Raw genomic sequence first — 288,358 nt, forward strand, 5'->3', positions numbered from 1 at the left:
GTGGCTCTAGAATCTATTTATCAGAACACTTCCACGGGAGGCTCATTTCGAGGTTCACCGAATTTCCCTACCCTTCATGATTGTACATCAGGTGATACCTCTTCGTTTTGGGTATATTGAAGGAATAGGTATTCCACCATGACCTGCTTTTAAACCTTGATAAACTAAGAATAAAATTATACATCAAGCAGATGGCCAACCTTAGTTCTTACGAAATAACTGTTTTGGAAGACCAGGTGCTCATTCTTGGTCGTCGAAAAACCATTAATTAATGTGCTTTTTCGATCTTTATCACCTACTCGAAGGTCAGGTCGAGTAGGTGAAAAAGGACGGTTTCGGTTGGGGGTATTAAACCTCTTTCTTCGACGATTGCCATAGGTTCAGAAAACGCTTACCAAATCCACCTTTACTGGCCTAGTTTCTCAGGTATGCAACTTGTAAATTTGAAGTGTTTTTTCATACTAGTTCCAACAAAGTGATGAAATCCCATTCGCTGTTCTAATTACTTTACTGTGTTGTTTAGAAAATTCCATATTAGTGTGCACTGTGTTATAAAATCTTTAATTCTCTACTGTTCAACAAAAGATAAAAATTTTGAGTTTATCCTCTTACAATAAAAGTGTAATAACTCTCCAAATACAAAATAATATCCAATTACAGGTCCAAGCGTATAATATTCAGCTATCATTATCTTTATTTTAATATATTTAATTTTCAAAATAATTTAAATAGTTAGTTGCACACTCCTCATATGCCATTTAAAGTCACTGATTGTCATTGACTAGCAATTCTTTGAAGAGATAATCAATTGGACAAAAGACCAGGGGTGTCTTAGCAGGTTTGAGCGCCCTGGGCTAAAAAAATTTAAAAAAAATGGCGCCTTAATCACATTGGATTGACAATAATTAAATAATACATATAATTAATTAAATAAGGTCATTGCGAAAGCTTTTAATTTAAAATATATCGATACTGCATATCTTTATTTAATTTATCAATATTTTTAATATTGAAAAAAAAAAATCAACTAACGCCTTTTATTCTCTAGTAACATTAACATCAACATTGTTGATGTTAATGTTACTAGAAATCCCAATTTACGATTTCTACTCTAATCTTACAAATTCCTTTTATCTATATTCTTCAAACTTCTATACCCGAGATTTTACCAAAACTTTTACCAATATCTAAGTTATTGCTCCCCGTAGTACCCCTATTATTTGTATTTATACTGCGCCTTTTGGGGTATTTAGTTTAGGATATTACATATAAGGAGAAAGAACTCAAATATATCTGAAAGTGTAACTATTTCAGTCGTGACACTTAACTCGATTCTCAACTTAAATTTTCCGCGTGACTAAGTACAATATTTTCAAGTGGTTATCAACTGCACCATTTATGTTGTCATATATAGGGAGAAAGTCAATCTCAAATCTATCTCTTAGTATTTAAATATTATTGCAGTCGTGACTTTTAATCTCTTTCCTCAACATTAAATTTCCCGCGTGATTAGGTACGGTGATTTTAAGCAGTGCATTGGATTAGCAACATCAGACAACTCTTTTATCATTAAACAAAACGTTTATTAAGTTTCTAAACATGGTACAATTCAAATACTAAACTAAAATACTTATAGACTAACATTAAATCATTACAAGCAATATGGCTATTTGTGATTATGCCGCCATACACATTAATTCATAAATTCACCTGATGTGAAAATATTAGATCAATTCACACTATCTGATTATTCATACTGAAGTAGATTAACAAATTATTCACTGCTAACACATACTTGTGACATTTCAATTATTTTATACATTACATTAGGCATTCAATTCTTAGGATACGTAATTACTTAATTCACACTATTCAGTTATACTGTTAATTGCAGTAACACACAGTTATGTCATTTAAATATCTTGTGCAATATAATAGACATGCAAAAATACCTTAGGACTCTTAACCATTCATAAATCTTTAACACTAGTCAATCTACACATAACACATTCTATCATATACTAAAGTCCTAGTATAACTTCAACAATTCTATATTGGAATCACGATACTTTTCACAGACAACTTTCTAGCTAACATAGGTTATGATTTACAGTACCTTTCTTTAGCTTTTCGTATGGGCCTTTATTCTTTTCCAAACAAACCTCTGGTATAACTTCTCGTAACTCTGGAATACTTTAACACACATATATTTGCTCTACTATCAGCAACGAGGACATCGCTCTCTTGACAGCTTTCTGCTTTGCGTAGTTATCACGTGTCGAAACGAAGAAGATCCCTCCTTTTCTAGGACTCTATGGCAATCTTTCCTTTGCTTCCTATTCGGGAAAACGGGAATCGAAATCCCACTCACTTTCGTTTCCGTGTTGTGACGAGGAGATATCACCCCTGTCGCCACTCAGGAAAACCCCGTGAACTCCACCGGAATCAAAACCAAACTCCAAGGCCAAAAGCTACTATCCAAAAAGAGTCCTACTCTGGGGGGTTACCAACCCTTTTATAGAAAGGAAGTAAGAAAAGGTGCCGAACGGCACCTTTTCTTACTTCCTTTCTCCTCCTTCTACTTGTTTTTTTATCATCGACCAATTAGGGTGGCGTTTCTCGCCAAACGTCATTTGATCGGCAAGCCTGTTCTCAATGTTTCAATCCGGGGATCGGCCCTAAGCGATAGCTTTGCTTTTCTTGTTTTTTGGAGATTTGGAGAAGCTACTTAAAAAGAAGAAGAATATATTGAATGTTTCTTGTTACTCTTTTAGTGTAAACACTATTAACTGAATGTAAAATATTAATAAAAATAAAAAGATATTGCATGTTTCTCGTGACTTTTCATCGTAAACACTATTAACTGAATGTAGAATATTAATAATAATAATTTTTTTCTTGTTATTATTATTTTGTGGACCGCACATTTCAATCATTACTGACAATACCATTCTTTTTGAAAATAAAGACCTAGGTTCGAATCAAGTTTGAGGGATGACTTTTTTATCATTATTCTCGAAATACACCAACTTTCCACGTTAACAGAAAATATACAAATAGTTAATCCATGAGACCTATGTTATCTTTGGAATTGAAGTTTGAATCCTTAGCGCACGGACACCAAAAGAAAGACGATGAGAGTTTGATTCCATTCCCCGACTAGAAACAGTTCTATCTCTTTCTTCTACAGCTTCTCGAGTCGAGTGATCACTGGCACAGAGAAAGTTATATTTTTCTCTCGGAAACTTGTGTTCTACCCCCCCCCGTTAACTTAAACAAATCGATATCCATAACTTACACCGTTTCAAACAATAATGTATTCTGTTAAGGTTAGAGCTACGAAACCGAGAGGCTTGTCTGCTTTTTGTTAACCAGATCCGTTTAAAAGTAGTTAGTGATAGTCCTGCCCTAGGTATTTCTGATTACCTAAAGTGGGAGTTTGTATGCTTGTCTGGCTTCGAAAGTTGGACAAAAACAAGCTCGTCTGCACCCTTTGGAATAAAAGGCATTAAAGGATTTATTATTTATTTTATTATGGAAATCAGCTTAATGTTCTTCTAGTCACCAAATAGAGGAACTTTTTTTCTAGCATTTGATTCGAACAATTTCACGAGTTGGTCGTTCTATGGTGCGAGTAAGCGTTGTTTCTTTCCTGTAAAACCGGTTTTTTCAATGCGTAAACTGAAGAAGATCGACCCTAGAACTCACGCTAATTCAGTCAGTAAATATAGTGTTAGGATTAGAAACACCTGCAAGTGTCAGCAGCTTCTCCTCACTGGATTCCGTGTAATTAGTGATAGTCTTGGGGCACCTAAATTTGATTGGCTACCGATGGAGATTGAACTTCCACTCTGTCACCGAATGTTAGATATGTTTAAAACTGCCTCGCCTACTCCCTATAAAGGGACAGTAGGTATTAGCGGTTGCTTTTATTAGCCGACCACGTTATCCTGGAAAATAGTGTAAGATTAATAAACTCATGACCGCTGACCATTCGCACACGATAATTATCATGTCAGTAAGTATCAATGATTATTATTATTATTTGTAAACCAAATAATGGCGCTGTCTGCAATGCAGTAAGAAAACGAAGAACAAAGAACAAAGTCAGAAGAAAAGTAACTACGCATATCAAGGTAAGCCTCTTCCTGATCCTAAACTACAGATAACTTTGATTCATTTAAACTCATAGTTAAAGACTTGCTAAATACACACATGGAAGAAATCAAGAAAAAATTTGAGGAGTATGAACGTTACATGCAGTTCAATAATGAGACATCTGAAGAAATGTTCGGAACGGTGCGAGAATTAAAGAAAAAATTAACAGTACCGATAGAAATACAAGACACACTCAAGCGTGAAAATGAAGAACTGTGGGAAGAGTTAAACACACTTAAATGTGTCAAATGGAGCACATGCTACAAAAAACAAAGAAAAAAAGAACTTCAAATTGAGGGAATAACCAAAGAAAATAACCAAAGAGAATAACCAAAGAAAACAGAAGATTTAAGCAACATAATGCGACTGATCTGCAGTAAAATTAGCATTCAAATCGCATCAACAGACATCACATCAATTAACCGAGGCCATCAAAAAAGGAAAACAAACAGAGGCCACCACCAGTCATCGCTCATTTCACTAGCAGAAGTCAGAGAGACTCTATTATTGCAGCAAGCAAGAAAACAAGGCCGACAACAACTATCCTAACTGACAAGAAACCATCAACCAATCTATATAACGGAACACTGGACTCCATACTTTAAAAATCTTTTATACCAAGCAAGAAAGACAAAAACAGAGAAAAACAAGTTCATGTGGACTAAGGATTCACATTATTTATAAGAAAGAATGAAAGCATTCGAGTTTATATAATTAAACGCCATATCCACTGAGCTAGACGGGCTCCAAAAAAAGACACTACTGCTTCCAAAAATGCATGGAATATAATCACAACATGAAGCAAACATGGGCTACATTCATTACAAATGAATCTGACTTACACAGCCTACCAACATAAAACACTGACTCTTCACATCCTTAAGAAAAATATTAGAAATCACTTAAAAAACTATATAATGGAGATCTCAAACATAGGCGAACATATCCAGTCAAACAATATAAACGTGAAGGTCTTTGACTCTCTGAAGAAATGGTCAGATAATATTTCCATCAATAACAACTTCATTATCGTACACACAAATATAAGAAGCATAAAAAAACACTGGCTTACATTGATAACACAGCTCACCTACACCATGATAAACACAGAGGTGCTAATTCTGACCGAAGTTGCAATAAACGACACAGAAATTTACGCATATAACATAAATAATTATCAAACCTACAACTTATGTAAACCAAACAAAAGAGAAGGTGGCATCCTCACGGCATTTATCAAAGAAAACACAATGTGATTGAAAAACAAACTCATTTCGAACACGTCGAAACATTAATTATGGAAATCACAAATAGCCACAACAGTATCAAATATACAATATACACACCCGCAGATAATAATCCACTCAGCTTTCTTCATGGGTTAGAAGCGTGGCTAAGCGGCATCGAATCCCGCACAACACAGACTCATCCTAATAGGAGACATTAACATAAATATTCTTGACCACGCTTCTTCAACCACTAACACATATCTTGATATACTAAGTCAGTACAACATAAACGCTACCATTAACTCCCCAACAAGAGAAGAAATACTAAATATCTCACTAACACAATCATGAATTGATCATATCAACATACAGGCTCCCATCAATACATATACATCATCAGTAATTAACGTCAAAACTGCCGATCACTATTTTGACTCAACTCCATTTTATCACGGTACCAACCCCCCCCCCCCTTTCACCACCACAAAAGTCGACAAAACTCGATCATACTAGAGACCATTGTCGATAACCATGTAAAAAAATACAGACTGGAATTACCTACTAAAAATAAATGATCCTGTAACATTATACGAGAATTTTCAGCAAACGTTCACAGAAATATACTAAAAAGGAACAAAGTCTACACAAACGAGGCGACAAACAGACAACAATCTATGGATAAATGACAACATAGTAAATCGGCAAACGCCTATGTTGTTCCCGTATAGGGAGTAGGGCGCAGAGGCAGTGTTGGCCAATGAAGTTTAAACTGAGGCGCTACTATTGCTGTTTGACAACTTTTACCATAGTAAATCGTATTACTGTAAAAGAAAATCTATGGAAAAAACTCAAAAAGTCACCCAGCAATACACGTTTACAAACCTTATACAAAAACACAAGAAATCAACTAACAACAAAAATTCATAGAACAAAAAGATACAAAAAAAAATCAGCTAACGTCTTTTTATTTCGTATATATGGGAAGTAGGCGAAGACGTTTTTAACGCGATCTAACTTTTCGAGACTCAGTGGACAGTTCAATCTCCACTGGTTCCCAATCAGAGATAGCTGGCCCAAGGCTATCACTAACTAAACTGCACGCAATGAAGAGTGACGGCTCAACATGTATCGCCATCTCGTGGGCCCTAACCCCAACACTCGTCTTTAATGTGTGAAATAATGAGAGTTCTACGGTCAATTTTCTTGAGTTTACGGGACGAAAAATCAGTTTCCGGAAGAAAAAAACTGCTTGCCTCTGCCAGATATCGACTAACTCAGGAACCTGTCAAAAAAAGGCTTACAAAATTTCCTCTAGTCGCCGACTAGACTCGAAATCAAGTCTTCCTTCATGCAGTCAAGCGCTGTGATCTGCAAACGCCACCTCCACTGAGCTAGACGGACTGCAAAAAAAGACACTACTGCTTCCAAAAATTCATGGAATATGATCACAATATGAAGCAAACATTGGATACATTCATCGAATTAGTAACTCGAAAAAAGAAAACTTCAGCACAAGATTTTATTGCAAAAAACTTCGGCCAGGACAAAAACCAAGAGGAACATAGCAAGCCCATTCATCTATGCCTTCACAAACAATATCAAAAAAGACAATAAACATAATGGTCAAAAAACGATCAACAAAATACTACCGACATAGAGTCAACAAAAAACGATATGTTTTCCACCCATAACAAAACAGGAACTGAAAGATGCACTCCTACAACTAAAACCAAAGACCACTCCAGGAATAGACAAAATAAGACTCACAGACCTTATAACACACTTTGATCAAATAAATCCTATACGTTTATGACTTGTGAACATAATATTCGAGACAGGCATTATCCTACAACAACTAAAAACTGCAATAATCATGCCAGTATACAAACACGGTAAAAGAAACGATACTCAGAACTACACTCCAATAGCTACCGTACCAGTCATCCGAAAAATTGTAGAAAAAATAACACACACCAGACTGCAAAACTATTTACAGAAGTACAACATCATCTTTCAAAACCAATGCTGCTTTCAGGAAACAAAAAGCATCATTACTTTATTAGAAGCCATTGCCGACACAATAAACAAAGCTCTTGACAAAAACAAGTGCGCCGTCTTTATACTGCTTGACTTACCCAAAGCATTTGAAACACTTGAACATGATATACTGCGATGTCTTCTTTCCCAATCTTCGAAGTAGGTGTGATTAACTCGGCTCACTGATCTACACGTAATCCTTATAATCAAAGAATGCAGATTATGTTACAAAACAGTCATTAAATTATATAACAATAAAGAAGATACCGATTATTATGTGATAATATGATTAATATAATATTACCGTGTAACATGAAAAAATAATGTAATAAATTATTCTTATCATTAAAAAATTATGCAAATAATGAATTTACATTGTATATTTGTGAGAATTAGGAAATATAATATTTTAATTGCATATGAGTAAATATTGTTGTATAATGACACTTTCTCAAACTTAAAAAAAAAGAAGTAAACTACAACATGTAATATTATATAACTTGTGTAACTCTGAACTATATAACTGTAAATTATTACTCTGATTGTTATTTTAAAAAATAGAAAAAAAAAACTATTTTAGTGTCATTATTAATGAAAACTTCTTATATCTATAGCACTTAGTGTTGAACCCTGTAAGCAATTTATGTAACTACAAAAAAAAAAAAAAAAACCAGCTAACGCCTTTTTATTCCCGTATACGGGAGTAGGCGAGGCCATTTAGCCCTATCTAACTTTTGGAGACTGAGTGGGCAGTTCAATCTCCTGGTACCAATCAGAGATAGATGGCCCAAGGCTATCACTAATTAAGCGGTACACAGTGAAGAGAGACGGCTCAAATGTGCCGCCATCTCGTGGTCCCTAACCCTAAGACAATTTATTTAATGTCTGAAATAATGTGGGTTCTACGGTCGATTTTCTTGAGTTTACGGGACGAAAAACCCGAGTTTCCGGGAGGAAAAACCCGCTTGCCCGTGCCAGAGATCGACTAACTCGAGAACCGGTCGAAAAAAGGCTTAGAAAAATTTCCTCTAGTCGCCGACTAGACTTGAAACCAAGTCTTCCTTCGTGCGGCCAAGCGCCGTGGTGTGTAAATGCCACATCCACTGAGCTACACCGGCTCTTATGTAATTACAATTAATATAATTACAAACATATAATTAAATAAGCAATTTAATCTTGCAATGCTGGAAAATTATCCATTGCATTGCACACATTTAATATACACAGATAGAGAGAGCGCGTTTCTAATTAAAGTGCGATTATTTAGATCAATCTGTAGACAGAATGAACCAATAGAAGAAATTCCTTGAAACTTAGGTATCGTAACCAGATCATAGAGAAGAGATCTTGAGAATAAAAAATTAGTTCAAAATGACCGATAGCGGAATTATATCGCTGTGATCAAGAAAAGCCAATGAATTTTGCATACCACGTGAGCCGTAAAGCGGTATAAACGTAGGAACAAGACTGACTACATTTGATTTACGCGATGGGTTTCATTTTAACCGAACGTGCTTTGCTTGTGAAGTTTTCTATATGAATGAATAATATAAGCACGTAAACATAAGAAAGATATTTAATTAACCAAATATTTCTGTTTGGAAATAGCAGACCATCTTCAGTGGCATTACAAGAACAGTTAAAAAAAATACAAGGTGGAATACTAACAATAGATCATTTAAAAATAGAACAAGCCGCGTGATGTTATATCACTAAGTATTAAAGGGAATATTTTTAAGCAGAGACATGATTGAAATAAAGTATTAATTAATAATATTAAATAACATAAAATTAAGAATTGATATAGATTTTTGATATAGATATACAGTCATTCCAATTCAGGTTAGGACGATGGTGTAAGGTCTGTACGCTTTCTTTGAATAAACGTTCAAATTTATATCGGAATCTATGTAAGAGGCGAGTTCTTGACCAAAGGATGTTGTGGTTAGTTTCAATCCCGTGCTGAGCCAATCAAGATTTTTCAGGTTTGTTGTGATGAATGGAAGATTGATGTTCTTGAATTCTTTTTTCACAAGTATCCTTAAATCATCGAACTTTCTATATGAATGGAAAAAATGTAGCAGCGTCACTTCGTATGTACAGATGCCTAAATCCTTTGGCATTATTGGGAAACTTGGTTCAATAACACCAAATGCAGTGCGATGCATGATTCATCGATTTGAAAAGACACTTAAGTTTGACTGTCCAACGAGGAAGAAGGCTTAATTCTGAAAATTTGCAAAGTACTGAAGATAGTCAAATGAGAATGTTGCAGGTTCGTGCAGTGCAGTTGTAGCAAGACAACTAGGTTTGCCATACGTAATGATATGAAGTAACTGTAAAGCGCTGCAATGCTATTTGTATAAATTGAACCACAGAGTTCCAAATAGGAGATGATAACGACTGAGAAAGATTTTTTGAGATATTTGACACCCATGGAAGTGGATGAAGATTTTTATTGGAATGTCATGAAGTGGTGAAGAGCATTTTCATGTTTGTGGAACAGAAAACAAACACTGAAATTTGCAGCAACTATGCTACAGAGATTCCCCCGTGCTTTTCATCAAGTTCTCTTACATTCACTAAAAGTTAGTTTGGATAGGATTTACGGCCAAGTTCATTACGGTGCCGTTTTTATTGGAAGAAAGTAATCTAACCAGACCTATGATTTGCAAGAAGAAACCTACTCCACATTTCCAGATAATTTCATCTGCAACTGCAGTAAAAACGGTGCCTGAACACAATAGTGTTGATTTCAGATGGAGCAGCTGTGTACATAGAACTTGAAGTTCAACACTTTTTGCGAGGGTGGAGCATTCAGTTTTTATTTTTATGAAATGGCCACCGCATTCACCGGGCCTTAACCCCTGTGACTTTTGAACTTTGTTCTGATATACCATGCTTTTGAGTTAATCCCAAAGCTCTTCACCCGGCAGATCTGAAATAAAATCGTAGATCACTTGCGAAACTTTTCGACAAATCAGTTGCTTAGACAGTGGTGTGTTGCTGTATCAGATATTGGTCCTGCATAAAGACCAACATATTGAATTATCGGTTGAATCCTTGTATCAAGTGATTTATATGATATTTTGCATCACATCATTATATGAAGTGAGTGAAATAAACGTAATCGAATAACTTCGTCTGTCTGTAACTTTGAATCATTTCACAATCGCATACCACCCGGTTCACAATAATGTAATTCTCTCCCGCTCACAGCGCTATATTTCCCCTAACGGTCAATTTTATTTTTATTTATTTTTTTATTTTTAGTCATGATCTCTTTCCCATAATTTGGTTAGTGTCCATCGAGCTTGAGGGTACTTTATCAACTAGATCTCTATACAGATTGCTCTGAATATGCGTACTTTAATTTGAAACACCCTGTGTAATAGTAATTAGATTTAGAATCACCAGATGGTTGCAGTGGTCTGCCCTATTCTGATTGAAGTTTCCGAATACGCGAACAGAAATCCACTCTTTCTTCGCCATGATGGTGAACTTGTGGTTTTTAACAATAAGGGAGACAGATTCTTCCTTTAAGGAATGATACAGTGTCGTATTATTTCATTTATTTTAATCTTATTGCATCAGAATATTTATTATGCTCTATCATCGGAAGATTTATTATGCTCTATTATCAGAAGATTTATTATTTGTTTTATTCTTACTCCTCATATGTTTTATGAAGTCTTTCAATAGAATCGTAGAACCAAGCCATCTGGTCTGTAGAATTTAATGAGCTGCAGTTCTTCCAGCTTCCTTTCCAGGATCATAACCCCAGTAGAATATGGCTTACTGCACACATTATTTATTAGGGCACAGCATAGAGTATTTTTTAATAGTGAAAGCAGGTTGTTTTAAAATAATAGGCAGCCTCTGTATATAGAAGCAATTATAAGAAGATTCTAAAATATGCGTCAAGGTTCCAGACTACCTTAATCTGTTACTAAATATAGTTTTACCCAGTATTACGGACCAGAATATTTCTCAAAACATACTGGCAATAGAAAACACTTACAAGTAACATAAATATTATTATTATTATTATTATTATTATTATTATTATTATTATTATTATTATTATTATTATTATTATTATTATTATTATTCCTGATACCTCCAAGGAGTCCGAAGACTCATCGCGGGAGGGCACTTAATAACACACTACATTCATAGATTTAATTGCTTGGGCAGTAATTCTAAACAACGATCATAACATAAAAGACAGTTAAGATATGCAATAAACTGGTTCATTATTTGGGTTTTAAGCAAATAAAATTCAGCTCAGTCCTTTGATGTGAATATTTTACTTAGGTGAAAATATCACCTAAGCAAAGGAGTAGGATTTCCTTTCGTGTTGACGTCACTGACATCCTATTGTCATCTGCTTTGGTATCGAATGCTTGAAGGTGGATTTTGTTCAGAGAAGTGTTTTTAACGAATCCGGTGTCTGCGTTAAATGTCACTGTATTTTGTTGGTTGCATTTCGGTTTTTGATTACGATTCTTAGTGATAAACACAGGTTAAGGTACGTTATAAACAATACATTTCACCTATTATGTGAATTTCTATTAAATAAGTTTATCCACTCTATATTGGATTCTGCCAACGAGGCTTGTTTGAGGAATTGAAGCTGCATTAGAGCCTCAAGGTATAGATCGGATGGATCATTGACCTTTTTTTCTCTGTTGATTAAGTGAAGATGTTAACATCAGTACGTGAGTATGATATCATGGGCAAATATAAATATTGTAAAGATAGAAAATAGTTATAGTTACGGAGCCAAGTTCAAGTTACTGTATAACAGTTAGGCCTACTGTAGGTAAAGGAGAGTAACACCCAAATTCGCAATATTTTTCCTCATTCGCAAGATCGATGTTATCAAATCGATGTAAATTTAAGGAAATAGAGGTAGTTATGGCATTTGGCAGTCTTTTATTAATGACCGAATTTCATATATTATTTAGTATCGATTTGTAGGACCTTAGAACACATCAGACAGCCCACACAATTACTGCTGGATAATCCATTGAGAAGTCATGTTATGTCACCGGTTTATGTTGAATACAGTTGTAGATTGCTATATTGACTGATTAATACATTTAGTAGTATCCAGTAGAGAAAAAAAATTACCTATCACTTAAAACTTCAAATGATGCAACTATATGCGCTTTTCGTGTTAATTGAAGAAATATGTTTTTGCATTTATATAAATATTTTGGTTGTACCTAATGTTATTATTTGTTAAGATTTATTGTCAAATATAAGAAATAGTAAGGACATTCACTGAAAATATTATATCATTTAGTTGTAAATCAAACAACCTAAAGAACATTTGCTGCTTACATTAGTTTCATGGTTTATGTTTATTGAGCAAACGTTTTCCCATTTGGATCTCAGTCTTAAAAGAAAGATTGAAATTTTCCCATGTACATTCTTCCACTGACATCTTCCATTTTTCACTTAAGCGCATGTAGCCTTCTTGTTGATGCTGAGCTCCCTGATAACTAACCATCCTTAAACCCAAGGAATTATTTGGGAGGTAACCGAATCAGTCGATATTGTGGAATTACTGGGCGAGCACTTTGCAAGAGTATATCATCCAGGTGGTGACTTTGCAGGAATGGAAGAACCAACAGCTTATACTGGAATTGTGATGAATGAAGTAGAGGTAACTAGTCTATTACAGAACCTCAATGTCAATACATCTGTGGGATTGGATGGTATACCAGCTCGTGTCATAAGTGAAGCGGCCAAAGAATTGTCAGTGCCCTTGACCATTTTGTTTAATTTGAGCCTCAGGACTGGGTCAGTCCCAAGGGGGTGGAAAGAGGGGAAAATAGTTCCACTGCACAAAGGTGGTTCCAAGGCTGCTGTTGAAAATTACCGGCCAATCAGCATAACAGGAATCATTATCAAGGTCTTAGAGAAAATAGTCAAGAGGAAAATACAAGATTGGATAGAAGAAAATGGGATACTGTATCGGGGTCAGCATGGTTTTGTGAAGGGTAGGTCATGCCTCAGTAACTTGCTCACGTATTATAACACGGTGACGGCTGAACTGGATAAGGGTAATGGGTTTACGGTGATTCTACTGGACCTTGCCAAGGCCTTTGACAGGATACCACATGGAATTCTAATCAGTAAATTGCAGCATATGGGAATGGACATAGGGTTGGTGAGATGGATAGGAGGGTGGTTGATGGAGAGATATCAGAGAGTGGTTTACTCAGGAGTAGAGTCCACAAGACGGCCTGTGACTAGTGGTGTGCCACAAGGATCTGTTCTTGGACCACTGCTGTTTAATTTGTTCATAAATGATATAGGAAAGGATCTGAGAGGAACAGTTCATTTGTTTGCGGATGATGCGAAGTTGGGTAGGGCAATAGTGAATGCAGATGACGTCAAAATTTTGCAGGATGATTTGGATAGATTGGAGGTCTGGGCTAAGGAGAATGGATGTCAATTTAATGTGGCAAAATGTAAGGTTATGCATTTTGGGGTGAAAAGATTGGCGGCAGTTTACTGCATTGGTGGAACCGTGCTCCAGGAAATTGATGAGGCACGAGATTTAGGAGTGTTGGTAGATAAGGAATTGAAATTTAGGGGACACATTGCAAAAGTGGCCAAATCAGCTCATCAAATCACTTGGTTGCTGAAGAATACGTTGACAAGCAGGTTATTGTTCCGCTGCATCGAGCCTTGATAAGACCCCATCTCGGCTACTGTGCTCAGATTTGGTCACCTAGGTTTCTTCTTGATGGGGAGGAGGTGGAGAGGATCCAGAGGCGAGTGACCAAGATGATAGCAGGTCTGTGGAATGAACCGTATGAGAACAGGTTGAGGATTTGTGGGTTGCAAAAATTGGTTGATAGGTGGAGGAGGGGAGATATGATTGAGACATTCAAATTACTGAAGGGTTTCTATAAAATTAATTCAGAAGATATTTTTGAGAACAGGGCTGGTTGTGGGAGGACTAGGGGACATCCATGGAAACTGGGCAAAAGTGTGGTTAGTAAAGGTGTTAGAGCTGGGTTCTTTACTTTTAGAGTAGTGAATGAGTGGAATGAGCTCCCTGAGTCTGTGGTGGATGCTGTGACAGTGAATGAGTTTAAGGCGAGGTATGATAGATACTGTATTAATGTCAAATAGTTGTGATGAATATGATTTGGTGCCTCCCTCGATGAGTCTAATGACTCCCTGGAGTTGCCCGCAATAATAGTAATAATAGTAATAGTAATTATTTCTTGTTTGCACTTTATCTTTATTGCAAAATATTTAATAATAAAATGTGTAATTAACTCTGTATTTAAACCTAACCTAGTTCAAAAACAAACTAGACTAAAAGCATACAATACATTAGTTCTACCATTTGCATGGAAGTGAAATCTGGACAATAAAACAAAAAGACAAATATTAACAACAACTGAAATGAAGTTTATGAGAAAAACTGCAAAGTATACTCTATTCAATCACAAAAGAAATGAAGAAATCATAAAGAATTAAACCAGGAATCTAATAGAAAAAATTAAAAAATATAAACATAAATCAGTGGAACACGTTGAAAGAATGAAAACAAAAGGATTACCAAAACAAGTCTTAAATTGCAAACCATCACGAAAAAGCAAACGAGGACATTTTCTAAAGAGATTCAACGATAAATTTTAAGGCCAGAACAGGCCACTGTAGGCCTAAATCCTTGAGAAGCATGATGATGACTATTACCTTTGTAGCCAGATCTTACATAAAAATGCAACTACAATTACCTTGTAGATATTAAGTTCAGTTGAGGTCTGAAGTGACTCAATGTTCCATGTTTGGTTTCTAGAGACCAAACTTGGTTCCTTGGTTTCTAATTATCTAACCATTAGCCCACCTATGGTATGCCTTCTGATACCTTTCATGGTGTGGATTCATAAAAAAAAAAAAAAAAAAAAAAAAAAAAAAAAAAAAAAAAAAAAATCGATACAATGCAATAAATGCATCCTTTTGTTTTTATTTTTTTCATTTCAACCTTTCCATTTATTGGATATGAACAAATAGCACTTTGTGCACTATTGAACAAGCCAAGTTTTTGTTTTTTGTTATGGTTGAGTGCTGTGTGTTTAAACTGTCTCTATGATGTTTGTTAATAATGTTGTGCATTTTTAATATTGTAAACAAGTTGACATTCATAGTCTTTTATTCATTTTGTATAGCTGTAAAATGGATACATCTCCAAGAAAGAGTTCAAAAATATGTAATCTTTCTCAGCACACATCCATGACACAGACAAATTAACAATGAGTGTGGTGTTGGTTTGGGTACCATTAATGTGATTTTAGAGGTTTAGGGACAGGTACCTTTTTCTCCTGACAGAAAAGGAAAACTATACCTACTGAAGGTAATTTACTAGTTAGGAAAAGCAAAATTAATTCAAGATTGTCTGCTGTAGACTTAAATAGAGACTTGGTAGCTAGTGGAATTAATGTTTCTGACATAACAGTTAGTCGAAGATTGTTGGAAGCAAGTAGGACTGCCCACAGACCAAAAAAGAGTCTCACATCTGTGGGCACATAGTACAAATCAATCTTCACATTAGTCTTGAGCTAAGATTTCATAATCATTATGGATCTTGAGAATTTTGTAATTTTAAGTACTTGACCCATTACATTGTTATTCAGCTGAATGCAGTCGCAAAATGTGGAATAGTTGCTATGTCAATGATAGTTAATTTGACTTAAATAATATTTATTATGTAAAAATATAAGGATTAAATTATTTATTTTTTATGATATTCTTAATTGGGAAAGGTTGGAAACTATAATACATTATTGTTGGTTGGCCACTAGTGAAATAAAATGGATATTATCCTCTGGAGATGGAATGTCATTTTCCACTTGATATTATCCCAAAGAAAGGGGGTTGGTGTTAGGATAAAGAGAAACCTTAACTACATGAAGAATTTCTCAAACATCCATTACACAAATGGGATTTGAATCCATAACATGTTTATAGCTAGGGATCACCTCAGTTTCAAACAGCATTGGTATTCACTTCCAAAAGGTCGCATTAATGATAGCAGTCAAATCTTTGGACTCCCTGGAGGTGTGATGTAATAATAATAATAAAATATCATACGGCTATGTCATGCTACAGAAACATGAGGGATGTTTTTTAATGTAATTAAGAATTAAATGCTAAGTTAATTAACATTCAATGTAGTCCATTAAAAAAGTTATCTTTAGTGATTTATTGTGAGAAAACATAATACTTGTTTCTGCATGCTTCAAGTTCGATGAAGTATGTAGGTATGTTAAGTTTTTATTATTTTTTAAGTATTATTAACCCTAACAAATATTTGCAAAACTTATAACACATTGGTGCCATGTATGGGCTAATGGTTAAGAAGAAAGAAGTAACCTAATGCATTCTCTTGAATGCATTAGGTTCTCATATTCTGAGCAATAATGATGTTCTTGAAGACATCAGGAAACGCCAATGAAAGAAGAATACAGATGGATATTGATTGTAGCTGTGTATTTTAGAAGACATGAAAGAGAAGCAGAACATCTTTGAGGATGGGGAACAAGCTTACAAGTAAGAGAGACTGGAATCAGTTAATCAGATTGCCTTCAGAATAACATCAAGACCTTTTTAGAGCAGTTTTGCATATTTTGCTCCAAACTCCAGTATTTATTCTAAGACTGGGTTAATATGGTTATTTGTATAGGGTCAACATAGTTTATTAAGCAGGAGAGTACATGACTTTTTGGGAAGTTTGTTTGTCAGCCCAAGAAAAGAATGCTGATCTTGACTAGAAATCTGAGTATTATCAAAGATAAGGGGAGGTGATGATCTGATCTTTCTTACAAGAAAGTGGATATGTTTTGGTATCTGTTTCAGTAATGAAATATCATGAATTGGCATAATCAAAAGAAATATAAAAACAGAGGAAAAACTCATGTATAAACAACTTTATTAATGTAGAATTTTGCCTAAGTGTCAGTGATGATGCTTATAACAAGGTGAAAATTCTACATTAATAAAGTCCCCCCCCCCCCCATTTTTATATTTCTTTTGATGTTTTGATATCATCACTCCACTGGAGATTGGCAATGAGATCAGTATAAATTAAATCACTGGTTATGGAATATCTTGACCCTTGAAAAGTTGGTATTATTTCTGGCATATCACGGAGTCGAACTCATTGTGGGAGGCTAAACGCTCACAGACAACAATACTTATCATGTTTACTCTTGAAAATATTTATTGTTGGAACATTCACCTCTGGTGATGTATTCTGCTCATTCACCATGCAAAAAATTACCTTTTCACTTCCTTACTCACACAATCCTTTCCAGGGATGACCGTGTTCTTTTATCATCTGTTACATTAGCAATATCTCCCAGTTTGATAAACTCCTTCATCAACTTATGTCTCAATCATATTCTTCTATTTGTCGAGCTGTGCAGAGTACATTCCCTTTAATATCAACATTACAGAGTCTTGATAGTCTTAGTTACACCACTCCCCCGCACTCTTATGCATTCTTATCAGCAGGGCTCGACAAACATGCTTACCCACATGCCTGTGGTGAGTAGGTGCTGGCAGGTGAGTAGATGTAGAATGGAAAAATGTTTTTTATTTAATAAAAAATAACTTTCTGAACAAAACCTTTTTTAACTTTAAGTAAATGCAGAACAATATGCATAGTATAAAGGGCCATTCTCGTCACAGAAATTAATGTGACAAATTATATTTTCCAAAAGAAAACTGTTTTTACTGTTTTTTTTTTTTTTTTGAGTGGTTCTGACACAACGGAAATATACTCCAAACCATAACACAGCACCCTCTAATCACTTTATGGAACTTCTATTGACTTAATTTGGATATATCATTAAATAATGGTGTGTGTGTGTGTGGGGGGGGAGTTCTTGGGCAAGTTTTTTTTTTTTTTTTTTTTCCCCCTGTGGAAAGCAAGATTTTGCATAATTCGTTGAACCCTGCTTATCACAGATAACCAGCAGATATGTGGCCTAATTAGTGCATTATAGAAGAACTGCCATCTTATCCCTGCTTGTCGTGTGTAGAAGCTTAAGTGCTGTGAGGACATCATGTTGGAGACTTAATGGATTTTTTACAACACTCAAAAAGGATTAAAATAGAATTTAATACTTCCTATTAATCATTCCTAATTTAATCATTCCAGGCAACCTACTACCACCCTTAGAGGGCACTCCACCTAGATAGGACTTTAGTGTCACTCATGTGGTTGGCCTTAGTATTGTATGATATTTGTGTGCATGTTACATTAGTTGTTTTTGTAATCTCCGTTAATGTCCTAGTGACTAGGACGAAATTTAGGAAGTATTAAATTCTATTTTAATCCTTTTTGAGTGGTGTTAAAAATCCATTAAGCCTTCAATATGATCCCTGCTTGTCATTGTCATTATTGTGGCAACAGTTTTCTGGGTAATTTACAACTTTTGCAGTATTTAGCTCCCTGTCCACTAACACTATTCCTATCCTTGTCTAGTCAACCTCACCTTCCCACGGTTTTGGTCTGTTTCCACAATAGGAGCTCTGGCAAAAACCAGTGAGTATTCCCCCACTACAAAGGGATACCTTCTTAGTTGGAGGAAATGCCAATTAGACATTAGGTGGTAGATGTTCTTTGTTGCCCAGTGAAATATCACTGCCCAGCTTAAGCTTACTGGAGATCTGAAGTAGCAAATGCTATGTTTGACTCCAGAGTTAAGATTCCGGTTTTTGTTCTGCCCCTTCTCTGTGCAGTGTGAGTGATGCCCTTCAAGGCCATGACATGGCCTTGAAGGGCATCACTCCTCCATTTCAAGGGTACAGCAGTTAAAGTGGTGGTGCCACAGGCTGGCTGTGCAAGGGCCTAAACCTGTCAGTAATGAGTCAGGAGGCTTCCCAATCAACTGGTGCATAATCCTACTTCCACATAATCTGCCAGTTCATGCCTGGAAAGGGAGTCCCAGGTTGTGGTATGCAGAGGCACTGTTGAGGCTATGTCATGTCATGGCATGGATTGTGATTTCGCTCTGTATGGAAGTTATGTCCAAGAGTTCTCTCACTGCACGTTCCTGCTATATCATTCCATCTAATCAAACTTATGGCCAACTCTATGAAGACTTTCACAAACAATAACAATAATTGCAAGAAAAGCGAATCTCCCTCATAAATTAATCCCATCAAAAAAGTCGCATCACAACCAGTCACAACATACAAACCATACCAGAATCTCTTCATTAAACACTCACTTTCATATCCATTTTACTAACATCCATGGCATAAACATAAATGACATACACCATCACTTGCAGTCTTCCAGACCAGCTATCTTATTTCTGAGAGAAACTCAGATCACATCTACATCTACTACTGTCCACCTCCAGTGCCAAACTACATTCACGATTCTTTTCACCACAAGGGTGGCACATGTCTTTGTGAAAGCTTGCCAGTGAATGGCTAATTTAGAATCTTCTGCCTCTGAATGCCATTAGCCCTCTCCACATGTCCGAACCATTTCATCTGTCTTCTTCTGATGACTGTCAGAATGTTTTTCCTTTTTTTCCGTCTACTGAATCAATCAGTTTTCAGACATTTGCATTGGTTTCATGAGCAGTATAGGGAATTCTTAAAAGTCTTAAAAAAATCTTAAAATCTTAAAAATCTTAAAAAAATTTTTTAAGACTAATTCACCAAGGTGTCAATTAGTCTTAGTCTGATTGTGATTGCTATTCTGTTATCTCCCCACAATGGTTTTAACTTCTGTAGGGCCACAGTTGCCTTAGCAATTCAGTATTTGGTTTTTGAGCGACCATCTTGACTCAGTGTGCTTCCTAGATAAGTGAACTTGTTTACATTCTCAATTTGTTTATTGCCAAAAGCTTTTTGAAGGTCTAAATACTATCTCATAATCCAAATACTATCTCATAAAAGCAACTCCTGCACTTCCACCTCTGTGTCATCCTGATTTCATCACTGACCTCTTGGCATCACTCTTTTGCTCAAACTCCTGCATATATGACCAAGGGACACCACCTCATATGATACCAGAATCCAAGCACTGTATGCCTCCTATAGTTAACAAAAAAAGTCATCAGAAAACTACTAAATAACTTGGATACTAAAAAGTGTTCTGGTCCTGATGACATCTACCAATTGTTCTCAAACATTGTGTTTCAGAGCTAACACCCGACCTGCATCATCTCTGTAATCTATTATACATGTTTGGTACTTATCCCAATGCATGGAAGCAATCTCATATCAATCCTATTCCAAAAAAGGGTGATAGAAGTCTATTATCAAACTACCGACCAATTGCTATCACCTCTGTCCTTTCCAAAATAATGGAAAAGTCATCAATAGCCAACTCCTTCACTCCTTAGAGGCCCATGAATTAATCAGCGACCACCAGTACAGATTCTGCCATTTAAGATTCATAGCTGACCCTTGTAGCTTACATCACCCACCGTTGGATATGCACCATGGAAAGGTTCAAAGAAACTTGTGTTGTTGCGCTGGTAGATTTCCAAAACTTTTGACCTCTGTGATTTTGAGGCCTGCTAAACAAATTACCATCATTCAGTCTCCTTGCCATCCTCTGTAATGTATAGCCAGCTTTCTTTCTGGTCATTCTTTGTGATGAATGTAGATGACTTCCTCTCTTTGAGCTTTACCACCAATGCTGGAGTGCCTCAAGGCTGTGTTCTGTCACCTACTCTTTCTCCTGTACATGACCTATTCACAATAATCACCAATCTGATTTACAGCTTTGCAGATGATAGTACTCTCCACTCATCTTACTCATTTGATGAACCATGCAGTACTCTGATAACCAAGGCTACAAGATCATCTATATACTATCTTCCAATGGGCGAGGACAATCTTTTATGTTCAATGCCACCAAAACATAGTTTTGCCCTTTTTTTGTGCAAAAGAGATCCCAGCTGACCTACCCTTGACCTCAGTAATACACAAATCACCAGATGAGATTAGATCTTTTTGCTTAGACTAGCGTTTACTTCCAGTCTTTTCTGGCATAAACACATTACATCAATTTCCTCCTCAGCATCCAAGAAACTTGGCATTCTCTTTCATTCAAGAGTATTTTATACCCAACCAACTCTTCACTATATACAAATCCTAAATCCGTCCATGTTTAGAATACCGTTCACGTTTTGTGGTGGTGCACCTAAAACTTCCCTTAAAATCCTTTGCACCATTCAGAGGCATGCAATTAGGCTTGTAGATTCCTCTCTTTACTCCAAACTCACTTCAACCTCTATCTTGCAGGTGCAGTGTTTCAGCACTGTGTATTCTACAGGTACTTCAATGGTTACTGCTCCATTGAATTGGCGACCATCATTCTTTCACATTCTGTTGCACCTGTTAATACAAGAGCTGCAGCTACCTAGCATCCCTTTACTGTGCAACTGCAAACACACCGAAACTGCTTGTTTTCATCCTCTTTTATTCCGTCCACTTTTGTTCTCTGGAATAGCCTTCCACAAAAAGTATTCCCAAACTGCAACATGCAGCTCTTCAACACACACACAAAAAAAAAAACACTTCTATCTCACTCCTCATCTGCATCCCACACACATACTTATAGGCACTGACATGCCTATAAGTCCCTTGACCTCTATTTCATGGGATCTATATCTATCTATCTATATATAATAATAATAATAATAATATCCTATATTCCTCATCTTCTCTGGCAAGAGTACTCTTAACGACATTAAATTAATATCTCTTTATCTTCCCAAAGTACTAACCTACACACCAGATTTTCATGAAATTGCTCTTTCCAATGTAATGTTTTCTGCAAACAACTGCTATCACCTCTCAGACCTTGAATTATGATATACTGTATATCTTAATCATCAAAGATTAATTAGTAGTGCTTAATTATATTGATTGTGATTGTTATAACTTATTATTGATTATTATAAATAATAGACAATATAAATAATGTATATAAATTATTATAGATTAGTTAGTCTGATTGGCTGAGTGATAGAATCTTCTGGTCAAGAATTCATCTACTCCAACAGTGTTACTACATATTCAAATTTTTGTTTAAGTAGAGTTCTAAGCCTTACTACATTATCCTAATTTAAATCAGAGCGACTGCTTTCCTTCCCAAAAATCTGGGTAAGTCTCATTCCTGTCAGTCCCCAATAGTTTTTTTTTTTTTTAATTTTGTCATCATTATATCATTTTACTAACATCTCATTGTTCAATATACCTTGTTTATACCAATTCACAGCTCAACATTTAAAAAAAAAAAAAAAATCCATTATTAGCATTTTACTTTATTTGAACTGGCTTAACACCAAAAATGATTTGTTAGTCTCAGATTGAAATATGTCAGAATACATTTTTATTTCTATATTCTTGTCTGTGTTATACAGCATCATTGGTGTGAATGTTTGTTGCTGTCTTGAGGTGGAAGGTGAATTTCATCTTCTGCTGTGAGATCACAGTCCTTTTTATTAGAGGCCAGAAGTGGCTTTGAGAAAGTTCTCTGACTGATTTCTAGAAACAGTGTTTCCAGATTAAGTAAAAATACAAAAAAAAAAAAAAAAAATGTAATAACTAATACAAAAAATGTCCTTAGTCCACTTACTCAGTAGTGATGCACTGTAAATTTACAACCTTTTGTGTATGAATCACATAAAAAAAAAATGGAAGGGAGGAGAGGCTTGCAAGAACAGAATTTTGGAGTGCCATGTCTGTCATCTTTTTCCTTTCAAGACATTCACATCCCTGATATGCAGCTCACTTGTTTTATCAGCCAACTATCTCTGTGACCAGGCTACCAACTGACAATCTATCCATCTCCATTTTACTCAGATTTGGTACAGCTTATATGATGTTTTATTGAATGTCTTTGCCAAATATAGAAAAGTTACTGTATAATCATTTTCTGTTTCCTGTGCACTTGTCTTGTTTCAGTACCTGATTTCATACAATACAATTTTTGCACCAGAGGGATTCTAAAAAAGTATCACTTTTTGGCCTCCTGAAATAGTTAACAAAAAAACTTAGAAACTGCTTAGGTCACTGCCCCCCCCCCCCCAATATACTGATTACCTAAAATTCTTACCCCTCTCTCTTTTAGGTTAGCGAGACAATTGGTGAAATTTTTAACCCCACTTATCATCTTATATTAAAAAGTCCAGTCATTTCAATTCCTTAATCCAAAATTTGGTTTAAAATAATGATATCATGGTGAGTTTCAGCATCACCTCTTTATTTACCAATATCCCCTGTTTCTGATCCTATAACTTTTGCTGAAAAATGCTTTCCCCTTGATATCATTGATCTTTCAATTTTTTGTCACCCACACTGGCTACTTGAGGAAGGATATCCTATGTAAACAGGTAGAGGAGGGACAGCTATGAGCTCTCTTCCCTCTAGTCAATTTCTGTATGGAACATTTTGAAAAACATGCTCTTGACACTGATATTCTCAAACCTTCTGTTTGATTTATATATATTGATGTGTTCTCTATTTAGCCACATGACTCAGACACATAGACTTTTTCTTCCTCCACCTTTATAGCCATTGCTCCAGAATCTGGTTTCTATAAAAAGAAAATATATAATAGCCTTCCTTTTCTAGATATTCTAATGGACCAATGATCCATTAGCTACTCTAATAGATCATTGGATCTAGAAGTATCTAGAAAATTTCCAGTGGACCATTTCTTTCTTAGTTTATAGAAAACTCACCCACATAGGTAGATACGTGTATATATATATATATATATATAATAAATTTAGTTTAATCCTTTATCCAAGTGTGAGCAAATATATATATATATATATATATATATATATATATATATATATATAATAAATTTAGTTTAATCCTTTATCCAAGTGTGAGCAAACAAAGTTTGTGCCTGAAAGTATCTTCAGGACTGGATTAAGGTTGTACAACACCAGGGCAACTCGTTGCAAAGGTGGAGCAAGATACCAGCACTCCTATCCCAGTATCTACTATAATGCAAAACACATCTCCTTGCGGATATGTCTAACGTTATGCATTAAGGGAAGGGCAACTACCTAGACTAGTTTTGACCTTTATTGAGGTCTCTTCAGTGGGAACCAGGCCCAAGTGGAGATATCAGGCAGAAGCATTAGCAGGTCATTTCCACCTATAGGAATTGGTGTGCCACCCTTTTTTTAATAATTTACTCTGGATTTAGAGAAAGATGTTGAAAGTTTACTTTTCACTTGGTTAGAGTATAATAAATTTAGTTTAATCCTTTATCCAAGTGTGAGCAAACAAAGTTTGTGCCTGAAAGTATCTTCAAGACTGGGTTAAGGTTGTACAACACCAGGGCAACTCGTTGCAAAGGTGGAGCAAGCTACCAGCACTCCTATCTCAGTATCTCCTATAATGCAAAACACATCTCCTTGCGGATATGTCTAACGTTATGCATTAAGGGAAGGGCCACTACCCAGACTAGTTTCGACCTTTATTGAGGTCTCTTCAGTAGCAGCCAGGCCCAAGTGGAGACAAGCTACCAGCACTCCTATCTCAGTATCTCCTATAATGCAAAACACATCTCCTTGCGGATATGTCTAACGTTATGCATTAAGGGAAGGGCCACTACCCAGACTAGTTTCGACCTTTATTGAGGTCTCTTCAGTAGGAGCCAGGCCCAAGTGGAGATATCAGGCAGAAGCATTAGCAGGTCATCTCCACCTATAGGAATTGCCAATTGGTGTGCCACCCTTTTTTTAATAATTTACTCTGGATTTAGAGAAAGATGTTAAAAGTTTATTTTTCACTTGGTTAGAGTATAATAAATTTAGTTTAATCCTTTATCCAAGTGTGAGCAAACAAAGTTTGTGCCTGAAAGTATCTTCAGGACTGGGTTAAGGTGGTACAACACCAGGGCAACTCGTTGCAAAGGTGGAGCAAGCTACCAGCACTCCTATCTCAGTATCTTCTATAATGCAAAACACATCTCCTTGTGGATATGTCTAACGTTATGCATTAAGGGAAGGGCCACTACCCAGACTAGTTTCGACCTTTATTGAGGTCTCTTCAGTGGGAGCCAGGCCCAAGTAGAGATATCAGGCAGAAGCATTAGCAGGTCATCTCCACCTATAGGAATTGCTAATTGGTTTGCCACCCTTTTTTTAATAATTTACTGAATACCGAAGAGACCTCAATAAAGGTCGAAACTAGTCTGGATAGTGGCCCTTCCCTTAATGCATAACATTAGACATATCCGCAAGGAGATGTGTTTTGCATTATAGGAGATACTGAGATAGGAGTGCTGGTAGCTTGCTCCACCTTTGCAACAAGTTGCCCTGGTGTTGTACCACCTTAACCCAGTCCTGAAGATACTTTCAGGTGCAAACTTTGTTTGCTCACACTTGGATAAAGGATTAAACTAAATTTATTATACTCTAACCAAGTGAAAAATAAACTTTCAACATCTTTCTCTAAATCCAGAGTAAATTATTAAAAAAAGGGTGGCACACCAATTGGCAATTCCTATAGGTGGAGATGACCTGCTAATGCTTCTGCCTGATATCTCCACTTGGGCCTGGCTCCCACTGAAGAGACCTTATTCGCCAAGACGTGAAAGACAGCTCCAGTTCGAAGAAGAAAGAACCTGTGCCTACCAGTCCAAAAGAGGATCCATTTCCCGTGGCCCGAAGAGAGAGCTCCATGCTCACTTTCTACAGAAGTACCTCGTGTTGGTAAGACCTTTTTTCTTATTATTGGCTCTTTTACCCATTCCTTCTGGTATCTCTTCGCTTGTTGTGAGGGACACCGGGCGTTCCCCGACTTTGCCCTCCTTTACCTCCTCCCCCCTTCTACAGCCTGTAGTTAGGTCTTCCCTCAACAATGCCGTTATTCTTACCCAGAACTAGAACGCTTGGCATCGAAGTCAAGCGGCTCTCAGATGAGCGGACGTTAGTGAAAGCTCTGATTGATACAGTAGGGTCAGAAAACATATACGGTTTCACACCGTACTCAAAAGAAAGATTCCAAATTGTAGTCAAAAATGACCAAACAAGAAGCAAATTATTAGAGGGTTCCCCCTGTGTGGGACAAACGATCAAACCTTATTTAATAGGGAGTTTACGGAAAACGTTAAGAATAACTAGATTTCCCTTGGAATACCTGGAGAATTAAGACAACGTCAAGAAATTTTTTAGCCAATGGGGCGATATTATTAGTATCAAAGCATTTGAACATCCAGATTACAAAGGCTGGAAAACAGGCGACATGGTTAACTACCTGGGTGTTAAAAGATTGTTTCCAATGTAACTCTGAGGGTCACTTAGGGGCAGAATGCCCAAAACTACAGTGCAGAAATTGCAAATCAACGGAGCACAAAATAGCAAACTGCACAGAAGCTTGTCTTAAATGTGGGGACTTGACCCATAAAGTGGACACGTGCTCGCACAGAACACTCTCAGAAGCAGCTGGAGGGACCATAATACCGATCAGGGCTATACCCTTCGGTAAACCTGAGGTATCATCAGGGAGCGATTTTCCAGAGCTCCGGCAACAGACCGAAAAAGAAACACTAGCAGAAAACACAACCTCCATGAAACCCGTAACGGGTATGACACCCAGGGCAACCCGCCACATCAAGGAAATAACAGCCAACTTCGAAACCCGCAGCAAAGAGGAAGAAGTCGTAACAACCAGCGCCCCAATAAAGCGCACAAGAGAGGCAGAAACAGAAGAGGCAAAAAAGGCTAAACAAAGCAGCCTACTCTCGTCAGAAGATGAAATGGACAACATCCAAACTACAAGCCAACGCGAAGGCACCCAGCCCCTTGAGGAGGCGGTAACAAAGACAGGAAACCTATCCCCAGTAGCGGACCAACCTGCAGAACCCCATTCACACATCTGCAGCATGGACATTTATAGCATCACAGAAATGGAATTTCAAAACGACCTCGTTATGGATATTCCAAACAGCTCCGATAGTGAATCACAGGTGGAACATGTAGAGCAACAAACAGACAACACCCCCCCCCCTTCCTCCAAATACCAGCATGGATTTTAAAATTGCCACTTTAAACACCAACGGTTTACGCAACCCCTTCGCACAAAGCACTGTCTGGAAGCTAATGTTAAGGTACAAAATTAATATCCTCCTGATTCAAGAAACCCATTTTTATAAGCATTAGGACGTGGAGAACTTCTCGAGAAGCTACCCAGTCACCAGCTACTGGTGCTTTGGGGATGCTCACTTGCGAGGGGTGGGGATGCTAATTCTCCCCCCAATCGCGGGGGGTTCTTCAACGTCCAGAAGGATGCCATGGGACATCTAATAACTGTTGACTGGAAGTACGGTGGCCGTACCATCCGGCTTGTTGCAGTATACTCCCCGAACAGCCCATACCACAGAAGCGGTTTTTTCTCTGCCCTTGAAAACTACCTCTTGGGAGCAGAACACCTAATAGTAGCCGGGGACTGGAATTGTGTGGAAGACACACGTTTGGACAAAGTAGGCGGGAATGCAAACTCCGGAACCGGCGGAACCGCCGCTCTAAAAAGATGCTGTGTAAATTTTGATCTCGTCGATGTCTGGAGGAGGAATAACCTATCGAAGGTAGAAACAACGTGGTGCCGCGGCCAGATATCGACGAGACTAGATAGGGTGTACGTGTCCCAAAACTTGGAACAGTATGTTCAAAGGACACGTCACACCACAACACACAACATGTCAACAGACCACAAATTGGTCATTTTAAAAATTACACTCCCAGAGGTTATGGAAACAGCCAGAGGTCCTTGGAGGCTTCCTCCTACCTTTCCCAGTCTTTTTAGCGACCAGCTACAGAAACTCTGTGATGAATGGACAAACATCAACTGGGACTGAGAAAACTGGCTGCACTTTAAGTGGCAGGCTAAGGAACTGTTTCAAAAATGTGGGCGCGAAAGGGTCTACCAACAACGTAAACGGCTGAGGGATCTCTACAGGGAACTCGGCTGGTACCAGTCAAGCGAACGGAGCGGAGTTCCCTGCGGACATCTTATCAGACAGGTAGAAATAGAGCTGCAGCAAGAGCGGCAGAGTAGAGTCGATGACCTCGACTTTCGCACGAGACTCTATCTCAGAAATTTGGAAACACCCTCCGCCGCATTCTACAATCAACAACGGGTGGCAGCAAACGATGAAAGAACGATTTACCAGATCGAGGAGAAAGGCCAGATTCTAAATTCAACCCATGAAATACTCCGTCACTTTCACCAGCAGTATCTCGGCATCTTCGCTGACCAGCAGAGCATGGATGACTTCAGTGAGTGGGACGTCAAACGTTTTCCCGAGCATCTTAGCGCCCTGCATGACAGGCTGATAACTGCAGCTGAAATAAAAGCCACGTGCAAAACGATGAAGCCAAAAAAGACCCCAGGGCCAGACGGACTGGGGATAGAATTCTATAGATCTATCTGGGACCTTGTACTGCCAGCACTAGTAAAGATCTTTAACGAATTCCTCACTTCGGGAAACATCCCCGAGTAATTCACTAAGAGCTATACAATCTTTATCCCCAAAAAAAGACCGAGATCGGACCTTGTCAAATAACTGGCGTCCCATCTTCTTAACTAACCTAGACTATAAACTTTTCGCAAAAATTATCTGTACACACATTAAGGGCGGAATAGAAAACATGATAACAAGTTCACAGGTCTATGGAATCCCAGGTAGATCTATGGAATTTAATCTCTTCCTGCTAAGAGACCTAATCAGACTGGCCAAGGAAAAAAAATACCCCCTGGCACTTCTCTCCACCGACCTGGAAAAAGCGTTCGACAGCGTCAGCCACACGTACTTACAGGACACCCTAAAAAAAGTAGGCATAGGCCCGAGACTTCGGCGTACAATTAAACATATGTACGTGGGGGCCTCGACACAACTGTCTATTAATGGGTTTCTGACAGAACCAATCCGTATAAAGAGAGGGGTTAGGCAAGGCTGCCCACTAAGCCCCCTTCTCTTTTCACTAGCATTAGAACCCCTCATCAAAAGAATAGAGAACACCCCTGCAATTAATGGTATTCCACTGCCCCAAGTTTCCAAACAGTGCAAAATAGTAGCATATGCAGATGATGTAGTGGCCACACTCAGAGACTCTGAGTCTATCTGCATCTATCTTGATATACTGCAAAACTTCAGCATAGTCAGTGGTCTCCGAGTTGATGCACAAAAAACCAAAATCAAAAATTTTGGAAATTTCCATAACACCAGACTTCCCTACGGTTTAGCGCTGCATATGCAGCCGCTAACAATACTAGGAGTTCCCTTTTCTGAGTCGCTAGCTTTACCAGTTAAAAAATTACAGGAAATAAGTACGGAAAAGATAAGTCTATTCAAACCACCCTTTTTATCCTTTTATGGCAGAGCCACAGTGATAAAAACAATCATTACCCCAATGCTGATGCACACAATCAATATCACAGGCATCACACTGCTACAAGAAAACCAATTATCCAAAAAACTCATAGATTTCTTCTGGAATGAAAAAAAACATGAGGTTAAAAAACAATACCTGCAACTAAAACATGAAGAAGGGGGGTACGCTCTGCCTGATCTCAAAAGCTTGCTTTATGCAAATACATTCAAAACCGTACGGAAGGCCTTAAACTCAAACCATATTTCAGGCCTCCTAATTAGATATTTTATAGGACTTTTCCTCCCCCTCTTTGGAACCGCGGACTATGCTGGACCCCGTGCAAGGGTTGTGCCCAAGTGGTACCGCACACTAGTAAAATCACTCACAGTATTTAGAGACAAAGGAACAGAAATCCTCACACACAAACCGAAAGCAGTATACTGGGATTTCTTCCAACTCTCCAGGCGTGATACACCAAACCTCGGGATAAACAATGAAATTCTCTTTAAAAACATCAAGAATAGCTGGGGACAGCCTTTTCATCGGGATCTGGCCTGGCGAATAGCTTATGGGCGGCTCCTGGTGAAACAGGTTAAATCTAGGTACGTACCCAGTCTGTGCGATCCCTTTTGTGATGTCTGCCTGGGCGTGGAAACGGTGGAGCATTTCTTTTATTTTTGCCCACCAGCCCAACGCGTCTGGCAAAGACTGAGCACAGCACTGGGAATCCCGATGCTATCATTAGAAGAGGTCATACACCTGCAATTCCCGCTACCAGTCAACAAGACCCAAAAATTCGCCATTTTTTTAATTAACGTCTTAAAGTATCACATCTGGAAGGTACGGAAAAAATCACAGGTACGGGATGCAAATATGCAGGAATAAGGAAAGGTTTCTTTTTTTACCTTCCTAAATTTCTTGCACAAGAGAGACATCTACTAGGCGACTTTAAATTTGTGAACAAATACTGCAAACCACCGAAAATATGCTTTCTTATACAGGGACACATCAAGCCCTGTATATTTCTTTAGTATCTCCAAAACTCCACCTAACTCTCCCTAGGAAAAGTAACAACCACTCTGTTCTTCCTCGCCACAAAGCTTTTGCTGGCACGGTTTCCTTTACTCCAAATAAGGGGGGTAGATCTGAGAACCCAGGCTGCGAAGGCTTACTGCGAGGCGGTGCTGCTCCTTGTGAGCGGCATCTCCCGGGCCCCTCTACCCCATTCTAAATCCCAGTGGTACCAGGTCTGCAAGTTCCTTATTTTGTTCCCTTTCAGGTCAACTGACCGGACCTTAAGTCCTTTGATTTTTATGTAATTTAAAAAAAAAAAAAGTTCTAACTGAAATTATTATTTTCAAAACAGGTCAATGGATCTCCTTCATAGATAACTGACGAAATTATTAAGGATAAATTTATAAGTGAACTATTAGTCAAAATTTTTATGGTTAAATTTTCTTTTTTTTTTTAACAGATAAATTGAGAATATGTGTCACAGACCAATTAGCCATATAAGGCTAAACAGGTTGACTGAGGCCTCTTTTACCTCCTACTATCCTACTCTGTCTTTCATTATTCTCCTCTCTTACTGTTTGCTGACCCTCAGCATGCTTTATTCTCCAAAGGCCGATGATGAGAGACATGAACTCCCATTCGACCTCAATAAAGGTCGAAACTAGTCTGGGTAGTGGCCCTTCCCTTAATGCATAACGTTAGACATATCCACAAGGAGATGTGTTTTGCATTATAGGAGATACTGAGATAGGAGTGCTGGTAGCTTGCTCCACCTTTGCAACGAGTTGCCCTGGTGTTGTACCACCTTAACCCAGTCCTGAAGATACTTTCAGGCGCAAACTTTGTTTGCTCACACTTGGATAAAGGATTAAACTAAATTTATTATACTCTAACCAAGTGAAAAATAAACTTTCAATATATATATATATAAACTTTCCCATCTCCCCTCTCAACAATAGGATATTATTAAAACCCTTGTGAACAGAACCTGAAACTATTGTTCTACCTAGGCTTCCCTTACAGCTGAATTTCCCTTTATTCACTGAACCTTCCTGTTCATTGGTTACAGTGCCAAAATGATTAACAAATTACTTGTTCCTTGCATCCCTCTCAACATGCAGACTACAGTAATACTATTACTATTCCCTATATCTGGTGCACCTCAGAAAAAATAGCCAGAATTCTGAAGAAATAATTTCTTCACTGTTTTCAAACCTCATCTGAAGCTGGCTGCCCTTTCCTAAGGATCCCTCCCCCCTTCTGTTCCAGTGTTGACAAGGTTTCTTATTGTTGCAAATTATCTTATTATGAACAAATTGGGAGATCTGCCAATTGCCACCTAAAAAAACACAAGAAATACATCTACCATCATAACTATGGTCAGTGGTCTAGTTGACCATGCATTGGATACCTTACACAGAATCAGATGGGGAAAAAAAAATATTATGCTTATTATTTTAATGGCTAATATTGCCTATTTTTGCTTAGGAGTGCCCCTTTTTTAAAAATGTCATTGGCTCTTCACCCAAAATTAGGGCATTACTGAAGTGTTATAAAACTAATATAGGAGGAAAATTCTGACATACATTTTTGGAGGTTGTTTACCGTCTCCTATTCCAGGCGATATGCATTCATCTGCTGTTAAAGGAAAGGGGTTTTGGGGAAAGTAATGTGGGGGGAATTATTTGAAACAAACCAGGGTTTTTTATATGCCTAATAATATTATTATTAATAATGGGTAGAGAGTGTTTGGAGGGGGGAGGGAAGAGGAGGGATTGATGGGGAAAAGTCAGGGGTAGAAGTTATGGGGTGTGAGCTGTTTTGACAGTGTGTCGTCTTTGGAACTCGTGGGGGAAGTGGAGGCTATGTCATATTGGCTGGGTGTTTCTGACTTTGGTATACTTGTGTTGTCTCTTATTGGTCGGAGTTGTGACCTAATTTTTATGTTATGGAGCTTCCAATTCTCGGAGATTATGTACGGTCGGTGGACATTTATTGAGTGTTGGTCACATTTTATGGCTATCATTTCCAATATTCTAAGCATTGTTTCGTTGTCTTGTATGTCTAATATTTGTCAATTTGCAGGGTATGTTTCTGTTCAAGGGTGTGGACTGCTATTTCAGTTTTTCCTGTACTTTGTATCCTGTTTTTTTTTTTTTTTTTTTTTTTTTTTTTGGTGGTTGTTGCGTTTTTTTTTGTTTAAATTTTCTGGGATAGGGATGTTACAGTCATGGAAGTGTTCTTGTAGTCTTGCCCATAAAGACCTGATAGCAGAATCCATGTAGGTGACATCACAGTCTTTTTGGCAAGGAAATTTGTAAACAACATTGCGGTGTTCTGATATTTCTTTGTGGGTGTGAGATTTTGTAGGTTTGAGAAGAGTTGCCAATTTTTGGTTTGTGGCGAACAGCAGCTTATAGCCAGTGTGTTTGAAAATGCATTTGTAGGCTTTGTGGTTTTGTATGTGTTCTGGATATATGGCAGGTTGATAATTTTTTGTGTTGGGAAGTTTGTTTTGGTTATTGGGTTGTTTTGCCTTGTTTTTGCTGTAATTTATTAGTTGTGTTGGGTAATTCTGATTTTGAAAAATTTGTGTTAATTTCTTTATTTCTGTATTGAGATAATTATGGTTAGTTGAAAACTTGTAAGCATTTATGAATTGTGTTAGGATGATTGATTTTTTAATCAAATAAGAATGGTATGAGTTAAAATGGAGGTAGTTTCTGATGTGTGTGGGTTTGTGGAATATTTTCATGGCTATTTTGTCGTTTGTTCTGACTAATGTCAGGTTTAGAAAATTGATGGATTTGTCCTGTTTGGTTTCTATGGTGAATTTTATTCTGTTGCTGTAAGGTAGTGATGCATGTTGGTTCACCAATGCATAGCATATCGTCCACGTATCGGCCATAAAAGGTGATGGTGGTGGGGGGGGAGAGGAATGGGTTGAGTAGGAGTGATTCTGTGTGTGTGCTAGGAACAATTCAGCTAAATGTCCACTGATGTTTTGTCCCATAGCGAGTCTGAAAATTTGGATGTCCATGTTGTTTTTAAAGTTAAAGAAGTTTGCTGAGATTACCAGTTTGATTAGGTTTATGATATCACTGGGTGTTAATTTTGTTTGCGAATGTAGTGTGTGGTCTTCTGTGAGTAGTGAGTGTACGATGTCTGGTGTTCTAGGGATGTCCAGGTTGGTGTATAACGAAGTTGTGTCCAGTGAAGTAAGGATGTCTTTGTGGGATAAAGTTAGGTTTTTTATTTTTTGGAAAAAGCCTTTTTTTTTTATCATAGATTTTGAAGTTCATCAAAATCCACCTTACAAGCATCCCTTAACGATTACAGCAACAGACTAAAATTCACCATAGAAACCGAACAGGACAAATCCATCAATTTCCTAAACCTGATATTAGTCAGAACAAACAACAAAATAGCCAGGAAAATATTGTAAACAGTGGCTATTTATTGCTGTTTGTAATCTCTTTATTTTTATTATTTTACATTATAAACTTTTCCTTATATCTCTCTCTCTTTTTCTATCTCACTATTGCATAACAGGTTTATCTACCTTTTGCACTACAAGTCTTATGCCTATGGACACTAGAAAATTTGTTTAAAACTGTCCCACCAGTATCCTTTAATTGGCATTTGCCTTCTCTACCTATCTCTTAAATCTTTAGCATAAAAATAGAACTTTTCCACTTCAACACTAAATAACTCTTTAGCACAAATACTTATTTATTCTCAGCTTACAAAATCAACTTATTAAAATTCTAATCCACTCGCAAAGAAGTTATCTAACTATGTTAAGTTATTTCACAAATTTCATACTAATTTCTAACATGCCAGTTATAGACATATCTTATTACTATTAAGTTAATTCTTATCAGTCCATCTATAACATATCTCCTAGGTTATAAAAGGGAATGTATAACAAAAGATGGAACAAACTTACAGAGGCTCTGTGTTGCCACTCATCCAAAGGGCTTGCACTAAAGTCCCTATGCTTTTCCTTTCATGTTGGGCCTTAGGCTTCCTTCTGGATTTGTCTTGTTTCAGGGGTGACTTGGTGGGATAGTAGTGGGCTTTGCAATCCAAATTTTCAACACTTGATACCTCAGGCAGAAGGTTTGAGCATACGGCAAGCTGTCCGGTGCTTGAAGTTCACTCTGCAGCTGTTGGTTTAGGTCAGGGGCATGCCAGTAGTGTCCGGTGCTTGTGTGCAAAACTATAGTTGGTCCCCCTATGCCCCCTCCCCCAATAGAAAATCACTTTATAAAAACATGTCAGTGAGTAAAAATGAAATAAGAAATATATTAATTATAAGTTTATTGAACAAAAAGCAGAAATTACAAAAAAAAATTGTATAAAAAACAATAAACATAAAAGAAGGGTACAAAAACAACAAAAATAATTTGGAAAAAAATAAACTAAATAAATAATATTAACTTACAAGTATATAAAATAGGAACATATTAAACATTATTGGGTAAAGAAATAGTTAAATAAATATTTAAACAGAATAATCACTTAGTGAATTGAACTTTTCTAATTTTCATTAATGAAACTTCTCGAATAATATCATGTATATCATGTTGATCCAAAATATCTGACTCTGTTGATATAATGGCAAGATTTGAAAGTCTGTCTTGTACCATTGTGGAGTGCAAGTAGTTTTTAATAATTTTAAGTTTAGAAAAGGACCGTTTTCCACAGCTGCTACAGATACTGTAATGACAAAAGAATCCGAAGAGCAATTGGATAAACTGTGATTAAGTTGTTTGAATAAATGTACTGAATTATCTGATATATATCGTTTTTAAAATTAGAAATAAATAGTTGAAAGTGTAAAATTTCTTTGCATAAATCTTCTGCATCAATGTCTGAATGATTCTTGTGTTAATTTTTGTCGTAACTTTTTACAACAAGATAATAAATATTCTTTAGTTTGTGAAGTACTTAACAAATACAAAAACTGAAATGAATTCTCATGTTCTTTTAATAAAGTAAATCTTTCCTGCAAAGATTGTAATGTTTTATGCAGAGAAAAAAAAATTACTTTAAATGAAATTTCAAGATCTACTATATTTTCATGTTCATAATCAAATTGTGTTGTCTTTTTACATCGCCTTAGTGGTCTACTACTACAAAATACAGATTCTGCGTCAAATTTTGTTGCAATTAATTTAGCTTTCTACAATTTCTTTGAAAGTTTCAACTCCTTTAATCATTTAAAAATTGATTTAGATCATTCAATGCATCTGAAGTAAGTTGGAGATTCATAGATGAAGACTGCAGTATTTTGCTTACAAAATTCACTTTGGTGCCTTAAATCCTGATGCCTGTGTGCATCACACACATTGCACATATCGACGGCACATCCCTGGTTTAGGTAAATCTCCTGCTGCAATGATATCTGACTGACACTAGCCTCCGGTATTTACTTTGGCAATTCTTTCATCATTCTGTTCGGCTTCTCCTCTGGAATGGCTCGCTGTAACGTCCTGTCTTTCGGATCCTACTCTTGGAATTTCTGCCTCTAACTGCCGATGATTTCTGTCGATCTTCGATCCCCTTTTATTCCACCATCTTTGGCGCCTTGCGTGAAGGATTGAGACCCCTGAAGAATTCGGAGCAACTCTTTGATCTTCTGTTTCGACCGAATCATTCTTTCTTCTTCTGGTATACTACACCAATCCAATTAGACAGATACTGGAACCACTTGTGAATTTTTCCATCCCTTTTCAGAGTGACCTTGAGGGTGGGCATACACAGAGCTTGTAAACGATGGTTTCAAAAGCACTCTGTTAAACAATAACATATAGGTTGGAGTGACATAGCATTTTCTTTTGTTTTTTACAAACTTTACCCTTTCTTTGTTTTTGCCAGGTTAAATTTATCATATACTAAAATATTTTCTTTTTATAAAATGTTATCTTTATATTACAATCTTTTTAGATGCAACCTCTCTAAAAGCCGATGTAATGCACTCATAAAAATTCAGGCTGCATCGAATTTTACAATATTCCACAAACCCACACATATTGGAAACTACCTCCGTTTTAACTCATACCATCCTTATTTGATTAAAAAATCAATCATCCTAACACAATTCATAAATGCTTACAAGTTTTCAATCACCCCTGAGCAAGTAGAGGTATCCCAGGGTTTAGACGAGGAGGCAGCTTCGGCGTTCTTCATAGCTGAATTCAACTAACCATAATTATCTCAATACAGAAATAAAGAAATTAACACAAATTTTTCAAAATCAGAATTACCCAACACAACTAATAAATTACAGCAAAAACAAGGCAAAACAACCCAATAACCAAAACAAACTTCCCAACACAAAAAATTATCAACCTGCCATATATCCAGAACACATACAAAGCCACAAAGCCTACAAATGCATTTTCAAACACACTGGCTATAAGCTGGTGTTCGCCACAAACCAAAAATTGGCAACTCTTCTCAAACCTACAAAATCTCACACCCACATAGAAATATTAGAACACCGCAATGTTGTTTACAAATTTCCTTGCCAAAAAGACTGTGATGTCACCTACATGGATTCTGCTATCAGGTCTTTATGGGCAAGACTACAAGAACACTTCCATGACTGTAACATCCCTATCCCAGAAAATTTAAACAAAAAAAACGCAACAACAAAAAAAAAAAAAAAAAAAAACAGGATACTAAGTACAGGAAAAACTGAAATAGCAGTCCACACCCTTGAACAGAAACATACCCTGGAAATTGACAAATATTAGACATACAAGACAACGAAACAATGCTTAGAATATCGGAAATGATAGCCATAAAATGTGACCAACACTCAATAAATGTCCACCGACCGTACATAATCTCCGAGAATTGGAAGCTCCATAACATAAAAATTAGGTCACAACTCCAACCAATAAGAGAGAACACAAGTATACCAAAGTCAGAAACACCCAGCCAACATGACATAGCCTCCACTTCCCCCCACGAGTTTCAAAGACGACACACTGTCGAAACAGCTTGCACACTCCGTAACTCTCGCCCCTGACTTTTTCTCATCAATCCCACCTCTTCCCCCCAAATAATTTCTATCTTCAGATCTTTCTCTCCCCCCCTCCCCTCCTAAACACTCTCTACCCACCCTTAATAATAATAATAATATTATACATATAAAAAACCCAGGTTTTTTCAAATAATTCCCTCCACATTACTTTCCCCAAATCCCCCTTCCTTTGACAGCTTAACAGCAGATGAATGCGTATCGCCTGGATAAGGAGACAGGAAACAACGTCCAAAAATGTGTGCCCGAATTTTCCTCCTATATTATTCTTTATTTATTAGTTTTCTAACACTTCAGTAATGCCTTATGATTTTGGATAAAGAGCCAATGACATTGTGAAAAAAGGGGCACTCCTAAACGAAAATAGGCTATATTATCCATTAAAATAATAGTTTATTTTAGAAGAGCAATATGAGAATTTTCCCAGAAATGATACCTGCTCCTATGCTTTACTGCAACAAATATAAACTTGAAAGAATTTTCTTAGAATCAGCAGCAGATGTGAAAAAGCAACCTAACCTTAATAAACATTGGTTGTTAATCTTCCCAAGATTTCAGAAACTTTATTCTTAGGTCTGCTGCCTAGCTGTAGCTGTTGCCCCTACAAGGGGCAACCACCCATTGTGGTTGCCCCTTGTAGGGCTTCAGGCTTTTTAGCATGATTTTTTTTTTGTGTGCTTTTACAACTTTGAGATTGTATCCCTGATGATGTCTTTGTGACTTAGATGAAATATAGGATCCATAACTTGTGTTTAATTATTTATCTTTGTGTATTTGTTCCATTAAACCTAATGCTTCAGTGCTGTTGTGTGATGCTGAATGAATATGAAAAATTGGAAGCAGTGTATAGGATTGATATTTAGAAGTTAGTGTTAATCAGGGTGACACCAAAATAAAACTTGAATTGACTTAAAATATCAACATATTGCACCACTAACAGCTAAATGGCATACATTCTACTAGATTTATAGCTAAGGAGCATGAATAAGTGGGAAGTTTCTGTTGTCACCTGATGTTTTTATTAATTTTCTTCTGTATCCCATTTTGTTCTAAAAAAAATTGTAATATTATTATTATTATTTCAGGCAACTCCAAGGAGTCGACAGACTCATCGAGGGAGGCCCTAACATCATGTCAAGAACAACTATTCGACATTAACACAGTATCTATCATACCTCGCCTTGAACTCATTCACAGTCATAACTCCCACAACAGACATTGGCAGCTTATTCCACTCATTCACCATTCTCCAAGTAAAAAACCTAGCTCTAACACTCTTGCTAACCACATTCTTGCCCAGCTTCCATGTATGGCCCCTAGTCCTCCCACCACCAGTCCTATTCTCAAAAATATCTTCTGGATTAATCTTATAGAAACCCTTCAGTAATTTGAATGTTTCAATCGTATCACCCCTTTTCGACCTATCAACCAATTTTTGCAACCCACAAATCTTCAACCTGTTCTCATAAGGTTCATTCCATAGACCTGCTATCATCTTGGTCACTCGTCTCTGGATCCTCTCCACCTCCTCCCCATCAAGAAGAAACCCTGGCGCCCATATCTGGGCACAGTAGTCTAGATGGGGGTCTTATCAAGCTCGATACAGAGGAACAATAACTTGTTTGTCTCTGCTTGTTAAAGTATTTTTCAGCAACCAAGTGATTTGATGAGCTGATTTAGCCACTTCTGCGATGTGCCCCCTAAACTTCAACTCCCTATCCACCAACACTTCCAAATCCCTGCCCTCGTCAATCTCCCAGAGTATGGTTCCACCAATGTGATATACTGCTGCTAATCGTTTCATCCCAAAATGCATAACCTTACACTTTGCCACATTAAATTGACATCCATTCTCCTTAACCCAGTCCTCCAAATCATCTTGCAAAATCTTGATCCTGTGCACTACATGATCAAAAGATCACTTGTTTGCTGATGATGCAAAGTTGCTCTACACAACTTTGCATCATCAGCAAACAAGTGAACATTTCCTCTCAGATCCTTTCCTATATCGTTAATGAACAAATTGAAAAGTAGTGGTTCAAGAACAGAACCCTGCAGCACACAACTATTCACAAACCATCTTTTGGACTCTACTACTGAATAAACCACTCTCTGATATCTCTCCATCAACCACCCTCCTATCCATCCCCATATGCTGCAGTTTACTGATTAGAATTCCATGTGATATCCTGTCAAAGGCCTTATTACCCTTATCCAGTTCAGTCGTCACTGTTATAAAACGTGAGCAAGTTACTGAGGCATGATCTACCCTTCACAAAACTATGTTATCCCCCATACATTATCCCATTTTCATCTATCCAGTCCTGTATTTTTCTCTTGACTAATTTTTCCAAGACCTTGACAACAATTCCTGATATGCTAATCGGTCGGTAATTTACAACAGCAGTCTTGGAACCTCCTTTATGCAGTGGAACTATTTTCCCCTCTTTCCACTCCCTTGGGACTAACCCTGACTCGAGACTCAAATTAAACCAAATGGTCAAGGGCACTGACAATTTTTTAGCTGCTTCACGTACGACACGAGTTGGTATACCATCCGATCCCACAGATGTATTGACATTGAGGTTTTGTAATAGACCAATCCCCTCCACTTCATTCACCACAATCCCGTATAATCTATTGGTTCATTCATTCCTGTAATGTCACCACTTGGATGATATATTCTTGCAAAGTGCTCGCTCAGTAATTCAACTATATCAACTGATTCGGTTACCTCCCTACCATCTGCATTCTTTAAAATCATTCTGTCATATACATTTTTTCTTTTACTTGCGACATATCGAAAAAACTGTTTGAGATTTTCTTTAGCCTGCATGGCTAATGTTCTTTCATAATCCGTTTTTGCTTTTCTTAGCACACTCGTTACCCTTCTGGCCTGCGCTTTATACCGTTCATGTGCCTGCCTGTCACCATTCTCCTTAAATTCGCTCCATAGTTGTTTCTTTTTTTGCAGCTCAAACTTAATGGTGTTATTCATCCATTTAACCCCTACTTGATTTATTATTCGGACTCTAGGTATACAGTCAGCCATTGCCTCATGCAAACACCTTCTAACTTCCTCCCATTCACTATCAACACCTAGCCTTGCAGTTTTACATGCCATGGCACTGAATCAATCAAACTCCTAAGCTTGTCATACTTACCAGCCCGATAATTCCACATGTACCCTGTCTTAATTGTAAATTCCACACCTTTAGCCACCTCCCAAGTCAAGACCCTATGATCACTCTCACCAGTTGGTGGCAACGTGGTCATATTTGTTACAGCCAAATTCTCAGATGCAATTACTAGGTCAAGCACGCTCTGACTCCTAGTATTTTCCATTACTAGCTGTCGCAGATAGTTATCCCTTAATAATCGCATAAAATCCAATTCCTTCCTCCCATGTGTCCTCTCCTCCTTCCAATCAATGTTACCATATTTGAAATCACCCATAATAATTACCCTCCTTCCACTTATTTCTGCTATTGCTTATGCATGCCACCATTTATTCCATCACTTGGTCTATAGCAGCACCCAACTGTATATTTTGTTCTGCTAGTTTCAATCTCACACCAAATAGCCTCAAATGTGCTCTTTTCTCTATCCTGCAGTTCCACTTCTATTCTTCTTGGCTGTAGCTCATCAGCTATCATCAATAATACTCCTCCCCCCATTTTATTCTCCCTGTCACTCTTGAACACACCACACCCCTCACATTCATTCCGACTAGCTATATCATCTTCTGTCAGCCATGTTTCACTAATGCCAATAACCTGTGGACTGGAAGTGCCAACCAAGGCCAAAAATTCTTCCTTCTTGTTCCTAATACTTCTGGCATTAGTATACATGAATTGCAGAAGCCCATTTGTCCCATCCCTATTTTGATGCCTTATGCTAACTATCTCATTCTGATTCGTAGTCTTTTGTACTTGCTTGGGCATATTACACACATTCATACACTCAACTGTCTCCCTAAAGTCTGCATATCTACTCCCTCCCCCCTTTAATAACTCTAGTTTCCCTGATTCTGCACATCCACTACATTCAACAACACCTTTTCAAGTCTCCGTACACCAAATCCATTCAAATGTAAACCATCCACCTTATATAAATCCTTTCGCCATCGAACTCACTCCACACATCCACAAATTCCACACCACTTGTCCTGCATAATTCATGCATAAAGTCATTTGCAATTATGGCCCTCCTTTTATACTCTTCACTGTCATACTGTGGCAACAGACTGACCATCCTAACTCTCTTACTCTTCTCTTTTGCTACCTCAAGCAATTCCTTCACATCCTCACCCATTTTGTCTCCTTTCAAATCATTTGTACCTGCTACCACTATCAATTCTTTCACCCACTGCTTTTGCATTCTAATTGACTTGCTTACATCCTGAACGTTCGCACCAGGTTGGTACGATTTTGTTAAACTCTCAACTAACACACCTCTTATTAAGGAATTTCCATACAACACTCGCTCTTTCATTTTGTTTACACTCACTATCATACTCTTATTTTTTCTATCATACTTTTGCCATTTATTAGTCGCTACGCTCGATAAACATTTTTGCCAACGCTCCAGCTGCCGATTTGCCCTGTGTGTCGCTCCGCGTAACTGAGCTATCTCACTCATTGCATCAGTCTCATCGTTTTTATTCTTCGATAATTCATTCATTTGTTCTGTATGTTTACCTTCATTTTCACTTTCAACGCCACTCTCACAGCTATCTGGTACTACCTCGCAAATATCACTATTTTCTAGATTCTCACTTTCAACAATGTTACACATGCTGTTACACACAAAGTCCATTGAACCGTACTTTGAATTCATTCTGTAACGATTAATATTTAATCTTTACTGAATGAATTCAAATCATGGTTTAATGGACTTTGTGTGTAACAGTGTGTATCTCTGCAATGAGTTTTTTGATTCCATAAAGGTGTTAATAATAATAGTTATTTTTTATCACAATCCAAAAGTTACATGGTGTATTCATTCCCTTGTCTTACTGTTAACATAATAATATAATCACCCTTAGTAAACCCATGCTGTTCATTGCAAAATAAAGATTCTCTGTAAAGCCATTTTTGAATGCAAGCCATAACCAACTATTCCAAAAATCTTCAGCACCACTCCAGAGATACTGATAAGTCGATAGTTGGATACGTCAGTCATTGCACCATCCTTGTGAAATGAAATTACTTTACAATCTTTCCACTCCTGTGGAATCTTTCCTGTTCTGAGACTGAAATCATACAGTATAGTCAAAGGAGTGGCCAGTTCAGCTGAACACTTTTAGCATCTGTGTTTATATCCCATCAGTCCCTATTGCTGAAATCTTATTTAGTTTGTGCAACAGCTCTAGTACCTCTTCATACACCTGAATTTTTTTCACCAGTGAAGAAGTAGCAGTGAGGACAATTTTGCATACAACAGGTAGATAGAATCGTTATGGGAAGGAATGGCATGACACAACTCAGAAAGATTTGGAAAGATAGAAATATTTCTAATGCTACCAAATATAAACTAGTGAATACCCATATTTTCTCACTCGTTCTCTATGGTGCAGAATCATGGACACTTGGTAAGAGAGAGAGAACACTTGACACTTTGAAATGTGGGCTGGAGAAGGATGCTGAAAATCTCATGAATGGATAAAAGAACCAATGTCAGTATTCACAAACAATTAAACATCAAAAGAGACTGAGTGACATAGTCAACAAGAAGATACTTCAATGTTTTGGACATATGTCATGATGAGATGGTGATAACATTGAGAAGGAAATTGTGCAGGGAAAAGTAGAAGGGAAAACGTAGGCAAGGAAGACCAAGAGCAAGATGGATAGATCAAATCCAAAGGATCTCAAGTCTTTCCTTGGAAGGAGCAACTGCCATGTGAAGAGATAGAAGTAGATGGAGAAACATTGTTACCGAGGTCATGAGACCTCAGGCATGAGGAGATCAATGAAGAAGAAGATAGATATCTTTTAGCAAAATGGGTGATCATTAGTTGATCAGTGTCTTCTGCATTTGTCACCTGCACACCACCTGCATTCAGTAGTATTATTCTTTCATATTCATTCTTTCTTTTACGTGCATAATTTCAGTAGAATTGTTATGGGTTGTCTTAAGCTTGCGGAGCTAGTATTTTCATATTCAGACTTAGCTTTCCGTACAACAGTTGACTATTCTAGCTGCTCCTTATAATTTTCATAAACATCATCCTTATGCATATGGTGTTCCTTCCACATCATCTTTTTTTTACGATTCTCTTGCTTAATAAGATTATAAATCCATTTTACTCCTACCCTATTTATTCTTCAAACTTTAGAGACACATTCTAATATTGCATCATTTAAGTATTTTTTTAAACGCTTTCCATGCCCTGTCAATCACTTTCCCATCCAAGAACTGATACCATGCACAGAATCCAGCATATGACTTATAATTTTCTGCTTTGTAGTTCAGCATGTAACCTTTTCTGAATGGAACATTCATAATTTTGCCATTTCCCAAGTGAGTACCGCATGATCACTATCATTAGCAAGAGGCAAAATAGTTGTGTCTTTAACTGAAAACCCCCACTTATACTATAAGAGTGGAGGAAATTTGCGAAGTGTTAGAGAAAGCAGCTGACACAATGAAAAAGGAAAAGTTGGTCTTCATTAGGGATCTAAATAGCAGAGTAGGAAATGATTGTCAGACATACAAAAATATTTTTGGAAAATTTGGAAAAAAGAGCAAAGCTAAAATATGAGTTATGAGTATCAACTGAGGGACTGCAGTAGAAGCTCATAACTCACAAAGCATGGACTGCAGACTTTGGTGGATAGAAGGAGAGGTGATATGATCAAGGCTTTTAAACTGTTGAGAGGCAGTTACAGGATAGACATTGAAGAGTTCTTTCACTTGGTGGAATGGCAAGAAGGAGCGATGACAAGGGGACCATCCCTGGAAGTTACGAAAGGAGGCTGTGCACAAGAGGATGAGGAGTGGTTTCTTTGCGTGGAGGGTGGTTGAACCTTGGAATGCATTGCTTGAGAGAGTGGTTGGAGCGGGAATGGTCACTGGGTTCAAGGAGTGATATGAAAAATTTTGTGTTTCCTGAAAACGACCTCCCACGATGAGTCTTTTGACTCCATGGAAGCCTGGATGATAATAATAATAATAACAAAGATCTGTATTTAAGTTTGTAGATCTGGAAAAGGCAATGTCAAGGAAAAAGCTATTCAGAACACTATAATTTTGGGCATTATATCAATACTTAGTCTTTATTTGAGTTGTAAGTCAGCAGTTAGAATTGAAGGAAGTACAGGAAGGTAGTTTAATGGTAAATCTGGTATCAGACAAGGATGTACATTATCCCCTTTGTTATTCATTATATATATATATATATATATATATATATATGGATCACATTATGAAGGAAAGTGGTATTAAAATTGGAGATGTTAATCTCAGCTCTTTACTTTATGCAGATGGTGTTATACTTTTAAATAAATCCAGTATAAGTGTGCAAGATTCCTTACTAAATTCAGTAATTGTTTTAAATTTGGTATGAAAATCAGCAATAACAAGACAAAGATAATGAAAATATCAATGGCATTGTGAATGAACGAACTTATAGAACAAATAAAATATTTCAGCTACTTAGGCACAATTTTTAGTGAAGACAGTAAATTAAATATGGAAATAGACAACAGAATCAACAAAAGCTGGTATGGTAGGATGTCAACTGAATAAATGTATTGTATATGGAGTAAGAGAGAAATTAGTCAAAATACTAAATTAGCTGTATACATGGCAGTGTTCAAATCAATTTTAACTTATGGAGCTGAGAGCTGGGTTAGAAATAAAACACTTGACCAAAGACTAGAGACCACAGATACGAGAGTCCTGAGAAAGATTATGGGCATGAACAGATGGTATCAATGGCAATATTATATTAACCACGTCGCCATCAATATGGATAAAATACATCACTCCTCTACACTTCGCATCCATCATATATTTCAATGTAATTAATATCAATGGTATTACAATTTTACTATGCACTTTCCATCAATGGCAACCTGGACATATATATATATATATATATGTCTTGGCCAGTTGGGTGGTTAAAAACGAGGTATTAGAGAAGAACTTGACATTGTTAGCATCCAGGAATGTGTTAGCAGAGCTAATCTCCGGCAGTATTGTCACTTAAGCAGAATGGGAGAGGAAAGAGTTGCAAAAGAAGTGTTCTCCCAGGTTGGCAGGAAAATGATCCAGAAGAAGACCAAGATATTGATAAAAGTAAAAATTGTCTTAGAAGACAGAAATATAAGATCTGGTAATACTGGGATCTTGACAGATTACAGATTGATTTAGAGGAAAATTGTTCATAGGAAGTAATGATGTATGTTCTTCATGTAGTACTGTCATAATATCCTGTACATCCCTTGAGGGTGCATGTCTGGAATTTGATGATGATGATAAAACATAGAAGAATTCATTTTTATTGATGGGAATAAACAGAGTTTTGTTCTCTATGCCTATTCTTTCAGAAGAAAAAAATGTATCTCTATGTCCCTCTATAGGGATAAATATCCCCTCTCCAACAGACACCATGCTGGAAATACAAGAAAAAGTTGCTTTATTGTATACTACTAAATACAGTACAAACACAAATAGTTTTATGTAATGTATGTATAGTACGCACACAGATTTGGGCCCTTCGACACTTCTGCACATGTCACAAAAAGGAGAATCCATTCCGATAATAGGGTAATCAATCCGTCTTCTGGGATGAGTTGTTTATTATTACACATCGGAAAATTAACTTCTCTTTTATGATCATTGTAGTTTTTAAAGTGATAACTATTTTGCTTGTATAACAGTTGGAAAATTTTAGCTATAAAGCACGTGATTTTGCATGTTGGCGACCAATTTGTGCGTCCTTCATTTTTTCCTCCCTTTCAGCATGAATCGATTATTCTTGGCACCAAGCCAAGTGAAGGTCTACAAAGTGTGGGCATACTATAGCAATAGTTAGTGTAAATTGGAGACTTCTAGAAAAGAAAATGACCCTTCATAATGATAAACAACTCCTCTCCCACAGACACTATACAGATAAACAAGACCATACTAATTTTACAATTAAGTTTAATCAAAAACATTCAACCTAGCATGCCATGTGTATTTGATATGACAAAGGTAATCAAAAAACAGAAAAGTAAACAAGATTGTAGTTCTTTTAGGAACTAATTATTTAAGGACAAATATAGTTAGTTCCTACAAGAACTACCATCTGTTTTACTTTTCTGAAAATGAAAGGTCTGTTGGAAAAAGCAAGAAAAAAATGTGTGACAGTTAAAACTCTAGGTTTTTTTTACTCAGGTACGACAGGACTGAGTTAAGAATGAGGGTGATAATAGCAAATGATTCCATATGCGGGATGTGTAAAAGAAATGGATGTGAGTTTTTAGATGTGTGGGATATGTTTGATGGCAGAAGAGACTTGTATAAGAATTACAGCCTGCACTTGAATTCATTTGGCATCAGGAGCCTGAAAATATTACTTATTGGGATAAGACCTAATGCAGAGAGTCCAGGAAACTAGATCATCAAGGGAGGAATGGGAGAAATGTGTGAAAATTCAGTTATGGAAATGTGATAAAGATATGAATTGCTTCGAACATGGTGTTGCATCTGGTAAAGGGGTGGAAATATACAATTTGGACCTTTTGAGTATGTCTGGGGAGGGGAAAGAGAAAGTTCTACAACAAGGCCAAATAGGTTGCCTATCTAATTATAAGAATAGGCTAGGTGATAATTTGTTATGTCCATACACAAATACCAGGAGCATCAAAAACAAAGGGGTTGATTCATTGCTTTATTGAATATAATGTGGCCTAATATTGTTGGCATTAATGAAACCTGGCTATCAGGATCAGGTATGATAACTGGAATCGAGTGTAATGGGTATACTATTTTTTAGGAATGAAAAAAAAGACAGGAGAGGATTGGAGTACTACTAATGATATCAGACAACTTAAGTCCATTTAAGATAGAAATGCAAGAAAACAATGATGGTAACAATGTAGAAATGCAAAAAAAACAATGATGGTAACAATGTCCTGTAGCAGTGAGTTTGAGGCTATCCGGTGTGAAGTGGATGCTAACAGAATTAAATATATGGTGGGGTGTTGCTATAGACAGTTGCAGGAGACGAAGAAATGTATCTCCAGTTTAGCCTTATGGATACTAAACAAGTGATTGTTGTAGGCTACTTTAATTATCCAGACATTGATTGGGTAGAAGAGAAATCTCATGATGAGAATGAAGAGGAATTTATTGAATTGTTGCGAGACAACTTTCTCAAGCAGCATGTAAAAGAAGGAACTTGAGGTAAACGTGTGTTAATTGTTCATAGCATCAGAAGGGGTCTGTTAAGAATATGACTATTTTACTACCAGTTGGTGACAGTGATCATTCTGTGCTATCTTGGGAAGTATCTAATTATATTAACATGCTGAACTACAAAGCCGGAAATTGTAATCAAATTAGGAGAATATTATCGTTGGTCCCATGGTATCAGTTACTGATTGGAAAAATGTCAACAATGCATAGGAATCTTTGAAAAAGTGCTTAAATGAGGTGATATCTGAATGTATTCCCTAGTGTTTGAAGAATAAATAGGTTGGGAGTGAAATGAATATGCAACCTTATTAAGCAAGAGATCCACAAGAAGATGATGTGGAAAGAATGGCATGTGAATGAGAGTGAGAGGAGTTATGAAATATATAAAGCACAGGCAGAAAAATAATGAGTATTGTGCAGAAAGCTAAATCAGAGTATGAAAAATAATTGACTATGCAGGCTAAAGTCAATCCAAAAGAATTTTATCATTATGCCATAAGCAAAAGAAAGAAAGAATGAATATGGAAGAATAACTTTACTGAAAGCAGATGGTACTCTGTCAGAAGCTAATGAGACTATTCAGTTAATGAGTGCTCACTTTAAGATATATCAACCCTGTGCATATAACATAGTGCTACTGCTACGTTGGATGAAGAGTTAGAGATGCATGAAAATGAGGTTGAAGAACTGTTGCATAACCTGGATAAGAATTTGTCAATAGGAACAGATGGAATATAGTAGAGGTTCGGTAGTGGTGGAGACAGAGAGTTGTACACTAGGTGTCCTCCCGCGATGAGTCTTCGGACTCCTTGGAGGTGTCACGAATAATAATAATATTCAACCAAATTGGCTAGGCCTTTCACATGTTTGTATAACTTAGGTCTCAGCTCAGGAATGATACTATAGGAACGTATGATAGTTCCATTGTACAAAGGTGGTGCAAAAGCTGATGTCTAACTACTGACCTATCATTATCTCTGATGTGGTAGTGAAGATTTTAGAGAAGTTGGTAAGACCTTTCTTTAGTAAACCCATGGTGCTCCTCTCCAAGGAGCACCATGGGTCTCCTATTTGGTCTCCTGGGTTCCAAGGTGATAAAGAAGCTGTGGAAAGGGTGCAAAGAAGAGTTACAAAGATTATATCCGGATTATGGAATTTACATTATGAGGACAGATTGGAAGAATGTGGTTTACAGACTCTGGTTAACTGGAAAGAGGGGTGATATGATAGAGGTCTATACATTTCTGAATGGATGTTATAGGATTGTCTGATGTAATTTTTTGTTATATGGAAGGTGGGGGGAGAGAACATGGGAGCATCCATGGAATTTAAGTTTGTTCGCACTGAAGAAAGGGGTAAAGCTAGGTTTTTCTCTCACACAGCAGTGCGAGTGAGTGGAATAGCCTGCCTTTAGGGGTAGTGAGCGTATCTAGTGTGAATGAATTTAAGAGAAGGTATGTCAGCTGGTTTGGGTGATTAATACTCTCTGTCAATGAGTCCTTGACTCCCTGGAGGTCTCAGATACTAATAACAATAATAGTATTTAAATCTTTGTAAAAATGTGCCTTCTCAACGTGGAAGGAACATAACATAATGTCAGGAGAGTCCCCTTTTTTAAAGGGCAGTGCGAGAAGCAACTCTACTTAACATGTTAAAGCTGTGAAATCTATGAAATACATTCTGATATTTTCTATTTTATTCTATTTTATTTTATAAGAATATTGGTTGCAATTTCAATGCCCATTAATGGATTGCAACCCACAGTTTGAAAAACACTGGTTTATAGCAGTGCTCTCCAAAATTATGGATGCCATGGCCCCTTTGGAAAAATTAAAATATTTCACGCCCCCCCCCCCCAATCGAAAGAAAAAATCGTACAGACATATTATTATAATATTTATGTTGAATACAATTTATATTCAAGATTTTGGTTCGTAATCTTTTCTGTGTTGCTTATCAATCAATACCTTTGAAATGAAAGTTATATGAATAAGTATATATTTACTAATATTCATTAATCGCCGAAATATGCAAGAAGCAAAATTTGTTAACCAACACCAATGTGATTGTTGCGATTTTTTCCATTAAAATATAAAAAAGAACGAAAAAGAAATAATAAAAATTAAATACGTTTCTTTTAAGGTTAAAAAAATCTACTGCATCTTAAAACATTTTACATCTGTTTTCATTATTTCACGCCTTCCCTAACAAAACTTACAGCCCCCAAGGGGGCCGTGGCCCACAGTTTGGGAAGTGCTGGTTTATAGGATGCAAGAGGTGTATGCCCATTTCTCAAATATACACATCAAAAGGCTGAAGTGTTATTGATTATTCCTGTTAGTGCTTCATAGTATAAGCAGCACCAAGAGATTAAAAAAAAATAATTTATTGACCTACTGCTATTTCTCTGGTTTTCTACCCAGCATCTCAAGAGCATAAATTATAATTGTAATAAGCATATAGGCACTACACTGAAACATAGAATTCACTTTGTAATTGACACATTGTAACTGTAGCTATTGGCTAAAAAAAGTGTTATAAAAGACCCTGAGTTGAGTATTAAGGGCTGTGTCATAAAAATGTTCTAACCGGGTATCATCTATGGATTGGTTAACCATGAAGTTAATTTGGAGAAGTCAGGCTATCTGGTTTGCCATTTGCCAAGTATGGTTGCATTACTTTTACCAGAAGTAATGGTTGCATTAATTCTGGTAATGGTTGAACAAAGTTTGACAAATTAATGCGACCATACTTGTTGAGGTTTGGGGGTGTACTTCATAGCGGACTGATTCTAAAAAAACTACTTATGTAAAACAGATGTCTTCTTCTGTTTAATCCAATGTGAAGAATTATCCAAAGTATGGTCCCAGTCCTGATTTGCCATACATATGATCATAGATGTAATTATTGTCTTCAACATGGATGTTAACTGATCTACCAGTCTTTCCAAAATAGGCTAAACTTCAAGCACAAGGAACTTTGTACACTCTGGGATGTGCAAGAGGATGAAATTTATCTTTGGGACAACGGATGAAGATAGCAAGTTGGAGTGGTTTGAACATAGCACGAAGATCACATTTGCAGAGAACTTTAGCTATATTTTCTGATGTACCTTTATTGTATGTATTGGGATGTGCTGTGATTCTGTGTTTGTTGTAGGAGGGATGGGAAATGCATGTAGTATTGTATCTATTTTACATGGGCTGTAACCGTGGCTGAATAAGTGTTACAAAGGTCCCTGAGCTCAGTTTTAAGGACTGTGTCATGGAATGAGTATCCTTGGCTGGGCAAAAAAGTGTTTTGAGGATTCTATACTGTTGGGATGGATGGTGGTATAATTGCTTATTCAAGTATACCTTCTTTTGTGTATGAGTTTCTGTAAATGGAAAAGGATAATGAGTAATTAGAAATCTTGTCACTAGTATCTAGAATGGAGAGACAATTGAATTGTTAATTTTTTTTTTTTTTTTTTCCTATGGTGAAGTTTATTTTTGGATCCTGGCTGTTGAGATGTGCTAAAAATGTATTCATTATGTTGGTCCATGATGCCAAATAGCAAACAAATCATCAACATATCATAGCCAGACTGTTAGCTGGAGTATGTATATATTGTTTATATATTTTCCATTTATATATATATATATATATATATATATAATTCACTCACTGATATAACTGAATTTTAATAATTCAGTTATATCAGAGGGGAAATATGGCTTAATAAGGAAGTATCTTTATCAAAGGTACATTGGTGCATGAAGTGGTTAGAATCTGTCTAGCTTAAATTTTTTTATTAAAGTTTTTAAATACAGTGAATTTTTTTTTTTCTAAAAGAGGGAGAGGTGTGTATGGGGGGGGGGAGTAATTAGCATAAATGTTTGGCCAGTTTGTAGGTGGGACTGTCTATGCTGTCACTATTGGATAATGTTTGACATGAAAGGGTTTACGTTTTTTGGTAATCTCTTTGAGATGTAACTTTTTTTAATAGTTTATATACTGTTTTATGCCCTCGACTAACTGTGTTGACAGCGTCTTCTGAGAGTACCTGTCATGAAAGTTTTACCACACTGTGTTCTTGCCATAGTTGTGATCAGGAAATCTTGTGATGTTGAATAGCCTCAGATTTTTTTAAATGATGGCCGTTAACTTTTTTTAAATTCTTTAGTAGCAGCATTTTCTGAGATGGTATGTAGAATTGACCACAGTTCTGAATTAAGTATTTCAGACAGTTCATCCTTCAAAGAGAAAGCCATAAATTCTGTCCCACATAAACTCACTGTTTGGCTATGCTACATAGATGATGTTTTTGCCATTTGGCCACAGGCTTAGATACTCTTCTGAACAGTCAACATCGCGGGATCCAGTTCACCTTAGAAAAGAGAAACAACAACTCCTTCCTAGACACTTGATTACAATCCAGCCTGATGGATCTCTGGCATTCCCTATTTACAGAAAACCCACACATACTGATAGATATGTTCACCAACAGTCACATCATCCCTCCACTCTTTCCTCCCAACTATGGAATTATAAACTCTGTATAACAGGGCAAACTTAATTAGTTCTAATAAAAGTGCCCTGATTGCTGAACTTGACAACATTATTAACACTTTTTTAGCCAATGGCTGCAATCTCTATTGATTAATTTCCAACCATTTACTATGATTGCAGTAAAGCAATCATAGTAGCCATCTATTAAAAAAAAAAGGACTAAAGCTGAATGAGAGAATTTTCTCTATTGAGTGTTCCTGGTAAGATTTATGCAAGTATTCTTGAGAAACATCTAAGAACAATTATAGTGGAGAAGAACATGCTAGGTTCAGGCCAAACAAAGCTTTGGCCTGAACCTATTCTCTCTCATCATGAGAGAGAATAGTTGAGAAATTATGGGAATATGACAAGGATTTGCATTTAATTTTTGCAGATATGGAAAAGGCATAAGACAAGAGACCATGAAGAAAGCTGTTCAAAATGCTTCAGTTATATGGTGAAAATGGGACATTATATCAAACAATACATAGTTGCTTTGAAAATCAGCAGTTAGAATTGAAGGAGGACAGGAAGATGGTTTGATCTTAAGTCAGGTGTGCGACAATGATGTACATTATCTCCACTGTTATTCACCATCTATATGGATTGCATTATGAAGGAAAGTGATATTAAACCTGATATCAAGATTAGAGATGCTGGTCTCAGCTCTACTTTAAGCAGATGACGTTGTACAGCTAAACCTCTTATAACGTGGTACTTATACAACGCGGTCTATAAATTGTAGTAATCCTTGTTGAATGTGGTACTTATATAATGTGGTTTCGATATAAGATGGTCTAAAAACTGTAGTAACCCTTTAACTTTTCATATATTTTTCAACGCGTGACTTAAAAATCAAATTTTATCTTCATTAAATTTACATCTGCAAATATCACGCATTTAGTTATAAGTAGCAAATTTATATTAGGGGAAATACCCTTTAGCACACATGTATGTCAGTTGTTTACTGTGTAAAGTATTTATTGTTGAAAATTGTCTTCGTTTTCTGCAGGAAAGTGCATTAAAAATCATAAGTGTGTTAATCACAAGCTGGCACTTTATTTTTTGGTGAGTTATATACAATATGTAATGCTTTTTTTTATGTAAAAAAATGAAAATTTGTGAGCTAGCAAAGAAGTTCGATCTACAGGAATCCACAGTAAGAACAAACATAAAAGAAAGGTTTACAGATTTTGGAGGACATAGAATCCAACAAGGAATGAATTGTAGCCACAAGGCAAGGAATAAAAAAATCATTAGCTTGCTATGAAGAAATTTTGAGTGACAAGAAAAAGACATTATGCCATCAGACGAATCTATTAGATTTTATGAAACCATTGGCATCGAAATAACTTTTTTTTATGTACGAAAAACTACAATTATGATTATATTTCTTAAAAAATATAGGTGTTTTTGTAAACCTTTGGTCCCAATTGTATGTTTGTATATATAAATTACATGCAATATTATATCCCGAGTTATGCGAATTTGACTTGAGCGCTTTTTGTTGGTCCCAACTACTGTGTAACTTTGGGGTTTGACTGTATTTCCGGAATTTCAGAACCTATTTCAAGAATTCTGAAGTAATATTATTTAACAGCCACTTATATCCCTATTAATAAAATATCCACCTATTTCCCCTCTTCTAAAGATAAACACTTAACTATGTCCCTGCCTGGTGTATATTCCATGTGACTGCAATCTGTCATACTTTGGACAAACTGGACACTCTATAGATAAAAGAATACAAGAACATCAATCTTACATTGTTCACAACAAATGCGATAAGTCTGGATTGGTGCAACATGGGATGGAGATAAGCCACAACATTCTCTGGTCATGAACTTCCCTTCTACACAGATGTCACTAAATTCGAACTCCTATTCAAAGAGTGCTGAGGCCTTCAACACCCTAACTTGAATCAAAATGATTGCCTATCCTTTTCAAAAATATTGGAAAGTTTAATCCTGATAACACATGAAACTTTTTTTTTTTTCAATTGAGACCTTCTAATTCTTTCATTAGTCTAAAGTTATATTTAATTGAATTTATAAATTAAGATTGTTTATATGAAATTGTGAATTGATACCTATAAATTATTCATCACTATGATGAAATTTGCCTCTCTTTAGTGCTCAGCAATTTAACATCGTGCAGCTCATTCTACTTTTGAATGATCAATTCTTTGTACTCAACCTTTTGAAAACTGTTCCTATCAAGCCACTGATGATAGTCTGTTAATTTCAGACTGAAATATTTGGCAAATATTAAAATATTCTTGTGCTAATGTGTTGATAATTCATACTTGAAGTAGAAAAACCATCAAAAGCCTGAAACGTGGAAAGACAGCAGGAGTAGATGATATTTGACCAGAAATGCTCAAGTATGGAGGTATAAAAGTCTTAGAGTGGCGCTGTACTGTATAGTTCAGAGTGACTAATTCCAGATGAGTGGTATAGAGCTCTCATATATAAAAAGGGAAATAAAACTGAATGTGAGAATTACAGAGGTATTTCTCTACTCAGTCTTCCTGGTAAGATGTATGCAAGCATACTTGAGAAATGGTTGAGAAGGATTGTGGAAGAGAAGCTTGCTGAAGAAAAAGCTGGATTCAGGTCAAATAGAGACCATCAGGATCAGATTTTCACTTTGCAACAGATAGCTGAGAAATCATGGGAATATAACAAAGATCTGTATTTAAGTTTTGTCGATCTGGAAAAGGCATATGATAAGGTACCAAGAGAGAAGCTATTCATATGCTACAGTTATATGGTGTCAATGGGGCATTATATCAAGCAATATTTAGTCTTTATTTGAGTTGTAAGTCAGCAGTTAGAATTGAAGGAAGTACAGGAAGGTGGTTTAATGTTAAATCTGGTGTGAGACAAGGATGTACATTATCCCCCCTGTTATTCATTATCTATATGGATCACATTATGAAGGAAAGTGGTATTAAACCTGATATCAAAATTGGAGATGTTAATCTGAGCTCTTTGCTTTGTGTGGATGATGTTATACTTCTAAATAAATCTGCTACAAGTCTTCAAGATTCCCTGACTAAAGTGAATAACTGTTGTAATAGATATGGTAGAAAGGTCAGCATTAAAAAGACAAAGACAATGAAAATAAGCAGAAACATTGAAATTATCAACTGCATTGTGAACAGAGAACCTGTGGAACAAGTAAAACATTTCAGGTACTTGGGCACGATTTTTAGTGAAGATGGTAAATTAAATATGGAAATAGACAACAGAATCAACAAAGTTGGTATGGTAGGAAGTCAACCGAATAAAAAAATATGGAATAATTGAGAAATTAGCCCAAAACACTAAATTAGCTGTATGCAAGACAGTATTAAAGCCATATGTTAAAGATACCAAGCAATTTTAAACCTGGTTTTACTCCATTTCCCAAGTAAGCAAACAGACTAAAGTCAAGTTTGCGCCTGCAATTGATGCAAGTCTAACTGATCCCACAGGTAGTGCAAGATCAGGGCAACTCGTGGCAAAGGTGGAACAAGCTCCGATCACTAATCTTAATATTTACCCTTAATGCCAAAACACATCTCCAAGAAGGGGATGTATGATGTTTTGTATTAAAGGAAGGGGCCACAACCCAGACCGGTTTCGACCTTTATTGAGGTCTCGTCAGTGGGAGCTAGGCTAGAAATACCAAGATTTAGTAATACAGAGCTTGTATTTCACCAAAACAAGTTACCATAAGGTGTTTTAACCTTATTAAATAAAATCTCTGGAGGAGATATAAATGTAGAAAGTATTTTTACCTTGGGTATAAATATGTTAAAGATACCAAGCAATTTTAAACCTGGTTTTACTCCATTTCCCAAGTAAGCAAACAGACTAAAGTCAAGTTTGCGCCTGCAATTGATGCAAGTCTAACTGATCCCACAGGTAGTGCAAGATCAGGGTATCTTTTGGTATCTTTAACATATTTATACCCAAGGTAAAAATACTTTCTACATTTATATCTCCTCCAGAGATTTTATTTAATAAGGTTAAAACACCTTATGGTAACTTGTTTTGGTGAAATACAAGCTCTGTATTACTAAATCTTGGTATTTCTAGCCTAGCTCCCACTGACGAGACCTCAATAAAGGTCGAAACCGGTCTGGGTTGTGGCCCCTTCCTTTAATACAAAACATCATACATCCCCTTCTTGGAGATGTGTTTTGGCATTAAGGGTAAATATTAAGATTAGTGATCAGAGCTTGTTCCACCTTTGCCACGAGTTGCCCTGATCTTGCACTACCTGTGGGATCAGTTAGACTTGCATCAATTGCAGGCGCAAACTTGACTTTAGTCTGTTTGCTTACTTGGGAAATGGAGTAAAACCAGGTTTAAAATTGCTTGGTATCTTTAACATATTTATACCCAAGGTAAAAATACTTTCTACAGTATTAAAGCCAATTTTAACTTATGGATTTGAGAGTCCTGAGAAAGATTAGAGAATGAACAGATGGCATCGATGGCAATATCATATTAAAAACGAGGGTATTAGGAAAGAGCTTGACATTGTCAGCATCCAGGAATGCGTGAGCAGAGCTAAACTCAGGTAGTATGGTCACTTAAACAGAATGGGAGAGGAGAGATTAGCAAAACAACTGTTCTCTGCCAGGTTGGCAGGAAAAAGACCCAGAGGGAGACCGAGATATTGGTGGATTGATACAGCAAAAAGTGCCTTAGAAGATAGAAATATAAGATCTGATAATGTTGGAGTCATGACAGGTAACAGTGATTTGGAGGAAAATTGTAGATAGGAAGTTAGTAACGATGTAATTTTTTCGTGTAGTACTATTATATCAACAACAGAATCAACTTATGATCCTGTACACCCGTTGAGGGTATATATCAGGAATATATGCAAAATGCAGTTGTTTGCTGTAGAGAAAGTTATGCAGAAAAGAAAAGGAAACCTGTGCAGACTAAGTTGACATAATGTACAAATTTTTAAAGAAGCCCATTGCTGCTGTTGTATCGTCTGAAGATGAGCTCAGACCTTCAACAAATTATGTATCTGGTGAACTGCCCTTAGAATGCTTTATTGCATTTCCTTAATTTATAGAATTTGTTTAGCCTTCCGTACTTTTGATGAATTGTTTAATTAAGAAAGTAGCACTTTGAATAATTTCTCTTGCTTCATGTGTTTCCATCTAGTTATTTTACTCTAATAGTACTTCTGTGTACTTGTGTTTTGTTATTTATTATAGTACAGTACTGTATGGAGACATTTTATGTTATAATTTGTATTATTATTTCATTATAATAAAGCAAAGAGCTCAATTAATTAAAAATATAACAACTGAAGAGCCTGTGTAGCACAGTGGAAGTGGTGTTTGCACTCCTCGACACTAAACTCCTGAAGATAGACTTCGAGTTCAAGTCTAGTCACCGACTAGAGGAACTTTTATTATGCCTTTTTTTTCGATAGGTTCCCGAGTTAGTCGATCTCTGGCATGGGCAAGCAGGTTTTTTCTCCCGGAAACTCGGATTTTTCATCCTGTAAACTCAAGAAAATCGACAGTAGAACTGGCACTATTTTCAGACATTAAAAATATCGTTTTAAGCTTAGGAACAATAAGATGGCGGCACTTGTTGAGTGTATCTTCACTGTGGGCTGCTTAATTAGTGCTAGCCTTGGGCCAGCTATCTCTGATTGTCTACCAGTGGAGATTGAACTGCCTACTCCCTCTCCAAAAAGTTAGATAGGGCTAAAACGGCTTGCCTACTCTCTATACGGGGTGGGGGAAGGCGTTTGACTTTTTTTGTCATAAGTCAAAATTGTTTGAACATAACCATTTGTATACACTTAACTATATAGCTGGGACTAACCATACAGATATATGTATAGTATTAACTGTATAGTTTAAATCTCCCATAATGCACTTACCAAATTTATCTGTCTAAACATTTTTGTTTGTCACCCTGTGTTCCCTGCCATATAGCAACATCTTTTAAATATTCTATCCTGTCCATCTTGCACCATATATTCTCAAGACCATTAGGGCCATTTCCTTCCCAATTCTGTACACTGAGAAGACACATCTCATCATTTATAAGTAACGCTCTACCACCACACTATTTATTCTTCCTGTCTTGCCAAAATATATCATATTCTTCTATTTCTATTCCTGTTAGGACATTGTATTCTGCTATCCACTTTTCACTGATTCTTGCAATCTTTGGATAGGCTGAGGCTATCAAGTGCCACCAGTTCATATCCTTTATTCCTGTGATACTCCTATCATTCACAGAAAGAAACATCCCTTCTACTATCTGCCCTAGCAACTGTAGTTTCACTGTCCTAACATTCCCATGAGCTCAGAGAACAACAGTCTGTTTCGATGCCTACTTATTTCTATGTTCAAATCAGTCCATTTCTTGTAGACATGCTCTGCTTTCAAATGCATTCTAAGCATCCACACATTCTATTATGTGAAAGTATTATTATTATTATTATTATGGGCAACTTCAAGGAGTCCCTAGACTCATCGAGGGAGGCCCTGAACATCATGTTCATCAACTATTCAACATTCACACAGTATCTATCATACTTTGCCTTGAACTCATTCACAGCCATAGCACCCACAACAGACTCTGGCAGCTTATTCCACTCATTCACCACCCTATGAGTGAGTAGCACTGAAATTAATAAGTATATTCATTGAATGGATTGATGATTGATTCTAATTTTGAAAATCACTAAACCTTTCACCACAAGAAAGATTTTTGCATTTCTGAGAAGAAATGCAAAAACGTTTACAAAAAAAAAAAAAAAAAAAAAATGCAAACCAAAAATGGTTTGGTTCTCTTTTTACTTCTTGATATACACTTTTTACCTTGATATACACTTTTTACCTTGATATACACTTTCTAAAAAGTGTATATCAAGGAAATCTAAGGTATTCAGAGAAAGATTGAATAAGTGTGTAAAGGGTTTGTATGTGATAATTATGAAAGTTGGTTGACTAGTTGCAGTTTGATTAATTTATCAGATGGAGACAAAGAAGAGATTTAATTAAAGTTAAGTTAAATCAGGGCACATATATATAGGTGATGATAACCTTAATCGTTTTCATTTTAAAACAGATACTGTTCTTTGCATTTTTTGAATTCAATGCAAAGAACAGTATCTGTTCTTTGCATTCAATGCATTTTTGTGCACACACACAAAAGACAAATCAAATTTACTGCCATGTCACCCAAATATCACCTGGTAGTACTTAATTTTCAAATTCTGTTCTGAAACTTCTATTTCTCATGGTTGGCTTTTATCTCTCTTTGGAATGGATGAATATAGCCTTATTTCCATGCTGTATGCAGGATGAATATGAAAGATTGTAAAGATAGTATAGGATTGGTGTTAATTCTAAAGCACACATTTTAAGCATAGTTGGAAGAGAATACAATCAAGACCAGAATACTTGAGCATATTCAGAATTTTTGTGCTGTCTTCTGACAAAAGATCATAAGTGGCATTCATGCATGCCCTTTCTTGATCAAGCGTATGGGATGTAATGATACTGCTATACAAGTCTAGTTAAGCCAAAGTGGGTTTGGCTCTCTTTTTACTCACCAAGGTTTTTAATGTATGTCAAAGTTCACTAGAATATCTTCATTCCGCTTGCGAATGGTCAGGAGATTAATGTTTACGATATTGGTTATGGAGAAACTCCATGCATGAACCATTTACATACCACAAGAATTCTTGATTGAAAGGTAAGCAGAGAAAGATTGACTAAGTGTGTAAAGGGTTTGTATGTGATAATTATGAAAGTTGGTTGATTAGTTGCAGTTTGATTAATTTATCAAATGGAGACAGAGAAGAGATTTAATTGAAGTTAATAAGTTAAATCAGGGCATATATATAAGATATCAGGAGTTTACTTAACTCTTGATATCTATTTGTGCTGCTTAACTGAACCAGGCATTCTACTATTGCACATATTAAAAAGTTAATGAAGAAGAGTGAAGAAATATATGAAGTTCATTCATATATTTGTTTCTCATCTTTTAACTTGACTCTTCAGGTGGAAGTGGAATGACCTTCATCAATGGGTTATAGAATCAATTAACTTATGTAACCTTAAGACAGAATTAGATAGTTATGGCTAGAGTATAGGTTAATTGTAATTTAAATATAATGATTATGTAATTTATCATTGTTAAACATGCTACTATTATGATATATAATGATTATGTAATTTATCATTGTTAAACATGCTACTATTATGATATATAGCTGCATATGAATAGGTATGAAAAAATAAAAAGTATAAATAAAAAGTGACAGAGTGAATAACAAGGAGAGGATAAGCTGAATGAATATATTACTAAATGCTGATAAAATTTGTTGTACACATGAATTTCACAAATGAAATTTGCAGTATGTATATTTTGGTCACAGTGGTGATTTGTTAGTAGAGAGAACAGCAGGGGTGGCTTGTGCATATGCACTGCGGAACTGCAGCACCCCCAATTTTTTTTGATATATAAATATATTTATTAATTTATTTATGTTTGCTTGTAATATTTAATTTTATCATCAACAATCCTATTCAATTCTCTTATTTTGTATAAAAAATAATAAAAATCCATCTTTTAGCACGTAGGAGGGCGAAGGACACCAGCACGCTATGTTTACCATAGTGTCATATTGCTACACGCACAAGCATATGCATGTCATAGTGAGATGTGAGCTATTAGCGTAATGCAGCACTGTTCGTTGCGCAGTTCCACTGTTGTTTATATACAGTTTGCGCTAGTAGTAAAGTGTTCGTAGTGCTTATCATGTTTACTCCATCTCTTTAAATATTTGGACATTACAATTAAAGGATTTAATTGTAACATCCAAAAATTGTAAATCCATTCCTTTAATTACAATTAAAGGAATGGATTTTATTTTTAAGTCATTTTGAATTATACTAAACTATAATTTTATCGATAATAAACAATATTTTTTCATGAAATAAAACAGGAATGTATTTTATTTTTAAGTAATTGAATTATATCAAACTATAATTTTATAGATAATAAACAATATTTTTTCATGTTTATTTTTTTTTTTAAAATTTTTACCATAATTTTGATATTTTATCCAAACACGTATACACTGTAACTTGTGTATGTATATTTAGAAAGTGAAAGTTGCTGCACCCCCACGATTTCAAGCCATGAGCTGCCACTGGAGAACAGCTTGCCTTTTTTTTATCCCCAGCATTGAGTTAACTAGTCTCTGACTGACTGCAAGGTTAGTTTTCTTCAAAACTGGGTGCTCTGGTTTCTCTGCTCACAAACAAAACTAACCTTGAACTTGAACACCTTTTGATTGTATTTATATAAATATGAATTTGAGTGTTTTTTTGAGTTCACTCCATTGCCACTCTGGATGAATATAAGTCTTCTCACAGAGGGCTGATAATAACAGTACATAACTTGACATTTCCAGTTTCACTTGAACAAACTGCATGAGAAGTGAGATCGGTTTGAGTTGTGAATGCCAAAGTCTTTAAGAAAACAGCCTCACTGTTTGAAATACAACAATCAAACATCATAGACAAAAAGTCACACTCACACATTTGGGAATTTGGAAAATGAGAGAGAGAGAGAGAGAGGGCTCATAAATGCAGCTGCTTGGGATATGAATATTTTGAACCAGAGTAGATTGTAATAGATGGGGGGGTTCAGGGTCTAGCGTTCCCTCACATAGGATGTGACAAATACTCTGTTTCTGCCTCTTGTGATGGAAGGAATTGTGTAGAATGTAGTTTGGAAAGTTGGTAGACAATGGTCCTTAAATTTAGTTCAAAATAACATGTCATGTAAGCTCCTCCGTAGTGCAATTGGAAGAACGACAGTACATTGCGCTCTTCGATTGGAATAGGCCTAAGTTCAATTCTTGTCGTGACAGGAGGAATCTTTATCTGGATGATTTTCAATTAAAGGCGAGTTAGCCGATCTCATATTGAGATAGCAGGGTTTTTTCTCCCAGAAACTTGGATTTTTCATCCCGCATACAGACAAATCGGCCCTTCAGAATACACGCAATTTACAGACCAAAAAATACTAGGTGTGGTGGTGGAGGTGGGCGGTAGATGCCGTTGATTGAGATAATTGGTAGTAGAAGTTCGGTGTAGTGGTTGAGACAGTTGTATCAGTTGAAACAGTTGTAGGTGTGCTCCTGTGATGAGTCTTTGGACTCCTTGGAGGTGTCAGGAATAATAATAATAATAAAATAACATGTAAGGCTTTAGATGTTTGAAAGTGGTAGATGCACATCATTTATATTAGTAATGACCATAAATAATGGTAAAGGATGTAGGAATGTTTTTATTTTTGTGACAATTCTAGTTCTTGTCACTTATGGGTTTTTTTTGGGAGTGGATTTTTTTTGTGTGCGCGTGCTTTGATGTTTTTTTTTTTTTTTTGTCATTTGAGGAATTTTTTTATCTGCAGGTGATACTGAACTTATTTATGATTACTTGTATTCATTTTATTTTAGACAAATTATGGACTTTACAACTGTGTTAGAAATAATAATTTTAATTTCCCGATGTTTCGACCTTCATATTAAGGTCGCATACAATTCACAATTGAGATTGAAAAGCAGAACACACTTCCTTTTCTAGATATACTTGTCACATGTCTTCCTTCTGGCAGTCTTTCCTTTACTGTTTACCGGAAACCTACACATACTGGCCAATATATACACATAAACTCCTACTACCACCATCGAACACAAAAACTATTTGTCATTAACACACTAACAAAGAGGGCTTTGAAGATTCCAATGAAAAAGCACTTAAAGATGAATTAAAAGTTATCAGCAATACCTTCCTAAAAATGGCTGCAGCCAAAATACTGTCAACAAAATTGTTCACAAGATCTCACTTAAAAACAAAAATAAACTAGACTACAATAAAACTGTAACCATTCCATACATTAAAGGGCTATCAGATAAAGTGAACAAAATACTACAGAAATACAACCTTAAAGCCATCTTTAAACCTCCTGCAAAATTTAAAAACTTACTCAACTCATCCAAGGATCCACTTCCTCTGCTGGCCCACCCAGGAGTATACCGTATTCACTGCACCTGTAATTTGCCCTATATAGGAGAAACAGGATGAACAATGCCTATTAGACAAAAGGAAAACATAAACAGCACATTAAATTTAATAACTATGGTGAAGCTGGCCTGTCTGATCATGTCCTGAATACTTTACATAGAATTGACTGGAAAAGCACCTGTTGTTTACATCACACCAAAATGTGGTATGAACGTAAATTTAAGGAAGCCTGTGAAATTCTTATCAACCAGCCTAATCTTAACAATAATGATGGTCTAAAAATCCCAAGAATATGGAAGGCACATATTCTACCCACATAACCTTTCTCCCTAAGAGTTAATTATAAATAGGACTACGGGTAATCCAGTATCTTAAATCTAATATAACAATTCTCATGTTAAATTAGGATATCATTTTTGTTTAATAAAACTATCTATAGGGAAAAAAATTTCCCTGATGCTGTTTTAAATAGAACATAGCTTTGATGTAGTTATTTTATTTGATTTATTTTAATTCAATTTAATCTGATTTTTCACTAGATGTCAGGCCAGTAAAATAACCATTAATCAAATCATTGTATTTTTCCTTGTAAGATACCCCCATCTATAAGATGAACCCTACTTTTTTGAACCCAAAATTAAGAAATCAATATTTTAAACATTAAAACAGAACACATTTGATATATTTTTAAATATCCAAAGTATATTTAGTAATTAGGTAATATTTTTAAGATACATACTAAGAAATTATGCATCATTCTCAATTCCGGGCATATCATTTTCTTCATCGTTTTTTATTTTCAGAAATTTTTATGGGCTAGTGTTCAAAATATTGTTAATGCATTAACTTACCCTGCCAATGAGTTGCAGACGTATGAATGCTTTCAGAGTTAGATTGTTTTTTTCAGAATCAGCCGTTAATGACATCAGTTGATAGTGTTCACAGAGGCTAGTGATTGGCGGAAGCCTGTTTACGGAGACAAGGTACCAACAGTTTTGCCAAGGCAACTGCGAGTCTCTCATTCGGTTACCTCCCCCCCCTCATGTATAAGACGACCCCCAATTTTTGACCTAAAAATTTTAGAAAAAAGTATCGTCTTATACACGAAAAAATACGGTATATGTGTATACTCCAGGTGATGACCTTTGTATAAAGGTCAAAATGTCAGAAATTAAAATGATTATTTCTAACATGGTTGTAGTCCATAATTTGTCTAAAATGAATGCTGATTGCAATGTAACACTAAAGGAAATGATTACTTGTATGATTGAGTGTTGGAATAGGGGCATGCAATATGGGGATTGAAAGTTTCACAGGTATACCTTCAATCAGCATATCCTGTCCATTGTGTGGAATTCAACTTCTCCCCCTTCATACCATTATACTCAGACCCCCCCCCCTCTTTCTGAGTGCATTCTGAAAGAGCAAGTAGCAGCTGCATTATTCACTAGCTTGTTTGTAGGTTTGCTGATGTTACCATCACTTTTGGTCCAATATATGTTGGTATTTAGAGAAAGATGTTTTTTTCCACTTCGTTAGACTATAATAAATTTTGTTTAATCCTTTATCCAAGTTTAAGAAAACAAAGTTTGTACCTGAAGTATCTTCAGGACTGAGGCAACTCATGGTAAAGGTGGACCAAGCTCTCATCACTTGTCTTAGTATCTCCCATAATGCAAAGCACATCTCCTTGCAGACATGTATAATGCTATACATTATGGGAAGGACCACTACCTAGACCAGTTCGGGTGAGAAAGTAAAGATAGCATCATCAAAGAAGAAAAAAAATAGGCCTCAGCTCATAATTCTCATCTTGCTAGCTCAATGCTGTCAGATGATAACTCTTCATCCGAACCGGATGCCTGTCTCATAAGATCAAAGGGATCACGGAGGTAACCGGTGCCCAGGTGATCCGCCCCCTTCAGGGCAGACTACCTCGAGTGTGCTGCCTGGGTTTTTCCTCTGAGTTATCCCCTGTGGGAGACCAAGGAACAAAGTAGACCTCATAGGGGACGCAAAGACCAGAAGCATGGCTAGAAGTGGAAATGCTGCTGCTGCAGATGGAGATGTTAAAGCAGAAGCAAACAGAACTTGATGGTGTTATTTCTGTTTACCAGTAACTTCTGCTTGTTGGTGGGGCAAACTGCAGGTGGATGATTTGTTCCTGCAGTAGGAGGGGGGATGCAGTACATGTCGCTTAACCTCCTCCAGATGTTGTTGGATAGAGGACACTTGTAGAAGGCATGTTCTATGGTGTCCAAGCCCTGGCAGAAGTCAGAAGGGGTTCCTGATATTATGGAACCTCCAGATGTTGATGTTAACTGAAAAGTGGCCATACACTATCCTCCATGCCAGGTCTTTCTCTACGGGTAGCCTCGATGTTTGGAGAGGTGGCCAAAGAGGATGTTATTATCAATCCCTAGATCCAGAATGTCGGTACTGAAGAAGTGGTCATACCAAGTCTTGCTGTTCCGGATCCTGGCGGTGTTAATACCTGACGAGCAGAGTTGTTGTATAAGCTGGCAAAGTCTGCTCTAGTCTTCTGGGACAATATCCACTTTGGGACTGTGATCCCAAACAGGGGAAGTTTGAAACCTAAGAAATACTGCATAGGATAGCTGCAAGGATAGTTAGTTTGCAGTATCCTGCTGAGATGAAAGGTGGTATTACTTAGGTATCTGATGTTAAGGATGGGAAGGCCGAAGCTGCCCACTTCTTCAGAAGTTGAAGGATCTTAATGTCAACTTCTTGGTGTAGATTGCCCCAGAAGAACTTCAGGGATTTCCTGTAGAGCTGGATTTCCTGATCCTCGCTGATGTTGATAATATTGACGACATGCTGGCAGCAGGGTATGATGGTCTTGATCACGCCCTGGAGGAGTGACAGCTCATTTGACCAGTCCTTGAGGCTCTCAATTGTAGTGTTTATAAGATGTTGCATGTCGAGTACGGGCTGTGCAGAAAATGGGACCCCCCCCAGGATGGTGTGTGGGGGGGGGTCTTCTGTAGGGACGAGACCCATGGGGGATGTTATTTGGGTCCCAGGCTCCATACGTCTTGATCTTAGTTTTGTCAGGGTTTGATGTTAGTCTCGACACTTTGAACTTCTCTAAGGTGTTGAAGGAGTTCCATATGGAGTCGTTGTCCCTGAGGGTGACTACCACGTCATCCGCATAGGACTTTGGAGTCATCCGTAGTGAGCGGTAATGGAATCCCTTTGATAGCACGCGAGTTGTTAACTGTCCATAGGAACGGTTCAAGAGCTGGTACAAAAAGCAGCAGACTAAGAGGACAATATTGTTTGATCTCCTTTCCAGATGTTGATGAGGAGGCAGGTGGAGCTGTTGTAGTCTCCTCTAATGATGGAAAGTAGTCCACTGCTGATCCCGACTTTCTGCAGGTTGTCGAACAGAAAGGAGTGCCGGACACTGTCAAATGCTCATTTGAGATCAATGGATAACAATGCCATGGAATATTTTTTCATGTTAACCAGACGGAGCAGCTCAGATGAGATTGAACACCATTGATTGGCCAGGAACACCATACACCTGTGTTTCTTGATGACGTACTTCATCCCGACTTTCAGTCTGTCTTTTAGAACACGGGCGAGAATCTTGTAATCCGTGTTGGACAGACTGGTGGGTCTCCAGTTTTCGATGTTGGCTAGGTCTCTGTTGGGTTTCGGGATGAAGATGATTTGGCATTCCAAGAATTCTCAGCATGTTTCCTGTGTTAAGAAAGTTGTAGAGTGCCACAAGAATGGGAAGAATGAAATCCCAGGTTTCATGATAGAGTTCTGTGTCTAGTCTGTCTGGTCCAGGTGCTTTCTTCATTTGCATTGTTTGAAGACTGATTTTACTTCGGCTGCTGTAATTGGTGCATCCAACCCTGCTTATGTGCAAGGAAGGGGGTCAATGTTCCAATAGGAGTAATCCTGGGGGAGCGCTGTTGTCTTGATAGAGTTAACTGTAGTACCCCCAGAAGGTGTTCAGAATGTCAGGTGTTGTGGTGTATGTACACCCGCCTTCACTGATGGTGATGGTTCACTCCTGTCGAAAATTGACATTGCGCCTGTTGTAGAAAGCAGACAATTGCCTGCTTTCTACAACAGGCAATTGCCTTCCGAGCGCAGGTGAGTCTGATCTTCATATTCTTTTCTTCCACCTGTTTCTGTCTCTCCATTTCGATGTTGAGATTAACATCACGGATGGCATTATGACATGGAAAGCCTTGGCATTGGATGGTCACAAACCAGCTTTGCTCCTTGTAGAGATCACGAAGCTGAGATCTTCGATGGAAGGCACGTTCTTGGCCCCATTTGATCATAAGATCATATGTTCTTTAATGGAATTTTTAAGTTGTTTGCATGTGTCCCAGTCCCAGCCAGCAGTGCTCCAGGCGGAGCACAGTTGATGAAGCTTGGCCAAGAACAGGGACAGGAAGTCTGGTGGTAACTTCTAGGGGCCCAGACCAGTTTCTATTGTTTCTAGATGTTGGTACATGAGCACAACTAATTTCTGGTCCGAGATGGAAGAATAGATATTAATGAACCTTATTACCTCCACTCTGGAAACAAGGGATGGTGACAGATAGAAGCGGTCGAGCCTTGTGCTGATTCCTCGGCTTGTCCACGTGTAATCCAGACAGCAGAGGTTGTGAGCCGTCCTGATGTCTGTGAGCTGGAGATTTCTCAGATGAATTTCCAGTTGCCTGTAGCCAGCAGTGCCTAAGTTGGAATTTCCCTCTATTTTGTCATAGGCCAGGTCTGCCACGCACTTAAAACCCGCCCATCAGGATGACATGATGGGTGCCATACAAATAAGTATAAAGTGACTGGAAGAATGTTGATCTTGATGGTGGACCTATACAGGGGCGTTGATAAATCTAGTGGTATATCCCTGGTACTTCCAGTCGATGGCGAGAACTCTCCCTTCTGCGTCCCTCTAGATGTTATGGAAGGCTCCAAGGAGAGGGACTAGCATAAGTACCCCTACCCTGACATTGTGTCTATCTTTTGGCTCAGTTCCTGCATATCCCTGTAGTGGAAAAAGTGTGTTTCTTGCAGGAACAAGAGCCAGATGTTAAAATCGAGCATTACCTTCCACATCTCCTCCTAAACAGGAGGAGATGTGGAAGTCATCTCCTAATATTTTTTATTATGAAGCTGGTGATCTTATTGTCAGGTGTTTTCTAGTCATATCCATTAAACTAGAAGTCAGTGTATTTGCTTATTTTAGAGCTAACACTTTCTTTTCATTGGTGAAGGGTTTCCACCTCCATTTCGTACTGTAATATTGTGTTCATGCTTCTCCTAGAGTGGCTTCTATGCTTTTTTTGGAGAAGACTTCTTTTTCCTTTTCTTAGGTGGTTCCTTGGGGGATGGGAAGTGATTCATTAAAGTTATCTTTAATTAAATACTTCATATGCGTTGTTAATTCCGTAAATTAATTACCAGTTATATCAAGTAAATAAACTAGCAAATCAAATGCAAAAATCCTACAAAAGCGTCAATAGGAGCCAGACGCTGAGATGGTGATGCTAAGGTGGAAGTAATGGAGAAGTCATATTTACCTATACGAGTTGCCAAAAGGTGTCTCACCTTATTATTAAATTCCTCTGTATTTAGAGAAAGTTGTTGGAAGTTTTTATCCACTTGGTTAGACTTAAAAAATTTAGTTTAATCCTTTATCCAAGTGTAAGCAAATAAAGCTTGCGCCTGTAGTATCTTCAGGACTGAGGCAACTCGTGGTAAAGGTGGACCAAGCTCCCATCACTTGTCTTAGTATCTCCCATAATGCAAAGCACATCTCCTTGTGGGTAGTTGCCCTTCCTTTAATGCACAGCATTATACATGTCTGCAAGGAGATGTGCTTTGCGTTATGGGTGATACTAAGACAAGTGATGAGAACTTGGTCCACCTTTACTACGAGTTGCCTCAGTCCTGAAGATGCTTCAGGCACAAACTTTGTTTGCTTACACTTGGATAAAGGATTAAACTAAATTTATTATATTGTTGGTATATATGTTGTTGGAGAATATTATCTGCACCACATATGAAAAGGAAAGAGCAAAACAGGAAATCCTTCAGCAAGCATGATGTTATTCCTCTAAGCAATGAGTCATCTACTATCTAGGGACTTAGTTGGCATTTCCTCCGCTAGGAGAAGCAACCTTTTTGTTTGACAGTTCTACTTATTCTTGTAACTGAAGCATCCTCATTTGTGGAAACAGATTATACCATAGGAAGATGGGCCTACTCATTACATGGCCTTGTTTGGCTTGCTTGTTTGAGAGAACCTATATGTTGTACATAACTATCCCATTAATGGTTCAAGCTATCCCCCAGAAATGCACTGAGTGTATAGGAATAGAGTAAAATTGACAGTTGATATCAGAAAGAATAAATATTTGAGTTTTCAGTCATTATTAAGCAATGCTGAAAGGTGTTTTCAGAATGGCACTAAAAGAAAGTATTTTTATTTGCATATTAGATTTTGTTGTATAATAAATATTTTGTGATATTTTCATGTCATATACCGATGTTTTTTTTCCTTCCTCAGATTACTGAAGCAGCAGAAAATAGATAAAAGTCATCATGGCCGAGGGAGCCAAACCCTCCCATGGGAACTTGGCTTTCAAAAGGCTTCATCATTTCTTGTATCTTGGCACTGAAGGCAATTGTTATCATCCTTGTAGACGGCATTGTTTTTTAGATGGTGTTCATAGTATTGAATCACTTACTGCAGATGGTAAAGGAGAAGAAGTAGTTAAAGAAATTATTCGTTTTGCAAAAGAAGGTTTTTCAGTATGTCCAGATGCCTTGCCATATGCTTTGGCTGTTTGTGCTCATTCTAGGGATCGTGGGACCAAGTCTGCAGCTTTTGAGGCAGTTGAGAAAGTATGTTCATCATCTCCTTTAATGTTTGCATTTACACGATACTTGGAAGAAGTTAGTAAGCCAACAACAGGATGGGGAAGAGCTCGACGTAGAGTAGTTAGTGAATGGTACAATTCAAAAGGTGGTAAAGAGCTAGCTTTTGAAGTTACCAAAGTGGTTTCACGCCATCAATGGACACACAAAGATCTCTTGAGGCTTGCTCATGTCAAACCCAGAACACCGTGTAAGTATTTTTAAAATCAATTAAAACGTTAATCATACAATGTAAAGGGTATTATAACTTAAAATAAATTGTTAGGATATAAATAATTTTACATTATTAATATCATGTCTTGTGAGTGTCATATTCTTTAATAATGCAAACAAAGTATTGTGTGAGAAATGATTAAATCTGTCAACCCCCACTGTGGTATGAATGGCTTAAGAAAGTTTTGTAATCATGGAAGGTTTGCTGTAGTAACTTCTGAAGAATAGTAGCAATGTTTTGAGGATTGAGTGGTTACTTTACAGTAACTCATTGCAGTGACTCAAAATCAGTTCTCGTTTTCTGTAGTGAGATTTGACTGTATTTCATTCTTTTTTGAAAGATAATAGTGACTCACCAAATCAGTGAGTCATAGTGAAGTTATAAAATTAGTTCAACTTAATCATTAAAATATTAAAATATTTCATTATCACATCTTCAGTATAAATAGCAAACAAGGAGTTGGTTTGAGTATAAACAGAATGCAAAGTAATGTTTTAACTTTTATTGTTGGTAATTTTTTTGCTTAATATGAATTTGACTGCATTTGATTTTTAATCCTTAACTGGTTTGTTTCTATCCCACTCAGTGAAAGAAACTGAAGCGAGTCTTGCAAAATGCTGGGAACTTCTCTGTAACTTCTAAGTAAGACTTAAAAGGTTTTTAAATTTAAGAAAATATTCAGAAGCATAAACTATTGGAATTTAAATCTGGGATGAAAATTGTTGAGACCTAATTTATCATATAACTGGAATGCAGTGTATAATTATTCGTTTTGAGTGATCTGCTGATTAACAATATTTTGTGTGTTTCTTATCTTTTTGTGGTTATATATATATTCAAACTGATAGCTTCATATGTCAAGTTGAATGGGTAAAGATAGTACTATAAAGTAGGATGTTTTTATTATCAGGAGGTTTATTAATTACTGTGGCTAGATAATTAGGAAAAGGCCACCACAAATTCTTCATCTTAATTGTTTAATGTTATTGACTCATCACCATAACAGCAACAAAAAAAAATAAATTTGCTGATATTTTGCTGGATTTCAAAGCAACATCCTCAAAAACACAAGGAACAAAATTCTAAATAAGCTATTAACATCTTATTATGCACCTTTTAAGGCTGGATTTAAAGTTATCTGTTGGACTGAAGATGGTCTTAAATTACTATATCTCATGACTGTTATGCAGCTCCATAATTTTCTTTCAGTTTAATCCTGTGTGAGGTCATTTCTAATTAATGGTCTACCACTCGAGTATTATCTTAAGTAATAATCTTCTGGTCTTGACTTGTCATAATGCTATTTTTCATGTTCTTAGAGATGGATGTCAACAGTTCGTATCTTTTCATTAGCTAAGTGGATATGTTCAGGGATGAAGTTAGTCCTTAGAAGACATTCCCTTCACATATTCTATTGCTGGATTTTTAATTTTCACTGTTTTATGATGTATTCTCATTATTTAGTTACTAATGTATTTACTTATTTGATTGGGTACTAAATGAACGAGAACTGGCAGGAAATTTGAAAATTTAACTGACTAAATTATATTCTGTATTTACTGAAACCTAATTGTGTTCTGAGATGTGGTGACATAATTAAGAATCATAACACCTAGCTAAAAAATAATTGGCTAAAAAAGGACCTTGCTGTTTTCATCAGAGACTAAACAGTGGAAAGTTTTTTTTTGCTACTGAAACATTTCCACAGAACTGATATTAGTCAAAGAAGATCAGAATAGGATGAGATTTTTTTTTCATAGGCTTCCGTGTAGTGAGGACATTCAAAATGTTTTGTGGATATTCTTCCACATGAAAGAAATGGATGGAATAGAATAATTTATTGACCATTCAACTAGTTTCATGAAAATTCTTGCTTCACATCATCAGAGATAAGTCAATAAACTAAAAAAACAGTTTATAACAAGCTAATGTACATAATGAAATATCTGAATAACAAAGAATTAAAGATACCAAGAAATTATATACTTGGCTTAATCCTTTATCCAAGTGTAAGCAAACAAAGTTTGCTCCTAAAATATAATCAGGACTGGGGTAACTCATATATAGAAGCTAATGACTTCACATCACTTGCCTTTTTTGCTTACACTTGGATAAAGGATTAAGCCAAGTATATAACTTCTTGGTATCTTTAATTTATAGTATAACCAAGTGGAAAAACTTCCAACTATCTCTAATCCAGAGTATTTTAAAAATAAGTTGACACCTTTTCGCAACTTGTATATGAAAATATGACTTTGGCATTACTTCAACTTAGTATCACCTCTAGGGCTGGCTCCCACTGATGAGACCTCAGTAAAGGTCGAAACCAGTCTGGGTAGTGACTCTTCCCATAATGCATATCATTATACATACCCGTAAGGATATGTGCTTTGCATTATGGGATACCAAGGCAAAAGATGTGAAGTCATAAACTTACATGTTGCCTCAGTCCTGAAAATGGTTCAGGTTCAAACTTGTTTGCTTACACTTGGATAAAGGATTAAGCCAAGTATACAATTTCTTGGTATCTTTAATTTATAGCATAACCAAGTGGAAAAATTTCCAACATGAACAACAACGGAAAGTGCACATTTGCTATGAAGTTGTTGTTTGCTGGTTTGTGGTCTGTTGCTAACTTCTGGTAACCATGTGTGTGTCATGTTGAATTAGAGGAAATCAGATGATATAAAATCATCTCTTGTTTTTTGTTGCACTGTTGAAGATGTTTTGATCATATCCGTTGATTTCTTTCTCTTGTACTATGATGTACTGTGATGCTCTTATCCTGTTTAATATTTTTTAGAGCCAATTTATCCATATTTGTAATGTTACTACTAGGTAGTTTTGCTTATAGATGTACAGAGACTGTTTGGATATAAGAAAATCTTCCATATTTGTAAGAACTCTTTGAAGGCTTTTTTCCCATATTGGCCATGATATCTAATTTTGGAATCCTACAAGGCCTGTTTTCACTGTACACCATAGATCTCTTCAAACATTGCATTAGCAGCATTTTCTTAATTCTAAAAAGAATATTTTGAACAGCAAAAAATATTAGCAGTGGGCTCTTCCCTTTCTCCCTTGTTAGCAAATTTGTTCATGGAGTGGTTTGAAGAGAAAGCCATTCAGTATCAGGGAACATGGCCTAAGGTTTGGCTCATACGAGGGACATCCTGAAAGTAAGTTCCGTTTTTAAATATTTTCACTGCAGTGCTATGATCGCAATGGTGTGCATGCATGCTGAGTTTGTTGATTCTTTAGCAAGGTGTTGGTGCCATTTTCAGATATTCTCGCAGTGCGTACGCTTCTTGGTGTGTGTTTATAATGCCTAAGAAAATCGAATCTCCCGCTGCATGTGAAATTAGGTCAGTTATCCATTTCTTGAATGCGAGGAATGTTAAAGCAGCTGAAATTCATCGGCAAATTATTGAGGTTTATGGAGAACATGCAATGAGTGATTCGATGGTACGAAGATGGGTAAGTCTTTTTTAATGAAGGAAGGACAGGTGTGCATGATGATGAACAGAGTTGGCGACCATCTTTAGTGACTGATGATTTGGTGCGTTCAGTTGAAGAGAAGATTCAACAGAATAGGGGATTCACTGTGACGTCACTCTCACTGCAATTTCTATAAGTTTCACATTCATGTCTTCATGAAATTGTGTCGGAGAAACTGAATTATCAGAAATTGTTTGCACACTGGGTGCCGAAGTTGCTTACAGAACAACACAAAGTGAATCAGCTGGGCAGTATGTTAGAATTCTTGGCACGCTACCATGAGGCAGGCGATGCTTTCCTGAGCAGACTTGTTGCCGGGGGTGAGACTTGGGTGTTGCAAGCAATCTCTGAATCCAAATAACAGTCCATGGAATGGAGGCACACCTCATCACCAGTCAAGACAAAATTGGAGACAACGGTTTCCACTCAGAAAATCATTGGGACAGACAAGGAATTTTGCTGGTAGACTTCTTGGGTCAAGGCTCCACAATAAACATATACACTGCCAAACCCTTAAGAAACTGCTTTGTGTGATCCAGAATAAGCGATGTGGCATGCTTACCAGGGGCGTTGTTTTGATTCATGATAACACCCGCCCACTTACGACCGGGGTAACACAACAACTTCTCGCCACCTTTGGCTGGGAATAATTCCATCATCCTCCATATAGTTCTGACTTCACGCCAAGCGACTTTCACCTGTTCAATCATCTAAAATCTTTCCCTCGTGGCCATCGCCAACAAGGTCAAAGAAGCAGTTAATATGTGGTTTGCGACACACGTGGCAATCTTCTACGATGAAGGTATACAACTCTTGGCGCCCCGTTATGGTAAGTGCCTGAACAATAGCAGAAATTATGTAGAAAAGTAGTGAAAGATGTCTGCTTTAATTTCCAATAAAGTTTATCCACTAATATAGATAAAAGAAGCTAAGAGCTTAATTACCTTAGCACCATCTTATCAAAGATTGGTTATAATAGGATATTAGTCAATAAATTATATGTCAACTTCCAAAGACAGCTAGATGAACTTGAAAAACAAGACTTCAGAGGAACAGTGATTCTCCCCTATGTACAACAACGAGAAGTTGTTGTACATAGGGGAGATGTTGTACATGTAGGCAACATAGCTGTTGCCTACTGTCCCCCTCAAAACCTCTAATCTCCTGAAACCTCCAAACCTCCTCATCCATCTCTTAAAAAACCTGGTGTCGTCAACATGAACTCTGCCTATGGTTTGTACTCTATAGGGCAGGCAGGCAGGTCAGCTGGGAGAAGTGATGGTTTTACATGAAGTCTGGTTTTTTTCTAATTCAACATGACACACATGCCATTATTAGTAGTTCACAGCAGACCACAAACCAGCAAACAACATAGCAAATCCTGTTTCCAAATATTTCCATCGTTATTCCTGTTTTTTTAGTTTATTCACTTATTTCTCCTGATTATGTGAAATGCAAGAATTTTCACAAAACTAGTTGAGTAGTCATTAAATTATTCTCTCCCATCTATTTCTTTCATGTGGAAGAATAAGAATACTGGCAAAACATTTCAAATAGAGTGAAATTTTTTAAAATCTTAAGATTTCATGAATTATTCTGATAGCTACATCTCATTTTTTGCTGATTCTTCCTTTTCAATTAATACTAAACACAAAGATAAACTTCTTGAATGGGAGGCAATTTCAAGTAGAGCGAGGTAAGAAAATTGCAAAATGCAAAATTGAGTTGTTTAGTTTTTGGTTGCTAGAGCCAAAAAATAGTAGAATTCTTTGAATCATTAATAAAGAATAACTAGCTGGAAAAAAAGTAAAGATAAGTTCTTGTTATAGACCTGAACATTAGAATAGGAAATAATTTGAGATTTATGGAAATGTTTTGAGAAAATTTTCAGAAAAGAACAGGACTAATAATCAAACTTATATAAATTAAGTGGATATTAAACCCAACATAATTTCAGAGCTGAATACAGAAACTATAAAAGTTTTGTATCAAACTTATTGGTTTTCTGCTTGGGCATTGATTAGTTTCATGTGGAAATTGCAAGAAAAAAAATTGTTGATAATGAAATGCATATTTTTGTTTAAAGGCAGAAACAAAGACTAGGGTGTTATTAAACTAACTTTTATTTAGTTATTATTAGCTGATATTAAGGCATCTTCATAGACAAATGGATATGAGATATGTACATTCATACAGGCACCGAGTAGAAAAGCAAATGCAGAGTTCAAGAGTTCAGAATGGCATGAACTACAGGGCATGAACTACAGAGATTGCCCTTCACCATAACCACAAAGCATGCCAATTACAGCTACAGCTGTAATTGGCATGCTTTGTGGTTATGGTGAAGGGCAATCTTGATCATTCAGCTGATGGTCGCATCTCCCATATCATATTTGACTGGATGAAAATGAAAAATACATCTGATATGTATACTATAGCTACTCAGTTTACAGACCCTGCCATTCCATTGTCATGGATCATTGGATTCTGTGGGATTGAAAACCTCTTCTAAATATAAATCTGACTTCAAATATGTCTGCTTCGCTCTACCAAAAATCTAGGAGATCATCATGAAACCATTAGTTAAATTAATTAAGAATTAACGACCATGCTCATATAACAGAATAACTGTTATATATGTAACTGATAACAGATTAGACTTGGATAGGAAATTAGCTAATGTGTGGGGATGTCTTGAAAGATGACGATTACATGTTCCACAGGGTTACGTTTTAAGACAGTTATTATTATTTAATTGATAATGATATTGTGTTTTGGATGATAGGGCAGTTTTTCGCAGATGATGCAACATTGATAGCTACATCAGTTTTATTTCATGAGAAATGTTGATATAACTGTCATGGAGGATTTGAATAGGCTCTGTGCACAGTGGCAGATGGGGTGGGCTGATAGTTTGGTGTTGCCAAGAGTAAAATTTACAGTTTGAAAAGACAAGGATGAAATATTATAATTTGATTGAAAGGGATGTATTGAAGGAAGTGGAGTCTGTAAAGTACACAGAGGTTTTATAGACCAGGAAGTTGAAATTGAGGAACATTTGAAAGGTTCAGGACCATGCCATGCATTATGGCAATGATGAGGTGGATATTTCAGTTAGTGTTCACTCTATGGTATATCAGTTATAACAAATTCACTTGCTTTAACCCGGCGCTGGTGAGTTGGGAAAATGTAACAAAAGTGGTAAGGTGGGGTCCCACAGACCATCCAAATAATGTAGTGTTCTTTTTAAATCAATATTTGTGGATTCTTCCTCTGAAGATTCTTCCTCAGTCTTGTTCTGTATCAGACTCATGGTTACTGACTAATTCTAAATCAATTTCACTATCATCATCTCAGCTAAATGGCTCCTCGTCTGTCAAAGCATCGTCTAAGTTGATGTAACCCCTGTTCTTCCTGCTCGTAACTCATCTGGTAAATAAAAGATATTATTCTCAAAATACCTTCTAAATATTTACGAAAACGTATTTGCTTATAGTTGGTATGTAAAAATAAAGAAGACACAGCAGCAGTAACGATAATATTTTAGAATATACATGAAAACGACTTACTTTATGGTCACACAAAAGTGTGACCATAAAGTAAGTCATACATAAGGTGAGGTCTGGTGGACTCCAGCACACTTTACACCTCTGTACAACCTGCTTGCGCACAACAGCCTGTCATCTACGGCGTCGAGTAGCGGGTTATGGGAGGGGAAACTATACTGTGGCATGACTTACTGCCACGCGTTGTTAAAAAGTTATAGTTAATTTAAAATCTTTGGGATCTGTGACACCCCACCTTACTGATGCCAGGTTAAAGCTACTGAAAAGTCCCAACCCAAGTCATAATGCTATTCAAATGGAAATTTGCTTTAACAAACTATTTCTGAGGTTTCCTTGAATTTGCTATAGTGAGAGTTGATAATACAATGCTTCTTCAGGCATTGTGTTATCAACTGGCTAATCAGGCTACTTCTCTATTCATATTTATAACTTGATTTTGTGAAGTAATCAGAAGAGTGACTAAGGTGATTTCAGGTCTCTGAAATGTTTAGAATGCCATATGGAATGGAAGTTGCGTAATATGATAGAGAGACATAAGTTGGAGAAGGATATGTATCAGATTAATATAGAAGAGATTATTTGTTTTCAAAACGAAACAAGTGAATAATCTCTCCAATGAATAAGCAGTCTCAGGTGGTATGATCACTTTAAACACACTGTGAAGGGTGAGAGAAGTTTGCAGAACAATGTCTGATGGCAGGAATATTTATTTATTTTTATATGATTTTTATGGTGCAAAGACATCAAAGGTCATACTGCACCAGGACACAGGTCACAGCAGTACATATGGTAAATGGTAAATGGTTAGTAGGACAATCACAAACATCTATGCCCTAGGTGGGATTTGAACCTGCCACTTGGCTGGAGAGTGGATACTCTAACCTAGCGTTTCTCAACCTTTCTAAGCTCAAGGACCAGTAAAATGCTTAAAACAATTCTACGGACCAGTAAGTTATGAAATTTTTTTAAAAACCTATGTGGGGGATTATCAACATTTTGGAAAAACTGTGCCATTTATAATATAATAAATCTAAAAGCATGTTTTGAATACATATGGAAACATAATTAATTAAACTGGAAGTAAACGATTAAAAGTGTATCATCATTGAACAAAGTTTTAATTTTTATTAAACAAATAAATAATATAATAAATTTAGTTAAATCCTGTATCCAAGTGTAAGCAAACAAAGTTTGCCCCTGAAGTATCTTCAGGACTGAGGCAACTTGTAGTAAAGGTGGACCAAGCTCTCATCACTCCTTGTCTCAGTATCTCCTATAATGCAAAGCACATCTCATTGCAGACATGTATAATGCTATGCATTAAGGGAAGGGCCACTACCCAGACCGGTTTCAACCTTTATTGAGGTCTCATCAGTGGGAGGCAGACCCAGAAGTGGTGATACTAAGGCAGAAGCAATGGAGAGGTCATATTTACTTATACGAGTTGCCAAAAGGTTTATTATAGTCTAACCAAGTGGAAAATAAACTTCAAATAAATAATATGATATAATTATGTTACTACTTACTTTTAATGACATAGTTGATCTTCTGCTTTTGCAGAGTTGCTGGATGTCTGGCTCATTATTGGTCAACTTCAGTCGAAGATCAGCACACACACTAAGGCGATTTCTGTATTTTGTTTTTATTTGAAGGAGCAATGTAAATCCTTTCTCACAAAGATAATTTGTAGAATACTGCATGACGATTTTCAATGCTTCTTCAGATTCGCCTTATCATTGAAGATGAGATCCAGAGGCGAGCCATAACTAAATGACAGAATTGCATTTTAAGCGCACTGTCACTTGAAAGCTCAATTAACTGTTCTTTTTTTGATAACGAAAGGTCGTTCTCATGACTGTAAGTCCGAAATGGATCGTGAACCCACAGAAATTTCTTATAAAAGTTATTTGGAAAATATGTTTCAAAATTCTGTTTCAGAGTTTTGAGGTGGTCACAAACCCTTTCCAGAAACTCAGAATCAACAAAAATATCATTTTTCACTGAGAAGGATTCCAATGTTGGAAAAGGTGCAAGTTGTCTGTCTTTTACATAACAGCAGTTTTTTCTCGAATGTCTTTATTTTGTCGTAGGCATCAAGAACAGTTGGAAGAATTTCCCTGAAGGGAGAGATTTAGATCATTTAATTAAAAAAAAAATGTCTGAAAGATAGGATAGTGTTGATAACCGTGCTTCGTCAACAAATAGTGATGCAAAATCAGAATTACATTCATTTACAAACAATAAAACTTCGTTCCTTAGCTGAAATAACCTTGTCAGTACTTTGCCCCTGGAAAGCTAGCGAATTTCAGAATGAAGAAAAAGTGGTATATATATATATTCACTGCCCGTTTCATTGAAGAGCCTGTTAAATGGTTGAGCCTTAATAAAATTAACTAGCTTTACAGCGTTGCATAGCACAGTTTTAAATTCTGGTGGCATTCCTTTGGAGGCTAACACTTACGTATGTATGAAACCCAATTCATATCCAGAGCTACTTCCTTGACCTTAGAAACAACCCCACTATGTCTGCCTGTAAGGGCGCGAGCTCCATCCGAACAGAAGCCCATACATTTTTCCCACTGGATCCCTTTGTGTATTTTGTAAGTATTGTGAGTGTGAAATATTTCTTCTCCAGTTGTTCGGGATGACAAAGTTCTACAAAACAGTATATCGTCATGCGCATATCATACGTACCATATTAACTGTGCATCATTTGCAACATCAGTAGTCTTGTTTATTCGTAATGCATAATAAGGGCTCTTCTTAACTCTTTTGATTAACTGAGATTCTATGTCACCTGTCATATCATTAATTATTCTGTGAATGACAGTGTCATTTGAAAGAGGAATCAAATCAACATTTTGGCTAAACACAGTTTTTAACACATCTTTTATAGCTGAAAGTAGTAAATTTTCCCTGATAGAATGAGGTTTCCTTGTTTTTGCTGTGCACAAACTTAAGAGATAGGATGCTTCCAGTGCCTTGCTATTAATTGAACCCATGGCTGAAACTATATCTTTTCCATGATTTAATGTCCTTAAGACATTAAATCATGGGAAACTGAAAAAATTCATTTGGCTTGTTTTTCACATCACAGTGTTTAGTTACTAAATGTCGCCAGATTTTCACAGGTTTCATGCATTTGTTCAACAAAACTTCATAACACGAAACACATTGAGGTTTCCGTTCTCAACTTTTACTTGGTGTGGAGAACGGAAACCTCGATATGTTTCGAATTACAAATATGAACTGTTATATTTCCTACTGTATTTTTTCTTTGAACTGCTTGTTTCTTCAACTTTAATCGTTATAACACATGTATCACAATTAATCCTGGCTACGACAGGAAAAAGACCCAGAAATCTATGCTGATGCAGTATTGGATACAGCATGGGTGTAGTGACAAAATAATTTGAAGTAAAATTGTCAATAGTGAGTTAGTAGTAACATAAGCTTTTCATGTATTAGTATCCTGTATCCCACCCCCCCCTCCTCACCAGAAGGTACACATCTGAAATTTAGTTATAAGATTATTCTTAGCAGGATGGAGTGAGATGAAAATTTTTTTCTTGAAGTTTGATTTGGAATGGAATATGGTGCTCCCATTTGCAGAAACAGTAAATAAGTTTAAGGTGTAGTATGTTGTGCATTGTGTTAAATGGTGGGTAGTGTCTTATGATTCCTTGTCAGTATGATGATTAGAATAACAAAGTTGAGTACAGCTGTTCGAGATTAATTACTGGTCAACATGGATTTTGTAACTAGAATCGGAACAGATAAATTTTATGAATTTCAAGGTATATATTTTTCGAAATTGGAACTTTTTTTTCCCCATCATGTTGAGGTTATCTTTTACATGTAATCCAGAACTAGGTTGTGTTAGTGTTTAATGATGACAGTTGGATTTTCATTCAGAGAAGATGCTTGGACCAAGAGAATGGAAAAAATAATTCAGACCATGGAAGGGAGGAAATCATTGTAATCATCCCATTTAACGCCATTGTGATGCCAAAGGACATAAGATAGTGAGGAATGTTGCACAGTAAACTTAAACAAGGTTATGGTCTGAGTTGCCAACAGAGAAACGATATTTACAGCATATTTGGAAGGAGCTGGTTAAGAAATGATCAAGGGGCTGCTGCCCTTGATCTGTTCTGGTGGATAGATGGACTGTTTGTATAAGAGCACCATTAAAACCGCAGCATCTCTTCCTACTTGATTAGTGAAATGGAGAAGTGAAGCCAGTTACTTCTTGAAGATGATATCCCAAGGAAGATGAATTGATTGGACATTTACTGCAGACAATTGACCTTTATAGATAAACTCCAAGAGGTCTTAGATGATTGAAACTGATTGGAAGTTTTGAATGATGGTTATCAGATTTGGAGAGAGAGAGAGAGAGAGAGAGAGAGAGAGATAAAGACAGCAAATGAATGCAACAAAGTATGGCAAGGAAATACTGAGTCCAAGCTAATCAAACAACAGGATTCTAGGTATAGCATTCTTTGACAGGTATGGCAAATCTGATGAATGCACATATTCTTGTTTGCCAATATGGTGATTCCTTGTCACAAAATACTACAGTTCTGATGAATGAATGAATGAATGGACTGCTTCCAACATGGGTGATAAGTCATAGTATCATTAGATAAAAGCTGACAACAAACCTCACTTGACTGAATAGAAGAAATTAAAAGATCTTGTCAGATTTCAGTATGTGTAAATTGCAATCGTGAATTGCTTGTATCTTGTCTTCAGCAATGGCTCCAAATGAAGACACTGTTTTTAGTGTGTGGGGGGGGGAAATCCTAGCTTCATGTTTTGAAACAAAAATAATAGAATTTGTTAATAATTCATGGTGCAGATGTTTTTTTTTTTTTTTTTTTTAGAGAAATGAAGTAAACAAAATTAGCACTTGTTTGGATAGCTTTCAAGACAAACTTTTTGACAACAAAATAAACATTTGCACACTTTTTTTGTGTGTGTTTTGATATAACACTGGGCGTTGTACAAATTATTGTTCGGTACTCTTCCGTGAGGTGGGATTTGACATATATTGTCTTATACTTCTGGTTTGCCCTCTGTTGGGCATGTGATGAATTGTTAAATGTGCTTTCTAGAGAAACTAAAATTAAGTGTGTGGGGGGGGGGGGTATTATATCACCAGCTCAAAGACTTTTTTAGTGAATAGGTTATTCAAGATTCTTTTGATACTTTTTGGTAAAAGGTCATAGCAAGCATATGGCATAACTATGGTTAAGGGCAAGTTACCTCGGTATTCTCTACAGGAGTTGGAGAAGATGAATGATACCAGGAGGACAGCATTGTCTGTAAGTGTTCAAGTAGTATCATCTTCATGAAAGAAGTGAACTAGAGATGGACAGAAGTTACATTCATTGGCTTCATATTTTGCAAGAGACCAGAAACAGGACAGAAAGCACAAAATTTGTGTAAGAGGCTACATTTAACTCTTTTGAAGTCTGATTTGGATTTCAGTTGTCTCTGGTTTCAGTGTGGGCTGAGAATGAAACTGGAGTTTTTCTTGGATTGCCTTAGTGTATTTCTTCGATAAGTGTACCAAGTTCTCCATGCTGCCTGTCCAGTATCATACAAGCTATAATATAGTTCGCCCACCATTTCTAGATCCCTTGTTGGATTTGTGCCAAGAATAGTCGATTCATGCTGAAGGGGAGAAAGAAATGAAGGATGTACGAATTGGTCGCCAACATGCGAAATCACGTGCTTTCTTGTCTGTCGCTGTACTAGTACTAGCTTGATTTTTGTTGTTCTCTTTTTGCATTATTTTTTTATTATTAATTTGTATGATGGATCCAGTACAGTCAACAAGTTCTATTGTTACACGTTTCAGTAGCTCTTGCAAAAGAATATTGAATAATGTGCTGACATTCTGCGAAAAAGAATCGTCAGAAGGCCGTCTTCTTGTTCCCCTTTCTCAAGTCATAAAACGTGCAAGTGCAATTGCGGGCGTATCGGGGTCGACTGTTAAAAGAATTCGTAGGGAATCAAAAGGTGAAGGTAAGCCAAAATTTAAATCTCCTTAAAAAAAAAAAAAAAAAAAAAAAAAAAAGCGGCAGAGTAAAACCATCGAAACCGTAGCTTTGAATGATTTTGATGTAGATGTTATAAGAAGAGCTATTCACGAATTTTACGTATTCGAGAAAAGAGTGCCAACTGTTCCAAAATTGATTCCTGTGCTTAAAGAAAAAATTAATTTTCCTTGGAAAAGAGAAACTTTAAGGAAAATACTTCATGAAATCGGATTTTGTTTTAAAAAGTCCCAGAATAAAAGGAAACTTATCATGGAGCGAAGTGACATTGTTTTATGTAGAACGTAGTATTTGCACGTATTAACACTCTACGTACATTTTTCCAACTGTTATATAAGCAAAATAGTTACACTTTAAAAACAACAATGTTCGTAAAAGAAAAGCTAAATTTTCCGACCTGTAATAATAAACAAACTCAGTTTGTTTATTATTACCTCCCAGAAGACAGACTGATTACCCTATTATCGGAATGGATTCTCCTTTTTCTGACATGCGCAGTAGTTTCGAGGGACCTCAAATCGGTGGGCGAACTATATTGTCTTGGAAATTTGCACCAAGTGAGATGACCTCCAGGTCATCTCACTTGATGCAAGTCAGAGGACCTCCAGTCTTGGAGGTCCTCTGAGTTTGGTGCAGTTCTAATGCTAAAGAAGTTGAATGTGTGAGGATAGGTATTCCACAAGAGGTGATACCTGTGTAAAATTATCAAGAAGAGAGCTGACTTTCACTGTATATATGATGGCTAAGGTTATCTAGTTGGTATTTCTTCCAAAATATCTACTAGGAAAATATCCTTTTGCTGCAGGAATGCTCACTGATTTAACACCAGTCTCTTGTGGAAGTAGACCATATCACAAGGAAGCATGATTGATTTGGTTTGTGGTTTATTGGGAAGGACAGCAAGTGTTTTACTGTGCCATTGCAATGCTTACAGCTTTACACAAGGTCATGAAAAATAAATAGCTAAATTTATTTTTCAAATTATTTATATAAATTCTTTTAAAAAAGTTAAAAACTTTATGTGGTTTGTCATTCTGTCAAGGTTCCCCTGAGTGTATATGGCTCAGCCAGATTAGTGAAAACAGCATTTTCCTTTCTGGAATGAAGTGCTGATTGAATCACTTTTTGAATCTGATGAAACACTTCACCATAACATGGCAAATGGTGAAATGAATGCTACATTTTTCACACATAAGTTCATCTGTCCTTAATAGATAAGAACATGCAAAATGATTTTGATTTATGTGGAGCCAACAAGAATAGCTTCCTCTCTTCTTCTTCTTTTTTTTTTTTTTTTTTTTTAACTTGGACTAGACTGCCAAGCTTAATTTCAGGCTTAATCTCATGCAATTCATTTGTCAGTGCTTCTTACCATGATGACTAGCATTGATTGATTAACTTTAATATTAACTGTCCATAGTATCTATATGGGACTGATAAACAGTATGTGGAAAAAGTTAGCCGACCTATCTATCAGCTGCATCTGCAGCTTTATTTCCCTGAAATTCAATGTTGCTGAGTAATCTGATAATGTTGCTAAGTAATCTAATCTAAGCAATCAAACATCAAAATGAAGGATCTTTATCATAAAGCAATGGGTGGTGTGGGTTGCACACAGGAAAGGAGATAGCTGTAAAGAATTCAATGAGTCTCTGTAAATCAGCTTTAAATTACCAAAAAATACATTTTTGGTAGTGTTTTTTTTTTATTGTGTACAGGAGCAAAATGAATGCATACAGCTCAGCCTTATAATTACTGCATTGAAGTGGAATCTTGACTGGATACAATGCAATCAGAAAAAAAAAACAACAGCAGCACATCTAACAGATGACTCTGATCTCAGTCTGTCAGAAAGGGTGGGTAAGAAATATGTGCTCTGTGCCATGCATGATTAATTTATATCTGCAGATAAATTGGTGAAGTATAAGACTTACCTTAGCTGACACAGCAAGAGGCTGCATGATGAAATGCAGACCTGCTATGGAGGAATACTATTATGTTCAGTGCAGGTAATGTCAACATTCATGTTATAATAGCTTGTAATTCTCTTAAATATATATATACCAAACAGGCAAATAGGAGTGTGATGTATGTAGCATCGAACATCCCAAAGTAGGGAATACATACTAGTTAAGAAAGGAGACTTTATTTTTAGGGCATAGTTAAGAGATGACTGCTTCCATTGAAGTGATAGCAGATTCATTTGCTTTGACATAAAGATTTTGAATGAGCAATGTGTGAAACACCATAGCTATTCATATATACCCTTATGATGGATAGGATTCAACCATTGCAGGATACTCTCCCTTGTAGAACCAGACTTTGGACCCATTATCAAGCTTTGTTCACACAAGTGCACGCTAAAAGCGAAGCAAGGAAAATTAATTTGTACTCAATTTTCTCTTAGTTGACAAATGTGTACAAGGAATGCAAGTTTCTCTTAAAAATTAGTTCTAACACTTTGTTTCTGTCGCTACTGGGATAATAGTTTGTTCCACTCTCTTTGTTGAAGGTGTGAAGAGATTTTCATACCCTGACCAAGTGTATAATGTACACACTTTTTTTTTTCCCTGCTGAAAACCTGAACTCATTACTAAGGGTCCATGAACAGAAACAGTTGAGGTTGCCTTTCAATAATCATCATGTAATAAAAATGACAGTCAATCGTGAAGTCATCAACATATAGAGCGTTGCTAACTGTGAAAGGAAGTTGTTCAGTGATTGACTTTACTTTGATAGCAAAGAGTGTCACACTTAAGATGCCGACTTGGGGAATGCATCTCTTATAGGTATTTCTAAATGAACCAGATAGTCCAATGGCAAACTGTGTATGAAAGGCACATTGTATGTTGGAGTGAGAGATAATTGGTTTTGAAATACCAGAGGAGGCTGATGTTTGCCATTTTCTCCAATGTTTTACAAAGTCAGCTGGGCAAAGCATGGGTTGGTAATTATTACTATATTATCAGAGACCTCCATGGAGTTCGAGGGCTCATAGAAAGACTCCATACGTTACATCAGCTGTCATACCTTCTCTTGAACTCATTCATGCTAAATCTGCTTATAACTTTAGCAAACTCTTTCACTCACATACTCCTCTGTGTGAGAAAATCTAGTTTCATCCCTTTCTTAACCGCACACAAACTGAACTTTTACAGATACCTCATTGTCCTCAACCCACCTTCCATATAACAAAATTTCATCAATGAACTCTGCCACATTTAAGGTGACCAGTTGTCACCTTAAATGTGGCAGAGTTCACCTTATATGCAGTAGATCGAAGAACAATGATCCAACGACTGATTCTGTTGTTAAATTTTATGGTTATCATCTGCACCATTGTAATATTCTATTTATTTATTCTTGTATCTTAATATCAACTGCACCTTTGATAACCTTATTTGTGCTGCGCTCCCAGCCTTATGTCTTAACTAACTCTGTGCTGCTTTACTCTTAAAATAACTTTAATCTGCTTAACATATATCTCACTGTTAATCCTACTAAGTCTTATTCCTGTTCTCACTCTATTAAACAGACTTTAAGTTATCAGCCTATCTACGATATGCAGGTTACCAATTCTCGCACTAATTAATCAGAAAAATTTATTTTTTTCACGACTGCACACCATTCTAATTGAACTAATGTAGTTTGAGGATTAAGGTAAGAAATACAGGCAAGATCTTAATTAATACACATTTTCCTAAAGCAAGTCGTGGCAATTCTCAGTCTATAGTGCATGCAGGTTCACTAGTTTTTTAGAGATAGTGCAACAACAAAACATTTTATTCTTACTAGAATGAAACTACAATTCACAAAGAAAATTGGAGAAATTATCTCTCTCTCAGCTTTTTCATATATACAGTAGGTGTAACATACAATTAAGCATTTTTATACACAGCACTATTTAACCCTATCACAGTGCTAACTTATCTGAGTTAAACATGTAGTTATTCCCTATGTCACAACTTAGCTACATTCCATTTACTACATATGCAAGTTAACATTTGTTTATCATTTCATGACCATAACCTGTTAATCAACTAATTACTAACAATTTCCTGTAAGCACCTTCATTATACATGCAAATTCCAATTGTTTCCAGGATTACCTGCCAACATGATGACGTCACTTTGGCTCCCTCAGTTTGTGGATGCATTTTTTTATGTTTGCAAGAATCTACTGTTTATCTGACCTTTGAAACAGTTACCATTCTATTAACTTTCTGATGGCTTGTTGCATTGTCTAGGGATTGATTGCAAGTTGTTGTTCAAAAATAATAGTGAGAGAAGTCGCTGGTTTTGACTCATTGCTAGGCAAATGTAGCTCCTTATTGCCATTCTTGCTTTTAACTTTGTGGTTGTTTCAGACTGCTTTGGCTACTGTATGTCTAATTTTAAAATTATGAAGTGAAAGTGTGTTATTTTGCTCACAAGAATATGCTCCAAATAGGTATATAGCCGGAATTATTTCTTATGACATACATTGAAAAATTAAAATACAATATAAAAAAATTCTGAAAACCTTTTTGGGTTTCCCTTATAGCAATTTTACTGTATTGCAAAAAAGTGTACTAAAGAATGAGTGTTTAATTTAAAATAGGTTTTTTTGAATTTTTATGTAATATTAAAGTTTTGTTTTGTGTGATGAATTATGCACTAAAATAGATTTTTCATGCAGTAGCATATTTGTTTTGGAAGAGGAGTTTTCCTCTATGACTCACCTAAAGTAATTACTGCTATACATTATTTTGAGAAGAATTTAAACTACAATGTATAGAAGACACTGCATTCTGTTATAGAAAACTATCATCCCTGTTCAGTCTACCACTGTAGCCTGTCACTGTTTTCTGCATGCTTCACTTTATTATTATTATTTTACTTTTTTGTCTTAGTTTAAAGATATTAAAGAATTCATCTCATCTTGCCCTTAGCCTGTTAAGCTCAATGGCCTCATGGCCAGGTAACTTGGCTTTATAGAAACCTAATTAATGCTATGATAAAGCAGTTAATCCTATCAGCCTAGGCTATGTCTGATAGTAGTATGTATTCTAGATCTAGCTGAGTTCTCTGTTTTGCAGGGTGAAAAGACCTGAGTTTCAGTAGAAACAGTCTCGTTACCTCTATATATGACCAGCTGACTCTTTAAAACCCCTATAAAAAGTTTTATGCACCCAAAATGGAAATCATACTCAGGTCTTCTTAACTAAAGGGTATCTTATATTATAACCTTATCTCTTGAACTATAGAAGCTCGAGTGCTGAATAAAAATGATATATTCTTGTATAGATTTATTGTAACTATAATAGCATTAAGCATCAGAGCACTGCTAAGTATATGGCTTGGTTGCTAACATTTGCAAAGAATTCATGCATGATAAAACTAAAAGCTGAAATTTTCTTCCTATATTTATTGTTTTATTTAACTTTTATCCGTAGCTGTAGCTGTTGTATGTAAGTACCTCATTAAAGGTCTTGAAGCAATTCAGAAAGAATATGGCACAGAAAACAATACTCCAGAAATAAGTGAAGTGGTGTCATACCTTAAAGGTGTTTATGAGGTAAAGCATACAACGGATACACAAACAGCTGCAAGACTAATAGAAGTACATGACCTTAGTTTTGATCATGTTCCTACAACTTTGCTCAAGTCCAAAGAGGTAAGCTTACAGATGCATTTTTATTATTTGACATTGTTTTTGTGCTAAAATTTCTCATATAAACTATAGCTAAAAGTCATCATCACCACCATCAAATTCCTGCCATGTACCCTTTCCTGCCATTCCTGTCATATCCCGTACACCCCTTGAGTACCTCAAGGGATGTACAGGATATGATAGTAGCTAAAAGTATCATGTAAAAATTGAATCGAGAAGAGAATGTTTTATTTCTTTCACTTGTAAATGAATAAGATTTTGAATTTGTTCCTCATATGTCATGTAAGGAATTGAGAAGTAGATCTCCAAACAAGTAAAATAGTAGTGAATGCAAACTACCATTTCTTTTTTTCCAAGATAATGAAAATTTGGATAATTGAAATTATTTTAGGCAAATTGTATGTTTAGTAGAATGGGAAGTATATCAGTGTGTTTTACCAGGCTATGGCAACCAAGAAATTGGCATACAAATGAAAATGTCACTCTTTAATGTTATCTTGTTAATAGTTATTGATTTCTCACTTAGCAGCCTAGGTATTTCACTGTACTTGAAAAGCATGCTCTATATTTGAACTGCATTTTACTTTTCATTAATTTTAAGAGAATTCTGCTCTGTAGACAGTAATTTTAAACCTCTTGATTCTTCTGTACTCAGTCAAGCCCCTTTCTTTTATATGTAGAAATTATATAGTAGAAATTTTATATATGTAGTAGTTGTAGTGAAACTTGTTCATTTTTATTATTATTATTATTCAGGCCTCTATAGAGTCAAAAGACTCATTGTGGAAGGTCCTTCCTAGGAAACACAGTCTATCATACCACTCCTTGAACTCGTTGACCGTTCTTGCTCTCACCACTCTGTCAGGCAATGCATTCTACGGTTCAACCACTCTCCATGCAAAAAAACCACTCCTCGCCCCTCTTGCTTACAGCTTCCTTTCGTAACTTCCAGGGATGATCCCTTATTGCTCCTTCCTGCTGTTCCATCAAGCGAAAGAACTCTCCAGTGTCAACCCTGTAACTACCTCTCAACAGTTTAAAAGTCTATCACCTCTCCTTCTTCTATCTTAAAACTTTGCAGTCCACATTCCTTCAACCAACCCTCATAATTAACATTGTACAGTCCTGAAACCATCTTTGTTATATGCCTCTGTACCCTTTTCACAGTTAATTTATCCTCTTCAAATCCTGGGGACCAAATTTGAGAACAATAGTCTAAGTGTGGTCTGATCAGGGTCTTATACAATGGAACGATAACTCTTTTATCTCTGCAGTTCAGTGTCATTCTCAGTATTGCAGCAATCCTCTGGGTTACCTTCGTCACCTTTGCAATATGTTCCCTGAATTTCAGTTTTCTATCAATCACCACTCCCAGATCTCTTGTCTCCCTTACTTCCTCCAGTACAGCTCCTCCAATCGAGTATGCAGCCTCCCACTGATGTATCCCAAACTTCAAAACTCTATATTTTGCCACATTAAACCGACATCCCCATTCATTCGTCCTCAGTTTATTCAGATCCTCTTGCAGGGCTGCCACATCTACACTATTACTAATAACCCTTCCCAGCTTCACATCATCTGCAAACAACTGACCCCCTGCAATCCATTGACAATGTCATTGATGTAAAGGTTAAACAATATAGGTCCCAGTACTGAGCCCTGTGGGACCCCACTTGTAACCTTCTGCCTCCTTGATATTGTCCCACCATGCACAACTCTGATACCTATCAGACAGCCAATTCTGAATCCAGTTTACTAACCTGACATATAAAACCAAGTGCTGCAATTTAAATATTTATCAGATTATCATTTGCACCCTGTCAAATGCCTTTGCAAAATCCAAAAAAATGGCAGTATATGCCTTTCCCTCATCAACTGCTCTTATCACTTTATTATAAAAGGCAATCATTTACCAAAGCAAGAGTGCCCCTTAACAAATCCCTCATTAATTTCTCCAAGACCTTAACAACTACTGATGAAACACAAACTGATCTATAGTTAGACACATCCAGTCTGCTACTGCCCTTATGCAATGGCACTATGTTACCTTCCATTCTTTGGATACCTTTCCTGTAGCCAGACTTTCATTGAAAAGCCAGGTCAACGGATTTGTTCTTTAGTACATTCTCTCAAAACTCGCAGTGAAATACCATCCAGTCCCACAGCTTTACTGACATCCAGGGTACTCAGTATTTGGAACACACTCTCCTCTTGCACCTCTAAACCTCGAACCCACCCTATCCCTCTAGAATTAAAACCTGCTTCTCCAGGATGAAATACTCCAATAAAGTGCCCATTGAGCAATTCCACTATGTTCTCTGCATCAGTCACTCTATTCCCATTTTTATCCCACAATGTCATTCTTCCATAGTCATTTCCAGTTTCGCCTTCCTTATCATATTAGTCACTCTCCTGGCCTGAGTCTTATGTTCTTCATGTATCTGCTCTACACCCCTCTCCTTACATCTCTTCCATAACTTCTTTTTCACCTGCAATTCCTGTTTGATATTGTTTGTCATACACTTTACACCAAATTGTGTCTGCTTCTTCACTCGTGGAATACAACTTACTATTGCTGCTAACAAATATTCTTTCACAATTTCCCAAGCACCATATCCCGGCTTTCCATTTCTGCCCTCCATGGAACTGCTCCAAGTCGATATCTAAGACTATTATAATCACCTGCCTTATAATTCCACATATGTTCCCTTTTCTTTGATACTCCTGCATGTCTATTCATCTTCCAAGTCAAAACTATATGGTCACTCTCCAACTGGGAGAAAAGATGTAATCTTTTCTCATCAGCTTTTATTATCAGCTCTTCTGATGCTATGACCAAATCCAAAAACTCTTGAACTTCTTGTTCCCTCTATTATATGTTGCCTAAGACATCTTACTCTCAAGAATTCCAGAAATTTCACTACTACATGCATTTTCCTCTTCCCAACTTATACTGCTTTAGTTAAAATCTCCCATAACAATCATTCTTCTTGCACTTGCCAAGAAGAGGAAACATCTCCTGCTCTCCACCCCCTGTGCACCGTGACTTGTAGCACCATCCCACTAAATATCCTGTCTTGCCCTTCATATGCTTTGAAAACCATTAGTGTCACTGCCTTCCAAAACCTCCACGCTTAAGAGGACATAAGTCATCACGTATCATAAGCGGTACTCCACCACCTCATTTTTCCCTTCCTATCCTACCGAAAAATGCTGTACCCTGCTACTTCTATTTCTGTTATTATATCATCTTTCGTCAACCATGTCTCAGAGATCCCAATAATCTTTGGCCAGGCTGATGCTATCAGCGCCACCAATTCATCTCCTTTATTCTGGATACTCCTGGCATTAGTATAAAGCATAAAAATGACATTGCTTCTATACCTATATCTTCCAGACTCCACTGGACTCATTGTTACCTGATGTCGTTCCCCCTTCCCCCAAGCACCCATTCCCACAAGTGGCCACACCTGCTACCATCCACCCTGGGAATTCTAGTTTCCCTGCATTGACACACCGACTCGTTCAGAAAACAGAAATCTCTTCAGATACCTGCGTCCTTCCTCATTCAAATGCAAGCAGTCTCTCGCATACAGTTCCTTCTGTCCTCAAATGCCCTCCATGCATCCACATATTCCAATCCTCTCTTCTGACACATTCTGGCTATTATTCTTCATTATTATGCTCTTTTGCTCAGTTCGTCATTTTGTAAAAGAAAGAAGTCATAAAAAGCTTCATGAATTATCTTAAAATGAGCAACACTTCATCCTTTTTTAAAATAGAATAATATTTAAGAATAACATACTTTAATACAAAAACTTAAACCAGTACCACAGCAGAGCTCATTTTTAACTGAAATATTTAAAACATAGTCATAAATAATGGAAACATAATATATAGGAAAAATGAGGTTAAATTAATACTCAAAAAGAGATCTCCAACTGCAGTATTTAGATTTCTGTTGAATGCACATTCAATATATACTGAATGCAGATTCAACCCTAACCATTTTTTTTTTTAAATGGTTAGGGTTATCTTACCTTAAAAATGAGAAGAGAGTAAGAAATGAAATAAAAATGTAACAGGTGCATAAGAGATATTCCAAGATTGGGTTCATTTGGAATTTGTGCAGTTAGTAGTTGTATAGGTGAGAAGTAGTCTTGAGTCAAAATATGCACCTAGTTTTTTGGAGGCTGAAAACTACTGACTTCTGTGAGTATTTATTTCTGATGCTCAATTTCTATAGTCCAAATACTCCAACAATGAAGTTGGGTTCCATCAAACCATACTTTCCAAGGAAGTTGTCTTCTTTGGAGACTTCACTGTTTTACAACTCAAGCTTACCTATAGCAGTGACCTAACACAAATTGTCCACCACATAATCTTCCCTTTCCTCTCAACATATTAATGCTTTCTTAATTTGTTCTCCATTTACATACTAAGAATGACAGCCCTTCCTAACTTAGGCCATATTTCAACCATGTTTCCTTTACTGTGCAATGTCCTTCACTCAGTTGGCCTGTCTTGTGTCCTTTGGCATTACAGTTGTGTTCGATAGGATGAGCTCCATGACTTCTACTCATCCTTTCTGTGGTCTGATGGTCTGATTAATGTTTCTGTTTTCTAGAACCAAATACATTTGCTGATAAAATAACAGCAATAATTCTAACTTGAACTAAGGCATTCAACTCCTATTCAACTCGTAATCTGTATTTTACAGCTTTATGAATGCTGGCATTTCAAAAAAAAAAAAAAAAGTGACTGAAAACAGTCTTCTCCTGCTATGTTCCTTCCTACTCCTTCAGAACAGCTGAATGCTTAACAACATTCATTAATGTTCTTTTCACTTCTTATGTTCTGAAACACAGAGCAACTTCTGTTCTAGTCCACTATTACTTGTTTTCAGTGCTATGCTTGAAACGGTGATAGTTCTTTTCATAGTGCAGGAAAGTTACTTAATTATAATTTCATTTGAAACGAGCAGAAATTTTAACAATTGTTTATTACACAATCTTTTATGCGTTAAGGCAAGTTCATTATTCACACAACATGAATTATAGTAGTAACTTTGGCTTCTCTCGTAAGTGGCAACAATATTTTGTTCATGTGTGTCCATCTGTCTAGATTCAAATGACGCTAACATTTCAAAACTTTTCACTTGTACAAAATTATAATTAACCTCTCCTGACTAATTTTGATTAAATTTATTTGACATCTAAGCAAGACTTCAAAAATGATATCTCTAAACATCTTGCGACATGCAAAAAGAAGCATACATTTATCTGACAATATGATAACCCAATTACTAATTTCTTAACTTTGTAATTTTTATGTTTTTAATTTGAATTTCAATGCAGATATCCTACACTAGAGTACTCAGGAGGACTCTGTACGTTCACAAATTATCTTCCTCATTTATATAATGACCTTCTCTCACTGACCTCAAATCTTATAATCTCAAATCTAACAGATAAGCTTAGGTGATGACGATTATTCATGACTTATTTTTCACGGTATTAAATACACCACACAATTTTATCAAAGAGATGGTTTATTAACTTATATTTTGCTGATTTTCAACTCAGCATCATCAGAGCACAATACACTTGTACATGCGACAGTGAGTGAGTGAAACAATATAATTACAAAGGACAAAAGATCTAAAGTCCTATTTTTGGCACCCTCTAATGAATACAAAAAAAAAAAAGCTATGCAGGAGTTTCTCTTAGGATAACAGTCTCCCAAATTTTTGGCAAATTAATGCAACCATATTTGTTAAGGTTGGGAGAATTCCTCAAAGCCATTGCTGACTCAAAAAATAATCTTTCAGATCTATAATAACTTCTAAATAGCACATTTGTTTTCCTCCATCTAATCCTGTGTGAAGGAGTGTCCAAAGTGTGGTCTGCCTGTTCCGCGACTTGCCATAGTAATCGCAGCGAATGCATCTTTCATGTTCTTCCAGGCAGATGTTAACTAATCTTCCTGTTTGCCCATAATAGGCCAAGTCACAGTCACAAGGAACTTCATACACTCCTTTCTACCCACCTTTCAAATGGATCACTATCTTTTTCTATTTACAGAAAGCCCCCCCCCCCCACACACACACAGGAAGATATCTACATAAACAATCACATCATCATCCAGTCCAACAGTATGGCAATTTAAAAACACTTACACACAGAGCCAGAGCCATTTGTTCTAATGATACAGCTTTGACCACAGAACTCCAATATCTGCACCATGCATTCTTAGCCAATGGCTATAATCCCTACAAAATAGATAAAATACTACATAGGCTCATTACGCTGCCTCTCCTAATACACAAGAATACAACATGATCATTTGCATTCCCTATATCAGAGGTACATCAGAAAAGATAGCCAAAGTATTGATGAAACATGTCCTTCACACCACTTTCAAACCTCATGTCAAGCTGGCAACTCTGATCTGCTCGCCTAAGGATAAACTTCACCCTTTAGCACACCCAGGAGTGTATGAAGTTCCTTGTGACTGTGACTTGGCCTATTATGGGAAAACAGGAAGATCAGTTAACATCCACCTGGAAGAACATGAAAGATGCATTAGCTATTATTACTATGGCAAGTTGGGACAGGCAGACCATACGTTGGACACTCCTTCACACAGAATTAGATGGAGGTGTGCTATTTAGAAGTTGTTATAGATCTGAAAGATTATTTTTTGAGTCAGCAATGGCTTTGAAGAATTCTCCCAACCTTAACAAATATGGTTGCATTAATTTGTCAAAAATTTGGGAGACTGTTATCCTAAGAGAAACTCCTGCATGGCTGGTTTTTTTTTTTCTTTTCATTAGAGGGCACCAAAAATAGGACTAGATCTTTCGTCCTTTGCAATTATATTGTTTCACTCGCTCACTGTCGCGTGTACAAGTGTGTTGTGCTCTGATGATGCTGAGTTGAAAATCAGCAAAATATAAGTTAATAAAACATCTCTTTGATAAAATTGTGTGGTGTTGTTAATACTGTGAAAAATAAGTCATTTATAATCTCAAATCTTATAGCTTCTGTTCAGCACAGAAGCCTAAAGACTAAAGTCGTAATTAGTGCCATCTATGTTTCGGAAAAAAAAAAACAGAGAGAGAAAGCAGGTATTAATTTGGTCTTAAAATGACTGTCTCCCAAATGTTTGGCAAATTTATACAGCCATTGAATTGAGCTTTGGACTTGAAAGACTCCAAACCTCAACAAGTATGGCTGTATAAATTTGCCAAAGATTTGGGAGATAGTCATCTTAAGACCAAATTAATACCTGCTTTCTCTCTATGTTTTTTTTTTTTCCCCAAACATAGATGGCACCTAATTAGGACTTTAGTCTTTGTGTTGCACATTATAGTTGTTCAAACTATGCAAACTGTTTTTGTGCTCTGAAGATGCTGGATAGAATACCAGCCAAATATCAGCAATAAATTATTAAATAGTTATTTTCTTATCAGCTCATCTATACCGTTAAAATTAATCAACATGTACGACGAACACATGAACCTTCATTTACGGATGTATAAAAGTTTTGTAATAGCTGCACTTGCATAATTCATTGGACTTTTTTTTTTTTTTTTTTATGTTGGGCCCATATACAAGAGGTTGGCTGGTCAACCTGTAGTACGTTAGTACCGTATATGGGTGATGGGTCGTGAAAGGAGAAACTTGTTTACATTTGATTTAAATGCCTGCATATTGTATTCCTTGGGAAATATGTCAGGGGGAAGACTGTTCCACAGTACTGCAGTAGCAGGGATAAATGAGGAGCAAAAGAAACTTGTTCTGTAAAAGGATGTTGGGCAGCAGCTGTACATGTTCCAATGGGTTTAGTACAGGGTGGGGGAATTATTGATGCTGTTTCAGGTGAACATTTCCTGTGAAAGTATTTATAGAATATACAGATTGCAGAGACCAAGCGTCTATGTGAAAGTGAGGGGAGCGAGTTAGTGAGGGATGGATCATTTATTAGTCTAATTGCTCTCCTCTGTATTGAGTCAAGCATTTTGAGGGTGCTTTTTGGAGCCCCACTCCAGATGTGAGAGCAGTATTTGAGAGCTGGGTGGATTTGTGACTTCTGTAGTGTTAACAGCTGTTTAGGGATGAAGTAACGTCTTGAGTGAAAAAGGAAACCTAGTTTTTTGGAAGCTGAGGATGCAATGGTTATGATGTGTTTATGTCAGGAGAAGCTTTATGTCAAGGTAATTCCGAGAAGAGAAATTTCATCTTGTCTGTGAATTTGAGTGTCATCAAAAACAATGCTGGGGGAGAATGGTTCTTTTTTGTGAGAAATAAGACAGAATTGGGTTTTACTAGCATTGAAGTTGACAAGGTTGTCTGAGCCCCATTGGCGGATGGCTTGGAGGTCGGAATTAAGGGCAGCAGTGGTCGATGGGTTGAAGTGAGTTGTGTAGAGTAGGGTTGTCAAATGAAAGGGAGGAATGTAATTTACTGTCATCTGCAAAACTGTGTATTGGGTTATAGGTCAACTGAAGTAGGTCATTGATATATAAAAGGAAGAGGGTCAGTGAGAGAACTGAACCTTGAGGGCATTAGTTGGATGTTGAGAGGATAGGGAGCCATATACCATCACACATAGTGTGCATCCAGGCAGGAAGCTGGCAATCCAACTCAGAAGTCCTGAGGCAGTCCAAAAGATGGGAGTTTGCTTAGTAAGCCTTTGTGCCAGACTCGGTCAAAGGCTTTGGAGATATCGAGTGCAACTACTTGAGATTCACAAATTTTTCCATAGCTTTTGTCCAGTGATGGGGTGATGTATGAGAGTAGATCTTCTGTTGAACGACTTTGACGGAATCCAAACTGGTGGTCGCTTAATAGCCGGGTACTTTCAAGGTGGATTAGGAGTTGAGAGTTGATGATTTTCTCCATTACTTTTGATAGGACTGAGGTGATTGAGATGGGGTGGTAGTTAGATGGCAGTGATTTGTCACCCTTTGTAGGAATGGGTTGAATATAGGCCAGTTTCCAGGTTTTGGGATATATACCAGTGGAGTAAGAGAGTGTGTACAGGTGGCATAGGATAGGAGTCAGTTCAGATGCACAGACCTTAAGGATAATTGGAGGAATTCCGTCTGGGCCAGGAGACTTTTTAGTGTCTAAACGTGTGGACAGACTTATGTGTTCGTCGAACATGTTGTTTATTATTTTAATGGTATAATAGAACACAGAAACTAAGTAAATAATTAATTTATTAACTTGATGCTGCTATTTCGCTGGTATTATAACCAGCATCTTCAGAGCACAAAAACACTGTTTGTCACAATACGCGAGACTAAAACAACATGGTGTACTTAAACAAAATTGTAGCAGCAACACAAAGACTAAAGTCCTGATTTTGGCTCCCTCTATCTGAAAAAAAAAACAAAAAAAAAACTATCATATATTACTAGAGTCCTAGAAAAGTGCTAGTTTTTTCTTAATATGACTGTCTCCCAGATCTTCGGCAAGTTAATACAGCCATATTTGTTGAGATTTGGAGTGTGTTTTAGGGCTTCTGTCGCCTCTAAGAACAATCTCTCTGATTTATACGGGTTTCTGTGTAGTACTTTTGTGTTTTTCCAGTTGATCCTGTGTGCAGGGGTATCCAGAGCATGGTCTGCTAGGCCCGACTTCCCATAATGCTCTGGATACCCCTGCACACAGGATCAACTGGAAAAACACAAAAGTACTACACAGAAACCCGTATAAATCAGAGAGATTGTTCTTAGAGGCGACAGAAGCCCTAAAACACGCTCCAAATCTCAACAAATATGACTGTATTAACTTGCCGAAGATCTGGGAGACAGTCATATTAAGAAAAAACTAGCACTTTTCTAGGACTCTAGTAATATATGATAGTTTTTTTTTTTTTTTTTTTTTTCAGATAGAGGGCGCCAAAATCAGGACTTTAGTCTTTGTGTTGCTGCTACAATTTTGTTTAAGTACACCATGTTGTTTTAGTCTCGCGTATTGTGACAAACAGTGTTTTTGTGCTCTGAAGATGCTGGTTATAATACCAGCGAAATATCAGCATCAAGTTAATAAATTAATTATTTACTTAGTTTCTGTGTTCTATTATACCGTTAAAATAATAAACAACTTTTTAGTGTCTAATTTAGACAGCAGGTTTGTGATGCCTTTTTGGCAAAAGGATACAGGGAGTATTGTATGTTGGGCAGTTGGAATGACTGGAGGGCATTTGCCATTGTCAGTTATATGTGCATTGGAGGCAAAGTGTGATGCCAGGAGATTAGCTTTTTCTATGGGTGATGTTGCAATTGAGCCATTTGGGTATGATAGAGGTGGGAATAGTGTATGGCAAAAGTTATGGCCAATTGCCTTGGCAAGAGACCAAAATGCACGGCTGCCGTTTGGACAGGCTGCAAGCTTTCTGCTTTTGGCCTGTTCAAATTTGGAAGTATTGATAATTTTCTTGCATTTGTTATGGCTTCAGTATAGGTATTGAATGAGGATGGGGTTCTTGATTGGAGCCAGTTGTGGTATGCTTGATTCTTCATTTGTACAGCCTTGGCACATTTTTTGGAAAACCAGGGTTTAGTTAGGGGACGGCAGGTCTGAGTAGTGTGGGGAATATATGTTTTCATGCCAGTGAGGATCACTTTGGTGATGTGTTCAGTGCATATGTTTGGACTGGAAGACCGGAAATAATAGTCTAACCATGGGAATGAAGCATAGTAGTCTTGGAGACTGTCCCATTTGGCACTGTTATAATGCCAAACTACTCTTGTGTGGGAGTGACACTGTAAGCGTTGTTGCATGGGGGAGGAGATGAGCACTAAGTTGTGGTCAGAATTGCCCAGGGGACTCACTACATTCACTGCATATTTGTGAGGGGTCATTAGTAAGGAAGAGATCTAGGGGTGTTTGGGGAGTGGTTTGGGTTATCTGGTATTCTGGTTGGTTTTTGAACAATTTGTGTGAGGTGATTGGTGACTGCAAATGTTTCAGCATCTCTGCCTGCAGGATCTGTATAACTGGAAGAGGAAAGCCAATTGGTGTTATGGATGTTGAAATCACCCAGGAGGATGACTTTGCTGTTAGGAGAGTGGGACTGGAGAAAATCAACTTTTAGGAAGAGGAAATGAAAAAGCTCAGAGTGATTGGTGGTATTAGGAGAGCGATAGAGACAGCAGATGAATTTAACTGAGTGGGGGGGGGGATATCTTCAGCCAAAGAAGGTTGAAGTCGGGCGATTCCAAGTTAGTTGCTCTCTGGCAGGGTATGTCAGAGCAGATATATGCACAGACGCCTCCCTTGGGTCGAAAGGAGTTAAATAGTGTATAGTTAGGAAGGCTGAGATGAATAGTGCTGGGGGAAGGCGAGATTTGAGTTTCTGTTAAGAAGAGTAGGTGGGGTTTGGTGGACTGCAGATGATAGTGGATGCTATAAGGGTTGGAGTTGAGGCCACGGATGTTGGTGAAGTGGATATGCAAGGTTCTGTGAGGCATGGATTTGACCCCAAGGGTCTTGCACATTTCCTATGCAGTGTCTGCATGCTGGTGTCCTTGGTGTCTGCTAGTAGCTTGGTGGACCTGGTCATAAGGTCAAATTCCAGATGATTGGAGTAAAGTCTTTAATAGTTTCCATCTGTAAAAAGGGAAATAAAGCAGAACTGGCCAGCCTGACTGGCCGAGTGGTTAGCGTATCTGCTCTCCAGCCAAAAGGCTGTGGGTTCGAATCCTGCCGTGGGCATGGATGTTTGTGATTGTCTTTGGAAATACCAGTGGTGGTGGTCGGCAGTTGATAGTGTTAGTGTAGTTGCGGTCAGTTGGTGGATTGAGTGGCGGAGACAGGAGTTATAGAGCAGGTGCCCTCCCTCGATGAGTCATTGGACTCCCTGGAGGTGTCTAATAATAATAATAATGTAAGAATCACAGATGAATTTTTCCTAAGTGTTCCAGGTAAGGTTTATGTAAGAATGCTTGAGAAAAATTGAGGAAGTCAAACTTTGGAGAAGAACAAGCTGGGTTCAGGCCAAATAGGTTTAAAAATCAAATTTTCACTTTATGACATATAATAAATTTAGTTTAATTCTTTATCCAAGTGTAAGCAAACAAAGTTTGTGCCTGAAGTATCTTCAGGACTGAGGCAACTTGTGGTGAAGGTGGACCAAGCTCTCATCATTCCTTGTCTCAGTATCTCCCATAATGCAAAGCAGAATTCCTTGCAGAAATGTATAATGCTATGCATTAAGGGAAGAGCCACTACCCAGACCGGTTTTGTCCTTTATTTTTGAGATCTTGTCAGTGGGAGCTAGACCCAGAAGTTGTGATACTAAGGCAGAAGCAATGGATAAGTCATATTTACCTATACGAGTTGCCAGAAGGTGTACCGCCTTATTATTGAATTACTTTGGATTTAGAGAAAGATGTTGGAAATTTTTTCCACTTGGTTAGACTATAATAAATTTAGTTTAATCCTTTATCCAAGTGCAAGCAAACAAAGTTTGCACCTGAAGAAAAAAAAAATCACTTTATGACAAATACAGTAGTTGAGAAATCATGGAAATATAACAAAGATCAGTACTTAAGTTTTGTAGATCTGGAAAAGGTATACTACAAGGTGCCCACAGAAAACCTTTTCGAAACGCTACATTTTATATGAGGTAAATGGAACATTATACAAAGCAGTGCATACTTATATTTAAGTTGTAAGTCAGCAGTTAGAAGTGAACAAAATATTGGAAGATGCTTTGATGTAAAATCAGGTGTAAGACAAGGATGCACATTATCTCTACTTTTACTCATCATTTATATTATTATTATTACTATTACATCACACTTCCAGGGAGTCCAAAGACTCATCGATTGAGGACACCTACTCTACAGCTCCTCATCTCATTACTCCACCAACCTCCCTCATCTAACACCAGTGCCATCTACCACCACATACCACCACCACTACTACTTTCACAGACAATCACAAACATCCATGCTCACGGCAGGATTCGAACCCGCAGCCTTTTGGTTGGAGAGTGGATATGCTAACCACTCGGCCAACCAGGCTGGCTGGCCTGGTTGGCCGAGTGGGTAGCATATATGAAACACATTATGATAGAAAGTGACATTAAACCTGATATTATAATCGGAGATATCAAACTTATCTTCTTGCTTCATGCAGACTATCTGAATTGAATAGCAGCTGCAACAAATTTGGCATGAAAATCAGTAATAAAAGAACCAATATTATAGAAATTGAGAGGAACATAGAAAACTCAAACTGCATTCTCAAAGGAGAACTTATTGAACAAGCAAAGTATTTCAGCTATTTAGACACAGTTATTAGTGAAGATGGCAAATTAAATATAGAAATAGACAAGAAATAAACAAAGCTGGTATGGTAGGGAGCTAGTTGAATAAATTTATGAGAAATAATAGAGAAATTAGCCAAAACACTAACCTAGCAGACACAAGACCTTGTTCAAACCAGTGTTTTGTTATGGCTCTGAGAGTTGGGCTAGAAGTAAAGCATTTGATTAAAAATTAGCGACTGCATATATTAGGGTTCTGAGCAGATGGCATCAATGGCAGAATCTTATTAAAAACGAAGATAATAGGAAGGAACTTGACATTGTATCATTCAAGAATATGTGAGCAGGGTTAATCTATGGTGGTAAACGGAATGGGAGAGGAAAGGTTAGCAAAGCGTGTGTTTGATGGCAGGAAAAAGACCGAGAGAAAGTCCAAGAATTAGATGGATTGATTCAGTCAGAAGTGCCTTAGAAGACTGAAATGTTAAATACCACAATATTGGAATGCTGACAAGTAATAGACAACAAATATCACAAATGTATACAATTCACAATTGATATTGAAAGTCTGGATAAACTTGTTACGCATCTTCCTTCCAGGTCTTTCCTTCACTGTTGTTATGTCCCTATCTTATGATTTTTTTGTTTGACTTCCAAACTGCCTTCGTCTATATCCTCCTAACTTCGATCTTCAAGACATCACCTAAGTTTCTATTTTATATCTGAGCTATTGTTCCTTAATATCCCTAGTATTTGTATTTTAGCTGCGCCCTTTAGGATATTTAGTTTAAGATATTTTATACATAAACAGAGAAAGGAACTCAAATATCTGAAAGTGTTACTATTTGCAGTCGTGACACTATTTCTTGTTACTCAACATTAATTTCTTAAACTTCCCGTTTCTTAACTTTAGTTCCCCGCGTGGTTAGGCTCGAATGTTTCTAAGCGGTGCATTGGATTAGCATTATCAGACAACTTTCTTTTCCATTAAACAAAGGTTTATTATTTCTCTAAGCATGGTACATATCAAATTATTCACTTGAATTATTTACACACTAAATTTAGCTTAATACAAATAGTTGGGCTATGATTTGACAAAAGTTACTATGATCATGCCGCCACAAAATTTCATACAAAACATGAATTCACTTAACATGGAAAGATTAGATCACCACACATTAATAGATTATTTAACTTCAAAAGCACTAATAAAGTCATTAACAACTCTAGCACATACTTATGACAAATCCGATTCTCTATACATCACACTGGTCATTCAAATTCCTCAGTCTACTTGATTACTCAATTTACACTAATCAAACTCAATATTAACAAAACCATTTACTTCATTTAACGCACATCTATGTCATTAACTTCCCTTTTCTATATAGTAGGCACTCAAGATTCTTAGGATAATTAATTATTCACAAAATTTCCATTCTAGCTAGCTTAAGTTTAACACTCTCTATCAAATTCTAAAGTCCTATTATAATTTCTCCCTAATCACTTTAACAGTTCCGTATTATGACAATGGTATCTACCACAAACAACTTCTAGTTAACATAAGACAAATTTCACAATACCTTTCTTTAGCTTCACTTACGGGCCTTTACCTTCTATTGAACAAACATGCTTGAATAACTTCTTGCAATCCAGGGCTTTATGAACATCTGCACCGTCGGCTGTACTATCCGAAACGAGGACATCTATATCTTCACAGTTTCCTGTGACTTTATGGTATATTTCGCCTTCTACATAGGAATACGGGAAAAGCTTTCCCGCTCACCTTCGATTCCTTGTTGTGGCATGAGGATATAAGCCATTTCTCTCCACTCAGGAACACTGTGAAATCCACTAGAAAAAACCAACTAAAATCACCGCGACTATTCAAACGTTTCTTCTCCTCCCGCAACAGGCAAAAAGGCCCCAAGCCTCCTTGACCATCTAAACGTCCTCCCCCAAACCAAGAGAGCCTACTCTTCGAAACGAACCTCCAAAAAAAAAATTCCAAGGTCAAAAAGTCTCGAGGGGGGGGTTACCAATCCTTATATAGCTGCTCCACTGTCGGCGCCCTTTCTTACTTCTTTCTCCCGCCTCCTACTTGTTTTCCGTCTGTCTACCAATTGGATAGTATCTTGCCGCCATACGTCATTTTGATTGGCAACTCGTAACGAAGTTTCTATCCGGATATAGGCCCTAAGCGATATTCCGTTATTTCCCTTGCTAGCCTCTATCTTAATCCCTTTTCAAACCTTTTCTCAGAATTCTACTTAATGCTTAATCTGTAGCCTCTTACATAGCGCATTTTATGACTCATTCTTTTGTACTTATGCACTTAACTCTTTCATTCTTAATTGCATTACTATATTAATTCTTAGCTAGCTACTTATTTGAAACAAATTCCATGTTTAGTCATAATACATCTTAATACACTCTTTTCTTTTGTTATCTTAACTAAACAATAGACCTTTACATTTTACTCATTTTATACTGGATGCAAGAATATTTTATCAATTAAGTTATCCTTTTTATGCAGGGGTTTTTATTTATGTTATTTAATTTTCATGTTACACCATGATAACTGAGAATACTATATTCTCAAGATATCAGGTGTAACACTGTTTACCCTAAGCCTATACATATTGATCAATACACACACATAAACTACCCACCCAACATTAATAACAAGGCTTTAAAGATTTGCTCTTCAGCATGAATTAAAAGTTATCAGCAATACTTTCTTAAAAAATGTTTACAGCAAAAATACTGTGATCAAAATTCTTCATAAGACTGCAACTAATAATAAAAATATACTAGATTACAATAAAATTGTAGCCATTCCATTTATTAAAGAGGATATTAGATACAATAAACAGCATAACCATACAAATACATCTCATTTTAATGCCACCTTTAAACTTTTTATAAATTTAAAGAACTTATTTAACTCCTTCCCCTTCCTCTCCTGGCTCACCCTGGAGGTACTGTATTCAATGCACCTGTAACTTGCCTTTTATAGGTAAAACTGGTTGTACAATTCCTATCCTGAAAAAGGAACATAAGTGACACATTAAATTTAATCACTGTGGTAAATCTTGCCTTTCTGATCAATGTCTAGATACTCTACATAGAATTCACTGGAAAGGCAAACCAAGTTTAAGAAGGCCTATGAAATTTTGATCAACCACCCGAATTTCAGAAATAATGATGGTCTAAAAATCCCAAGAATATGGATTGCTTATATTCTACCCACGTAACCTTTTGTTGTAAGAGTTCATTATAAATTGTAATTTGAACTATAGTACTCAAGAATATTAGCCTTAATATAACAAACACTTTATGTTAAATTATTGATCAGGCTACCAGTATTGCTATATTAAAAGTATAAAGGATAACATGAATTTGTTCTGTGGCCATAATGAGTTTAGTTTAATCCTTTATCCAAGTGTGAGCAAACAAAGTTTGTGCCTGAAAGTATCTTCAGGACTGGGGTAAGGTAGTGCAACTCGTTGCAGAGGTGGAGAAAGATCTCATCACTCCTATCTCAGTATCTCCCATAATGCAAATCACATCTCCTTGCAGATATGTGTAATGCTATGCATTAGGGCAAGGGCCACTACCCATACCGGTTTCGACCTTTATTGAGGTCTCGTCAGTGGGAGCCAGGCCCAGTAGTGGAGAGATACAAAGGCAGAAGCAATGAGAGGTCATCCTAACCTATAGGAGTTGCCAAAGGGTGTGCAACCTTATTATTAAATTACTCCAGATTCAGAGAAAGATGTTGAGAGTTTATTTTTCAAATAAGGTTGCACACCCTTTGGCAACTCCTATAGGTTAGGATGACCTCTCATTGCTTCTGCCTTTGTATCTCCACTACTGGGCCTGGCTCCCACTGACGAGACCTCAGTAAAGGTCGAAACCGGTATGGGTAGTGGCCCTTGCCTTAATGCATAGCATTACACATATCTGCAAGGAGATGTGCTTTGCATTATGGGAGATACTGAGATAGGAGTGATGAGAGCTTTCTCCACCTTTGCAACAAGTTGCCTGGTGTTGCACTACCTTACCCCAGTCCTGAAGATACTTTCAGGCGCAAACTTTGTTTGCTCACACTTGGATAAAGGATTAAACTAAACTCATTATAGTCTAACCAAGTGAAAAATAAACTCTCAAGTTCTCTAGCCATGTAAAAATAGTATATATACTATATATATAGTATAACCTTTGGGTGTTTTTTTCACTAGAGTTTGGGCCAGTTAAATAATAGTTGAGATAAAGTATTCATGTTTAATGCCTTGTGGAATGCCATCCAGTGATTGAAATGCTGCGAAACTTTGCAAGAATACATTGTGAGTCATGCGATATCTGAGAGAAAAAACAAGTTTCAAAATGCAACACCAGGGACATTTTGTTGTTTGTAATGTAAACATTATAAACAACTAAAAAATCCATCTTTTTGAACCGAGGAGGATTTAAAAAAGATGAATTTCCCCCTTCATTCTGGTTGTTAATACCATTTACAATGATGTCACTAACCTTGTCCCAGTGTGCTTTTTCATGGAATACTACCTAATTAATTGCAGTGTTGTTGCTGCACTCTGCAAATTTCATCAATTGAACAAATGTTGACGAGGTCCACTACCTCCACATCCTCTGATGAATGATTGGTCGTTTTGAAGAAATGGGATCGTTGGGAGTTAGACCTGGAAGAGGTCGCAAAGCAATTAGTTCACAAGAAGTGAATGAAGTTACTACTGCCATTGTGTAGCAGGCTAGGAATAACAGCATTAGTTCCTGCAGTGCACGTGCTATGTCAAGACACATGGATGTGTGCCTTGTGCAACTGTCTGGAAAATTCTATGAAAGATTGTACATTTCTACTCACTTAACTTAATATAACTTTGACACAGGAATTGTGCCTGCAGGACTTTGAAAGTCGCCTGATGTTTGCTTTAACATTCCTTGCTTGAGTGAAGTTAGATACTGCTTAGCTGTGAATGATTTTGTGAAGAAATGAGGCTCGCTGAATGGAGTTGTGAATACCCACAATTGCCAAGTATGGGCTATGCAAAATCTACTACTGCAATCCAACAAATTCCTTTGCATTCACATAAAGTTACTCTCTGGTGCGAGTTTAAAGCTTTGTTTATTATTGGACCTTTCTTTTTTGAGATTACTTGCCAGTCGGGTCTTATGATCTGCTCAATTACTGCTGAGAGGTATCGCAATATGATAGCTGTGACACAACAAACAGTTTTGTTGTGCTACTCCTACAGCAGCACCAGCACCTGTGCATGAATTCAGTAATTTTTATGTATGATGGGGCCCCTTCACACACAGGTCAATCCATACAGGAGGTTCTTTAAGAATATTTCATGGAATCTAGAGTGATCATCCGTGTGTATCCCACTGAATGGCCCACCTCTTTCACTTGATCTAATTCTCTGTGACGTCTGACTCTGGGGATTTCTCAAAGATAAGGTTTATCAGGATCTTCTTGATAACTTGTCTACTCTGAAAGACCGTATAATGCAACTGTGTGACATCAGTCCCGACCAGCTGCATTCTGCCATTGAATACGCTGTGCAGTGGATGCAGGTTGTGGCATGCCAGGAAGGGCAACTGCATATTGAACAATACAGCCCATGAATGCATAATGGAAGTGAATAAAAATGTGTTATTTATACTGTTATGTCCTTTTTTTTATTTATTATATATCTATATGTTGTATATTATACCTCTCCTTGGATGTCACGTGATACTATTGAGAACACAAAGGAATTGCCTCAGGGACGAGCCAATTCCTAGGTGACAAAGCCTCTGAAATTTGTCTCTCTTAAAATTCTGGGAAAATTTGTTTTTTATTGCTGCGCCACCCAGAATGCTTAGATTAAGAAAGGAGTTTCTCAATCAAGAAGTGAACTTGCAGATGTACCCACTTTTGACCTTTGTTTGCAGTCATGACCTTAACTATCGTTTATTCCCTCCCACTTAGATTTGAATAATTTATGAGTGGTGCAGCGGATTCTTAGACACAGGCAATCAAATTTAAAATAGCAAAAGGTTTATTTATCATATTTGTTGTCATATATTGTAAAGAATAATCAATCATTACTATTAGAATGTTAAACAAAATAACTTACATTTTAAACAAATATGAATATCATAGAAACGTTTCTCTCAAAGAATCATAATCTAGCATTCTTAGATCATAAAACAAAATTGAAACTTCAGACTTTGACTAAATTACTCAAATAAAGACTTCAATACCCTTTAAAACAGAATTTCAGTCAGCACATGTAAAGAACATTCCTTTTCTTTTTGTCTAACTGTATCAAAGCACTATAGTCCTGTCTTATTCTAATCAGAGTGCTTAATTCTTAAATTACAGTTAATTTCTCTTCCTCACACACATTACATGATAAAAAAGGTTACAATACCGAACTCTGATCCTTTATACTTGTTCCTTCGATTCTTGATTCTTTTCCTCCAAACTATTTCCTTTCCGTCGGGTTTTACGGTTGGGATTCCTGCGATCGTTGGTCGGTCCATATGTTGCTAGTATATTGAGCCTATGTCAAGAACATTCTTGGCGAACGGTGATTCTGCATTCGCGTAGCATGCTACCGAGTCACTGAGCTTTCCAATGAGTTGCCTACAATTTGTGTAAAACGTCTATCTTTTCATCATAGTATGCGGCATCTCCGACAGCTACTACCGGGAGTGAGAGCTACTCGTCCAGATGATCGAGAAGAGAAAATCACTGAAAGCCTCGGGGGGGGGGGGGTATCCTAACCCTTTTATTCTAACCCCTACTGGTACTTTCTGTAACCTAAGTTGATCACCCATCCCATTATTATTGTACATGTAGGTCTTGCTTCCATAGCGTCTTCTCTGAACAGCTTAGGTCTCCATGTGCCGTATACGCGCGATATTGCTTGGAGCAACTTCTTAATCTGATGGTCTGACCTTGTTTTCTCACTTTGTTACATGCATTTTATACAGCAATTCATTGTGTATCAATCTTAACAAGTAATATAAAATTTACCGACCTTCACTATCAAATATACAATCTAGTAGAAATCCTTTTACACTGAAACATACACAATTTTTCTTCTTAATCACTGTATCCTATATTTGTCAAGATATATATATATAATATATACTAGGATGGAAGCATATCCTTTCAGGGTTTAACTTGTTAAATTTTGATTGAATAAATTCCTAATGAATTTTATTCATTCAAAATTCAACAAAGTTCTCCCTTCCTCTTAAAATTTTTTTTTTCAAAAAAAAATTTTCCTTTGTGTCCCTCATTTCAATTCTAGGGGGGGTGTCTCCACCACCAAAGTCTTCCTGTTCTTGATTCTGCCATCACCCGTTACCATGCCTTTCGATTTCCTTCCTTCCTGTTTTTACTCTCATTTCATACTGTAAACAGCTTAGTGTGTGTGTCCTTGGTTGTTTTTATCTTTATGTAAATTGCTGTGAACCTCATTTAGCTCTCTGGGTGGGTTCACCTTACCGTTGTGTCTAGGTCTTAAGTTGTACCTGGTTTGTCCTGACTCTTCCATCCCATTGTCACTTAAGTATTTCTCTCCTCTCACTTTGATCGTTGCTTGTTCGTTCAGGTAATCTATACGAGTGTGATCTCTATGTCGATTGTATCTGGTGCAATGGTCATTCGAGATGGGATTCTCCTACTCTCCCTGACAGCCATCCTTCCCTTTTCTACCTATTGTAGGTTTCATGTTAACTTTCCCTTTTTTGTAAAGAGTGTTCCCTTCATGAGTGTTCCTCTTTCTTCCGTACACACTCTCCAGCGAATCCCCTTGACATTAATCTGTCTGATCTGGTTTTATATAGTTTCATTCTATTCGATTGAACTATCAAAGTTTTTCCTTGTTTGGATCTTTCCTTTATTCTGTAGATCACCGGGAACAATTTTTCTAGGATCTCATAGGGCCCAGCCGCACTCTTTCCAAACTTTCCTCCCGTCTTATTGACAGAGCTCTGTTCTAATAGGACAAGATTACCTGGATTCAGATCCTTATATTTTCTCAACCTGTTTGCATAAGTTCTTGCCAGTTGGGAGCAGGTTTCGCTATATATGATTACCATCTCATATGCTATCTTATTATCGATAATCAGGCTATTCAGATAGTCATCAGTGTCTGGGAATCCAGAGTTTACTCGGGAGTTCTTGAAATCATTGGGAAAGGGAGGCTCAAAACCATAAAGGATAACAGCGGGGGCTTCCTTAATGGCAGTGTAGAGTGGTTCTGCATGCAAATGAGGTGTGTCATAAGAAAGCATCCCAGTTTGATATCTGGATATCTGCTCATTTTGATAGGGTAAGTTTTAGTGTCGTGTTTATCCTTTCACCCATTCCATTACCCTGGGGATGGTAAGGTGTGGTGAACAGTTTTTTTATCCTCAACTTGCAAAGCTGTAGCATGACTTCAGTTGTGAAGTTGGAGCCTTGATCTGAGAGGAGTGTTTGGGGTGTTCCATACCTGGAAATAACTTAAAAAACTCATCTGCCACAGTTCTTGCAGTTTGGTCCTTAATTGCCACAGCCTCTGGATATCGGAAGAACATATCTATAATCACTAGTATATATTTATTTCCATTCTTGGTGATAGGGAGTGGGCCCATGGCTACTGCCCGATCCCCACGCGACCTGAAAAGGTCGCGTGGGGATCAGGAATGACTGGAGAGGAGCCTTACCCAAAATACTGGACTTTTGTTGGCATAGATGACAGGAGGACACATATGACTCAACATCCCCTTTCATTCCCTTCCATATATAACTGTCCTGCACCCTGTTCCATGTTCTATGTATTCTCTGGTGACCCGCTAGATCAGAATCATGAAATGTGTGGAGCACTCGGAATCATGATTTCTGGAACAAGAATTGTATCTCTCCATCTCCCCGTAACGCTCTGCCTAGACAACAAGAGACCATCCTGGTCTATGTACATGGTGTGATGGAAAGATTGCCTGTCTGGGGACTTCTCTCTGCTTAAAACTCTTTTAAAAGGGATCCCCCATACTGGGATCTCTTTTTTGCTCCTCGATTATACGAGGTTTGTCCCAGACCCGGTATTCAAGGGATGTGTTCCTGTTCTTGCCTAACTCATTTGCCTTAATTACAGAGTTGATCACTTCCTCATCTGAGTCAATGCTATCTTCATGTTTAGTGTCTAAAGATCTTGACAGATAATCAGCAACTACGTTGGTTGAGCCAGGAATGTAGTTCACCTCTAAGTTGAATTCCTGCATCTCTAATGCCCACCAGATGATTCTCTGATTCTTGTCCTTCATTGAAGATATGAATGATAGAGGCTTGTGGTCAGAACGCACGATAATCTTTTGCCCTAATAGCATGCATCTAAATTTTCTTAAAGCATAAATGATGACAAGCGCTTCTTTCTCGATTATGGAATAGTTTATCTCAGATGAGGAAAGTTTCCAGCTGATGAAGGCGATGGGCTTAAATCCTTCCCCTTCCTGCTTCTCTACAACCGAGGCAATCATGTCATTGGAGGCATCTGCTGAGAGAGAAAATATCTGACCGGTGATCTGGTAAAGCCAAGTTTAAGAGTTGATGGGCACGCTGTTGTTCCCTTCCCCACTCAAATTTTTTCCCCTTTTTTGTTAGCCTAACTATGGGCTCCATTAATTTGGCGCATTCGGGAATGAACGTTCTGTAAAAGTTGATCATGCCCAAATACCTCCTAACCTGTCTTACAATAGTGGGAATCCTTGCCTTCAATATAGTAGTCACATTTGTTTTTGTGGTGTTATTTCAGCTTCGTTCACAACATGGCCTAAATATTCCACCTCCCGGAGAAAAAAATCAGCATTTCAAGCACTTTAGGGAAAGTTGAGCCCTGTTTAGTCATTCCATAACTCTCATCAGTAATCTACTATGCTCCTTAATGCAAGATGAGTAGACCAGGAGATCGTCCTGGAAGCATATGACTCCTTTTCCCAACATGTCAGATAGGATGGAATTCATTAAACTCTGGAAACTCGTGGCTGAGTTCCTGACCCCCTTTGGGGAAGTCGACACAACTGGTACTTTTGCCATCTCGTGGTGAAGGCAAAGTATTTCCTGTCTTCTTCCCTCAAAGGAATCTGGAAGTAGCCAGAGTTCAAGTCTAACTTAGAGAAGTACTTAGCTCCTTCCAGGCCAATCAATAAGTCTTCAATCTTGCATACTGGAAAATCGATAGGTTTGGTGACCTTATTTACTTCTGTCAAATCCAAAACAAATCTTAACCCATCATTTAGTTTAATCACCTGTATATATGTGTGTATACTCCAGATGATGACCTCAATATGATGGTCAAAATGTCACGAAATTATAATTCTTTACATGGTAGTAGTTTCCATAATTTTATGAAAATGAATGCTTGATCACCTTGTAACATTAAAAGAAAGTAATAGACTAATTTGGAGGAAAATGTATAAAAAAATGAGAAATAATGTAGCCTGTACATCTCATCAAGAAATTGATGAATTTTGGGTTTAATTGGGTCGTTTTAGTAACAAAATCAGGCAGTTCTAAATTATATATCTGCAGTACAAATAGGAAATTGTCCATAGGAAATAAGCAATAATGTACTTATTTCCTGAGTACTTATCAGAAATTGATGATGAGTTTTGAGTTTAATTGGGTCAGTTTTAATAGCAAAATCCAGCAGTACTAAATTATGTCTGCAGTACATGTACCTCTCCCTCCTAAAAAAATGCCAAGTTTTGTTGTTATGATAATGATCACCATAGGAATGTTGTTATGAAATAAATCTTTATGATCATCTTCAGTATGTCATCCATTCAGAAAAAGAATGAGAATATTATTCTATATTTCAAAAGCTAATAGTTTTTGTTATTATCAAGGCTTTCATGTATATTAATAATTTATTCAGTGCTTTAAAGATTCGTTGGTCATTCTTTGTACAGTATGTTTAATTTCTTTTAGATCTGGACTTGCTTAATTTCCAAGCTGCCTTTTCATATTCTTCTTCAGCAGCTTCCTAGGCTAAGTAAACATGGATATTTAAAACACAATAGTGCCCTTCTGAAAACTCTTTTAGAAAGATTACGAAATGAAAGTGCTCTTTCGGATGGTTATTTGGGACCTTTGGAAACATTCCTTATAGCACGGCAGTGTGAAATTAGCACCAAATTGGTGCTTGGAAAACCTGTCCCACGGCATCGTCGTTCACAACTAGAGGATGCATTGCAAGGATTATTCTTAGCCTCATTTAAAGTAAGTTTTTTTTTTTCCCATATAAATTTTTCTGTTATCTCTTATCCAGTTTTGTAGTTTATTGCACTAAGTTCATCTTCTGCAGAGGCAGAATTAAATCTGAATATAAAGGAAATATTATCTTCTATGATATTGATATCTTACCTGTGACAAAAGAACAGAGACCAATACAGACAGTTTTTAGATCTGTTTGCAGAATGCATTTCAATTTGCCTTCGATTTTAAGCTATGGGGGAACAAAGGAAAAGGAATGAGGTAGGACTCAGCAGATCTTTTTTGGAAATATATCTGTTTAATTAATTCAATTCAGTTCAATTCTTAGTTTAATTCAAAGGTGATAACTTTTCTTTAGGCTTTAATCAAGGTTCACTGTAATTGGCAAAATTTATAATGAGTTATTATTAATGCAGTTAACATGTTATCTTTATTTTTATACTTGACAGAATTTATTAAATGCAACCATTCTAAATTTCTTGCAATTAATTCAGATTACTTTATAAAACTGAAATAAAAATATTCTGAATGTAACTTTGAAAATTATAACATTGCTAATCAGCAGAAACCAGTGCTAGAAAATATACAGGAATAACTTCTATTTCATGGAAGGTTGAAATGTGAAAATGTGGTGATTTGCTGGAATAGATGAGATTCAATTTGAATTGCTTAATGAAGACTGTGTTACAGATCTCAGTTGATTATAATGGAACTTTTAATTCATTAATCCACAAAAGAGAAATCAAACTGAATCTAAGAATGATAAGGGAATTTAGACCAGATACAAAATGCTAAGATTAGGAAAAATAGAAAAAGATTAGGATAAGTGACCATAAATAAATTATGATCTTTTATGGATCAGTGCTACATAACTGGAAGGAGACATGTACATATCCATAAGAAGTGCATAGAACCAACCAGTGCTTCTAACACAGTGTCCGGTCCTCAGCTAGTGGTGAGTCTTGTTATTAGGTATCCACCTAGACACTGAATGCAGAGAGCTGGCAATTTGAGCCGTTGCTCACCAAATTGTATTCTGTTTGGCTTAAATCATAAACAGGACACCACTTAGTTATACTAGGTTCTTGCTGTTTTCTTGAGAAAACAGTGAAAAGTTAGCTACAGGTACAAACTCAATTTTAGCAGGGATGAAGATGAGTGCTACCAGTGTGAAGGCATCACTGGTAAACAAGTGGGACCTGTAGAAGAAAGAGTGTATGTCTGGGCCATGTGGCCAAATGGAGAACGCATCATCAATATATCTTAGACAGATAGAAGTTGAGAATGACAGTTTCGAGAGCATGTTTTTCAAAATAATTCATATTGAAATTGGCTAGATGAGGAGAGAGTGGCAAACCTGTGGCAATACCCTCTGTTTGTTTATATATGATGTCCTTCCATGTGAAATAGCTGGTGTGGATGGCAGAATTGAAGAGATCGGGGAGTGGGGGGTAATTATTTCTCTGCACTATATTCATTATGTTAAACCTAATTGGGAGTTTAAACCATAGTACCTAAGCCTTAATATCTGTTTGTTCCCCCCCCCCCCCCTATAAGTTGGAATAATCCTTTGGAAACTTTCAATCACAGGATACTGTTTCCAATCTCAGCAACTCATTGAATATAACTGATAAATTAATCAATCTTGACATACATCTGCCTAATGAATTATAACATCCATATCTTCATTCTTATCATTTGAATAATAAAAACGAAGGCCGGTTATATCATTGTATTTTATTTTATTATTAAATCTGGCTTCTCAGGCAGTATTTTCCCTATTTTAGCTGATTATTATTCTCATATACACTCGAAGAATACTTATTAAAATTAAATTCCTCTGCAGTCATAGTTCGAGCATTCAGTATTATTTCTGAGAGGGTGTTTATGTCTGTTATCCTTGATCCTTTTTTTTACGCATCTGTAAAAGCTTTGAGATCATTCTTAATATTCCTAGCTAGCTGTAATTTAAATTTTGCCTTATAATTTGTTACAACTTGGTTCATTCTAGTTGTCAATATATCTGTCCTGCTTAACAGCTATTTTTCTGAACTGTGTTCTTTCCATAGCTTTTACTTGTGAAATATTTCATTATAGATCTTCATTGCTTATCTAACTCCAGATTTATTATGAAATTTACTTCTCAGAATAAATTAATTAATAAATAAATTTAAGCATTATATGAGATGTTCTTCAGTATTGCCCATTTTGCTTCAGTGTTACTTTCAGTAAACAAGTATTCCAGTTACTACAGCACGTCTATAGTGCATTGTGAAGATGCTTCAACATTTTCCCTTGAACTGGAAAGATAAGTTGAAATCCTGTTTGTAACACAAGGATCTTCTATAAGGATTTTTCAGCAGAAGGTGAATTAATCTGATATGGAGTGACATTTTTTTTTTTTTTTTTTTCAGAAACTTTTTTTTATTCCAAAAACTGTTTTTTGGAATAAAAATATAATCAGGCACAGTATTGGTTTGGTTTAGTTCTCTTAGCTGAAAGAACCAAATCTATAGATTTAAACCCATCCAAACCAGTTAATATTAACTTCTAAATACTTTTATTATACCCTCAAAGTTAGGTTTCCTGAAATTCTTCTCCAATAGGTTCTTAATTATCATCAACTATCAAATTATTTTAATTTCTAATGCCAGTTCTACCCATGAAAGATTGCTAAACTATCTTACATTAGTATGTGAGTAAGTCAAGGTACTCTAATCTGAAAACCTGCTCTGGAGACCAAATATGTAACATTTTCAATCCACTTCAGGTTCCCAATAAGAGAGCAGACCCATAGTTGAGATTCAGACTGTCCTGCTGGTTGGAAAGCAGATCTGTCTACTTGTTCAACCAAGTCAGCAATTAATAAATTACTGGTCTGGTTGGTTGGTATGATGGTTCATATATAATCAATATGCAGCATCACTAATTCTTTTACTCCATTTGTGCTAAGAGCCCATGTTCCTTAATTTACACTCATTGTGTATTGTGCTCATCTGACATGTATCCACCAGCATGGAAGCAAACTTTTATCCATGCTGTTACTAAAATAAAAGGAGATAAATCAGACATCAAACTAACATCCATTGCCTTCACTTCAGTATTCTTGAAAGTGATCGAGAAGGTTAACAATAATTAACACCTTCACTAACTAGATTCATCACTTATTTAGCGATCACCGATATGATTCTGTCATTTTCTTTCTACAACAGACTTTCTCACTAACACATTCTCTAAAGATATTAAGAAATTCATATGATCATTCTTGATATTTCCAAGCTATTGGATGGAGTCTGGCATCACAGTCTTTTTACCAAATTGCCATCTTATGGTCTTCCTTCAACCCTTAGTGTGTGTATTGACAGCTTCCTCTTTGGTTGTTCATTATATGTTGTGGATGGTTCCATATTGCCTGATTTATTTTTTAAAATCAGAGCTGGAGGATTCTGGGGCTCATTAATGTCTTAAATACAGATCCTCTAATCATTCTGAAGTATTGTGAAGATAATTTAGTGAACTTTAAAATTGCCAAAACACAATCCTGTTATTTTTGAAAGAAAGACTATGCCCTTCACTAGCCGTTACATTTGATAATATTCTACTTGTCAACCAAGATCAGAGTTCGCTTCTGGTTTTTGATTTTCACATCTTGCCTATTCTGATATAAACACATAGCTTTCTCATCCATTTCTTCAGCGTGGTATTTTATAAAGCTTGGTATTTTTTCATTTTCAACATTACTTCTATTCTTTTCAACTCTTCTCTACACTTCATAAATTCCCAGTCTGAGCAACTTTAGAATAGAAACTGTAGCATCCCTAAGGGAATGCTACCGTTTTTATACACTAATGCTAGAAGCATCAGGAATAAGAGGAAGGCATTTTTGGCATTGGTTATTTAAACCTTGCCAAAAGTTACTAGGCTTATCATCATGACTACATCATCATGTTAGTGATGATGTAGTCATCACTGTAGTTAGTGATGACTACATCATCACTAACAGTAGATGATGTAGTTACACAGATCAGCAGATTAATTGCAAGAAACGAGTAGGAGTCACTCATTCTTTAAATGGCAGTCCTTTTGAGTCAGTATAGTGTGAGATTGAGGCCAATAGGACAAAAAATAAAATTGGTTGCTGCTATAGACAAAGGGTGTCAAGGATGATGTGGAAGGCATGCATCAGCAGTTAGTACAATGAGTGCAGGTGGAGTAATTATTATGGGGGGGAGTCATCAACTTTGGAGATAGAGGAAAGATCCTGTGGCAGAAAGGAAATGGAATTTAACACTTTGAGAGATAATTACTTGAAGCAGAATGTGACAGAGGAAATTCGGGGTTCAAGAGTGTCAGATCTTGTTATAAGGTCAGAAGACCTGTCCAAAACGAAGGTGGCTACATACATTGCCTTCATTTGGGGAAAGTGATTACTGTATTTACTTGAATATAACTCGCATTTTTTCCCCAAAAATTGAAGTTAGAAAATCGTGGTGTGAGATATATGTGGGGATTTTGGAAACTATAAGTTTTCAGGAAAAAAAGCTGAAAATGGGTGTCTTACCAAGAATCTCCTATTCGCTATCGCTACTTCTGGCCTCGAGCAGTTTCGATCTTTGAGTTTTAAAACCAGCACTGCAACTTGAAGGTTTCTTCATATTTCAAGCAAAAATTACCAGTAATTTACAAAATTTGAGATACTTAATGAACAATCCTTCACGAATGACTAATGAGAAGTGAAAGCAGAGCGCGAAATGGATAGTGATGGTGGGCCACTGGGACAGAGCAGTTATGAAGACATGCATATAATTGGTGCAGTATTAACAAAAGATCATGCGACTTATGACAAAGGCAAGATTACAATTGTTGAGTTGAAATGCTGATTCTCTTCAACCAAATTTCAAAATATCTGAAACTGCTATAATGACATTCACTATATATTTCTTAGTTTTAACATGTTTACCTCGGAGTGGTGTTTGCCCATTTATCATTCCGACGGGACTTCTCATTACCATTTGTGTGTTGCTCCCGTGTTATGCAGATGGACTCAGCTGACACAAAGTTTTAATTCTTCGGTTGAATTTTATTGCTGCTTGTTTGTGTGTTGCTTCCCCATCTGGCTGGCTGGCAGGCAGACTCACACACACACACACACACACACACACACACACACACACACACACACACACACACACACACACACACATGGCATGTTAGTTTCAATTCACCAGTAGAATTTTATTTGAAGTTAGCCTTTGTAATCTATCTTAATGATATCGAAAATTTCAAATGCAACTGAACAAACACTTATTTCATGTAATTAAAAATTTGGATTTAGTTAGATACTGTGTTTGGCTGTACAACATAGGTCTTGCTTGAGTCTATACAGCATAGTTTCTGTGGGAGGGGACATGTGATTCATTAGTTAGTGCCATTTTTATCTCAGTTGTCTCTAATTGCATTATTTGTTGACAAATATATTACATAGACTGCAAATGTCTCTATACCTTATCCAGTGATACAATAAAACTACCTTGTTTTTCTTGCATGTGCAGTATAGTGGCTGTTATTATTATTGGGGAGAGCATGTTATTTATCGTGGCGAGCGAGTTACTATTGTTTCAATGTGAACGTGTTCAGACTCTTTTCTTGTGCGAGGTATATGCGAAACTTTAATTTCTTTTTTTTGTAAAGTAAACAGTGAGAGTTATATGCAAATGTAAGTTATATTCAAGTAAATACGGTATGTGGTCCTGACTTGGGAGGTAGCAAAACATGTAGAACATGTTAAGGAGTATACTTGGAACTTCACTTAGGAGGTAGCTTGAAACAGTACCATGACATAAAGATCTTCAAGGGAAGGATGTTCAGTGCATGGGGGGGAGTAGTCAAAGGATATCTGTTGGAAGCAATATCACACTGTATATCCAAGGTCAGGAGGGTAAAAGAGTTAGATTGATGAATAATACCATTAAACAAGAGCTGCCAAAAAAGATGTTGTGGAGGATATAAAAGGAGAAAGGTGACCAGCTAACTCATGAACAGTACAAGGAACAGGCAGAAAAAATACCAGCATGGTAAGAAAGGCAAAATCAGATTATGAGCAGAAGTTATCTGAGTAGGCAGAAGGAAATCCTAAAGAGTTTTTTTGTTATGTGGCAAATAAGAGGAAGAATGAGTATGGAAGGATAACTTTAATGATTGCAAATGGTAGAGAAGTTACAGAGACAGACGAAATTGTTGAGCTACTGAGTGACCATTTTGCAATAATCCAAATGAAGATATTCTTAGGGAAGAGGTGACAGGGACTTATTTGAGACCAGAGGTTGATGAATTAAAGATATTTAGGATATTGCAGAATCTGAATGCAAATACAGCTGTGGGAATAAATGGGATATTGGCTTACATTTTAAGAGATTGCAGGGGGAAAACTGCTGGTGCCTTTGACTAGCTATTTAATTTAAGTCAAGTCTTGGCTCTGAAAAAGTCCCAAGAGAGTGGAATGAGAGCAAAATAATTCTTTGCATAAAGGAGGATCTAAGTCTGTGACCAACAAGTTATAGACAAATTAGTATCTCAGGACTTGTAAAAGTACAGGAAAAGTTGGTCAAAAAGAGAAATCAAGAATAGGTGGATAAGAATGTGATACTCTTTGAGGGGCAGCAGGGTTTATGAATAGTTAGTCCTGCCACATAATCTACTAACTTTTTTTTTAATAGAGTGATAGCTGAGTTGGATAAAGGGAATGGCTACATAATGATACTGCTGGATTTTGAAAAGGCATTTTTCAGGATACCACATAGAACTTTGTTGCACAAACTGCAACAAACGGGGATGGATGTGAAACTGGTATTATGGCTAAAAGGGGTTCATGAACAGATACCAGAAAGTATTATATGGAGAAACAGAATCCAGGAGAGGGCTGGTGACTAGTGGTGTGCCACAGTGCTCTGTGTTTGTACCACTGCTGTTTAATTTGTACATAAATGATATGCACCCTCTGTCCAAAAAGAAACCGAACTTTTCGAAAATAGAAGAAACTAGTGGCACCACCTGTTGTATCTCTTTGTTGTTGAAAACAGCAGCCTTCATTAATGTTGTGTCAACTGTTTATGACATTTGTTTCATTAGAAGCCGAGTTATAATGCCAAGAGTGACAGTGTGTTTTGATGAACGGTCGGAAAATGAGTTTCAAACAGAGCTACGATTGACTTTTGTGTTAAACTTGGTAAAGGATTTACCAAAACGCATCAAATGCTTCAAAAGGCATATGGTGATGAATGCTTATCCCGTAATCAAGTTTACAAATGGATTAAGCGATTTCAAAGTGGTCGTGAGACGCTTGAGGAATCCAAAAACTGGACTGAGTGAAGTTAACATCCAAAATGTGCGTGATTTCATCAAAGAAAACCCGAAATTGTCAATGAGATTGATTGAAGACGAATTGGGGATTCCAAAATCAACTGTTCACAACATTTTGACCAAGAGTTTGGGCCTTTGTAATTCGAATTCGCAATTTGTTCCCCACAAGTTGACTGACAACCAAAAAATGTATCGAATTGAGCACTGCAAGGACTTCATTAAAACTGCTCGTAAGGACTCAAACTTTCTTGAAACGATCGTTAGTGGTGACAAAACGTGTTTTGAGTATGAGCCCGAAACAAAGTGATGAGTGGAGACCACCAGAAGAGGCGCATCCGAAAAAAAGTCACTTGGAGAAGTCAAAAGTAAAGACAATGCTGATTTGTTTCTACGATTCCAAGGGCATTTTCCACAAAGAATTTGTTCCACCTGGCCAAACGGTCAATGGTGAGTTTTATCTCAAAGTTTTGAAGCGATAGCGAGAATTCATTGCGTACTGCATTAATATTGTGACGACAGACCATTCATCAAAACACACTGTCACTCATGGCACTATAACTGGGCTACTAATGAAACAAATGTCATAAACAGTTGACACCACACTATGAAAGTTGTTGCTTTCGACAACAAAAATATACAACAGATGGTGCCACTAGTTTTATTTTCGAAAAGTTCAGTTTCTTCTGTTTCTACAGAGGGTGTAGGAAATAGTTTGAAGGGAAATATTCATTTGTTTGCTGGTAATGCAAAGTTAGGGATGTAATAGTTAATCAATAGCCTGACAATATATGCAAGGATGTCAGTTTAATGTGGAAAAGTGGAAAATTACTCTTCTTGGGATACAAAAATTGCAAGCTGTGTACCGCATTGAGGAAATTATACTCCAGGCAAATGATTAAGTCAGGGATTTGGGGGTAGTAATAGTAGATAGAGAGTTGAAGTTTAGAGGATATATATATATATATTGCTAAAGTAGCTGAGGTAGATCACTGGATTATTAGTTATTAAACAGCACACTGACAAGCAGAGATAAGGGAGTTATCAATCCACTTTATAAAGCCTTGATATGACCATATCTGCATTACTGTGCTCAGGCCTTGTCACCTGGGTTTCTTGCAGATGAGGAAGTGGTGTAGAGGAGCCAGTGGTAAGTAACCAGAGTAGTGAGTGGTCTGTGGAATGATTTCTGTAAGGATAGATTGAGTTTGTGGATTGCAAAAGTTGCTTGAGGCAAAAAAGCAGGGAGGAAGACATGATAGAAGAATTTAAGTTAAAGGATTTATAGGATTGATGCAAGGGAAATGTTTCAGCACTTGACTAGAGTGGGATGGAACAAGAAATCATTCCTGGAAGTTGGGTAAGAGTGTGGTTAGCAAGGGTGAGGACTAGATTTTTCACTTGGAGAATGGTGAACGAATGGAATGGGTTGCTTGAGTTAATATTTCTTTGGCTATTAATGGTTTCAGGGAGAGGTGCAATAGATATTGTGTTGATAGTGTGGATCTACCACGATCAGTCTTCTGACTCCCTGAAGGTGCCCGTGCAATAATAATCATAATAATATTGTTCTTGCATTTTGGGTAGCATTCCAAAAACTCTTCACATGGAATGTTTCATTGTATTCAGAATAAGGCACTTCACTTTATAGATGACCTCTCTCTCACTGTCTCCCTCCAGTTGTTTTTCCATGGACACTACTCTCTGAACTAACTGCCATTCCTCTACTTTTCTCTACTCATGTATAAACATGGGTAACTTTGATATGTTGTTCATATCTAAACTTGCCAAACCAACTTTTCATGCTTTGGAACAGTTTTCCTCATACTGTTTTTTTGCAGTGAATACAACCCTCCACTCTTCAAGAAACAAATTAACAGATGTGCATGTGCACGCGCGCGCACACACACACACGCACATGCATACTCATGTGACAGGTGACAGTCACGTTATAGGTCTTGAAACTTCTTGTGTTTGAGGTCGATATTTAAAAAAAAAAAATCAACTGATCATGAAATCCAAGATCCTATTCCCTTATAAGTTAATGGTATATGTTGCTTTACATAGGTATCACTGAGTTTTTCAAAATTTAAGCATATTATTTTAATTTTTATATTGCAGAATCCTCCAAGAATTTCTCATTAATAATATATTTTTCCTCATCTCACCAAGTAATCAGCCCAAGATATCACTTTTTCCTTTCTTATAATAACACATCCCACAGCAGAGCTTGTGTTCGTTAAGCACTACACAGATATCAAATTTTGCTGCCAAGGACAATTTAGTGTATTTCCATACTCGAAATCTTTCATGATTTAGCAATAACAGGAGGATTGACAGCTCTTTTCCTTATTCATTCTCTTCTGGCGACATAATTTCTATCATGTTCTTTGACACTATGCTTGACATTTTTAAGCAGTGATTCTGAAATTCTGACCTTCCAGTTCATAAGTTCATTTCTCCAGTTAATAACAGTTTATTAAATTACACGAGTTTGTTCATTAATTTCATGTTAGCATATAAAAATATACCAAAAGTTTGGTTTATGTTGAAATTTGTTCCTTCTGTTTCCTCCTGTCATTATTTGAAATATTTTGTCTTCCACATTGAACAATTTCATAAATGGCTGACAATTTCTTTTTTAATTTTCTAAATATGTTAATATGTTATTTACCCATTTTGATTGATTCATCAATGAATACCATTGATGACAAACCATCTGACAAACCTTGATTTCATTATCATCAATTTCCTGATATGTACTCTTGAAGGGTGTTCAGGTTATTATGATAGCACTATGTGATTAACTTTACATTGTTATTTATCTCCTATCAACAATTTTCTTCTAAATCAATGTATTACTTGTGAGCACTCCAGTATTGTCATATCTAACAAAGGCACTTTTGCCTGAATCAATTCACCCAAACCTTTGTCTTCATATGGGTCTTTTTCCTGCCATCTTGGCATCGAACAACTATTTTGCTAATTTTTCTTCTCCCATCCCATTTAAGTGATACAACACCTTCTTCCATAAGTTATGGATCTGAGAATTGATTCTGTCATTGAATCCATCTATTCGGGCCCTTAATTTTTCAAGCACCCCTCATATCCTTGGTCTCTAGTCTTTGATTGAATGCTTTATTTCTAACCTAACCAACTCTCAGATCCATAACTTAAAACTGGTTTGAACACTGTTTTGTATACCACTAGTTTAGTGTTTTGGCTAATTTCTCTCTTATCCCATATAAATTTATTTATCTGGCTACCAACCATATCATCTTTGCTTATTCTGTTTTCTATTTCCAGATTCAAATTGCCATCTTCACAAAAAACTGTGCATAAATAGCCAAAATATTTTACTAATTCTATAGTCTCTTCATTCAGAATGCAGCTGAAGTTTTCTATGTTCTTGCCTATTTTCATAGTTTTAGTCTTTTCATTGCTGATTTTCATGCCAAATTTGTTACATCTGTTATTCAGTTTAGTTAGAGAATTCCAGAGACTTACATTAGATGTGTTTAGTAGTACAATATTTGCATAAAGCAAAGAGCTGAATTTGACATCACCAGTTCTAATATATCATGCCTAATGATACTTTCTTTCATAATGTGAACTATATAGATGATGAATAAGAGTGGAGATAATGTGCATCCTTGTCTTACCCCTGATTTTCCATCAAACCATCTTCCTGTATTTCCTTCAATTCTAACTGATGACTGGTAATTTAAATATCATCATCATCAAATTCCTGACATGTATCCTCAAGGGGTGTACAGAATATGATAGTACTACATGAAAAATTTACACTATTACTAACTTCCTATCTAAAATTTTCCTCCAAATCAGTCTATTACTTGTCAAGACTCCAATATTATCATTATCAGATCTTATATTTCTGTCATCTAAGGCACATTGTACCGTATCAATCCACCTATATCTTTGTCTCCCTCTGGGTTGTTTTCCTGCCAACCTGGCAGACAACACTTGTTTTGCTAATCTTTCCTCACCCATTCTGTTTAAGTGACCATACCACCTGAGATTAGCCCTGCTAATGCATTCCTGGATGCTGACAATGTCAAGTTCTTTCCTAATATCCTCGTTTTTGATATGATATTGCCATTGATGCCATCTGTTCACACCTCTAACCTTTCTCAGGACTCTCATATCTGTGGTCTCTAGTCTTTGGTCAAGTGTTTTACTTCTGACCAAGCTCTCAGATCCATAAGTTAAAACTGGTTTGAAAATTGTCTTGTATGCAGCTAATTTAGTGTTCCGACTAATTTCTCTCTTATTCCATATGAAATTATTCAATTGACTTCCTACCATACCAGCTTTGTTGATTCTGTTGTCTATTTCCATATTTAATTTACCATCTTGACTAAAAATCATGCCTAAGTAGCTGAAATGTTTTACTTGTTCCACAGGTTCCCCGTTCACAACACAGTTGACATTTTCAACAATTCTAGCTATTTTCATTGTCTTTGTCTTTTTAATGCTGACCTTCATACCATATCTATTACAACAGTTATTCAATTTAGTCAGGGAATCTTGCAAACTTGTTGTGGATTTATTTAGAAGTATAACATCGTCCGCATAAAGCAAAGAGCTGACATTAACATCTCCAATTCTGTTATCATGTTTAATAAAACTTTCCTTCATAATGTGATCCATATAGATAATGAATAACAGAAAGGATATACATCCTTGTCTCACACCAGGTTTAACATTAAACCATCTTCCTGTACATCCTTCAATTCTAACTGCTGACTTACAACTCAAATAAAGACAAAGTATTGCTTGATATAATGCCCCATTGACACCATATAACTGTAGCGTATTGAATAGCTTCTCATTTGGCACCTTGTCATACGCCTTTTCCAGATCGACAAAACTTAAATACAGATCTTTGGTATATTCCAATGCTTTCTCGACTATTTGTCATAAAGTGAAAATCTGATCCTGACAGCCTCTATTTGGCCTGAATCCAGCTTGTTCTTCACCAAGCTTTTCTTCTACAATTCTTCTCAACCATTTCTCAAGTATACTTGCATAGATCTTGCCAGGAACACTCAGTAGGGAAATACCTCTGTAATTCTCACATTCAGTTTTATTTCCCTTTTTATACATGGGCACTATTAGAGCTCTACTCCAATCATCGGGAATTCGTCCTTCTGTCCAGGCTTTCTGAACTATGCAGTGCAGCCACTGTAAGACTTTTATACCACCATACTTCAGCAATTCTGGTTGAATATCATCTACTCCTGCTGCCTTTCCACATTTCAAGCCTTTGATGGCTTTTTTCTTAAAGAAAAAACACTCAACAGTTATCCTGTTGAGTGCTTTTTACCACTGTACTATCACTGCTTGTTTCATTTAGCAATTTTTTGAAGAAATTACTCTATATTTCAAGAATATCTTTTTTTCTTCTGTTTTCATGTCACCTTTATCATCTCTAACTCCTTTTACAGCATTCTTTCCTCCATTTCTAAGCTTCTTTAACAACCTCCAGAATATCTTGCCACGTTTTTGATATTTATTTTCTTTTTTCTTCCCAAAGTTCTCCCATGACTTTTGTTTAGCTAGTTTTACAGTGTTTCGCTTTCTTACATTTGTCTCGGTATTCTCTGAGATCAAAAGCTGACTTATTTGCCAGGAACTTTTGATATGCTTTCTTCTTTTCCTTCACTGCCTCTTTAACTTTCTTTATTTCTATCCTTGCAGATAACCTCACCACATGCCTCTCTGACTGAATCAATCAGGGTTTTCTTCAAGGCTTGCCACTGAATCGCCAAGGTTTGGTTCCTGTTCTCAAACTCTTTCATTTGTTCTTCAATAATCTTTATGTATTTTAGTCTGCAGTTCACATCTGACAGCTGCTCAACTTTTATTCACTTTAAAACTTTGTTGCATGTTCTTCTTTTCGATATGAAATTCAATTTTATCCTACTCAAGACTAAATAGTGATCGCTTCCAATTTCAAATCCTCTGTTCACTCTGGTGTCCTGCACTAGGGAGAAAACATCACTATCAACAATTACATAGTCAGTGAGACTTTTCTTATTCCTTGCCTTTTCTCTCCATGTGAATTTGTGCACATTTTTATGTTGGAACATGGTGTTAGTAATAACCAGTCCATGTCCTGAGCAGAAATCCAACAGGTATTTGCCATTATTATTAGCTTTGCTCTTTTCTCCATATTTTCCCAAAATATTTTTGTATGTCTGACAGTCATTTCCTACTCTGCTATTCAGATCCCCAACAGGACCAACTTTTCCTTTTTCATTGTGTCAGTTGCTTTTTCTAAAGCCTCAAAAAATTCCTCCACTTCTACCTTAGTAGAACCTTCTGTGGGACCATAGGGCACAAATAAGTCTCATTGTCCAGTTCCTCATTCTCATATTTGCCCATATCACTCTACTTGAGGCAGCTTGTTATTCAAGAAAATTAGCCTCGTATTTTGTGTTGAATACTATGACCACTCCTTCTTTTTCTTGATTGTCATTGTCTGAATATAACATTTTGTATTTATTGCTGAAAAAGATTTCACCAGTTTTTGACTTTTTTGTTTCAGTCCCCCCTATTATGTCAATCTGGTATTTATCTAATTCCTCAGCTAGCTCCATTTCTTTGCCATTCAGGCTTCTTATGTTGATAGTACTGATCTTTAACTCTGGTGATATTGAGTTGGTGTGTGCTTTCAGATTTGTTCCAGTAGCTGACTTTTCGCTGTTCGCCCTGGTTCCCTGGTAAAAACAACGGGGACCTTGTTTAACCAAGCGATGCCCCAGCCGGCATGAAATTTTGTCATGTTGTACCATCATTTTTTATTTTGGTTTAAGCCAATAAGAATACAGTTTGGTCAGCTAAATCCCAAATTGCCAGCCCATCCTCGTTCGTTCAGCATCCAGGTAGATACCCAACAGGGTGCACCACGAGAAGGTGAGGATTGGACATTAGTGTAGAAGCCCTGGTCGGTTTTCTGCATTCCTTTAAAGGCTATGTGGAGCTCTCCTCTTAGTTATACAGCTTTGACCCTTAAGTACTCCCTAACTTAAATATAGACTATATATTTGTCTGTAAAATGTTCTCACACGATATAATTGTATTACTAAATCACTGAAGGAATCGACAACGTAGATATGAATATAAATTAAATTACACTTTAATAAATATTTCCTATATTTTGCCATCTTCAAAAGGAACTTATAAAAAAAGGCACATGCATGTTGGCACTACAACACAGTAACTGAGAATGAAGTGATGAAGTTATTGTTCTCCTAAAAGTCCTGATGGTACCCTCTAGTGGGCTAAATAAGTGTTCTTGGCCATTGGGCTGAAGGTCTGCTGATGTAAGCCTCCTAAATTTGGGCAGTCTCATACAACCAAATTTGTTGAGGTTTGGAGAGTTTCTTAGGCTGATTCCATAAATAGTCTTCGAATTTGTATTTGTTACAGTGTATTACTGTAGCTTTCTTCCACCATATTCTGTGGCGTGTACCCAGAGCATGGTCTGCAAGACCAGAATGGCTATACTTGTGAAAACAGATGTAGGCCTTGTGTTCCAAAATTCTGATATTCGCTGTCCTGCCTGTTTGGCCAAAGTAAGACAGTTTACAGCTAAATATAAGGATATCTATTCAGTTTCTATTTCACCTGTATCATTGTTTCCTTTTACAGTAGTCTTTTCTTGATTTCTGAGGAAATGAAGGAAAGAATACTGTTAAAAGGAACTTCATTCCAATATTCTTACCAAAGCTACTTTTACGCATAGTTTAGTTCTCTTACATTTTTCTGTGTATTCTTTTTGGGCATCTGCCAAATTAATTGCTAGGAATTTTGAGTATGCTTTCTTCTTTTCCTGGGTTGCTCTTTCACTTCCTGTGTCCACCATGGCATTCTTATTTATCTATTCTTACAGATAACTTCACCACATGTGAATCAATCAATGTCTTCTTTAGAGTTTGCAACCGAGACCACAAGATTTGATTCTTGTTTTGAATTTGTTTCATTTTTTCTTCAATAATGTTTGTATACTTGAGTCTACAATTTACCTGTAAAAGCTGCTCAACTTTAATTCTCTTTAATATTCTATTTAATGTAATATCCATTTTTATCCTTCTTAGTAATAAGTAATGATCACTTCCAATTTCAAATATACACTCTTGTATCCTGAACCATCATGATGATGATATCACTATTAACAATGACATAGTGAATGAGGCTTTTCTTGTTTCTTTTCTCTAAACTGGTGCACATCTTTATGTTGGAAATGGTGTTATTAATGACTAGTCCATATGCTGAGCAGGAATCCAGTAGATACTTACCATTATTATTAGCTTTGCCCTTTTCTCCGAATTTTCCCAAAACATTTCTATATGCCTGGTGGAATTCACTATCAATTTGTTTAGATCTCCAACAAGTACCACTTTTTTCCATTTTCTTTGTCAGCTGTCTGCTCAGATGACTTGAAAAATTCCTCTGCTTCTTCCTTAGAAGATCCTTCGGTGGGACCATAGGCACAAATAAGTTTCATTGTCTCTTTTCCCATTTTGAAGTTTGTGTACATAACTTTGTAACTACTTTCCAATCAAGAAAAGTATTTTCATGTTTAGAAGTTCATGTTAGATGCTATTGCTACTCCTTTTTCCTGATTTTTAGATCCATAAATTAATTTTAATATGATAAAACACATATGAAAATACAGATGATTTATCTTTATTTATGTAATATGATATTGTTTTGAGATCAAATATTTCCCCCTCACCTTTCCTGTTTTACTTGACTTCTAAAATAAAAGCTGCGTTTTACATCATTATTTTTGAACACTGATTTGAATCGATCATTGCAGCTAGAGATTTCTTAGCATACAGAAATATAATAACTAACTATATTGAAAAACTACCAGTTGTTTATAATAGGGGTTGCTTAAGAGGTCAAAGCTAGATAACTGGGAGGAGACCTCCACATAGCCTTTAAGAAATGTAGAGATCCAACTGTGTGTGCATCCCACTAGTAGGTATCCATCTGAATACTGAAAGAATGGGAATGGGCTGGCAATTAGGGTTTAAATTACCTGTACTGGCTTAAACTAAAGACAGATTGATAGTACAACATAATTAAATGTATGTATGTTAGTGGACATTGCCCAATTAACTAAGGCACCTTATGTATGTCGAAACATTTCCTCCGATGAAAACATGTTTTCATCAGGGAAATGCAAAAAGTCACTACTGGAGCAAACTAGCTATCAGCAGATTTTGATGACAGGAAGAAGACTCAGTTGATTACCAAGATCTAGGTCGATTAATGCAGTTAGATGTATCTGAACAGTGTTTCTTAGGTTTCTATGAAGCTCTAATGTTCTTCATAATTGTAGGGGGTTTCCTAGAGCATACTGTTAAATTATAACATTGTATTAGATGCAATTTCTGAAAAAAGCCGTCAGTGAATGTGGAAAATGCTACTTTTTATTAAATCGATTTATTCTAGAAACAGTTATGTAATTTATTATTTGTAATATTATATCATCATCATCAAATTCCTGCCATGTACCCTCAAGGGGTGTACAGGATATGACAGTACTACATGAAAAAATTACATCATTACTAACTTCCTATCTACAATTTTCCTCCAAATCAGTCTGTTACTTGTCAAGACTCCAACATTATCAGATCTTATATTTTTATCGTCTAAGGCACTTTGTACCGTATCAATCCACCTATATCTTGGTCTTCCTCTGGGTCGTTTTCCTGCCAACCTGGCAGAGAACACTTGTTTTGCTAATCTTTCCTCTCCCATTCTATTTAAGTGACCATACCATCTGAGATTAGCTCTGCTAACACATTCCTGGATACCGACAATGTCAAGTTCTTTCCTAATATTCTCATTTTTAATATGATATTGCCATTGATGCCATCTGTTCACGCCTCTAATCTTTCTCAGGACTCTCATATCTGCAGTCTCTAGTCTTTGGTCAAGTGTTTTACTTCTGACCCAGCTCTCAGATTCATAAGTTAAAATTGGTTTGAACACAGTCTTGTATACAGCTAATTTAGTGTTCCGACTAATTTCTTTCTTATTCCATATGAATTTATTCAATTGACTTCCCACAATACCAGTTTTGCTGATTCTGTTGTCTATTTCTATATTTAGTTTACCAAAATAAAAAAAAAAATGTAATATTATATATCATATGTTATCTTGATTAAATTATTTTGTAGGTTATGGTTCATTGTCATAATTCCTTTCCTTTCCAAAAATTTTTATGAAAATTTGCATAGGATTTTCATGATAAAAGAATACTTTTATGCAGGGTTTTGCAATTTCAAAAAATTTAAGGAACACTATCATAGAAGACTGAAATGTAAAATATGACGATATCGGAGTAGTGACAAATGACAGATTGATTTGGAGAAAAATTGTAGATAGGATTGAAGTTAGTAATAATGTAAACTTAATTGCTTAGTACTATCATAGTGTCCTGTACACTTCTTGAGGGTTGATAGTCGACTTGTCACTATAGCAAACTCATAGGGACATAGTAATATTTGTTTTAGTAGATAGTTTGCAATAGTAAATTTATTTTAGCATACTTTGCTACCATGGAGTTCTGGTTGAGTATTTCTACTAGTTTGTTATTGTGAGAGCTGACTGTATTAGAAATTTGATTAAATGCTTGTTTGAAAGAAAATTGTTGATATGAATTTAGTATTTAACATCTTATGCTAGGCAGTTAGTTTATTTTATGGATAAGTGCAAATACTTTTGCTAATTTTATAGGACCAAGGAATTCTGAATTTATATATGTATATGTTTATCTGTCCTTTAATTTTATTATATTTTTTCAGATGGTACCATCAACAGGAAAAAGGTACTTAATTGCAGTAGATGTGAGAAATCCAATGGTTCATAATAGGACTGTTGGCTGCACTGTCCTGACACCTGCTGATGTAACAGCAGTATTACTTATGGCCCTAGTACGAGCAGAGTTGTCCAATGTGACAGCACTTGCATTTTCTGCAAAAGGAATGACAAGCATAGATGTAAATAATAAAATGGCACTGGTTGATATTACAAGGAGGATGCGTGAGGTATGACAAAATTGCAATATTGTCAAATTTAAAATTCGGTGTACTATATTCTTACATTATACATTCTAATTTAATACATGCATAAAATTCATACACTGTAATTTTATACATGTTTAAAATTCACACGTTTTTCTTTTATAAATTCTGCTTTAAAGTTATTTCATCAGTGGAACATCTCTAAAACAGACTTTTATGAGGAATTACATATTAGACATACATGATACAAATTCAGGAAAGCAGAATTTAAAACATTGGAATATATTCTTTAGATCACTGTAGAATATGAAATTAACTTATAAAGTATATTAAAATGTAATATTTTGGCATATTACATATAAATAGTGTGGCATATTACATCTTAATATACTATATATACAAGGGGTGAAAAGTTCTGATAAACGCCTAGAACAAAAACGATATTAAAGCAACTGATATAACCACAAGAAAGAACGTATCTTAAAACTCTTTAACCCCACAAGTAAGGTTGAGAAATCAATTCTCAGTTAATTTCTCAACTTACTTGTGCAGAGTGAGATAAGGCATTTAGAGAAGAGATTGACGGAAGTGTAAGAAGGAATGTGCCAGTAGCAGTTATTGGTCAAAGTTGAATAATTGGAATAGTAGAATAGTGGAAAATAGTGTGGTATTATATGAAGGTAGGAGAGAGCTGTTTGATGCAAATGGTCTACTTTTGAGTGACAGTGGTAGTGTGAAGCTGGGTAGATTGTTGATGAAAGAAGAGTGTGGAGCTAGTCAGGGGGAAACAAATACTAGAGAGTGACTGTGAGTGTAAGATACCAAAACTGGTGTGGGATAATGGACAAATGAAAGCAAGATAGGAATTCAGGGATGGCCTCAGTGACAGCAGTATCAAAGAACTTGAATGATGGGGTAAGGAATTGTGGGAAGGAAAGAGGGACTGGGGGAGGGGCTACTATGTTTATATACCAATGCAAGGAGTATTAGGAATAAAGGTACAGAGGTATGACCTTGATACATTTAGTCAGTCCACAAATCATTGATTTCATTGAGCTGTGGTTAACTGAGGATGATGTACTCACTGGAATAGAATGTAATGGTGCCAGCATTTTTGCAAAAACAAAGGATAAAAGAGGAGGTGTGATATTACTGATGATTTCCGAACAATTGTGCCCTCTTCAATATGGAACTTGAAGAAAGCAGTAATGATAATGGCTTTGATGCCATTTAATGTGAGATTAACACAAATTTCAGATATTTAATAGAATGTTGCTACAGGACAGGAAATGCAGAGGGAGATGATTCTGAAATGTTCAGACAGACCAGTGAGCAACAGGAGGGTGACTTTAACTATGGAAGCAGGAAATATGTGAGTGAGGAGATTGGATCACTTTAGCAACTTTGGGACAGCTATCTTATGCATCATGTAGTTAAAGCAACATGTGGGATTTGAATATTAGATTTAATAGTATCATATTGTACAATGACAGAAGATGTCACCACGATGCTACCAACTGGGCAGAGTAACACAGGGAGTGGCTAGGCAGGTATAAGCTTCACAGTACAAGAAAGATCTGTGGGATTTCAGAACTGGGGACTACGATAAATTAAGTCAATAGATTGGTGATATGCAGTGGCTTAATCAGTTGAATTGGAGGAGAAATCAGCAGTGTTTTGGTCTAGAATATGTTACTTATGGTAGTGTCAGATTGTATTCTTAAGACTTAAGAGGATAAGTAAAATAGAAGTGCAATGGATGAATCATGGAATTATGCAGGAGCTTCTGAGAAAGAGGACATGGAGGAGATATAAAGAACAGGATATTCCTCATGCTGCTGAGGGGTACAACATGCAGCCACAAGAATGTGACAAGTAAGGTAAGGAAAGAGAAATTGGCATATGAAAAGAGATTGGCTGAAGCAGCGAAACAAATTCTTCCTTCTTAGCTTGCTGAACCTCTAAGGTTTTTGCCACAAGTACCAACTTTTCCATTCCTTTCTATCTTGAGAACTCTTTCGGTCCAATGCAGGATTTCCAATTCAGCTAAGTGTTTTTGGATGTTATCCTCCCAGTGTTGCTGTGGTTCTTCTGTACGTCATTTTCCATCAGGCTTCATCTTGAATGCTTCTTTAGCCGTTTTTTCCATATGTCCAAGCCATCTCAATCTGCAAATTCTGATTTCATCATCTAGGAGTGGAGAATTTCAGTAGTCGAGACCATCCTATAAGAACTCTATTGAGTTCCTATAGGATTGTCTTCTTCTCCATTCACGTGTTGTGTTGTACAGGTCCATAGACTTTTCTGAGGATTTTATTTTCAAAGATCTGCAAAGCTTTTGCATCTTGATTTGTCATGTTCTAGGGTTTCCACTGCATATAAAACAATAGATCTAATTACTAAAATGAAGAGCCAAAAGGCTTCAGTTCGGCAGTGCAAAATTATATAAGCAAGGTGGATATTAGATCCAGCATTATTTCAAAGCCAAATATAAAAACTGAAAGTTTCATAAGTTAAGTTGACCAGAGAGCTTATTGGAATACATTCCCTGGCATTCACGAATTGCCTTAGTGTAGATTACTTAGAAGACACAGGTGCCACCCAAGTGTCTATATATCCGCCTTTTATTAGTCCATTTTGATTAAAGGTTTCACTCGTTGGTTCTCTTCAGAGATCAGGTAATGACTAAAATAAAGAAGCAAAAGGCCTCAAAACTGAAGCCCTTTTGGCTCTTTATTTTAGTAGTTACTTTTACACATTGACTGAGAGTTCACTTATGAAAAGTACATTTCTCTGACATTTCAAGTTCCTTAGTACTGAACAATTTTAAATATTCAATTTTGTCCTGGTTGATTTGTAATCATAGTTTTTCAGCAAAAGTATTGTTTTCTGATCTAATGTCTTCAGCATTTTCTTCAACTGGGCATATATCATATGCTAATATTACTGTTCTGCTTGTGTTATCATTTACAGTTTCTTGAATACATTTTTCTAGAGCTAAGTTAAAAAGGATGGGTGAAGGACATCTTCTTGCTTCAGTCCTGTCTTAATATCAAAAGGTTTAAGTCTTATTCCATTAGCCAGAATCATGCTTTGGCTGTCAATGGTGTAAATTTTGATTGAACATATTACGTTATGAGGTATTCCTAGCTCATCTAAGGCCTGAATTCTGAATATCAAGCAGGATTATGAAGAAATTCAGAATCTGCTTGATATTCACTTATATTTTCTTCAGTATAAGCTTTTGCATTATTTACATAAGGTAAGATTATTTTTTAAGTGTAATATTAGATGAAATTTTGTAGCCTGTTGACAGGAGCGATATCTCTCTGTAATTTTCACATTCCCTTTTGTTTTGTTTCCCTTTTTATATATACAGGAATGATTAGTGCTTCTTTCCCTTCTTGAGGATATTTCTTCTTTTTCCTATATTAAATTTACTAGTTAATGCATATGAGCTGTTGATTCACTTCTACCATGTTTGTTCATATTTCATCAGTATCTGGTGTTTTGTTGTCTTTGAACTGCTTAATACTTTTGTATTAAGCAGTTCATACTTTCTTCTATTTCAGCTAGTGAAGGTTTAAATATTTCTGGGTGATAAGTATGATAAATATTCTGTTTCAAAGTCTCAGCAGGTTCATTAGTTTAAGAGTTTTAAGTATTTTCTCTCAACCTGTTTCATTTGTAGTGGTTAGTGTTTGTTCATTGCTATTGTTGCTTATTGCTGTTTTTATATGTGGACCTGTGTTTTGGTTTCTAATTTAATGGAAAAAGTTTCTAGAGTTATTTACTGTAAAGTATTTCTGGATTTCATCAATCTGTTCATGTAAAAATTTTATTTTCTGTTATTTGATTATTTTATTGGCTTCCTTTCTGCTCTCTTTTGTATCTCTGAGCAGCATGAATATGCCGAATGTTTCTGTCTTTTTTCTTTGCTGCCATTTTTCAGATTTTTCATTAAACTATTTTTTACACTCAAGATGTTTTCAATATTTTCTTTCTCTTCCAACTGCATATTTTTCAATATTTTCTTTCTCTTCCAACTGTGTATTTTTCAATTTCTGCTTTAATTCATACTCATATTTTATTCTCTTTTCTGTTTTATCTAGTTGATTAATATTGTATCTCAGATGATTCACATGCACTGAAAACTATTTACTGTTTATCTCAAGAATAGCACCAGTTAGAAAATGGTCACTATTATTCCCAGCTTCTCTGAAACTTTGGATATTCTGAATGCAATTCCTTTTTCTTTTACTGATTATATTTTATTAAATATATGTTCATCAAGAAATTTCCATGTTTGTTCTTTTGTGTATATTCTTTCTCATAAACATAGTGCTGCTTATTATTAAATTTCTGGATGTGGCCAAATTAATCAATCTTTATCCATTAATATTCGTCTCTTCATGAAGGCTTTGGTTTATATAATAATTTTTATATATTGCTTCTTTTCCAATTTGTGCATGAAATCTCCTAATAAAACGAATATATATATATATGTTAAAGATACCAAGCTATTTTAAACCTGGCTTTACTCCATTTCCCAAGTAAGCAAACAGACAAACAAGTCAAGTTTGCGCCTGCAAGTGTTGCAAGTCTAGCTGATCCTGCACATAGTACAAGACCAAGGCAACTCATGGTAAAAGTATAATGAGCTCTGATCACTAATCTTAATATTTACCCATAATGCAAAGCACATCTCCTGGAGGAGATGTATGATGCTTTGTATTAAAGGCGAGGGGCCACTACCCAGACCGGTTTCGACCTTTATTGAGGTCTCATCAGTGGGAGCCAGGCTAGAAATATCAAGATTTTAGTAATACAGAGCTTATAAATATTTTACCAGCGCAAGTTACCATAAGGTGTTTTAACCTTATTATATAAAAATCTCAGGAGGAGATATAAATGTAGAAAGTTTTTTACCTTGGGTATAATAAATGTTAAAGATACCAAGCTATTTTAAACCTGGTTTTACTCCATTTCCCAAGTAAGCAAACAGACAAATAAGTCAAGTTTGCGCCTGCACGTAATGCAAGTCTAGCTGACCCTGTAGGTAGTGCAAGACCAAGATAACTCATGGTAAAAGTAGAATAAACTCTGATCACTAATCTTAATATTTACCCATAATGCAAAGCACATCTCCTGGAGGAGATGTATGATGCTTTGTATTAAAGGCGAGGGCTGATCAGAGCTTATTCTACTTTTACCATGAGTTATCTTGGTCTTGCACTACCTGCAAGGTCAGCTAGACGTGCATTACATGCAGGCGCAAACTTGACTTATTTGTCTGTTTGCTTACTTGGGAAATGGAGTAAAACCAGGTTTAAAATAGCTTGATATCTTTAACATTTATTATACCCAAGGTAAAATACTTTCTACATTTATATCTTCTCCTGAGATTTTTATATAATAAGGTTAAAACACTTTATGGTAACTTGTGCTGGTAAAATATTTATAAGCTCTGTATTACTAAAATCTTGATATTTCTAGCCTGGCTCCCACTGATGAGACCTCAATAAAGGTCGAAACCAGTCTGGGTAGTGGCCCCTCGCCTTTAATACAAAGCATCATACATCTCCTCCAGGAGATGTGCTTTGCATTATGGGTAAATATTAAGATTAGTGATCAGAGCTTATTCTACTTTTACCATGAGTTATCTTGTTTTTGCACTACCTACAGGGTCAGCTAGACTTGCATTACGTGCAGGCGCAAACTTGACTTATTTGTCTGTTTGCTTACTTGGGAAATGGAGTAAAACCTGGTTTAAAATAGCTTGGTATCTTTAACATTTATTATACCCAAGGTAAAATACTTTCTATATATATATATATATATATATATATATATATATATATATATATATATATATATATCCTGTCATGGAATTTTTTTTGAGGATTAGTTCCAGGTTTTCATAGAATTCATCTGTTTTTTTTTTCCTCTTCTTCAGAATCTTATGGTTAGTGTGTACATTAATAAGTTATTTTGAACCATTTTGCATGTACTCTTAGCTTGCTTATTTTTTCTTTAAAAGCTTCAAATACAATCAGAGATTACCATAATTTATTTTCTAATGATGAAACCTGTTCCAAATTCATGTTAGAGTTGTTTTTATTATAAAGTAGCAAAAGGTTTTCTTTCTTTAAATTATCTTCCCCTGTCCAACGTGTCTCTTGTAATCCATTATTATATCTATTTAATTTATATGTAAATTCGTGAAATGCTCCAGCTGCACAAGCTTCTCACATTCCATGAACCTATTTGTAAACTATTATTCCAAGGCCTGGGTCAATATCTATTTAAGACTGTCCAGTGAAGATTACTTGGTACATGTTTCGCAATCATTTGATTTTTTATGAGCTGAGGTTTTCTACCCCATGCTCAATCCCTCGATCAGAGAGTCATCCTGGTGGACCAGGATGACTCTCTTCATCTGACCTGTGACCTGTCTGGCTTGAGAGGCCCTACTGGTAGCAGTGCTACTGCTAATATAGCTCACGGATCATAGGAACGTGCAAACTCCCCATGACAAAGTGGAGATACCTTTGGGGGGGAAGGGGAATGAAACAAAACATAGAGAATTACACAGTATTTGCAGGAGATGAACCACAAGTCATAGAAATGTGCAAGCGCCCACCATAACAAAGTGAGGACACCATTGGAGGGTGGGGTGAGGGGAATGAAACAGAACCCTAGATAATTACACAGTATTTGCTGGAGATGAACCATGAGTCACATCTGCCAAAGATATAGTCGGAAGCTCAATGAGTATTTTTTTATTATATCTCATATATAGAAGATTTACACCCTCTGTCCAAAAAGAAATCGAACTTTTTGAAAATAGAAGAAACTAGTGGCGCCACCTGTTGTATCTTTTTGTTGTCGAAAGCGGCAACCTCTATTAGTGTTTTGTCAGTTACTTATGACATTTGTTTCATTAGAAGCCGAGTTATAGTGCCAAGAGTGACAGCGTGTTTTGACAAACGGTTGGAAAATGAGTTTCAAACAGAGAGCTGCGATTGACTTTTGTGTTAAACTTGGTAAAGGTTTTACCGAAATGCATCGAATGCTTCAAAAAGCATACAGTGTGAATGCTTATCCCAAACTCATGTTTAGGAGTGGTTTAAGCGATTTCAAAGTGGTTGGGAGATGCTTGAGGACGACGAAAATCTGGGCCATCCAAAACCTGGACTCAGCGAAGTCCAAAATGTGAGTGATTTCATCAAAGAAAACCCAAAATTGTCCATGAGATTGATTGAAGATGAATTGGGGATTCCAAAATCAACTGTTCGCAACATTTTTGACCGAGAGTTTGGGCCTTTGTAATTTGAATTCGCGATTTGTTCCCCACAAGTTGACCGACAACCAAAAAAGTATCAAATTGAACACTGCAAGGACCTCATTAAAACCGCTCATAAGGACTCAAACTTCCTTGAAACGATCATTACTTGTGACGAAATGTGTTTTGAGTATGAGTCCAAAGCAAAGTGCTAGAGTGCTGAGTGGAGACCACCAGAAGAGGGGCATCCAAAAAAAAAAATGTCACTTGGAGAAGTCAAAAGTAAAGACAATGCTCATTTGTTTCTACAATTCCAAGGGCATTATCCACAAAGAATTTGTTCCACCTGGCCAAACGGTCAATGGTGAGTTTTATCTTGAAGTTTGGAAGTGATTGATAGTGAGAATTCATTGCGTATGGCATGAATATTGTGATGCAGGCATCTGGTTACTTTTGCACGATAATGCACTATCTCATCGTTTGAACATTGTGAGACAGTTTTTGAGCAAAAACCAAGTGTGTTGGATCACTTGCCGTGTTCACCTGATTTAACACCCTGTAACTTCTTTCTCTTCCCCCGACTTCATTTGCCAATGAAAGGAAAGCGATGACACAATTGAAAACGTTCAAGCGGCAGTAACCACGACCCTCAACAGTATCCCAAAAACCGATATAAAAAACTCATTGAATGAATTAATTGACCATGTCAAACGCTGCATCGAAACTGAGGGAGAGTATATTGATTGAAATAAATGATTTGAATAATTATAATTGGCCTGTGTTTTATTTTCTATCAAAATTCGGTTTCTTTTTGGACAGAGGGTGTAGGAGGAGTGTTGAATAGCAATTGAAAGAAAGACAGAAGACTGACAGTTCCTGAATGGGAAGTGTATTGAATATTAAGTAACCTTGATGTTAATAATGCTGCATGACTGGATGGGATATCACCACATGTATTATGGGAATGTGTAAAATAGCTGACAGCATCCTTGACTTGGTAGTTCAACAGAAGTCTAGCAATAGGAACAGTCCCAGAAGAGTAGAAAGAAGGAAAAATAGTGTCACAACATAAGGGAGAATTCACGTCAGTAGGCCCAACTGTAGGCCACTGTGTATATCAAGTATAATGGAGGTGTTAGAGACAGAATACAAACTGGATTGATGAGAATCAAAATCTTTCAAGAGAGCAGCTTGAGTTTGTTTAGGGGAGACCATGCTTTTAGTAACTTGGTTACATTTTATAATAGAGTGACTAGTGTATTGGACAGAGAAGATGCATATATACTATGATTTATCTGGATTTTGCTAAAGCATTTGATCTAGTATTGCAAGATAAATTAATTTGAAATTGAAAAAGGAATGTGGAGTACCACAAGGTTTTGTTCTCGGACCATCATTTAACTTATATATCAGTGATATTCACTGGTTTTCATGAATTAAGGAACAAAGAGAAAATTCGCGATAATTCAAAAACTGTGATGAATTTTTATGCATTCGATGAAAAGCATTATGATATGAGACGTGACGGAAATACCCACAAAAATTGTAAATAAATAGTTTAATTCAGTAACAGATAGGTAGTGAAGACAGTGGTCAGAAAGAAGAGGTCAAAATGAGATTGTCAGAGTGCCTCAATAAGGAATGTGGTCACCCCTGCTCCTAACCTACTCCTAAGAGCTCTCCTAAGTGGCTCAAGGTTTTGGGAAGGCAGGTTATGAGCAGCAACATGACTACCTAGAGCATAGGTTCCAAAAGTGGGCGGTACTGCCCCCCAGTGGGTGCTGAAGCCTTCTAGGGGGGCTATAGTGGGATCAGAAGCATTTGAGGGCGGTCTAGGGGTCGGTGGCTCTTTATAGAAGAAATTAATAATATATATTTAAAAATTAATTATTTTCGTGATTTTGCAATTAAATAATCATTTAAAATTTAAATATTGCATTTTAATTCATCTTATGCCCGTCTTACATGATCAATTTTTTTATCAATTTTCTATTTCAATTATTTAATCATTTGAAAATTTACCATGTCAGATAGAAATAGATGTCAATTTTCTATGTCAATGAGAAAATAGAGCATTTATATATGTGCTATAATAGGTTATGTTTACAGTAGCAAATATATTCGTTATATTTCATTTCAAAATATATATAAACTATATAAAACCACTTTTCTAATTGATTTGTACAAAAATAAACCCAATTTTACATAATTTATATAATGGGGGAGCATTACAAAATTTATGTCTTGCAAAGTGGGTGGTGGCCCGAAAAAGTTTGTGAGCCTATGACCTAGAGCATTCCAGACATGCTCAATAGGATTAAGGTTAGGAGACCTGTCTAGCCAGTCCATATGTATGATAGTCTCTTCTTGAAGATATTGGTCCACGAACTTTACTTAATGAGAATAAGCATTATCATCTTCTAGGATAAATGTTTCCCCTATTGCACAGCATATGGATGAACATAGGGATCCTGGACTTTATCTCTATAAGCTCACTATTCGTGACTCCAATAGGAAGCACATACAGGTTGGTGCTGTTGTGACCCAATATTTTATTTTTTCTTTAAATTTGGTCATCAGGTACACTAATTTCCTAAGGCCTTGCCTATGTGAGAGCACTTCGTTACCAATCTCTCTAACAATTCTAAGAATATTTATATTTTTTACAGACTGTGCCACCTAGAACTTGTAGATTAATAAAAGTTAATCAAGGGATTGGTAAGGAGTACACAAAGACAACACGAAATACTCAATCGCGACCCTATACTACTTTCTACTAATTTTCCTCCCGCCCAGATTCGTACTTAAATTTTACAAGTGGTGCATCGAATTCCATAAAGAAAAACACAGCAGATTAAACAAAATAAGTTTAATCAACAAAATGTACAAGTTACTAGTTACACAAATTTTAAGGGATTCATTTAAATATGGTTATACAATACATCACTTCTGATGGCTCTAATGCTTTCCACAGAAAAAGCACAAAAGTTTTCTATCTTTATCTTACTATCATACACAAGGTCTCACTCTCACACTATAGTCTCAAAATATAATTTCCTCATTTGAGTCTTAGTTAACCAAGGAGTAATCCTTGGTTAAATTTCCTTTAAGCATATTTTTAGATATATTCAAATTCCGACTTAGTTAAAGGCTGTACCAATTCTGACAACTCCAATATAATTTTTTTTTTTTTTTTTTACTGAAAACACTCTAAATTCTCATAAATCTTAATGACTATACACATAGCATCAAACTCTCACCGTAGTCTTACAATCCTTAAAATCTTAATTATCAGTTATTCCTTAAATAAAATCCTCTTAACTTATCTCAGACATTTCTTTCTATAATCAAACTCATAATACACTTATTCTTCCCTTATTATTTTGCACAATAACTTTCTTTCTTAAGGTTCCTTCTAAGAAATGTCTCCGAGTCTCTCTTTTAAGTTAACACAATACTAACTCCATGGATTTACACACTGAAAATAAGTGACATAAATTCTACGTATCTATTCATGGAGGCTCCGCTCCTTTGTTGCACAGACTCTCTCCCTCACTGCCCTTTCCTTCTGTGTGGCACGGTTTAGGCTTCTGATCATTGATTGGCTAATTTGATTCTTCTGTCTGGCTTCCTTTGTTTCAGCCTTTTGGACACGTACTTTCTTAGACGTTCCTTGCAGCATTTCGGGATTTGGACTTCCCGCATAAAACCATCCAGTCGCATACCAGCGAAGGACCCTACGCCACCGGGCTTCGGTCAACAGGAGACAACTCAGGAATAAGAGCGAGGGGGGGGGTTACTTACCATTATATACCTCTTCCCTAACGTCATCGCCGTAACCTTTTCTTTTCACACGGCACATAGAAATCGCTGTCACGAGTGTACAACGTCATGGCGTCCGGTCGCTTCCTCCACTTACGTTCTACAAGGACGAGACCTCTTGGGGTAGCTGTATGCTTTCTCCCCTTTTGAACGTTTACACAGATTATGTTGGCCAGCCTTTGCATGTTATTTCACAAATTATAAGGTTATTTTTATATCAAAATAATGTCAATCATAACTCATTTATAGATCATCCACATGATAATTACACTCTTATTTCTACATATTCCCTTTTTTTTTTCTCTTTACCAAGTATTCAGAAACTATTTATACCAAGATATCAAGCATGTTTAATTTTTCATATTGGGTGTTCACTCTGTTATACCATGATAAGATGAATTATCTTATGTTCCAACTTATCAGGCATAACAGTGCATCCACCCAGTGGAGATGCCTTTCCAAACCATCACACTACTTCCACCATAAATGTCCCTTTCACAGATATTAGAAGGATGATAATGTGCCTCTTGTTCTCTCCAGATCAGAGCATACCTTGTATCGCTTTATAGAGCAAATTGGGACTTATCTGTAAACACACCGACCCCGCTGGTGTTGGGTCCAGTTGATGTGAAGTCTCATTCATTTCAGACATTCTATTCTGTGGCATGGGGATAGGGCACGTAGACTACTGGTCACCTATCATACAAACCACCTTCATGAATCCTTCTGCACACAGTTGAAGCAGATATTAAAGTTCCTGTAGCTGAAGCAAGATCAGATCATAGCTGATTTGGTGTTAGCATTCCTGTTTCGGTGAGAAGATAATTGGAGATATCAGTCACCCACTGCAGCCATGGCCTTCCTTCACTGTATCTCTAAAGTGTTGTTTTTGATGGCCGGAATTTGTTTTACAGTCTGTGAACAACGGAATGACTCACATGCAACCATCAAGCTATCTTTGTCTGACTTTGGCCAGCTTCTAGTCTCATAATGGCTACACCTGAATTCATAAATTTAATGATGTCTTGTAGCCATATCTAAGAATCTTTCTATCACAAAAGTCTTGTTCTCATTCCAGACATGAAATGGAAAACTACTCCATTTCTGTATATGTTAGCAGTACAGATCTGTACTGCTGACATATACAGATAAGTTCCACTGTATAAGGCATAGTGGATTTCTGTGTACAGATCTAGTCACCTTTTAAGCCATGGCTCATTTGAATATACCACTGACAGCACTACTCATTTGTATATGATAATCAGACTTGGCATCACTTTTTACATAATGCACCTGACTTTCAGATGTGTTTTTCTCTTTTCACCCTGAGTTATTGCAAATTTTCTCTTTGTTACAGTGCAAAAGGAGATGTTTATTTGTTTGCCGATGATGCCAAATTAGGAATAGCAATGTCAGAAAGTTCTGATGTATTGTTACTACAAGAGGATTTGGGTTGAAGAATAGGGATATCATTTCAATGTTGCTAAGTGTAAAGTTATGCACTTTGGTCAGAGAAGATGGAATGAGATTTACTGTATTGGAGGAACTTCAGAAGTTGAAGAGGCAAGGGATATGGATAGGGAATTGCAGCTGAGTGGGACACATTGCATGCAGAAGTTTTAAGGGTTACTCAGAAAATTGCTGCCGTAACTTCAAGAATGCTGACATGTACAGATACATTCCACTGTATAAGGCATAGTGGATTTCTGTGCAGATCTAGTCACCTGGCTATATATAAGATAAGGAAACATTGGAGAGACTGTAGAAGTAACTAACTAAGACTGCCTTGGTACTGGAATATTGATTATAAGGATAAGTTTAAGGGAATGTGATCTTTCAGAGCTTGGCAGATAGGAGGAGGGGTGATATGATTGAGTCAAGTAACTTGGTGAGAGGAGCCTATCAAACACAGGGGTAATATTGCATAGAATGCGTGACATGAGAGTGAGTGGTCATCCCTGGAAACTGTACGTGATAAGGAAGTGAAGAGATTTTTTTCTTTGCAGGTGGTGAATGAGTGGATTGTATTGCCAGAGTGGGTGATGAGTATTCCAACATCGAATATATTCAAGGCAAGGTATGATAGTTATTGTGGTCTGTGGATGTTTGACCTTCTGTGATGGATCTTTGAACTCAATGGGAGCTTGGAAGTAATGCTAATATTAAAATCCTGATCAAAGCACCACAGACACAGTGCTGTTCTAAAGAGAAATTGTGTTATTTAAATAGTTGCCAAAAAGCTTGAAAATGAACATAAATGTTAGACTGGGTGGCAAAATCAGGGTTGTGTAAGTGTCAAAGCCAAATAACTGGGAGGAGACCTCCACATCCCTTTTCAGAAATACAGAGAACTGACTGGGACTTCTGACCTAATTTCCAATCTTCACCTTCATGTGGTGCACCCCATTAATAAGTATCTTCTGGGTCCTGAATGAATGAGGATGGGCTTGCAATTTGGGATTTAGCTGACCACAAATGCATATGGTGATATAACATGATGAGATTTCATGCTGGCTGGGGCATTGCCCGGTTAAACAAGGCCCCCGCTGTTTTTGTTGGTGTTACTGAGACAAAGAAGACAAAAACAGGTGAGATCTTACTAAATAATAAGGTATAGGATAATAATCAAGGAAAAGGAGTAGCAATAGCATTCAAAACCAAACATGCAGATGAACTTCTTGATAGGAAGGCGGTTTCAAGTAGAGCTATGTAGGCAAACTTCAAAATTGACCATCACTTAGTACTAAGCAAAATAAAAATGGATATCACATTGAAAAGAACAGTGTAAGAAAGTTTTAAAAAGAATCAAATTGAGAAGCTTTTACAGGTAAATTATAGACTTGCTATACAGACATTATTGAAGAAAATCTTGAAACAAATTGAAAACAAGAAACCAAACCTTGGAGTCTCAGTGGCAAACAATGAAAAAGACATTGATTCATCAAGGGAGGTATGTGGTGAAGTTGTTTGCAAGGATAAGAGAATGAGAACACCATGGTGGACACAAGAAGCAGTCTTGGAAAAGAGGAAACCAAACCAAAAGTTCCTATCAAATAAGTCATCAGATGCACTAAAAGAATACAGAAAAAAATGTAAGAGAATTAAGCTATGTGTAAAAGTAGCTAAACAAAAGTCATGGGAAGACTGGCTGGTAAGAGTATTGAAAATAGATATCAGGAAGGTGGCAAAATGTTCTGAAGGTTATCGAAGAAGCTTAAAAATGTAGGAAAGAGTAATGTAAAAGGAATAAAAGACAATAAAGGTGGCTTGAAAACTGAAGCTAAGGATATTCTAGATGTCTGGAGTAATTACTTTGAAAGACTGTTAAATGAACCAAATGGTGACAGAACCATACTTAAACATTTTCAAGAAGAATGCAAAGTGGAGTACAAATAAATACTTGAGATAGAAAAAGCTGTCAAAAACTTGAAATGTGGAAAGGCAGCTGTAATAGATGATATTCGGCCAGAAATGCTTTAGCATAGAGGTATAAAAGTTTTACTCTGGCTACACTGCATAATTCAGAAGGCCTGGTCAGAAGGTCAAATTTTCAATGATTGCAGTAAAGCTCTCATAGTACCCATCTATAAAAAAAGGAAATAAAACTGAATGTAAGAATTACAGAGGAATTTCTGTACTAAATGTTCCAGGTAAGATTTATGCAAGCGTACTTGAAAAGAGGTTGAGAAAAATTGTAGAAGAGAAACTTTGAGAAGAACAAGCTGGGTTCAGGCCAAATAGATGGTGTCAAGATCAAATTTTTCACTTTACAACAAATAGTTGAGAAATCATGGGAATATGACAAGGATCTGTACTTAGTTTTGTAGATTTTGAAAAGGCATATGACAAGGTGTCCACAGAAATACTTTTCAAAACGCTACAATTATATGGTGTGAATGGAAGAGTATATAGAGCAATACATAGTCTATATTTAAGTTATCACTCAGCAGTTAGAATTGAAGGAAATACATCAAGATGGTTTGATGTAAAATCAGGGGTAAGACAAGGATGCACATTATCTCCACTGTTATTCATCATCTATATGGATCACATTATGAGAGAAAGTGGCTTCAGTCCTGATATTAGAATTGGAGATGTCCAACTTAGCTCTTTGCTTTATCCAGATGATGTTGTACTCTTAAACACATCTAGTGAAAGTCTCCAGGATTCACTAACTAAATTGAATAACAACTAACAAATTTGGCATGAAAATCAGGGTGCTTAAGGGTCAAAGCTGTATAACTGAGAGAGACCTCCACATAGCCTTTAAAGGAATGCCAAGAACCGACCAGGGCTAATGTCCAATCCTCACCTTCTTGTGGTGCACCTTGTTGGGTATCTACCTGGATACTGAACGAACAAGGATGGGCTGGCAATTTGGGATTTAGCTGACCAAACTGTATTCTTATTGGCTTAAACCAAAATAAAAAGTGATGGTACAACATGACAAAATTTCATGCCGGCTGGGGCGTTGCCCGGTTAAACAAGGCCCCCATTGTTTCTGCCAGGGAACAAGGGCGAACAGCGAAAAGTCAGCAACTGGAATAAATCTGAAAGTACACCCCAACTCAACATCACCAGAGTTAAAGATCGGTACTATCAACACAAGAAGCCTGAATGGCAAAGAAATGGAGCTAGCTAAGGAATTAGATAAGTACCAGATCGACATAATAGGAGTGACTGAAACAAAAAAGACAAAAACTGGTGAGATCTTTCTGAGCAATAAATACAAAATGTTATATTCAGGTAATGACAATCAAGGAAAAGAAGGAGTAGCCACAGTATTCAACACAAAATACTAGGCTAATCTTCTTGAATGGCAGGCAGTTTCAAGTAGAGTGATGTGGGCAAATATGAGATTGGGTAACTGGACAATGAGACTTATTTGTGCCTATGGTCCCACAGAAGGTTTTACTAAGGTAGAAGTGGAGGAATTTTTTGATGCTTTAGAGAAAGCAACTGACACAATGAAAAATGAAAAGTTGGTACTTGTTGGGAAGCTAAGTAGCACAGTAGGAAATGATTGTGAGACATACAAAAATATTTTGGGAAAATTTGGAGAAAAGAGCAAAGCTAATAATAATGGCAAATACCTGTTAGATTTCTGCTCAGGGCATGGACTGGTTATTACTAACACCTTGTTCCAACATAAAAATGTGCACAAATTCACATGGAGAGAAGAGGCAAGGAATAAGAAAAGTCTCATTGACTATGTTATTGTTGATGATGATGTTATCTCCCTGGTGCAGGACACCAGAGTGTACAGAGGATTTTAAATTGGAATTGATCACTATTTAGTCTTGAGCAGGATAAAATTGAATTTCATATTGAAAAGAATAACATGTAAGAAAGTTTTAAAGCGAATAAAAGTTGAGCAGCTCTCAGATGAGAACTGTAGACTAAAATACATAAAGATTATTGAAGAAAAAATGAAAGAGTTTGAGAACAGGAATTAAACATTGAAGATTGTGGCAAACCTAGAAGAAAACCCTGATTGATTCAGCCAGAGAGGCATGTGGTGAGGTTGTCTGCAAGGATAGAAAAATCAGAACTCCATGGTGGTCACAGGAAGTTAAAGAGGTAGTGAAGAAAAAGAAGAAAGCTTATCAAAAGTATCTGGCAAATAAGTCAGCCTTGTGCTCTTAGAGAATACAGAGACAAATGTAAGAAAGCGAAACACTGTGTAAAATTAGCTAAAGAAAAGTCAGGGAGGACTTTAGCAAGAACATAGAAAATAAATATCAAGAAGGTGGTAAGATATTCTGGAGGTTGTTAAAGAAGCTTAGAAATGGAGGAAAGAGTACTATAAAAGGAGTTAGAGATGATAAAGGTGACATGAAAACAGGAGAAAAAGATATCCTTGAAGTATGGAGTAATTACTTCAAAAAATTGCTAAATGAAACAAGCAGTGATAGCACAGTGGTAAAAAACACTGAACAGGCATACATTCAGGAATACATATCCATACTTGAAGTAGAAAAAGCCATCAAAGACTTGAAATGTGGAAAGGCAGCAGGAGTAGATGATATTCGACCAGAAATGCTGAAGTATGGTGGTATAAAAGTCTTACAGTGGCTGTACTGCATAGTTCAGAAAGCCTGGACTGAGGGACAAATTCCTGATGATTGGAGTAGAGCTCTAATAGTGCCCATATATAAAAAGGGAAATAAAAATGAATGTGAGAATTACAGAGATATATCCCTACTGAGTGTTCCTGGTAAGATATATGCAAGTATACTTGAGAAATGGTTGAAAAGAATTGTGGAAGAAAAGCTTAGTGAAGAACAAGCTGGATTCAGGCCAAATAAAGGCTGTCAGGATCAGATTTTCACTTTACAACAAATAGTTGAGAAAGCATGGTGATATAACAAAGATGTGTATTTAAGTTTTGTCGACATGGAAAAGGCATATGACAAAGTGCCAAGAGAGAAGCTATTCAATATTCTACAGTTATATAATGTCAATGGGGCATTATATCAAGCAATACTCAGTCTTTATTTGAGTTGTAAGTCAGCAGTTAGAATTGAGGAAAGTACAGGAAGATGGTTTAATGTTAAATCTGATGTGAGAGAAGGATGTGTATTATCCTCTCTGTTATTCATTATCTGTATGGATCACATTATAAAGGAAAGTGGTATGAAACATGATATCAGAATTGGAGATGTTAATGTCAACTCTTTGCTTTATGCGGATGATGTTATACTTCTAAATAAATCCGCTACAAGTTTACAAGTTTCCCTGACTAAATTGAATAACTGTTGTGATAGATATGGTATGAAGGTCAGCAATAAAAAGACAATGGAAATAGGTGGAATTGTTGAAAATGTCAACTGTGTTGTGAACAGGGAACCTGTGGAACAAGTAAAACATTTCAGCTACTTAGGCATGATTTTTAGTGAAGATGGTAAATTGAATATGGAAATAGACAACATAATCAACAAAGCTGGCATGGTAGGAAGTCAATTGAATAAATTCATATGGAATAGGAGAGAAATCAGTTGAAACAATAAATTAGCTGTATACAAGACAGTGTTCAAACCAGTTTTAACTTATGGATCTGAGAGCGGGGTCAAAAGTAAAACACTTAACCAAAGACTAGAGACCGTGGATATGAGAGTCCTGAGAAAGATTAGAGGCGTGCATAGATGGCATCAGTGGCAATATTATATTAAAAACTCAATATTAGGAAAGAACTTAATATTGTCAGCATCCAGGAATGCATTAGCAGAGCTAATATCAATTTGTATGGTCACTTAAATAGAATGAGAGAGGAAAGATTAGCCAAACAAGTGTTTTCTGCCTGCTTCGCAGGAAAACGACCGAGAGGAAGACCAAGATATAGGTGGATTGATACTGTACAAAGTGCCTTAGACGATAGAAATATAAGATCTGATAATGTTAGTGTCTTGACAAGTAACAGACTGATTTAGAGGAAAATTGTAGAGAGGAAGTTTGTATTAATAATGATGTAAATTTTTCATGTAGCTATCATATTCTGTACATTCCTTGAGGGGGTGTACAGGATATGATAGAAACTTCAGTTGAATTCTGAATGGAGATCCTATAGAACAAGTCAAGTATTTCAACTATTTAGGCACAGTTTTTAGTGAAAATGGCAGGTTAAGTCTGGAAATAGACAACAGAATAAGCAAAGCTGGTATGGTGGATAGCCAGCTGAATAAATTTATATGGAGTAAGAGAGAAATTAACTAAACTAGCAGTATACAAGATAGTGCTCAAACCAGTTTTATGTTATGGATCTGAGAGTTGGCTGGGTTAGAAATAAAGCACTTGATTCAAAGACTATTGACTAAGATATGAGGGTTCTGAGAAAAATTAGGGGAGTGAACTGATGGCATCAATGAGAGAATCATATTAAAAATGAAGATATTAGAAAGGAACTTGACATTATTTGCATTCAAGAATGTGTTAGCTAATTTAAGGTGGTATGGTCACTTAAATAGAATGGGTGAAGAAAGATTAGCAAAACAGGTGTTTGTTGGCAAGATGGCAGGAAAGAGACCCAGAGGAAGACCAAGTCTAAGTAGATTGATTCAGTCGGAAGTGCCGTAGAAGCATGGAATGTTAGATATGACAATATTGGAGTACTCACAAGTAATAGATTGATTTGGAGGAAAATTGTTGATTGGAGATTAATAATAATAATGTAAACTTAATCATGCTGTCATAGTATCATGAACACTCCTTCAGGGTACATATCAGTAAATTGATGATGGGGGTGGGCAGTTAAAAAATCTAAAGAAAACATCATTTAAAAAAGCATATGGTAAAGTTGTCTGTGAGGATAGAAAAATAAGTGGATGTACAAGGTTTCTGATAGACATGTTATTTTTATGCAGAAAAAAATGAAAATGTATGGAATCTGCATTTAAAAATAACTAAATGTAATTTAACTTTTTTTTAATATCAGTCCAACCAGAGAATGGTTCAGAACAGTTCTGTATAAAGTAGTGCTGCTATGAGTAGGGTAGGGATTAGAAAGAAAGAAAGAAGGTTATTTGATCATTTTGGAATGTTTTTAGATTGAAGATTCTTGGAAAGACTGGAAGAAGCTTGTGGCAGAGGCTTGAGGCAGCAAGGATAACCATAAATGATGAGTGAGTAGTACACAGTTAACTGAATATTGGAGTTGATTGGTTGTTTGCTTGAATTTTCACAAGTTTTGAAAGATGATGGTAGAATTACAGATATAAATCCAGATGAAAAATATGGGAAAGTATCTATAAAAGAGGAGCTGCTTATCCCTTTATAGATCCTTTCTCTACTTCTCTAATATAGAAATGATCATTAAAGGGATGAGCAGTTTTTTGGATGAGATGTTGCATCTAGAACTGAGAAGAAGGTCCACCTTTGTTGAATCCTGAGGTAGTTGTGGAGGAGATTTGTGCCAGGATCAGCATGATAGCAGTTTTTTTATATTTTTTAAACTTTTGAATTTCATTTACCTAAAGATTTTAACCTTATCAGCCATTTTAGTATGGTGAGTGGGTAAAAGTTAGATAATCCGAGACCTGCTCTAGAGACCAAACATGGTATATGAAACATTCTATTTTGGCTCCTTCAAGTAAACTTTGTGTTCTCACTCAATGCAATAGAAATTGTCTACTACAGACTTGCATGGATGTTGTGAAATCACAACCATGCCATATTGGAATTTTAAACCCACATTCAGCTGGAAAGCAGATACTGTACCATTGGTATTCAAAAAGGAAAATGATTAGTGCATCAAGACAAAATATTTAAAAACAAGAGAATAAGCATTTCTTCAAAAATTCATACTTATTTTGAATGGACATTTATTTTTACTTAATTTTCCCATTGAGTTGTGTTAAACTAAATAAATTTTGAGAGAAATGTATTATATTTTTTTTTAATTTTTGAAAAATTCTTAAGTGTTCCACCACTCCCACCATCACAAAAAAAGAAAAAAAGAAAAAAGTTTTTGAAATTGTTATAAAGAAGCTTAGAGTAATTTATTTAAATCCAAACAACCCATTCAATAAGCTTCACTTTGTAGGCAGAAATATTAAGTTCTCTGTCTCCATTATTCTGCTAAAGAGTTTTAAGTTTTCAGTATCATAAATGTCTAGCAATTTAAACCTCTCCTTTTTCCAGGCTATTCTTTGGAAAATGTATCTTTGTAATAATTGATGCTATACTTTTTTAATACTTCAGATTCAAGGTTGTCTTGAAGCCAGCAACAAGATTTGTGGCATGTAATTATGATCACAAAGTAGCATTAATGTATTAAAAAGCATCAGTATTACTATTTACTAAAGTAAAGAGCCAAACGGCTTTACTTCGGCGATGCAAAAATTATAAAAACTAAGTGGATATTAAATCCAGTATTATTTCAAAGCCGCATATAGAAACTATAAAAGTTTCGTATGAAATTTGACCAGAGAGCTTATGGGAATACACTCGCCAGCATTTATGAGTTGTCCTAGCCGGACCTTATAGGAGAGATGATTGCTATGCCCAAGCGTCCACATATTCCCCTCCTTTTATAGTTTCTATATTCGGCTTTGAAATAATGCTGGATTTAATATCCTTAATTTTTATAATCAATATTACTAGTTTCCTATTCATCATTATAATAAATTTTATAAAATCTGTGTTAACTGTTGCTGAAAAGGGTAGTAGTAATTTCAATTTTACATTTTACTTCTTTTAGGATGTGTTATTCAGTTGTGAAGAGCTTGGGTTCCTTTATTAATCTTCTAGGAATCTTAAAAGAATTTTTCATTCAGCATTTTGAAGAATGAGCAGATCATTTATGAAATTCATTTTACGTTGTCCAAACATTTTTGCTACTCTTGCAAATTACTGACGGATAACAACATTCTTAAAAATAAATTTTTTCCCTTACAACTTATATGTTTAGATTTTTTTTATCTTGTATATTAACATTATCATTGCTAATTTTATAGCTAAACGCATACAGTCTGATCTGCTTAGGACCAGATGAATAATTAGTGAATTGCTTTTATGCTTGTCATCTTGAAAAATTTTCAGCATCATTGAATACTTCCTTACATTAGCAGTCGTGTACTTATGGTTTCTCAGTTTCAAAATACTAAACTGCTTGGCTATCTTTATCCTAAGAAAGCATCTCCACTTTGTTGCTGTTTAAGTATTCAGAAAGAACTGCCACTTTATTTTATTCTTTCCTTTTGCAAAATGCTTGTGGAATCAAATCTTGATTTTAATTTATAGATTGTGGTAATCCTTGTGCTGTGTTCCAGGCATTAACAAGCTTGTTTGAGATCTAGGTGCCAATTCCAAAACTTATACTCCAGAACACATAGCAGAACTGTGAGAAACATGCTGAGGATGGTGCCACCCTGCATGCAATATGATAATAACAATAAGAGTGAATCCTGTCTAGGACACAAGGAACTTTTATAGGGAGTTTAAGGTGAGTTAGCAAGTCACATATAGAGGTGGCAGGATTTGTCCTCCTGGAAACTTGGTCTATACATCAGCAAAACAGATCAACCATCCAAAAAGCACATCATTAACAGACATAACCTTAGTTGCCTTGTGAACTTAGTTACTTTGTCCATAATTCCAGCCAAACCCAAATTTTCATAAAACCATGACATTTACAGTAAAATACGTGATTTTTTTTATATCTGATAATATGTAAGTATTGAAAATTTCATTAATCATTATCACTATTTGAGAAGATAAACTGGATATCCCTCATCTTCATAAATTGGAGCAAAATATTGTAAATATTAATTTGTAGAGCAAAATATTGTAAATAATCATTTGTAGAGCAAAATTAAAGAAAACTACACTCACCTGTCACTTTAATGAATAGTATTGTAACATATTCACTCATGCTAACAAACTACCAAAGCTCATTCACCAACCTGTAACAAACTGTTACTGGCCCTTACAAGTTTGCTGTGGTGAGAGCTCAACTGTATTTATCAGTTTTCTTTCAGTGTAGGGCAGTAGCCCATGTGCTCACATTCTATCCTTTCTGTGTATTTATTTGTTTTTTTCTTAAAACCAGTTTGTCTCCTTGCAAAAAAAAAAAAAAAAAAACTTTTGTTATTCTGGATTGAAACGATTCAGAATAACAGATTTAACTTACAGATGCGAATGCTGAGTTCAAATATAAAATACTATTTGGAAAAAACGAGTGAAAAGAAATTTGAAAACAAGAATCAAAAACCTTAGAGACTGATTGACAAAATCTGAAGAACACATTGATTCACTCACAGAAGCATGTAAAATTGTTTGCAAGGATTGAAAAATGAGAACATGCTGATGGACACATGAAGTTAAGAAGCAGTTTATGAAATGAAAATCATAAAGAGGTTTCTAGCTAACAAATCAGCTTGATGAATACAGAGAAAATGTACCATTTATAAAAAAAAATAACCAAGAAAAAAAAAAAGACTAGTATTGGCTTTGGAAAGAATATAACAGAAAAAGATGAAGATAGTGAAATGTTTTGGACACTACCAAGAAAGCTTTAAAAAAAAAAAAGCAGTGTGCCATAATTGATCATAAAATGAATATAAAAATGGAAGAATGGAGGATATTCTGTATAACTAGCTAGTGATGAACTATAATGGGAAAACCAGAAGAAATTTCTTGAACACTAAAAGCAAGGTTAGACTGGCAGTTTGGGATTCATCTAATGAAATTGTATTCTTATTTGGCTTAAACTAAAACAAAATGGTGGAATTTTTCATGCCAGTTTAGGCATTGTCCAATTAAAAAAGGGCCCACTGTTTTCCTCAGGGAACTAAGACAAATAGTGAAAAGTCATCTACTGGAATAAACTCCGCCTCCACATCAACAACATTCAAGAAGGGCACCATCATCATAATGGAATCAATAGAAAAGAAGTGGAACCAGCAGAAGTACCTGGTCAACATAATTGGTGTTACTGAAATGAAGACAAAAACAGGTGAGATTCTTCTAAATCTTCAAAATACATGTTATATTCAGGCAGTAATGATTATTGAAAAGAAGGAGTGGCTGTACTGTTCATTTCTAAGCATGTGAATATAATCTTCTTGAATTGCAAACAGTATCAAGTAGAGTGATGTGGGCAAACATCAAAATAGGAATTGGACAATGAAACTTTTGTGTGTACGGTTCCATTGACCCTATTACTCTTCCTTAGTAGAACCTTCAGTTCTACTAAGGAAGAAGTGAAGAAATTTTTTGAGGCATTAGAGAAGGCAGCTAACATAAGGAAAAATTGAAAAAAGAGCAAAACTAATAATAATAGTAAGTAATAATGGTACCTGTTAAATTTTTGTTCAGAACATGGATTAGTCATTGCTAGCCTCCTATTTTGCCATAAAGATATGTGCAAATTTGCATGGAGAGAGAGAGAAAAAACTGTAGGTTAATCTTGGTAGCTATATCTTCATGCTAGTTTAGGACACAAGAACCAAATGTGGAAAACTCACTGGTAAACTAAAGAAAGCATTGATTCAGCTAGAAAGACATGATAAGAAATTGTCTGCAAGGATGAGATGAGAAATGAGAATTCCATGGCAAAATAAGGAGATTAAAAAGGCAACTATGGGAGTGGAGGAGGTAGGCATGTGCTCTGAGAGAATACAGAAAATAAAATGTAAGAAAGCAGAGCAGTGTGTAAAAGTAGCTAACAAAAGCCATGAGAAGGCATTGGTAAGAATATAGAAAATAAATATCAGGAAGGTGGCAAAATGTTCTGGAGGCTATTGAAAAAGCTTAGAAATGGAGAAAAGAGAACTGTCAAGGGAATCAGAGGTGATAAAGGTTACATGAAAACTGAAGATAACAATATTCTGCATGTGAATCACTGTGAAAGATTGCTAAATGAAACAAGAAGTGATAGAACAATGGTAAAAAAAATATTCAAGAAGAATGTAATCAGATAACATATCAGTTTTTGAGGTAGAAAAAGGTGTCAGAAATTTGAAATGTGGAAAGGCACATTGTGGTAGCTGATGTTCACCTGAAATGCTCAAACGTGTATATATATATAAAAGTTTTACATTGGCTACACTACATAATTCAGAAAACCTCATCAATAGACAAGATTTTGAATGACTGGTGAAGAGCTCTCCTAAAACTTGTACGTAAAGAGAAATTTACAGGTAAGATTTATGCAACCATACTAGAGAAGAGGCTATGAAAAATTATGAGAGGAAAACTTCGAGAAGAGCAAGCTGGGTTCTGGACAAATAGGTAACGATCAAGTTTTAAGTCTGAGACAAGATAGTTTTTGAAAAATCATTGTAGACTTATTTAAGTTTTGCAAATATGGAAATAGCACGTCAAGATACTAAGAGGAAAACTATTTGGAATGCTACAGTTATGTGGTGTAAAAGGTATACTATATTGAGCAGTTCATAATCTGTATTTGAGTTGTCTGTTAGCAGATAGAATTGAATACAAAGATACAGGTATGGGACAAGGGTGCACATTGTCTCCACTGTTGTTCATCACCTATATAGGTCACATTATGAAGGAAAGTCGCATTTGGTCTAATCTCTAAATTGGAAATATTAACTCAATTCTTTACTTTATGCAGATGATGCTGTATTCATAAATAAATCCAGTACAGAACTGCAAGATTCCTTAATTAAATTGAATAACTGCTTTAACAAATTTGATATGAAAATCAGCAATGAGAATGAGAAATATTATGAAAATAGGCAGAATATCAGCTGCATCCTAAATGAGAAACCTGTAGAACAAGTAAAACATTTTAGCTGTTTAGGCACAATATTTAGTGAACAGGACAAATTAAATATGGAAATAGAAGTAGCAAAACTGATGTGGTGAGAGGTCAACTGAATAAATTTATATGAAATAAGAGAGAAAGTAGATGCTTAAGTGTCAAAACTGTATAACTGAGAGGAGACCTCCACATAGCCTTTAAAAGAATGCAGAGAACCGACCAGGGCTTCTGACCTAATGTCCAATCCTTACCTTTTCATGGTGCATCCTGTTAGGTATCTACCTGGATACTGAACAAACGTGGATGGGCCTGGCAATTTGGGATTTAGTTGACCAAATTGTATTCTTATCAGCTTAAACCATAATATAAAATGATGGTACAACATGACAGAATTTCATGCTGGCTGGGGTGTTGCCTGTTTACAAAAGACCCCCCCCCCCCATTGTTTTCACCAGGGAACCAGGATGAACAGCAAAAAGTCAGCTACTAGAACAAATCCAGAAACACACCTAAACTCAACATCACCAGAGTTCAAGATTGGCACTACAAACATAAGAAGCCTAAATGGCAAAGAAATGGAGCTAGCTTAGGAATTGGATAAGTACCAGATCGACATAATAGCGGTGACTGAAACAAAAAAGACAAAAACTGGTGAGATTTTTCTGAGCAGTAAATACAAAATGTTATATTCAGGCAATAACAATCAGGGAAAAGAAGGAGTAGCTATAGTATTCAACACTAAATACGAGGCTAATCTTCTTGAATGGCAGTCAATATCAAGTAGAGTGATGTGGGCAAATATCAGAATGGGGAACTGGACAGTGAGACTTATTTGTGCCTGTGGTCCCACAGAAGGTTCTGCTAGGGTAGAAGTGTAAGAATTTTTTGAGGCTTTAGAGAAAGCAACTGACACGATGAAAAAGGAAGAGTTTGTCTTTGTTGGGAAGCTAAATAGCAGAGTAGGAAATGATTGTCAGACATAGAGAAATATTTTGGGAAAATTTGGAAAAAAGAACAAAGCTAATAATAATGACAAATACCTGTTAGATTTCTGCTAAGGACATGGACTGGTTATTACTAACACAATGTTCCAACATAAAAATGTGCACAAATTGACATGGAGAAAGAGGCAAGGAATAAGAAAAGTCTCATTGATTATTTCATTGTTGATGGTACGAATTATATATTTGGTTTACTCCTTTATCCAAGTGTAAGCAAACAAAGTTTGCACCTGAAGTAATTTCAGGACTTGCCACGAGTTACCCCAGTCCTGAAATTACTTCAGGCTCAAACTTTGGTTTCTTACACTTGGATAAAGGATTAAACCAAATATATGATTTGTAGCATAACCAAGTGGAAAACAACTTCCATCAACTATTGTTGATAGTGATGTTTTTTCACTGGTGCAGGACACTAGAGTGTACAGAGGATTTGAAATTGGAAGTGATCACCATTTAGGCTTGAGCAGGATAAAGTTGAATTTCATATTGAAAAGAAGAACATATAAGAAAGTTTTAAAGTGAATAAAAGTTGAGCAGCTTTCGGATGTGAACTGTAGACTAAAATACATAAACATTATTCAAGTAAAAATGAAAGAGTTTGAGAACAGGAACCAAATCTTGGAGATTTAATGGCAATTCCTTAAGGGAACATTGATTGATTCAGCCAAAGATGCATGTGGTGAAGTTGTGTGCAAGGATAGAAAAATCAGAACTGCATGGTGGACACAGGAAGTTAAAGAGGCAGTGAAGGATAAGAAGAAGAAAGGATATCAAAAGTTCCTAGCAAATAAGTCAGCTGTATTCTCTTAGAGAATAATAAGAATAATAAGTCTCTGTATTCTCGAAGAGAATACAGAGAAATGTAAGAAAGCTGAACAAAAATCACGGGAAGACTTCGGTAAGAACATAGAAAATACATATCATGAAGGTGGCAAAATATTCAGGAGGCTGTTTAAGAAGCTCAGAAATGGAGGAAAGAATGCTGTAAAAGGTTTATAAATGATAAAGGTGACATGCAAACTGGAGAAAAAGATATATTATCGATGTATAGAGTGATTATTTCGAAAAATTGCAAAATGAAACGATCAGTGACAGCACAGTGATAAAAAAAACACTGACCAGGCATGCAATTAGGAATACATACCCATATTTGAAGTAGAAAAAGCCATCAAAAGCCTGAAATGTGGAAAGGTAGCATGAGTAGATGATATTTGACCAGAAATGCTGAAGTATGGAGGTATATAAAAGTCTAACAGTGGCTTCACTGCATAGTTCAGAAGATTTGGATACTGGGACAACATCCAGATGATTGGAGCAGAGCTCTCATAGTACCCATATATAAAAAGGGAAATAAAACTGAATGTGAGGATTAAAGAGGTATTTCATTACTGGGTGTTTCTGGTAAGATATATGCAAGTATACTTGAGAAACGGTTGAGAAGTATTGTGGAAGAGAAGCTTGGTGAAGAAAAAGCTGTATTCAGGCCAAATATAGGCTGTCAGGATCAGATTTTCACTTTACGACAGATAATTGAGAAATTATGGGAATATAACAAAGATCTGTATTTAAGTTTTGTAGATCTGGAAAAGGCATATGAAAAGGTGCCAAGAGAGAGAGAGAGAGAGAGAGGGGTAAATCGAAAAGCAACGGTTATATGGTGTCAATGCAATGGGGCATTATATCAAGCAATAAGTAGTCTTTATTTGTGTTGTAAGTCAGCAGTTAGAATTGAAGGAAGTACAGGAAGATGGTTTAATATTAAATCTGGTGTCAGACAAGGATGTACATTATCTTCTCTGTTGTTTCATTATCTATATGGATCATATTATGAAGGAAAGTCTATTAAAATATATCAAAATTGGAGATGTTAATCTCAGCTCTCTACTTTATGTAGACAATGTTATATTTCTAAATAAATCCAGTACAAGTGCATGATTCGCTGACTAAATTGAATAACTGTTGTAATAGATATGTTATGCAGGTCAGGCAGAAGCATTGGAAATATCAACTGCATTGTGAGTGGAGAACCAATAGAACAAGTAAAACATTTCAACTACTTAGGCACAATTTTTCATGAAGATGGTAAATTAAATATGGAAATAGGCAAGAGAATCAACAAAGATAGAAATTAGTTTTGTATACAGCCATGAATTAGCTATATACAAGACAAACCAGTTTTAACTTATGAATATGAGAGTTGGGTTAGAAATAAAATACTTGACCACCGACCTGTTTGGCTGATGGTCAAATGTTTTAGGTGAGTGGTTAGTGTATCCGCTCTCCATTCAAAAGGCTGCGGGTTCAAATCCTGCTGTGGGCATGGATGTTTGTGATTGTTTGTGAAAATACTAGTGGTAGATGGCGTGGTGTAGGTGATGAAGTAGTTGTGGTTGGTAGAGTTGTAGAGTAGGCGTCCTCCCTCGAGGTGTTACATAATAATAATAAAACTACTGAAATAAGAGAGCCAAAAGCTTCACTTCAGTGATGCACAATTATTCAAATTAAGTGGATATTGAATCCAACATTATGTCAAAGCTGAATAGAGAAACTACAAGAGTTTCGTGCCGAATATAGAAACTATAAAAGTTTCGGCAGATCCAAGCGTAAGCAGACCTATCATGACAAGGGCAGTTCGTAGTAAAGGTGGAGCAAGCTCGGATCACTATAATTAGTATTTCCCATAATGTAAAACATATCTCCTAGAAGACATGTATGATGTTATACATTATGGGGGTGGGGTCACTACCCAGACCGGTTTCGACCTTTTTTGAGGTCTCGTCAGTGGGAGCCAGACCCAGATGTATGCCAATACTCAGGTTGTAGTGATGCAGAGCTTATACTTTACATACGAGTTGCCAAAAGAGGTGTCGCATCACAAAAGGCACCAAGAATTGCTGAAATAAGAGAGCCAAAAAGGCTTTACTTCAGCGATGTACAATTATTCAAATTAAGTGGATATTGAATCCAACATTATTTCAAAACCGAATAGAGAAACTATAAGAGTTTTGTGCTGAATATAGAAACTATAAAAGTTTCGGCAGATCCAAGCATAAGCAAATCTTTCATGACATAGACAACTCGTAGTAAAGGTGAAGCCACAACTGACAATTCCAAAAGGTACCACCTAAGTAGCTAATGTACGATAAAAGGTCAACAAATAATGTTGGATTCAATATCCACTTAATTTGAATAATAATAAAAGTTTGTTTGTTCGGAAGTCAACTGAATAAATTTACATGGAATAAGAGAGAAATTAGTCAAAACTCTAAATTAGCTGTATACAAGACAAACCAGTACACAATAAATAACGGAAAAAACTCACGTAGAAAGATTATTTATTAGTATAATTTTCGCCTGTGTGTCACAGGCATCTTCAGTACATTAAGCTCAAAAATTAAACACTACCTGGCAATTCCAAAAAGCGCCACCTAAGTAGCTGGTGTAAGATAACTAAAAAGGTCAATAACTTTCCTAAAAAAAAAAAAAAAAGTTGTATCAACAAATTGAAGGAACAGCAATGGGTAATCCTCTTTCTCCTGCTATCTCCAATTTCTTTATGGAACATTTTGAACAACGTATCTTTGACAATATTTCTCCCAGACCTACGCATTGGTTCAGATATGTCGATGACATTTTTGCTGTATGGAATGGCTCTTCTGATGAACTTCAACAATTTCTCACTAAGTTAAACGAATTTCATCCTAGGATCAAGTTTACCCTAGAAGTAGAATCAAATAAGCAGTTAGCCTTTTTAGATCTTCTAATTCTTCGCCAACCAGATGGTAACCTACATTTCTCAGTTTATAGAAAGAAGACTCATACAGGCCATTATATCTATGCGGAATCTCATCACCATCCCAGTCAAAAGGCAGGAACTATTAAAACACTGGTTCATCGGGCCCACTCCTTTTGTCCTACAGACGATTTTACAGAAAGAACTACAATACATAACTTCTTCCTTTCTATCTAATGGTTATAAGAAATTGCTTCATTAAAAGAACTTTGAGTAGTTTTAATATGTCTTCCTCTTCAAACACAGAGGAAATAACGCGCATTACTATCCCTTATGTACAAGGCATCAGTGAACGTATAGCAAAAGTTTTAAAACCACTGAATATTTTTGTTGCCTTTCGACCGTTTAGAAAAATCTCCACCTTTCTCACTTCTCCTAAGGACAAGCTTCCACATCTTAATCATCCAGGTGTCTACCAGATTCCGTGCTCTTGTGGATTATCTTATTTCGGACAAACGGGAAGATCTGCCTCTATTCGGCTAGAAGAACACCAATCTTATATTGAATACTTTAAACCTGAAAAGTCTGGACTTTCTGAACATGCCATCTTCACTACACACAGAGTTCACTGGAGAAAGACAAGAGTTCTTCACAAAAGTCAGTTTCTCATGGAACGCCTTTATAAAGAAACATGTGAAACTCTACTTCATTCTCCTAACTTAAACAGATCCGACGGCTTACGTCTATCCCCTTTATGGGAGATAGTACTTTACAAATCAGCTAATCTTTCCTAACTTTTTATTGTATTATTATTATTTTTTATTTTATTTTTTTATTTTTATTATTTTTTTTTTAAGGAAAGTTATTGACCTTTTTAGTTATCTTACACCAGCTACTTAGGTGGCGCGTTTTGGAATTGTCAGTTAGTGTTTAATTTTTGAGCTTAACGTACTGAAGATGCCTGTGACACACATGCGAAAATTATACTAATAAATAATCTTTCTACGTGAGTTTTTTCCGTTATTTATTGTGTACCGATATGTCTACTCACGGTTTACCTCTTTCAAGACAAACCAGTTTTAACATATTGATCTGAGAGCTGAGTTAGAAATAAAACACTTGACCAATGACTAGAGACTGCAGACATGATAGTCCTGAGAAAGATTAGGGGCTTGAACAGATGGCATCAATGGCATTATCATATGAAAAATGAGGATATTAGGAATGAACTTGACATTGTTAGCATCCAGGAATGTGTTATCAGAGGTAATCTCAGGTGTATGGTCACTTAAACAGAATGGGCGAGGAAAGATTAGCAAAACAAGTGTTCTCTGCCAAGTTGGCAGGAAAAAGACCCTGAGGAAGACCAAGATATAGGTGGATTGATACAGTAAAAAGAGCCTTAGAATATAGAAATATAAGATCTGATAATGTTGGAGTCTTGACAAGTAACAGACTGATTTGGAGGAAAATTGTAGATAGGAAGTTAGTAATGATGTAAGTTTCATCTAGTACTATCATATCCTGTACATGTCAAGAATTTGGTGATGATGACGATGATAAATACAGTACAAGTCTGCAAGATTCTGTGATTAAATTGAATAAGTGTTGTAATAGATTTTGTATGGTCAGCAATAACAAGACAAAGACAAAAAATTAGGCAGAAGCATTGAAAATATCAACTGCATTGTGAATGGAGAACCTGTAGAATAAATAAAACATTTCAGACATGATTTTCAATGAAACTGGTAAATAGACAATAGAGTCAACAAAGCTGGTATGGTAAGATGTCAACTGAATACATTTATGTGGAATAAGAGAGAAATTAGTCAAATTACTAAATTAGCTGTGTATAAGACAGTGTTCAAACCAATTTATACTTATGGATCTGAGAGCTGGGTTAGAAATAAAACACTTGACCAAAGACTAGAGAACACAGATATGAAAGTCCTGAGAAAGATTAGGGATGTGAACATCAGTGACAATATCATATTAATAACAATTAATATGATATGACAATATCATTAATATGATATGAGATTATCAAAATAGGTTTGCAAGAAAAAAGACCCTGAAGAAGAACCAAGATGTAGGTAGATTGATACAGTAAAAATTGCCTTAGAAGACAGAACTATGAGATCTGGTAATTTTGGAGTCTTGACAGGTAACAGATTGATTTGACAGAAAATTGTAGATAGGAAGTTAGTAATGATGGAATTTTTCATATAGTACTATCATATCCTCTACACTCCTTGAGCGTATGTCAGGAATTTGATGTTGATGAAGCGAAACATAGGTATATACAAACTCATCATTAAAAAATATATTGTCCAACATCAACTAAACAACAGAGTACAGGTGACCGTGATGATCCATCAGAAAGTAATGATATTATTACCTGAAAACTTTTACAGTGCTCACTTGAAATAGATGTTATCAATGAACAGAACTTTCTGAAGAAACAACTTATGAAGAAATGAAACAAGCTGATAACTTGCAGAAAAAAATTGAATATGCTGATTTTAATAAATTATAATACCGGATTTAACTCACATAAAATATTATTTATTAGTATAATTTTTGCCTTATGGATCTGAGAGCTGGGTCAGAAGTAAAACACTTGACCGCAGATATGAGAGTCCTGAGAAAGATTAGGGACATGAACAGATGGCATCAATGGCAATATCATATTAAAAACGAGGATATTAGGAAAGAACCAGACGTTGTCAGCATCCAGGAATGTGTTAGCAGAGCTAATCTCAGGTGGTATAGTCACTTAAACAGAATGGGCAAGGAAAGATTAGCAAAACAAGTGTTCTCTGCCAAGTTGGCAACAAAACGACCCAGAGGAAGACCAAGATATAGGTGGATTGATGCGGTACAAAGTGCCTTAGACGATAGAAATACGAGATCTGATAATGTTGGAGTCTTGACAAGTAACAGACTGATTTGGAGGAAAATTGTAGATAGAAAGTTAGTAATGATGTAATTTTTTCATATAATACTATCATATCCTGTACATCCCTTGAGGGTACATGGCAGGAATTTGATGATGATGATAATTTTTGCCTGAGTATCAAAGGCATCTTCAGTACAAAGCTAACAGAACAACAACTGACAATTCCAAAAGGCACCACCTAAGTAGCTAATGTATGATAACTATAAAAGGTCAATAAATTTCCTAACTTAGTAAAAATAAATAAAATAAAATAAAAAAATAAATAAAATAATATATCTACACACACACACACAATTAAAAAAAAGTTAGTAAAGATTAGCTGATTTAAAAAGTACTATCTCTCCTAAAGGGGATAGACATAGACCATCAGATCTGTTTAAGTTAGGAGAGTGAAGTAAAATTTCTCATTTTTCTTTATAAAGCTGTTCCCCGAGGAACTGATTTTTGTTGTGAAGGACTCTTGTCTTGTTCCAGTGACCTCTACGTCTAGTGTAGATGCCATGCTCTGCAAGTCCAGATTGTTCACTGATGCCTTGCACATAAGAGATAAGAATTTTTGTATGATGAAACCTGTGGTGAATTCATAACTAAAAAACACATGTACTAACCACAGTGATAAGTTTTAATACGTAAATATATATAAAGAAAGTACTGAAGCCCTACTACACAGACCAAATTTAAACCGCAAACGATGTTCTTACTATTCCTAAAGTATGTATGGGAAATTGTCATAGAAAATTGTGTAAAATAGTCTCTTTATATATGTTGTTATTTTTTTTTATTATTTATTTATTTATTTTTTGAGTTATTTTAATTTACTTCTATAACATGTTACTGTATGCATATTGAGATTCCATTGTAATCATGCACCCTAACTGTACTATTCCTAGTATTGTTTGAATTACTGTACTGAGGATGTTTCAAGATACTTGGGATGAAATATTTATGTATTAAAACTTATCACTGTGGTTAGTACGTGTGTTTTTTAGAGATAAGAATATGATTTATTTCTTCTATATTTGAAAAGATAGAGATACCGGAACTGCTTAAAACTCTTTTGATGAAAGAATTCTTATAACTGTTAGAAATAATATGTTGCATTTCTTTCTTTAATAGCTCATCTGAAAAACATGAGTGTTCTTCTTCTAAGAAGTGTTCTTGTAAGAAGGATATAAGAACATGAATATGCTGAATTGTGCAAAACAGTCAGAAAACGTACCAAGGAAGAAATAAGGAAATTCAGTTGTAAACTCATAAAACGAATAATTGAAAACCACAGCCTCAGAAAAGCCAAGCAGCAGTTGATGAAGAGCAATAAACAAATAGTTGCACTCAAATTGTGAGATGGGAACATAAATAGAGATACATGTAGATATGCTATAGTAGCCAAAAGAATTGAAGAATTGATGACAAAGCAAATGAAGAAGAAGACAATTATGAAATAATTGAAGTGCCACAAATTCTACCAGAAGTTATGTGTAGCATCCAAAGCATGTAAAAGCTGTGGGTCAGGATGGAGTTATAGCTGAACTTCTAAAAGCAGGTGTGGAAATGAAATTGAAACTTTTTACCCAATATATGAAGTAAAAGACTCGAAGAACTATTGGCCCATCAGTCTATATAGTATTGGTGGTTTTCAAAGTGTTTACAAAAGTCTTGGCTCATAGTCTTTGTGCAACTCTAAACCTTATAACCAAATGAACAGGCAGGCTTTCAAAGTGGCTTTAGCACAGTGGACCATATTCAAGTTGTACAACAGATTATTGAATGGTGTAATGAATATCAACTACTATTATGTCTTGATTTATTGATTGTGAAAAAGCCTTTGATTAAGTAAAATCTTCTGCAATACTTAAAGTATTATGAAACCAGCAATTGCAGGAGACATATCAGCATGATCAAATTGGCATATACCAATGCAACAGCAACCATTGATTTCAATGGAAACACCTCTGTTGTGGAAATACAGAGTCATAAAACAAGATGACAGTATCCAGTATCTCTCCAAAACTATTCTCAGCATGCCTAGAAGAAATATTTAAACTTCTTGATTGGGAAGAAGAAAGGTCTGAAGATAAATGGAAGATATTTAAGCCATTTATGCTTTGCAGATGACAGTTATCTTTGCTTCAACTGCACATGAATTACATATATCCGTGAACTCCAAATTTCTAGCAAAACAGTTGACTTAAATATAAACCTAAAGAAGATCCATGTTATGTTCAATAGCTGTGTACAGCCAGAAATAGCACAAATCAGTAATGATTAAATTTAATAAGTGGATCATTACATATACTTGGAACATTGGATGTCAGTGGATCAAAATGTCATGAAGAAATTAAAAGATGTACAATGCTTAGGTGGAAAGCATTTGAGAATTGCAGTCAGTATTCTAAAGCCAGTTACCATTATGCCTAAAAAGGAAAGCTTTTAATGAACATATTCTTCCTATGTTTATATATGGCTGTGAAACATGGACACTAAATGCAAAGGAAATTAAAAAATTAAGAAAAGCACAGTTTAGTACGGAAAGAAGTATGCTTTGTATCACAAGACTGGATCAAATAGGTATATGCGGATAAGAAACAAACCAGTCTTAGACATCATAGAAAGAGTAAAACTTCTGAAGTGGCAGTGGGCTGGGCATGTTGCTTGAAGACGATCAATGGTGGACAAAAGTATGCTGGATTGGATTCCATGGGAGGAAGAATGACCACACCATCAACCATAATCTCAGAGACTGATGATATCATCAGATTTGCAGGAGGAAGAAATGCTATTGACACAGACAGTTTTGGATCATTTTGGAAATGCCTTCATCTAATGGATTGACAATGGCTGCTGTTGATGATGTTAAGCATAGCTAAATATATTATGGTAGTTTGTGTCAGTGTGGAATTATTTAATCTAACAGCATAATTGCCTAACACTTTTCTTAATAAACTGTTTTTTACTTATTATTAGACTCCAATGGGTCCTGTGAATATGTCAGCGCCTTTACAGTGGGCCCAAGAAAAGAAGCGTCCATTTGACATTATAATTGTTTGTACCGATAACCAGACTACTCCTGGTGATATCCATCCTGCTGAAGCTCTAAGAGATTATAGAACTGCTTTGAATCTTCCTAATGCCAGGTATGAAATTGTATTTTTGTGTATTTTGCTTTTATGTTCTGCATATGCCTTTAAACAAATTCATATTAGAGTTTGCAGTAACTGTGTTGAATAGGAAACCTCTAGTCAATTTTTATATATTTTTTTATTTATTATTATTATTTTTTTAATGGAAAAACCATAACAATCCATATAGTGATTGAAGATATAACTTTTATGACAGAACTTATGGATTCTGTAATTTGATATCATTCAAACTTTCTAAATTAAAATTAGTAAAACTTTTTTTTTTGCACAATATCAGTTATTGATGAGGGATATGCAGAAAATAATATAATTATTTTACATCAAATGATATCATTTTTTTTTTCTTTTCTATGAAGAACTAGATATCATTTTGATGAGAATAACATTTAAAATCTATTGCTGTTTGCCAGATAATAAGAACTGTTGTTAGAAATGTAATGTTGTTACAATGTAAGGTTCTGCATTTAAGGTTTCCATACATTTTTTGTTCATTCTTTATATCATTGTGTGTGGATTGTAAAAAAAAGGGACACTCCTAAATGAAAGTAGGCTATAATAGCCATTAAAATAAAAGTTTATTTTAGAGGAGTAACATGGGAATTTTCCCAGAAATAGTACCTATAATTCTTTATATCATTTATGTACAAATAATGGCATTATCCCCTCCCCCCCAAGGGTTAAATCTAGATCACTGGGACGTGTCAACATAACTTTAGGGAATGGGCTTCTTACCCAGTGTTCAATCTTTATGTTGTCTTCATTCAATTATTAAGTATACACGTGTACTATATACAATACTTTTGACAAACACTGCCTGCATATCTATCCTGTGGAACCAGGGCAGAAAGTGAATGCCTGCCTTAAGAAATCGTCACTGTGGCATGATATAGAGAAGTTTTTTCTCAAAACCAATATGCGTGTTCACCTACAAAGAGACACTCATTCCTTCTCCTCAAAATTGCTGGCCTGGTTGGCCGAGTGGTTAGCGTATATCCACTCTCCAGCCAACAGGCTGCAGGTTTGAATCCTGCCATGGGCATGGATGTTTGCGATTGTCTGTGAAAATACTAGTGGTGGTGGGCAGTAGATGACGTTCGCTGTATTTGGTGGATTGAGTGGTGGAGACGGAGAGTTGTAGAGTTGCCCTCGATGAGTCTTTGGACTCCTTGGAGGTGTCACGTAATAATAATAATAATAAATTGTTAAAAATTGGCAATGGTAAAGTGCAGCAAAGAGATGGAAAAATTATATTAACACACTTAAATATTGAGGAAATTGTTCGAACTGCAGACAAACTGTTGTGCAGTGTCTACCCATCTATTGAGAACATAACAGAAAAGTTACCTTTTTGTTCATGGAGCGACCTATCCTCGCAATTCGAAATGACGGTGTGTCAATAATGAACAAGTTGGTTCTTAATAAGATTTAAGATTAATGGATCTGTTAGTGTTTACAAATCAGTAGATACGTTGTGTGGATGTAGATGATACAGCTCATTTTCCCATGGAATTTTTAAATTTGCTTAATCCACCTGGATTGCCTGGTCATGAAATTAAATTGAAAATAGGTGTTCCTATTATGTTGCTCTGAAATCTATACCCCCCCCCCCCCCCATACACACACAAAAAAAAAAAATAAACAACTTTGTAATGGAACCAGGCTTCAGGTACAATCATTGAAACTGAATATGATAGAAGCTGTGATATTTACAGGTCCTGGTATCAGAGAAATTGTCTTTATTCTTCATTCCTTCAGACTATTCATTTGCATTCAAACAGTTACAATTTCCAATAAGAGTTTTCTTTGCAATGACAATAAAGCCCAAGAACTGACCCTAAGACATGCAGGTTTAGATTTAAGACATGTTCTCGAGTTAGCAGTCCTGAGAATTTAATTATTTTTGTTGAGGATGATGAAAATTCTAATGTTGTTTATAAAGAAGTGTTGCAATGCTCACAATTCTACATTATGACAAAAGCACCAGCACCAAATACTCAAGTAAATACCCTGAAGTGAACTGCTGTTAATATAAGTTCACCTTGGTGAAGCAGGAGAGCTCATCTAGTTTTGCTATAATTAAGACAAATTTTGTGAATTTCAAGAAGAGTAATATATGTGAATTTCAGAATGGAAATTTGACATTGAGACTTATTTATCCCTATAGTTCCAGAGAAAGTTCTATAAGAGAAAAGTAGAGAGGAATTTTTTTTGAGTTCATCTGATAAGCCAGTTTTTGTTGGAAGCTTAAATGGTAAAGTAGAAAATGAATTTGAGACATTTAGAATTGATTTAGGAAAACTGGAAGAAAAGAACAAGCTAATAAAAAGCATAAGTATCAGGTCTTCGATTTATTTTCAGAACATGTTCCAACATGACAATGTGCATGTCATGCCAAGAAATAAGAAAAGTTATTGACTATGCTATTGTTAATAATGATGATCTTCACACTGATTTTCAGAATACAAGGGTGTACGGAGGATTGAAATAATAAATGATCATCATTAGCTTTGTGGTTAAAAGCCCTGGGTTTGAATCCCATATAGGATGAACTAAAACTTTATAGAGGGTTTCTTTATCTGAAAATGGGTTAGCTGGTCTCATGCAGATATCACAGGGCATTTTTCACCTGGAAACTTGCATTTTTCATATATATATATATATATATATATATTTTTTTTTTTAAGAGTATTATTAATCCACTGATGTTATAGCCAGATAAGATAAACTTTAGAAATTTACCAGAGAGTTTGACAATATAACTTTCAGCATATATGAATTGTCTTGGATTGGTACTACCTAAAAGACATGAACACTTTTTGCAAGGATCTCATATATTTGCCTTTTATTTGTGCTTTTAAGTTTCACTAGACTGAGATTCACTTTTTTGGATCGAAGAAGAAAGCATATCAAAAGTTCTTGGCAAATAAGTCAGCTTGTGCTCTTAGAGAATACAGAGACAAAAAGTAAGAAAGCTAAACACTGTGTAAAACTGGCTAAACAAAAGTCATGGGAGGACTTTGGTAAGAACATAGAAAATAAATATCAAGAAAATGGCAAGATATTCTGGAGGTTGTTGAAGAAGCTCAGAAATGGAGATGCTGTAAAAGGAATTAGAGATGATAAAAGTGACATGAAAACAGGAGGAAAAGATATCTTTGAAGCATGGAGTAATTACTTCGAAAAACTGCTAAATGAAAGAAGCAGTGATGACAGCACAGTGGTAAAAAAACGCTGACCATGCATGCAGTCAAAAATACATATCCATACTTGAAGTACAAAAAGCCATCGAAAACCTGAAATGTGGAAAGGCATCAGGAGTAGATGATATTCAATCAGATATACTCAAGTATGGTATAAAAGTCTTACAGTGGCTGCACTGCATAGTTCAGAAAGACGAATTCCAGATGATTGAAGGAGAGCTCTCATAGTACCCATATATAAAAAGGGAAATAAAACTGAATGTGACAATTACAGAGGTATTTCTTTAATGAGTGCTCCTGGTAATATATATGCAAGTATACTTGAGAAACGGTTGAGAAGGATTGTGGAAGAGAAGCTTGGTGAAGAACAAGCTGGATTTCAGCCAAATAGAGGCTGTTAGGATCAGATTTTCACTTTACGACAGATAGTTGAGAAAGCATAGGAATATAACAAAGATCTGTATTTAAGTTTTGTAGATCTCGAAAAGGCATATGACAAAGTGCCAAGAGAGAAGCTATTCGAAATGCTATAGTCATATGGTGTCAATGGGGCATTATATCAAGCAATACTTTATCTTTATTTGAGTTGTAAGTCAGCTGTTAGAATTGAAGGAAGTACAGGAAGGTGGTTTAATGTTAAATCTGGTGTCAGACATGGATGTACATTATCCCTGTTATTCATTATCTATATGGATCATGTTATGAAGGAAATTGGTATTAAACCTGATATCAAAATTGGAGATGGTAATCTCAGCTCTTTGCTTTATGCAGATGATGTTATACTTCTAAATAAATCTGCTGCAAGTCTTCAAGATTCCCTGACTAAATTGAATCACTGTTATAATAGATATGGTATGAAGGTCAGCATTAAAAAGAGAAAGACAATGAAAATAGTCAAACATTAAAAATATCAACTGCATTGTGAATGGAGAATCTATAGAGCAAGTAAAACATTTCAGCTACTTAGGCAGGATTTTTAGTGAAGATGGTAAATCATCATCATCATCATCATCAAATTCCTGCCATGTACCCTCAAGGGTGTACAGGATTATGATAGTACTACATGAAAAATTTACATCATTACTAACTTCCTATCTACAATTTTCCTCCAAATCAGTCTGTTACTTGTCAAGACTCCAATATTACCAGATCTTATATTTCTGTCGTCTAAGGCACTTTGTACCGTATCAATCCACCTATATCTTGATCTTCCTCTGGGTCGTTTTCCTGCCAACTTGGCAGAGAACACTTGTTTTGCTAATCTTTCCTCGTCCATTCTGTTTAAGTGACCATACAACCTGAGATTAGCTCTGCTAACGCATTCCTGGATGCTGACAATGTTAAGTTCTTTTCTAATATAATCGTTTTTAATATGATATTGCCATTGATGCCATCTGTTCATGCCTCTAATCTTTCTCACGCCTTTCATATCTGCAGTCTCTAGTCTTTGGTCAAGTGTTTTACTTCTGACCAAGCTCTCAGATCCATAAGTTAAAACTGGTTTGAACACTGTCTTGTATATAGCTAATTTAGTGTTCCGACTAATTTCTCTCTTATTTCATACGAATTTATTCAATTGACTTCCTACCATACTAGCTTTGTTGGTTCTGTTCTATTTCCATATTTAATTTACCACATTGACTAAAAATCGTGCATAAGTAGCTGAAATGTTTTACTTGTTCCACAGGTTCTCCATTCACAACACAGTTGACATTTTCAACAATTCCACCTATTTTCATTGTCTTTGTCTTTTTATTACTGACCTTCATACCATATCTATTACAACAGTTATTCAATTTAGTCAGAGAATCTTGCAGACTTGTAGCAGATTTATTTAGAAGTATAACATTGTCCGCATAAAGCAAAGAGCTGATATTAACATCTCCAATTTTGATATCATGTTTAATACCACTTTCCTTCATAATGTGATCCATATAGATAATGAATAACAGTGGGGATAATGTACATCCTTGTCTCACACCAGATTTAACATTAAACCACCTTCCTGTACTTCCTTCAATTCTAACTGCTGACTTACAACTCAAATAAAGGCTAAGTATTGCTTGATATAATGCCCCATTGACACCATGTAACTGTAGCATATGAATAGCTTCTCTCTTGGCACCTTGTCATATGCCTTTTCCAAATCGACAAAACTTAAATACAGATCTTTGTTATATTCCCATGATTTCTCCGCTATTTGTCGTAAATTGAAGATCTGATCCTGACAGCCTCTATTTGACCTGAATCCAGCTTGTTCTTCACCAAGCTTTTCTTCCACAATTCTTCTCAACCGTTTCTCAAGTATACTTGTATATATCTTACCAGGAACACTCAGTAGGGATATACCTCTGTAATTCTCACATTCAGTTTTATTTCCCTTTTTATATATGGGTACTATGAGAGCTCTACTCCAATCGTCTGGAATTCGTCCCTCTATCCAGGCATTCTGAACTATGCAGTGCAGCCACTGTAATACTTTTATACCACCATACTTCAGCATTTCTGGTCGAATATCATCTACTTCTGCTGCCTTTCCACATTTCAAGCCTTTGATGGCTTTTTCTACTTCAAGTATGGATATGTATTCCTGACTGCACGCGTGGTCAGTGTTTTTTATTAAGATGGTAAATTAAGTATGGAAATAGACAACAGAATCAACAATGCTGGTACAGTAGGAAGTCAATTGAATAAATTTATATGGAATAAGAGAGAAATTAGTCTAAACATAAATTAGCTGTATACAGGACAGTGCTCAAACCAATTTTAACCTATGGATCTGAGAGCTGGGTTTGAAGTTAAACACTTGACCAAAGACTAGAGACCGTAAATATGAGAGTCCTGAGAAAGATTAGGGACATGAACAGATGACATCAATGGCAATATCATATTAAAAATGAGTATATTAGGAAAGAACTTGATATGTCAGCATCCAGGAATGCATTAGCAGAGCTAATCTCAGGTTGTATGGTCACTTAAACAGAATGGGAGAGGAAAGATTAGCAAAACAAGTGTTCTCTGCCAGGTTGGCAGGAAAAAGATCCAGAGAAGACCAAGATATAGGTGGATTGATACAGTAAAAAGTGCCTTAGAAGATAGAAATATAAGATCCGATAATGTTGGAGTCTTGACAGGAAACAGACTTATTTGGAGGAAAATTGTAGATAGGAAGTTAGTAATGATGTAAATTTTTCGTGTGGTACTATCATATCTAGTACACCCCCTAGAGGGTATATATCAGGTATTTGATGATGATGATGATATTCTAAAAGGCGTGTGCTAAATCTGTTCAGAATACGATAATTATGTGGTGATTGAATTGTTAGTTTTCCCTCTGGTCATTCATTGTATGTACTGGTGTCTGTCTGTCTCTCTCTCTCTTTCCTCCAATCAATTTTTAATCCCAAATCTGCCACAAAGTTGCTGATGACAGTACTTTCCATTCCTTTTCTTCATTTGAGAAACCTTTTAATAATGAAATGATTCAAGCTTCAAGATCTTTCATATCCAATATTTTAAACAGTGATCTCATAATTCTCAAGTGAGTAAATTTCATTACGCCTAAAACAGTCCTTGTCTCACAAGAAAGATCCTTCTTCAGTCCTTCTCACTTTTGATAATGTTGCATTATCTTTTGCAAGATTAGTTCCCCTTTCTTGGGCTCATATTCATATCCAGCTTAATTCTGGCATAGACACATTACATCAGTAGCATTCCTCATCCTCCAAAAAACTTGGTATTCTTTTTTTATTCAAAACATTACTTCCCTCCTACACAGCTCATAATACTATAAATCCTAAATCCATTCATCCTTAGAATATTGTTCTCATATTTGGGGTGGTGCATCCAAAACCTCCCTAAGAATTCTTGATTATACACAGGACAGGGCAGTCCACTTAAGAAATGACCCCTCTTTTAGTCTTTAATCAACTATAATAAATAGTTGATTAAAGACTAGAAACCATCGATATGAGAAAATTCAGGGAGCAAACAGATAACATCAATGACAGAATCCTGTTAATAAAAAATAAACAAATAAAAATAGTTGTTTAGGTATGATTTTTAGTGAAAGTGACAAATTAAATATTGAAATGGATACCAGAATAAGCTGAGCAGGTATGGTGGAAACCATTTTAATACATTTACATGAAATATAACAGAAATTAGTCAAAACACAAATTAGCAGTATATGGAATCATTTTAAAATCAATTAATTTCTGTTATGAAAGTTGTTTTAGTAATAAAATAGTTGATTAAAGAATAGAAACCACTGATATGAGTAATGTGAAAAAATTTAGGTTGCAAACAGATAATATCACTGACAGAATCCTGTTAATAATGAAAATATTAAAAAGGATCTTGACCTAATATGCATTTAAGACTGTACAAGCAGTGCCAATCAAAAGTTGTATGTCAGTTAAACAGAATGGGAGTGAAAAGATTAGCAAAATGTGTTTGATGCCACCACGTCAGGAAAAAGATACAAAGGAAGGAAGGAATTGCTGTATTTAGTGAAGTGTTAGATCCAGTAATATTGGAGACTTGACAAATAACAGAATAATCTAGAAGGAATTGATAGGAAGTTAATAATATAAATTTAATTGCATAGTACTGTCATATTTTCCTGTACTCACATTTGAAGGTACATGTTTAGAATTGATGATGACGACAAATAATGCATTATTTACTTCAGTTTAATTTTCTTCATTTGTCATTGTAAATGCATTTAAGAGATCCAATTTTGATGTTGACCAGTTTTCAGAGGGAAAATTGCAGAACATGTGCACAAATTACATTGGAGATAAAATGAAGTTATTTGAAAACAAGTACAAGCCTTTAAATTGAGGTCTATAATCTGAAGAAAGCATAGATTGAGTCAGCCAGGGAAGCATGTGGTGAATAGTCTGTTTTGCTAGAAAAATGAATGGTGTGTGGAATTATAGAGGATTTTCTCTGCTGAGAGTTGCAGATAAATTTACAAATGTAGTTGAAGAGGCTAAGAAAAGTTGAAAAGAAATTTTGGAGAAAGTTGAACAAGTACATCAGTAGAGCAAGCTGGCTTCAACCCAAATTGTACGAAGGGAGGTGAACCACATTTTTACTTGTTTGGTAAATAGTTCAGAAATTTTGCGATATGTGGAAAATACTTAAAATCTTCCAAGAGAACTACTATTCAAAATGTTGCTGTTATATGGTGAATGGAACACTGCACATAACAAATATATAGCATGTATTAAGTAGCCTCTCAGAAAATTTCTCAGTTACTTATAAATCCCCTGGTCCAGATGGTATTCCTCGAGCTGTGCTAAAAACTTGTGTTCCAGAATTAACGATCATCCTATATTGCCAGTACATGTTGGTCATATTAATTTCATCCACTCAACAGCATGGAAGCAAGCCTTTATCCACTCTGTCCCTATAAAGTGACATGAAAATCAGTCATGAAGATAGCATCCTGTTTCCCTCACTTCATTAGTCAGTAGCTTCATAAGTAATGAATAAGAACAACAGCCAGCTTGTTCACTATCTGGAGACTCCTTAGTTAATTATAAAGTCATTTCTCCAAACTTTTCCACTGCTTGTGTTCATAGGTGGACAAGGTTAATGGGAGAGCTACCAAAGAACAAAAGTGACAGAATCCACATGAGAAAAGTTTGGAGAAAATTGCATGGTTGCTCTTGATATTTTCCAAGGCGATTAAAAAGTCTTCCCTTTAGACCTTGCAAAGCTTCCATCTTTTGATCTTGTTTCTGCTCTCTGTGATTGATTTGTCCACTTTGTTCATTAGATATCATAGCAAAAAAGTTTCCTCTCATCAGATTTCTTTATCATTGCTGGGATATCAGCCTTGCAGTCTTTGGTGCTACTGCCCATGCTATTCTTTCTGTACACTGACCTTCTCTTACTACCCCAAATTGTATCCATAGTTTTGCTGATGATATTACACTCCATTCCTCTTCCTCATTCCTAAAATCTTGTAGTACTCAATGATTCAACCTTCAAGATCTTCCATAACCAGGATATTGAGGAAGTCTATCTTGAACTCTGATCTCATCACACTCCTCAGTTTGGGTGAAGGTAATTTAGTGATTTTGAATGATATCAAAACACAATTCTGTCTTCTTTCTTGGAAGAAATATCTTACTTCACTTTAAATCACTTTATGTATTGCAAAACTGGAGTACACTTCCACCAGTGTGGTACACGGATTGTAATCTTTTCATTCCAAAATGCATAACTTTCCACATTAAACACCTGTGCCCATTACTGATCTCTAGACGTGGCCAATCTTCTCTTCTTGGTTGACTTCCACTAGTCTATCCCTGGCATAAACACATTATATCCATGGCCTCCAAAAAAAAAACCTTGGCATTATTTTTTGTTCAGAGTACTACTTCTCTCCTGCACAACTCCTAATGCTTTATAAAGTATAAATCTGCCTAACCTTACCATATTGTTCACATTTTGGGTTCTGTGCCCAATCTTTCTTTTCATCTTTGTTAACACGATCTTTGGAAAGCACTTTATATCAATGACCTAATAAGAATTGTAAATTTCTTTCTTTTTCTTTGGATTTGGTAAGAATTGAAGCATTCCATTCTTATCTCTATGTTCCTAAGTTCATTAATAATATATCCTCCCCCAACTTAACTTGCTGGGGGTTCTGGCATTTGATAATTTTTGTTGGCCTTGAATATACAGAAGCTCATGTTTTTTTTTAAAGATCTATTTGTGTATTCTACTTTTATGTAAAACTCTCAGGGGACCCTGTAACCCCTAGAGAGCGCGTCCCCTGGGTGGCGGATAGGGGAGCCCACCATGTGTGTGTGTGTACATGTGCGTGTGTGTGTATATATATATGGTGGGGTGGTCCGTCCGAATATACTGAATAAGGACTCGTGGACCAACAGGGCCATAAGGGGCAATGATCTTGATTGTAAGGGAAGCGCCACTCCCATGGACCCCTAGCTGGATCTATCATCTCCTTCTACTTTGAGGAAGACCCACTTACTTTAATCTTTCCTATAAGGCCTTATCAGCCAACTCTTCTTACTTTATGACCCTTGTGCTATTAGAGTACTCGAGGGCCATGGGGTCTTTTCATTTCTGGCCTTACAACTATGTCCTCTCTATAAACCTTACTATATTTCTTCTATAATCTACCCTTTCCCCTTCAATATACCCTATTCCTCCTATGGGTTTAAATTCGGAAGAAGGCGAGTTCAGAAGCCTTAAGGTAGCAGCCCTACCACTGAACTATTCCATCGTCAGGCTAGTCCCCTGACATGGAGAACATAACCATACTTGTAAGCTGACAGAAAAAGATAATCGGATTGAATCTATGGGAAACGACCCTGGAATGGAAAAGGGAAAACGAAAATGGAAACGACAAAATACAGGGTGTTCGGGATAAATTTGACATATTTATAATTAATTATATTTTTCCGTAAGTTACATGTATTAACACACACTTCTCTTCATTTAAAAGTTTGGACCCTTCTTCATTCATATACAAGATGTCAGAAAGGATGGATAGCTGGAACCCACCTGAATCATGGAAGAGAATAACTTGTATCATGATGATTCGTGCCCGCCATCAAAATAAGGATATTACGACTGCTGCCCAATGCTCCCTGAATACAGTAAAAACAATCAGGCATGAACTAGAGACTTGCAATGGTGACTACGAGGATGTAGCAAGAAGAAAGATCCCTAGCAGACGATCTGATTGCGTTCGTACAGCAGAATTCCTCGCAAATCTGCAGGAACAGGTGTTGAAGAACCCTGGCATTGGAATTCGGGCTTTGTTCGTGGAGTTGCTAACTGTAGTCAAGCCCTGGATAACAAGGGTAGCCAATGGTAGGCCGTATGTATGGCAGCAGGATTCGGCCCCTTGCCACACCTCTGGGAAAAGTCAAAAATGGTTGTCTGAAAATTTCTACGACTTCACCAGTCCAAATGTTTGGCCTCCAAACTCCCCAGACCTTAACCCCATGGATTATTTTGTATGGGGCGCAGTTGAAAAAGACACCAATCGCACTTCCAGTAATACAAAAGCCCAGTTAATGGATAAAATTAAAATAGTTTTTGCGGCCCTTCCCAGGGAGACTGTAGCATCAGCTTGTTCGAGGTTCCGAAGCAGAATTGAAGCTGTGATCGATGCTAATGGTGGTTATTTTGAGTAAATCTTGTTGATAGTATTGTAATTAACTCTGCCTGTAATGTTTTTTTGTCAATTCATTAAATTTAATAGATACAAAGAAGATTTTCTTTTTCCTTACGAAACTGTCAAATTTATCCCGAACACCCTGTATAATACACATAGCAAACTGGAATGTAAGAGGAATAGCATATAAAGAAATAGAATTAGACCAGTTATTAAATGAAAGAAATTTTAAAATAGCAGTAATCACTGAAACAAAAAAGAAATTAAAAGGAAATATGAGAACTGAAAATTTTAATGTGATATACAGTGGAGTCGACAGAGACCAAAGAGCACAAGCAGGAGTCATGATTTGGATTCATAACTCCCTTTCAAAACAGTTAAACATTATAAATTATGGAATGAAAGAATAATAGAAGCTAGAATAAAAATAGATAGAGGCTATTTAACAATAATTGGTTTATATGCCCCAGAAGAAGGAAGAGAACAGGATAATATTGATTTTTATAATCAGCTACAAAACATATATAATAAAATAAATAAAAACGATTACATAATTTTAGCAGGAGACTTAAATGCAAGAATTGGAAACACGAAAATTAATAATAATATAGGAATACATGGAGAACACACTCTAAACCGAAATGGTAAAAAATTGATTGACTTTGTAGTTTATAATAACCTAAAAATAATGAATTCCTTCTATAAACATAGACATACATAAATATACTTGGGCAGCAAGAGGATGGAAATCAATATTAGATTACTTCATATTAAATGAAAAGACATCAGAATTTTCACTAGATGTTAGAGTTCACAGAGGATATGAAATAAGCAGTGACCACTTCCTTGTTAAAATAAAATTAAGATTACCACCTAAATGGCTACAAGTAACAAGAACAGAAAGAAAAATTGAAACATTTGTTTATAAAACTAGACTATTGAATGACACAAACGTACAATGGCTATATGAACAAAGAATTAACCAGCATCTAGATAAAATAAAACAAAATGAAGAAATAGAAATAGAATGACTTAATATAAAAACGATACTAAATGCAGCAGCAAATGAAAGCTTAGGAAAGACCAAAAAATTCAATAAAAGAAAAAAACTGAAGATCTGGGATGATACAATCAAAGAAATAATCAAAAAGAAAAAAGAAGCCTATCACAAATGGTTAAGCAGTAAAAGATTAGAAGATGAAATAGAATATAAAAGAATAAGAGCCATAGCTAAAAGAGAAGTCAGAAAAAGACATAGAGAATCATGGAATAAATTTGTTTCTAATTTAGAACATGATTTATATAAAATAAGACCCAATTTATATAAGATTTTGAAACACCTAAATGCAGATACCAAAGAAAACATAAAATTAAACACTGAATTGAAATTAGAAGAATTTCTAAATTACTACACAGAACTGTGGACAGACAAATATTTTAAAAAAGACAACTGGCAAACAATTAACGAAAATGAAAAGGAAATAACTGAAGAAGAATTAGAAATCAGCCTGAAAGAAACAAGAAAAGGAAAATCACCTGGAGAAGATAAGCTAGGTTCAGAACTATATAAATACGCAGGAACAAGATTCAAAGGAAGACTCTTTTTATTTTTAAATAAAATTTACTCAACTGGTATCCCCCTAATAGAATGGAAAAAAGCAATTGTGATTCCTATCTTTAAGAAAGATAATAGAGATGACCCTAAAAACTATAGAGGTATCAGTATACTAAATTCATGTTACAAAATATACAGCAGAATCTTAAATAACAAACTAATGAAATATTCCGAAAACTTTATTCTAGAGGTACAAAATGGATTTAGAAAAGGAAGATCATATATAGACCCAGCCTTCTGCCTAAAATTAATAATAGAGAAAAGAAGAGAATATAATTTAGAAACACATATTGCATTTATTGACTTTGAAAAAGCATTTGACAAAGTTAAAAGAAACATATTATTTAACATATTAAAAGAAAGACAAATACCAAATAATATCCTAAAAGCTGTCACAAGTATATATGAAAATAATCAAATACAAATAAGATTAAATCATGAGCTATCATATACAAGAGAGATAAACCAAGGAGTCCGACTGGGATGTCCCCTCTCAGCAACTCTTTTTAATATCTACTTAAATGAAATAATAATAAAATGGAGTAAATATTTACATCAAGGAATTAAACTTTCACCTACAGTTAACTTAAACACTCTCCTCTTTGCAGACGACCAAATAATAATTACAAATTCTGAAGATAACTTACAGAAAGCTATTTTAAATCTAAATGAGATATCCAAAGATTATGGTATGATAATATCAACGGAAAAATCAAAAACTATGGCCTTTAAAGGACAAGATCCAGCAAGAACTAAAATAGTATTAGATAACAAGATCTTAGAACAGGTGAATTCATTTAACTACTTAGGATGTATGATCACTTATGAAAATGAAAAAGATATAAACATAAAAATTGCAAAATATTTAAAAATAACAGGAGTAATTAACTCTATATTTAAACCAAACCTAGTTCAAAAACAAACCAGGCTAAAAGTATACAATACATTAGCCCTACCAGTCTTAATGTATGGAAGCGAAATCTGGACAATAAAACAAAAAGACAGACAAAGATTAACAACAGCAGAAATGAAGTTTATGAGAAAAACTGCAAAGTATACCCTATTTGATCACAAAAGAAACGAAGATATTATGAAAGAATTAAACCAAGAACCAGTAATTGAAAAAATTAAAAAATATAAACATAGATGGATGGAACACGTTCAAAGAATGAAAACAGAAAGATTACCAAAACAAGCCTTAAAGTATTACTATTATTACTATTATTACGGGCAACTCCAGGGAGTCATTAGACTCATCGAGGGAGGCCCCAAATCATATTCATCACAACTATTTGACATTCATACAGTATCTATCATACCTCGCCTTAAACTCATTCACTGTCACAGCATCCACCACAGACTCAGGGAGCGCATTCCACTCATTCACTACTCTAAAAGTAAAGAACCCAGCTCTAACACCTTTACTAACCACACTTTTGCCCAGTTTCCATGGATGTCCCCTAGTCCTCCCACAACCAGCCCTGTTCTCAAAAATATCTTCTGAATTAATTTTATAGAAACCCTTCAGTAATTTGAATGTCTCAATCATATCTCCCCTTCTCCGCCTATCAACCAATTTTTGCAACCCACAAATCCTCAACCTGTTCTCATACGGTTCATTCCACAGACCTGCTATCATCTTGGTCACTCGCCTCTGGATCCTCTCCACCTCCTCCCCATCAAGAAGAAACCTAGGTGACCAAATCTGAGCACAGTAGTCTAGATGGGGTCTTATCAAGGCTCGATACAGAGGAACAATAACCTGCTTGTCTCTGCAGCAACCAAGTGATTTGATGAGCTGTTTTGGTCACTTTTACAATGTGTCCCCTAAATTTCAATTCCTTATCTACCAACACTCCTAAATCTCGTGCCTCATCAATTTCCTGGAGCACGGTTCCACCAATGCAGTAAACTGCCGCCAATCTTTTCACTCCAAAATGCATAACCTTACATTTTGCCACATTAAACTGACATCCATTCTCCTTAGCCCAGACCTCCAATCTATCCAAATCATCCTGCAAAATTTTGACATCATCTGCATTCACTATTGCCCTACCCAACTTCGCATCATCCGCAAACAATTGAACTGTTCCTCTCAGATCATTTCCTATATCATTTATGAACAAATTAAACAGCAGTGGTCCAAGAACAGATCCTTGTGGCACACCACTAGTCACAGGCCGTCTTGTGGACTCTACTCCCGAGTAAACCACTCTCTGATATCTCTCCGTCAACCACCCTCCTATCCATCTCACCAATCCTATGTCCATTCCCATATGCTGCAATTTACTGATTAGAATTCCATGTGGAATCCTGTCAAAGGCCTTGGCAAGGTCCAGTAGAATCACCGTAAACCCATTACCCTTATCCAGTTCAGCCGTCACTGTGTTATAATATGTGAGCAAGTTACTGAGGCATGACCTACCTTTCACAAAACCATGCTGTCCCCGATACAGTATCCCATTTTCTTCTATCCAATCTTGTATTTTCCTCTTGACTATTTTCTCTAAGACCTTGACAATGATTCCTGATATGCTAATCGGTCGGTAATTTACAACAGCAGTCTTGGAACCACCTTTATGCAGTGGAACTATTTTCCCCTCTTTCCACCCGCTCGGGACTAACCCAGACCCGAGACTCAAATTAAACAAAATGGTCAAGGGTATTGACAATTCTTTAGCTGCTTCTCGTACAACATGAGCTGGTATACCATCCAATCCCACAGATGTATTGACATTGAGGTTATGCAATAGACTACTCGCCTCCACTTCATTAACCACAATTCCCGTATAATCTACTGGTTTATTCGTTTCTGCAATGTCACCACCTGGATGATATACTTTTGCAAAGTGCTCACTCAGTAACTCAACTATCTCAACTGATTCAGTTACCTCCCTACCATCGGCATTCTTTAAAATCAATCTGCCATGTACATTTTTCCTTTTACTTGCTACATATCTAAAAAACTGTTTAGGATTCTCAGCCTGCATGGCCAATGTTCTTTCGTAATCCTTTTTTGCTTTTCTTACCACACTCGTCACCCTTCTGGCCTGCGCTTTATACCGTTCATGTGCCTGCCGGTCACCTTTCTCCTTAAATTCCCTCCATAGTTGTTTCTTTTTTTGCAACTCAAGCTTAATGGTGTTATTCATCCATTTAACCCCTACTTGATTTATTATTCGGACTCTAGGTATACAGTCAGCCATTGCTTCATGCAAGCACTTCTTAACTACCTCCCATGCACTATCAACTTCTAGTCCTTGCATTTAGGAAAAGATATAAAAAAGCCATTAGGAAAAAGAAAACCAGGACGTCCTCTTAAACGATTCACCGATGACTTCTAAGGCCGGAACAGGCCATACTAGGCCTAAATCCTTGATACGTATGATGATGATGACTTTTATGTAAAATGCATAATTTTACAGTAAATTAAAAGAAATTTTTATATATTATAAAATTTTACTTGATTTCAATTTGCCTCCCAAGTACTCAAGTGAAACTGTTATCTGCTACATTTTTTTCCTCCCATAGTTAATTTCATCCATTAATTCCTGTATACTGCATGTGTGTGATGCAGTTGCTGATTTTGTAGTCTTTTCACCAATTTCATATATTCAGAATTTGATTTGATTCAGTCATATTTAAAATGTGTGTGTGTGTGGTGTGCTCTTCAAACCAGAGAGTCGGAAACTAGTTGAATGTAAAATTTTGCCTTTTGAAATCATTTTTGAAATCACTATAATAAAGTATTTCCTTTGATTCCTATGAGTTTGCTGTGGTGAGAGTATGTATGAAATCCAAGGTATCCTTGGATTTCATACATACATACACATATTATCATACATACACATGAATCATACATACACATAATTACAGGATTAGCCTATGCCTATAAGTATATTTATGTAAATTGTGCGTCTTCTTCTGGCCGGTTTGCCTGGTTGCAGGACCAGTAACCAGTTCCTCCAATTTTTTTTGGAGAGAAAAACTCTGCTGTCTCCATATGAGATGGCTAACTCACATTCACATGAAAAACCCCGATAAAGTTCTTCATGTCCAGACAGGATTCAAATCCAGGTCTTCTCAGCTTAAGGACATTGTTGAGACATACTGAGGTACAGATACTCTGAGAGTTTATTATCCTAATAAATAATGATATGGTGCATTAAGAGCTATTGCATTTTAAAAACTGAAATTTCAAAAAAAAAAAAAAAAAAAATCAAGTACAGAACAAGATTATCAGTTTAGTTGACATCCTATTGCTGACAATAACAGAACATAAGTAAATACATAATGTATGTTACTCTTAATGTACATATAGGTTTCTGGTGCCTTTACTATTGTCATGCAGAAACCTCATTTTATACTTTTCTCAGTTATAAAGGACATCAATTATAATAATACTTTTGTGTGAAATTTTGTGGCCTACAGTACCAATTACAGGTATCAAAAAAAACAGAAAAAACAAAAAACAAAGTGTATTATAATTTCTTATGAGTAGACACTCATATGTTAATTACATAAATACGTTAATTCCTATTCATGTAGACTAAAATAAAACATGAAAAGGATATGAACTAGGAAAAATTAACAGATTAACAAGTCAGCACTGGGAATGATAAAAATTATGGTTGGCAAGGATTTCATGTATTTCTTACTTATTAACCTTATTAGTATTAAACCAATTAGTATGATTGTATATCTAATGTATATAATTTATTTTTAATTAGATTTGTAGTGTGTGCACTTTGCAGTCGGGGATTTTCATTGGCTCCTCCAGATGAACCAGGCATGTTAGATATCGCAGGATTCAGTGTAAAAATACTTCAGGTCATCCAAGATTTTGCACGTGGCATTTTCTAAAATTAAACTTAATAAAATATTTCGTTAGACATTTATCATGGACGAACAAATATAAAATAAAAAGACCTTTTTAAATATTTGCAGGAGAGTACTGATTGAATTAGGAAACAGTATACATGAACATTAAGTAATCTTCAGTTGCTCTAAGTTTGAAGTGAATTATCAGTAGTAGTTGCCCATGTAATGTAGGACTGTATACAGATAATGGCCACTGTAACTAAATCTTTTTTTAAAGGGGCCTTTTAAGTATTCATGTGTGTGATTTATGCATACTTTACACCACACATAAATATACACACAGAATTTTTTTTAAAAAAGTTATCAGTTGCTTTTGACTTCATTTCATGATTTTTATATTATTTTATGTAATTGCCAAAGCTGTAGTTATATTGTGTTATCACTATGTGGTTTTAATCATAGCATATGGTACTTGTGTGCATTTTTGTGTGTTTGCTAAATTTTATCCATGTATTCTTTATTGTAAACCTTTTAGACAACAACGCCTCAGATGAACTGACAAATTTTATATCAAGCTTGTAGTGTTTTTATTGTAAAAAAATGACTCCAGTTGTGTAGTAGTTTGCTGTGATCGCCTGTAATCAGGTTCATATCTCAAGCCACTGCCACCTTAATGTTAAATGTTACAGAATTGCAGTTTGATTACCTTGAGATGTGAAAATCATAATTGGTTGGTTTGTGTAGATTTTTGGCAGCCTTTGTACATTTTAGCTTTTATATCAATGCTTGCTGCTGAGAGAAAGATAATTGCTTCTTTGGAAAAGTAAAATTTATTTTGTTTTATTTTTTCAAATATAGCAAAATTTATTATAGTTGCTCTTTGTAAGTTTGTTAGCAAGAATTGTGGAAAAATTGATATTTTTTTAAATGTTTAATCTTGATAAGACAGACCTCAAACTTGCATTTAGCAGTGAGTAAATAAATGTCAGCATAGAATGTTACCGTCTATTGTTGTTTTAGAATAGCTTTATGAAATGGGATGCATGTTTTATGACACTTGTATTACTTGTTAATAGATGAACCATATAGATAAAAATTATCAGTTTTTTCTGTAGTTATCAAAAGTCTGCGTGAAATTTTTAAATGATATACTTCCTATGTTTATTCTTGTTTAATCTGAAATTGCCCTTCATTAGCATTTTACGTTAGTGTTTTAACAGTATCTTTAGTCTGTTTTTTTTATGTGATAAAGTGAATTCATATCTATGATCACAGATTCAAAATTGTTTTATAGGCCCTGTCTTAATCATAGATGAAACTAATGCTCTCCCCCACCTCAAATTATCATAATTTTAATGCCCAGACTACACAATTCATATATTCATAGTGCCATCTCTTTGTCTTCTCAACCTTAACAAGTGAAAAATAAGAGCTGACAATAAAAAAAAGAAAAAGTATGTAAGATGATTCATGAATAGTACTATATTTTGCATTTTCTTTCATCTATGTTATCTTAATTTTTTAGATGTCTTTTCTATTAATAGCTGGTTTTGAACATATTGAAATTGCTATTGTAAATTTTCATTAAGTTGCAGTAGTTCTTATTTTCAGTGTTAGATTTTAAAGTAATGAAGTAAGGAATTACTTTTGTATGCTATCTACCTATCAAAAACAAACCAGGCTAAAAGTATACAATACATTAGCCCTACCGGTCTTAATGTATGGAAGCGAAATCTGGACAATAAAACAAAGATTAACAACAGCAGAAATGAAGTTTATGAGAAAAACTGCAAAGTATACCCTATTTGATCACAAAAGAAACGAAGATATTATAAAAGAATTAAACCAAGAACCAGTAATAAAAAAAAATTAAAAAATATAAACATAAATGGATGGAACACATTCAAAGAATGAAAACAGAAAGATTACCAAAACAAGCCTTAAAGTACAAGCCATTAGGAAAAAGAAAAACCAGGACGTCCTCTTAAACGATTCAACGATGACTTCTAAGGCCGGAACAGGCCATGCTAGGCCTAAATCCTTGATAAGCATGATGATGATGATGCTATCTACCTTCAGGTTTCTTCATTATTCTTGGAGTGTTTTCATTTTTCTTAAAGCAGCAATCATGAGATCTTGATTTTAAACAAAAGTACAAGATCGGAAATGTCACATTCAGTAGCAGTCTGCAGTAGTATTGTCATTTTTTATTTCATGATAGGTTTGATGGGTATCTAAAGATTTTCAAATAAAATCAGATGAACTGTAATTTTGGACGCCACTTCATGGCTTTAGGGATAAATGATAGCCTGGTTATAGTTTGTCTATCCTTTTGAAAAGTATATCTATGTATTTAAATATTATACATGTATTTTGGTGAAATATATTGATCTAGAAATACTTTATTTGAAGATATGTTTATATTTTTTCATAGAGCATTTTCTGTGACATAAATATTTCACAAGATATAACCTTCCAATTATTTTCACAAGATATAACCTTCCAGTTTCTTATAAGAAGTACAATAAATCCATCTTTTTTTAAAATTAAAATTTGAAAAGAACAGTGCAGCATATGTAATCGAAGCTTTTGGATCTTTTTTCAGAGCAAGTCTTTAATACTTGAAGATTTAAGGAATGAACAATATTTTCTAAACAGCTGGTAGCAGTTAAAGCCACAGCATAAAAATTTGCTCCAAATTGCAGAAGCATCAATTAAGTTTCCAAGCTAATAAACTGCAGAAATTTGAAATGAGGTACTTCATTTGGTAAATTATGACAAAGACAAATGAATTCTGTTCATCAATATGTGCCAAATTATGCTCAGAAAACATTTCAGTTTTATTATTATTGCATAAATACTATAATTTTGAAGATCTGTATATCAGGGCACTGTTATCTTATAGAAATGATGTTTGCTCTTAGTGCTAGATTGGAGTAAGGAAGGCCATTATGGGTTCAATTCTAGTCACCAACTAGAACTAACTTTTTTGTAGGCTTTTTTTCAGCTGGTTCTTGACTTTGGCACATATTTTGCCTATAGTTATAGCCAGCATATAATTGCCTGTAGAACTTACACTATTTCAGAGAGTGATATATTCTGTTGGTTTAGGACCACAATGTCTTTCCCCTCGCCTCCACACACATCCTCCATCCCCTCTGAAATCAGTGATAACCTTCACTTTAGCTGTTAGTGATTGCTAAGGGTAAAAACCATCTGCCCAGTGATCCTCCAAGAAGTTGGCACTAAAAGAGCTCCACTTACTCCCTTCAAGAATTAAAGGCTCAGAGGATTTATATATATATAAAAAAAAAAATATATATATATATATATATTTTTTTCCCCACTTGGGAATCACCTGTGTATGCGTGGTTAAAATGATATACTTAAGTTCTCATGATTGGGCATTAAAAAACATGCTCTTGTATAGAGTTAATTTCTGTGGACTTCAGCTTCTTCAGTTCTGTAATAAGTAAGCTTATTAGAATAACTTGTGTAATAATTGGCATGTATACAGCCGATGCTCACTATAGAAAACATTATTAGGGAAAATCTCACTGGGATCAATTTTGAAAAAAGTTCTGACCAAAACCGTCATCATCATTATTCTAAAAGAAACTCACTATAGTAAACCCTAAATTATAGTGAGTGAGGGTTTACCACACTTATGATTCCTTTGGTCTGTTTGTGTTTGCTGTAGTGTGAGTCGATTGTTTTTGGTTTCCATTTTATAGTTTACTTTTCTTTTTGTAGGGAATTTGCATAAATCTTGTCTCTTTGGATAATATTTATGTTACTAATTAATCTATAATTGCTTAAATAACTATGTAACATTTTTTCTCGCTCCCAGAACATGAGATGGAAAAAAGGTTTATGTTGATCATAAACCACCAGCAGCAAGTTGTGCACAAATCTGCTCAGTTATTGTCTGACCTCATTGCCAGAGCATCACATTTTGTTCAAGCCAGATTTTGTTTTACATGTCCGAGAACTCAGCATTGTGCTAATTCATCATTCTTTTCCTTTTATGTTTTAAAAACTAATAAATAAAGAAATATCCATTGCATTTGTGTTGGTCCATGATGAAATCAGGTGTTCGTGTTTCTAAGAGTAGTTAAGCCTATTCATTTAATGATTAATTGGCTTAAGCATAATTATTTCATAGGACAGATTTTTTTTTTCTCCCTTCACTGAAATTATTAGACTTAACTCCACAGATTTAGTTATGAGTTGCTAATTATACTGTTGACTACTTTGCACATTCCACTGATTATAAAGTTTAATTTGCTTTTGTAAAAATTTTTGTTTAATAGCAGAGTAGATTTACACAAAGAAGGATGGAGCTGCTGCAATGCTTTAATGCATAAAATTGAGCTATATAAATATCTTTTCACATGATACGTAGGTAATAGGTATTGAAGATTTTTGGATTCTTGCTTTGCAAGAATCTAAACTAGGACTGAACTTTCTTTTAGGCTTTTTGTATATTATGTATGTCATACATAATATTCTGTATGTCATACATAATGTTGCCCAGGGAATGGGCAACAGAAGTCTCTTCTTATAAAGTAATAAGAGATAGCAGATGAGTTGGCCCATTAGTAAAAAAAAAAAAAAATTATAGCTTGGTTTACAAAGCAAAGAATTTATTAATCTGTAATTGTAATCCAGTTTATCTTTTTTTCTTTTTCTTTTTTTTCTATTAAAACATGCTTTCATCCTCTGCATATGCTACCAAAAAGGCCCATTTAGCCTGTTTTCCTTCCTTTTAAGGGCACACCTTTATGCTGAAAGATCAGTACACCGTCCACGACTAGGATGATTTATCACTGCTATTTTGGATATTTTGTCACTGTATTGAATTTTGTTAATTGATGCCACTTTGGTAACTGTTATGCCATCACTAGCACCAAAAATTAATTAAAAATAAAAACATCTTCACTCCCCTCTCTCCTTAGAGAAATCAGACCCTGTGGACCTCTTTAAAGAAAATCTAGAATTTTTTTTTTCACACGAAAACTCACTAAATCAACCATTATTGATATATTTCTAAATTTTCTCTAATAATAATGATATTTGGAAATTTGTAATGTAATCTCCTATTTATATATCTAAATGGTTTATGAAATTAATCTGTCTGTAAAATAATACTATATAAATTTATGAAACAGGACTTCTTTTGCAAGGTTGAGAAAAGAAAAGTTACTTTTATAGTTTCATCAAATGTAGAAATGATTAATTCTCTGGATTCTTTACATGTATGCAATTTATCATTGTTATCCTTTTTATTAGGTATGAGCATTTACTTTGTTTATTGCTGAGTCGTTTTTCCTTTAGTGGATAATATTTTTCATCAAAAAATGGAGGTTATGTTTTTGGTTAAATTAACACCGATTTTTCAGAAGCAAAAATTCTATATTAAATGTATTCTTTATTTATCTATGAAATGATTTATTTTCTTATTTCTGTAAAAATAATTTATTTCTTCAAGAATGTTAATTCTTACTCAATAAGAAAAGCAATTAAATGATAAATTCTTAAACACACAAACATGTCTAATTTTTCATAAGAAATATGCATAATAAACAGAATTGCTCTTCACTTCAAAGTAGCTAATTATTTTAGGCATCTAATTTTTTAAAAGACAGTTATTAAAATAATGAATAGTCTTCAGTAAACAGAAAACATTTATAAAAAGCAAGTGTGTATTTTCCCAGATATTAGATTTCTCAAAGTAACTATATATCTTTTTATTTATATTTTAAAGTTAAATAATAAATAAATATATTAAAAAACCTATTTAAATAATTGGCTTCAGTAATCAGTTATACATACCTAGACAAGATGTGTTTTGATTTCTGTCTGTTGAAGTTAATCTTATATATCACTGAGAGTTATATGCTACTGCTGCCCTTTGAACGCCTGGTAGCAAACAGATTGTAACCCAAGTAAGCTAATGGCACTGTGTTAGTGGGTGAAGGAAAAAATTTGTTATCTGTGAGATATCAGAAAATGTCTGCATTTTTCATAAGGAAATATGTGTAATAAACAGAAAAAGCTGTTCACTTCATTTCAGAACCGTTTTTTATTAGCATATTACTAAATAATGTTTTAGTCATGCATCAGAATTATCAAATATGATCTCCAAAAACAAGAATGGCTTAGAGTAATCGATGTATCTGTTACAGATATGTAAACAGTATATGCAAACAGCTGATTTTTTATTATTATTATGTCATGCTGTGGTATACTTTCAATCTTTAAAAAAGTTAACCACATTAAAATTGTAGCATTTACATCCATACAGCCTTTAAAAGATGCAAATGACAATTTTTTTTGCATATTTGTTTTCCATGTGCAGCATGTTTATTCAAACTATATGAAATTTGTGTTCGTATAAGGTTGTGAATTATTTGTTTGAAGAGAATAATATTCCAGTTTGGTCAGTAGCAGTTAGTAGATGTAATACACTTCAAGTTTATGCATTATAAAAAAATCCTCTTCTAGTAGTAATTTAAAGTGGCCAGTGGAAGCAAATGAAAATAAGTTTATATAGTAAAAATTTAAATGAAAAAGAAAAACAGGCATGGTTTTGATTCACATTTTCAAAGATTTTCACTCCAGAATATTATTATTTTTAGTGAAATAGCCTTTTTTTTTATCAGTTTTCATTTCATTTAGTAGTTTATTTTTATTTCTTTTACTTGACAAATTAATTTTCATCTATATTTTGACCTTAGCATAAGCAAACCAAAAGTTGTACATGAATTACTTCCATAACTATTTGTATATAAAGCAACTGATTTTTCATTAAGTTGCTCTTTGTATCATGATGCATACCCCCCCCCCCTCACCCCAAGATGTCATATTGCCATAGAATATGGCTAGTCATTTTCAAAATCAGTTTATTGAGGTTTCAATTAATAGAAACTAGATTTGTGGAGGTACCGACTTCTTGATTGAAAAAGTGATATTTCACACATATATAACTAAGACGAGAAAAATAAAATGGTGTTTTATTTTTCTCGTGGAAAGGCTTAGACGTTGGTTATGCATTTTTTGCTAAATAATTTAAGGAATTACAACGTCAACTAGGATATACATTAAAATAAATTTTAATATACTTCAATATTTCGGCAACATCACGTTGCCATTTTCAAGAAACTTAAGAACAAGACACGTGCATGCAGGCACAACAAACAGTAAATGAGGAAGAAGCAGGAAGCTATTATTTCTCCTGAAGTCCTGATGGTGCCTCCTAGCAGGCAATGTTGGTATTCTTGGGTGATTGGGCTGAAGGTCTTCTGATGTAGGTTTCCCAAATTTGAGGCAGTCTCATGCAGCCAAGTTTGTTGAGGTTTGGATTGTTTCTTAGGGCTGAAGCTGATTCCATGAAAAGCCTTCCATATTTGTATTTACTACGGTGTATTATCTTGGCTTTCTTCCACCGTATTCTATGGCAGGTATCCAGCGCATGGTCTGCAAGACCAGAGTGGCTGTATTGGTGAAACCGGATGTAGTCCTTGTGTTCTGAAATTCTGATATTTGCTGTCCTGTCTATCCTACTTTGGCCAAAGTAGGACAGCTTACAGCTGCAAGGGAACTGGTATACACCAGGTAGGTCTAGGGGGAGAGGTTGGTCTTTAGTAGAGTGGATAAGGGATGCCAATTTTTTATATGGTCTGTAACAAGAAGTTGTCATGTTTTTTTAGGATTTTTGTAATTTTTTCCGAGGTGCCTCGGATATAGGGTATGGTGATGGATTTAGAGTAATCCTTCTTGTGAGGGGGGTTGTGGTTTACTGGTTTCAATATTTTTTAGATTTTTTTTTTGGGGGGGGGGGGGGAGAATAGTGAGAAAGTGTTGAAAATGTGGTTTAGTTCTGTGGTTAGGGCCACAGAATTAAGTTAGGAGAAATAATAGCTTCCTGCTTCTTCCTCATTTACTGTTTGTTGTGCCTGCATGCACGTGTCTTGTTCTTAAGTTTCTTGAAAATGGCAACGTGACATTGCCTAAATATTGAAGTATATTAAAATTTATTTTAATGTATATCTTAGTTGATGTTGTAATTTCCTTAAATTATTTAGTAAAAAAAAAGGTGTTTTATTTTATATTATTATTTGTGTATTCTGGATTTCAGACAGTTGTAGTAAGCTTTTCACTGAATTAGAATGTATTTAAAATGTGAAAAGAATTTATATTCTTCTTTTCACCCTTATTTTTACTGTACCATAAGCAAGTGAAAGTTCATATATGAGCTGTTTTCATGACCAAGCTACTTGTGTAAAAATCAGTTGACTTTCCATCAAATTGCCCTGCACGTACTGTAAAACATGATACACTTCCTTTAACAGACATGTATATTGTCATGCAGTATAAAAGCTGTATTGTGATATATAGTGAAAGAATTGCAGGAGAATAATGTTTGTCATTCATTATTCTTTCTATAATCATAGTTGTGCCCTTTGAAAGAAATACTTTTTATATTGTACAGTGAGTGCAGGTCAAGTGATTATTATGGGGGACTTCAACTATGGAGATATGGACTAGAAGGAAGAAAGATCACATGGCAGGAAGGAAATGGAATTTATACACCTACTGAGAGATAATTACTTGAGGTAGCATGTGATGGAGGACTTGAGGTATGAGAGTATTGGACCTGGTCATAGGATCGGAAGAGCTAACCATAACTAAGGTGGCCACATCGCTTCTGATTGGTGAAAGTGACCACAAGGTACTTGGGAGATTGTAAAACACGAGGAATATTCTGTCAAGAAGAGATATAAGTGGAACTACACGACAAGTGATTATGACAAGCTTAGGAAAAAGCTTGAGTCTGTGCCACAACATAAAACTCTGCAAGGGAAGGATATTAGTGCATGGAAGATAGTTAAAGGACATCTAGAGGAAGTAATATTAAATTGTATTCCTAAGGTGAGGAGGATAAATCTGGTAGTTTAGTAAGTTAGATGGATGGGTAATATCATTAAGCATAAGCTGCAGAATAAGGAAATCCTATAGAGGGTATATAAGGAGAAAGGTAACTAGCAAACTCATGGAAGGATCAGGCAAGAAAGGTTACCTACCTAGGAAGGCAAAGTCAGATTACAAGAAGAAACTATCTGACAAAGCAAAGGAGATCCAAAAGAGTTTTTTCATTAATTGGCAAGTAAGAGGAAGGATGACTATGGAAGATTAACCTTTAATAAGTGCTGATGGTGACAAAAGCAGATAAAATAGTTGGGTTAGTGAGTGACCACTTTGCAAAGGTATATCATCCAAGTGAGGTTATTGTTGTGACATATTGCAGAGATGGATGAATTGGAGGTTCTTAGGATATTGCAGTTTCAACGTAAATACAGCTGTGGGATTATATGGGATATGTGCAAGGGAACTGGCAATGCTTCTGACTAGGCTCTTTAATTTAAGTTTCGGTTCTGGTAGAGTTCCAAGGGAGTGGAAAGAGGGCAGAATAATTCCCCAAGGGGATTATTTTGTCCTAAGGGAGGATTTAAGACTGCAGTAGCAAATTATAGACCAATCTTTCTCAGTAGTGATGGTAAAAGTACTGGAAAAATTGGTCAGAAGGAGAATTCAAGAATGGGTAGATAAGAATATCATACTCTCAGGGATAACATGGCTCTGTGAAGGGTCAGTCATGCCTTAGTAATTTACTAACTTTTTATAATAGTGACAGCTAAGATGAATAAAGGAAATGGCTATGCAATGATTCTGCTGAATTTTGCAAAGGCATTTGACCAAGTACCACATGGAACTCTGTTACACAAATTAGAACAAATGGGGATGGATATGACATTGGTTATGTGGATAAGAGGATGGCTTCTGGAAAGATATCAAATAGTGGTATACAGATGAGCAGAATCTAGGCAAAAGCAGGTGACTAGTGGTGTGCCAAAAGGTTTGGTGTTGGGATCATTGCTGTTTAATGTGTACATAAATGATATAAGAAATAACCTGAAAAGAAACATTCAATTTTTTCTGCGGATGAAACATTAGGTAGGTTAATAGTTAATCAAGGCTATGTGGAGAGCTTACAGGATGATTTAAATAGGCTGTCAGTATGGGTGTCAGTTTAATGTGGAGAAATGTAAAGTTATGCATTTTGGGATAAATTGATTACAAGCTGCGTACCATGCCAATGGAACTGTATACACTCCAGGAAATAGATGAAGCTAGGTGGGAATCTGTATTTAAATATAAACCAGTATGAATAGGGTTATTTAGGCAGAGACATTAAAATGGACATTTGGGAATCATCTTATTAGAATGTAAAAAAAAAATGGGTGATATACTTTTTTGGCATGGCATGGCATCTTATAATATATCAGGCAAAAATTTTCAGGTATGGGGGCGGGTATTAGGGAAAGGGGAAGTGTCCTAAAAGTTCATTGTTTGAGTGATATCCTGGATTGAGATGGTGTAGGACTTTATCAGATCTTAATCCAAACAATATTTCACCATTATTACCATCTTATTGAAAGCCTGATGTGTATTTGGTCTCGGCTGTGGGTGCCTCGCAGTGTTCCCTCTAAGTTGTGCATGTTTTTTCATCTGTACACCAGTATATCCTTTTTGACTGTACACCAGTCAAAAAGGATGCACACATGCAATTAACTGCATGCACAGAATTTTTACTTTCAGAATTTCTATTTTATAGTCAAAGTAATCATTCTGAATATTACTAAGTATGATAAATAATACCTAGTAATTTCTTCCATACCTCCACTCCAATATTATTCTAATCCATTCTGACTTAGTACACTAAGTTATTTTAGACTGTGCTGTTTGGGCAAACTGATGCTGATGTCAGAAAGTTACAGTGCCACATTTGTTTAGACTTCCTACTGTCTAGACAGTAAGGTCACTTGAACTTGTTCAAACTGTGATGGGTTTTTATAGCTATGCAAATTTAAGCAAATTAATTTAGTTAGTGCTCACAATTTTACAGGTTATAGCTAGATGGAAAAAAAGAGCAACAACATTATAATAAGAAATATTACAGTAGAGTTTTAGTGTGTTAAACCCTCAAAACGACACTGTTGAAGTTAGCGGAAATGAACTACAAATTTGTTTAAATTCGAGTAGGCTGGACAAATGTGTTGAAACTATAACCCCAACATTGCCATCAAATTTGAGCTATGCTACAAGAAACAGAAGAGGCAAGGGATCTTGGTGGATAAGAATTTAAAGTTCAAAGGTCACAGCAAAAGTTGCAAATACAACTCAGAGGATAATTGCTATGTTGAAGCGAACCTTGCCATATAAGGATAAGGAAGTAATTTGGTCTCTCGGGTTCCAAGGGGATGAAGAAGCTGTGGAAAGGGATTTAGATTATGAGGACAGATTGCAGACTCTGGTTAGCAGGAAAAAGAGGGGTGATATGATAGAGGTCTATAAACTTTTGAATGGGTGTTATAGCATTTCAAATGATGAAATTTTTCGTTATATGAAAGGCGGGGAGAGAACACAGGGGCATCCATGGAAATTAAAGTTGTTCTCAGTCAAGAAAGGGGTAATAGCTAGGTTTTTTCAGAGCAGTGAGTGAGTGGAATAATTTGCTCTTAGGGATAGTGAGTGCATCTAGTGTAAATGAATTTAAGGGAAGGCGTGATAGCTGGATTGGGTAATTTACAGCCTGCCTCGATGAGTCCTTGACTCCCTGGAGGTCTCAGATAATAATAATAATAATAATAACGAAATTAAGAGTTTGTTTGTGGTGACTTTCACTGTTGTGAGCACAGGCTAGCAAAATATATCCTCATGGAGAGAAGGAACATTGTCATATCATTGGTTTATCATTCTCAGGCACATATTTAAGTACATGCTATCTCATTTCACTAATTCTCTTAACTACTATTTGATTTCCACCTTTTCTTCATTTTTAATTTTTTTACAAGTTATTCAGCTCTTTTTTTGCATAAGATCTGTCAGTTTTATTTTTATAACAAGTAAATTGTCCACTACATTAACAGCATTGTTTGTTACTTTAAACTTATTAAATGAAAATAATAAATAGCGAATAGCTTGGGTCAGAGATTATAAAATTTTTGCTTAAGTATCACGATGAGTACCAAGGATTCTCAGCATGAATGAGTTAGAATACAGGCACAAGCAAAACATATCGGGGGGGGGATGTTTATTAAAGACACAAAGCAATATATTCATGTTTTACTAAAGTCTTCAAGATGTTGAATTTTTCTGCTTCATACTACCATGTAATATTATATTTGTTTCCTTAGAGCAGTATTATTGGTTGATCTAGGTGGTTCATGAGTGGAGTGGTTTAAATGAACTAAACGTAATAAACAGAACCTTAGTTTTTTTTTTTTATTTTAATGATTATAAATTTTGTTGCTTTTTTTTTTGGTATAAGGCACTTCATGAGGTTATGTGAAACATTCATGCTTACGACTGCTAATACTTATCAATGAGTATATAATATATTTTTAGGCTATGGGTAAATTTTTTTTTATCCTAATTTGTCATAAGTGTTTAGAAACTTGTTTGACTGGAATTGTTATTTTATTTGTTGAACATAGCTAGCATTGATGTTTTTAATGTATTGGGAAACCACGAATGCCTTTCATAAACCTTTTCATCACTTTTTCTGACACTTTTGAAAAATGATAATATTAAAATATTGCTTTATGCCAAAATTTTGAAAATATTGTTTTTTTGTAAACCTATTCCAATTACTATGCCATTTTTCAGAACTGAAATATTGCAGAAATCTCAAATTATAAATTGTGTTTTTGTCTGGATATTGATTATAAGTTTTTTTGTTTTTTTAAACTAATTGCTGTAAAAGCATCTGTTTGAAACTGATATATGCAATTTATGAAAATCTTAATTTCATATTAAAAAATTCACATGGATTTTTTAAGCTCTTTTCTTAGTTTGTAAAATGCTTGTATTTTGAACTTAGGAAATGATTTAAGAAAATTTTTTTGGTTCATCACTATTTTAAGGAGTTCAAATAGGCATATATCAGGGTAGCAGTGAAAGAAATTAATTTTTATATGACACTTTTCCATTGCTAATTTTCATTCTTATATTGATTATTTAGCTCAGTGAATTGTAATTACTTTCGATTTTATTTTTTTCTCTTTTATCCACTGATTAAATTATATTTTTTGAACTATTGGTTTATGCAAAGATATAAGCTACCTATCCATCAGTAATATGGTGATATTGTCACGTATACTCTTTCCCCCCAAAATTTTTTCTGTCAAAATTTGAAGGTGATTGAAATAGTTCATTAGCTACTTCAGTTTCTAATCAAGAAATGGTTTAGTGATACCATTCTACTTGTGATTGGGACCTTCACTCACTGAAATATACCCAGAGCAGTATGCTCTGTTTATATAATGAAAATTGTCAGCATCATTGATTCCTGACATGTGCCCTTCAAGAGCATACAGGATACTATGGTAGTACTACATAATTAAGTCAACATTATTATAAGCTTCCTGTCAACAGTTTTTACTAATATTAGTCTTATTTGTTAACTCTAGTACTGCCAGTTCTTAATTTTGTCTTCTGAAGCTGCTGTCATTCCACCAAGATCAAAGTCTTTGAATCTTTTGTTATTTTTCTTCTTATCCTGGAATAAACACCCATTGTGCTAACTTTTCTTTTCCCATTCTGTTTGAAGTGACCATAACACCTTAGATTAGCACATTCTTGAATGCTAACAATGTCTGTTGTTTTCTGATATCTTCATTTTTAATAAATTCATTCCTGTAATTTTTCTGAGAACTTTTATATCAGTGGTCTGTGTATTTGATCAGTTATATTATCTCTAATTCAACTCTTAGATCCATAAGTTAAACTTGGTTTGAAGACTGTCTTGTATGCTGCTTTTTATTATATACTGTTTTTTAATCTTCATTTCTTATTCATATAAATTTACTCATCTCTACACCATCTTGGCTGATTCTGTTATCTGTTCTGTATTTAATTTGCCATCTTTACTGAAACTGTGCCTAAATAACTGAATTGTTTTACTTGTTCTTGTAAGTTCTCTATTAAGAAAACAATTGATGCTCTCCATGTGCCTGCTTATTCTACTTTTTGTCTCTGTTGCTTATTTTTATACCAAATTTGATACAACTTACTCAAAGTCCTGAAGATTTATACTAGTTTTATTTAGAAGTGTATCACATACATACATATAAAGAGCCAAAGTTAATAACTGATTTTGATATCATGTCAGATTCCCTTTTATCCATATTGTGATCCATATAAATCAAAACAGTAAAGATAGGATTCACACTTGCTTTACATCTGATTTTATGTCTTACTACCTTCCTGTGTATTGTTCAATTCTAATAGCTGATTTGTAATTTAAATCTAAGCTGAGCATATTGTTCTGTATAATGTTATATAATGTTTACACTATATAACTATACTGTTTTTCAGGTTATCTTGGAAGTAAAGAAATATACTACAGGCTGTACCGTTTCCAAAGGTAGCGGGATATTAGTTCACTATTACTTTGGCAACGGTCATCGGAGACCATGTGATAGATAATTGCATTTTCCAAAAATAAGTTCCCTGTAACAATTTAATGGTATGAAACATATAATTCTAGCATCAGCAAGTAAGCAAGTAGTAAAATAATTATATACAAAGTACCACACGATGTAATAACATAAAAAAATTTAAGGAACTATTTTAGGCAGTGTAAGCCTATAGTACAAATGTTGAGAAAAGCCGGAAATATAGTTTATTCTGCTACTTCAAGATAACCTGCAAAAAGAATATAATATTTTTCAAAGGAGTTCGTCTTTTCTCTTCATGCTTTTTCTAGATCAACAAAACCTAATCCTTGTCAAATTCCTGTGATTTCTTGCAACTCTTATTTAGTCTAAATCCAGCTTGTTCTTTTCCCAATTTTTCCTCCACAATTTTTTTTAGCTTCTTCTTAGGCATGCATGCATGAACCTTACTTTGGATATTCAGTAGTAAAATTTTCTCTGTAATTCTAACATCATTTTCTTTCATTTTTATAGATGGGGTGCTATAATGACTTGACTCTAGTCATCTGGAGTATAGAAGTGATTCTGCTATTTCTTTATCACAGAGTGGAATGAAGGAGATATATTGACTTCCTCTACAGATGCTGTGGTTTCTCATGAAATCACAAAAGTGGACAGAAAATCACAAACAATGGAGCTAGTGCTTTTCTGTTTCTCAGAGAAGCAACCACATTGATAACAAATTGCCTTGCTATCTGACTTATGCAGCTTAGCCACTGAAAAACCTTTATTGCCATATATAAACATTTCTGATCATCTATATACTCTCGCTGCCTTTCCACATCTCAGGTACTCTGATGCCTTTTTCTACATCAAGTAATGACATTTATTCCTGATCGCAATTCTTTTGAATATTTTCTACAAGAGTTCCATCACTGCTTATCTCACTTAAATAAGCTTTCAAAATAATTACTTTATAATATAATTATCTTAATTATCACCTTTAGTGTTCTACAATTCCTTTTACAGTTCTCTTTTCTCCATTTATAGACTTTTCAGTAGCCTTCATATCATTTTCTTCTTAAACATTTTTTTTTCTCATGACTTTTATTCAGCTACTTTTAGACATTACTCGACTTTCTTTTTTCCCTTCTGTTTCTTCTCTAATTCCCCCCCCCCCCATCTATATTCTCTGTAATTGTTTACTTAAATTTATTTTGAGTTGAACAAAAAAATAAACAAATGTTTCTTTCAAGTTTCTAGTATTCCAATTAAGCTAAAAAAATTTCTCTACATTTGGGTATGTGTGTCAGTCCCAGGTAGGGGAAGGGGGGGGGGTGAATTTTTTTCAGTTTCTGAAACAAAGCATTTGTGCTTGAAATTGATAAATCAGTTAAATTAACATTTAGTCTCTAAACATTTGTTATTTAAATTATTTTGTATGTAACCATATTCTACTTTCCAGTTTAACTGCCAAGTCAAAAAGTTGTTTGTAAAGGCACTTAGAGTAGATTGTTTTCAGTCACTTTCTGACATAGTCCATCAGTTTCATACTTTGTATGTTGTGTGTGTGGATGGGCACAAGATTTCTGTTTTTTGAGGGAAAAATAATCCCAATTATCCAGGCATCAAAAACTCCTTGCTTTAAAACTCCTAGCTTGTTCCTTTTCTGAAAAAAACTTATACAAAATTTCTCTTTCTATAGAAGATTTCAGCGTAGATCCCCTGATGTAAAGTATAGAAGTGATTCTGCTATTTCTTTATCACAGAGTGGAATGAAGGAGATATATTGACTTCCTCTACAGATGCTGTGGTTTCTCATGAAATCACAAAAGTGGACAGAAAATCACAAACAATGGAGCTAGTGCTTTTCTGTTTCTCAGAGAAGCAACCACATTGATAACAAATTGCCAGCCATGGGAGGTTGGTTACTTGTGGCCAGTTACAGGAGACAATTTACATTGACAGCAATTTGGAAAACTCAAAAAGGCAGGTAATGTGTCTAAGGAATGGTAGCAGGATGGTATGTGACAGTTTATAAATTTCTTTTCCTTTGTGGTTTTCTGTCCTGGTAATGTTAATAAAAAGTGTGTCTTTCCTGAAAAACTAGAAAAAAAATACATTTGTATAATATTGTTTCTGGACTGATTAGTTTATTGTTATATGAATCTCTCTCTCTCTCTGTAGTATAAATTAAAGATGCCAAGAAATTATATTCTTGGTTTTATCCTTTATCCAAGTGTAAGCAAATTTGTGCATGAAGTAACTTCGTGACAGGACAACTTGTATATAGAGGCTAATGACTTCACATCAATTGCCTTTTAGTCATGAAGTTACTCATGTGCAAACTTTGTTTGCTTACACTTGGATAAAGGATGAAACCAAGAATTTCTTGGTATCTTTAATTTATAATATAACCAAGTGGAAAAGCTTTCAGTATCTATCTCTCTGTAGGTTTTAATAGAAGAGGGTAGATGTTTAATGTTGGAGGGGAAACAACATAAAGTACTTGGGTGTATATTTATGTACATATGGCTAACTTGATGCACGTTAGGTTATAGAGAACTTCAAATGTCACATTATGTAATAAAATATGCATAGAAAAGAATACTTAAATCATGTGCTAACAAATATATTAGATGGAATTCTTGTAAATTTAAACAGCTTTATACATTGTGCCTGTTGTGTACATGTATACACTATCTTGTGAAGTAACTGAATTGTTACTTTGTAGCAATAAGAACACTTAAAACTTTAATTTTCATTTACATGACTTAAGCATTGCTTGCCTGGTGCCACATAGCTAACATACCCCACAACAGCAACCAAACAGTAGGTTCAAATTCTATCATTGGCATGGATGCTTATGAATGCCGTTGGTGGTAAATGAATTTCACATCCTTGTGTGAGATCACCTCTCACATATTGGTATTCTGAAGTGGTTTGGGAAAAAAAAATTCCATGTTTGGTCTCTAGAGTGGTTTTAGGATTATGTAACTCTTAGCCAATCCAGTACTAATGTACTCTAGATTTACATATGTGAGTAGGAGTGATGTAAAACATGATCTTTGGCAGACTAAAATTTTTCTTTGTCCTAGTAATAGTGACATAGGATTGCTAAAGCATTCCAAAATTTTAAATTCATCTGATCTTGAAGTGTATTAGTACTCTGTTAGAATGAAAATACCTAAAATGTACATTTTTACTGTACATTCACACAGTAAATGTCTCTTAAGCCTAAACTTAGCCCACTAAAGTAACCTTTTATTTATTGCCCTTATGGGTAATTGCATTCTATTGGAAGACTTAAAATGTTATCAGAGGCTGAAGGTGACAGCTATTTTAAGTCAGCCTCCCCAGATAACTTGATAGTATGTTTAGAAATAGCTGGTCTTCAGGCTCTTTGATGTTGTTTAGTACTTTGTTTTTTTTAAACCTTTTAAGTCTGCCCATACTGTGGTTCTTATTCATATCACAGGCAGGGCCAGTCCAAGAGTATCTGCTGCCCCTAGGCTAAGAAAATTTAGGCACCCCTATACGTCTCTCTGTATATATTTTGTCATACTCACACAAGCACACGCTTACACATGTGGATATTTATAAAAATAATATTATGAACATTAAAAAATATTATTTTTTTAATAATATTAATTTTCCAGAAGGAGGAAAAATCTCTGCACTTGAGGTTAAGTATACAAAGAGCAGGGGAGTGGAAGAAATAGAGAAAGGTGAAAATAATGTAGGATCATCAGCGAGTACCAGGGCGGTGTGACTTATTTCAGTTTTTTATTATTAATCAAGGTTTTACTAATTTTTTTTTGAAGGTTGTAATTTTTCCCTGAACTATGTAGCAAAATCTGGCACCCCTAGGCGATTGCCTAGGTTTGCCTAATGACAAAACCGGCCCTGATCACAGGCAATAAATCCCAGGTCATTTTAGTGAAGCATGTTTAGTTTTAACTTGAGCACTTACTGTATATTCTGACATTTACTGTGTAAATGTATAGTAAATATGTGGATTACAAAATACAGTGTATTTTGAATATTTGTGTTCTAACGGAGTACTTCAAGCAGTAATCTCTCAATTATTGAACTTTCAGTTATCAACCTGTGAATGAGTTAGTGTGTTAACTGACTTCTTCTGGTAAAACATCTTGCAATCATACCTTCAATTAACCAACCCTTCTATGGCGGTGGGGGGATCTGGAAAGTTCTGATAAACACCTAGAACAATACTGAGTTATGTCTTCTTATATGTCCTAAAGAGCCTGTGTAGCTCAGTAGAAGTGGTGTTTGCACTCTGTGTCACTTGACTGCATGACGAAAAGGAGTTTGAATCTATTTACTGACGAGGGGAACATTTTCCTTGTGTGCCTTCTCTTGACCGTTTCCCCAAGTTAGTAGAAAAAAACCACTAGGCCTGGGCTAGTGGTTTTTTTCTTCTGGAAACTCAGGTTTTTTGTCTCGTAAACTCAAGAAAATCGACTGTCAAACCCATGCTATTTTCAGACATTAAAAATATTGTATTAGGGTTAGGTACCACGAGATGGCAGCACTTTCTAGCTGCCTTCTTCACTGTGTACTGAATAATTAGTGATAGCCTTGGGCCAACTATCTCTGATTGGGTGCCAGTGGAGATTGAACTGCCCACTCAGTCTCCAAAAGTTAGATAGGGCTAAAACGACCTTGCCTACTCCCTATACAGGAACAAAAAAAGCATTAGCTGAAAAAATATATGTCCTACAAGAAAGAACAAATTATTACAATTGGATGAAACACAAGGGTTAAAGGATTTTAAGATGTGTTCTTTCTTGTGGTTATATCAGTTGCTTTAATATAATTTTTGTTCTAGGTGTTTATCAGACATTTCCAGACTCCTCCTCCTTATCATATAAAACGATCAAACTGATTTTCCACTGCACTGGATAACTGAAGGATTGCTGTACATTTCTTGTGAAGTTGCTGAATCATTTAAGATTGATTTAAATATGGATAATTGTAAATGAAGGGAATAACAGTATGCCTTCTGCATGCATTTACTGGTTACATTTATTTTGTGCTATCAATGCTGTATATTGAACTGTACTAGAATATTGAGTATCAGTACAAGATATGGAAACATTAATTCACTTATATTATTTCATATGGACTTCCTTATTTTGAGAGTAAACTATTTGGAAAAGCACTGTACCTCACAACATCCAACTTCATGTTTTCCAGTTCATTTGAGTCAGCAGAAGCAGTTATGTTGCCTCTGCCAACTCAAATGCATGACTGGATGCCATGGATGGGACTTACTGTAATATTGAGCTTAGCAGACTCTTGATTTTTATATGCTTTACAAGAACTGATATTCTTGTTGAATCCTTTACCTAAGTGTAAGCAAACAAAGTTTGCATGTGAAGTATCTTCGCGATTAGGCTATTTGTATATAGAGGCTGTTGCCTTCACATCATTTATTCCAGTTTCCCAAAATGCACAACACACTCCCTTTTAGATATGCATGCAGTAAGACAAGAGTTGCTACCCATACAGGTTTTGACTTTTATTGAGGTTTCATCAGTGAGGGCTAAACCCATGACGATACTGAAGTTGAAGCAGTGCAAAAGTGATTCCATATACAAGAATATCATAAAAGTAGTAAAATGGTTATCACCATATTAAAATGCTCTGGATCAGAGAGTGTTGTAGAAAGTTGTTTTTTTTCACTTGGTTGTTGTTATGTTCCATTGAGTCGTTTTCGACTCCTGGTGATCCTATGAACATACATTCTCCATTCAGATCTGTCCCTGGAAATGCACTTGGAAATTCTGAAAAAATTTCCAAGTGCACCCCAGTTGCTTCTTTAACTCCATCTACCCATCTAATTCTTGGTCTTCTCCTACTTCCATCAACTTTAGCAAGCCTCATCTTCACCAGACTGTCATTTGCTTGCATAATATGTTCAAAGTATGACAATTTTTGCTTGATGATCATAGCTTCGAGGGAGCAATCTGGCTTTATTCTGTCTGTCACTGATTTATTGGTTTGCTTTACAGTCTATGGTATTCTTAGTAAGCATCTCCAAACCCATAATTCAAATGCATCTATCTTCCTCCTTTCACTGTTTCTCAGGGTCCAACTTTCACATCCATACAGTACCACAGGGAATACCATTGCTTTCACGATTCTGATTTTTGTTGCAAGGCTAATATCTTTATGTTTAAAGATCTTGCTTAAATTTGGCATCGCTTTCTTTCCGGGTAATAATCTTCTAACTTCTTCAGTACAATAACCATCTTTATCAATTCAGGATCCTAGGAGCACAAAATTGTTAACTGCTTCCATTTTCTCCCCATATACTTCAAAATCATTAAGTTCACATGTTGTCATAACTTTTGTCTTTTTTAGGTTAAGTTTAAGACCATATTTAGCACTTTCTTCTTTAACCTTCATAATAAGTTCCTCCAAATCTTCTTTGCATTCTGCTAGCAAGGTCGTATCATCTGCATACCTCAAATTATTAATATTTCTTCCACCAATTTTAATTCCAACTGAAGACTCCTCCCAGCCCTGCCATTCTTAAAAGGTTTTTGTTATTAGGTATTAGGTATTACAAGTTAAACAGGTACGGAGATAAAATACTTCCTTGTCGTACCCCTTTACCTATTGTGAAATACTCAGTTTCTCCAAGATCTGTTCGGACAGTAGTTTCTTGTTCATTTCACTTGGTTACGAAGTATTTTGATGAATGTATGATGAATATTCTCTTAGTTTTCCTGTACCATCCCTGCATTTGAAGTATAATTTATTTGCATGAAAGCTACTGTGGTGTCTATATTTAAACTAAGCAGTTATAGAGGCTGGTTAGTTATTTTAAATCATCTCAGTATAATTTTAGTGGAATCAAGCTACTATTATAGTCAGTACTGTATATACTGAAAAAAATTGAAATGGATAAAAAGTAACATTTATTGGAAGCAGAATTTCTGGGTTGGAATCAAATTCATTATCTGTACTAAGTTACATTAAGGCAAAATGAAAATGACTTAATATAAATGTAAGTATAACAAAGCACAAGATGTAATTTGTGTGATTATATTTGATTTTGGTGCAGCACAGCTATCTTTCTATTAAGAGATGGTTTCTGTGGAGAACTCGAATTTTTTTTTTCCCCCATTAAATTCTGTATCTAGTAGAGAGAGAGAGAGCATACTGAGCAAAACTCATCAGTCTTTAGGTATATGATGTAATCCTTTCTTTTAGTCTTACACGGTGATCAGAATACATTTTGGAAAATTATGGAGACAACTACCGTGTTTGAGTAAAACTTTAGTTAATATAAACCAAAATCATCACTCAACGTTTCGATCTTTATATCAAGATCATCTTCTTGAGCATATACACTATATACAGAGAAACAAGCTGCACTACAGTCTACATGGTTTGCTAAAGTTACTGACCAACCATTACAATTGTTGGCCTAACCTGTGGTGAAAAAAAAAAAACACCTTGACTACATCAGCGCTAGAGTCCTGTTATTATTATTATCGCTTATTTTGTAACCAATAGATAATAATAGGACTAGTGTTGATGTAGTCAAGTTTTTTTTTCACCAGCGGTCAGGCCAACAATTGTAACGGTTGGTCAGTAACTTTACCAAACCATGTAGATTGTAGTGCAGCTTGTTTCTCTGTATATAGTGTATATGCTCCAGAAGAAGATGATCTTGATATAAAGATAGAAACGTCGAGTGTTGATTTTCGTTTATATTAAACTAAAGTTTTACTCAAACGGTAGTTGTCTCCATAATTTTCCAAAATGTATATGATGTAATCTTAATATTATTCTGCACAAGCAAGTAAACTTCCACATAGGACCATAGATTCAGCTTGTCTTTAGAGAATGTAGGAAGGGAAATAACTTTCAAACAGGTGAAAGGAGCCTCAGGTTTTCAATGTTGAGGTCTTACCAATTGCATTTGAAACAGACATTGCTACATGTAATATGATGCATCTCATATACAGAATCTCATTGTTATACTTAAATATTCTATTTCATTCTATTCAATTTGGCTGTGTAATCTAGCACAGAAGGTGACCCTTAATAATACTAGCCTAAAGTTCTGCTTCTAATAAACATTGAAAAGAATATTATCTGTTTCAGTTTTTTTATTGTGTCTAACTTATGTGTCATTAATTGTTACACGTGTTCTGTATAGTATTATCTCTTTTCACAGTTATTTGCAGATAGTCAAAAATAGTTATAATTGTTTGCAAAAAAATGGTTGCCTGTGATTATAAACTATAATTTTTATGCAGTCAATTTAATCTATTTACATAGTTAATTAGAATTGTCAGATAACCTTAATTTGATATGTGAGCTTAACACAGCGTGAATTATTCATATCATTTTTAGTTAATGATTAAACCTGGTGCTACATCAAGATTTTTCTCTCATTTTATAATGCAATTGAAATCAAGTTATGCAAAGCTAATCTCTGATTAGAAGTATAATTAAAATTTCTGAAGAAATTTGCAACTTTGATCAGGCATATTGTTTCTCATAAATAAGCATGACATGATTATAGTTGCATATGAATGCTATTATGTTTATTGTGAATGTTAAGAAATAGTCATAAGATTGATTTTATAATGTGATATTGGAGAGGTTTTAATAAGTTTGTAGATTGTCTTTTAGCATGGAAATTGTAATAAGGGCTGGATCGTGAATACTCGAGTTTTGCAGTATGTGTTGGTGAAGAAAGAATCCCATAGCTAAGTCTTCTTGTGATTGTCAGGGAAAGAGGAATTCCTGGTTATGTTAACATGATCATGATGAGCTGTGTCTCATACCTTTTAAACACTAATACATTAGAAGACATATTCCTGTAGGAACATGTTAAACTTGTTTAATGCTAACATCATCCTTAATTTATTGTTGTTCATACTATAAATGCTTTTTTTCTCTCATAAATGAATTCTTTCATTTTGATTAACATTTTTAATCATTCTTGTGTCTTAGATATTTGATGTTTACATGCTATCACAGAAATCATAAATAGTACAGTGAAACTTTGGATTTTGATTTTATGAAATTGTGTCTTTTTTTATGGTCTGCCAAATGCTCATAAAAACAATGCTAAATTTTAAGCAGTTTTATATTTCCCCCAAATTTATACTTCCTTTTTTGTCCTGACTTGCCCAATTTTATGTTTCATAGTTCAAAATTTCTTATTCTTTTTCTGCAAAACAATTCAACTGGCTCCTGCACCACCATGATTGAGACAGTTGAATGATTTGCAGTCACCATGTTTTGAACAAGTTTTATACCTACTGTTATGCTGTGTAGTCAGACACTTCTGTCATGCTAAAATAAAGTTATGTAATAACTAAATTTTGTGGACCATATTCAAACATTTATACTATATTTCAAATTGTTTTTATTTTGAAGTTGTAAGGCAGCTTACATTTTCTTTAGGTTGCAACACTTATTTCCCTAGTTTTACATTTTCCTTAATTTTGCGTTTAATTTTAGGCAGCTCCTTCAAGAAGTGCAAAATAGAGTTTTACTGTAGCTTGAACATCCATTTATTTCACTTTTGTTTTGATCAAAATTTTTATTCATTTTGTAAGATGTCTAATTTATATATATACATAAGTATAGGTACTATGTTCCAAATATATTAAAAAAATCCTTATGATGCACACCTGTTTATTTGCTGCGATTTGCATGGTGCAAGCAAAAGAATGAAAGACTTCATATTAGGAAGGGTGAACAAAACCAAAATAGTTTAATACCCGTGTCATTTACTGTATGTTCCATATGGAAAGAGTAATTTAAGGATAATTATGATTCTGTGTTGGGATTTGCATTAGTTATTTTAAAGTAATATATGTTCATTAAATTTTTTTTTTAAAAATAACATTTGATACATAAATAGAAATGATGTGTTTAGGATATAATAAAATTTATAGCGACATTTGTTGTGAGAAAGTATGAATACATCATTGTAAAAATAGAATACTTTTAACTTTTTTAAAGTTTTAATGATTTCCACATATGTTTGTGTGAAGTAGCATGTTGAATAGCTGCTTTTGCAGCGCTATAACTACCTGTGTTTTAACCTTGCCTTAAATATTTTAAAATGCTGTTGCATCATCCTAGTGTAGTTTTCCTATATGGTTGCAAGTAAAGGTGATTGTTTATAAGAAAACTGTATTTTGCATAATTTTTTGCTCATCATTTAATACTATTGCAGTGTTGAATTTAAAACATCTAATATTATCATAACTAACTATCCAACTTTATTACAAACTCCCATATTAATAATATGAAAACTATAAATATAGAAATATAATACAGTAATAACAGGATGATGTGAAGAGAGAATTTTATGCATATAATGTATTACAGTAGTATAATACTGTTAGTATATACAAACGAAAAACAAAAATTAGTGCTTAGAATTATATTCATGATTGCTTTAATGCATGCTGAGAGAGAGGGGTTTCATTATCCATTACAATATATGCTTAAGCTTGTTACATACTTGTTACTTTCAGTTATAGTGTACTTGAGTTACACTACATACATTATGTTCACTGTTAATGGCTCTAGGTAAGAGCCACCATCAGTGAGCAGTGAACAATTAATTACTTGATAGCAGAATACAGATTGTAATATCATTATGAAAGTTCTTGATGAATATAATTTCATTAGTAAACTTTTGAATATGCTACCCACAGAATGAAAGCACAGTAATGGGCTCACTTTTCCCTTCCCAGCAGTGGTCAGTTTTTATCCATGGTAAAATTTGAGCAATAACTATTAACTCTACACTTTTTAAATCCAAAATTTGTTTCAGACATGCTAATACACATTTGCAATTTGTCAACATTGCTCGATTGAGTTTGGAAGTATTTTTTTAAGTATTTCTCTGGATGCTGATAGCCCATTCACACTTGCCACTACATATTCAGTAAGTGTTACCATTACCCTTTCCTAACACTTGAGGTCATTTGACCATTGCCAACTGGAGTTCTTAAATGATATCAACACCTAGAGAAAAACTGTTAAAGGATAATAAATATCCAGTATTATTTGATACCAAGTAAGCAAAGTTTGAAGTTTTGAAAGTAATGTAGAGGTGAAAATCCTTTGGATCGAGTTGTCTTGATATTGCACTAGTTGTTGCAGAATTTATACTTTTTTTGGGCCTGAATTCTGCCCAGAAACTTCTAGAGCCATATAGATTCGGACTGAATTTTATGCATTTTAAGTAGTTTGTTACTGGACAATTTGTACTGATGGTTTGTATGTTTGTCTTCTTGGTGTAAAATAATGGATATGTTTGCTTTCATTTAATATTTTCTGCAATGCCAGCTTTTGAAGCCTTTTGGGCTATTTTTATTCATCAACATAGAGAAAACATTTAATAACCAGTGTACCTTCTCTGATATGAAAGGAATTATAAATGCAAATTATAAAGTGTACCTTCTATGAACTAAGATTATAATCTTATGTTACAAGTATTTCAGAAAGAACAAATATCAATTCCAAATATCTTGCACACCCTTTAAAAATCGAGACATATTTAATGATATCAGAAATGCAATCCCCCCTCCCCCATCTCTTTTATGGAAAATATACAGGATCTACCTGTAAGTTATGTTTCATCTGGAGTGGAGAGTATCAAGTTGTGAGTGCAAAGATTCTAGCATAAAAAAGTTAACAAACATAAGATTGAATATATTAGATTATTGTAGATTTAGTTGGCCTGACTATCCAGGATATCCAGTAGTGCATATTACAGCTTGCCTGTTCATCAGGTAAATAAGATCTAAGTCTAGTTGCACTTACAATCTGCCAGGACTTCAGGTAATCTCAACCAGTGATGTTTTATAATCCCTTGATCTTTGCTTTTGTTTTCAGTAAACTAGTACTTGCTTCAACCTTTTTTATTATATAATCACCAAAAGATAATCAAGAACTCAAGTATTTCTCAACATCCTATATAAGTTACTATTTATATTTTTATGCTTAAAAGCAATGTTATATTTTTATAACATTGCTTTTAAGGTGTTTAGCTTAAAGATGTTAATATAATCGGAACTCTTTTTAGCTTACCTGAATATGTGATTGCCAGTTTAATTGTTCTTTAAATGAGTATTGTATTCAAATTCAGTAAGCTCTTTTTTTTTAGATTGCTGGTCTTATTTCATACACTTGCATACAAAATTCACTCTTCCATTCTTAGTTTGGATAATTTTTTCTTCAAATAGTCTTGGCATCAACGTATCTCATGTATTATCTTAGTAGTAACTTGCTCCACCTTTGCAACGCGTTGTCCTAGTGTTGTACCACCTTACCCCAGTCCTGAAGATACTTTCAGGCGCAAACTTTGTTTGCTCACACTTGGATAAAGGATTAAACTAATTTTATTATCTTAGTAGTATCAAAAACATAAAATAAGAAACCCACCTACACATACATCAAAGGTTGCATAACCTGTAGCATATTAGCAATGTGTGTTGGCTAGAGGTTAAGAAAGAACCTACTGATTATTTGTACTGCTGGAAGTTGTAATCCTTTAGGAATACTAGAGGAGAGTGACTGTTCCAGAGAATTAACTGGAATGAACAAAGAGGCACTGATTCATTGGGAATATAGTTAGTGTGTGAATAATGGTCAAGTTCTTGTAGGCGTTGTTAAAAGAGTGCCGAATGTCATTTCAGTGAAACAGCATCCATGGGAACAGCTGTAGAAAAATAAGAAACACTCGCAACATAGCAGCTGAAGTAAGTCCATTGGAAATCAGGTAGTAATTACTGCCTTATCCTCTTCTGAACATTTCTTTTTTGTTTTTGATGCACCATAAATGAGAATGGTAGTCTTAAACAGATCTTTCTCCAAATATGAGAACAGTAGTTGAAGAGAGGAAAAATGATGTGAACAGAAGAGGATACCAAGGTTTTAGAAGTGGTGAATGTGATGTGTTTGTTTTAGAGGTAAAAATCAACCCAAGAAAGAGCATTAATGTTTGAGGATTTGGTTATTACCAAATGTGTAAAGAGAGGTGAATTAAGATTTTGTTTTTCAGGAAAGAAGAATATTTGTTATTCTTAATTGGGTTGTCCTGACTGCATTAAAGAGTGGTGTGAAGATAAATGATTAAGGAATTGATTGCACATCCATCTTCAAGATGGACCATTTAAGCATTGCTAGGTTTGTCAAATGAGTAGATGGAAAAAAAGAGGAGGGGTAGTAGAGGACCCTGGGAACTCCTGCACAGTAGGGGAAGCTATAGAGAGGAAGACTGCTCCTCTGAATCTGAGGTCATTCAGAGGAGCTAATTCACATACAGAAGAAAGAGCATAGACAAAACTAGAAACTATTGAGAAAATTATACAACTAAAATACTAAAAAACAAAAATACAAAAAATTCACATCCACTTCAACAATTGTAGCTTTAATACAAAATAAATGTACATAAATACTCACATGCATCAAAATCTGACATTATTTCTAGGCAGAACCAAAACTGGTGTGTATTTGAGCAACATTGCCCACTGCAACTATTCAAACTATAACTGACATGTATCCTGTTTAAAAAAAAAAAAATTCTGTAGTATAGTTGCCAGAAATAGTGAGATTAACTTCCTTTAGGACTTCAATGTTAACAAGTTCACCATCTTCCCTTGTCTGATTCCATTGATGAGTCTGTAGTGCCGAAGTAGTTTTTGCCAGTGGTAATGATCAAATACAATTTGCTCATCTACATCCAGAACACTAGATAACTTGCTATTTTTCAATACACTTAACTAGATTTTCTTCTGAATATACTGTATGCATCAGTCCTCATCTTTATAAATTATACCATCACTTTGTTCGCATTTCCTTAAATGGAACATGTTTTGTCTAGCCATTCAAAAAAACAGATGGAAAGAATACTCTGAGGTAACAGAGTGGATAAAGAAAATGTGGAAGAGTCCTCACCAGGGAAAATTCCACTTTGGAACGTCCACTTAGGCATGAAGCTGAAAGAGCAGTTAAGCAGCTTATCAACATTGGACTCAGTTGCAGATTGAATCCCAGTGGAGTTAAAGCCTCAGGAGATGGAGAGATAAGAATGCTTCATAGATTGATTATGAGGGTATGGGAGACAGGAACATGGCCTAGAGATTGTAAGAAGTCAAATAATGTATGTGTGTGCGTGTTCGGGATAAATTTGACATATTTATAATTAATTATATTTTTCCGTAAGTTACATGTATTAACACACACTTCTCTTCATTTAAAAGTTTGGACCCTTCTTCATTCATATACAAGATGTCAGAAAGGATGGATAGCTGGAACCCACCTGAATCATGGAAGAGAATAACTTGTATCATGATGATTCGTGCCCGCCATCAAAATAAGGATATTACGACTGCTGCCCAATGCTCCCTGAATACAGTAAAAACAATCAGGCATGAACTAGAGACTTGCAATGGTGACTACGAGGATGTAGCAAGAAGAAAGATCCCTAGCAGACGATCTGATTGCGTTCGTACAGCAGAATTCCTCGCAAATCTGCAGGAACAGGTGTTGAAGAACCCTGGCATTGGAATTCGGGCTTTGTTCGTGGAGTTGCTAACTGTAGTCAAGCCCTGGATAACAAGGGTAGCCAATGGTAGGCCGTATGTATGGCAGCAGGATTCGGCCCCTTGCCACACCTCTGGGAAAAGTCAAAAATGGTTGTCTGAAAATTTCTACGACTTCACCAGTCCAAATGTTTGGCCTCCAAACTCCCCAGACCTTAACCCCATGGATTATTTTGTATGGGGCGCAGTTGAAAAAGACACCAATCGCACTTCCAGTAATACAAAAGCCCAGTTAATGGATAAAATTAAAACAGTTTTTGCGGCCCTTCCCAGGGAGACTGTAGCATCAGCTTGTTCGAGGTTCCGAAGCAGAATTGAAGCTGTGATCGATGCTAATGGTGGTTATTTTGAGTAAATCTTGTTGATAGTATTGTAATTAACTCTGCCTGTAATGTTTTTTTGTCAATTCATTAAATTTAATAGATACAAAGAAGATTTTCTTTTTCCTTACGAAACTGTCAAATTTATCCCGAACACCCTGTATATATATATGCTGAGGACATCATGTGTGGACATTGGATGAGCTCAAGACAGGAATTAGGATAGGTGTAGGTGGCATATTGATTAGCAGTTTGAGGTATGCTGATGATACTATACTCTTTTATGACAAGGAAGAACTAGGACAAATTCTTGGTAAAGTTAACAAGATCGATAATAACAGAGGATCCTAGAAAACAAAGATTATGGTTCTGAAAGGAAATAAAACGGAAGATCTTGAGAAACAAGTGTACCTTAATGGAGAAAGAATTGAACTTGGCAAGTTTGAGTACCTGAGATCCATTATGAATATGAAGACTTGCTGTTCAGAAAATCAGAAATGGCTGAAACAGCAGTCTCAGACTTCTCTAAAATCTGGAAGGATGGATTTCCATTGGAACAAAGTTGAAGATTTTGGATCCAGTTGTTTTTCCAACAGCGACTTATGGATGTGAGACCTTGGAACCTAAAGAAGTCAGATAAAAGGATAGTTGCTTTTGAGATGTGTTGTAACACCATATCTCAGAAGGCTGTTGAGGATATCATTATTATGGGCAACTCCAAGGAGTCGATAGACTCATTGAGGGAGGCCCTAACATCATGTCAAGAACAACTATTTGACATTCACACTATCATACCTTGCCTTGAACTCATTCATAGTCTTAGCACCCACAACAGACTGGCAGTTTATTCCACTCAATCACCACTCTCCAAGTAAAAAACCTAGCTCTAACACCCTTGCTAACCACACTCTTGCCCATACTTCCAAGTATGGCCCCTAAGCCTCCCACCACCAGTCCTATTTTCAAAAATATCTTCTGAATTAATCCTATAGAAACCCTTCAGTAATTTGAATGTCTCAATCATATCAACCCTCCTCTGCCTATCAACCAATTTCTGCAACCCAGAAATCTTCAACCTGTTCTCATAAGGTTCATTCCATAGACCTGTTACCATCTTGGTCACTCGCCTCTGAATCCTCTCCACCTCCTTCCCATCAAGAAGAAACCCTGGCGCTTGTATCTAGGCACAGTAGTCTAGGTGGATCTTATCAAGGCTCGATACAGAGGAACAATAACCTGTTGGTCTCTGTTTGTTAAAGTATTTTTCAGCAACCAAGTGGTTTGATTAGCTGATTTAGCCAATTTTGCAATGTGCCCCATAAACTTATTAAGCCATCCCAAACCTATTCATCACAACCTAAAATATCCAGGTGTATATAAATTATGGTGCGATTGCAATATCCCTTATTTTGGACAAACCAACAAATCTATTGAACAACGTATAGAGGAGCATAAGAGAGACATCTATAAAAGATCACATGCAACTGCGTTATCCAGTCATGTTCTTTTTTCAAGCAATCCTAATGATCTCCAAAGTCACTCCGTTTGCTGGGATAAATCAGAAAATATTTTTCGCTGTGGTGATGAGTTCGAAAGAAAAATTGAAGAATCCAGGGAAATCATCCTGAATCCTGAACACTTAAATAGCAATTTAAGTTATAACATGCCAGATAGCCATACTGCAGTTATTCAATATTGGCGTTCACGAGAGCCTGCACGCGCACACGCAATAAACAATAGCGTAGTAATCATGTGCCAATTAGAACAACTTGAAAAAATACAACGTTTTTGTTTCAATTATATGTTGCAATTTTTACCTGTAATTCCCAGGTTTTTTAGATACTTCAATGTTTTTTTACTATTCTCTTCCTTTAATGAATACCTGATGAAGGCTGTTATAAGCCGAAACTAGTTGTATTATTCTCATTAAATACCTTATAACTTATCTCGGTTTAAGTCATTAAATCTATTTTATAAAATGTATGTATAAAAAATTTTTATAAAATGTATCTATAAAATTTTATAAAATGTAAAATATATATATATATATATATACACACACACACACACACACACACACACACGTACAGACACCCACCTGTTAGATTGTAAGGTTACGATATTCTGGAATATGGTTGTCGTAAGTTCTCTCCTAAAAGCCTTAACTTTTAGGAGAGAACTAAATTCAAGTTTTAAATTTATTCAAGCTTTAAGTAGAGAAAACCTTAAAATGAATCCACTCTTCAGCCATCCCTGGCAGTGTTGACTGATGGAGGCTGGGAGCCAACATATCTGTCTTCAGAAAGTTAGGACTAAAGTTCTACCTAGTGGACAAAATATGTATGTAGGTATGTTGGTTAACCAGCTAATCTCTTTATATATGTATGTATGTGTATGTGAACTATCTACCAATAATTATCCGGACATCCCCTATTATTTGAAGTTATGAAACATTCCAGGTTTGTTAATAACATAAAATCCGCTGTACAGATATTAGGAAGCAGTATTTCATCATAGCATTTGAATACAGGTGGTATGGCCACATGATGTGAACTCAGTGATTTCAGACAAGTATCATTGTAGCTGTCACATTGATCGCATGTCTACACATGCCATTGCCACTCAACTGGAACATCCAAAATCAACGGTTGGTGATGTAATCAAGAAATGAAAATGACAGGAGAGTATTAAAATGGATGACACGCAAACACGAGCTGTAATGCCGCAGACCATCAATGATGAGTTCCGGAGCAGCAGTAACATCATGGTGAGTACTATTAATATACGAAAAGAACTCCATTTCTGGTTTTCCACAGAAGAGTAGCAGCACATAAGCCAAACATCATAATGAACAAGGTGGCTCACTTGAGCGTATGAACTGGGCAATTGACCAGTGGCTTACATCATCAAACAGATAATGCACTTTTATTATTATTATTATTATTATTTGACACCTCCAGGGAGTCCAAAGACTCATCGAGGGAGAGTGTGGCAACAGCATCGAACGATTGACCCCTTCCAACTACTAACCGCACTCAAACTTACTTAACTGAGCCATTAGTAGCAGAGGCTCTACCAGTTGATTCTTGTAGATAAATTTATACGTTGGTTACACTACAGTGGTGAGCTATAAGGGGCTCGCACGAGCCTTTTGTTAAATTTTTCTCAAATATATACGAGCCCCTTGTTCTTGTTTAATTTTTTATTTTATCAAAAAAAATTTTTTTTTGAAACATTAAGTAACAAACTCATACGATAACCTAACAAAAATTAGTCTATTCGGCAGTATATAGATTATTTTTAATTATTGTTTCAACTCCTCTATATAACGAATGCGCCTAAGTTTGAAAATAAAATAAGCGCATGCGCTATCTTTACTCTTCTCCCTTCTGGTAGTCAATCGTATGGAAAAACCAGTAGCCAATCAAATGTTTTATAAAAGACTTCATTCTTATTATATTTTGATAGTTAAAAATGTTTTTCTTATGTAAGATAAATTAACACAGTTGAATGTATGCAAATATTTCATGTTCAGATCATGAAATATTTGTTTAAAAATGATAGCCTTTAGAGGTTGATTTATTCTTTCTCATACCTTTTGATTTGAATTTGTACACAAGCTGTATTAATAAAAGTTTTTGTGTGAAATACGGCTTTTTTTTTTTTCTCTACGATGCGAGCCCTTCGTTAAAATTTCCATAGCTCACCACTGGTTACACATGACCAAAATTTTCAGAAAATGACAACGTATACTAAAATATTAATTAAAAAAACTTGAGTCAGTACTTTCCTATATTTCTGCAAATTTACATTGCCATCTTCTGAGAACATAAAACTATGATATATGCACGCAGACACTAACAACGAGCAAATGAGGCTGAAGACGGTAATTGGCGTTGGTCCTAAAGGTGCTCCATAGAGGACTAAATTGTGTTGTCTTGGCTGTTGCGCTGATGTTCTAAGGATGCATGCTTCCCAAATTTGAAGCAGTCTCATGCACCCAAATTTGTTTAGATTTGGGGAGTTTTTTAGAGCTGAAGCTGAATCCAAGAACCATCTTTCATATTTATATTTGCTGCGATGTAGTAAAGTATTATGTGGTGGGTATCTAGTGCATGGTCCACAAATCTTGAGTGGCTGTATTGGTGAAACCGGATGTAGTCTTTGTGTTTTAAAAATCCTGATATTAGCTGTTCTTCCTGTTTGGCCTAGAACAGTTTAAAGCTGCAAGGAACCCAATATACTCCAGGTAGGAAGGTCTAGAGGATGTGGCTGGTCTTTGGCGGAGCGGATAAGGGATGGCAATTTCTTATATGGTTTGCAATAGGTAGTCAGGTCATGTTTTTTTTTTTTAGGATTTTTGTGAGCTTTTCAGACGTGCTCCGGATATACTGAATGGTGATATATTTAGTGTAATATCTATTAAGAAGTGGAAGGAGGGGTTGTGGTTAACTGGTTTTAATATTTTGTGGATTTTTGGGGAGTTATAGCCATTGGATAAGAAGGTGTTAAGGATATGGTTAAGTTTAGTAGCTAGGGCATTGTTGTCTGAACAGATTAATTTTACCCTGTTATATAAGGTTTTTAGAATTCCATATTGTTGTGAGGGGAGATGATGTGATTTTTGGTAAATGTATCTACCTGTATGGGTCGGTTTTTTGTAAACAGAGAAAGCCAGGGATCCATCAGGCTGGCGTGTAATCAGAGCGTCTAGAAAAGGGAGATCGTTTTTTTCTTTTTCCAAGGTGAACTGGATTCTGGGATGTTGATTGTTTAAGTGTGTCAGAAAGTTGTGGAGTGTATCTAAGCCATGTGGCGAAATAGAAAACACATCATCCATGCAGTATAGCCAGAGAGTGGGGTTTTGTGGGGCTGAGTTTGTCTTTTTCTTCAAAAGTCTCCATAAAGAAGTTTGCTGGGGGGGGGGAATGAAGAACCGATGACTGTCCCCTCTATCTGTTTGTAGAATTTCTCTGAATAGATAGAATAGTAGAATTTTTCCCTGGCAGGGAAAATTCTACAAACAGATAGAGGGTACAGCCATTGGTTCTCCACTCTCTATCCCCTGCAGACTTCTTTATAGAGACTTTTGAAGAAAAAGCCCAAAACTCAGCACCATAAAAACCCACTGTCTGGCTATGCTACGTGGATGATGTGTTCTCTATTTGGTGACATAGCTTATACACACTCCACAATTTCCTAAGACACTTAAACAATCAACACCCCAGAATCTAGTTCACCTTGGAAAAACAAACAACAACATTGTTGTTGACACTCTGGTTTTCTAAACACTCTGATTACATGCCAGCCTGATGGATCCCTGGATTTCTCTGTTTACAGAAAACTGACCCATACAGGTCGATACATTCACCAACAATCACACTGTCCCCCCCTCACAACAATATGGGATTATAAAAACTCTCTATAACAGGAAAAATGAATCTGTTCAGACAACAATGCTAGTAGTAGTAGTAGTAGCAGTAGTAGGGTTACTTCTGGCAAGATCAAGATAAGATAAGGAATTGGGACATGATTGGTTGTTCATTTGATGATGTCATTGTGTGCTCATCATGAGTTTGTAATATTTGGAATTTCCCTGGGGGCATATGTGTCAGTGACGTCAGTTCTTGTGTTTTGGTTCGCGTATGGAATTATGGGTGATGGTAGAGATAAGGATTCATGTTGTGATTGGTAGGGCACTAGTGACCACATCAAGATAAGGTAAGGAATCGTGTCGCAGGTGTGTGTTGTTATCAGATGTAGATAAGTGATGTAATTTTTTAGTTGTAAATAAGCGACGTCATTGTTTTGAATGGAAAGGAAGATATATTAGTGGATAAGGAATCATATCGTGATTGGTGGGACACTTTTAACCAGATCAAGATAAGGTAAGGAATCGTGACTTGGATGTGTGTTATAGAGTTTGGAATGTTTGGAATTTCGCTGGTTCCCCCCGTCTGTCAGGGACATCACGTGGTGTGATGGGTTAGTATATTGTATTGTGGGTGATATTTAGAGATAAGAATCGTGACGTTATGTGTTTGGAAATTTCTGGGGAATTAATGTCTCTCTGTGATATCACATGGTATATTTTGGTTTGCCTATGAAATTTTGGGCGATGTTTTTAAGATAAGGTATCTTGGAATTTTTCCAGGGTAACACGCATCTGTCATTGTCGTCATGTTTTGTCTTTGGTTGTGTATAGATGGCTGTACTAATTTTCCAATACATTTTGGGGTATTTCTTTCCTGTTAAAAGGTGGGAATTCTTAGAGTACAGTCGTGATGGCGGCAGTGATTAGGCTATTCTGAATAATTTAATTATATGCTGGTCTCAAACATACTTTTTTTGCTCTGAAGTTATCACTATCAGTTGGAAGTGACATCACTAAAAGATTATTGGCAAATGAAAAGCTATTTTTCGAATTAACGAAGATGATACCTTTTGAACAATACTGCAACTCATATATATTACAGGATGTGATTAATACAAGCAGTTCCATAGTGTGATAGAAGTCGAAAACTAAGACAAAAATTAATGAGTCATCTCCAATGGAAGAACCACACGGGTGGAAATCTAAACAATGTAGTCAACTATATTTTCTATTTATTTACAGAAATATTGTTCTGTGTGAGCGTTTTCAATCACTGGTGGATATATTAGTCAGCAAAAGACATTTCGAGGCTACACTCATCACCTTGGGATTATAAACATAGTATGACCCAATGCTAAGGAATTAATGGTATACCAAATGGAGAGAAAATCTAAGGAACAAAAGTAAAATAGTTTTTCAGGTTATTACAGAAATTAAATCCTTTCAAGATTGTGTTTTTGTGTGTTGTGGTGTGGATAAAAATTCAACTATTTTGGAATATTTCTTTGCAGTAAGAAGAATCATTCTGGAAAGACTGTAAGTAATTTAAATTATCATTAGAATTTCTAGACTACGTTCCAAAATGTAATTGTAAGCTTTTAAGTCTCCGTTTATTTTTAATTTAATTTTTAAAATACCATTTGTATTTTTCTCTTCATGCAAACTAAAAAAAAACACCATTACCCAAACATTTGTAAACAAGATAATATTAATTCGAAAAAGAGCTTGTCATTTGCCAATAATCTTTTAGTGATATCACTTCCAACTGATAGTGATAACTTCAGAGCAAAAAAAAGTATGTGTGAGACCAGCATATAATTAAATTATTCAGAAAAGCCTAATCACTGCCGCCATCACGACTGTACTCTAAGAATTCCCACTTTTTAACAGGAAAGAAATACCCCAAAATGTATTGGAAATTAGTACAGCCATCTATACACAACCAAAGACAAAACATGACAATGACAGATGTGTGTTACCCTGGAAAAATTCCATTTTTCATTTGACGTCAAAAAAAAAAATCAGCTAACGCCTTTTTATTCCCGTATATACGGGAGTAGGCGAGGCCATTTAGCCCTATCTAACTTTTGGAGACTGAGTGGGCAATTCAATCTCCACTGGTACCCAATCAGAGACAGATGGCCCAAGGCTATCACTAATTAAGCGGTACGCAGTGAAGAGAGACGACTCAAATGTGTCGCCATCTCGTGGTCTCTAACCCTAACACAATATATTTAATGTCTGAAATAATGTGGGTTCTACGGTCGATTTTCTTGAGTTTACAGGACGAAAAACCCGAGTTTCCGGGAGGAAAAACCTGCTTGCCCGTGCCAGAGATCGACTAACTCGGGAACCGGTCGAAAAAAGGCTTAGAAAAATTTCCTCTAGTCGCCGACTAGACTCGAAACCAAGACTTCCTTCGTGCGGCCTAGCGCGGTGGTGTGCAAACGCCACATCCACTGAGCTACACAGGCTCTTTGAAAAACCAATAATGCCCCGATTTATCTTGATCTTGAATCTGTTCAGAAGTGACCCTACTACTACTACTAATGCCCTAAATACTGAATTTAACCATCTTAGCCAATGGCTACAATCCCGCCAAAATCCTGAAAATATTAAAACCAGTTAACTAGAAACCCCAACCCCCTTCTTAACAGAGATTACACTAAATCTGTCACCATTCTGTATATCCATTGCACATCTGAAAAGCTCACAAAAATCCTAAAAAAATATGACCTGACTACCTGTTACAAACCACATAAGAAATTGGCATCCCTTATCGACTCCACCAAAGGCCAGCCACTTCCCCTAGACCTAGCTGGATTATACCAAGTCCCTTGAAGCTGTAAACTGTCCTACTATGACCAAACAGGAAGGACAGCTAATATCATAATTTCTGAACAAAATGACTACATCCATTTTCACCAATACAACCGCTCAGGTTTGTGGACCATGTATTAGATACCCACCACAGAATACGCTGGAAGAAAGCCACTTTACTACACTGTAAAATTTATATTTTACTACACTGTAGAAAATATAAATATGAAAGATTGTTCATGGATTCAGCCTCAGCTCTAAAAAACTTCCCAAATCTCAACAAATTTGGGTGCACGAGACTGCCCCAAATTTGAGACACTTGCATCAGGAGAACATCAACCCAATATAGCCTGTTAGGGGGAACCTTTAGGATTCTAGGACCAATGCCAGTTACCTTCTTCAGCCTCATTTGCTAGTTGTTAGTGCCCACGTGCACTATCATAGTTTTCTGTTCCCAGAAGATGGCAATGTAAAATTACCCAAATATAGGAAAGCATTGATTAAAGTTTTTAAATTAATATTTTTAGCATATGTTGTCATTTCCTGAAAAATTTAAAGTTATATGTATTATATATAAAATTAAGAAGTGGCCAAAATATGTATGTACGTATGTTGATCAGTGTACTAGAGCTAATTCATGACGAAGTTATGAATGAAATTCCGATGGCTTTGCACCATTCATCAGGAGGATTTAATATCTGGCTGTTCCAAATCCGTTATGAAACTGAAAGAGAATGGGACTAGCAAATGCAAACCAGGTTGTAGACTCCTTATTTGCATCAGATATTAAAACAAAATCCACTAACGTCCTTTTATTCTTCAAGAGAAATGAGAACTACTTTACTCCTAAATGTTTAGACATCACTGGACAGCCAGCATACTGTACTTTTCATAATCGTTGCAGGCCTGCATTTGTGCAGCGTTATAGACGGTAGGTACTGTTCCTAATCCTAAATAGTATTTATTTATATGAAATTATGTTTTTGGATGTTGAGTTTCATCAGGTGAGTCTAGAAACTCCAGTTTCTTCGAAAATAAAATAAAATAAAATCCACCTACTTTATGTTTGCTAAATGAAGATCTTGTTTAAAATAGCAAATACAACATTTTTGTTTTGTTGGTATTTAAACTTTTAAATATTACATATTTCTTAATGTAAGTGGTTAATATTAATAAAAGCGATATGTTATATAAACATTACATATGAAGTAACATGTTTCCAACTCGCAACTTATGACAATTTAAATTTCATCATCATCATCAAATTCCTGACATGTACCCTCAAGGTGTGTACAGGATATGATAGTACAACATGAAAAATTACACCATTACTAACTTCCTATTCACAATTTTCCTCCAAATCAATCTGTTATCTGTCAGGACTCCAACACTGTCAGATCTTATATTTCTATCTTCTAAGGCACTTTTTATCGTATCAATCCACCTATATCTTGGTCTTCCTGTTGATCTTTTTCCTGCAAACCTGGCAGAGAACACTTGTTTTGCTCTGCTAACACATTCCTGGATGCTAACAAGGTCGAGTTATTTCCTAATATCCTCGTTTTTAATATGGTATTGCCATTGATACCATCTGTTCACCCCTCTAATCTTTCTCAGGACTCTCATATCTGCGGTCTCTAGTCTTTGGTCAAGTGTTTTACTTCTAACCTAGCTCTCAGATCCATAAGTTAAAATTTGTTTGAACACTGTCTGGTATATACACCTAATTTAGTGTTTTGACTAATTTCTCTCTTATTCCATATAAATTTATTCAGTTGACATCCTACCATACCAGCTTTGTTGATTATGTTGTCTATTTCCATATTTATTTTACCATTTCACTAAAAATTGTGCCTAAGTAGGTGAAATGTTTTACTTGTTCTATAACTTCTCCATTCATAACGCAGTTGATATTTTAAATGCTTCTCCTTATTTTCATTGTCTTTGACTTTTTATTATTGACCTTCATACCATACCTATTACAACAGTTATTCAATTTACTCAGGGAATCTTGCAGACTTGTAGTGGATTTATTTAGAAGTATAATATCAAAGCAGAGCTGAAATTAGCATATCCAATTTTGATATCAGGTTTAACACGACTTTTCTTCATAATGTGATCTATATATATAATGAATAACAGAGGGGATAGTGTACATCCTGGTCAACACCACGTTGAACATTAAACCATCTTCCTGTACTTCTTTTATTTCTAACTGCTGACTTACAACTCAAATAATTTATAAATTTTAATGTATATTTAAGTTTAAATTGAAATCTAAATTTATATACTTTTACAGTTTGGGAATTAAAGTTTCGGATTTCTGCCTGTGCATATATTCTCTGGCGAACAGAAAATTTAAATTAAATATATATTTGATTTCAGATAAAAGAGAATATTTGAACATTCTCATGAATATATTTTAACAAGAATAAAGATATGCGATGTGCACCTATATGCAGACAAATGTAATGTAACCATTACATTTGTTTGCAGCGCCTCTCGTCGACTGAAATTATGATTGAAGTCGTTATTTGAACCCTAATACTCGGAGGTTGTCTTGAGTAAACATAGGTCTAGTCCCAGCAGTGTTTTCGAACTGTCGGGTGAAAGCTAATTAGAAATGAGAGTAATTCTGCTGCAATGTTAAAATAATATATATATATATATAAAGCTGACGAGTTCAAATTTCTGGCTTGATGATAAACTGATATCGGGTCAAAGTTACTTGAGATCATTTTTTGTTTCTCAATGTTCCATTAAGACTGAAGTGATAACGACGTCATCTTTCAAATAAGAATTGCTGCAGAAATTTATTATTATTATTATTATTAAGTGAGACCTCCAGGGAATCAGCGACTAATCGAGGGAGGCCACATACTACATACACCAGCTATTATACTTATTCTTGAATTCATTCACACTGCTTGCACTCACGACATCCAATGGCAATCCATTTCAATCATGCACCACCTTCTAAGCGAAAAATCTAACACGCAAGGCCTTCTTAGCGGCCTTCATTCTCAACTTCCAAGGATACCCTCTTGTTCTTTCCCTGTCCTCCATAAATTGAAAAGTTCCATCAACTGAAATCCTGTATGATCCTATCAGAAGTTTGTAAGTCTCAATCATATCTTCCCTCTTTCTCCTTTTTTTTTGTTAGTGTCTGCAGTCTACAATTCTCAATCTGTCTTCATAATCAGTATTCCACAATCCTGATATCATTTTTAACACTCTCCTTTGCACTCTCTCTCTCTCTCTCTCTCTCCAATATATCAATTACAACGGAAACCAAGAAACCAGACCTGCGCACAATAGTCCAAGTGAGATCTTATCAAGACCTAGTAAAGAAGCAAAATAAGATTCTGATCTTTACACGTGAACGTTTGTTTCAGCATTGCAATTATCTTTTGAATTGTATTTGCAGTCTTTGCCACATGGTCCCTGAACTATTACAATGTTTTGATAAAATGGTACTATACCTGTATGGGCCTGATGGCCATTGTATTATCATATACTAACTAATCCCTGCTTCATAACATGAATTAGATTTCTTCGAAACCTAGTTATTTGGACGTGACAGAATAATAAGTGTAACATGAACCGAGAGATAAGATAAAACGGAGGAAAATTTAAAGAAGAAGCGTGTTAAGATATATATATATATTCTGATAGTGAATGAATGTAACAGAAATTGACTATAATTACTAGACTAAATACCCACTCCAAGATTCCACAATAAAAGGAGTTCTGGCTATCTCTCTCTGTTGGTGTCCTTCTTTATGTGCGATTTAATATTCCTTGCTTTTAAAGGTTAAAGACAAAATGGTTGCAGATTCAGATAAAAGGTGGATGATTTTAAAAATGAGATTATAATTGTTAGATTATGACACCCATTAAACGGTATGAAACATATAGTCACCGATGACGCAAACTGCTTCTCTGAGAATTCAGCTGGTGAGCTGTTATTTCCTTCCGGCAAAAGATGATAAAGAAGTGAGTTAGGTATTAGTCTGTATTCTAACGCATTCGTAAACTGAAGTTGTAGGATTGATGTTCGGCATTTGTAAATGACGATTTACCAATATTTTACTTTGTACCGGTAAATAAATAACAGTAAGTCTTTTGAATTTGTTTAAGTTCGTTTTTGAAATATTAAATATAAAACTAATTCTAGATTCCAATTGTCATTAATTTTTATAGAATTCAGGAAGGGAAGAGGGAATAGAGGTTATTCTATCGAAAGTTTTGATCATACTGAAATAAGAATTTATTGTATGAATAAACAATGATTAATTTTTCGAAACTATTTTCTTTTATTTAAACGAAATAGAATAATATTTTGAAATAAAATAAATGAAAAGGTTTCATATAAGTTTCAACTTAGTTGTTTTCAGGTGGAATGCGTTTATTATTATTATTATTATTTTAATAAAGGATAATTTAGATATCAGGCTTAGACTCTTTCACCGAACGGAGATAACTAGGCGCTAAATTCTAATTTGCATGATCGAAAGCAAGTAGACAATAGTTAAGTTATTCAAAAGAAAAAAATTCAACCTGAAAATAATTTAATACCAATATATATGACAACAAGGACTAGTTCGCATGATGTTACTCCTTGTGAATCAATCGTTATACTAACTACATTTTAGTCCTTGTGAACTTCAAGAGCATTAAAATTCTTTGAAAGGAATACTTGTCAAGTTCTTTTGAACATTACAAATTTCGTAGGCCTAGATTCACTTGAATAGAGTCAAACATAACTGCAAATTCATTCTCTGCATTAACTATTTGCAATAGGTATTTTTCCTCTTAAATAATTTAATTATGAATTAAAGGAATGATTTACTTATACGTTAACGATACCAAGCAATTTTATAAACTTGGTTTTAATCCTTTTTCCCAAGTAAGCAAACAAGTAGGTAAGTCAAGTTTGTGCCTGAAGTATTTTCAGGTATGAGGCAACTCATGGTAAAGGTGGAGTAAACTCCGATCACTTTCCTTAGTATCTACCATAATGCAAAGCACATCTCCTTGCGGACATGTATGATGCTATGCTTTAAAGGAAGGGCCACCACCCAGACTGATTTCGACCTTTATTGGGGTGTCATCAGTGGGAGCAGATCCTGAGATGCCAATGTTGAAGTAATGCAGAACTTATAAATTTTACCTATATAAGTTACCAGAAGGTGCTTTGACCTTATTAAATAAAAATTTCAGGATGAGAGAAAGATGTAGATCAGAAAGAAGTGATCAGAGCTTACTCCACCTTTACCACGAGTTGCCTCAGACCTGAAAATACTTCAGACACAAACTTGACTTACCTGCTTGTTTGCTTACTTGTGAAAAAGGATTAAAACCAAGTTTATAAAATTGCTTGGTATCTTTAACGTATAGTATACACAAGATATATTCAAAAAAAAAAAAAACTTTCTACATCTTTCGCTCATCCTGAGATTTTTATTTAATAAGGTCAAAGCACCTTGTGGCAACTTGTATAGGGAAAATTAATAAGTTCTGCATTACTTCCACCTTGGCATCTCAGGGTCTGGCTCCCACTGATGAGACCTCAATAAAGGTCGAAACCGGTCTTGGTAGTGGCCCTTCCCTTAATGCATAGCATCATACATGCCCGCAAGGAGATATATTTTGCATTATGGGAGATACTAAGGAAAGTGATCAGAGCTTACTCCACCTTTACCAGGATTTGCCTCAGACCTGAAAATATTTCAGGCGCAAACTTGACTTACCTACTTGTTTGCTTACTTGGGAAAAAGGATTAAAACGAAGTTTATAAAATTGCTTTTATCTTTGACGTATAGTATACCCAAGGTAAAAAAAACTTTCTACATCGATTTACTTATACGTTGGTTCCAATTCAAAACCGGTAAATAACAGTAAACTGCTTCTCTGAGAATTCAGCTGGCGAACTGTTACTTCTTTTCTGCAAAAAATCATAAAGAAATGAGTTAGTCGAATGTCTCATCCAATCTTTCGAATACTTCTGAGAGGTTATAATGTTAGGTTACGTGATAAAGTAATAATAATTGGTTAACTTTTTTTTAACAAGAGAGAAATTTCAATATTTTTATAGTTAATAATTTTAATGACGTTAATTTTATAACATTTTATGATAACATTTTTTTATAATTAAATATTTATTTATTTTTTTTTTTAGATGGTACTCTCTTTAAGCATAATATTGCTAGGATTCCTGATGACAGCTCATGGAAATCCCACATCGTGTTATGAAGAATCCCTTGATATTATGAATATTACAGCCTGTACCTGCGAATCTCGCAGTCAAGGGACTTTCTCCATATTCTGCAACGTCTACTTAGAAATTTCTGAGGTTGACGAAGACATTCCATTGATGGAATATAACTTTGTAGAATTGTCATTACATTTTAGTACAATCCCAGATTCCATCTGTCTCAAACTAGAAAGCCTTTTGCTAACAAAGAAGAATTCTGATCAAGAAGTGGATGTGAGCAATTTTACAATATTGCGATTGAGTAATACTTTGGAGATGATGCTTTCTATTGTTTCTGATATGAGTGTTGAGATTATGTTCCCCAAAGAAAGGTATGTAGGCTATTTGGCATCAGGTAATTTAATCGCACCAATACAAGTATCTCCAACGTGTCCTTCTGAGGTCTACATTGCAAATCATTTTCCTGGGGTGGCCACACCAAGCTTTGTAAATGTTTCTACAAGTGGTACCCTTTCACTTGTGGAAACTTCAGATCAGATGAGAACATTTCTGAAGGATGCCGTCGTTTCTGAGATCAGACTTGCCACAGCCGATACTATAAAGGAGTTATCCAGCAGAGCTATGGACAAATTATATGGCATCAATGTCAGAAGTCTCTCTTTTACGAGCTGCTATATTGAAGTACTCTTAAATTACAGTTTTCCTTTTCTTCCATACTTGGAATATCTGGAAATATCAAACTGTTTGGTAAGATATATGGCATCGAACGCCTTCAGCGACGCTCAAAATATATTAGTATTAAACTTTACTGGGAATCGAATATCTGTTATTCCAGAAGCCATTTTCAGTTTACCACAGTTGCAGGTGTTGGATTTGAGTCATAACAAACCCGAGCATCAGTTTTCTTGGGGTTTGCCTACTGAAACGAAAGTGCAGGTTTCAAACATCAAGACCATTATCCTGTCTGGTACACCCGTTGATGAGATTCCTAATGAAGCTTTTAAGAAATTCTCCAGACTCAAAACTCTAGATTTAAGCAATTGTTCTATTAACAGTATAGGAGAGTTCGCTTTTGAATCGCTGAATTTTCTGGAAGAGTTAAATCTTTCTTGGAATCTTCTATCCTTCTCAGACATGAGTAAATTTTCTAAGCTCCGTAATCTGAAGATCCTAAATCTCAACCATAATTCAATATTCCTGGAAGAGTGTTGTGTTCCCTTTTCGCAGCTCCCGCATCTGGACACTCTCCTTTTGGCATATAACAGCATTGGCGAAGTTCCCGCAAATATGTTTGACAATGTAACAGCCTTATACTTGGATTTAGAAGGCAATCATATCCAGAAATGGAATCCGTTATTGTTTTCTGGAATGCCCAGTTTAAGAATTCTAAACATAGCCCATAATGAGATTCGGTCTGTTGCCAATGTAATCACTAATCCTGTATCACCCGATGTTAAAGTTCAGATGTTGTTGAATCCATTTGATTGTTCATGCGCGTCTTTTGTTGGAATGTCAAAAATGCTTCGAAAAGGAGAGATTCAACTGCCAGACGAAAACCTAACATGTTATACACCTCCTGATCTAGATGGCTCTGTCATTTCTGTAAACCTTATAACCAGATGTGACAATGGGAATTCAGTGTTACCATCAGTGTCAACTTTGATAGCAACAGCCAGTGTTTTGTTTGTTTGGATAAATACTTAGCAAGATACTTAAAAGGACAGATGACTATTAAATATGAACATTTGTTAAGGATGTTTGAGCAAAATGAAGTACAAAAATAACGGACATATTCATATATATATTCACGGCTCATACATATATCAATGGAAATATATTTTATTTGAAAAATAAAATAAAAAGAAATGTGTGCATTGAGGCACACAACAGTATGCATACTGTTCAAGTAAATACATATGGGCGTAGTTGGAGAAGACACAAAAGCAATAGTAATCGAATTTCCGTAATTAATTTACGTTTTGATTTGTTTCTTTATATGAATAAACATGTAACTTTTTCCTCCTTCTCTTAATAGTACTTTTATTAATACGATAAGAAACCCAGGATTTATATTCTTTTTAAACTTACCTATTTGTGTGAACAGCTATCCCTCCGTTACGAATCATTTCGTAAAGGAGGGATAGCTGTTTGAACGAGTTAAATAATAATAAAAAAAAATTCAGAAGAAAACAAAATATCTATCAGCGTGGTTTTAATTCTTTAACTTAGAAAATCATTTTACATTTTATGAATGAATGGGTTAATAACTTTGCTGTAGTTTATTTTGTTTCCTCAAAACTTCCAGTGATCACCATCAGAAACTGTCTCTTGTTAGGTGATATAGAAGGAACGGACCACACAGGGGCCAATACCTTTGTATTTGCTTGAATTATACTGAAATGTTTTGGCTCCAATCATTGATTGTTAAGTAATACTATAATATATTATTGCAATAAAATAATGTTTAAAATTACATACTAATATATGAGTATTAAAGGAATATTGGCGTGCAAATTTCTTCTCTACTTCGTTTATTGAATTCTTAAAAACGAATTCAGTAACTGTTGTTATTGATACCCCTACTTTTTTGAAATAAAGTATACGAGATAATAGAAACTGTTTAGAATTAACTTATTTGCATAAGTTAATTCAAATTCAATTTGTAAGTTTCAAGCAAGACTAAGTAATTCAATTATATTTAAATCTTTCTTTCACCTCTCTATTAATATTGGTCAATTGAATTTAATAGTATTCAGTGAAAATCAACTGAAAGAGAAGCGGTCCAACAGCAAACAGCCAATGGTATGATTGGGTTTCTTAAGGAGATATAAATATCGAGTTATAACTAAGGTATTATGAGTGGATATTATGTTATAACTATTAAATAGTTATAGTAATAGATGACTGTTAATAATTATTGAATAGTTAAATACTGATAACATAGTTATTAAATAGATGAATTAGGTACATTTTTTAAATAAGTCAGATAAAGGATGAATATTGCATTGATGCCTAAGAGAAAGACCTTATGAGCTGCGTAAAATTTTTAGACAACTTGAAATAAAATTAATAGAATTAATTAATTAATATCACTACGTATATCTGCCAAATATCAGTGGATCAAGTTGCCATGGTCAATTTCCCCTCTGTCTGCTTTCTGAGTCTGCAATGCGATGAAATGCATTGGAGAGGTTAATCAGAAAAAAAATAGAAAGATTTCTCATTTTTCCTTAAAAAAAGACCGTTTTTTTTACCTGAGTGAATGAAAGCGTTCTCTTTTGGGAAAAGTCGATAACTATTTCATTCACTCCGCAAAGCACACGTTATCTCTCTCTCTCTCTCTGTATATAAAATATATACGTTGAAAGCAGATGACAGTCGTTACTTGACTATCAGATAGATACAAAAATATATGTATTAAAAATAAGAATACCATCTCTGAGTTTCTCAGCTAACAGACAATTCCATTCTCACCCAATCCCACCTATATAGTGCTGTCAATAGCAATGATGGTCTTTGGTTGGAGAGGCAGGTTCTCAATCACATTCAAAACACAAGGAAGATTCTGAGGTATTATTGAAAGGCGAGTGGTTGTTCTCATATGGAAAGGGAAAAAATGGATGTTTGTGATTGTCTTTCGCCTTCATACATTCATTAATACAAGTGAGTAAACACCCTCCCAAGATGGACTGAGTCACCATGGGAGAAGTAGACCCAACTCTCCCGCAATGGGAGAGGCCTTCACTGTAGGGGTAGAAAACAGGTTGAACATCATCATCATCATCATGCTAGTTTGAGAAACTAACAAAATATATCAAATGCTCCGCGTCTAAGCTGATTAAACAGGAAATATATGCTGGTGATTGACTTTCATGTTACTTATCTTGCAAGAAGAAGAAAGCATACACTTTATCACGCAGATAAATTATTCTGTTGATAAACATGATTCCAAGGTTTTTTGTTTGTTAATTGTTGTGCTCTTTCTCATCTCCTTTCCAGAATAGTTTCAGAAATTACATTTAAATTCCAAATTAAATTAAAATTGCAGCTATGTGAGATTGTAAAATCGAAAGATTGTGGACCTATAGTTCATTTGTACCATACGTGGGAAGGAATGTTTTTAAATATTTTCTTATTTTTTTCATATTTTTATACAGCATTGTTTGCAGTAAAAATAATCTAAGTATCAACTTCAGTTGAATGGTTTCATAAATGATTATTGATATGGTTTAAATAATTTGTTTGAAAAGGACGTAATCGTCTTGGGAATTCCAATAGAATGGAGTTTACGAACTGAACTCCAGAATGAGAAAATTAATTTTTCCAAAATGTTAAAAACGGTGCAGTGATGGTCATATTGTATGTATTGCCATGTTATATTGTTGAATGTATTTAAACCTTAAAAATTTAAACCTTTAAATTATTCCTAAAATAATTTTAGCAATTTTGTGTATCACGAATTAAGAAACAATATCAGGAATGTTACAGTTACAAGAAGAGATCTCCAAAACATGACTTGCAACAAAGGAAAAAGTCACTCAGTTTTATGATGGAAAAATTAAAGTTGTTCTAATCTATTTATTGCTATTTTATGTGCCATTGTAGGAAATATGTTCTTCCCTTTATCAGTAAAGGAAAGCGAACCAATCGGATGACTCTCAGCATATTGTTGTTAACAATGATTTATATAACAAATAACAACAATAACCTAAAAATGCTAAAAGAGAGACATTGAATTCCATATTGTGAAATTTTTGATGCTTAGTTAACATCTAGGTAACACATAGAGGAGATTGTTTTTTTTTTTTATAATTTAATTTATTTTTAATTTATGTCTTTCGAATCAGGCTCATTACTTAAAATCACATTTGCCTTAAAATAGAATGGATAAACAAATGAATCAATGAGCAGAATTAGAACATTTTATCGTTTCTGTATTTCTTGTGGCATAATACGAGAGTGTGTACTGTGGCTATTTTCTAGAACATTTAAAAGGTAAATATCTTATACCTTCTTCCCCTTTCTTATCTATTATTAATTTTTGAAAAGAATATTCCAAAAGAGGAAGATGAAGAAATACTTTTATTATTTTATTTTTATTTCATTTTATTTTTATTTATTATTATCATCATCAGTTTCCTGATATATACCCTCAAAGGGTGCAGAGACTACCAAGACTTCTTGTTGTTATGTTCCATCGAGTCGTTTTCGACTCCTGGAACATAACATCACATTCTCCATTCAGATCTGTCCCTGGCCATATCTTTCAGAATTTCCAAGCGCATTCCAGTTGCTTCTTTAACTCCATTCACCCATCTGATTCTTGGTCTTCCTCTTCTCCTGCTTCCATCAACTTTAGCAAGCATCATCATCTTCTCCAGACTGTCATTTGCTCGCATAATATGTCGCATAATACCAAGACTACTATAACAATAATAAATGATTAAGTTTACATTATTATTAATCTCTTAATCTCGTATTAATAATTTTCATCCAAATTAGTCCATTACTTGTGAGCACTCCAATATTGTTAAATCTAACATTTCGTTCTTCTAAGGCACTTCTGACCGAATCAATCAATGTAAACCTTAGTCTTCCGTGCCATCTTGGCATCAAACACCAATTTTGCTAATTTTCCTAACTCATTCTAATTAAATGACCATACCACCACCTTAGGTTAGGTTAGTTCTGCTCACATATTCTTGAATATATTTTATTTATTTATTTATATTTTGAGAGACAGACGGACAGAGAGAGAGAGAGAGAGAGAGAGAGAGAGAGAGAGAGAGAGAGAGAGAGAGAGAGAGAGAGAGAGAGAGCATTTGGGATGATTGAAGGTGAGCTGAGAGAAAATAAACTGATGAAAGCTAATTTAATGACCACAAATAAATAAATATCTCGACTATCAATGCCTGTACTTGTTCACTTGAATTCTGTTTACTATCTTTTATTCGCGAATAAGCGTTACAATTTTCTTAAATTACACGGATGAGGTTCGATATTTTTTGTTGCCTTGCAGTTGGTAATTATTATCTCGCAATCAGAGATATAATATAAAGATCTGACCATTACATCTTTTAGATTAAATTATTGCCTATTCTGTTTTTCTTTCTTTCTTTCTTTCTTTCTTTATTTTTTAATGAAGTTGATAATATTTAGCTATTCAAATCATCGATCTTCTTGATCAAATGGACACTAAATATAAACTTATATTTTTCTGCGGGAAAAAGAAATTTGAATTTCTTCATTTTCAGTCTCATGCACAGCACGAAATGATGGAATGCATTTCATGGATACGGTGAGAATACACGATACAACCAAATATTTATCCGCAAACATCGCATGGAAAGATGGATGTAAAAAATAAAAAAATAATAAAATGAATCATATGGAATACAGAGATAAGGCAGAAACGAAAGTAGTTCGCGCTATAGACATTCTTTCCTTTGGTGTTTAAGATAAAGGACTGGCATTTGTAGAGCCAACGGTTCTTATTCGACTACTCAGAAATTTAAACCCGGAAATGAACATAGAAAAGTGGCGGTTGTGAAAAGAAGAAGAAGAAAATTTAAATTTCTGCATTCTCTCAATAAATATTTATAATTCTGTATTTTTCTTTAATATAGAATTTGAGGCAGAATTCCTTTTGATATAGAAAATCATCAATGACACGCTGCTCAATCTCTCTCTCTCTTATTATGCAAAATGAAATTTATTTTCAGAGTTCCTTTTAGGAGCTAGAACTCAAGCGATGTTTTCTTTCATATTTTTAAAGGTTAAGAATAAAATAAAATGCCATTTATTATAATTTCCAAATGTATCTTCATAACTCTGTGCACGGACTTTGGTTTACATACGAGTAAAAGTCAATTTGTGCTATGCCTAAGCACTTTAGATTTATGCAGACTTCTAACACAGCACAGATAGATTCCTCTGTGCTAGGCAATACAAAAATATTATCTTTGCTATTCTGTAAATTGTTCGAGTGATCTGTGTTATGTAAGTTTGTGAAGACGGAAACTGGGATTTACATGGAATGTGGCTATCCCTGATTTTTTTTCCGTGATAGGAAGTCTGTTCCGGATATCCGAAGCGTTACATAAAGCGGATATTTCAACTAATTTTACGAACATGAACGAATTCCCAACTATTTTCTGTTGTGTGACAGTTTTCACAATTAGTTTGAAAGAGAGAAAGACACACAGAGATAGATACTTTTTAATGCAACCTCATATACGAATTATGTATTTGGACATCGAAGCGATAATATGAAAGTTTGATATCGCAATTTGAAACGTTTTTCTGCTACCAATAACAGTGAAAAATTTTTAAAGTATTTATTACTATTTGCAGTAGAAAAATTTATTGTTACCAAATAGTTGCAAACAAACAGAGTGAAATGCTGAATATGTAAGTACGTAAAGAGAAATAACCTAATTAACTATGTTACATATAAACATTCACAGAATGGTTATATGTATTAGTGAATTAACTATCTATCTAATTAATTATCTACAATTACTATTATGGACACTTCCAAGGAATCCAAGGACTCATCGAGGGAGGACACCTACTCTACCGGTCTCTGTCTCCACCACTCAATCCACTAGCTATAACGAACCGCAACTACACTAACGCCATCTACCACCACTAGTATTTTCACAGACAATAACATACATCCATGCTCAAAGGCGGGATTCGAACCCGTAGCCTTTTGGCTGGAGAGAGGATACGCTAACCACTCGGCCAACCAGGTCGGCATTTAATTTAATTGAAGTCGGCCGGTGGATGCTGTATTTCAGTGGGCATCCATAATAAACTAGCCACTCAATCTAAAATTAGAAAGGCGACGTATATGGTTTATGGAGACCGACATGATTAATCTCTTATTTAGCAATTCAAGTATGTTGAACACGAAAATGACAACCATTTTTCTTTTTGACATAAAATTCATCACAAAATATCGTACATTCTTTTTTTTTATATGTTAGAATAAAATCATTTAAAATTATATTTTATTATTAATTTGTTCCATTATAGATATATTTAGCATGCTCGTATTAAAACATTCTTGACTGTGAGAAAAAAATTGGTAACACGATTGTAAGTGGTTGAAACATCGCTGGGAACACCAATATGAATTCTGCTTAAGCCCATCCTGCTTTGTTTCTTTTGTGTGCTCAATTATCAGATACTCATCGAAGTAATAAAATGTTTATGGCCAATAAAGTAGACGAATTAGATATGCTAGAAAATATTGGAATCAATTTTGGCATATGAGTGGGTAACCTTTCGGGCTGCAACTGGTGTTCTTTTTCTGTTTAGTTCATTAAAAATTGTCTAAAAGATGTTGATTGGAAAGATTATAATAACATTATCGGGAAAACAAACCTACGATTTTATTAATAAATGAGTAATTCTGATTGAAGGAATTATTATAGAGTAAAGGAAAACTTAATAAAATTACTTCTATAAATTGAAATACACTTATTTCGATTCGGTACCCATAATGCACTATTTGCGTAACTGATGAAATGCATTTTTCTTCGATACCCTCCTGCATACATGAAGTTGCATCATTTGCATATGGTCTGAAGTGAGTGGAACACTGTCACATTCATTCACATATGCTTCGTTCATAAAATCGGTTCTCTGGACTTAAATTAACCTTTTACTCATTTGGTGGTTCTTTAATTTGTCAGCAAGACAAATCGTTTAATGATATGCACTAGCTCGGAGAGTCACTCTCGCCTTCCTTAGCGAAAATGTACAGCTATCGTCGAAATTAATATTCGATAACATTCTGCCATGTATTGCTTTCGTGAGATAATTTGTCGTAGCAGAACTAAGAGAGCAGAAATTTGATTTGTGCAATTCACCAATTATTACTTGATGCTGCATTTGCCGATTCTTGTTTGTGAATTCGGAAGATCATCTGTATAACGTTGTTAGCAGAAGAAATACAAAATCTGTTTTTTTTTAATAATAATAATAATTTTATTATTATTGGTGGGACACTTTTAACCAGGTCAAGATCAAGATAAGATATGGAATCGTGACATGGATGTGTGTTGTTATCAGATGAAGATAGAGTTTGGAATTTTGCTGTCCCCCCTTCTGTCAGGGACATCACGTGGTGTATTTCATTCGCATAAAGCATTGTGGGTGATGTTTAGAGATAAGGAATCGTGACGTTAATTTTTTAGCTGTAAATAAGTGACATTATTGTTTTGAATGGAAAAGGAAGATGGGGAAGCAACGTCCATGTCGTGGATGTGTGTTGTTATGAGTTGTAGATAAGTAAATGGTTTGCATATGGCATTATCCATGGTGATACTCTAATATATGTACCCTATGATTATTCTTATGAAAAAAAAAACTAATCAGTATTAGAATTAGGATTGCACTTACCAAAACATACAATCACAGTTCATTTAAATTACAAATCTCACATGCTGTGTTTAACTTAAACAAAAAATATTACCTTACATTCCAGAATATGGCATCTTGGAACTATGGAGGTTTTCTGAATATTCCAAATTGTTGATTTTTAACATATATTCACACCACAAATACAAGGCCTGAAATACAGTTGACTACTTTTTCTTATAGTTGTTATGTAATTCGTTTATTTCCTACTCATGGTGGCTCAATCTATGTTTTTTTCCCACAGTAGCTCAATGTGTCTTGTCATGGCTAATATCTGCCAGGGACCCATATTTGCCAAATTGTTGTGTCTACTTGTGAACTTTTCTGACTGGGGGGATTGGAATTCTCCTGGTCTTACTTGAGGGTTTCATAATACTTTCAACACAACAACCCAAACTTCACCTTTTTCATGACTCATATCCTCCCTTTGATGTTTTGCATGGTATTATCAGTTCGGGGCTTGAGTATGTAAACGAAATGTTCACAGATAACTCAAACATTGTCAATACGTAGCATTAGACAATTTTCTAAAATAATTAAGTACAGGCTATCAGTTTCCTCAGTTTATTTTCTTCTTTTCTACACCAACCTTTTTTAAGAGTTTGGTAATGTGATGGGTCAAAATATCTATAGTCTCTCTGTAAAATAACCAAATTCTAACAGTCGTACTTTAAGTAGGACTGTTCTAGTCTGTTGGAGATATCTACATATATAATAAATAAATTGTCACTTTTCAGGTGAAATATTATCCACTAAAATTCTGGCTATTAATTTAATACCTGATTCCTTTTGCTTCCAACAGTTAAGAAAGTTTCTTGAAATATTTGAGGGCTTGCATGAACAAATAAGACTTTTAATTCACTGAGTGGATTTTGAAAAAAAAGGCTCTGGTTAGTTTGTGGCAAGCAATTTCACAAGAAACAAATCATTTGTACTTTATTAATTTCAAAAGACATAATTACATTATTAGCTATTACATCTGTCTTTTGTTTTTCATTCTCCTAATGGAATACATGTGTTGTGAAGTTTTAAAGAAAAAAAGTTTCGACTGCCAGTCATATATTTTTTAACTTTTATCATGTACAAATGTTTGAAAAGAAAAGAAAACTGTACATTCTTTTTTATACCAAGCTTTTTTAAGAGTTTGTTAATGTGATGGGTTAAAATATCTACAATCTCTCTGTAAAATAACCAAATTCTAACACTTATACTTTAACCACGACTGTTTTTTCTAGTCTGGTGAAGGTATCTATAGATATAGTAACAAATTGTCACATTTTAGTTCATTTGTACTTTATTCAATTCTGTTATTTGCTATTGTCTGTTTTTAATTCCCCCCCACACTAGAGTGTATGGGTGGTAAAGTTCTGAAATAAGTTTCGATTTTAATTTTATTATGTACAGTTGTGTGAAAAGAAAAGAAAAAATGTACTTCTCTTTTTTTCTGAAAGCACCATAAACATTTGGTGCCTATTTCTTCTTGTTACCTTGCTACAAACATTCATTTATCCTGTCTTCTCATTCCCCAAACTTGTGTTGGTGTTACCTGCACAGTATTCAACACCTTTGTTTTCTACACCAAACTTTTTTAAGAGACATTAAATCACCAAATGCTAATGGTCGCACTTTAATTCCAAAGCTCTGAACTTACTTATGTAACTGAAATTTATTTATTTTTCTTTCTTTAGCATTAGTAAGTTTAAGTAACGAAAATGAGACAAACAGGTTTTTTTTGCATTCCTAACTAAACAAAAATTAAGACATTAAACTTAACACATGTCTGAAAGCAGGTTTACCATATTTCTTGAAAACAATATGCAACAATGTCAACCATCAAAAAAAAGAAAGAAAGGGAGAAACAAAGAAAAGTTGTAAAGAAAAATAAAATGTTTACCTTCAAATAAATATTTATGATCACAGCAAGCAAGAAATTCATCAGCTTTTCAAAGTTTGGAAATTCATACTCATATTGTTTTCATCATTTGGTATCATTTAAATGAAGAACTGGTCTGGCTATTAAGTTTGTTAATGTTTTTGATTTTTCTCTTCGAATGGCGAATATTATTTGATATATATACATGTTGATTCACTTGTTATCTGCATGCTACAATACCTTTTTATTTTGTACAAAATTTTTTAAGAGTTTAGTAACTTGATGGGTTAAAATATCTAATCTCTCTCTCTCTAAATAACCAAATTCTAACGGTTGTATTGTTAGAATTTGGTACAACTGTTTTTTTCTAGTCTGGTGAAGGTATCTACAGATGTAGTAACAAATTGTCACGTTTCAGTTCATTTGTACTTTATTCACCAAACTACAGTTCCATTATTTGTTTTGGTCTCTATTTTTAATTCCCTCAACACTAGGATGTATGGATGGAAATGTTGTGAAATAAGTTTCAACTCACACTCAAGTCACTTAATTTTATCTGCAGACAACGATACTTTTTTCTACAGCAATCTTTTAAAGAGTTTTAGTAATGTGTTGTTAAAATAAACACAGAGAGACAGTAAAGTTAAAATCTCTACTGTCTCTCTGTAAAATAACCAAATTGTAATAGTCATACTTTAAGTATGACTGTTTATTCTAGTCTGTTGGAGGTATCTACATATATAATAAATAAATTGTCACTTTTCAGGTAAAATAGTCTTCACTATAATTGTGGCTATTAATTTAATATGTGATTCCTTTTGCTTCCAAGAGTTGACACAGTTTCTTGAAATATTTCAGAGCTTGCATGAAAACAAATAAGACTTTTAATTCAATGATGGATTTTCAAAAGTTGCAAGAAATTTCACAAGGAAAAAAGAAATTTATTTTTACTTTATTCATTTCAAAAGACACAATAGTAGCTATCACATCTGACTTTTTTTTCTTTTTTTGTTCTCCTAATGGAATAGCATGTGTTGTCAAGTTTTGAAAAAAAAACGTTTCGACTGCCAGTCATATGTTTTAAACTTTTGTAATCTACAAATGTTTGAAAAGAAAAGAAAAATGTACCTTCTTTTCTTTTCTTTTCAACACCAAGCTTTTGTAAGAGTTTGGTAACATGATTGGTTAAAATATCTGCAGTCGCTCTGTAAAATAACCAAATTCTTATCTGACTTTGTGTGAGGAAAGGTAAAATTTGTATTTGTGTTATCTGGAGAGTGCAAACCTTTTTTCTATACCAAATTTTAAGAGTTTAATTCCTATTTGGGTTAAATAATCTGCTGTCTCTTTGTAAAATCACCAAATTCTAACAGGTCGGATTTTCGAGTGTGTGAATGAAATGTTTACAGATAACTCAAACAATGTCAATAGGTAGCAGTAGACAAATTTCTAAATAATTAATTACAGGATATCAGGTTTCTCATGTTCCTGGGATTAATTTCACTGTAGTGATCTTTTTACAATAATTAAACAGAATTGCATTAAGGTATAAAGTTATGGATTTAAATATCAAATTCTAAACTGAATAACTGAGTAAAAATTTCACTGTGAAAAACACAACAACAACCCACATCTTTGTTCATTTAAGTTTTTCAAATGCATATTTTGAAAAAAAAAACGTGTGGTCCTGGATAAATACATCACAATGTAATTGTCTTCTAAAATAATAATCAGTTTCCATCCTTTTAGAGCTATGTGAAGAGTTTTGTCCCGTGCTATTTTGCAGAAGAAAGAAAATTTCAATGACTTTTGTGGCTCACCAACTATTTTATTTTATTTTACTGGACACAAAACACCACAACACAATATGATAGCTGCACTGGATGAATGAATTGCTGTAACTGCAAAGACACTTGACTTGTTTGTTTTTCCTTATATGACCCTTAACCCTGACCGTTCCTTCTAAATTGAAACTTTCACACAGATGATTCACGGACATATTTCTACATGCTGTTGGATATGATGTTGATGTGAGATTATCTTACTTTGAGACATCATAGGACAAATCTTATCTCTGTGGCTTGAAGGGTATTCTATATTATTTGTCCATATTATGTTAAGTATTTTATCCTCAAAAAGTGTTTTTGATATTAGACCATGTGACTGGTTCTCTCACTCATATGTCCAAAATTGTTATGATGGGGAAAAATAGCATTAGGTGGTGGAAGTGAAGGGTAGTCAAGAGAGTGACAGGGGTATTCCCTGCAATGCTCCCCCAACTCCATCCCCTAACATCCCCTCATCCCCCTCTTCACCCCTCTCCTCCAGAAGATGTCTACTCAGGCTAGTGGAGATGAGTGAGCTCATCATTTGCACATATCTTTTAGTGATATCATCTCCAACTGATACTGATAACATTTTTCGAGGGAAAAAAACGAGTTTTTTTTGTTGCTAAGTTATCAGCATTAGTTGGAGGTGACATGACTAAAAGAAATCCCGAAACGGCACGCTCGCTCATCTCCCCTTGGATGAGCAGACATCTTCTGGAGGAAAGGGAGGGTGGAGGAGCCTTGCAGGGAAGATCACTGTCAACCTCTCGACTACCCTTTTACCTCTACCATGTAATGCTATTTTTTTCCATCCCAACAATTTCAGACATCTGCAAATGGCAAGATTGTTCATCTTATTGGTTATCAATTTGAGGTGACATCACTAAAAGATATCCACAAATAGTGAGCTCACTCATCTTCCTTCGGATGAATTCAAACCACAGAGATAAAGTTTACCCCATGATGTCACAAAGTAAGATAAAGTCACACCAACATCAAATCCACCAGCATGCAAAAACATGTCTATGAGTCATCTGTGTGAAAGTTTCATTTTGGAAAGAACAGTCAGGGTAAGGGTCAAGTAAACAGTACTATAAAGAAAAACAATCGAGTCAAGTGTCTTTTCAGTTACTGCAACTTGTTCATCCAGTGCAGCTATCATATGTGTTGTGGTGTGTTGTGTACAGTAAAGTAAAAGAATGAGTGAATCACAAAAGTCTTTGAAATTTTCTTTCTTCAGGAAAATAGCACGAGACGAAACTCTTCAAATAGCTCTAAAAGGATGGAAACCTGTCATTATTTTAGAAGATACATACATTGTGATGTATTTATCCAGGACCACTTGGGAAAAGTTATGCAGGAAGTGGTCTGATATTCTCGGCTACTTGCAAAGAAGAGTTTACTACAAAATGGACCTCGGTGATCGTTATAGTCTGAAATGCCAAGATGTGGAATTAATGCTTGATAATACAAGAACTGGTGTATGCAAAGTTTATCTAATAGTTGTGAAGAAGCTGAGAGATTTTCCCCAAAAATGTATGACATTGAGATTCATTTACAATTTTTGGAAACTAAATTATCAGTTAAATTAAATTAAAAACTAAATTTTGGAACCTAATCATTTTAGTTCATCAATGGTAAAACTAGACTTTCAAGATTTTATCCAATTCGATAAAGATTCTTTATTTTGGGACATTTACGAACATTTTACAAAAATTGCTTGTGCATATTTGGTAACAAAAGAATACACAGAAAGCTTAACAAGGCATGGTGTCATTTCCAGACTGATGCAATATCAAATGTATGGAGCAGTACTAACTATGGTATCTGATCTAAAAATTCTTTTGTGTGGCCAAGTATTTTGATGTAATGTAACCAAGAAACAGTGAGTAATGAACATTTTTCTTTATTGAAATCTTTGGAAAATGTTAAGAGTGTAAACTGAATATTGCAAAATATTTTTAGTTAATTACAAGTTTCGATTTTTTTTTTCTTTGTAAATAATATTTCAGCAAAATAAAATATATAAAATAAAAATATAAAATAAATGCATTTTTAAAACTTAAATGAACAAAGATGTGTGTTGTTGTTGTGTTTTCCACAGTGAAAGTTTTACTCAGTTATCCAGATTAGAATTTGATATTTAAATCCATAACTTTATACCTTAATGCAATTCTGTTTAATTACATTAAGGTATAAAGTTATGGATACTACTGTGAATTTAATGCCAGGAACATGGAAAACCTGATAACCTGTAATTAATTATTTAGAAATTTGTCTAATGCTACCTATTGACATTGTTTGAGTTATCTGTAAACATTTCGTTCACATTCTCGAATATCTGACCTGTTAGAATTTGGTGGTTTTACAGAGAGAGAGAGAGAGAGAGAGAGCAGATAATTTAATCCAATACATGATTTAAACTCTTAAAGTTTGGTATATGAAAAAGGTTTGTACTCTCCAGATAACACAAATACAAATTTTACCTTTCCCCACACAAAGTAAGATAAGAATTTGGTTATTTTACAGAGAGACTGCAGGTATTTTAACCCATCACGTTATCGAACTTTTACAAAAGCTTGGTGTAGAAAAGAAAAGAAGGTACATTTTTCTTTTCTTTTCAAACATTTATACATGACATAACTTTAAAAACATATGACTGGCAGTCAAAACTACTTTTTTTTTCAAAACTTGACAACACATGCTATTCCATTAGAAGAATGAGGAAAAAAAGACAGATGTGATAGCTAATAATGTAATTTTGTCTTTTGAAATGAATAAAGTACAAATTATTTTTTTTTGTGAAATTTCTTGTCACAAACTAATCAAAGACTTTTTTGAATATCCATCAGTGAATTAAAAGTCTTATTTGTTCATGCAACTATTTATTTAAATAGTTGCATTTATTTTAAGAAATTGTGTCAACTCTTGGAAGCAAAAGGAACCGGGTATTAAATTAATAGCCAGAATTTTAGTGGAGAATATTTCACCTGAAAAGTGACAATTTATTTACTATATATATAGATACACCCAACAGACTAGAAAAATCAGTCATGCTTAAAGTACGACTGTTAGAATTTGGTTATTTTACAGAGACTGTAGATATTTTAACCCATCACATTACCAAACTCTTAAAAAAGGTTGGTGTAGTAAAGAAGAAAAAAAACTGAGGAAACTGATATCCTGTACTTAATTATTTTAGAAAATTGTCTAATGCTACCTGTCGACAATGTTTGAGTTATCTGTGAACATTTCGTTTACATACTCAAACCCCGAACTGATAATACCACGCAGAACATCAAATGGAGGATATGAGTCATGAAAAAGGTGAAGTTTGGGTTGTTGTGTTGAAAGTATTATCAAGCCCTCAAGTAAGACCAGGAGAATTCCAATCCCCCAGTCAGAAAAGTTCACAAGTAGACACAACAATTTGGCAAATATGGGTCCCTGGCAGATATTAGCCATGACAAGACACGTTGAGCTACTGTGGAAAAAAAACATAGATTGAGCCACCATGAGTGTAGGAAATAAATGAACTGCATTAGTCAGGAAATGACATGTTGAGCTAATGTAAAATTGTTGCCTCTACTGTAAAAGTCATGTGAATGCTAAAATCACTTAATCATGATGGGAACTGAAAGAGGACCGATAACTAAGACTGGAAATTAATGACTAATCTTCAAGAAAGACTAATGAAAACATATAAACACTGTGCATAAAAAAAATTTACAGACTGTTATTTATTTATATATTGTTCAGTTATTCTGGATAGAAAAATGTAGTTAACTGATTTTTAAAGTAAAATAGAGAGAAAAAAAATTACGAGTCTTAATAATAAATCTACCAGAATTCCAAAAACAGGAAATTGCTAGTAGGCTCAACAGTATGATGTTGTCGGGGACAGATAGCTTTGGAAAAACATAGCTTGATTACCATGGGAAGGAATTACGAACAGAACCAAAGGATGTAGTGATCTAGATTTTCTGGTTATTCACAGAACTATTGTTCTGTGTGAGCATATGTGTTGTGCTGTGGATATAAAATTCAACTATTTTGGAATATCTTTTTTTGGAATATTCATATTTAGAAGAGCCATTCTGAAAAGACTAAGTAATTTAAATTATCATTAGAATTTCTAGAATACATACAAAAAGGTTTGTAATCCATTTAACTGTCCATTTATTTTAATTTATTTTTTAAATGCCGTTTAGTTTTTCTCTTCACTGTCGAGTAAAAAACGCCAATAGCTGAACATTTTGTAAAAAAAAGTTAATTAGAAAAGTAATGAAGTTTAAGATCTTAAATGTAGACAAATCAAAATATTCGGATGAGGTATGTATATGAGAAAAAAGTGTGTTTGAGAGACACCAGCATATAATTAAATTATTCAGAAAAGCCTAAACGCTGCTGCCACTAGACTCTACTGTACTCTAAGAATTCCCATATGCTTTTAACAGGAAAGAAATACCCCAAACTTTGGAAAATTAGTACTGTCATCTATAGACAACCAAAGACAAAACATGATGACAATGATGGATGTGTGTCACCCTGGGAAAATTCCAAGATATCTTATCTCAAAAACATCACCCAGAATTCCATAGACAAACCCAAACACCACGTGATTTCACGGAGACATATGTTCCCCAGAAATTTCCAAACACATAACGTCATGATTCCTTATCTCGAAAACATCAATCACAATGCTATACACAAATCAAACATGCCAAGTGATGTCCCTGACAGAAAGGGGGGGGGGCAGTTAAATTCCAAACATTCCAATCTCTATAATAAAACACATCCATGTCACGATTGCTTATCTTATCTTGATCTTGATCTGGTTAAAAGTGTCCCACCAATCACGACATGAATCCTTATCCACTAATATATCTTCCTTTTCCTTTCAAAACAATAACATCACTTATTTACAACTAACAAATTACGTCACTTATTTACATCTGATAACAACACATCCACGACACGATTCCTTATCTTATCTTGATCTTGATCTTGATCTGGTCAGAAGTGCCCCACCAATCACGACACGAATCCTTACCTCTAAACATCACTCATAATTGCATATGCGAACCAAAACACAAGAAATGAAGCCATTTACACATATATCCCCAGGGAAATTCCAAACAATTCTAACCGATGACGGTACACACACAATAACGTCATCATCTCACCAACCAATCACGTCACGATTCCTTATCTTATCTTGATCTGGTCAGAAGTGCCTGGCATACTAATATGGCTCATTGTCTGGGGCCATGGTTCTGAAATCAGGAGAGCTGACTGGTTTCTGACATTGTGACATATCCTGGGTGTTTATTCAGTGGAAAAATAACCTACATTGCTTGTCTAAGAGACGTAACTGTCGTCTTCTAAGACAATCTGACAGGAACAAGACTACTGTCATCTGAGAAGACTTGTACGGACAAACAGAAATTCCTGTGTTCAGCAACTGACCCAAGTATTTAATGAAGGCTGTTCCTGGCCCCATATCTCACGGAACTATGTGCAGCGAATTGAAGAGGATCCGTATTGGCAGTTGCATGCCCATACAGAAATCACTGATTTCTGCGAAGTTTCTAATTCAGTGGCCGGTGTGTGTGTAAACACGAATTTATAAAGAAGAAGAACTGAACCCCTGAACTGAACTGAACAAAGGATGATGCCAGTGTACACGTTTATTTCGGGAATATATCGCTCATTCTACATTTAAGTTTTCACTGTCCCAAACTTTACAGTTGTGGCGGTTCCCTACAAACCTTGGATAAAATGTGCCATTGCAGCTAAAAATAATTTTGTCGAAGTAGTTTTTTTTGCCTGTAACTCTTCCAACATTAACGTGCCAAAATTTGCAAAATTGGAAACGTATTCCTCGGAAACCAGAATTATCAGAATATCCTGGAATGCACTGAAATGCGCTTAAAGAAATTGCGAAAAATGGCTTAAAGTAATTTTGAGAAATGACTGGCCTAGCGTGCCTGGTGAATATTCTCTCAAAGCACTCTTCATACTTCAAAGTGTCGATAACACGAAACATGAATTTATTGGATAGAATTTTCCCTCCATGCACGAGCAGAAAGTCTCCCTGAATTACAGCAGACTTAAATACATTCCTCAGAAAGCAGCATAGACTGAGGGGACTGATTATGAAGCACACCTTAAAGCAAGCGGTGGTGCTGCTGTCGAGTTGCAGCAGATGAGATTAATGCATGAAGAGCTTTTGTGTCCACTCTCAAAATAAAAATACGTGCTTATACATTAATAAACATTAATAAGCAATAATGTCTGAAATTTCTTATTTATTTCTGGGACCCTTCTGTCCTGTGTTTTGACGAAATTTAACTCTAAACCAATTAATAATTGTTAAAAACAACAACGAAGAAACCACTAAAAAAGAAAACAAAATAAAGCTCATGAATTCTTTATTCCTTCTCATTTTTTATCAGAAATATCGTTTCGTTTTCAGGCGACTTTAAGCAGAATTAGGTTTTTTACTCGCTATTATGTTATTATTCAAAAGAAAAGAGCATTACAAATGTTTTGTATTTTTACTTTGCTGCAAACATAATCGAGGGTACAGTCATGTAGTAAGCAGTATCAAAATGCTTTAAAATAAAAGATTATTGTATACTGGTTGTTTAGTTTAAAATCATTCATAATGTTTGAATTGATAATGATTTGCTTTTAAAAATAACTTTCAAATCTTCAACAGCTTATCAATCTCATTTCTGAGGGTAGTAACTAAACCACTGAAGCATCAAGTCTAAGAGGATAGTGTTAATTTATAAAAAATTTAGCGCATGAGAGCCGTGTGCTAACACGAAGTTAAAGAGAAAAGAGAGAAAGAGAGAGGCTGTTCTAATAAACGGCGGTAGGTGGAAAGAGAAGAGAAAAAAATCTTTCGGTAGGTTTGAATCTGGACAGTAAATGGATTTTGAGCAGCTTATTTTCTTTTTGAAAGAATGTGGTGAAATATGATCGTGACTATTTCAGTACCACATTATCCACAAAAATACCTATAGAAGAAGTATTTCTGCAAAACAGAACGAGTGGAGTGAATCTTTAAGGGGATGTAAATTATAACTTAATCGTATTGTTGTGTCCTTACCTACGATTATTAAACTTTCTTCTATCCTCTCAAGTGAATCTCTACTTATCTTTTATTCAAAATTTAACTATGTACGAGATATTACAAAATTCAAATATTTAAGCTTTTTCTCACCTTAGTGTCCCTTAGTAAAGGCACAGTATAATATAATATTTATATTATACTGTGCCTTTCAGGACATTTAGTTTAAGATATATAATTCGAAAACAAGGAGCAATCACAAAAATATATCTGAGTATGAAACTATTATGCAGTCGTGATCCTTTATCTCGTAACTTAATACATTAATTTCCCGCGTGATTAGGTTCGTACGTTTTTCAAGTGGTGCATTAGGCAGCAATTTCAGACAACTGTATTATCAATGAACAAAGTTTATTTAAAATCTTAAACATGGTACAATTCAATTTCTATTACACAAAACACAATTCAGTACTAAGAATAAAATTACAAAATTACACAAGCGAAATACAAGTACTAGGACAAAATCCTATATGGGAATTTGCGATCATGCCATCATAACAGATTTTATACATATAAATATATACATATAATCCTGGAACAAATTCAAACTTTACCTAACCTTATACTAGTCAGAATGCCCTATATTGCTATAATACCATGGACATTTATATTTATATTCAGTTTACCTTATCTAACTTACAAAACAAATCAATATAGGTTAAACTATCCTTTCTCTATGCCCATACATACATTTGATCTTTAAGACATTCTCATATGAAATACCATGCACTTACATAAATCTCTAGCACATGAATGCTTATCAAATAATACAAATTAGTTAACTCTCATTTTACTCTGACTTGTACCAAAGTTCTAGTTTATCTTCAACTGTCCAGTAATTAACAATGATTACAACTATATGCGATTTCAATTGATACAATATCTTACAGTATCTTTCTAGGGCGAACCCTGGTTTTCACGATCTATACCTTTCATGCTTGAATTAAGGACACACATAGGATCTCCTATATTATCACTGTGGAACTCATCACGTGGGTACTGACTTCTGTATGGATTTTCTTTCCCTTTTTTACGAGTACTAGATGATGAAATACATAGACAATTTCTTCCTTCTTGTAACTATACGGCTTTCCTCGTCTCTTGCAATAGGAATACGGAATCGAATTCCCGCACACTTTGTTTCCTTGTTGTGTCGGATGGAGATAACTCCTACGCCATCACTAAGGAAAACCGCGTGTTACCTATACGAAAATGTCATGAAGAAACTCCGAGGAAAAAAGCCCTGTGTGTGTGTGTGTGTGGGGGGTTTCCTAACCCTTTTATCTGCATGGCCCCTATCGGCACATTCTTCAATTTCTTTTCTTCCTCCCTTACTGAAGTCGATCCTACTCACCAATTAAAGTCGCGTTTTTCTGCCCAAAACATGCTTCGGTTCCTTTGCACGCGACTCTCACGTGACGATGTCTCACTTCGGGATTGACATTGAGAGACGTCATTTGTTTTAAGCTAGACTCTATACTAAATTAATCCCCTTTTTAGAATTTACTTGAATATTTTAATCTCCTTTTTTCAAGTGTTAAACTAGCCTCTCACATACAAATTCTTATCACTAATGTTCTTTGTTTTACTTAACCTATTTTTTCCATATCGTTTTTTTTTGTAATAAGATTCCCTTTTTTTATTTAGTTAAATAAACAATTTCTGCTATAATTATTTTACTGGGATGCAAGCATATTTTCTGTCTTTAAATATTTTGTATTAGCAACTCACATAGGACTTTATAATTTTATTTTTTTGGTTACACCATGATAACTTAAATTTTTTTTTTTTACATTCTTAGTTATCAGGGTGTAACAGTATTGACCTCTTCCGGATAGCATCGAGCGTTCTCAAAAAGGTGTTAGGTGCGCCATCCCAAATGTGTAAGCAGTATTTCAAGGTTGGGTGGATTTGGAAATTTACAGTTTCAGCCATTATAGAAGTGAGTAGTATCTTGAGCAAGAAAGAACACGTAAATTGTTTGGAGAATGAAGAAGCAATGGTTGATACGTGTTTGTATTAAGGAGAGTACAGGGGCAGATCATCCTCAGCGATAAGAAAGGCCTGCATTTCATAAGTTTGCCCTTTTCTGAATGAAGAATATGCAACATCATATGTTCCTCTGATTATGGAAGATCTTGAATCTTCTGATGTTGTGCAATTAGCTCCTCTTATAAGAACAGACTTCAATTTTTGGAAGTTATAAACGGTGTTTGCTTCCTGAAGCAGTCACATTACGATACGCTCGATGACATTCGGGCAGTCCCGTGAGCTTATCATCAACTCAATGTAAGTTATATCAACTATCAATTGAGCTCAGTTAGCATGACTGCGTGTTGCGAAGTGAGTGATCATTCGCTCCAAAGTCACTGGAACACATGATCCATCACAAAAAAAAAAATATATCTACATTACGCTACCGCTGACATTAGTTCCAAATATTGCTGCTACTTTTCGTCAAGAATAAGAATAATTATCAGACATTGCTTGATCAAAATTGCTTATCAATTTTGATAAGCAATCAAAATATTTGATAATAAGGCATATCAAAACATGCCATAGTTGCGCACTGTGAATTATGAAACCTGATATATCTTTGTTCTGTTTTTCGGTTATTTTATGATTAGAGCGTTTAATTTATTCTTAATTCATTATTCCTACAAAAGAAGGTCAATTCTCAAAATCACTTCCCTCCCTGCCACTAAATTTCGCACACAACACATGATAGATGAACAAAACCCAGGATAACAGATGTCATGTGTGCGGACAAGTGATTAGGAAGAAGGAATCTGAATGTGTTTCTTGAAAAGTTGATGGATGAAAGAGGATTCTTGTATATTAATGTAAATGCAAATTTTTGTATATTAATGTAAATGCAAATTTTTGTATATTAATGTAAATGCAAATTTTTGTATATTAATGTCACTAAGTCACTATTTTAACATTATTTTTTGAAATAATGTTAAAATAGTGACATGATGTATGAGATATCATTTCATGAACTCTATCTCTACCATTTGTAATTATATTTTGTTTCGTAGGGAAAAAAAGCCAAGTCGCATTAAGCACACTCCACGCACGGAAAAATTCTCTTTTCATCCGTTTAGAACGCCATCTTATAACACAAATCTGGAATGTTATATTGAAAGCCAACTCAAGTTACATGATTTTGATCCGACGAAGCCAAAAGTACAATTATCACGTAGCGCATCAAACGACAACAATTTTTATGATATTTCCAGGCATAAGAAACCATCAGATCCTAACACATCAAGACATTCTGCACCAAAGACATCAAATCAATCGACACCTGCTGGTACAAGCATATCAAGAAGTTCTATCGAAAGTGGTCCTGAGGAATGGAAATCATCTGAATATAAAGAGCAGTTGAAAACTCAGACTGAGGAAGAAGAAACAACTGATGATCCGTCTACGAATATCGAACAAGAACTCAGAATTAAATATGGACTCCTATATTCACCAACTCTTTCTGATACAGAAAAATCTGATGATTTACCAATTAAAGTAAAAAGGATGTCTCTTTCGGAGAGCGAGGTATGTTTGGTTTTCTTAATAGCCTGTTACATTAATAACGAGGTTATACTTTCCTTTGTTATTGTTACAGTTGGTGGCATACACGCTCTTTGATTGGTAAGATGTGGGTTCGAGTCTCTGCAGCTGAAGAGGAGTTAGTATTTTTTTCCTCACTAAGATGGAACAATTTCTTCTATTGTAAAATACGCTAACTAGTAGGAGACCAAATACAGTTCTTAGAACATAGACGACTATGAAAATAGGATAAACTATAGTGTCATTACTAAAATTAGGTTTATTAGACTCCAAGCTACTAGACCATTAGGCCTAATGTTTAGAGAAAGACTGATGGAATTGCTCCTCTTTTTATTTCCATTTTTCATTCCTTCTCTTCTTTTCTGGTTGCATTTTGAAAAATACAGAAGCTCCTATAAGAGCACCATCACTTGTTAGTCAAGATGTAATTGTTACAATTTTTCTGCACTAATGTTACTCCAATTTGGCATGGTCAATTCCTGCAAAAATTGTAGTCATACTCTGATTTTTATTTCAATTCGTTTTCAATTTCATGAACGCAAAAGGATAATTATATTTCGCAACACCTCGCTACAGCTGGATCGAATTTAATAAACTTTAGAATTAGAATTTATTTAGAATATACATCCTATAAAATGATGTGCTTCATTTTAATTTTAATTGGATTATTTTCATTGGCAACATGATTCGAAATTATGTTAATTTTACCATCAGTTTAGAACTATGGACATAGTTTCTGTCAGTTCTATACTGGTTAGATAGAATTGAACGAGATCTAGCATTCAGGATTTCTGTCGAATTTCTCGAATGGCTTAAAAGTTTAGTTTCATTCGGACCATTTGTATTGGCAAGATTAAACAAAAAATGTCTGAAGTACGTACACCTGAAAATTGCTTGACTTTTATAAACACACTATACTTTTTTATATATTTGTGGAATTTTTATAAAAAGTACTACCACTTCACAGATTTCTTTGAACACTGAAACATTACACTACAGATATATCAATTATAAATTTAGCTCGTCATTATAATACTGTACTGAATATAAAACAATTACAGGAATGTTAACACTAACATTAAAGTGATGGATAAATGGAGGCAAGTTGCTGGTTTTTAGCTTAGATTACTCGGAAAAAAATCGTGTTCCGTTTTCCGTTATCCATTTTTTAATCAGTAAAACAATTTGAAAGATAATAATTTTTTTCTGTTTATAACTGGACCATTTCAACGACAATTATGATAAACCAAAATTGTATATAATCACATTTTTGTCATTATATATGAAAAACATCTTTAGGTTCAATTGCTGAGAAAATAAATGAAACTATTACATTAGTTTGACTTCAGATTTTTTGTTAGGTTTTACGTCGTTGAATCAATGTAATGTATGATTACATGTTTGTATAACTGATATTTATATGTGGAGATTAATGAGTGTCAAACACTTTACGTATGCGCACTGCAGATAATGGAATCAAAATGTACTCGTTGCCTCAGCAACCAGATTTCTTGCCATTTTGTTTTAATATCGTTCATATCCTTCTGAAATGTACTTCAAATGAGCTTTGCAAAACTATTTATTTTATTCATTAATTATCTATTAAATTATTTCCTTAAGTTGCTTAAACGAAATGTCTTTTTCTTTTTTTAAATATTATTTATATTTTTCTTTTTTCTATGCTCTGAACCACGTTTTCCACCCGCCTTTCTTTTTCGAGCAGAAAATAAAGTATTTTTAGGCAGCAAGAAGAGCGCACTGCTCTCTCTCTCTCTCTCTCTCTCTCTCTCTCTCTCTCTCTGTATGCGTGATGTGTGGGGGGGGGCGGGATGGGGTGGATAATTTTTAATAGAAAACATCTACCCTTGGTGTAAACCAACTTATAAAAACTACGGCGTTGATGCATAATCCTATTTCTTTTAATCTACCAGTATATCTAATATATTAATATAATCTGCTAGTGTATTTAATATTAATAAAATCGAACCACGCTTAGAATGAATCACAAAATATGAGAAAACTGTTTCATAGTGATGCAGCATCTAATTCAGTACGACCTGCATACATGGGAGTTCAGCGAACTTACGCTCTAGAGAAAACATTTTATGGGAGTTTCGTCTTTTCATGTCTGAATATCAATGCTCATGGAAAACAAAGAATGGCACAGAAGTTTCAGCACTTTGAGACGGTGATCCAGGCAGCATAATTTATATTACACTTAGGCATGATTATTTATACTAAGTACTCGTATATCATAATTTTACGCATTAGAAGAGGAATGAAGTACTAAAAATGGTTAAATCTGATCAGCATATCTTCTTGGAAATATGAACACAGATTTGATTAGAAGTTGGTGACGGAATATTTAAATATTATTGTTAGATTGAAGGTTTTAGACAGAGTACGATAAATGGAATTGTACAACATATAAATATTTATATAAAGTATTAGTTTTAATGAGGCTTATTCCGAGTAAATGTCTTTTTTAAGAATTATAGAATCTCAAGAGAAAAAATAGAAATGAAAATGGATAACTGAAGATCTAATACATGCCATAAGCAGAAGAACAAAAGAGTAAAATAAATCTTCGAAATACCCAGATATAAATTGATATATGCTATACTTTTCTTCAGCAGAATTTTTTTAGCGACAATTCATTTCGTTGCAGATAACCTGAGACAAACTAATGTAATATGCTGATTTCTTTCAGCACCTCAATTATTTAGTTGGACCAACAATTCGGACGTCGGACGTGATTGTGTCATTTAATTCTGATTACTGGAATACGGAAGATATTGAGTTCGTAAGTAACATTGGAGAAGGAGGTTACCTTCCTATTTACTTAATAAGACACAGACACTCTAAGGAAGTAGCAGCTCTGAAAATTATCTTGAAAAGTGTATGTGAAACCGATAGCGTAAGTCAAATATTTTCTGCTCTGTAATGCATTTTGGTACATTCACTGTTGAATATATATAGCATTTACATATTCATCTTTTATACACCTAACTGGAGTTGCATGAATGAAGAAATATTTTATTTATTTGCATGAAATATACATATGAACGATGAGACCTTCAGGAAACATATGGGTTCGACTTTCGCCAAGGATGCGAAGCCATAAAGGCTATTCAACTAAAAGTGAGTTAGCTGTTCTTATACGGTGGCAGCGGAGTTTTTCCTCCAGAAAGCGCTGGTATTTCATTTAAAAAATAGACAAACTGCCTGGAGAATACACCCTATTCTCCGGGCAGAATATCTTCTATCTATTTATCTATCTATTTATTCTATCTATATAAAACTCTATATAGATAAGATTAACTGCCTATCATAATTCATTTTTAATTAGACATCTATGAAGCCAAGTTACTTGATCGTAAGGAAAACGCTGACATGAAATATATGAAGCAATTTATTCATAGGCAGATATATTTAACGAGATGAAAATAAAAACCTTACAAATAAAATTTCTCTAAAATAAAAAAATCCTATGCCATTTTCTATTATGCTTCCTGGTCCTTGCAAAATCTGTAAATGCTCTTGTGAATAGTAAAAGACCATGTTGTTGAAGGTACTGGAGAAGATCATCAACAATCAACTTCTTCAACACATTGAAAAATGTTAACTAATCGGTGAACATCAGTACAGATTTCGTCAATTAAAGTCTACAGCAGATGTCCTTGCGTACATTACAAGCCTCTGGACAGGTGCCATGGAAAAGTTTGAAGAAACCTGTAGAACTGCATCCGACATTTCTAAGGCACTGGATAGGGTTTCGAATCGAGGGCTTCTCAGCAAATTGTCATCTTGTGGTCGTAATTATATTTTCAGTTTTTTCTCGTCTGTTCACTGCGTGTAGTAGCGGAGGGTGTTCTCTTCAGATTTTCCTTCAGATACCCACCTTCTCATAGATCACCTTCTCATAAATCATCTCAAGTTTCAAGATCACTGAACATCCATCACTGCCCTAATCTGCACTCTTCATACCATCTTCAAACGGAGTGACGATAACCTAGCCCCCTCCTACAATGCTTCCAAAACACAGTTTTGTTCATTTTCCCACAAAAATTCCTCTTTCTCTTACCTCTGATAATACACTCAGTTTAACAATCAAGACAAAATTTCGCTTTTCCGACTGATATTTAATCCTAGCATAATTCTTTGCATGACCACAGCGCTTCTGTATTATCCTGGTTTCCAAAAAACTTTGCATCATTTTTTTTCTCTCAAGACGTTACTTTTTTTTTTCTGCCCAGCTATTAATTCTGCACAAATTCCAAAACCTCTCTAAAAATTCTTGATACGTCTAGAATAGTTCTTCTAATCGATGATCCCTCTCTCATACTCTCCCCAGCCACTGCTCACAGAGGATCAGTTTCCACATTGTTTCTCTTATAATGTTTACATGAATGCTATTCAACAAAACTGGAGTCCATGATGTCCTCCATTACTCCTATACCTTCAATAAACGAGCAACAGTGCCCAACTTTTGCAGCTGAAATGCTGACTCATCAAATCTGCTACTACCGGTGATCATTTATTCTGTCTACCACTGTTCTACAGGAATAGTCTTCTTCATGAAGTATTTCCCAAAGACTACGACGTCTAGCATCTTCAAAAACGAACATCAACAAATTACTTTTCTTTTAATCCATGCTCATACACAACATTGATTTACTACAGGCTTTGCTGTCTCTCTTGTGTGTGGGAATGATATAAAAATTACAAGCAAGTTTCGTCGCTTTCTACGTACGAAATTTTTTCCAAAGATTTTTGCTATGAACATCAATGATTGAAGAAGGTTGCACTGTAGATTCAAAAGCTATGGTTGTCGAATGCTTTAAACTATAAAGACTAGAGGACATTTCATAATTTATATAACGGTAGAGGATCTTTTTTTTCTAAGCCTTTCGTTTTCAAATGATTCCAGAGTATTAGTCCACTTCTGCAGAAACAGGAATTTTTTACACGACAAAACTTTTTTTAATTCGCCAACTTAGTATCAATATAAAGCTGAACGCAATTTTTTATATATTTTTTTGAGCACCTCTATTCTAAAGATGCTTCATGTCCTAGACTATTGTCCTATATAAGAGAGAAAGAGTAATTTTTTTTAAACCTGCATTTGTAAGCAAAACATATTTTCATCCCTGAATGGCTAAAAAGTAATCCTGTTTAAGAAATACGGATACATATAAAATCACGGGAAACAGGAATCATATTTCTGACTTCTCTCAAGGGTCACTAACGTTTTATTTTAATTTTTTTTAAAAATTGCTAAAGAAGAAACAATAAGGTGATTATCTGAATGAAATGAACACACCACAGTCACATTATCCCCTTGCTGAAAAGGAAAAGGGGAAAAAAAGAGCTAAACCTTCTCTTTTTGTTCATCGGCAAAAAAAAAAAAATTAAAAAAAAACAGTGTTTTGGTTTCCTGTTTTAACAGTAGAAAGCTAAATCCAGTAGTGAAAGACCCTGGGTTAAAATGATGCACTAATTGAACTTTCATCAAAAAACAAGCACTGCATAAAAAAGAAGGAAGTATTAAGACGATAGAGAAAATAATATTAATAACCAAAATAAGTATCTTTTACTTTGTTGAAATTTCTGAATTCGATACATCCAATAATTCTTCTTAAACCAAAAATTATAAAATTATAATTACAGTGTCGATTGTAGTCTTGATTCGATTTTGTCGGTTGCCGACTTAATCGATATTTTGCATGAGCAAATAATGTTTTCTCTTCAAAACTCGTGTTTTTAACTCAGTAACTGAAGAAAATCGACTGTAGACCACACTATATCAAGCAATCATATAGTGTTATGGTTAGGAATCACAAAATGACGGCAGTTATCTACGTATTCTGATTTCAGGATGTCTTATGAAGATCGCCGATAGCTTTTGGCCAGATATCTGTGAGGGCTAAGGGTGGAAATCGACTGGCATTCAATCGTCACAAAGCGTTACAACTCAAACGGCCTCGCCACTCTCACTCTCTTTGTGGAATAAAATGCGTTAGCGGATTGTTATTTTTATAAAATACAAAATATGTTAATATTAAGGCAAAGAACAGACATACATACAAACAAGTAATCTCGTTCGAATGTCTGTTGTTTGAAGTAACATCAGTGCATTGTGAATCTTTAAAATTTGAATGTTTGTAATTGAGGCCTGTGTAGTCGTGTGGAAATGGTGTTTGCATTCATAGCGCTGGGTCTCCTAAAGAAAGAGCGTTTAAGTTCGATTCTAGACGGTCTAGAAGTTAGAAAAGTTCTTCTAGTCAGAAGAACTTTAGCTACGTCTTTTTTCGACGGATTCTCGAATTAGTCTCTCTCTGGCACTGGTAAGCGGTTTTTTTCTTCTCAATTTTCTTCGAAGAAAATCGACTGCAGAATCCACACTATTTCAGATAGTAATGTTCATATGTTAAGGTTAGTGACCATAAGATTGCGGCAGGTGTCCGTTTAATATCATTGATAATTGGGTCATCTGTCTCTGACTGGCTAAGGATGGAGTTGATTACCTCTCAGATCCAAAAGGTGTTAGCGGCTTATTTATTTATCTTATATAATTTAATTTCGTATCGTTTTCAGGAAAAGGTGTTCCTATTTTAATCCACCTAATATTAATATAGATATAAAGTTGCAATAAACTCGTTTAATAAACTTTATATTAACTAGTTCAAATTTATGATATCATAAAAACATGCAGCTTAATCATCATAAGTGGTTTCATCATATGCGGTATATTTGTTCAATTTTAGCTGAATTACGCCAAAATTGAATACAGTATAAATTGATAAAAATCGTATTTCAAAACAAAAAAAAAAAATTCATAATTTTGCACAAATAGCTTATAGCTTCAACTGTATGTGTGTTTCTTTAGTCTATCGGGAAAACAAACAAAAAAGACAGAAGGCTTTTTGATGTGACCCCCATCCGTAAAGGCTTCAAACTTACAATACATTTGTACCTTGGATGAGTTAATAATGTTTTTTTTTTTTTTTTTGAATTTTCATTTTTTAAATTTTTTTAATCCAAAAATCCAGATTAAATATAGAACTTTACAAATCATTTCAGTCCTCTAATGTGCGGGGCCCTGGTCGCACCTAAAGAAATTCATAAATATGTAAAATGTGAGATATTCCTAAAAATTTGCGTTTTCTGGAGCCGAGATGATATTATATCTGGGAGGCTAAAGGTATAATGTCAGCTTTTCCAGATGTTTCATAAATGCTGTTGGTATTGCTCCTAACTCTCCTTAAGACAATTGAAACTGTTATTTACTGTTTGCCCTTTTGTTCCGAAGTCATTGAATTTCGATCTCCAGATCTCTCTACTCGGTAAATTTTTCATACACTTCTTTTTCTATTATATTTTTCCCTGTTATCGCTAGATCAATAAATAACGAATGCTATTTATCAACTATGGTGATGTCTGACATATTATGTTACAAATGTCATTCGGTGTGAATTTTGAAATCACATAATGTCTTTGCATTTTCGTTTTCAATAACTTTTCAACTATGTGTACTGCTTTTGCAGATTGGGAAATAGTATTCCCTACACAAGCTTCAGTGTGCAGATTTTGCAACCCAAGACATTCGGGACGTCAAAGACTTATCGAAGAGGGCTACATATGACCTACACCAACTGTTGTACTTTTTTGTTGAATTCCATCACAACGGAAATACATGCACTCACAACTTCCAAAGGCAATCTATTCCAATCATGCACATCTCTATGATGAGAGAAAAAACAATGTCCACAATTTTGATGTTAGGTTTAATATCCTCCGTTGCTCCAGAGGGTGCAAAGGAGGATGCTAAAAAGAATAATTGAGAATAAATTGAGAATATATTACTTGCGGACACAAGGAAACAGAAGAAAGTGGAGTGATATGACAGAGACTTACAAACCTCTGAAAATGTCATATACGAGTAGTATATTGTGAATAGAATTTTTTTTTTTATTTTATAGTAGGCGTGGAGAGGGCGAGAATGAATACAGTCAAGAAATCTTTGCATCTACAACAAACAGCTGTGTATACGTTTCCCGTTATATTCCTTCATTAATATACAGACTGAATAAAAATGACCTAACAAAGGTTTCCTTGGGTATACCATTGGTGACCTTTATTCTTGCAGACTCACACCCTTATATGCCACTTATCCAAAGTAATATTTATAATCCAATTCCATATTTTCTAATTTATGCAGCGGTCTTCAATATTCTGCATCCTGTCAAAAGCCTCAGTAAAGTTCAAAAGTATCATGGTGTATCCATTCCCATTATCTAAATCATCGGTAGCATTATTATAGAACCGGGAGCAAGTTGCTTAAAAATGATATTTCCTTAGTCAAGCGATGCTGTTTATTGCAAAGTAGAGATCTTCTGTCAACCTATTTCTGTATGTGTAATATTACCAACTTTTCCAAAATTTTCACCATCATTCCAGAGATGCTGGCAGGTCTATATTTAGACTCATCATTCTGTGTACCACCCTTGTGCAATGGGATTATCATGCGTTCTTTCTGTTCCCGTTGAATATTTCCTGCGCCGAGACTCGAGGTATACAACTTAAGTCAAGGGTATAGCCAATTCTTCTCAATATTCCTTTAGTATCCGCGCTGAAGTATATCATTCATTACATCATTCAGTGCTGATATAACACTGAGGTTTCATATCAGTTGCACTATGAGAATTGATATGGTTAATCTTTCGCAATCATTGTTTCCTTTACTTGCGGCATAATGACAGATTTCTTTTCGGTTGTCCTTGGCAGTATACACACTATATATATAACTTTATACACAACATGTAACTTTTCTAGCTTTGTGATTTTCAAAACTGGCGTCACCTTTTTAAACATGATATTCCTTCCACATCATATCATCTTTTATTTTAGTTATTATTATTTTTTTTTTGAGAATCTCTTTGCTTAATAAGATTGCACCTCCATTTCACGCCGACCCTATTTGTAATTTGAATTCTAGGGACGCATTCTGATATTGCATTATTTAAGTACTGCTTAATGCTTTCCATGCATTATCCAACTGATCTTCTCCTCAGGTGGTCATAATTTCTTGGGGCTTTGTAGTTCATCATGTAACTTTATCTGAGCAAGATATCCATATACTTATCCACTTCACTAGGACAGTACAGCTTGATTACTGTCACCAACTGATGACAAAACAGTCCACTTTCCTTAAATGAAACCTCCTTATGACTCTATAACCAGGTCTAACACTCTCTGACTTCGAGTTTTCTCTGACACATGCTGCTTGAGGAAATTGTCTCAAGGGAGACAATTTCTGGGATTTCGTCCTGTTAGACTCAACCTCATCAATCTCACACGCTTAAAAATCATCTTCTTAGAACACTGTTTACTAACATTGCAGTGCATTCCTTGTTTTCTACTTTGCCTGGATTCAATTCTTGAAATTTAATGTACAGTACTTTCTAAGAATGACACGCAAACATCAAATACAACAGATGTTATACAAGGATGAGGACTGTTATCGGTCGCATATGAGAGTAACCGACGGGGATTATTCAACTAAAATGCATAAGATGCAATATAAGAGCTCAATTGAAAAAGATTTCTTGGTTTACGCTTCCTGTTTATCAATAGCCAATTTATAAGCATTATATGGAATTCATGTCCCTTCATTTCACTTTATTTACAATTTTCAATGAAGCATAAATAAAATTTTATACCTAAATGTTAATTATAACTGTAAAAGTGTACAATTACAAATCATAACGTTAATATAATTGCAATTCTAAAATTTTACAATTACATTATGATTTTACAATTACAAAGAATTATAATTGTAAAATAATATTTACAATTCACAGTTAACTTTCTTCTACATACTTTAGATTAAATTAGAAGATAATTTGAATCCTTGTTTCGTAGTTACTGGAAAGTCCTGATTCAGCTAGTTCTTTGTTATACATGATACATGAACTTCTGAGTTTTCATAGTACAACATACATATGTTTATAAAAATAAAACACACGATATACTTAAATGACTGAATATGACTGAATAACAATATATAAGAAATATCCAGGGGTTTACCATCTTTGATGTGACTGCAATGTAACGTATTTTGGTCAGACAGAAAACTCCATTGAATTACGTATAGAGGAGCAAGTGAGAGACATCACCTATGGCAGAACTAAAGCCACCGCTCTATCTAATTCTATCTAATCACGTTCGTAATTCTGCTAACCCTGACGATGAATATTCTACCACTCACCCGGTGATCTGGAATAAATCAGAAAACATTTTTAGATCATGTGATGAGCTTGAGAGACGAATTGTTGAATCGACAGAAATTGTCCTCAATCCGAGCCACCTTAACAGCAACCTGCTATAACCTCTCTGATTGTTATTACATATCAGCCATCCATTTGACGTACGCAATATCATACCCACGTGAATATGCTGAACAATATTTTGCATCCAGAATGCCTTCAAATATCAGCAATCCGTTTGGAACTTTATTTATAACTGTTGTTCTCTAGTAAAGTTTATTTTGTATTTCTCTTTTCATGTTAATCATCGAATTGTTTCTTCTTCTAACGACAACTAGTTTCGTCTTCTTCGAAGAAGACAAAACTAGTCGTGCGTACAAGATAATAAATGTTTTTTTTTCTATATTGTTATCCCTTGATAAATAAAAATACATTACTTTTATAAAGTTATCTTATTTATATAATTTATATTAATGTAAATCGACATGCAATTACATAAAATATAATCTCTCTTTCTCTGCGTGTGCTTGTGTTTGAGTAGGATTTTGCAGACCTCAGGAATGAAGAAAAGATCTGGCGAATAGTTTCGGATCACCCGTACATCGTAAAACTTTTGGGAAGTTTTGAGACAAAATCAAGGTAAGAAATATAGTAAACTGATAAGATGCAGAAACGTAAAGATCAATGGATATACTCACCAGTCATGGATATAAATATAAATATAAATACGTCCACCTACTTTTCCGTGACATTATTCTCAATTTCGAATAGTGTTTGCTGGTGATACTACATTCCATTCCTCTCCCTCATTTGACGAAATTTATAGTGCTTCAGTATATAAAGTTTCAAAGTTATTAGAAATAAATGTTTTTTGAACTCTGACCACCTTGCTTTTCTTCAATGGAGTGAGCACTACCTAATCCAGTTTACTATGCCTACAACACACTTTTCACCAGTTTCCTCTCAGAAAAAATCAAATTGTACCTCCTCTTATTTTTAGTGAGGTATCAGTTGACACCTTGATTACCTCTTTCCTTCTCCACTCAAAGTAATTTTTCACCTCTTTCCTCTAAACCTATACAATTACTAAATCAACTCGTGTATAATAATGCTTTCAAGTTTGGAGTAACACATTATAATGAACCTCTACAAAATTTTCGATGTTATACAGTGAAAGGCAATTCTGTTAGTTGATGGCTTTCTTCTGTTTCGAAGACGGCGTTTCTGTCTTATGTCATCATCGTACAGACACTTTCATGGATATTGTTAGCCTGAACTGGTATATGTTATTCCTTCACTTTTCTCTAAATCTAGAAACAACTGGTTAGCTTTTGTTCCCGGTCCTAGTAACTAACGGAACCAGCTTCTCTTGTTTCATTCCTTCTATAAGCATTGTTTAAAAAAGGAAACAAGCACTTTAATATTATAGATTGTTGTTCTCACATACATGCAATGATGTACGTCGACACCAGTACATACAGACAGGCAGGCGTTTTTAGAACATACGCAGAAACAGGCAAAAATAGCCGTAAAAATAAAAATTTTTTAAGAGTAACACACACACGCGCGCACACACACACACACACACACACACACACACACACACACACACACACACACACACACACACACACACACACACACACACACACACACACACACACACACACACACACACACACACACACACACACACACACACACACACACACACACACACACACACACACACACACACACACACACACACACACACACACACACACACACACACACACACACACAGTCACTTTTCTACATTACATAAGTAATGGCCAAAGCTGTTTGTGTATTCGTCTAATCATGGCATTCGAATCCTTTTTGCAAAGAAGAAATCAGTGGCAAGCATCTTTAATCAGAAAACGGCAATGTGCTGCTCATCCTCATTAGTTGCAGATCATTACAGAAGAAGTTAATCCTTCGTTAACCTAAAGAGATCGAAATCACTATCTACAAGATTAGGACGATGTAGCGGATGCTTCACATATTCCTTCTTCTAAATCTGTGACTACTCATCTGAGGCGATTGCTGGTTGAAATTCACGCGTGCTCTTTCAGGGAATGAAAGATGCGATTGAAGTCTGATTAGCGGAATAATGCATTACTGACCATTTAAAACTATATACTGTATTTAGAAATTTATGTACAATTAATCATACAAATACAACATTTATTTTACAAATGATATTCTATCTTTTTCAATTTAGCTACTTGAATGCAAATTCTACCCTACGGTTCTTTTCTATGAACTGGTCAATAACATCGTCATAAAAAGTTGGTTATAACTTAATTTTCCCAAGCAACACACACTTGTAAAGGCTGGCTGAAGCTCACTGGCTAGAGATACTTTGACTGCGTTTGGCCCGTGTTTAAGCAACAGGGTGAGATGACGTGGGGGAGCGGAAATGACTATGCGCGCTCATGAAATCACAGTGCTGAAGCTAGGACCTGGATGCTCCCACATCCGAGCAAGCCAAGGTAGCTTGACTAGCGTTGGCCTTCCATACACAACGCAAAGCTCAATTATTGCAGCGCAAGCTTAAGACGTCTTCTCTCTACAAAAATAAAATCCTAAATGGAATGCTTATAAATATTACTCCTTTCTCAATTAATGATTAATGAGCTTGCGCAGCATGGAGAATAGCATAGCAAGCATGGAGAATTCGCCCCTGCTACTCACTTTAACATTTGCCAGTGTACAGAAGTGCATCATTGGGCAGCCTCATGCTGTAACTTTAGGCATTTGTGATGAATGGTCAACCGAAACTTAGCCAGAGTATTAAAATGGGATTCACCATTCATACTCGCACATCAGTTGAGAAACTCAACAAATCCACTATGAAACACATCCATATAATCCACTATGATATTCTATGCTGAGTACGTTGTTCTGAATTTGTTTAGAGGGAGATTATGGGTGACAAAGTACAGATAAATTTCTTTTAATGTAGTATAATGTATTGGAAGAAATTTATCTGTAATCCTATTTCTGCACTTAACAATGCAGATACTTCTGAGTACTTCGACATATGACTAACTATATTTCCAATATCCAGATCTGTTTTAGGAATATGAACTTGAATTTACGGAAGATAAAACTCCACTATCTCAGTATGACGCAAACTCATTTTTAGTTGTAAAGTCTTATTAACTGTTCCTCATGTCACAGACAGGATTCAAATATCCACAGGTATTACCGACCAAGAACATATTTATGTATTTTAAGGTCATTAAGTCATGAAAACTTCCTCACATTCTAATAATTAACGACTAGTCAATAAAATTTGGTAAGACCATGATACATTCGTATCATGGTCTTACCAAATGTTTAAAGGAAGGGAGTTAGATAGGTAAAATTTACGATTATAAGAGATCATTGCAGAAAATAGAAATATAGAAATATGATGCCTGCATTACTAAAATATACGAGAGCGCTGAAGGCTTTAATTTGTCTTCCGTTTAAGTTTGTTTTTATATTTAGCTATAAAATGTGACTCGATGTTCTATTCTAATACGATGTTTGCATTTATTTGCTTATTTTCTTTTGTGAGTGCGTTGTAAATTTATGTAAATAATAATAACTTACGGGCTTTATTTATTTAGAATAATCAATTACTAGCAAAGCAATTAAGGCTAGAGGTTAGTTTCATGTGTTTGCCTGTTCTGTAAGATGAGGAAGTTGATGCTGTTGACAAGTAAACTTGAACTTTTATTGCCTATTTCTGTTTCATCATATATTTTGGACATTTCTTCTTCTTCAGCCTCTTTCTATCCACTGCTGGATACGACCTCCACTACTTAGACTGTAGATATCTCCAAACAAAAATACAAAGCACATAGCCGAGTATTTTTTTATCTACACGCCTTCCTAATATTTCTTCCTTAGACGTATCATGGAAACTTTCTACAAGTGTTAAGTTGATGCCAAAATGTGTAATCAGCCTTTCACAAAAATCACAAAAAAAGAAGAAAAAAAAAAACAAGAAAAAACAAGAAAACAAGAAAATTGTGTATCCATAGCATATTGATATTGTAGGAAAGAAAAGAATAGCATTAAACTTAAATATTGGTAGGTTACACTTTATTTTGGAAATGCATGCAACAAATAATCTCTATTATAATAGTGACTGTCGCATGCAATCTAACAGATTTATAACCGGTGTATTTCAGTTTTGCTTGAACAGTATTCGTGGAAGGAGCTTTATTTAGAATAATCAAACAAACAAAAAACACCTTACGATATCTTTACACCAAACTCGCTTACTTAATGTAAGCGGGATTGGTGTCATAATCTCGATGTCTATTTTAGATTTATATCTATCCAGCATAAACCTTCACGGTACACTCACACCGTGCGCTTCACTCAGGCACAATAACTGTTTATGTTATCACCAAGTTAATACGTTACCCTCCACGTGCTACCTCACAATTCACTAGCGACAGTTTATGCGTTGATTCGTTGTTCTTTAGCCAGAACCGGAAAATAATATTTGCCTTTGATCGATAAATCGAAGTAAAATCATGTAGATGAAAAAAAATCATCCATTTAAGATTGAAAAAGATTAAATTTAAATAGAGAAACATGATACAGATATAATAAAATTAATATAATGGGGTTCCCCCGAGGCCCCCCCCCCCATCGTTCTTTAGGACTGGTGGCCAAACATTTGGACTGGTGAAGTCGTAGAAATTTTCAGACAACCATTTTTGACTTTTCCCAGAGCCCTCCTAATGAGGGAATTAAGTATTTTTACTACTGTAGATCTGTGTGTTCACGGGCCGGTTTGAATGTTCTCAGGGAAGAAAAACTCGAGTTTCCGGGTGAAAAAATCCCTTTATCTCCGTACAAGGCCTGCTAACTCACCTTTAGTCGAAAGAGACCAGATTCCTCACGTTAAGGCTTTAATTTGTCTTCCGTTTAAGTTTGTTTTTATATTTAGCTATAAAATGTGGCTCGATGCGTAATATGCTCTATTCGAATATGACGTTTGCATTTATTTGCTTATTTTCTTTTGTGACTTTTATGTAAATAATAATTACTTATGGGATTTATTTAGAATTATCAATTACTAGCAAAGCAATTAAGGCTACAGGTTAGTTTCATAGTTTCATGTGTTTGCCTGTTCTGTAAGATGAGGAAGTTGCTGTTGACAAGTAAACTTGGACCAGTGTGTGTGTGTGTGTATATATATATACAGGGTGTTCGGGATAAATTTGACAGTTTCGTAAGGAAAAAGAAAATCTTCTTTGTATCTATTAAATTTAATGAATTGACAAAAAAACATTACAGGCAGAGTTAATTACAATACTATCAACAAGATTTACTCAAAATAACCACCATTAGCATCGATCACAGCTTCAATTCTGCTTCGGAACCTCGAACAAGCTGATGCTACAGTCTCCCTGGGAAGGGCCGCAAAAACTGTTTTAATTTTATCCATTAACTGGGCTTTTGTATTACTGGAAGTGCGATTGGTGTCTTTTTCAACTGCGCCCCATACAAAATAATCCATGGGGTTAAGGTCTGGGGAGTTTGGAGGCCAAACATTTGGACTGGTGAAGTCGTAGAAATTTTCAGACAACCATTTTTGACTTTTCCCAGAGGTGTGGCAAGGGGCCGAATCCTGCTGCCATACATACGGCCTACCATTGGCTACCCTTGTTATCCAGGGCTTGACTACAGTTAGCAGCTCCACGAACAAAGCCCGAATTCCAATGCCAGGGTTCTTCAACACCTGTTCCTGCAGATTTGCGAGGAATTCTGCTGTACGAACGCAATCAGATCGTCTGCTAGGGATCTTTCTTCTTGCTACTTCCTCGTAGTCACCATTGCAAGTCTCTAGTTCATGCCTGATTGTTTTTACTGTATTCAGGGAGCATTGGGCAGCAGTCGTAATATCCTTATTTTGATGGCGGGCACGAATCATCATGATACAAGTTATTCTCTTCCATGATTCAGGTGGGTTCCAGCTATCCATGAATGTATATGAATGAAGAAGGGTCCAAACTTTTAAATGAAGAGAAGTGTGTGTTAATACATGTAACTTACGGAAAAATATAATTAATTATAAATATGTCAAATTTATCCCGAACACCCTGTATATATATATATATATATATATATATATATATATATATATATATATATATATATATATATATATATATATATATATATATATATATATATACATACATAGTCGGCCTACTAACATACAAATACATACATACATACAAATACAAATTATGAAATACTGATTTCATAATCATTACGAGTCATTTCAGTTCAATTTGCTATCTCGCTATCTCGCACAAAACTTGAGTTGTTATTGGCTGTCTTACATTTGTCAAATTTATATGGTGGTTCTAACACTCGTTAAACTTAGATGTGTTGATTTTCTATAGTCAGATTGCTTTAAAGATGAGATGATCTTCTTTGATGGCGTAATGTCTATAAATATGTCCACTCCACGGGGTTTTCCCTTTCCAAATTCTGCAGAAAATTAGCTTGAAGATATTTCGAAGTATTCATATTAAGAAACGACTTAAAACGAATTGTTGAGCCATCAATCAGAATTTAGTCCAAGAAATATTTCGTTTCGTATCTGACCAAAGGGTATATTTATTTATTTATTTTTAGTATATTCTGCCCACAAAAAGGTCGTAAACTTATCGAAACATTTTTAAAGTACGGGGAACGGGGATTAACTAAAGTATCTAGATAATCCAGTTTTCTTTTCTAGGTGAAAAATAAATAAAGATTGCAAAAATTATAAAATTAAAAATAAAATATAAAAAACTGAAAAAATCCGTATCACACCTAATGGTATACTATAGGTTTAACCACATTACATAGGGGAAAAGTCACATAAAAACATGTGTAATTATAATTGAATATGCATGGTTACTATATATTAAGGCAAATTACTTTGAAAATATACACACAATTCTACAGCAAAGAAAGTATATTCAGGAATGCTTTAAATAAAATAAAATAGTTATAAATGCTATGTACTTAAAAGTTTGCCAGTTATACATTATTTTACTGCGCATTTGAGATTGTTGTTATGTTTTATTTAAAAATTTTTTATATATAAAAATTCACTACTGTACTTAATTAGATTACTTGATTATGAAAGACATTCTGGAATATAATACATCAGTACATTACATCAGTATATATAATACACCAGTTGTTGTATTAGTTTCTTATTTTGTCTGCATTAAAAATTCAAAAAAATTATTTCTTTTTGAACGGAGTAGTCTAAATAAAATTATAGATAATGAAATACAAAAAATAATAAATAAATGAGTTTCGACAGTTGTCGTTTGACACACCGATAATTTCTTTTGCTGTGTAGCATCTGCTTTGTTGGTGAATTAGCTGCACGGGGAAGTCTTCACGACTTGGTTGCTTCCACTCAAGGGCCACTGGAAGATAGCATGGTGCAGGCCATCATGGCTCAGATAGCGTCAGCAGTGTACTATCTCCATGCTAACTGTGAGTAAAGAAATCACAATAAAATATATTTTCAGAATTATAACTTGCATTAATTTTTCTTTGAGAGAGAGAGAGAGAGAGAGAGACAGAGGTTTCTTTAAATAATATTGACTTCTAAATCTATGATTGTTAGAATGCAAGTGCAGAAAAAGTGGAATTACAACATTCTACTCATAAGCATAACATTTAGAGCGAAATGCTTTGTGCGCACAAGATTTTTGAATCCTTTTTCATTCTTTTTTCTTCCGTCTCAGAGTAATGTAATTCTGTAATACGTACTTGCACGTTACTATTTACTGTTAATTAATATTAATAGCATTAACTAATTAGTAGTATTTATTACATTTTACACGACTCTAAATTCTGAGCTGTTGAATATTTCAGTTGCTTATAAAACGCTGTTTAATTCGTTCCATATAAAGTTAAGCAAGGATTAAAATCTGAATGGGAGGAAATCCAATCCTCTTAATAGGAATAGTTTTTAAATTATTATTTTTTACCTTTCATTTTAACCAATGTGTTGTTATTATTATTATTATTATTATTATTATTATTATTATTATTATTACTATTATTATTATTATTATTATTATTATTGAGAGACCTCCAGTAAGTCAGGGACTCATCGAGGGAGGCCACATAATACATGCTATCATACTTATTCTTGAATTCATTCACACTGCTTGCACTCACAACATCCAATTGTAATCCATTCCAATCACACACCACCCTGTGAGAGAAAAGTCTAGCCGCTCACCCCTTCTTAGCGGCATTCATTTGTAAACGAAAATGTGTTTTTACTCTATCTCGTTAATCCTTTATTTTATCTTTATTATATCATCTCTGTATTTTATTTCTATATCTTATATCTCTATCTCTCTTATTTTACTTTTAATATATACCTTATATATCTTATCCACTTCTTTAACCTATGTCTCTGTCCCTTACACCTCTATTTAAACTAATATCCTCCTGTTCCTTATTTCTACCTCCAGTATTCCTATCTTATTATACCAAGGATCTCTAGATATTTATTTGAATTAGTGACTGCGCCTCAGGAAATCCTTTTATGGCATTAAATATTATTACTTTCGGTAGAAATCATTCCTTACTCTTATATACAGTCGTGGCTATTCCCTTTTATCTAATTCTCGTATTAATTATCTATCTTCCCCGCTCACAAGCTCGGTTGTGTTTTTTTTTTTTTTTTTAGAACAGTGCATCAAAGAATTAAATTATCAGGCAACACTCTATTAATGTTTAAACAACAAAAATTTAATTCACATAAAGACACATTTTTACACTGCATTTTCAATAATAAAAGGAAACATCACAATTTAAATCTGCATAAATAGACTAATTAAGTTCCTGCATTATCTCACGCAAAATCATGTCACATATTCAACTAATTTTCTTAATGCAACATAAGTCATTTATACTGAGCAATGGTACTTGTTACTAAATTATTAAATCTTACTCATTGAATACATAAACAATATGTTTTACACTCAATTGCTCTTTCCTTTCTATGCTGGGAATATTCTATAGACAAGTTTCAGCAAACAGTTACACTAAAACTTATTTCAAACTACAAATTCCTGAGACTTAATTACTTTACAATCTTTAACTGTTAGATTTGCCTATTTAGATCAGCCTCTACTTACAGTCCCTTAATAAGTGTTCTCTTAAAAGCTCAAGGAAATTTAACAAACGGGTCAACTCACTTTTATAGCTGCTACCCACTGTGTACTTGGTTGGACTTCTTTTCCTTTTTCTTCCGTGTCAGGTTTTTCAATCCCTCTTTACGCCGGCGTTAGGTCTACTGATGTTTCTTGGATACTCTGTCCTGCCGCACTTCGGGCGAAGATGATCGGCTTGTGGAATGCTTGCATGCGCATTGGATCAACGGAGCAATTTCTTCCCTCTGACAACAGCTCCTGGCGAAGACTCGTCAATTCGTCATCGACTATCAGTTTTGCCTGGCGGATCGGCTCCTCGTCATCTTTCTTTCAGATCTCTGGCATACGTTCTCTTGAAGTCGCGTTCCCGATGGCGTACATCTGACGGACAATCGCTGGCAACTTCGCGATTACGACCTCTGGATCCTTGACGAATTTTTCTGAACCGATGATGCGATCTTTTCGCCCACGCATTTTATCCGGTCACTTCCGAATCCTTGTGCGGAGATATGTGAACCCAGAACATTTCGGCGAAAACCGTTGATCCTTTTCTTTGACTGACCCTTTCTTTGTTTTTTTCCTACACTCCCTAAATCCTATTCGTTCTGGCAGCGGACATTCGTTTGAAGCTTTTGTCGGTCCACTGACCTTGAGCTTCCCATGTAGAACACGCACAAAGTTTGACATCTTTACAAAAATCTAAAAATATACTGCTTTACTATTGAAAAGGTATTGCCTTAATACTATACCTGCTAGAATATTCCCTTATTTGGCATAGAGCACATACAAATTCCCATTGGGATTGTTTACATATAACATACAACTATTTACAAGTTACAGGTCTTACCGGGCTCGACCTTGGTAAACCTTATGTAAAAATATTTAGACTTGTTATAGCTACATAAATATTTTTACACATTCTTAGCTTCGAAGAATGCCTTCTTTTCCTTTTCCTACCTTCCATAAATTGAATAATTTCATCATTTGAAATCCTGTATGACCCTTTCAGAAGTTTGTAAGTCTCAATCATATCACCCCTCTTTTTCCTGTTTTCTAGTCTGCAGTTCTACAATTTCTCAATCTGTCTTCATTACCAGTATTTCATAATCCTGATTTCATTTTTAACACTCTCCTCTGCACTCTCTCCAATATATCAGAATCACAACAGAAGCCAGGATACCAGATCTGTGCACAATAGTGAGGTGTTATCAAGGCATTGTTCAAGTGAAGTCTTATCAAGGCATTGTAGAGGCAAAATGACATCCTTATCTTTACATGTGAATGTTCTTTTCAGGATTGCAATATTACTGACACTCCAATACTACTGACACTCCAAGCCTCATCAATTTCTTCTAGCATAATCCCACTAATATAATGCAACATTGGATATTTAATCACGCCGAAGTCAATGACTTTACATTTACTGACATTGAACTGACATCCATTTTCCTATGCCTACAGTTCCATCCTATTCAAGTCATTCTGCAAGTACTGCATATAAGTGGCATTCCCAATTATCCAACCTATCTTTGCATCATCAGCAAATAACTGTATGTCGCTTGTCAAATCCTGCCCAATATCATTAATGTACAGACTGAATAACAGTGGACCAAGCACTGATCCTTGTGGTACACCACTTGTTACCTTAAACCTTGTAGACTCACATCCCCCGTTTACCATTTTTTGATATCTGTCAGTCAGCCATCCTGTTATCCATGCTAATATTCTATAACCTAAACCCATATTCTCCAATTATGCAACAGTCTACTATGCTGTATTCTCTCAAAAGCCTTAGCAAAACCCCAACGTATCATGATGTATCCATTCACCTTGTGTAGTCCAATGGTAACATTGTTATAGAATGTGAGCAGGTTGCTAAAACATGACCTTCCCTTAGTAAACCCACGTTGCGCATTGCTAAGTAGAGATTCACTGTCAACCCATTTCTGAGTTCGAGTCGTAACCAATTTTTCCAAAATCTTCATCACCATCCCTGAGATACTATTTGGTCGATAGTTCGATACAACGGTCTTTGCACCACCCTTATGCAATGGAATTGTCATATTCCTTCCATTCCTGCGGAATTTTTTTGTTCTGAGACTCATAGTAAACAGCCTGGTCAAATGAATAGCAGTTCAGCTGTACACTCTTTTAGCACACGTGATGATATCCCATCAGACTCTATTGCTGAATTCTTATTTAGGTTGTGCAACATCTCTAATACCTTGTCCTCATACACCTGCTACCTCAATGCTACCTCTTCATCCAGTGAAGAGGTAGCATTGAGCTTAATGTCGTTTACACCAGGTTGATTTTTTAACAAAATGGGTACTCATTAGGCGAACAACCTCTTCTGCGTCTATAACCCTCACGCCATCTGCATTTAGAGGAGTTATTCTTTCATACATTATGAAAATTATGGAAATAACTACTGTGTTGGAGTGAAATTTAGTTTAATATAAACCAAAATAAATAGTCGACGTTTCGACCTTCACAATTAAGGTCATCATCTAGGTCATCTTCCTATACACATATATACAAAGAAACAAGTTGCACTACAATCTACATGGAATGCTAAAATTACTGACCAACCGTTACAACTAGTAGCCTGACCTCTTGTGGAAAAAACCCTTAGCACATCAAAGCTAGAGTCCTATTATTATTATTATTATTATTATTATTATTTATTCACTTAATTGATACACAGTCAAAACGATATTTAAACAACAATTTGACTGGTGATACAGAACAATTCAGATTCTATCCAAGAATCTAAGAATAGTCTGTCAGGTAGTGTCGTAAAATATGGACTGTCCCAAGTAATACTGTGTTTGGTAAGTCACATGGGGTCACTTCGTTGATGTTTAATTGCTGTAAATATTTGGATAGCTTCTTTGAAATTGCGCCAAGTGCACCGATAACTATTGGGATAACTTTAATGTGGTTAAGCTACAGCCTGCCAACCTCGATTGCCAGATCTCGATATTTAGTAATTTTTTCCAGTCCTTTGTTGTGTCAAATTCATCATTATTTTACAAATAATGATGAATTTGAGCAGCCTGTGTAGCTCAGTGGATGTGGCGTTTACAGACCACGGCGCTTGGCCGCACGAAGGAAGACTTGGTTTCGAGTCTAGTCGGCGACTAGAGGAAATTTTTCTAAGCCTTTTTTCGAACGGTTCCCGAGTTAGTCGATCTCTGGCACGGGCTAGCAGATTTTTCCTCCCGGAAACTCGGGTTTTTCGTCCCGTAAACGCAAGAAAATCGACCGTAGAACCCACATTATTTCAGACATTAAACATATTGTGTTAGGGTTAGGGACCACGAGATGGCGGCACATTTGAGCCGTCTCTCTTCACTGAGTACCGCTTAATTAGTGATAGCCTTGGGCCATCTATCTCTGATTGGTACCAGTGGAGATTGAACTGCCCACTCAGTCTCCAAAAGTTAGATAGGGCTAAATGGCCTCGCCTACTCCCCGTATACGGGAATAAAAAGGCGTTAGCCGATTTTTTTTTTGATGAATTTGATCCAGCAAATCACCCTCGCCCAAAACTTGGCAGAAAAACGACCGCGTTCTGATTTTTAATTGGTACGTTAAGGGGTTAATGTTGTTATCACTAGGTACTACGATATCGATAATCCAAACCTGTCGATGTTCGATAATTGTGATGTCTGGTCTATTCTGTTCCAAAAGTTCCGGTTTATATTCGAAAGTCCCAGAGAATTTTTGCTGTTTCGTTTTCCAATACTGTTTCTATTTTATGCTGCCACCAGTTATCAGATGTAGGAAAGCCATATTTGTTTGCATACATGCCAATGAATTATTTTGGCCACTTGATCATGGCGGTATTTATAGTCGGTTTGAGCTAGCTTGCTGCAGGCACTGATTAGATGTTCTACAGTCTCATCTTTCTAATCGCATAATCTGCATTTGCTGTTATTATTGATGTTCAAAATTTTTGCTTTCATTGCATTAGTTTTCAATGCCTGTTCTTGAGTTTCTAGAATAAATCCTTCTGTTTCTTTTTTAATATATCCATATTGTAGTCATTGCCACGTCTTGTTCACGTCAATTTTGTCCTCAGTATCTCTAAGAAATTGGCAATGCAAAAGTTTATTTTTCCAGCTCACATATCGGTTATTTTGCTGTTGCTTTCAGAAGACCTTCTTGTGTAACTGCTTGAACATTTGCTAAGAGCTATTGTCGATGCAACTTTTTAAGATAATTTCTTCTTCTTCCACAGTCTGTCTCACTTCCATCAGACCCCGTCCACCTCTTCTCCTTGGTAGGTACAACCGGTCAACATCACTTCGTGGATGTAATGCATGATGCATAGTCATTAGTTTTCTAGTTTTGGGATTCAATTTGTCCAGGTCTTAATTTGTCCAATCTATTATGCCAGCTGTGTATCGGATCACTGGTATAGCCCAAGAATTCATTGCTCTAATTGTATTTAATCCATTTAGTTTTCTTTTTAGAATATTTCTAACTCTTTTGGTGTATTCTGCTGCTGCCTGTTGTTTAACTTTCGAGTGGAGAATATCATTGTCTTCTAATATTCCTAGATATTTTTAGTGTTCGTCAGCTGAAATTGCTTTTATATATTTCTCTTGATCAAAATTAAAATTGCTAGTGTCATTATTTTTTTCTCGTTTAATAGACAAAATTGAGTATTTATCTAAACCAAATTACATTTTGTTGCCCTGGCTGAAAATACGAACTGTGTTCACTAAAGAGCCTATTTGCTGGGCCGATTTTTTATATAACATCAAGTCATCCATATACACAGATGGAAAATTTTAATATTACATTTAGGAATTTCATATGGAAATTTTGTTTTGTTCAGAATCATAGATAAAGGTATCAAATAAATGTTGAAGTGCAATGGTGACAAGGAATCACCTTGGACAATTCCATGTTTAATGCTAATATCTCCGAATCGTTCATTATTCACAATTAAAGTTGTTTTCCATGATTTCATAGCAGCAGCCAGAAAGGAACATATGTTTTTGCTAATTCCAAGTGATTTTAGGATGATTGTGGGAGGGAATCGAATGTTTTCTTGTAGACTATCTATAGCATGTTTAAGTTAGTTTTTCGTCTTTTTGAATTTCTGAGAATCATTTTATTAATAAGGATATGATCTTTCGTTCTTCTGGATTTTTGAAAATTGACTTTTTTGTTCAATCAGATAAATCTGATTATCTGATAAGTAGTGGTATATGGAATTTGCTATGATTGCAGTGAACAGTTTAAGCATAGTTGGTAGGCATGTTATTGGGCGATAGTTACTTTGGTCTGCACCCTTATCCTTATCTTTCATGAAACGAAAAGTGTGCCCAGATATCATCCAGTCTTCCACTGTGCCTGACTGCAACAAATAATTAAATTGTTCTGCCATTCGATCATGTAGACTGGCTATATGCTTTAACCAAAATCCATGTACTTCGTCTTTGCCAGATGCACTCCGGTTTTTTAATTTTCTAGCTTGTTCACTGACCATTTCTTTAGTGATAATGACATTTTGCATTTGTTTTTGTTTCATTTCTGATTCTATTTCCTTAATCGATGAGACATCTTTATTGTGTTCAATAGGATTATCCCAGATTGTCTTCCAAAATTTGAGTGTTTCTTCTTTTTCTGGTGAATGATTGTTTGCATTTGTATTTCTCGGGAGAAACTGAAAGAACTATTGGTTCTAGTCGAAATTGCATATTTTGTACATATTGGTTTATTCTTGCTTCATATCTTTTAATTTTCTGTGCAGTCGCTGTAATTCATAGTTTTAACTCTTCAGTAACTTAAGCAATTGTTTTGTTGGGCAAATTATATGTGTTAATCAGTTTGTTTTTGATGTTATTATTTTTCAGCCGTCCTTCTTTAAAATTCTTTAAGTTGCTCAAATCAGCTCGATGTTTGTTGACTTTTCGTTCCAACAGGATTTTCCATTGTGCAGATTGTTTCATCCTCGACTTTTGCTCTTGTGGTTTAAAACCAAGATTTGATCTAATTATATAGGCTGTGCTGTATTAGGAGCTGATTTGTTTCCTTTATGCTATCAGTTGTGATGGTTTAAATCACAGCATTTGCGTCTAAAAAGGAGTTGTTTTAGCTTAGATTTATGTAAAGCTTTTAATGGTAGTAGTCTTATATGGTCATTTATGGAGTTCATATGTTCCAATATCCCTGACTTCATTTTACACTGCACTTCTGACACTACATTCTGAGGTATGTCGCCAGCTTGATGCTTACTGAATTGAATTCCAAAGTTTGATATAGCTACCTTCTGATGGTTTGCTGTTAGCGGAGTTATTGGTTTATTACGTAACTCTTGCAGCTCAAGTTCATTAAACATTTTGTTACGGAAAATGAAATTCTTTTGGTCCATAAGTCGTTGTTTTGTTATTGCAGATTCTGGGAATTTTTGTTTCCAAATTAAATGACGCTTTCTAAGACCTCGTTTTTTTTGTGTTGATCTGTAAAAACATTTCATAACTTTTTCTGTTTTCTTCTACAGTCCATTTTTTACGTTTGGTTTCTTCCAGTCGCTTTTCAGCTTCCTGCCCTGATTGCCCAGCAAGGAGAGCTGGGTCCTGTAGCCACTTGTCGCCTGATGCCCAGGATCCCCAATATCTGATGCAGTCCTTGATGACCCGGATGTCGACTGATCCGGTATGGATCTCTTCTTACTTTTCACCATTAAGATGGGGGATAGAATAATAATAATAATAATAATAATAATAATAATAATAATAATAATAATAATAATAATAATAATAATAATTATTATTATTATTATTATTATTATTATTATCATCATCATCATCATCAGTCATCATCATCATATTTTCGTAATTTTCATAATATATTCTGATCACCGTGTTTCTCTTTTGATCAATCGGCTCGCCTTTTTTGAAGACATGCAGAGACAGCTCTTATTACTAACTGCATCAATCTAAAAATGATCTGAGAGGCTTGCTTCACCAAAATTGTTAAATTTAACGTGTCGTTTGCTCTATTTTACGGATAGGGATTGTACGTCCAGTTTCCCCAATATAAGGTAAGTTACAGGTGCAATAGATGCAATAAACTCCAGGATGTGCCAATGGGGAAGGGGGCGGGGGGGAGGAGGATCATTAGAGGTGTTGAATATTTTTTAAATTTTAAAGGTGGTTTTAAAAAAGTGGCATTAAGATTATAATGTTGTAGGATTCTAATTTTTTTTTTTTTTTTGATAACCCTTTAATGCAATGGGATAGCTATGGTTTTACTGTAATGTATATTATTTATTGATGAAGTTTTATGAAGAACTTTATTAATAGTATTTTTGCTATAACCATTATTTGTAAATGTATTGCTAATAATTTTTAATTCTTTTTTAAGAGCTTGCTCATTAGAGCAAATTGTTATAGCTCTGTTTTTGACGGTGTTAATGACTCCAAGTTTTTGCGAAGGGTGGTGATATGAGTTAGCATGTATATATTGGTATGTGTAGGTGTGTGGTAAACAGTGAAGGATAGACAGCCTGAGGGAAGACATGTAACTAGTCTATCCAGGAAAGGGAATGAGTTTTGATTTTCAATTTCAATAGTGAATTGTATGTGCTCATGTTGTTTGGTTACGTGGCTAAGGAATGTGTTTAGTGTATAGCGACCAGTACAGTAACGAGGGTATGAAGCGCCTGTGGCAAGTGTCTAACTTCCGCTTCCCAACCCAAAAATTAGTTTTTAAAAATGAATTTTTTAAAAGTTTGAAAAATTTAAATGTAACAAGTTAAATTTTACTAAATGCAATATGTTAAATACTTACTATTACCCCATCAAATTGAGTTGCAGTCTGTTGCAGAATTTGTGTGCCTAAAGCGGCGTATTACCGAAATTTAAAAATACAATATAAAATAGCGGACTTTTATATCTATTTTTTATTTTTATTTTTTTACATTTTTTACGTTTTGCGACCCAAACCTAGTTGCGCCTCTTTCGCCACTCCCTAGTTACGGCACTGATGGCGACCGTGTGGCCAGATAACGAAAACATCGTCAACGTACCTAAGCCAAAGTGTAGGTTTTTAGAGTAAAGGAATCAAGAGCATGTTGCTCAAAAGCTTCCATATAGAAGTTAACAATTGAAGGGGGGGGGAGATAGAAGAGTCCATGGCCGTACCTTCTGTTTGTAGGTAAAATTCTCTAAGAATTGCTTTCTCTGTACGTGCATAGATACGAAGTGCTTTAGTGGAAGTAAATTTCTTTTTTTAGCTTGATGCAGTTACAAATAAGATTGCTGTCTCTGCATCTCTTCAAAAAGGCCAGCCGATTGATCAAAAGAGAAACACGTATCTTTAGTTTACCGTAATGATTGCAACGCTTGTGAGTATCATCTCCATGGATTATGAGAATCCTTTCCTTCATGCTTACACGGTGATCAGAATACATTATGAAAATTATGAAAACAACTTCCGTGTTGGAGTAAAACTTTAGTTTAATATAAAGCAAAATAAACACTCGACGTTTCGACCTTCACATCAAGGTCATCATCTAGAGCAGTGCTCCCCAAACTTCTGGATGTCAGGGCCCCCTTTGGAAAAATTAAAATATTTCACGGCCCACCCACAAAAAAATCGTAATATAGACATATATTATTATTATATTTATTGTATTTATATTCATTACAAAACATACACAGCGAATACTGCAAAAATCAAATGCAAATATTACATTTTTAGCATCTTATATACACATTTCACATGGAACATGATCTCATATTTTTATATAGATAGATATTGTTATTGTACATTTGCAGTACAAGCACATGAAACATAAAACGATTAGTAATAAAAAAAAAGAATTAAAAACATAAAAGAAGTTTAATAACAATTTAATGTGATGGATGTGTTTCAATACTGATACACAAAAAGTCAATATCAGGTGAAATATTTAAAACTGCAATTCTTAGATTTCTGCTTTGAAATGAAACTTATACGAATAAGCATATATTTACTAATATTCATTAAGCGCCGAAATATGCAGGAAGCAAAATTTGTGAACCAACACCAATGTGTGATTTTTTCCCCATTAAAATATAAAAAATAATAAAAAAGAAATAATAAATAATAAAAATTAAACACGTTTCTTTCAAGATAAAAAAATCTACTTAGTCTTAAAATATTTTCAATTTGTTTTCATTATTTCACGACCCCCCCCCACCCCTCAACAAAACCTACGTCCCCCAAGGGGGACGGCCCGCTGTTTGGGAAGCGCTGATCTAGAGTACACACATACATATATAGAAACAAGCTGCACATTAATCTACATGGTATGTAAGGTTACTGATCAACTGTTAAAACTATTGGCCTGACCTTTGGTAGGAAAAAACTATTAATAAATTTCTTCATAAAACTTCATCAAAAAATAATATACAGGGTGGCCATAAAATAACTTTCCCTCTTTGGAGGCATCTGTAGCTAAAACCAATAAACGGAATGAGACCAAATTTTATATTGAGACTTTTGAAGACATGGGGAGATGATTTCCACGAAACAAAGATTTAGTACCAAAAGTCGCCGATAGGGGAAATTTTGACGCTGGCTGAGCCGAAAACAAGCGGATAATTACATTAAATGTAGATAAAATGGAATAATAACATTTCGACGGTGTAAGCGACAGCGGCGTCACTCATTCCAACTGGATATGTGGTGCATTACAATGATAATAATAATAATAATAATAATTAAACTAAAACACAACTTGCAAGAAACAGAAATTAATGTAGTGATTGAATTCACAGGAAATAATGTTTTATTCATCAGAATCTGGGTCCCTGGACCACATACACGATTTTCAATGTACTGCTTTCCTTCCTCTGCCAGGTCTAACTCCTAGTGATCCAGTTTCTTCAAACTTCTTAATCATAGCTCTCAATGCTACAGCTGACATAGGACCTGTACGCAGGTTATGAAGCCTTCTAAATTCCGAAAGGGCCGCTACAGCATTGCACTGTTTAAGGTAAAACAACTTAACAAGTAAAGCATGCGATGCAAGGTAGGATGCATATTGAGCACAATTCGTCAGTCATTCGAATGACTGCTTGAACGTTCCCAATCATTTGTTAAGTGGAATCTCTGGCACTGCTGTCACGTACGCACAGTAAAATTTGCATAATCCTTTTTACCTGAGTTTATTGCAAATATTTGACTGCTTTCGGCTCCTCCGGCGCCAAAAGTTCCCCTGTCAGCGACTTTTGGTACTAAATCTTTTTTTCGCGGAATTCATCTCCCCATGCCTTCGAAGGTCTCTATATAAAATGTAGTCTCATTCCGTGTATTCGTTTTAGCTACAGCACAGCAAAGGTTGGTCGATTGGTAGAGCCTCTGCTACTAATGACTCGCAAAAAGTTAAGCAAGTTTGAGCGCGGTTAGTAGTTGGAAGGGTACACTCTCCCTCGATGAGTCTTTAGACTCCCTGGAGGTTTCACATATAATAATAATAATAATAATAATAATAATAATAATAATAATAATAATAATACCTCCAAAGAGGGAAAGTTAATTTATGGCCACCCTGAAGATTACAGTAAAACCATAGCTATCCCATACGTTAAAGAGTTATCAGAAAAAAATTAATAGAATCCTACACCATTATAATCTTAATGCCACTTTTAAACCACCTTTAAAATTAATAAAAAAATATTGAACTCCTATAAGGATCCTCCTCCTCCCCATTGGCACATTCTGGAGTTTATTGCATCTGTAACGTACCTTATATTAGGGAAACTGGACGTACAATCCCTATCCGTAAAAAAGAGCACAAATGAAACTGCTTCACCAATTTTGGTGAAGCAGTCTTCTCAGATAATTACTGAGAAGACTGCTTAACACCTTATACCAAATTGATTGGAAAAGTACCTGCTCGTTACATCATACAAAAACCTGGTATGAACGGAAATTTAAAGAAGACTGAAATTTTGATTAACCACCCTAATCTTAACAATAATGGTGGCATAAAAATCCCAAAAATTTGGATGGCACAGATTCAGCCCACTTAATTTCCTGCAAACCCTGACTTTAGGACTGTAAACAAATTTTCCGCTTTTATTGGCGACTATCCATACCAGTTGGTTTTAACGTATACGTATACTTAGATAAGTAATTTTTTTATTTATTCATTAATTTTTTCCTTTTTTATAAACATGTTGCTCTCAAGCTTAATTTAATTTTGTAACTTAATAGATGATGATGATGATGATAATAATAATAATAATAATAATAATAATAATAATAATAATAATAATAATAATAATAGGACTCTAGCTTTGATTTAGTAAGGGTTTTTCCCACCAGAGGTCAGGCTAATAGTTGTAACGGTTGGTCAGTAGCTTTAGCATGCTATGTAGATTGTAGTGCAGGTTGCTTCTTTGTATCTGTGTGTATACTTCAAATGATGACCTTATGTGAAGGTCGAAAAGTCGAGTGTTTATTTTGGTTTATATTAAACTAATGTTTCACTCCAACACGATAGTTGTTTCCATAATTTTCATAATGTATTCTGATCACCGTGTAAGCATGAAGGAGAAGTTATTATTTCATGGTCATCTTTCTTTTACTTGCAGCATGTCCATAGAATTCTAGTGAGTTGTCTTTAGCACGCAGAGCCAGTTTGTTTTCATACTCAGACTTCGCTTTCCGTAGAACAGTTGTGACTATTCTAGCCTGCTGCTTATAACTTTTATAACGGACATCATCCTTATGCACACGACATTCCTTCCACATCATCCTTTTCTTACGAATCTCTTGCTTAATAAGATTACACATCCGTTTGACTCCTATTCTATTTATTCTTCGAACTCTCGGGACACATTCTGATATCGCATCATTTAAGTATTTTTTAAATGCTTCCCTTGCACTTTCGGTATTTTTATTCTTCCCATCCAGCAACCGATCCTTCCACTGAACTCAGTATACTCCTCAGTTGGTCATAATTTTCTGCTTGGAACTGTTTGTCTGTTTTGAGGGATCAAAAACCCTAGTTACAGGGAGAAAAAAGCCTCCACAGCCATATGAGACCGGCTAACTCACCTTTAGTCGAAAGAGACCAGATAAGTTCCTCACGCCACTGACGGGAATCGAACTCAGATCTTTTAAAACAAAGGGATTCATCTATACTGACTGAGCTACGGAGGCTCTAAATTCAGGTAAAGTTTGTTTTGTCATTTATAATATATGATTTTGCACGTTTCAGATAATTTTGCCAAATTTTTTCACTAAAAGTATGAATGGTACCAAAAGTAAGATGACTCACAATTTCACTAGGGATTATCAAATACCAAATCTCCTTAAATTTTATTTCGATAGAGTAGAATTATTACGTTATGTCATTTTGAAACGTGTTCTCAAATTTTGCGAATAAAATAGTCTGATTGTAACCAAATTAAAACGGCTCGAAATATTTTAAAGATCCCAAATTTCTTCAGCCAAAATTGAAGAATGGCATCCATACCTCTGGACAGAGAAAATGAATATAAATGCGCTGCGAATTATAAGAAATACTTAAAAAGGTTATTTGTTATTTCATGTTTGTAAATTAACTTTGAAACGAATGTTGTTGAATACTTTTTAATAACCAGAATTCTTATTTGATTTATTTCCAAGATATTGTACACCGTAATGTGATTTCATCAAATATCGTGATAAACGCTGAAGGAATAGCTAAGCTGTGTGATTTCGGATGGGCCAAGGTAAAGAATATTTAAATCAATATTCTTGGTTTTAAAATACACTTATAATACCCTAAGATTTCTTCAGTAAAAAGCCAATGTATTTAAAATAAAAAACCCTCCTCAACGAAAACAGGCAAAAATAGCCGTTAAAATAATTTTTTTTAAGAGTAACACACACACACACACACACACATCAACGTGAGTTGCATGGCGGGTTGGTCGAATACAGTGAAACCGAAGTGGGGCATCTCTGCAGTCGGTCAAGCACTTTTGTGGGAATGCGTATTGTCATGTTGGTTGCAAAGTTGCCACCAACATGACTGCGCATTTTTTTCATGTTAGTATGAATTCTTTAGAAGTATGAGCTCAGATTTAATGCAGTTCACAACTGACATCTGGTGAGCTCAATACACTATTATTAACTGTCACAGTCATGTTCAGTTCCCGGAAGGCTATGATATCAGAAAACGGTCGGTTTTTCTGAACTTCGCTGCTGGCAAAACGATGTGCTATTCGTTCACTGATAAATGTCAATCGTTGGAACACTTTCTGGTTAATCACTAAGCACTGTTTGCACAGATTAGCACTAATGTCAATTTCTAGCATTCATTCTTGTTCACTGCTATAATTTGGAGACCTCTAGTGAGCGTTTTTTGAAACTTCAACTTCACACTATAATGCAAGAAAATCAATGATTGCTCATAGTCATTGATTATGAGCTGGATTGTTTCTTTAAGAATAAAAGAAAAAAAAACGATTAAAGTTTTCTTAAATCCATCGAAAAAGCTATAGAATAATATATATTTCTAACAATATTAACAAATTCGTGTTGGGGGGGGAGTATAATCTTCATTCTGTTTTTGATGGTTCAGTGATTGCCGGCGGCTTTGAATTTTCCGGTGGTGAACGAAAAATTCTCGCGTTATCTAAATGCAGCGTTCACCCGCAAAACTTATCTTCGAGCTATGTCTTTTCAATACGGAGTAGCTATTCGTCTAAAGATGAGGAATTCTCTCGTGCTGCAAATAGTGAGTTGAAAGCACAACCTCGATAATCGCATTTTTTGCTGACTGCATCTTTTCAGCTCCTTCTCCTTGAATGGATCACCTTCAGAGTTCAATGAACATTTTGAGATCGCATTTTGAGAACAACCTCGCTTCAACTCGATTCCTGTTATTTTTCATCAGTTATCGGCATTTATGATTTTAAATTTCGTTCTTGTTATGATTTTAAATGTTTTAAAAAAATTGCGAAAATTTTACGAATGTTCACTATTCGGTTTACGTTTCCATTTCCATTCACATTTAAAACTGAAATACAATTCAATAATTTACTAACTAAAATTATTTATTTATTATTTACATGACACGCATTTCCATGTTGAAATTTCCATTGCCGTTTCTATAATTCATGTCGAAGTTTAAGGAACAAAAAACTACATTAAACTGGAATGCAAATAAATAATTTACTAACTTGCATATAATTAATTTTAGTTGGTAAATTATTTATTTGTATTCCAGTTTTACGTAGTTTTTTATTGCATAAACTTCGACATATTTCATTTTACATATTTTGTGTGTGTGTGTGTGTGTGTGTGTGTGTGTGTGTGTGTGACAGAGAGAGAGAGAGAGAGAGAGAGAGACGTGGGACATTAAATT

General features: G+C 35.3%; 2 protein-coding genes and 1 pseudogene across 8 annotated transcripts; all 3 read left to right on the forward strand.

Annotated features, from left to right (window-relative positions):
- The first annotated feature begins 6,117 nt into the window (after positions 1-6,117).
- On the forward strand, positions 6,118-6,239 carry LOC150108698 (U4 spliceosomal RNA; annotated as a pseudogene).
- Positions 6,240-11,828: 5,589 nt separating this feature from the next.
- Positions 11,829-192,353, forward strand: LOC150108699 (RNA-binding protein RO60). 7 transcript variants are annotated; one of them, XM_090390927.1, is made up of 8 exons: positions 11,841-11,955; positions 22,433-22,595; positions 70,484-71,044; positions 89,635-89,855; positions 114,130-114,420; positions 132,618-132,860; positions 168,825-168,994; positions 186,713-192,353. In XM_090390927.1, exons 3-8 carry the CDS (start codon positions 70,519-70,521, stop codon positions 186,843-186,845), a joined length of 1,584 nt encoding a protein of 527 aa, XP_090247053.1. In that variant the 5' UTR covers positions 11,841-11,955; positions 22,433-22,595; positions 70,484-70,518; the 3' UTR covers positions 186,846-192,353. The 7 variants fall into 7 exon arrangements, with proteins under 7 accessions (XP_090247050.1, XP_090247053.1, XP_090247051.1 ...); XM_090390925.1 differs by lacking the exon at positions 22,433-22,595 and adding an exon at positions 25,920-26,170 and having other exon boundaries at positions 11,856-12,145; XM_090390924.1 differs by lacking the exon at positions 22,433-22,595 and having other exon boundaries at positions 11,829-11,955.
- A 36,125-nt stretch (positions 192,354-228,478) lies between these two features.
- On the forward strand, positions 228,479-232,685 carry LOC150108700 (uncharacterized). The gene is made up of 2 exons (XM_090416167.1): positions 228,479-228,558; positions 230,624-232,685. The coding sequence occupies exon 2, from the start codon at positions 230,624-230,626 to the stop codon at positions 232,361-232,363; it is 1,740 nt and encodes a 579-aa protein (XP_090272293.1). The 5' UTR covers positions 228,479-228,558; the 3' UTR covers positions 232,364-232,685.
- Positions 232,686-288,358: the final 55,673 nt, after the last annotated feature.

This window comes from Typopeltis vanoorti, chromosome 3 (genome assembly GCF_054136105.1).
Source record: "Typopeltis vanoorti isolate ZY-2024b chromosome 3, IOZ_Tvanoo_1.0, whole genome shotgun sequence".
Lineage (NCBI taxonomy): Eukaryota > Metazoa > Arthropoda > Arachnida > Uropygi > Thelyphonidae > Typopeltis > Typopeltis vanoorti.

What these genes read in the sequence shown, in the direction of transcription:
- LOC150108699 (XM_090390924.1), top strand. Translation starts at nt 70,519, where the DNA reads ATGGCCGAGGGAGCCAAACCCTCCCATGGGAACTTGGCTTTCAAAAGG. An exon ending in TGTCAAACCCAGAACACCGT is followed by an intron (nt 71,045 to 89,634) that starts GTAAGTATTTTT and finishes TTTTATCCGTAG; the next exon opens with CTGTAGCTGTTGTATGTAAG. An exon ending in TTGAATCTTCCTAATGCCAG is followed by an intron (nt 168,995 to 186,712) that starts GTATGAAATTGT and finishes ATTTTTAATTAG; the next exon opens with ATTTGTAGTGTGTGCACTTT.
- LOC150108700 (XM_090416167.1), top strand. Translation starts at nt 230,624, where the DNA reads ATGGTACTCTCTTTAAGCATAATATTGCTAGGATTCCTGATGACAGCT.